This window comes from Sciurus vulgaris (genome assembly GCF_902686455.1).
Source record: "Sciurus vulgaris genome assembly, chromosome: 17".
NCBI lineage: Eukaryota > Metazoa > Chordata > Mammalia > Rodentia > Sciuridae > Sciurus > Sciurus vulgaris.
Genome location: NC_136478.1, coordinates 57,292,441 through 57,510,173, shown reverse-complemented (window position 1 = coordinate 57,510,173; position 217,733 = coordinate 57,292,441). Strand labels below are relative to the sequence as shown.

Genomic DNA, 217,733 nt, shown 5'->3' with positions numbered 1-217,733 from the left:
GTGTGGGCTAAAAGGCCTGGCATGTTTTAGCATTATTTAGTCTTGACCAAATGAGCCCCCTGTGAAGGTTCTAGTGATCCCCAGGGGACTCTGAGGACCATCCTTTAAGAACAGCTCTTTTGGGGTTGGGGTTGTGAGGCACTGGGTTCGATCCTTAGCACCAATATATATAAATGTGTGTGTGTGTGTAAAGAACAGCTGTTTTTAAAATATGGAAGAAAAGAAGAACAGGTATATTTGCCAAGAAAGGATGAATCTTACAACCCTAATACTGAGAAAAGGACATCAGATTTTTTTTTTTTTTTTTTTTAAGTGCATAAAAGGAAAAGAAAGGAAGCGGGGGCGGGGGAAGAGGAGAAAAAACAAAACATGGTATGATGCCATTTACACAAAGCAAAAGCGCCCAGCCTTCCGGATCCGCGGTGCCAGAAGCCAGGGCCGTGGGGGAGGGGCGGCCCGCACCTCCGCTCTTCGTCCTGGTGCTGGTGACAGCGCGCCGATTTTGTGGGATTCATCCGGAGGTACTTCCTGCACCAATATAAAAGGGAGAAACGCAGAGGCACAGACACGGACGTGCCCATGGTGGAACATGCTCTTGGCACCAGCAGCAACCGCGGAGCCTGTGCGCTTGGCCCGGGTTCTAAGGACATTAACCCTGTTGTGATGAGACCCTAGTGACATGCAGGGTTCCCATAAAAAGGGGTCCTTGGGGACACAGGGATGGGGAGGGCAAGCAACCCAGTTTTGGGAGGCTGTACTGGTTTTAGCACTCAAAGTCCCAAGTCCCAGGCAAATTGAAGAGTCGATAACATTAGTTCGGGAACGGAGCATGGACCTACGTCGGTAGCATACGTCAGCGTAAGAGCCGGAACCTCCGGGGGAACAGGTACCTGGCCCGGTGGTGAGCGGCAGAGGTGAAGACTAACAACTGCTGTCTACAGAGTCACACGCAGCTCATCAATAATAAACAATGCGTGAGAGAGGCCTGGCACCTCTTAAAATCCCTTGGCTGCCAGGCGACATGGTGCACGCCTGTAATCCCAGGGACTCTGGGAGGCCGAGGCCCTAGGATCGCAAGTTCAAGGCCAGCCTCAGCAACTTAGCAAGACCTTGTCTCAAAAAACAAATTAACAAATAAAATAAAAAGAGCGGTAAGACTCCCCTGGGTTCAACCCAACACCTACCTCCAGGGACAGCTCTGTGGTGCAGTGCTTGCCTAGCGTGGGCAGGCCCCTGTGTTCAATCCCCAGCACAGAAAAAGAGAAAGAAAAGAAATGAAAACTAAGGAATTAACATTTTAAAAATAATTTAAATTTCATTTAAAATTGATTCTGCATCAATTTTCAGGAGGGAGGGGTTACTGGAGACTGAACCTGGGCTCACTTGACCACTGCCCCAGCCCTTTTCATTTTTTTATTTTGAGACGAGGTCTCGCTTAATTTCTTAGGGCTTTGCTGAATTGTTGAGGCTGGCCTTGAATTTGTGATCCTCCTGCCTCAACCTCTCGAGTTGCTGGGATTATAGGCGTCGGCTGCTGCATTAGCCATTAATTTTTTTGGTGCGGGGAGTACCGAGGATTGGACCCAGGTGCGCTTACCCACTGAGCCACATCCCCTGCCCTTTTTATATTTTAGTTGGAGTCAAGGTCTTGCTAAATTGCTGAGGCTGGCTTTGAACTTGTGATCCTCCTGCCTCAGCCTCCTGAGCTGCTGGATTACAAGTGTGCCGCAGCGCCCAGCCCGCCACTAGTTTTTTTCCGTGTTTTACTTTGGACAGCCCAACGCTGCAAGGTTCTTCCTGTCAGAGGCAGATCCCAGGGTCCTGCGTGGATTCCTGGGAGGTAAGCCCCTTCCGGAACATTTCCGGGATTGCCCAGGTCATCTCCTCCAAGGGCTCGGGTCAGACACCCTCCCAATAAACTTCTCCCCAGTACCAAGAACTAATTAACAGGGCGGGCACCTTCCTAGCGCTGTAAATGCTTCCAAACCCCTAGGGAGTGTCCAGGCCGCCCCTTCCCGCGCCCCCTGCCCTCCGCTCGCTCTGCAACCTCTGCTGTCCCCTTGTGGCCGCAGCTGTCCCCAGAGCCTGTTCTCTGACCCTGTCCTGGTCCCATTTAGCAAATGCTCCAATCCTCTTACGCCAGGCCAGCCTGGGCAGCGAGGAATTAGATCCGATTTGCAGGGGGGAGGGGAGGAGACGTGACCGGCTGCAGGAGGGGCGGGGCGGCCTCCGCGGTGTGAGGGAACCTGCTCATCACCTACCTGGAAGGGGGTGCGCCCTGAACAGCTCCCCTGGTCTCGGAGGCGTTCGCAAAACTTGGCTGCAGCCTCTAGGTTGACCTTGGGGCCCGAGGCTCTGCCAGCATCTGCATTTTTGTCTCCCTTTCTCCAAGGGATCCGGTTTCCTCATCCAGAATTTTTTGATCCCTGGCGCGCGCGCCCTCGCGTGTATGTGTGTGTGTGACGGCGCTGGCGGTTCATCCATTGCCTCCCTCTCCCTCTGGTTGGAGTCTTAAGGGCTGCACAGGCAGCCCTGGGACCTCACATTCCAGGAACCTCAAGCTTTCCAAAACCTCGCAGCGGGGCAAGAGGCGAGGCTTCATCAGTCGCTCCACAAATACTCAAATTGGCATGAAAACCGGGCGTGGTGGCGCTCGACTGTAATCCCAGCGGTTTGAGAGGTTGAGGCAGGAGGATCTTGAGTTCAAAGCCAGCCTCAGCAATTTAGCGAGGCGAGACCTAAAGCAACTTAGTGAGACCCTCCAAATAAAATATTAAAAATAGAACTGGGGGCGTGGCTCCGTGGTTAAGCGTGGATTCAATCCCTGGCAAGCCCTTCAGAGAACCATCACCGTGTCAAACTATTGTCATGGGCAACCCTGTAGGTAATCTCCGCCGCCCCCCAGATTAGATCAGAGGCTAAAACCTTTGTGCAGTCCTGCCAGCTGGCGGGACAGATGAGTTTTCCCTCTTCTGCAGCGATTCTGTGATTCTCTGGGCCCTGCTCACCTTCTTCCCTGACTATAAGTGCCATGAGGAAGGAGATGAGACCATTGACTCTCCGGGGGACCCAGGTCAGTGCTCTGCATGCGCTTAGCACAGTGTCCCTGTCCACACTGGCTCCGTCTGTGAAGTCGCCCTGAACACAGCCCAACAGCCCTACGCCTCTGCTCCTGGGGAAATACAGGGTCAGCTCTTTTATGGGGTGCAACTTAAGAACAGACCAATCACCCTTGGGAAGTCCAAATTTGAGTCTTTATTAAGCCAGCTGGCTGACTGGCTCACACAATGCCCCAAAAATGGCTATTGGGAGAACAGCCCCGACCATAGGGTTGTAGAGGTTCTTATACCAAAAATCACATCAGTCATAAATGTCTGTTGCTATGATTCGAAATCACAAACCAACATCATGAGATCATCAACAGAGGGGGAAGTGGGTCAAAACGACCCTTACCTAGGTACAAACTAAAGAATGGTACTAACATCCACACAATCACCATTCACATGGTACATTGTTTAGGAGCAATAGGAATCAAAAAAAGAGCAATTTTTCTTTACATAGGAATTAGCATTCTGTATTGTTGAACATGTCACACTAAGTAACCGATGATGGGCACAGAGGCGGGGTGTTCCCATGGGAGAAGCTTATTTCCTACATAACATGGAGTCACAGAGCAAAATGGAGTCTGTCTGGCCTATAACATTCTCATGGAGCCAGATCTCAGCCCATCACAAGCTTCCTGCCCACCTCTGACCATCATGCCATCAGTCATCAACAGAGCTGGCCTGTCACCCAGCAGCTAGGGAGGCTGAGGCAGGAGGATGGTAAACTGGAAGCCAGCCTCAGCAGTTTAGCCAGGCCCTGTGTCAAAACAAAAAGGGCTGGGGATGTGGCAGCGTGGGAGACTGTGCCTGGGCTCACGCCCCAGTACCGAAAAGTAAAAATGAATCAACGCATTACCTCCGTCTCTGGCGTTTCTGTTTAAAGAGCCTTCTCTCCCGTCCATGCCTGGGGCTCCGGCAGCACTCACACAGGGCCTGGAAGAAATGGCCTAGACTTTCTCCACCCAGCACTTCACGGCCTCACCCCTGCAAACAGTAGGTGCCACTTCAGCAAATTTAACCAACAATAAAAAAAAAAAAAAATGCCTTGTGACCCAGCATTTCTGCCCCTGGAGATTAGCAGATGAATGAACTCCTAAGTGTAAGGAAAGAGTAGGAGGGAGGGGAGGCAGCTCAGCGGCCACAGGGTCACCCAGATACACCTGGGGAGGAGGCCAGTGGAGACTGGAGCCCGCCTTCCGCTTACAGCCCTGGTGGGCATAGGGGAATGAGGAGGGGCGAGGGCTTTGCTGGAGGGTTGACAGGGAAGGGTCACCTTCATAAGGAACTAGGTGTTTTCCTGATTTCTGTCTCAGATAACAATTTCCTTTCTTATGATGATGGAGTGTCTCTTTTCATAATGGTGGAGTAGTGTCTGGGGTTTAGGTCAGGCTGCGGGAGTGACCTTGAAGTGACTCTAGGTCTAAGGTGGAGGATGTGTTCCAAGATGGCATTGCCCCTGTCAACTCCCTACCTGAGTGGGGTCCTGACTTACAGGACAGGAAAGAATTCCAGCGCGTGTCAGTAGAGTCACAGAATTTGACTTAGGACAGCAGGGAACACTCATTCAGGGAAGAATGCGGGCTATCTCAAGAGGGAGAGACACACCAGGTGTGGTGGCTCACACCTGTAATAATAGGGGCCTGGGAGGCTGAGGCAGGAGGATCTTGAGTTTGAGGCCAGCCTCCGCAACTTAGGAAGATCCTGTCTCAAAATAAGAAATAAAAAGGGCTGGGCCTGCAGCTCAGTGGTAGAGCACCCCTGGGCACTGGTTCTTCAATACTGCAAAGTCATTAAATAATTGGAACTTAGTGAGGGGTAATATATGAGGCTGACATAGGTCCGCTCCTTCTCAGGGTCCTTAGGCTGATGTGGTCTCCATGATCTAACCCAGTAGATAGCCATGGAAAGTCCCCTAAATCATAGGTCTCTTAAAATGGCTTATCTCTCTTTACTTGATCTAATAATCGGTGGGCTCCTTGACAGTGCACAGGGTGATTTTCATAAGTGAGTGATTTTACAGTAACTTTAAGATTTACAGATTTCCCAGAAATTGGCCAGTAACAGAACTGGAAAGGCACTCAGAACCTCAGATTACAATTGCATTTCCCTGTCCTTCCTTCATGTCCTCCTTCCTATCTATTTTGTATTTCTTCTATCCTAACTCAGTGCCACGTCTAGGAATATCTCCAAAATACTTGAAAGCAAAGCCACAGAACAATTATATTACACCTATGCTCAAAAAATATATATATATTTATTTATATATTTATATATAAACATATATATATTTATTTATATATTTATATATATGTTTTTTGCGCATAGGTGTAATATTGGGGATTGAACCCAGGGGCACTTAACCACTGAACCACATCCCTGCACCCACCCCCTTTTTAATTTTATTTAGGAACAAGTTCTCACTGAGTTGCTTAGGACCTGGCTAAATTGCTGAGGCTGGCCTCGAACACCCGATCCTCCTGCCTCAGCCTCCACAGAGCCGCTGGGATTACAGACCCGGTTCATAGCAGCATTATTCATAAGACCAAGGAGTAGGAAACAGCCCTAGTGTCCATCCAGGGATGAACAGGGGTTTGGGTGCGGCTCAGTGCAGGACCCTGGGCCCTGTACCAACAAGAATGGGGTGGGGGAGGGTGTGGAGTAGAAATTTCCTGAGCTGCTCGAGGAGGCAGGCGCAGTTATCATTTAAGGCACACAGAATTTTTGTTAATGTCAACCAACAATAAACTCAGTGTAGTCTAGAACAGTGGGAATTACATTTACTTAGGGCTAATTGGAATCCTACTGTGGGAAAATACAGATTCAGGCGCTGGCTCCCCCGGGTGCTACCTCCGGAATGGCCCAGCTGCTTCTTTACCCCACCTGAATCTGTTTGTCACTGAGGACCCGACGCCTGAGGCCAGGAGTCCCTCCTCTGGCAGGCTGGCTGAAACCGGTCCCGTCTAAGCCACAGCCTGTGACCCTAGATGACCTCCAAGTTCATTAAAATAAAATGCAAGGATATTTTCTTCCCTTTGTGACCTCCCCCTCCCCCTATAGCTACATCCTCCCGACCCCTTGGCAGGAGCGGGAGCTGGTTGCCTCCTTTACCTCCCACCTCTATTCTTAGCCAAGAAAGGAGTTCCCTTTCCCTGGTCAGTCAGTGGGATCTTGCCCTTGGTTCTGAAGCGGAAAGAGGACCCGGCCTTTATCTCGGGAGAAGGGTCCAGGGGTTCCTGCAGGGAGCCGGCAACTCCACTCGGGACCGTTCTGGGCGTGCGTGACAGACAAGAACTTGTGCACGCACCAGGCCAGGACACAGACAGAGGTTTATTTGGGAAGTAGAGGCATGTTCAAGGGAGGATGGGGGCATCGCAAGACGGAGGCCTTTGGGGTGTGTTAGGTCTTTAGGCCAAAGTGACTCCATTTTGGAAATCAGCGCCTGCCCAGCCAGGCATGACCTTCCCGGTAGGCCCACCTCAGAAGAGTTCCTAACTACGAAACCACAGCAAATACGTCAAGTAACAGCCGCAGGGCCAGACGGGTTCTTCTTTACTCCACTGTACACGACTGTATCCTTCAGAAGTTTTTCCTGCAGGCTGTTGCGCGTGCAGACTCTCTCTGTCAATCAACCTTTGCTTGAACTCAGAGCTGTGTCGTGGATATTTGCACCAGTTACTCTTAACTGGGTGAAGCAAGGAACAGGAGCTCGAGGAAGAATTCGGGCCACCCCAGGGGCAGCCTGTGGCCTGGGTGTTGGACTCGTGGAGGACCGTGCTAAGGGCTGGACCAGAGGTGGAGGGGGGGTGGGGCGACAAAATTTCACACCTGTGTCACTGTGTCACACACTGCCCTCCTGTTACAAGGTGCGGGGAGGGGGGCAAGGGAAGGTCACTCAGGAGCTGCAGTTGTTCCTGGGTGCTTCCTGCATTTCAACGACTCTTGGGTGTTTCTTTTAAGATTCGGCATCAGCAGGGCAGGGCGGGTGGCCAATACCTATAATCCCAGCGGCTGAGGCAGTAGGATCACAAGTTCAAAGCAGCCTCACCGACAGCAAGCGCTGAGCAAACTGAGGGAGACCCTGTCTCTAAATTAAAACTAAAAAGGGGATGTGGCTCGGTGGTTAAGCACCCCTGGGTTCAATTCCTGGTAGCAAAAATAAAATTCAAAAGCAAAGAGGTTGGTTTTGTTTTCTTTTCTTTCTTTAGTTTGGTTTGAATTTGGTTTGGGTGCCTGTGCGCACACAGGCAAGCGTGTGTGTGTGTGTGTGTGTGTGTGTGTGTGTGTGCGCGTGTGTGTGTGCGTGTGTGTCGCTGGGGACAGAATCCAGAATCTCCCGAATGCTAACCAAGTGCTCACCGAGCTACATCCCCAGTCCTTTTTATTTTATTAGGAGACAGTTTTGCCTTGAACCTCTGATCCTCCTGCTTTGACTGGAGTAGCTGGAGTGCGCACCACTGCGCAGATGATCCCGTGGACGATCTCTGAGGGCCGGGAAACGCGTGAGCGTGGAAACGTGACCGGTGAGGAGCAGTGAGGAGACATGGCATTTTCTGTGCTGGGGACTGAATCCGGGGACTCCCGCAGCCAGGCAGACACTCTGCCCTGAACTCTTATCTCCAGCCCTGGGATGTGGCATATTCCATGCAGAACACCAAGAAACAGTGCTAAGTAATGAGAGACGAGTCCTAAGAACATTTGGGAGTTTTATTTAATTTTGAATTTGACTGAGTTATTTTCTGTGACCTTATCAGTCCCCCTTCACCCGAGGCCAGAGGAGATGAGGTGAGCCCGCATGGCAGGGCAGGTAGAACACAGGAATCAAACTCAGGGGTCCCGTTATAACCCAGCTCATTCCCTGCCCGGGAGACATCAGCAGCCCTCCCTCGGAACACCCATGAGACCTCAGCCCAGGGGCGAGTCAGACCAGAAACCAAGCCACGGTCACGCCATGTGCACCGAGCCCCCCCCCCCCCCGCGCCCCCAGTCCAGACACCCGGGGCAACTTTGAGAATGACAGTGTCCTTGGGGGACCAGGCTGATCTGGGCAAGAGGGACGGTGACTGGAGGGGGGCAGAGAGGTAGGTGGAGCAGTGGGCAAATTCCCTGGCTCTAGAGGAGGGACTCCGGGCACCAGGAAGAAACGAGGAGGACCCGTCGGAGCTGGCGGGCTGGGCGAAGGAGCCTTTCCAGGGGCGGGGCCCCCACCTGGATAGGCATCTGCCCCAGGCTGGAGTCTGTGGGCGGGGCCGAGGCTGTGGGGACACTGAGGTTGCCGCAGACGAGGCAGCCAGCATCAGCTGCCCCGAGAGGACTCAGCAATCAGGGAAATTCCCCGAGGGTGGGAGCCGCAGGGCGGGGCAGGAAAGGCAGGGTGGGGCTGGGTGGGGCAGCTTGCAGGTGGGATTAAAGCTCGGTGTCTGGAGGGTAACATCCCACGCACCTGGAGGAGGGAGCAGCAGCAACGATGGGAGATCCTCGTGGTTTACCTGGTGGTTTACCGAGTGAGCTGGGCCAGGGGCAGGGGCGTTCGGGACCTGTGCTGGGGGGGCGGGGGGGGGGGGGGGTCTCAGGAGAAGAGCTGTCTCCAAAGGGGGGTCCGAGGAGGAGTTCCTGGAGAGAAGCAGGAGCTCTGCTTGGGACCACCTGGGTTCTGTGCCGTTCAAAGGAATTAGCATTCTTTTTTAGAGAAGCAGAGGGAGAATGGGGTCAGTCTCAAAAGTGAGAGACATCCTTCTGGGATTCCCAGCTCTTTTTAAAGGAAATTGGCAGCAGTGTTAGGTGGCACAGACCTATAATCCCAGTGACTTGGGAGGCTGAGGCAGGAGGATTGAAAGTTTGAGGCTAGCCTCAGCGATTTAGGGGAGACCCTGTCTCCAATTTTTTTTCTGGGTGCGGGGAGGTAATGGAGATTGAACTCAGGGACACTCAACCACTGAGCCACATCCCCAGCCTTATTTCGTATTTTATTTAGAGACAGGGTCTCACTGAGTTGCATCGTGCCTCACCGTTGCCAAGGCTGGCTTTGAACTCATGATCCTCCTGCCTCAGCCTCAGAGTCCCTGGGATTACAGGCATGCACCAAAAGAGCTGTGGATATGACTCAGTGGTAAAGCCACGCCTGTGTTCAATCCCCAGTACTGAGAGAAAAACTAAAGGAAGCTCAGTGGTAGGAGCTCCGTAGGAATGGCGTTAATCCTCTGATCTAGTGGTCCTCCAGCTGAGGTGGTCTTCCTTATCTGATGAGTAGAGACCGAGAAAATGTCCCCTAAATCTCATGTCTCCAGATCTCAGGTCTCTTTGCTTAATCTCTTCATGGAGGGGAGCAGTAACGCGTAGATTTACCGGTTTTCCGGAGATTCGGGAGGAACAGTATTGAAAGCCTACCTTGGGAACTCCCAGGCCTGCCTGCAAAGAGAGGCGGAACGTCTACATCAGGATCTGCTCCCCAGTCCTGCCGTTGTCTCCTTTGGCCTTTCTTCCTCCCACCCTTCCACTTAAGGGAGGGGCAGGAGGGATGTTCCTTCGGCTGGGGCTGTGGAGCGTCCACCGGGGAACCAGAGAACAGCCCAGGATGCCCTCTGCCCTGCAGTGGGGAGGGCCCCAGGACTCGTGCCGGGCCTGGGAACTTGGACTGGTGAAACAAGCCGGGTGGTCGAGGGAACATGCAGGCAGGACTTTGAACTGGCCTCTCCTAAGAGAAGGGGGCTCCAGTGTTGAATGGAGGGGCAGGAGGTTCCCGAACAAAGCAAGGAGAGCACCTTCCCTCCCTCTCAAGTGCTGTTGGGGAGACGGGCAGGGGCTGGGGAAGGCTGTCTGCAGGAGCAGTTTAAACAGGTGTTTCTGGGGGAGACCAGAACACCCAAATAAAGGGAACATCATGATAAAGCAAATCATAGGAAGTTTTTGGTCTCCCAGTGAGGGAGACCACAACTAGAGAGGGCCCCTCGGCATCCCACTGAGAGTAACTAATGCAGAGCAAAGTCACTTTTAAAGAGTTTTTTATTCTTATGGTTCTAGGAATTGGGCCCAGGGACACTCTACCACTGAGCTACATAGCCAGCACTTTTTGTTTTTCCTTTTGAAACCCAATATTGTTAAGTTGCTGAGGCTGGCCTCCGACTTGGGATCCTTCTGCCTCAGCCTCCTGAGTAGCTGGGATTGAAGGCGTTCCCCATCAGAGCTTCCTGTCTTCTAAGGCTGAGTGCAGGCATACCTCAGAGACCAGAACACCCAAATAAAGGGAGCACCACAATAAAGCAACTCGAGCAGTTTTTGGTCTCCCAGTGCTTATAAAAGTCATTCACACTGTCACAGTCTGCTAAGCGTGCACTAGTATCACATCTCAAGTGCACACACCTTCCTTTAAAAGTTCTTTATTCCTACTGGCTATGGTGGCACACACCTGTGGTCCCAGCGGCTTGGGAGGCCGAGGCAGGAGGGTCACAAGTTAGAGATCAGCCTTAGCAACTTAGTGAGACCCTGTCTCAAGATTTAAAAAAAAGTTGGGGAGGTGCTGGGGACGTGGTTCAGTGGGTAAGCGCCCCTGGTTTTAATTCACGGTACGAATAAAATGAAAAAATTAAAAATTAAAAAAATCTGTAAACAGTTGCCTGGGGACTGAACATAGAAAATCTCGTCCTCCCCTGACCCAAGAGTCCTCAAGGGTCCCAGGCACAAACCAAGCATTCAGTCCAGTGTTCAGACGCAGATCTAGGCAGGTCGGAGAGGCCGAACCCAAGGAACCAAATCCAGGGGTTTGTGTACAGAGCAGAGGCCAGTGTGGTCCCTCACCAGGAGAATCAGCTCCTGTGACCTCAGCCCAGGGCTCAGGAGACCTCCGTCACGCCAATGTCTGCCAAGGCTTCCCCTTGTCCAGGGCAACTTTGAGAAAGACCACAAGCGCCAGGGTGTTTTGGGGGGACCAGGGGAGGCTGCTGGCTCATCCAGGCAGGAGGGAGGTGGGGTGGTGTGCGAATTCCCTGGCATTAGAGAGGAGGGGCTCCCGGCCCTGGATGATCCCTGGGAGCTGCCCGTTGTCTGCAGGTGGTGCCTGTGTTTCTTTCCATTTAACTCAGGTGTGTTTTACCACTGAGCTGTACCACCAGCCCCTTCTTAAAATTTTGCCTATTTTGAGACAGGGTCTCAGTAAGTGGCTGAGGGCCTTGTTAATTTGCTGAGGCTGGCCTCCACTTGCAGTCCTCCCGACTTGGCCTCCCAAGTCGCTGGGGTCATAGGCTTGCACCACCATGCCCAGCTGGAGGTGCATTTCTTGAGCTGGGGAGCCCACGTGGAAAGCCATCTGCCCCTAGGCTGGAGTCCTGTGAGGGAGGGTCCTGGGACACATGAGCCGAGGAGCTTTCCCAGTTCCCAGCAAGCAGTAGCTGCTCAGTACTGAAAGGATAATACAACCTTGGTACGCAGGGTGGGGAAGGCAGGGTGGGGGGAGGAGAGGGAGGGCGTGGCTGGGTGGGCACAGTTGGGGGTGGTATTTAAGCCCCAGGCCCTGTGGGTAGAATCTCCTGTGTGGGATGCAACAGGATCCAGGATGCAAGAACCTAGTGATGGGCTGCGTGAGTTGGGGCTGGGGGCGAGGGGCTGGGGCTGTGGGGCCCTATGTGGGCATCCAGGGAAGGAAGGTAGTGCTGAGTTTGTCTGGATGGCTTTCACCCTGTGAAGTTGGGAGGACGTGGTGAAGTTTGGAAGTGAGACAGGGATGTTGTGTGGTGCTGAGGGCAGGGCAGGGCCTCTTCAGCCCCGGGCTGGAGTGGAGGGTGTGGGGAGGCTGGGGGGGCAGAGGCGGCCCCAGGTTCCGGCTGGGTGCCCTCAGGTGAGGGGCCCTCCGCCTGCCCCCTGGGCTGAGGGGCCTGAGATGATACAGGAGCTGCTTTCAGACCCATTTTGAAGCTGGGGTCGCTGAGGCCTGGAAAGGTGGGGGGTTGGGCTGGGAGGTAGAGAGCCAGGTCTGATGGTGGCTGCTGGCCCAGGTGTCTCCTTCCTGTCCTCCATGCTGCCTCCCATCGTGCTGGCCACCTTCCTGTGGCCCAAGGGAGGGGCAGGGGTCCGTGGGGTGGCTGAAGACGGGGCTTCTCTGATTTTTTTTTTCCTCCTCCTCCCAGGCACAAAGCCCGTGATCATCTTCTCTAGGTTCCCCACCAGGGAAAGAAGGGTTGCCCGCGCCCAGAAGGACTACGTCTATTCATCCCCCACTACCTGGCATACCGTGACCATCAAGAGGGCACCCGAGGTTGGACTCCTGCTCCCACACCCCGACTCTCACTGGGGGACCTGCTCTGCTGGACTGGGCACAGAAGGGCCACACACCACCCTGGGTCCTACTGGGCTCTGGGCTGGACCCAAGTTCAGCCTCTACCTTTTCTGCTGCACAACAAGGTGACCAGCCGGGACTATTGCCCGGTGTGGCCTGCTAGGACCTGGACCCCGGTACCCTGGGTTCCGGGTCCTGTCCCTCCAGGCTTCTCTTGCCTTTGACCTCCACAACCCCCAGGGACCTTTGGTCTGTTTCTTTGTAGTGCTGGGGACGGACCCAGGGCCTTGATTCCAAGTGTGAGGCGAGCACTCCACCTCTGAGCCACATCCTCAGCCCTTTTAGTTTTATTTAGACACAGGGTCTTACTGAATTGCCCACAGTGGATTTGAACTTGCCCTCCTGCTTCAGCCTCCCAAATCTCTGGATGAGAGACTTGGGTCCTGCGCCCAGGTCCCAACCCCGGGCACCTTCCCGCCGGGGCCGGAGGTTCCTCCTTCACATTTCCCTGTCTCCTTTTGTCTTCCCAGAGGCCTTATGACAGCTCACAGTGTCGCTGGGCACCGTACAATGCCCGAAGGAGAGCGCAGCTCCTCAGATGGCCCTGGTCCTGGACAATGGAAGACCTGTTCAAGTATGAACTGAGCGAGACGGACCAGGTCTACCTGGACCTCGAGGCAGTGGGCATCATAGGTACCACCCCTCTGCAGGTCCCCCCAGAGGACCAGCCCGGCTTCTCCAGTCAGGACCAGGCCTGGGAGCACCCCCCAGGCAGCGCCCAGCCCCCGGGCCCCGGCACCTCTGACCCCTCAGAGGCCGAGGCCCAGGCCCTGGACGCCTTCAAGAGACTCTCAGTCTCTGCCTCCACCTCTGCCGACCCAGAGGAAGGTGACCTTGAGGACTCGGACAGACCAGGTCCAGGAGATCACTGAATGTGTGGGTCCTGGCTCTGGCTACTTCCTCATCTGATTACTGCCCCTACCTGTCATCTGGGTCACTGGGTCGCATGTCTGGGTTTCCGGTCTAGGGGTGGAAGGGGTGTTCCTGGGTGCACTTCTTCCACTGCTGCTGCCCACAAGCTCTCGAAGGGGCTGTGCCCGTCACCCGCAGGACACTGGGAATTGTCATGTTTCTCCTGCAGGCTTGTGTCCCACCTGCAGTTTTAATCTGTTTCCCTGATGACTATTAAAATATTTTTGCAAGTTAATTGATTTTTTTTTTTTTTGTGGGGGGTAGTATGGGGATTGAAGAAAGGGGTGCTCAACTCCTGAGCCACATCCCCAACCCTTTTTAATATTTTATTTAGAGACAGAGTCTGGTTGAATTGCTGAGGCTGATGTACTTGCGATCCTCCTACCTCAGCCTCCGGAGCCCCTAGGATTACAGGCGAGGCCCTGTGTGTTCTTATGGATTTTCTTCACTCATTTCTGTTTATTCTGTACTCCTGACGATTACAGCTTCTCCAGTTTTTCCCCATTTGTTTGTTTTCTTTAGTAGGATTTGGTTTTCATTGTCAATTTTTAGTACTTTTCAAATTACTTGTCGAGATCCTGTTTAGTCTTCATTTCTATCAGTGAAAGACTGATGTGTTGTGAAATAGAATAAATCACAATTTAAATATCCATGATAAGAAGCTTGCTTTTCAAATGGACATTGAAAATATCTAGAGGCTGTGTTCCCGAAAACTTTCAAAAACTGGGTAGCTTACCAGTGGCAGCTTTGAGATGCTTGGCTTACTCCTTTGAAAATAACTCAGTTTTTCTTTCTTTGGAGGAGTGGATTGAATCCAGGGGTGCTGTCACTAAGCTGCTGAGGTTGGCCTCTAACTTGCAATCCTCCTGCCTCAGCCTCCACAATCTCTGGGATTACAGACATGAGCCACCATGCCTGACTGAAGTAGGGATTCCCTCATGGAATGGTTAGTTTACTGAGAAGCTCATGGTTTACACTGTGAGAAGTCAAAGGCCCACTTGTGTGGGTCTGTGTCTGTAGTTCCTTTGGCCCATGGTCTCTAGCTCCTTGCATCAGGAACCTGCTGCCTTCCTCTGCCATCCCATGTGGCCGTCCTGGTCCCCAGGTGTCCCCACAGCTGCTTCTCTGACCCAGTCCTGGTCCCATTTAGCAAATGTTCCAATCCTCTTAGGCCAGGCCAGCCTCAGCAGGACCCAGGGAGAATTAGCAGGGATTTGGAGGACGTGACCAGCTGTGGCTGGAAGTGGGGGAGGGGACAATGGCCAGGACACAGTGCAAGATCTTTCAAAGAGACTTTGGCAGGGGTGCACAAAACACCCGCGACCCACCCCATGAGGAGCCTTCGGGGGACAGGGGAGGGGCAGGGAAACGGGCTCTGGAGTTTCTTGCTCCCAAAACCAGGGCAGGCTTCCGCCTGGTCCCTGGCATGTCACCTCCTGTGTGCTCTAATATCCTTACAAAAGGTCCTTTGAGGTCCACAGCCTTTAATCCCTGTGCCGTGGGGGTGACAGCACGCATCAGGGTGTCTCCCCAGGGCCCGGGCTAAAGGGCCATGAACGACAGCCAGGTGGCCCAGCTGGAGAGCCGGCCCATAGCCTTCCAGCCTCCCAAGTCCTGCGGAGCCCATCTGCTTCCTGGACTCTTTGGAGGACATGTGCTTAGCTGGACAGCCCTGAGACTCTGGGTAACGACCGCACCTTCTCCACACCTGTGGGGCGCGGGCTACGTGGGGTCCTGCCCTTTTTGTTTTCAGTGATACATAATGAGCCCCAGCCCGCGCACGCTGGCCAGTGGCCACCCCTGAGCCGCTCCTCCGGCCCAGGCGGCCCTCTGCCAGGCCCCCCCACGCTCCTCCTTCCCTGCCCTGCCTGGTCTCCCTCCTCCACCTGGGCTTCCCCCAGCGGGCCTCCCTGCCTGACCTAGTCCCACCCACCACCCGCCCAGATCCCCTTAGGAGCTACCAGGCGAGCCTCTGCAGAGCTCGGCAGGGACGCGGAGGCGGACGGCGTGGGCACCATCTTCTCCCAGCGGCTGTGAGTTCTCAGTCACAGCAGCAGGTGCCACCAGGGCCTCCGGTCCCTCCTACCTCAACCCCAGGGAGGTGGCTGCAGAAAGACGAGGAGCTGCAGAGTCACCGCTCCCTGCTTTGTCCTCAAAGATGGGTGGCAGGTGAGGTGGCGTGGCCTGGGCTCGCCGGGGCTGCCTGTGTGGATTCAATGAAAAAGGGGGGAGAAAAAACCATTTTTCTCCCAACTGCGCTCAGCTGTCCGTCTGCGTATCCTGAGGAGGGCGTGGAGATTTGGACAGATCCATTCGCTTTTGCATATGAGAATTTCTCGACACAGAAGTGCTCTTATCTTTTTCTTTATTTTAACAGTGCTGGGTATGGAAGCTAGGACGCTCCCATCACCAAGCTGCGTTCCAGCGCTTTTTAAATTTTTTCTCTTGAGACATGATCTCACTAAGTTGCTGAGTCTGCTCTGAACTTGGCATTCACTTGCCTCAGTCTCCTGAGGAACTGGGACACAGGCAGGCACTACTCCACCCCAGGAAGTGCTCTTGCCTTTCAAAGGGTTTTATCTTTCTTGCTGGGCGTGGTGGGGCACACCTATAATCCCAGCAGCTCTAGAGAGGCTGAGGCAGGAGGATCACAAGTTCAAGGTCGACCTCAACAATTTAGTGAGATGTAGTTCAGTGGTAAAGTACCCCTGGATTCAATCCCCAGGATCAGATTGATAAGTAGATAAAATAAGGATTTTTATCCTGGAAAAAGTGAAATATAAGACATAGAGTTAATGGCCAGGCATGGTAGCACACGCCTGTAATCCCAGTGACTTAGGAGGGTAAGGCAGGAGGATCACAATTTCAAGGCCAGCCTCAGCAAGTTAATGAGGCTCTAAGCAACTCAGACTCTGTCTCAAAACAAAACAAAAAGGTCTGGGGATGTGGCTCAGTTGTAGAGCACCCTGGGTTGAGTCCCTGGTACCCCACTCCCCCAAAAAAAGACAGTCGACGCAGGAAAAATGCTATATGGCACACAGGCACACAAGCCACTGGGACCAGGGAAGGTATTGCACAAGGTTTCAGGTACAAAACCCTCTTTTTGATTTTTTTTTTTTTTTTTTTTTTTCTTTTTCAGCCCAAGGGATTGACTCCAGGAACTCACCCCAGGCTAGGCCAGTGCTACATCCACAGTCCTTTTATTCTGAGTCTTAATAAGTTTCCCAGGCTGCCTCAGCCTCCCGAGTCCCTGGGGTTAGAGGTGCGTACTACCGCACCCATCTACAAAGTTAACCTTAAAAATCAACCGGCGGCCTGATGCATACCCGCACCCCGGGGGCTCAGGAGGCTGAGGCAGGAGAACGGCAAGTTCAAGGTCAACCTCAGTAACTTACTGACACCCTCTGAAAAAGCTTTTAAAAATGACAAATGACTGAGGAGGATGTAGCTCAGTGGAAAGCAGCCCTGGATTCCATCCTCACAACCAGAAAAGGAAGACTTGGGCTGGGTGTGGCTCTGTGGAAGAGGACTCGCCAGGGCTTCGTGGGAGATCAGGGTTCAGTCCCCAGCACTGCAAAAAGAATCTTTCCTGGCGCTTCTTTCTCCCTGCCTCCCTCTCTGCCTGTCGCACCCCTCTGGTCTCTGCCTGTCTCCCACCTCATGGGTCCGTCCTCTGCCTCCTCCTTCCCTGCTCATCTCAGACTCTCAGGGCTCCTGTGTCTCTTGAGCTGTCTCCATCCTGCAGAGTCCTCCAGAGCTGCACCAGCTGGCAGCAGCAAGCCTCTGCCCCGGGACCTGCGGCAAGCCATTACCGCAGCCGTAGAGCAGGGTTAAAGCAGTTGACAGGCTGTCCATAGTGACGCCTTCCAAAGAGGACAGCGGGGAGAACGGGGACGAGGAGACTGGCAGTAGGGGCACCCAGCACACCCAGCGTCTTTTTCTTCTCTTTCTCTGTTTTCAATATCTGAGGTTGAACCCCGGGGTTCTTAGCCACTGAGTCACATCCCCAGCCTTTTTTTTATATTTTGTTGAGAGACAGGGTCTCCCCAAGTTGCTGAGGCTGGCTATGAACTCTCGATCCTCCTGCCTCAGCCTCCCAAGACACAGGGATTACAGGCATGCACCACCGTGCCTGGCTCAGGTCATCAAATAGGCATTCTTGATGTGCTGGCTTCAAAGGGACACTTCACCTCTGTGGTCTACTTCCCCAAAACCCATCACCGTGACCTAATGATGAGCAACACACCAGATCATCCCAGTGGAGGGGAATCCTACAGAACACCTTGACCAGGAGTCTAAATTGATTGAGGCCATCGGGTCACCACCAAGTGCAACATCAGGAGAAATGACCACAAAATGGAATGAAAGGTCCTGGATGCGATCTGAGACCATTAAAAAAGTGATATTAAATGAAATTAAAGAAGTCTGAATACTATTTGGACTTTTGTCACTACAGTATATCCATGTTGGTCCATTAATTGCAACAAATGTTGCACCCTAAGGTAAAATGCTAATAATTGGAACTGTTGGGGGTGTACAGGAATTCTCTGTTCAGCCTCTCAACTTCTCAAGTCCATTTTTTAACATTAAGATCTTAAACACAATGGGTGCTGGGATCCCAGCAACTCAGGAGGCTGAGGCAGGAGGGTTGCAAGTTCAAAAGCCAGCCTCATCAACTTAGTGAGGCCCTAAGCAACTCAGTGAGACCCTGTCTCTAAACATAATATAAAAAAAGCCTGGGTATGCCCCTCTGGGTTCATTACCCCATACAAGAAAAAAAAAAAAAAAACAAGTTTAAAAAGTTAAGTGGGAGAATTACCTATTTTTCTTTTCATGCTGATTTCTAAGTCTTGTACACGCAAAATTAAACAAACAGTAAGCACATTTCAAGAAGTAAAGATTTGGAGCCGGGCACAGGGCACACACCTGTAATCCCAGCAACTCAGGAGTCTGAGGCAGGAGGATTCCACGTTGAGGCCAGCCTCTCAACAAAAAGTGCTGGAGACTGTTAATGGGGCGCAACTTAAGAACAGACCGACCAACACAAAAATCCAAACCTGAGAGTCTTTATTAAGCTGGCCGGCTGACCGTCTCACACAATGCCCCAAAAAATGGCTATTGGGAGAACAGCCCCGACCACAGGGTTGTAGGGTTCTTATACCATAAATCACATCAGTCATAAGTGTTGCTATGATTCAAAATTACAAACTGATATCATGAGATCATCAACAGAGGGGGAAGTGGGTCAAAACGACCCTTACCTAGGTACAAACTAAAGAATGGTACTAACATCCCCACAATCACTGTTCACATGGTACATTAAGAGCAATAGGAATCAAAAGAGAGCAATTCTTTACCGCATAGGAGTTGCCATTGTATATTATTAAACAAGTCACACCAAGTAACTGAGGATGGGCACAGAGTGGGGGTGTTCCCATGGGAGAAGCTTATTTCCTACATAACATGGAGTCTCAGAGCAAAATGGAGTCTGTTTAGTCATTTCCCTTAGAGTCTGGCCTAGAACATTCTCATGGAGCCAGATCTGTCAGCCCATCACAGAGACATGGTTCAGTGGTAGAGCACCCCTGTTCAATTCCCAGTTCTGGGAAAAAAAAAAAAAAAAAAGGAAAAAAGGATTTTTAAAGGATTTTAATTTTCCTTCAAGAATGTGGGGCTCGCTGCTCCCGCCCAGCGCCCTCCACGGAACCGGCGGTTGAGCTGCGGCCGCCAAGTCCTGGAACTGGGATGGCACAGCAGAGCCGCCGGCATGCTCCACGCCCGGCCTTTCTGACAAGAGTATCCACCTCAGCAATGACCTTGAAGAACCACTTCAGCTAAGAGTCTCTGCTCCTCTATTTCCATCTTCCATTCAGGGCTGGGGACAGAGCTTATCGGTAGAACGTGGGTCTAGCACCTTTGAGTCCTTAGGTTTAATCCCCAGTGCTGACAGCTTAAAAAAAAAAACAAATCAGTTTCTTGGTCACAGTGGCTACTTTCCAGTGCCCAATAGCCACCTGCTGTCAGCGGCCACTGACCTGGACAGCACAGCCACACAATGGTTAAGTCATTGTTGGGAACTTGAAATGAATTTCCCACATCTGGTCTGTTTTAAAGGTTTCCCTCTGTCAGCCATGGTTTGGGGATCCTCTTTGTCTGTCTCTTGTTTTTTTTTTGTTTGCATTTGTTTCTGGTTCCTTAAGACATGGGAAATGCTGTGTTGATTCTATAGATTGTTTCTTGGGAAAGATCTTGACTGAATTGGCCACATATGGGTATAAACCTGTCTAAGAAAAAGATGATGTTTCACTGTAACTCCTTTCTCCTTGAATGGTTTTCTGTAATATTACGATCTTGCACTTGGGAGTTGGCCTGTCAGAGGTAAAATAAACAAAGGATTCTGTATGTACAGGCATGCATGCAATTATGCAATAAATGCAAAAAGGTGCTCCCTCTCATTAAAAAACAAAAAGAATGTGGGTACCCCGGAGCTGGGGATGTAGCTCAGTTGGTAGAGTGCTTGCCTAGCATGCACAAAAGCCCTGGGTTCAAGCCCCATCACCGCAAAAAAAAAAAAAAAAAAAGTGTGTCACAGGTTTGTGACTTAGGGAATTTGTACACAATGACCATCTATTCTGCTTCAAACTACCCACAACTTCCCCCTAGCAGCTCCTCTATCCCCATCTTCTTATGCCTTCTCCGCTGATAACTCCCCCCACCCCAGCCCTGTGCTGGGGTTGGAACCTAGAGCAGAGCCGTCCACGTGGCTGGTGGCGCATGCCTGTAAACCCAGCAGCTCCGGAGACTGAGGCAGGAGGATTACAAGTTTGAGGCTAACCTCAGCAACTTAACGAGGCCCTAAGCGGCTGTGTTTGAACAGGTCTCAAAAAAATAATGATGAAATAAAAATATTTAAAGGTCTGGGGATGTGACTCAGTGGTAGAGTACTTGCCTGGCATACATAAGGCCCTGGGTTCGATCCCAGCATTGCAAAACAAGTAAATAAAACTTTTTTTTTTTTGGTAAACGCAGAGATCGTGTACCAGTAAAGGGCTCGGGAGGAAAGGCCTCTGCTGCCCCCTCGTGGTCGTCCTCGTCCCCTGCACCAAATATCCGATCCTCAGCCAGCAGATAGACTGAAAAGGGTGTCGGGGACGGGTGAAGGCAGGCAGCGTGGAGACGACAAACCCCTGCTCTCTGAGACTGGCAGGGACAGGCCCGGGAACACCCCGGAGGCCCCGGGGCAGGAATGGGCGCGCCGGGGGAAGAGGCAGAGCGCCCTGCTTGTTCGCTCCTGCGTCGATCCGGGCGCTGGGACTGCACCGGGCCTGGAGCCTGCAGGCCTACGCTCTGCGGTCAGCGGCCAGGTGACATTTTGACTGGACTGAGAAGACCCGGTGGAAGGCTCTGGCCAATAGGCCCAGAGGGCACTTCCCTTACCGTCCCCTACCTGCCCCCCATGCCCCGCCCTAAATTAACCCCGCCACCAAAACTCCTCCCGTGACCTGGCCCTGACCCGGGCCCGGGCCTTCGGCAGGGAGAGAACCCCCTGGCCGCCAGGGACTCCGCTGTGAAGACTGTCATTCAGGGGACACTAGTGCAGGTTCATTACAGGAGCGTGACAAGCAGCACATAAGGAAGCGACCATGGAATCCAGGAGATCTCTTTTTGCGATTTCCTCTGAAATAAGGGGAAAAAATTTTTTGTACCAATGTTTTTGAACCCAGAGACACTTTGCACTAAGCTCCGTCCCCAGCCCTTTTTCAGTTTTATTTTGAGACAGGGTCTCACTAAATTGCTGAGGTTGGCCTCAAACTTTCCATCCTCCTGTTTCTGAGTAACTGGGGTTGCAGAAATGCCCCTGGGCCCTGAACGTTTTATTTCTTCTTAACTAATTTACACAGCTACGTGTCTGGTGCCCACCACCCTGGACAGTGCCGGGAGGCCTCCCCAACAGAGGTAAGGATGGTCTGAGCCGCCAGGCTTGTGGTTCTCAATCCTGGATGCACATCGTAATGACCTGCGGGGGTGGGGCTTTAAAAACAGGGATGCTCCCCTGGGGTGGTGACTCACCTGCAATCCCAGTGGCTGAAGCAGGAGGATCACAAGTTCAAGGCCAGCCAGGGCAACCGAGTGGGAGCCTGTCTCAACAAAACAAACGTTTTAAAAAGAGCTGGGGGTGTGGCTCAGTGGTGGAGCCTAGCATGCATGAGACCCTCGGTTCATTCTCCGTGCTGGCGGGGGTGTTCTTAGGGGCTTTTAGCAGCTTGAGTCATAATTGTCGAAACTTGGAAGCAAATAAGTTCTTCCTTAGTAGGAAGAATGGGTAAAAAGTGAAATATCTGACAGCTGCGGTGGCCGCACTTGTCATCCCAGATGCTCGGGAGGCTGAGGCAGGAGGATCAGAAGTTCAAGGCCAGCCTCAGCAACTCAGTGAGGCCCTGAGCAACTTAGCAAGACCCTGTCCCAAAATTAAAAAGCGCTGGGGATGTAGCTCAGTGTTTAAGTGACCCTGGGTGATAAAGACATGTCAACATAGCTTCACCAAGTTAATCAATGTGCTGCTCTGGGGGAGGGGTGATCGTGGGGAGGCTGAGTCTGCGCGGGAGCAGGGGGTGTATGAGAATTCTCCATGCTTCCCTTTCCGATCTTTCTGTGACCCTAAAACTGCTCTGAGAGATTGTCACCTAGAGGTTGAGCTGACCGTCAGCCTGGGGACTTCCTGACGATGCACGCAGCTCCTGGAAGCCTTCTCTGTTTCGTTTGTTTAAGAGCCTGCCTATCACCAGGTGCTGCACAGTGAGGTGGCTGCAGGGTGGGCTAAGGGAAGAGGGGCCTCAGCCTTGGCCCTGCGTGGAGGAGAGCGAGGGTAGGAGGCGCCCAAGGCCGTCGTGTGAGTCAGGACTGGGAGCCCCAAGCCGCTAAGAGGTGCAGAGGCTGAGGAGGCTGAGGCAGGAGGATGACAAGTTCAAAGCCAACCTCGGCAACTTAGTTCATCTGCACGTGATCTTGGTCAGGCCCAGTCTCTCCCACAGCAGATCTTCATCCAGAGAAATGAGTTCACTTGTCTGAGGTCCTACAACAAGCAGGCAGTGAAGCCAGACTGGTTATAGCCAGAATGCAAAGGGTCCACAAGAGAAAGAGTTTGAGGAGAGAGAAGACAAACCTCCCCGTCTTTCCCCTGTGTTTGAAGAAGTGTCCTGTTACCCAGACAAGATGGTCATTTGTTTGACGATACTCAATCTCAATGACCACAAGTGATTCCTGGAGATTTATGAGGATCCGCTGGGATCCCAGTGATCCCGGGTCTTCCAGGGTGATCTGAAGAGAGGCAGTTCTCAGACTTGGCCACAGGTTGTCGCTGTTAGAAAAAAGATTGGCGTGCTTGCCACCCAGGTTCCCCGAGGTGACAGAGGTTCTTGCCGAATTCTCTCTTCATGAGAGTGTGAATTGCCTTGGTAAAATCAAATGGGATCATGGCACTTTTGTGCATCAAATTAAAATGTCTCCTCTCATATGTGGAAGCTGGAGAGATAGAGAGGAAATTAATTGTTAAAAGAGACGATACACACTGGGCGCCATGGCACACGCCTGTAATCCCAGCGACTCAGGAGGCTGAGGCAGGAGGATTGTAAGATCGAGACCAGCCTCAGCATTTTAGCGAGGCCCTAAGCAACTTAGTGAGACCCTGTCTCAAACTAGAAAACACAAAGGGCTGGGGATGTGGCTCCGTGGTTAAGTGCTCCTGGGTTCAATTCCAAGTACTACCAAAAAATAAAAAGAAGCATTCACTTCCTCAGCTGCAGGGTCCGTGTGCCCAGCAGCAGGTGACAGTGGCTGGGGAGCTCTGCTGTCCAGCACTGCTCTAGGATGCTGACTGGGTGCAGGAAGCACGGTTGCCCTGGGGAGGGCTTTGCATTGCTGTGATAATCCTCTGAGCTTTGCCTTTGTTCCTTTCCAGTGCAGCACAGCCCAGACGGCCTGCCTGGGGATGGAGCCAGGGCCTTGTGTATGTCAGGCCGCCGCGAGCTTGCCACCACTAAGCTACATCCTCGGCCCTTTTTATTTATTTATTGTGTGTGTGTGTGTGTGTGTGTGTGTGTGTGTGTGTGTGTGTTGCTGGGGATCAAACCCAGGGCTTTGGGTATGTGAGGCAAGCACTCTACCAACAGAGCTATATTCCCAGTCCATGCCCTTTTTATTTTTGAGACAGTCTCCATAAAAATTTTTTGAGACAGGGTCTCTCTAAATTGTCCAGGCTGGCCTCACACTTCACATCCTCCTATTTCAGCCTCCCAAGGAACTGGGATTACAGGCAAGTGCCACCCTGCCTGGTCCTTGCTTCAACAAAGAACATAGAAATCTCATGCTAGTAAATCATCGGCTGGCGTGGTTGGGCTAACACATGGAGAGCGGAGATCCCAGGCTGACAATACCAGGCGGAGCCCAACCATGAGGGGAGCTGCGTCTCGTCAGCCTCCCTTCACATCCGGGCACCTCAGCGGCTCGCAGGCCGTTCTTTGTCGGTTAAACTCAGGTGCGGCGTATGTAGGCCCATAATCCGCGCTGCTTGGAAGGTTGAGCCAGGAGGATGGCAACTTTGAACCAACCTTGGAAATTTAGTGAGACCCTGTCTCAAAATAAAAAGGACTGGGGCTGAGGCTGCGACTCAGTGGTAGCATGTGGCAAGTCCTGGGTCGGACCCCCTGTACTGCAAAAAAAAAAAACGACTTTTTTTTTCTTTTGGTACTGAGCATTGAAGAGGGGGCACTTAACCCCCCTTCAGTGTTTTTTTATGTTTTATTTAGAGACAGGGCCTCGCTAAGTTGCTTAGGGCCTCATTAAGTTGCTGCGGCTGGCCTTGGACTCGCCATCCTCCTGCCCCAGCCTCTCGGAGCAGAGGGGATCACAGGCATGCGCCACTGTGCACAGCTACGTCGATCTTGTCGCAGATAGAACGTCTATATTGCTCCCTGGAAACAAACACTGACATTAAAATGAGAATGAACAAGATTACACTAAGCAGGGATATAACTCCAGTAACATATTTAATATTTTTGAAATACTATTCTGTGTTAATGACTGAGCGTGGTGGGGGGATTATATTAAAGTATTACAAATCCAACCTGATGTCAAACCTCCCAAAATAGTTCAAGAGCTACAAAACCTTATGTAACTCAAAATTATCAAAAACTTCTATTGAATTTGAATTTGACTTTCCCTATTTTAAAATGATGTCATCAGAGGGAAAGGATTTGGTAGACACTCTGGTGGAGCCAGAACTGGTTTGGGTGTAGTAAGTGCAATGGGCCTGCAGAGCTTGGCCAGCAGCTAGCACAGTGCTAAACAAGCAGCTCATGCATTGACAACTAACACTCAGGCTTGAAAGGCTGAGGCAGGAGGATCTCAAGTTTGAGGTCAGCCTCAGCAACTTAGTGTGACCGTTTCAAAATAAAAAATAAAAAAGGCTGGGGATGTGGCTCAGTGGTGAAGCGCCCCTGGGTTCCATCCCTAATACCAAAAACCAAAACAACAAAAAATGAATGCTCAATTACTGTCCACGATGATCCTGCTTCATCAAAATGCTCTTGAGTATGACAAGCAATTCCTGACCTTGTTCGGATCTACTTGGGCTAAATTGAATATAGATACTAATGTTAGCACGCTGCTTACCTGGACTGTCTGCTGTGTGGAAAATATGGATACTTTAATACAGAAAGATGTGCAAGCATTAACTGCTGGAGATGATGTCACTGTCTTCTTTTTGGGGGGCAGTGACTGGGGATTGGCCCTCTGTATCCTGTCGTAGCTTCTCTCTGCTGTGAAGTAGCTGCTCTGCATCTCTGCTTAGCTACTAATGATCAGAATGGCTTGAACTTAATTAAATTGCTCCTTTTTCTGGGTGTACTGGACACTGAGAGGCATTCCACTGGCAGGGTGATGCTTTTTACCCTTCCCCAACCAGCTGGTGACCCCCAAACCCTTACTCTCACCCCACACGTACACGACTTTACAAAAGCCTTTAAAAGGCTTTTGTTTATTTGTTTTAACCGGAGATTGAACCCAGGGGCACTTAACCATGGAGCCACATCCCCAGCCCTTTTCAATTTTTATTTTGAGACAGGGTCTTGCTAAGCTGCTTGGGTCCTTACTATGTTGCTGAAGCTGGCTTGGAACTCAGGATCCTCCTGCCTCAGCCTCCCTGAATGTCGATAGATAGCCTGAGTCAAAGTACTACAGTTAAGGATTTGTTAGCACATGGTCAGGATCACTGAAACCAATATAAAAAACACATACTCAAATTGCAGCCAATGGGCTAATAGATGTCTCACACTTAGCAACCACTGATACCAGTCACCATTGGTACAATTTTTTGTTTCAATCTCCGACCGCACAGTATTTTTATATCTTGTTTAATCCCAAATAATATTTGCTATGTTAAAAATTAAATATTGGTGACCCAGCAATTCAACTCCTTGGACTGTGCCCCAAATAACTGAAAACAGGGGCTCAAGCAAACACACACACACACACAAACTCACAACAGGAAGCAGTAGAAGCCATCTCAGTTTCCATCCGCTGATGAACGGATGCAAAGGTGGCAGTCATCTGCCCAAGGGGCTATTTAGCTGCAAACAGAGGTCACATCTTATGATTCCGTTTGTGTGAAAGCCCACAGACGGGAAGGCCAGGGCTCCTCAGGGCTGGGGGCTGGCGGAGCACCCCAGGGTGGAGGCTCCCTGTGGTGGTAAGAAGTTCTGACACCGACCAGGCACCGCCTGCCTAAGACCTGCATTTCAAGCCAGTGTGTCAGTGCTGTCTCAGGAAAGCTTATTTTACTTTTTATTTGCCAGATCCCACTATGCTGTCTAGGCTGGTCTTGAACCCCTGGGCTGCAGTGATCCTCCCACCTCAGCCTCCCAAGTGCCTGGGCACAAGCCACCATGCCTGGCTTTGTATGTGTGGTACTGGGGACTGAACCCAGGGGTGCTTTACCACAAAGCTACTTCCCCATACTGTTCTTTTTCTTTAAATTGCCAGGCTGGTCTCAAACTTGCAGTCCTCCTGCCTCAGCCTCCCCAGAGGCTGGGAGAGCACAGCATTGGAGTGCCACCATGGTGGGGGCTGATCCGGGACGCTCTTGGTCAGGTTGGGGCTCATGCACCCCAGGGCTGGGAAGGCAGTTCTGCTCCACATCTGGCATCCTCCTCTGGGACAGGTGGCCGAGTACCAGCTCAACCTCCCACGGCAGCAGCACAGGGCACCAGAGGCTTCTTGAGACCAGGAACCAGCACTAAGCAGCTTCCCCCGTTCCAACTGGCCAAAGCTAGTCACCAGGCCAGACCCAACAGTAAGAGGCCAGGAAGTACAACTGGCTCCCAGCCTGAGGGTGTCAAAGGGGAAGGGGCTGAAGAGCAGCAGTGAGCCCTGGGCCCCACAGGCAGCCCACTGTGCCGCCACCAGACAGCCTGGCTAGCACCTCCACTGCCCCGTCACTAGGGGTGCAGCCTAGGACACTTTAGCCACAGAACGTCAGTGAGGCGCATGGTTTGACAGGTGCTCTCACCTGTCACCAAGATACCAGGACACCAACCCAGCTGCAGGTCCCTGGAGGAACTGACCAGAGGGCCCTTCCTGACCTCAATCCAGAAGTCTCCACACCTGCTCTGCCATATGCAGCTGGCAGAGGTTTCGAGAGCCCACCTGGACTCAGGGGAGACCCCAACACTTACAGGGAGAAAGGTTACGGGCCAAACTGGGCTCCTGAAACGTGCTGTTGAAGCAGCACCTCAGAACATGGCTTGCTTTGGAAAGTCTATTGTTTTGGTACCAGGGATTGAACCTGGGGGCGCTTAACCACTGAGCCACATCCCCAGCCCTGATTTACTTAGGGTCTTGCTAAGTTGCTGAGGGACTCACTAAATTGCCGAGACCGGCTATGAACTCCTGATCCTTCTACCTGTTTCCCGAGCTGATGTGGCCGGCTACAAAGTCTTTAGAGAGGTGATAAGGTTTTAAACAAGGGGACTAAGTGGGTCCTGACCACCACAGGTTTCCTTAGAAGTGGAAAGACCCCGCAGTGAGCAGAAGCAAAAGCTGTGAGAAAGTGGCCAGGGGCCTCTGCCAGCGAGGAGGCCTGCAGACACCAGCCCTGCCTGCACCCAGACCTCAGACCTCCCGCCTTGGAGGCGAGGCCACACATTTCTGTTGCTTCCGTCACCTTCTGGGGTAGTTACAGCAGCCCCGCCACACCCAGCATGGTTCACAGGCTGAGGTGGCACACAGCGGGAATCCCAGCAGCTCAGAAGACGGAAGACGAGGCAGGGGGGTCCAAGCTCAAGGCCAGCCTCAGCAACCTAGCAAGGCCCTAAGCAACTCAATTTTTTAAAAAAGAGTTGGGGATGTGGTTCAGTGGCAAGTGCCCCTGGGTTCAATGTCTGATACCAAAGTAGTCAAAAGAATTCATGGCAGAACAAAGGGTCATGGAGCCTGGGTCTCCGGGTCTTAAATTAGCATCATGTTGACTGTCCCCTCCTCTGCTACACAGTGCCTACTTATCATCAGCAAAGGGATAGGGGTCTGGAGGGGCTCCAGGGGAAAGAGGCACGGCGGCAGAGGCTCTGCTGTCGAGTTCAATGTTTATTGAACTGGGAACGGCCATCTGTGCTGCTCCAAGTGGCCGAACCCACCCTGGCCTCTCCCAGCTTCCCCTGGGGAGGGAAGCCTGAGGCACAGGGCCTCCTCCAGACGCAGAGGGGAGACGGGGAGACAGGCAGACGGGGCAATGCGGGGGCAGGGAAGTGTGGACAGTGGAGCGTGCAGAGGTGAACTCTGGAGGAGAAGACACACTCCTACAGAGACAAAGACCAGGGGCCAAGATCACGGCCCCACCCAGAGACTGCAAAGGCATCAAGGAAAGACCAGGCGTCCTGGAGACATTTCAGTCCTTCCTGTCATGAAGCATCTGCCGAGCGGGGTTGAGTCAAGGTCCCTGGACTGTGGAGAGAAGAGGGGTGAGGGCAGGTTGGGGGCCCAGGTTAAAGGGTACACAGAGCTGTAGACCCAGAAACTCAGGGACCAGGAAAATAGGATGCACAGGGAAAGGCTACCATCTTAACCCAGCAAGGCCCACTGGGCTGAGGCCCCATCCTCACTGAGCTTGCAAAGAGGTGTCAGTGCTGATTGGCAGGCACTCTGTAAAACAAGATCTTGCCAGGCAGCTGAAGCCAGCCTCAAACTCGCAATCCTCCTGCCTCAGCCTCACTGGGATCACAAGCCTGTGCCACCCTGTCAAGGTGACAGAGACCTCTTTGCTCATCACCAGCTGACAGCTGAGAGGTAGCACCCAAGTCCATGGGATGTCCTGCTGAGTACCTTGGTTCACCTGGGGCCTCAGCCACACTAGTGTATGCTAACACTGCTTTTGTGTCGGGGCTGTGGACACATGGTATCAGCTTAAATTCTGAAGGAACTGGAGACCAAAGCCAGCCCTGTGTATATGACCAACCCCGAATAAAAACCCTGGATGCCATGGTGCCAGCGAGCTTCTCCGGCAGCACAGCTTGGGTATTTTCACCCATCACACTGACGTGGTCCCTGAACAGTCAGTCTGCACCCCCGCCCCTCTGGGGCACAAGCTCCTGCCTGCACTCTCCTGGCCTCTGCCATGCCCTCTGCACCCTCCCTTTGGTAACCTGGAACCATGGAAACAGCTTCTTCAGAATCCCTCCAACAACCCTTCAACACCAAGACTGGGGATGTCCTGAAACTAGAGCCACAGGACTAGCAAATGGGAGGTGGGGTGGAGCCCAGGGGCAGGGCCTGTGCTTAGCAGGTGGGAGGCAAACAAGAGCCACTCTTCGCAGACTGCATTTCCCTCCTTCCTCCTCCCTTACATAAATCCCATTTTCATTTATGAAAGATGACGTCATCGAATGACTAACCTCCCTGGGACCCAAGTGAACCTCCCACAGGATCAAGCAGCAGATGAGTTCCTGTGGCACTGACCAGAGGGGGTTCAGGCAAAGGGCGTGCTCCCCTGCACTGAGGCAAACCCACTGTGGCAGCACCCCACCTCACCCTCCTTTTAAAGTAATCATGAGCCTTGGGTTTTTTTTTTTTTTTCTTTTTTTTGGGGGGGTGCTTCATGTCAGACCCACACCCAAGGTAGGGTATCATCTTCAGATCTGCATGTCCAAACTCACAATCCATGTGACCTCATTCTGCTCTGGTCAAGAATTCTAGGAAGTGGAACCCAAAGCCAGGAAGGTGGCGCATGCCTGTAATCCCTGTGCCTTGGGAGAAGGATTGCAAGTTCAAGGCCAGGCTTGGCAATTTAGCCAGACCCTGTCTCAAAAAAAAAAAAAAAAAAAAGGCTGAAGAGCACAAAAGGTGGTAGAGCACACCTGGGCTGAGTCCCTAGTATGGGTGGGCAGGGGAAGGACTTTCCGAAACCAGAACTTAGCCCTGATCTGGACAAGTGAGTGGTGCCCAGTTCTGGATGAGGCTGGTTTGGAGCTCATCCGCAACACTGTGGAGGAAAATGAAATCAAACTCAAGAAGGTCCTGGAAAGCAGTTCCACGTTCCAGAGGGTCATGGAAACGGCTACTTGTTCTAGAACACAATGGATTGGAAGTAAGCACCTAGCTCCGAGGACACAGAGAACTAGTCATCTGCTTGAGAGTTTGGGAGCTGGTCTGCACAGCTCAAGGACAGGTGCAGAAAGGGGCACTGGAGTTGGGGTATGCTGACAGCTGGTTCTGGATTTGATTCTAGATTGCTCCGGGGGAGATGGGAGTCAGTTCTGGGGGGGCAGGTGATCAGTTCTGGTGTTAGCCTTGGTTTCTAGAACATTCTTTGACAGTTTGTTTCTTGGAGCATTGTGGGTCCACTCTGGAAAGTCCCAAAAACCAGGTCTGATAACCAGGTTTAGAATCTGATCAAGTTGAAAGCATTGGGCACAGGAATTGTGTCTCAAAACATGTTGGTAACCTGAGCTGACAGTCACATAGTCCTCTGGGCTAGGAATGGTTTCCTGGTAAAGGGACAAAGACCCAGAATGTATCTTTAGTACCTTCCATTCCCAAACCAGGAGAGTTGCTGGAGGGCAGCCCTCACCCCACCGCCAGTTCATGGGTCATCCTGCAGCACCCAGACCTTGTTTCCACCCCTCCTGCCCAGGGGACACCTGGATGCCCCACTCCCAAGTCTTTCACCCTGGGCCAGAAACAGTGCAGGGGAGAGACCCAGAGGGTGGCACCTGCCCTGGCCCCTCACCTCTGCCTTCAGGGCATACTAGCCCTGAGCCAAGGCGGCTTTGATGGCAGCCACCAGCTTCAGAAACTTGCTCTCCGTATCCACGTAGCCATCACCTCTCTGGGGAGAGGAAGGAGAGAGGGTTGAGCAGGGACCCACACACCAGTCTCAGCCCCAACCCCATGATGGCCCCAAAACCCACACACACACAGGGATATACCTTCTTGGAGTGGACCAGCTTCCCGGCTACCATCACTTCAAAGAACCCGGTGACCTGGGGAGTCCCCTCGCCGCACTACGAAGAGAAGGAGAGGTTAGTGCTGGGATGCCCTCTTGGAAACACCTCCTCTTCCCAGGAATGCAGAGTGTGGGTGAAGGCTGTGGGGCTGACTAGCCCACACCCACTGCCACCAAGGCCACAGGGCAGACGAGGGGCCCATTTGCCTCCCTATCCCCATCCCCGAGACTCACAATATCCAGGCATCCTGGGAACTCATCTTCTAGCTTCTTCTTGAGCTGGAGATACTGAAAACGAGGCAGAGGTCACAGCAGTGTCCAGTCAGCCCTCCCCCAGATGTTCTGCTCCCCCACCTCAGGGAGCTTCCTGGGGGCCCCTGGCTTACCTTAGGCTTGTAGCCTCAAGCGCCACTGGGAGGTGAGTCCAAGTGAGGAGTCCCAGGACAGGGAGACAGCAGGGACCCAGGGAAAGCCAGGCAGTAGGGGCAAGACAAAGCAGACCAGGAAAAGAGGGGCAGAAATGACAAAGCAGAAGAGGCAAGAGAAGGGAAGAAAGACAGGCAGACACCAGACACAGAGGGTTTAAGGAAACAACACAGAGAGCCGAACCAGCAAGGGAAGAGGAACACCGGGGTGACAAGATCACAAGTATGTGATCACATGAGACGGGGAAGGCAACAGGGAAGGAAACGGAGAGCACTGGGTTAGAACAAGAGCTGCATCTATAACATCCCACCCACGCCGGGGCCCACAGCCCAGAGCACTGGAGGAAAGCCCTGTCACTCCAGGATCTTGAACACCTTCCAATCCCACCATGCCATTTCCGGCTGGAATCTGGTGCACAGGCCTCGTGGGAGCCTCAAGATGTCAAGCAAGCTCTGCTTCAAGTAGGCCGTGACATTTCCGACGCTGAAACGGTTCAGATTCCGGGAGGTGCCACACAGTTCGGCCAACCAAGGCTGGCGCTTCCCCATGTGCTGCAGGGACCTCGACCTATTGGATCCCCCTCGCCACCCCCTAAAATGAAGCTCAAAGGGCTTCAGGGAGGCAGGAAAATCACTGAATAGGTATTTATTAAGCACCTACTGCATGCCAGCATAGAATTAGGTGCCAGGGACATAAAGCAGTCAACAAGCTCTCTCGAGTGGGGAAAGTGGTTCAAACGCGGCCAGCGCTGGCGTGCACCGCTCCCTGGGCAGTGGCTATTCAGATCACCCTCTTCTCGCTACAGAAAGGGAACCTGGGGCCAAAAAGGAGTGGGGTCGGCAGCACCGGCACCCACCGGGCACAGGTGGGAAAGCAGTCCCCTCGAGTCTTTTCTGAAAGACAGGAAGGTGCAGGAGGTCGAAGGTTCTCTTCGGCCCAGGGGCTGTTCAGGCTGGGGGGCGGGGAACCGGGCGTGGCGGAGGGGTAGGTCCCATTACAGCTCGGACCCCACGGCGGCCCCAGCCCCTCGGCGTCTCCCCCGCCACACACTGGGAGCCGGGGTTAACGCCCGCGGTCGTCGCCCCTCCGGGAGCCGCACCCAGTCGCTTCTCTCCTCGCGGGTGCCGGGGACCCAGCCCCCGAAGGACGGGGTCGGGAGGCGCCCCAGTCCGCCGCGCTTACCAGTAAACGACTCGGACGTTGAGAGCCATGATCGGGATCGCAGCATCCGCCGCACAGCGGACGCCCACACCCGACCGAACTCCGCGGACGCGCGACCTCTACGCCTTCGGGCGCCGAGCACAAAGCTGGTTCGCTCCGCGGCGCGAACCATCGCCGGGGGCGGGGGGGACGGGGGAGGGCGCGGCGCCCAGGCGACGACAGAGCCCCGCGGCCCGCGGCCCGCCACCCCTGCGGGAGCCTCCTTGCAGTGCCGCTGTTGGGCCAGGGGGTGTCTGGACGGAGGGAGTGCCCGGGACAAGTCCTGCGCGCATCACCTTCCTCCGTCCCCCCGCACCTCGAGCCGGAGTGGTACGGCCCCGCGGGGCGCCGAGCGGGCTGGGCTGGGAACTGGGGCTACCGATTGTCACGTGACTGCGTGGCCGCAAGGGGCGGGGCGGGGAGTCGAGGCGCCGGGAGGGGTCTGGACCGCCCCTCCCCCGAAGGGCCACGGAGCCGTAAAAGATTCGGGGTAGAGCCCGGGGCGCAGATGAAGCTGGGGTGTCCCGTGAGCGTGCCACGTCCAGCCGCGACCCTGGCGCGCCCGATACCACGCACCCCTCTTTTTTGCGCCTTCATCCGGTCTTCGGGCTCCATGGAAAGTGCTGGAAGCGGGCAGCAGAGTTGAGGGGTTAAGACCCCACGACTCCCTCTGAGCCTCAGCTGCCGCCTCTGGGAGATGGGCTCTGGTATAGCAGCGTTCCTGTGTGCGTGGTGCGGCTCTGGGCTCCCGTGGTACAGTGATGAGCAAATACACAAAGTCCCTTCCCACGGGGAGTGATCTGGAAAGTGGGGGTGCAGGGCGGGAAGCCACGGGACAACAGCACTGCCCTGGGGGATGATGTAAGGGTTAAATTGCGTTCACGAACCTGAAAGTCACTAGAACAGCCTCTGCACGTGAACTGGGGACAGCTTAATAAAGATGAATCTGCCACGGGCTTCATCTTCTCCCTCCCTGGCCCTCACTTGACACAAAGTTCAAGACCCACTCCATATTCCTCCCTGGCTGGAGACCTTGAGACAGGTACCTCCACACGCACTCAAAAAAAATAAAGCAAAAACGGCAGATGAGGCGGTGCATGCCTATAATTCCCCCAGCGGCTTAGGAGGCTGAGGCAGCATGATCACAAGTACAAAGCCAGGCTCAGCAACTTTGTGAGGCATTTAGCAACTCAGCGGAAACCCTGTCTCTCAACAAAACATTAAAAAGGGCTGGAGATGTTACTTGGTGGTTAAGCGCCCCTGGGTTCAAAGCCCCAACACACACCAAAAAAAATAAAAATAGGGCGGGGAATGTGGCTCAGTGGTAGAGCACTTGCCTAACAAGTGTCAGGGAGAGACTTCCGATTCAAACACACCTGTACAAAACTCAAGCAGATACATCACTTAAGCCAAAATGCCCTGACATCTTCAAGGATAAACCAGATAAGAGAAGGAGATTGTTGGGGGACCCGGGAAAAGACCAAAAGAACCCTGCCCCACCCCCAGTCTGTTAATTTGCATGGTTATTTTTCTTCTATTTCTTTGTGGTTTGGTTTGGTTTGCTTTGCTTCTGGGGATGGAGCCCAGGGACAAGGACTTTACCCCTTAGCTACATCCTCAGCCCTTTTTATTTTGAAACGGGCTGGCTAAGTAACCGGGGGCTGGCCTTGAACTTGTGATACTCCAGCCTCAGCCCCCAAGTCGCTGAGATCCCAAGTGTGCAAAACCATACCCTTGTGTTCTCTTAACAGCTGCAGTGACCTTATTGCAAGGCAAAAATGATTAAATGGAATGCAGCATCAACAGGACAGATGTAAAGTTTGGCTCTAAACTGACACTGATCTCCCTCAAAATGCTCACACAGGAAAAAAAAAATCTTTGAAAAGACCTAAACTAAATTAAAATTCCTAAACACACAGGGTGCGGTGGCCTGTAATCCCAGCAACCTGGGAGGTTGAAGCAGGAGGATTGCGAGTTCAAAGCCAGCCTTAGCAACTTAGCAAGGCCCTAATTAACTCAGTGAGACCCTGTCTCTAAATAAAATACAAAATAGTCCTGGGGATGTGGCTCAGGGGGTGAGTGCCATGAGTTCAATCCCCTGTATTAAATAAATAAATAAATAAATAAGTAAATAAATAAGGGCTGGGAATGTGGCTCAGTGATGAGGTACCCTGGGTTCAATTCCCAGTATGAAAAAAAAAAAAAAAAAATCCAAAACCCTAGCCCGCCTCTCTTACACATAAGTAACAAATAGCTTCTTGCTTTGCTTGGGGACCTAGCCTAAGCTCCCTCAGTGCAGTCTCCCCCCTCCTGAGGTTAAGCCCCAATGAAAGCTCAGCTTGTGTGCTCCTACTCTTTGGCCCAATTTCGTTTCTGTGCTCACTGGGTCAGAAGTTCTTATCTCTGGCATCAGATTTAATGAGCAAGTGTGCGAACCGCAATTAGTACAGGGCTGCATGAAGTGTGAATGCCTCCTAAGTAGAGCTTCCCTGTGCCTCCCTGTGCCCTCAGAACAAAGACCCAAACCGTAGCATGACCCACCTCTCCCTAGTCCCCGGGTGCCTCTCTGGTCCTTTCAGTGCTGCCAACAATCCAGATCCACTGAGGTTTCATCAAGGACCTCACCCACTTTCCTGCCCCTGGGCCTTTGCACATGCTGTTTCTGCCCTCTCTGCCACCTGACTCCTGCTCATCCTCCTAGAATCAGCTCCAACATGTAGAGAAAGCTCTGCACCTCAGTGGGAAAGGATGCCTTGTCTGTAGTCCGCCTGTTTGTTTGCTGGGCTGTTCTCACCAAGGACCACAAACCAAGGTGCTGAAATTGAAATCAATTGCCTTACATTTCTGGAGGCCAGAAGTCTGAGATCAAGGTCAGGATTGAGGAAATGGAGTTATGGATCAGTGGTAAAGCACTTGCCTAGCATGTGAAGGTCCTGAGTTCGATACTCAGCACCACATATAAGGAAATAAAAGATGCATTGACAACTTAAAAAAAAAAAAAAAAAAAAAAAAAAGATCAGGACCAGTTCCTTCCAAGGAGCCTGAGGGAGAATCTGGCCTGGTTTCTGGGGGGTTGCTGGTGATCTTTGGCGTTCCGTGGTTGCAGGAGCATCACCCCCTCTCACTTTCATCCTCATACCATGCCCCCCACGTGTGGCTGTGTCCAGCTTCCCCTGGGAGGTTGGACTAGGGACCCACCGTGCTCCAGTGTGACCTCCCCTTGACTAATTACATCCACAGTGACTCTATTTTCAAGTAAGGTCACATTCAGAGATGATAGGACTGTCACACAGGCATTTTGCAAAGGACATGCTTCAACCCATAACAGCGTTGTTGAGAGTTACTGGACCCCAGGAGGCCTGTGTGTGGCTCTCAGTTGTAGACTCACCACAGCACTGGCCTGGCTGGTATGAGGCCCTGGGTTCCAGAAGCAAAAAAAAAAAAAAAAAAAAAAAAAAAAAAACTTTTAAAGCAGTTTTTTTGTGCAGACGTAATAGGGAGTTCTGTCTGTTGTGGGGATAGCCCTCTCCCCCCAAATATTTCTGCCTCCATGTACACTTTCAATATTCCTTTTTTTTTTCTTCCCGGTACTGAGGATCGATCAAATCCTCGAGTGCTCTTTGCAAACTGCAGAGGCTGGATTTGAACTTGAGATCCTCCTGCCTCAGCCTCCCAAAGTCACTGAGATTACAGGTGTGCACCACCATGCGGGGCCCAGGGGATGTTTTGTTGACCAGGCTCAGGGCTGAGAACTTGCCAGAGACCTCAAGAGAGGAGGGACACTCCTCTTCTGCCACAGAGAACAAAGGGGTCCTTGTTGCCCCGGAGGAGAGGCGAGGGAAATGGACAGCTCCCAGGCTGGCAGTCCGCCCCAACCCTTGCCTCTCACACGCACACTCGCTCCTCCCTGACCACACAACTGCACGTTCACCCAAACCCAGCGCAAGCTGGGACTTGCGCACACCAGGGCACGCCTTTACTCAGCCATGGTCTGCGCCCAGCCACCTCATGATACTCATCCAAACGCACAACGCACAGGGGCACACCCACACCACCCGCCTGCTGCAGGGTGGGATGCGTGACGTGCCCCACACAGGTATCCAGCCAGGAGACGGGCTCACCCAGGGATGCAGCTCATGGGACCTCCAGTCAGGCACCAATCCCACGCTGCAGAGACACGGCTGCACAGTAACACAATAGCACGCAATGTCCTTCATCCAGGGACAGGACACACATGCGACCATCTAACACACATTGCTGCACTTGGAGACACACACACACACGCACGCACACACACCACAAATTATTAACACACAATAACAGCCGCACTCCCAGACTTTCACTTGGATCTGTGAACACTGTAGCACAACACACAGACCCTCACACACACCAAAAGCACACACTGAGCAGAGACACGTCACTCAACTATACCTACACACAGTCCCCCACTTACAGGTGCTCAGTGGCCCGTGGCCCCAGAGACATACAGTAAACAGATGTGGTTCTTGCCTCCTGGGTCACTACGTTTATCTTAAAGAAGTTTTTTAAGCTGGTGGCACACCCCTGTAATCACAGTGACTCAGGAGGCTGAGGCTGGAGAATCGCAAGTTCAAGGCCAGCCTGGGCAGTTTAAGGAGACCCTCAGCAGTTTAGCAAGACCGTATCTCAAAAATATAAAATAAAAAAGGGCTAGAGATAAGCTCAGTGGTAAAGTACCCCTGGGTTCAATCCCCAGTACCAAAAGAAGTTCTGTGAGCCAGGTGCAGGGCTGGGAGGCTGAGGCAGGAGGCTGACTTGAACTGAGGAGTTGGAGGACGGGGGGTGGGGGGAGTGGGGGGGGTGGTCCAAACTCAAAGTAAATTAGTTGAAGTGTTCGTGTGTTTGTTTTGTGGTTCTGTGGATTGGGCCACGCCTGGAGCGTGCTGGGTGAGCACTCCACCACTGAGCTGCACCCCTGGCCCTCGCTGTTCTTCTAGATCTCATTTTTCCTCCCTTGATCTGATTTCTCTACCTTGTCTAAATCAGTCATCACCACATGCCCCTTGGAGATAAAGATTCAGTGTGCAAACGGAAGGGGAGGGGAGGGAAGGAGAGAGGTCACGGAGAGGCCTGGCTGCGTTCTTACAAAGCTCTGCCTGCAAGGCTGACTCTGACCTCGTCTCTGGGAAATTCCCTGGGACGTGGATCCGTCCGTGTCCAAAATGATCAGGTTGGCTTGGGCTGGGGACACAGCCTCCTGGTGGAGTGCTTTCCTGGCACGGGGGAGGTCCTGAGTCCAATCCCCAGAACTGCAAAAAAAGGAAAGATAAGGGTAGGTGAGTGTTCCCAGGCTGCACAGAGCATTCACACCGGGTCTCCTGGAAGCCTGGACGGGGCCAGGCAGAGGTGCACAGTGACCAGATCCAGTGAAAACCTGGGGTGCTGGACTGTCGATGGGCTTCCCTGGACAGAAATGCACCACACAGGTTGCCGTATTTTTGTTGCTGGGGCAGGTGAGCTGCCCTGAGTGCTCAGATCATTTTCTCCTTCAGATCTGGTGTGTCTTTATTATGACACCATGTAAATCAATGGCATGCTGGCTCCCGTGAGTCCTTCCAGGAAACCTCCTAACTCGGAAACGGTTCGAGGACAACTGGTCACCCTGGCCAGACCCACATGGAGAGAAGAAAATGGGGAAGAAAAAGTTAATAAAGCACAGCTGTTGTACACACCTGTAATCCCAGCAGCTCGGGAGACTGAGGCAGGAGGATTGAAAGTTGGAGGCCAGTCTCAGCAACTTAGCGAGGCTCTATGCAACTTAGTGAGACCCTGTCTCGAAATAAAAAAAAAAAACAAAACAAAACAAAAAAAAAGGACTGAGGGTAGGCTCAGTGGTTTAGCGCCCCAGTTCAATCCCCTCTACCAAAAAATAAAATAAAAAATAAAACACAAATCACTCACATTGTTCCATAAGGATGGCAGGACTCGTTTTGTAAAATAAAACTTGTACTTACACTAGGGAAAGAAAGAATGGGCAGTTTTCATAGATTTGGGATGTAAGGCAAACTTCCACGTTTTAAAACGTTTGAATGGGGTGCAAATTCCAAATTCCTACAGCCTGCTCCCCGCACGGCCGCCAGAGGGCGCCGTTCCCACTCGGCCACTCCGGCTCCGCGGCTCGTTCAGCGAAGGCGCGGTCCTCACCGCGTGCCAGGAGCTCTGCAGGACCCTGCCCACATCTCCCAGATTTAACCTTCCCCTCCTCCCTGTGCTCAGCCTCACTGGGCCCCGTGCTCTGGTGGGAACAGAGCAAACACATTCCCTCAGGGTTTGTTTTTGCTTTTTTTTGTTTTTCCTCTTTAAAAGAATCAGTTAAGAATCACATAGCATGAAATCAGTACTTTTAATGTGCCACACAATGCACGACATCCACAGGCTGCTCGTGTTTGCTTTCATTGGTCCTAAGTCTTTTCGTTTTGTTTTGTTTTGTTTTTTAAACCGGGGGTTGAACCCAGGGGCACTTAACCACTGAGTCATATCCCCAGCCTTTTTTTTTGTGTTTTATTGAGATACAGGGTCTGGCTGAGTTGCTTAGGGCCTCCCTGAGTGGCTGAGGCTGGCTTTGAACTCTCCATCCTCCTGCCTCAGCCTCCTGAGCTGCAGAGATTACAGACGTGGCTGCCACTCCCAGCAGTGTTTTTGAGGTTCGTCTGTCCCCACAGAAGAGAGACGCTGGAAGAAAAACCTAAGGAATTCCTGGAGAAGGGGGAACTCAACTCAGTACAAGTGGGGTCCTGGATTTACTGGACAAAAAAGAATTTCAGCACGCATCAGTAGAGGCACAGAGCTTTCTTTAGGAAAGCAAGGGGTGCATTAGCGGGACCATCTCAGAGTGAGAGATGCATCTGAGGGTCCCTGGCTCCGCTCCTAAAAGAAACTTGGTGGGGGTGGGCATGGGAAGGGGGCGGGGATGACCTCAGACTGGTTTTCCTCAGAATCCTTGGGGTTACTGTCTCCATTAGCTGATGAATAGGCAATACTGGAAAGTCCTCTAGATTACAAATTTTTAAAAATATTGTGTGTAGCTCTTTGCTTAATCTGCTAGTAGGCAAGGTAATTTTCACAAGTAGGTGCATTTATGGTCACTTTAAGATTCACAGCTGGGCGTGGGGCACTCACTGCAATCCAGCAACTCAAGAGGCCCAGGCAGGAGGGTAGCAAGTTTAAGATCAACCTCGGCAACTGAGCCAGACCCTGTCTCCAAAAAGAAAAAGCATCGTGGATGTAGCTCAGTGGTAAAGAGCCCCGTACTTAAAAGAAAAAAAAATTACATGCAAAACTCCAGCTTCAAATTCTATTTCCTGGACCCCTTTTGCCTCCTTTCGTCCCCTGTCTTTGATCTCTTCTGCCCTCCCTCCTTCACATCCACGCGTCCCTCTCTGAGTTTTTGCATTGACTGCTCCTGCGGCCAGGCGACCTTCCTGCAGGTGACTGCAGGGTTCCATCTGCCTTCCTCCAGATCTCTGATCTTCTCGGTGGGCTCCCCTGACACCCGCTTAGAAGCGCAGCCCCTCTGGGGCTCTGTACCCGCCTCCTCTTGCCGCTCAGAGCCTCAGACCTGCTCCTTCCTTACCTCCTGTGATTGTCCACCCCACAACACACACACACACACACACACACACACACACACACGAACATGCACTCGGCGACTTTCCGTTTTGTCCTCTTCCCAGGTTTGTGCCCAGCAACTAACGCGTGACAGAGGCGGACGCCCAATCAGTACTTGTCAGATGAATGCGTCCTTAGGATAGATTAGAGTCAGGGGTGCACCCAAGGGGAGGCACGCACACACATGCACGCACACACGCATGGTAAGCCTAGTGTTGAGATGCTTCTATTAAAGGCTGCCGTTGAGACCCCCCCCCTTCACAAAAACTAGAACCTACAAAACCACACACCATTCTTCTGGATGCCCACAAACATTTGAGACAATCGAATCATGTAAAGAAAGGCTCTTGTGAAACAGGAAGGCACACTAAGTCACTTGTTAGCACCAAGAGAATTCTTATCTTCCTCCCGCGATAAGGCTTATCTCTTTCCAGCAAGTATTGCTCCGAACTCAGGCGTGCTGGGAGTCAGGAGGTGTCCCTGTCACTTCCTGTCCAGACAAACCTTTGGCTCAGAGGCAGACTTGCAGACTTAAAGGAAAAAGGCCTATTTCAGAGTCTTCGTGTTTCGGAGTAGAGCTCACAAATTCTTCTCTTGCTGGGGGCAGAATTGTCCAAAGATGCCCTGAGTCCCTGCCACACCTCTTCAGTTTCCTGTGCCACACACACAAGTGTGCACACAGGAGACGGAATCTGGTAGGACTTACTCTGGTGTCTGTGATACTCCGAGGACCCAGGACACATATTTTCAGGCAAGACACAGAGAAATATAGGATCTATAGGAGACTGGGATCACTCTGGGAGGCCTTGGGTGGATGGGTGGGTGGGTGGGTGAATGGATAGATGGATGGATGGGTGGATGGGTGGATGGATGGGTGGGTGGAGAGGTGGGTGGATGGTGGATGGATGGATGGGTCAATGGGTGGATGGGTAGATGGATGGGTCGATGGGTGGATGGGTAGGTGGATGGATGGGTAGATGGGTGGATGGATAGGTGGATGGATGGATGGATGGATGGGTGGGTGGAGAGGTGGGTGGATGGTGGATGGATGTAGGGGTTAATGGGTAAGTAGGTGAGCAAGCCACAGCCTAACTAGGTGAGGTTTCCTTCAGATGGAAGATCTTTCAGATGGCACCCGGTCTCTGGCACCACGCCTCTCCCTCTCGCTCACCCTCCCAAGTCTCTCCTGCTGTTCAGCTCTCACTCTGCAGCAGTGGTCTCTGCTGCCTGGTGGCTGCATCTTCCTGCAGCTCCGGCTGATGGACTGTGGGACTCAGTGCTGCTCCCAGCAGCCACCCTGCTGTTCCATGCCCCCTGGAACAGGCACCTGAGCCAGAGGTAGCAGGAGGCTCCAGTGACCAACTGCAAGGACTTGGCAGCCCCAAGGACAAATCCACTGATTCATGACAGGCAGGGACCAGAGCGCCCTGTCTGCCTGGGGCAGGGGCTGGCTTGGATTCTGGTCATCACAGTTCCCTTCGTCTGACCCTCCTGAGCCGGGCACGGTGGTGCACACCTGTCATCCCAAGTACTCTGGACACTGTGCAGGAGGACCACAAGTTTGGTGTTAAACTGGGCACCTTAGCAAGTCCCTGTCTCAAAAGACATATAGGCAGGCAGGCTAGAGATGTAGCTCAGTGCTAGAATACTCCCGGTTCAATCCCCATCACTGGAAGGAAAAAAAAAAAGTAAGCCAAAGAGAACTTCCTCTAACCAGCTATTTGGTTTTCTCCATCTAGAAAAGACAGGACATTTTTTTCCAAGAGTCATTCGAGTAGACCTGTACACGTTAGAGTATGTTGCCATCCCAGATCCCACTGCCTCCCATCACCACGGCAACCAGTGAGGTGGCCCATCTTTTTCCCCCTACTGAGCCCCTTTAATATCAAACACTGTCACAACACTTCCAGTGTGCTGGGCATGGTCGTAAACATTTACAGGTATTACTTCATTTAATGCTAGAAACTGGTATCTCTCTTGAGGCTCGGAGAGGTTGAGTGACTTACCCAAGGCCACACATCTGTCCAAGAGTCCAGGATTAGATCCCAGGAGCATCTCCAGGGGCTTCCCTGTTGGCCACTACCTGTAGCACCGGCAGCAGCCAATTCCTTAATGCACCTTCTCCAGGCAAGATGCATGTTTTACCCCTTTAACAGACAAGGAAAATTCAACAGAGCAGACCTGAAACCAGGCCCCCACCTCGAAGTGAGGAGTCAAGAGTAGCTTCTGATTCTGCCTCATGGTGGGCAGGTGGGTAGAGGGCTGCAGTCCAGGCTGACTTCCTGGGGAAGTGGAAGGTCTGGATGTGGTCCCACCTGGGACAGACAGCAGAGAGACGAGGGAAGGCAGTGGAGAGGAGGGAGGGGCATTAGGGCATTTTTAGACAAGCCTCTGACTGTGTCTGAAACCAAGCTATAATTGGCTTAAGCAGTTGCTTCCCATAACTGAAAAGTCCAAGGGAGGGCTTCAGGCACAGCAGGCTCCAGAAGCTCAGGTGGTTTTAAAGTTGTCGAGAATCCACGTCCCACCATCTCCTGGCTCTGTTTCCTCCCATTTCCAACAGCTTCTCACCACTGATAGGGCTGGAAGTTCAGAACCTGTGTGGAATCCCAGACCATCTTGGCTTTGGGACATGTGACACCCAGAGATTTCTTTCCTGGAGTTCATCCGTGTCTGCCAGCCCCTAGGGGTTCTGGGAAAGGCCTTAGCATGGCCGTGGAAAAGGGAAGGATGGGATGCTATTGGGGGTGAGGCTGAAAAATGACAAGGACCCCGTGCAGACAGATTTATCCCACTAACTTCTGGCCTCACCCCACCAGTCCCTTCCCCAGCTCCAGGTCCAGGACCCCTGCCCACCCCTCTCCTCCACTCCTGGGGCTGAATCCCGGCGGGGCCAGAGTGGAGGGGTTCCTTAGCAGCGTGGAAACACGAGTGAGGCCTCGCCCCCACCAGGACCCCAGATGCCCACCCAAAGCCCACCTGTTCTCTCCGGAACCGCGGGGCCTTCAGATTCCTGGCGCCGGCGCTCTCTGGCAGCTACTTGTCTCCAGCAACTCGATTCTCCTTGAACCTGGGAGACCCTTCCCTGGGCTGTCCACACCCGCCCCTCAGGGCCGGGCTGCTAACGCTGACGCTCACGCAGGACCGCGGGTGGCGCCACTAGACGGCTCTCAGCAGGTCACCAGGCGCGGCCCACCGTGGACGCGGGCAGTTCTTAGGGATGAGCGACCTCCTGCCCGTCCTCTCCCGGGGCTCCTCCAGCCTGTGCAGGAGTGAGGCCGCCCGGCCCTCTCCACTGCCTCCAACGCCACCGTACCCACGACCCGGCCCGTCTCCCTGCCGGGTCCCCCGAGTTCATTCACCGGCCCCGTGGGCCGCCTGGGCTTCGTCTGGACATCATCCAGCACAAATTCCTCTGCCCCAAACCACACAGCTGAGACGTCCCCACCTCAGACAACCCGCATGGGGTTTGTTGGTGGTCGCGTTGTTCCTTTGTTTGACTTTGATCTGCCGTGCGAGGGACGGAGCCCAGAGCCCTGTGTGTGCTGGGCAGACGCTCTGCCCCGGGCCTGCGTCCCCAGCCTCTGGATCCCTGTTTAAAGGGGGCGGAATTTGCTCCCACCTGGCCTGGTGGCGCGCGCCTGTGATCCCCGCGAGGAGGCTGCGGGCGGAGGATCGAGAGTTCAAGGCCGGCCTCAACAATTTAGCGAAGCCCCAAGCAACTTAGCAAGATCCCATCTGAAAATAAAAAGGGCTGGGGGTGTGGCTCAGTGATTAGGCGCCCCTGGGTTGAATCCCCAGTAACATTTAATAAGGGCGGGGGGTGGTCATTATAGAAAAAAATGGGAAACTCTGGACAAAATAAGGCTCAAGAATCCCCTGGAACACCCCTCCGCACGCACAAAACTTGGCGCGGGTTTTGCTGAATGGACGCCAGTGTGCACGGGGGAGGTTCCGTGTATTTGTTCCCACAAAGCATCAGAGCGCAAACCCCCACCGCTGCTGCACGGGCTTCCGCCTGCTGGGCTCAGGGGTGCAGGGCCTCCCCGAGTGGCGGCGCCTGCCCTGTGTCGGTCACTGCGTTTCCTTCCATTCTCTGGAGCCCTGCCCTTGCCTTATGCCTTCCCCAGTTCCCGGCCATTTCCTTACAGCACTTTCCCAAGAGTGAAATCAGCATGTCAAAAGGTCACAGCATTTGCCAGGAGTCTCTGGCACAGATCACAAGTTTCCACATCTTTATTTTTTCCTAACTGTCGTTATAATAGCGAACACTCGGGGCTCGAGTGAGCGGAGCCAGCCCTGCCCTAGGCGCTTTCACATCAGCCTGACTTCATCTTTGTAACAACCCAGCAAAGTAGGCACTATCATTACTCCTTGCTGCAGATGGAGGCACAGAGAGGTTGAGTGACCGGCACAAGTCACACAGCTGGGATTCAAAGTCAGGACTCAGGTCCCAAGCGCAAACTCCTCACGTGGGCTGCCTTCAGGTGGGCTCCTTCCTAACCCAAGTCATGCCCATCCCGCAGCACACGCGATTTATTCAGCGTTACCCAATGGCTGGAGCCCTGACAACTTTTTATATGATGGGCCAGCAGATGTAGATTTGGCAGTGCCTGAAGTTTTTCCAAGACCCAAGACAGTTCTATTTAGGGAAAATAATGCCACATTACAGACTCAAAAGGAGCGGGGCCCTGGAGGGACGTGAAACGAGTAGCCCCAAAGCCTTCGCTGCCCACATTGCAGAAGACCACAAGACTTTTACCCGACGACTACTGGGAATTTTTAAAATATTTTGATATTAATGGGGATCGAAGACCATGACACGATACCCCTAGGCTACACCCTCAGCCCTTTTGATTTTTCGAGACAGGGTCTAAGTTGCCCAGGCTGGCCTTGAACTTGTGATCCTCCGGCCTCAGGGTCCCGAGAAGTAGGGATTGTAGAGGTGTGTCCCTGCGTCCACCCAGGAGAATGTTCAACCGGCAGAGTCGAGAGTTCTCCCTTGGGACACTCTCGGTCCCACTGCCTGGATCCCTGGATTCCGTCGGAAGTCACTTCCTGGCCACACCTCTCCCCGTTCATCCACCTCATTGTCCCTTGCATGTCAAAGGAAGCAGCAGACCAAGGCTACTGCAGCCTCAAGGTCAGCAGAGTCCTGTCCTTCCAGTTCCTCAGCTGATGCAGAATCCAGATGGGTGAAACGCACTGACGTGCACTGAGACTCGCACGCGGCTCTGATGGGGACCCCGGCTTTTTGCACACAGGGGAACAGACGCATTTCCCTAGACAATTATACAGCAAGAACTTCCTGAGGACACAGTGCGCGTCCAGGCTGCAGGACTTGTCCTTGAGCCCCAGCTGGCCACCCCCAGCGCTCGCCCCATCTGACAGATGCCCCCAGGGCACTTCTGGGTTGGGCTTCCTCCCCTCCCAGGTTCCTGGGGTTCATTCCTCAGGCTCCTTCCCAGTGTGCGCTCAGCTCTCAGCATCCTTAGCTGACACCTGTAAGGCTCTTCCCTTTTTCCTGTGGCGCTGGGGTGAAACTCAGGGTCTCCTGCACGCTGGGCAAGGGCTTCTCCACGGAGAACACCCTCCACCTGGGGGCTCTCATTTTCACATCTACCTACTGCCCCATCATCTGTCCCACCCCACCCCAAACACAAAGAGCTGTTTTCTTATCTGTAGAACATTCCTTTTTATTTAAAATGGGAGAGGGGGAGGAACAGCAGAAATAGCCCCTTAGAGTCACGATGCTCTACGCGACGTGGTAGAGGAAGGGGGCTCTGTCTTCTCTCCCTTCATCCATTTCTTTTATAAATTGCTTGTTCTTTTTATGAACATCTTGTCCTGGGGAAACCTTCCCGAAGACCATAATAAAACAGTGAAACTCTAACAGAAAACTCTGAACACTTCTGCCTGACAAAAGACACCATGTACAAAGGGGGAAAAAAAACAGCCTGGAAGGCATGTTTGTATTGTGTACGAGAGACTTCAGATCCACCAAAATAAAGAGCTATTGCAAATGAACAAATGGAGACATCCCTGGAGGAAACTGGACAACAGGTCCGAACCAGCACAGAGGCAATACCGATGGTCAGCTGCATTGGTAACCTGGCACAGCACAACAAAAGCAAAGTCACGCAGCAGCAAAGCTGCCAGGAATCAGGAGGGCTTCTCTGCTGTTGGGGAGGGAGCCTCTAGAGCAGCCTAATGGAGAGCGGTCCAGCTACATTGGATGAGCTGCTGCAGACACTGAGGCCCAGTTCCAGGGGCTCAGCCTGCGGGCACAAGTGAAGGGCAGGCACCGAGGCTCGCCCGGCATCCTGAGGAGCAGCCAGGGCCCCGGCACCCCCCATGGGGTTCTAGGCAATTGTGAGGAAGGAGGAGGCGCCACAACGTCAGGACACTGCAGGGCCCAGGGTGCACGGGAAGCTCCAGGATGCTGCCAGGAAGCCACCGGGCCTGCAGGTGTGGCTGAACAGAACCCCAGAGCTGAACCTCAGGGACCACAGTGGCCGGCCCAGTCCAGGGTGGCGATTGCACTGTGACAGTGGCTCAGAGGACAGAGGGGTGCATCCTGCAGAATGTGGGTTTTAAAAACCCCTCACAAAAACAGGCAGGGGTCTCCAGGTGCAGTGGTCACGCTGGACCAGTGACTCCCGATGTCGTGATGCCTTTTCTCAGGATTTCTTTTTCTGAGGGACTGTGCTGGCATGAGCCCGGGGTGCCTGACCGCCTCGCCTCGCCTCCCTCTCGTGCCCTATGGCGTCTGGCTTTTTGCTCGAGCACCACAGCCGTGGGCAGCAGCTGGGTCGTTTGGACACAATCGTACCTGCCTGGAGTCTGAGTCACTCCACCTCAGCCTCTGGTGCCTCCCCTCCTTTCTCTATTCCTATTGACAGACCTTTATTTACTTATATGCAGTGCTGAGAATTGAACCCAGGGCCTCACACGTGCTGGGCAAGCACTCTGCCACTGAGCCACAGCCCAGCCCTCCTCTCAGTTTTTGATTAGTGCTTCACATGTACATGGAGGTGGGCTTCCCTGCTGGACGGTCACACATGGGCACTGCATGACCATTTTGCTCGCTCTGTGCTCCCCCCTCCTCCCTGCACTCCCCTCACTTTGCTCTAGCTTCCACATGAGGAAGCATTCCACCCTTGACTGGCTCCTTTTACTTGGCATGACACCCTCCAGTTCCATCCATTTACTGGCAAATGCCACAATCTCCTTCTTCATGGCTGACTAATACTCCACTGTGTATGTGGACCACAGTCCCTGAACGCACGCATCACCGCCAGCCACCTGGGCTGGCTCCACAACTTGCCTACGGTGAACTGTTGCTGTGCCCGTCTTTTCACCTTCAAATGAAAATGCTCCCAAGTGCCCCTTCATCAGCAGCAGTGTCACTTCACTACATTAATCTACCTGCTCAAGAACAGCACAGGGGCCCCACCTCCACCTTCGACAGTGGCTGAGCGCCGCAGGCAACACACACCCGGCTCACCAGCAGCAGCAATGGCCCTCCACGGTGCTAACCAGACGTGGTCAGCTCTGCAGCCCCGCAGCCCCGCACTCCCTCGCGCTGCCTGCCAGCTGTCTGCTCTGCCCGTTTTCTTTCTGGGCATCTCTGGTGCTGGGATGGAACCAGGGCCCTGCGTGTGCGCAGCCCTGCCAGCTTCCTGTAGGCTCTCCAGCCTCTCCAGCGGCTGACGGCCTGGCAGAGTCTGGGTCCTCACCAGGCTTTGGCAGAGATTACCATTAACACCCTGTGCAGCAGAGGGGGACATGCAGACCTCAGGGAAGAGAGCCGGCTGCAGGGAGAAAGCCACGCCAGCCCTGTGGCAGTCAGAGGGGTTGTATCATTTTTATTTTTATTTTTCCCAATGGGCTGCATCCCCAGCTCTTTACTTTTTGAGACAGTCCTGTTATGCTGCTGAGGCTGGCTTTGAACTTGCAATCCTCCTGCCTCAGCCTCCTGGGCCGCTGGGATCCCAGGGGGGCTTCACTGAGGAGCAAGGCTCTGCACCAGCTGCTATAACCTGCGAACAGGAGAGGGGCTGAGGGAAGATGAGGGGAGGGCACCCCGCGTCCCTGCCGTACAGATGCCCCTCTGGTCTCCCTTTGGGGACCCACCCAGTCTGCATTCTGGGCTCAGATGCCTCTGCCGGGCTGACCCTCTTCACCTGGCCAAGGAAGCCTGGGCTTGGTGAGGGCCCTGAGTGGGGTGCCCCAGAAAAGGGCCCCTTTTGGTTTGAGTTAATCAAAGCCGTGCTTCTGTCCCAGTCAGGGACCAGCCTGCCCACCGGGAAGGGAAGCCTGCTCACTGGATCTCTCGGAATGCCCGCTTCTCCACCAGCTTCACTTTGTACTTGCGCTTGAACCTGGAGCAGGGACGGGAACGTGAGGGACAGACAACCTCACCCCCCACCCCAGCAGCCCATCCCCAGCGGCCCAGCCCGCACTTGGCCCGCTCCCGAGGCTCGATCATGTTCCTCCTCTGGAAGCTCTTGAAGCGGTCTCGCAGGACGTTGCCTTCGGGCTGCAGGACACAGAGGAGCTCAGCAGGATGGCAGACCACCATGGGAAGCAGGCAGGCCTGGCCCAGCCTCCTCATGGGACGGGCACTCCGCCTGGCCCTGGACCATGGGGCTCCACCCTGTCCTGGGGCACAGACCCCTGGCTGCCTGGGAGCTGGGTCTGGAGTCGGCAGGACAGGGCTGGGGAGGAAGTGGAAGAGGAAACGCCGGGCCCAGGGAACAATGGGGGCAAAGGCCAGGGCCAGAGGAAGGTCCTCAAAGAAGGTGCCACTAACAGCCCTGCTGGCTGCTGCCCCAGGGCCAGGCCAGGCATCCTGGGGCTCCTGGCTTACAGAGGGGGCAGGTTCCAAGCAGGAGGGGCAGGGTCTGCTTTGAGCTTCAGGAAGGCCCACAGGACTGAAGTGGGAGAGGAGGGGCTGCGACAAGAACGCAGCTGGGGTCAAAAGCCCCCAGGGTCATCCCCCCTTCAGGACCATGCCCTCAGCCCTCAGGCGATGGCCCAGCTGGCCCAGCCTGAGGGCAGCCAAAGTGTCGCCCACAGCCCCTGGGGGCACGGGGAGCAAGGATGGTGTCATCACCGGGCACGGCCTGCAGCCCCACCTGCCCACCAGCGGTACCTTCAGGGTCCGGAGCGAGCTGGAGAGTTCAGCGCTGAGCTGCACGTCGATGTCTGGAGCCTGATACCTGGGAACGTGGGAAGGCAGCACGGAGGGGTCACTCCCCAGCACACCCAGAAGCCCGACTAGGGAGAGTGGGCCTCAGGGGACAGGGTCCCGGGGGTGTTCCTGGGCCAGGGCCCTGATGCTCCCGATCTCCCAGAGCCCCGCCAGGACTCACTTGAGCCGCCCCAGCCTGCGGGGCTTGTCGGCCTCCGCCAGCCGGCGAATCCGCCGCTGCTCCCGTCGCCGTGCCAGCTCCGCCAGCCGCCGGGCCACCTGGGCCTTGATCCCCCGCAGCCGGAAGAGCTCCTGGTGCCGGAGCCGCGCGGCCCGCAGCGCCGCCTGCTGCACCCTCTGGGGTGGGGGTGGGGGTGGGTGTGGGTGGGGCTGGCTGACGAGTGCCCACCGCCTTCCTCCCACCGCCCCCGCACCCTCGGGTCCCCCAGCCCCGGGCGTGGGCACAGGCAGAGGCTGCGCTGAGCGCAGGTGAGGCGGGGGCGGGGCTCACCAGCCTCCGCGCCGCCTTCTCGCGCCGCCGCTGCTGTTCGGTTTTCTTCTCCCCGGCGGGCAGGCGGCCAGGTGGTGAGGCCTCGGCCCCTCCGGCCTCCGGCTCCTCGCCCAGGCCCTGCTCGGCCTCCGCGTCGGACTCCTCCAGCAGCCCCTCGCACAGCTCCCGGAACGTGGACTCCTGGGGAGGGGCCGGTCAGGAGGCGCGGTGGCTGGATGGCAGGGGCAGGGGCGGGGCAGGATCCACTCACCTGGGTCGCCAGCTGCTCGGTGGCGGGCAGGGCCAGCCGGCGCTCTAACTTTTGCGCCTCCTTCTCCCGCTGCAGCTCCACTTCGTGGGCCACCAAGAGCAGGGCCTGCAGGGTGGGAGACGTGAGGCCCCCAGGCTGCCCACCCTCTGCCCCACCCCAGGCTCAGGCCCCTGCTCCCTGGGCACAGGCAGAGGGCTCTAACCAACCCCCACATCGGCTCTGCTCTGTGGCTTCCGCACCAAAATAAAGTGTCCAAAGTAAACAGGACAGGAAGAGCAGGCTGCCGAGTCCCAGGGAGGTGGGGACATGGTGGCATCTGTGAACGGGCAGGGAGCAAGAAGCGTCCTGCGGTTGATAAAGCAGCTCTAAAGCTGACCACGGTGACAGTAGGGCTGCCTGACTGGCTTTCCCTCTCCCCAGGGCCACTGCCCTGCCCACTCCATGCCACAGTGACAAGTGGCATGCTCAGCAGGATGCGTGGGGGTGGAACCTGGCGCACACTAAGCCCCCCACCCCACTCCACTCCTCCAACTCCAGCCTGGTCCTTCCAGGGCACTGTGTTGCTGCATTTCCTGTGGACTCCCTTCCAGGCGGGAAGGTCCTCAACCCCTCTTTGGCCAAAAGGCCTCTGGGCACACTGGGGCACACATTCTGCATATGCTGCAGTGACCCTGATCTCTCCAGTGCCCTGTCCCTTAAGAGGTGCCACCCCAGGGAGCACCAAAGGGGCTGTGTCACCTTGGTTCACAATATCTGTGCTCCAACAAATGACTATGAAATGAACACGGACTCAGCCTGATCTTCCCGCTGCCAAGCTGCCCATCTTTGGATCTGTTTCGTTTGCTACCATTCAGGCCTTTGGCACCTATGTCTCAAGGACTTCCCTCCCGGAGGGTGCTGTGGACCCCCCCACCTCAGGACCTTTGCACAGACCATTTCCACTGCCTGGAAAACCTGCTCCCCTCTTGCTGCAGCAGCCCCCTCCTCAGCCATCTTGACCCCCAGGCTGGGTCAAGTGCTGCACCCCAGCCCCAACCACTCTGGTCACTGCTGTCTGAGACCCAGGGCTGTCTCAGCCTCCTGAGTTCTCAGCGCCACCCGGCACAGGGCTGGCATGGCAAACTGACTGGAAGGCAGAGCTGGACCCCAAAGGGCCCGCTCAGGCCTGCACCCACCTGGTGGTCTTCAAAGGTCGGGTTGTAGGAGGCTCCCGCAGGTGTCACCTCCACAGCAGGTGCCGGGGAGGGCTTGACGTGGAGACGAGGTGGCCGCTGAAGGAAGGGAGGCCACAGCAGGGTGAGGTCCAGGCCCAGAGGGACTCCCAAAGTCCACCCGGAAGCCTGACTGCCCATGCGAGGACATGAAGGGCCAGTCCCAGGGTCACGACTTCATGATTCCAGGGAGAGGCTTCACCCAGCGCCCCTCTCTCCTCCTGCCCTCCACAGCAGGAAGACTTGGCACTCCCACGTCCCCTTGGAGCCAGAGACCAGCCCTCACAGACACCAGAGCTGCTGCTGCCTCCATCTTACTCTCAGCCTCCAGCACTGCGAGCAGTAAACTCCTAGTATTATTCATCATCCAGTCTCAGGCATTTTGTCACAGCAGCTTGAATGGACCAGGACAGCCCGGGAACCGTGGCACTCATGTTCTCACCCCAAGTGCTGGGACTCGAGGCCCAGCAGGGCAGGGGCTGCAGGCTGCCTGGCCATGCGGCCCCCCACTCTGAAGCCTGGACAGTGGCCCTGTGGGATCCAGCATCTCCAACAGAAGGGTGACCAGGGTGGGGCAGGGGCGAGGGGCAGCTGCCTGTAGGCAGGGCTCTGTCAGGCTCTCAGAGCGACAGGCCACATGGTGACGCCACAGGGTGGGAGTGGGTGATGCCTGCCGACCCACACACACACATGCTGAGTGCCGACTTTAGTTCCCCAGCTGGTCACCGCAACCTCCAGCCGTGTCACAGAGGCTGTGAGCTTCCCCCGTCCATCACAGCAAGGCACAACTGACAAATGCTTTCTAGAGACAAATACTTTCTAGAGTTTTGTTGCTCAGTGTGGCCAGAGAACTCATGGGGAGCTTGGGGCACGTAAGAAATGCAAACTTCGAGTCATCAGGACCTGCCTTTCCACAAGAGCACACGTGATTCAAGTACCCTCTCTGCTTTCAGGAGTTCTTGTCCCTCCCCATTAGATCTGTGCCCCAGCAAAGGCCACTGGTCACCAGAAGAACAGGGGTCACCCTAATGCCCCCGAGCTCTCCACACTAACCCCTATGAGCCTGGTGCTTCTGTCCCAGAGCTTTGTCCTGGTCACTCCCAGCCCACAATAGCTCAGGAACCACCCCTATTACCTTGGCCCCCTGTGTATCGCGCCCTGTCCCTGGACTCCCTGCTCCCCTGCAGGGGACCCTCTGGTGCTCTCCCTATCAGCACACCTGCCTCTGGCCAGCCGCCCCCCCTGCACTGGCCTCCTCCAGGCTCCTGCACTTCTGCCTGTCCTGCCTGGCAGCCTGGGCACCTGCTGGTCCTTCCCCCAGTCTCTGTCGACTCCACCCGCTCCAGGCCTCTAAGCCACGCGCACTGTTCCAGGGCTTCCCTGGCCTACGTCATGTCCCCTGACCTGCCACCTCCCCCAGGTCTCTTTCCCTGGCACCCCTGGAAGCCCGCCACACAGAAACGCCACCTGTGAGGAGGACACTGCACCCGTGGCCTCCGTAGGCTCCATGCCTGCTCTGCGTGCCCAGCAAGAAGCCAACACCTGTCACCTGAATGAAGCTGGACCCTGAGATTTGGCTCCCAGCTCCTAACACTCGGGTCCGCTCACGGTAAAAGAGGCCACAGACCAAATAAACAGCAGGCGCTCAGTGAGCAGGCGCGGCAGTTTCCCACGTCACCTCTAAATCCCCAACTGCCCCGTGAACCAAGCATGTCTGCTGCCTGCAGGTGGGAAAAGAGGGAGACGGATCAGCCAGCGCTGGAGCCGGGACGGTGCCCAGGAGCCTGGTCACCGGGATGGCAGGCTCTGAGACTGAGACTGAGACTGCGCCCGGACAAGGTGCAGCGCCCCGCCCCGCCCTGCCCCGCCGCCCAGCACGCCCTTCCCCATCCTCACCCTCACTCCCTTCTTCTTGGTCTGCTCCAGAAAAAAGGCATCCTGGCCCACCAATGGCCGGTCCAGAGGGTCTGCAGAGACATGAGGGCAGCTCTGGGACTTTCTAGCATCACGACCCCCAGGGACTCCGCCCAACCCCTCTCACTTCAAAAAGATGGCACTGAAGCTCAGCTGAGGGACCAAGACTCACAGACCCTGAGGGCCTCAAACACAGGTCAGCCCACAGTTGGACAGGGTCCAGGGAGTGAATCTGACCCCAGGCTGAGGCAGGAGACCCTACGACTCAGGAACAGGGACACAGTGGAAAGGGGCCACTTCAGGGCTTGACTCTGCTGGAAGCCACACCCGGGGACAGCCTTAGACGTGGCGCTCCTGCAGAGCACACAACACACAACTGCCCATGCCAGCCTGTCCCCGCCAGCAGGTGACACCAAGCTCACTCACTGTCTGGGGCCCAGAGGTCATAGAAGGGCCGCTGGATGGTGTCCTCGGGCCCAGGCTTGGTCCTGGCCGCAGGAGGGTGGAGAAGCCGGGCCTGGGCCCTGCGCACGTCCCGGGGCAGCTCGCCCTGCTTCGCCAGCTTCTCCCACAGCTGCTCCTTCCGCCTGAGCTTCTTGGCATTGGGCACCTGGTGAGCGAGGATGCTGGGGGCAAGGAGAGGCAGCAGAGGGGCAGCGGGTGAGGGAGCCGCAACAGCACCTGCTCCTCCTGGACGGGCTCCTGCCACCCGGCAGCTCCCCTCAGCCCTCCCCAGGGGAACTGCCCCTCCTGCCCTTCAGAGGCCTCTCTTCCAAGCTGGGCTCCTGAGCCTGACCCAACGAGGCAACAACCTTGCCCTGGACGTCCCCTGGCCCCTCACACCTGCCAGGTCAACACTGACCTCAGCATCACTTGAAAACCCACACCTCCTCCTTTGTTCCCACCCCAGGGCAGCCCGTCACCTGTCCCCTCTGGCAGTGCTGTCTGGCCCTCCCCTAAACGGAGCTCCCAGACATCCCCGCCCTCCAACCCCGTCTCCTAGCCAGGTCCAGAGTGCTCCTCACTGCACTGGCCCAGGAACTGGCCTCATATTGTTCTCCAGCCCCCTTCTGAAGCCCAACTCTGACCCTAACTGCCTTCCTCTATCACTCCACCCCCAGGAAATCCTTCACGGCCAGGGTCTAAGGGCTGGTAGAACCCTCACTCTTTGGGGGCAGGGATCTTGGATGTGTTCTCAAGGACAAGGTCCACCCGCAGGGGTTTCTGGAGAAGCAGCGACTTCTTCTGGACCCGAGTCTTCTTCCTGTTACGCTCTGGAGTAGGAAAAGAAAGGATCAAGGCCTCAGACTTCCCCACTGCCAAAGACCAACCTCTCCCACACCCCACTTCAGCTCCACTGGAGCCATCAGGCCTGCAACCCAAGCCATCCCAGAGGAACCCAGACAACCTCACACTCCCACACAAGGGAAGAGCCACCAAAGATAGGGCTCAAGGTGGCCACGTCTGACCCTCCAGCAAACCCACATCACGGGCCAGCAATAGGCAGGCTGGGGACATACCCACAGTCCCACACTGAGGGGTTCCTGGTACAGCCAGGAAAGGGCCACAGAACTAATGGGAAAGAGAGCCGTTAGGTGACACTGAGGTACAGGCAGCACCAGAAGGCTGTACTCAGGACCAGGGCTAGCCAATCCACAGCACAGCATTCTCTGCTTTTAACTTCAAAGGCCAACCACACAAAGTAAAAACTACAACAAAATACAGCACGGTGCTATACCATCCACAACCCATGAGGACACACACACACACACACACACACACACACACAGGGCGTTGCTCTTCTGTGCTTCCTCAGTGAGAACCTCTCACTGGGTACTATGGCAACGTAATTATTCCAGAAGCATAAAACACAGGAACCACCTGTGTGCTCATGAGCACTGCCACCTTTGTATGTTTTATGTTTTTGTCTTTTTTGTGGTGCTGGGGATCAAGCCCAGGGCCTCACCCATGCCAGGCAAGTACTCTACACCTGTGAGCTACACCCCTAGCCTCTGTCCACATTTTCCTGCTAAACTTGAACCCACAAAGTGCTGCTTCTGTTTTCTGAAGATTGTCTGCTCACCAGAGCAGGCCCTTAGGCCCTGATGACCATCCCTGTCCACACACCAGATGTCCTGACCTCTGTGAAAGTCACCCTCTGTAATAACCACCTTTGCCTGCTCATTCAAAGCCCCCAGGCCTCAAAGCAGCTCCTTTCACTATCTTTTGCCCACTGAAACAGGTCCTGTTTCTATTAAACAGACCCTGACCTCTCACAAGCTCATCCTGGACATCCTGCTGTTGAAGCAGCTCTCTCTCTTGCTGGGGAAACCTCGACTGCCCTCCAAAAGCAGAGCCCTCACTAAATCAGATAACATATTCTTAAATTTGTTTTTCTCCATAACTGATGTAATCCCTATTACTCATCAAAGCAATCCCTAATCCACTCTCCCTCCGCTTGTTACAGCAGGTCCCAACCATGCTTCCTGGCAAATTAAAGCAAGCGTGTTAAGACTAATTTCTTACCTAGTGTTTATAACACAGTTTTCTGTTCTTACAAAAGCTCATCTTATTAACTAAAACAGATCTGATTTCTGACTTTTTTTGGGGGGAGAGGGAAGTAATCAGGAATTGCACCCAGGGGCTCTTTTCCACTGAGTCCCATTCCCAGTCCTTTTTATTATTTCAAGACAGGGTCTCATTCAGTTGCTTAGGGCTTTGCTAAATTGCTGAGGCTGGCTTTGAACTTGTAATCTTCCTGCCTCAGCCTACCAGATCACAGGGATTACAGGCATGTGTCAATACACCCAACTCAGATCTGATTTGTATAGGTACGTGACTTGCTTCTGCAAATCTACCTTAATTTATTGAGGCAGACACTACCTGGCTTACCTGTGCATAAAGAGCACTGATACCATAAAAAGCAAAAAAAAAAAAAAAAAAAGGAAAGAAAAGAAAAAAGCTTTTAGAAAGAAAAGAAAAAAGCTGTGTGTGTTGCTGGGGATTGAACCAGGGTCTTGGGCATGCAAGGCAAGCACTCTGCCAACTGAGCTACATCTGCAGCCCACAAAAAGTTTTTGTGATGCTGGGGATAAAACCCAGGGCCTCAGGAACACCAGGAAAGTGCTCTACCACTGAGCTACATCCTCAGCCTTCACCCTATCTGCCTTCTTTTCATCCATCCAAGATGCTCACTTAAACTTTTAGCAGGTGTTTGCCTTCTAAACATCTGTGTCATTAACACAGACCTTCTCAGAGGCTTTGAGAAGCCAGATAACCAATCGTGGCCATGCTGCACCGAAGTCCACCTCACCTTTTTCCTTGGAGCCAGTGTCCACGAAGAAAAGTTTATCATCAGGGGCCTCTGACAATAAGCCACTGGGGGGATAGAAATGCAGAGCAAAGATGTTAAGAAGAGAATAGATTTAAACACTCGGGGTTCAGCATCCTCATTCAAGCATCCTCCTCCCACCCTGGAGCTTTTCACGGCCTCGCCCCTCAGTTTACAGAGCTTGATATTTAAAATGCACCAAGCTAGGGTGAGTACTTGGGGCATACCTATCTAAAAAGTTAATTGTTCACTAAATACAAACTTAACTGGGGGTCCTGTATTCTTACTTGCTAAATTCGGCAACTCTATCAAGCCTCCCTCCCTGTGAGCCCTGCGCATCCTCTACGATTGCCGCGGGGAGCCCAGAACAGGTGCCCCTAGCGCCCCCGGAAGTTCCTCCAAGCACGCTCGGCCTCGCACTTGGCCTCACAGAATGAGACCCTGCTCCCGGAAGTTCCGCCCCACGTACCCGGTCGTGCGCTCCTGCAGCCGCACGTCCTCCAGGAACTGATCAACTTCCAGCCCCAGCGGCTCCTGAGCCAGCCGCCGCCAGCCCCGCTTCTTATTTCTGGGTCCGCGCCGCCGTCGCCTCAGAGCCGGGTCCACCGAAGTGGGTCGCAACCCCAGGAAGCCAGAATCAGCATTGCTTTTCGAGCAGTGTCCGGCGCCACCGCCATTGCTTCCTGCCGCCATCTTGTTAAAGGAAGAACTTTGGGACCTGTTTGCGGAAATCCGGCCAGGATCTTGCGCGCACAGCTCTCGTAACGCACTTCCGATGACTGCCATCTTGGTAAAGCGGCTGGGGAGAGGAAGGGGCGAGGAGGCTGCCATCTTGGTATAGGATAAATGTCGTTTCTCTCCTCCAGGCTTTGCAAACGGAGATCTGCAGATTCCTAGTTGCGGAAAGCGGATGTTAGGTTCTTAGCTTTAGCCCTTAGCAAAACTTTACCTTTCCCGACCGCCCGGGGTCGTTGCTCAAGCTGACGATGATTGTGATTTTTTGGTATCAGGGATGGAACCCAGTGGCGCTTAACAACAGAGCCACATCCCAACCTGTTTTATTTTCACTTTTTGAGACAGGGTCTCACTAAGTTTGTGAGGCTGGCTTTGAATTTACGATCTTCCTGCCTCAGCCTCCGGAGCTGCTGGGATGACAGGTGTGCCCCACCACGCCTGGCAGATTATTATTATTTTTTTTAATCTTAAAATTCAGAACCGTCAGACACAGGTTTGGCACAAGGTACATTCCAATCTCAAGTTTGGTTTCTAAATGTTCCTGGAATCTTGAAACTCAAAGATCTTTAGGACTGTCGAGGTCGGAAACAGAACATTACATTCAAAAAAAAAAAAAATATATATATATATATATATATATCCACACACTATTCTGATCCCTTGCTAACACGTGCAAGGCCCTGGGTTCAATCCCAAGCCTCGCAAAAGAGGTAGGGGGGCAAGGTCCCTAGAAGCGCAGATTGTAAATCATTCATCATCTGTAAATTGGAAACCACGATGATAGATTACTCTAAAGATTAAAAATGTGAAGCACTGGAGACTGTGCCTTACATCCGCGTTAGCAACTGTTACCGCCTCGCCCTGAGACTTGATCTAAAAGTCAATTTTTGCTATTTACAAATAAGAAAGGAAGCTCTGAGTCCTTGCAACCATTCAAAGGGATCCACGACTTCATAAAAGCCATTTTTGCCAGGTGCGGTGGCGCAGGCTTGTGATCCCAGCGGCTGGAAGGCTGAGGCAGGAGGATCGCGAGTTCAAAGGCAGCCTCAGCAATTTACTAAGGTCCTAGGCAACTCAGTGAGATCCTGTTTCTAAATGAAATACAAAACAAGGGCTGGGGATGTGGCTCAGTGGTTAAGTGCCCCTCAGTTCAATTCTGGGACCCTCCCCCCGCCAAAAAAAAAAAAAAAAAAAGCCATTCTTGATTCATAAAGGAGAAAGACCCAGAGAGGTAAAACGCCACCGGAGCGGCGGTTGGGAGTCACACAGAACTCGAGCAGATCCTTGCGCAGACTGGAAGGTGACAAGGCCTGGATTGTGGCCCCAAGACCCCAGCACGCAGCCGCTAGAGCAATCAAACTGCCGGCTCCCGAGGCTCCGCCAGAGGGCGCCCAGGGCCAGGAAACTGAGCGCGCGTGGGCGGGCGGAGCGCGGGGACAGCGTGTCCCGGGAGCAGCGGGTGTGGCTTGGGAGTGCGTCCAGGGATCGCTCGGGGTCCGCTGCCTGGCGCGAGCCGGTCCCCAGGGCGTGAGCGCGCGCTCAGGGTGGTCCTCAGCAGCCTCCTCCCCGCAGGAGCCCGCCCTTCCCTGGCGTTTGGCGTCGCAGGCTGGGTACCCCAGTGGTGCCAGCGCACGTTGGCGGCCGGGGTAGGGGCGGGTCACGTTGTGCCCAAGCGCGCACTCACAAGCCCAGGCCGGGCGTTGGTTCCCAGGCCCCGCGGCGGGAGGCGGAGGGAGGGATGTCCCGGGGGAGGGCCCCAAAGTAACTTCTCTTCGGAAAATATGCAGGGCTGGCCCCCAGCCCGGGCCTGAGTCACCGAGCTCCGCTGCGCTGACTCACAGACCGACCCCACCCGGCCCCGCGAGCTCCGAGGGCCTCCCCGCCCCGAGTCCGCCCAGGGCGCCAGCTGCTCTGGAGGGGCGCGAGCCACCCCGCCCCGAGACAGCGCGACTCAGAAGGAGGAAGAAGCCTTGTCTTTATTCGCTCTGTGGGGACACTATCCGGTCTCCGGCCCCTCCCAGCGTGGGTGGGGTCGGCGGTGGGCGTGCGCATCCCAGCCAGCCACCTGGACCGGCATCCTCTCCAGCTGTTTGGTTCTTCCCCATCCTTTCCACGGAGTTTCCCACCAGGGTCAAGTCCTAATGCTGGGTGAAGGCACGAAAAGGCGTGGGAGGTCCCTTTGGGGAGGGAGGAGGGTTGTAGCACCAAGAAACTGCTCCCCCACGACATCCCTGAAAATGGGACTACAGTAAAGCCCCCAGGTCTTCGCATCTGTGGAGGCTACACTTAAATATGGACTGACCCGGGGTGCGGGGACAGAGAGGCTGGAAGGCTGCAGTCCTGAAATTCCTGGCCCGCTGGGGGGCCAGGCTGGGTATTTCAATCCAGGGCAGGAGGGCAGAGGGCACGAATACCTCCAGCAGGTACAGTCTGGGAGGAGCCGGGACGGAAAGGGCTTTTCTACGTGCCGCAGGATCCTTATTAAAGAAATTTGGGATCAGAATTTCCGGGCTTTCCTGGGGAGAGGAAAGGGCTGAAGAAGGGTCCATCTGAGGAAGCAGGGGGGCATGTCTTCCCTCTGAGCCCCCAGTGGTCCCAAGACCTGAGGATATGATGTAGGGGGAGTGTTCTTGCCTGGCTGGGCGAAAGGAATAGGGGCCAAAGGGAAAGTTTATTTGTCATTTCAACCAAATGGCCTCTCACCAATGGGGAGGGACAAGGGGTCCTACCTGGAATCAATTATGTGTTTGTGTGACTAAGTAGCTGCCCTCTCCTGAGAATGTCAGCTCCATGAGGGCTGGGCGCTTGTAGTAGGTGCTCAATAAATATCTGAATGAACGTTGGGTGGATGGGTGCCTGCGTGCGTTCGTGTCGGTGCCTGTGAGGGTGAAGGTGGGAAGGGCTGCAGAGAAACCTTGCCTCTCTCATTGGTCCCCACTAAATGCTTTGACTAGAGTGTCTGGAGGTGGGCGGAGGGAACCCCCACTCCAGTCCTTGCAGCTGCGCAGGGTGGGCTGGCAGGGCGCGTGCGGGCCAGGGCGGGGCCAGGGCGGGGATATGCATGCAGCCACTGGAGCTGGGGAGCCACAGCAGGGCAAGGGGGAAGGAGGGCCTGCGGGTGGTGGCTGGCTCACTCTGCGGAGCCCTTGTGGCGTCGCTTGGAGGGTGGCACGAGGCGCCGGGGCAGGTTGGTGGGCAGCCCGTGGCCCTCGAGCTTGGCCTCAATGAGGTGGCTGGCCAGGGCGAACTCCTCGTCATCCAGCATGCCGTCGCGGTCAACGTCGCTCAGCTTCCAGATGCGCCCCAGCACTGAGTTGGGCAGCTTGGTACCCACCATCCAGGTCTTGGCCTTGGAGCCGCTCAGCTTGCCATCGGCAGGTGCCAAGTTGTAGAAGATCTCGTCGTATTTGGACTTGTCCTTGGTCACCACCCACTCGGCCTCGTCATCCGAGCCTTCCTCGCCGTCCTCCAGCGCCTCGTCAGGCCCCCGCTCTACGAAGGGGCCCATGTGGGTGCCCTCAAAGGCGCCGCCCTGCACGCCAGCCTCTGTGCTCTCCAGCTCCTCCTGTCGCAGGAGCGGCATGAGCTTGGCGATGTCGTGCGTCAGCATTTCGTCCAGCGCCTCCAGCAGCTTCGGCTTCAGTGAGTGGAACTTGGTGAAGTCATGTGCCATCAGCAGCTCCTGTAGCGGAGAATGGGAACCCTGAGAGGTCGGGGAGCCCTCTCTAGGCCCTTGGGGTGCACAGGCGCCAGGATGCACCTACGGCTGCAGAAGCATTTGAATACCGGAACGGTTCAGTCTGCGGGGGCGCTCCCACCCTTCGCTTCCCATCCCCCAAGTCTAGCTGGCTGGGGTGCAGACACAAGGGCTGGAATTTCTGCAGCTATTACATATCATGAGGTTTCCTGGGCCTGGCAGCCAAATGTGGAAGAAAAGACGAAAAGGGACAAGGTTCCCAGCTCTATAAAGCACCAAAACTTTTAGCCTTGAACCAGAAGATACTTGAGCAAGAGGGTCCCTGGGACCCTGTGATGAATCAGAGCAGTAGCCCTTTACCAGATGGTGGAGGAGGATTTCCATATTTTAGCATGGGGGACGCCTTTATCAGAGCACACCTGCCCACCCTGCCCACCTTCCACTCCCCCCCAGGTGTCTAGCCCAGCACCCCACCATTTTGCAAATTAAGAAGTCAGTTCCATCAGCCTGTGCAACATAGCGAGACTCCATTTCAAAAAAGAAAGAAAGAAAAGAAAAAGGAGAAAAAACTCAGCCAGACACAATGGCTCACACCTGTAATCCAAATGACTCAGGAGGCTGAGGCAGGAGGATCCCAAGTTCAAGGCCAGGCTGGGCCACTTAGCAAAACGCTATTTCATAATATAAATTAAGAAGGGCTGGGGATTGGGAATGTAGCTCAGTGGTAGTTCCCCGGGGGGTTCACCCAGTACCAAAAGAAATTTTTCAATTCTTGCTGCCATGTTACTGTGCCACTCGGGCACAGCTGAGTAACCCGTGCCCAACCTGGGGGTAGGTTTAGGATCCCGGGACACCAGCCCCCTCCCCAAGCCATTTTGCTCTGGAGCAGCTGTGGGGTGGGTTTGTGGGGGCTGGGTTCACACTGGCAACTCTCAGTCACCTGCACCAGGAGCCTCAGCCAGGGTTGGTTGATTTCGCGCTGGTTTCCAGAGCCCAGGAGAGGCTGCTGATCGTGACTACAAAGGGGGCAGGTCTGAGGACAGCCAGCTCCGCCTCCTAGAGGCTGGGTGTTCTCAGGTGGTGGCTTCCCCTTGGTTTCCACGGTTTTGTTGTTCACTTCGGTACTGAGATTTAACCCAGGGGTTCTTTTCCCCTGAGCCCGTTTTATATTTTTACTTTGAAACAGGATCTTGCTAAGTTGCTGAGGGCCTCGCTAAATGCCAGGGCTGGCCTCAAACGTTTGCTCCTCCAGCCTCGGCCTCCCGAGGTGGTGGGAGTACAGGTGGGGGCTGCCGCGCCCTGCCTGGCTTCCAGGTTGTGGAACAGGGGTGAAGACCTGAGCCTGGTGTCATGGTTTGGCTCTAGCACGTCTCCAAAGGACCCCCAGGTTGGCAGTGTGCGGAGGTGGGGCTTTTCGGCAGTGACGGGTCACAAGGGCTCTGACCTCAGGGTGGATGGATGCATCGATGGCTTCCTAGCGGACGGGCTATTGGGAGGCCTCCTTGAAGGGAGTGGCCCTTGGGGACGGTGCCTTGTCCTCCCCCACCTCAGTCTGTTTCTCACTGCCCCCTGGCTGCCGTGCCCTTCCGCCAGCTCCGCCTCACCATGGGCATAAAGGCAGTGGCGCCAGCTGACCATGGACGGAGACCTCTGGAACCCTGAGCCAAAGCTCGCCTAGGTTGTTTTCCCAGGTTTGGTGACAGTGACGACAAGCTGACTAACATGCGGGAAGGCCGAACATTCATCCGATGAAGTGCTCAGGAAACATCAGTGTCACGTACCCAGCCATCTCGCCCAGTGGCTCTCAAGAGGGGGTGACGCTGCCCCCCCGCAGGGGACAGTTAGCAACACCTGGAGCATTTCTTTTTTTCCTTTTTAATTTTTATGTTTTGGGTCCCGGGGATTGAACACAGGGACACCACCACTGAGCCGCATCCCCAGCCTTTTTTATTTTGAGATAGGGTCTCGCTAAGTTGCTGAGGCTAGACTCAAACTTGCCATCCTCCTGCCTAGGCCTTCTGAGTGGCTGGGACAATAGGCACGTGCTACCTCGCCCGGCCATTGGGAGACATTTCCGAGGGGTAGAGCTGAGGAGGTGCTCCTGGGTGGAGGCGGGGGAGGCTGCTCAACCTCCCACCTTGCACAGGACCCCCCACCGCAGTGTCAGCAGCACCAGTGTTGTGCCAGGCACCATGCCAGGGTGGGCAGACAGGTCCGCAGACCACAGGTCGTGCCCATCTCCCAGGGCAAGCAACTCAGGCTCCGCGGGGCTCCACCTGCCAAGGTCGCCGAGCTGCTGGTGGCCAGGTGGACTTTCCCAACCCCTCAGGGTCTAGGCTGGAACCAACTCTCCCTCAGAAGTCACAGGCTTTTGACGTTAGTCGAGACCAGCCTCAGAACTGAGGCTGGGCAGAGGCTAGCCCCCAGCCTCCCTGAGCAGAGTCTGTCCCCACACCCGGATGTTGCCTGCCCACCCACCTCCATAGCTGTTTGTCCCCACCCTGTCCAGCAGTCTCCCCACACTGGGCTCCCTTGATTGTACCTGGGCCCCCGAGAGAACAGACCACACTCCCAGCATGCCCCTGGCCAGGTGGCTGCATTCCAGCTAACTGGACGTGAGCAGGAGTTGCTCATACAACTTGTAGGATTGCCATGTTCTCTATGATAGCCACATTTGGCTATTTAAACTAGTTACATTCAATAAATCCATAACCCGTTCTTCGATTTTTTTTTTTTTTTTTCCAGTGCTGAGGATCAAACCCAGGGTCTCATGTTTGCTAGGCAAGGGCTCTGCCACTGAACTATTCCCCCAGCCCAGGAAGTGTCCTTAAAGAGAATGACTGTACCCCTCTCTTCCTTCCTGTCCCTTCTTGCTGGATGGAATGCAGACACAATGTCTAGACTTTCTGCAGCTTTTTTGTACCATGAGGTTTCTCAGGACTCAGAGGCCCAGCAGGGAAAAGAAATAAGACAGAAGAGGGCTCTATATAGCGCCAAAACAGCCCCAGACTATGTTCTAGGACTTTTATGGGGGGGGGGGACCCTCTAAATTCACTCTTCTTGTGAATTTTCTCTTCAATTCATCATAAAACCAGGCTCCCATGGACCTCTGTGCAGGAGTTGTTGCCCAAATTTGCCACCCATCCCTCCAGCTTTCCAGGCCCCTTCCTGGAGCTCACTGGAGGTGACCCTCCCATCACCCTGCCCGGCCCTCCTGGGCAGCCTCCCACCTGCATCTTCTGGCAGTCAGGGAAGTCTCCGGGGGATATGTGATGCTCCAGCTGAATCTTGGCAAAGATGACAGGCAGCTTGAGGATCAGCTGCTTCTTCTTGTTCTCCTTCCCGAACACGGAGGGCATCTCCTTCTTCAGGTAGCTGATGATGTAGGCATGAACCTGCGGGGGTAGCATCCTCCCCTGAGCTGGGGCAGCCACAGGGAGGTGACGCCAGCGGGGTGGGGCCGGTAGGGGCGAGGCTGCTGCAGGCCAGTTCACCTGGACCCCCTTCTCCTGGAGGCTCCAGGCACGACCCCTGGCCGTCCACTCCCACATGCCAGCCTGGGCCTCCGCTAATGGCCTCCTCGACATTCCTAGCCGGCTCCACGTCCTGACACCTGATGTGGAATCTGGACCCAGCCCCAGACTGTCACTCTCAGCTGTTCCCATGTTAGATAGAGGAGCCCCCCAGCCGTCTGGTCTCCCAGCTTCCCCTGCTGCCCCTACAACCCCTCCTCCAGGCCACAGCAAGCCTGAGACCTGCTCAGAGGTTGCATCTGCTTCCCACCCAGGTCAAAATTCCTGCCCCAGATGACGAGGCCCGGCAGGGGCAATTCTCCAAGTGTGTTCCTGGGAACCCTAGGCCCCAAGACCCCCTCCGAGGTGCCCATGGTCAAAACCATTAGTAACACTAAATTGCCAGGTGCAGTGGTGCAGAAGGATCACAATTTCCAGGACAGCCTCCGCAATTTAGCAAACTCTCAGCAACTTAGAGAGACCCTGTCTCAAAATAAAACTTTAAAAAAGGATTGGGGAGCTGGACACAGTGACACACGCCTGTAATCCCAGTGGCTCAGGAGGCTGAGGCAGGAGGACTGCAAGTTCAGAGCCAGCCTCAGCAATTTAGCAAGGCGCTAAACTAAAAAAAAAAAAAAAAAACATACACACACACATATATATATCTCCCAGGTGGTCAGGTGTGGTGGTGCACACCTGTTATCCCAACAACTGGAGAGACTGAGGCAGAAGGATCCAAATTTCAAGGCCAGCCTCAAAAACTTAGCAAGACCCTGTCTCAGAATAAAAAATAAATGGGCTGGGTACACCACTCAGTGGTAAAGCACCCCTGGGTTCAATCCCCAGTTCCACACAACAGAAACAAAAATAAAAAAAAAAATTCTAGGGCTGGGAATGTAGCTCAGTTGGTAGAGTGCTTGCTTTGCAAGCACAAGACCCTGGGTTCAATCCCCAACACCGCCAAAAAAAAAAAAAAAAAAAAATCTCTTAAAAACCTGTTGAGTTCTTCTTCTAAAGAATCATAGACTTCAACCTTTAAAACATTTGGTGACCCCCCCCTCCCCGAAGCTGGTTCTGAGTCATTTCTTCTCACCCTCCACCACCAGGTCTCCTCCAGACACGCTAGGATGTGCTACCTCAGGGCCTTTGTACCTGGCGTTCTCTGAGCCTGGAACGCTCTCCCTCCAGATCTCCACTCAGCTCACCTTCAGACCTCCCTACAACAGTCCCTCACCAGCCTCCCTTTCCTGGGCTTCACTTGCTCAGCGTCTGTTTCCCAGCTAAAAAGTCTTTCTTCGCTGGGTGTACCTGTAATCCCAGCAGCTCAGGAGGCTGAGGCAGGAGGATAGTGAGTTCAAAGCCAGCCTCAGCAACAGAGAGGTGCTAAGCAACTCAGAGAGACCCTGTCTCTAAATAAAATACAAAATAGGGCTGGGGTGTGGCTCAGTGATTGAGTGCCCCTGAGCTCAATCCCTGGTACCAAAAAAACAAAACAGTCGTTCTTCCAGAAAAGGAACATCATCTGGTGTGTTCTCTGCTGTGTTCTGGGGCCTGGAAGGGCGCTGAGCATGGTGCAGACACTCAGTTTCAGTCTAAGGTTCCTCTGGGCATTTCACCCTCTTTAGAATCTGACTCTCCTGAGACCTGGGCTTCAGGAATCTCAGCATCCTGGAATCCCCTCTCTAGCAGCTATCAGTTCAACCTAATGGCGGAGTCAGGGGACTCCTCCCACCTACCTTGTAGGGACAGGAACTGAGGCGGGTGGTTACCAAGAGTCTTTAAGGGCCTCGTACAGTTGAGAACACCAAGGGAGGTAGACAGTGTAAGCTGTCCTTGGTGACCAGACCAAATGTGACAAGATCATTCTTTTGTTTTCTTTTTGCGGTGCTGGGGATTGAGCCCAGGGCCTTGTGCATGCAAGGCACGCACTCTACCAACTGAGCTATATTCCCCAGCCCACAAAATCATTCTTGAGGGGTGTGTGTGTTGGAGGCTGATGACACGGTGTGCGGGGAGGATGGCAGAAGATGCCTGGTCACATTGGACCCTGAATTCCATGCCCCTGGGTGATGAGCGCACTAGGGAGCTACGGATGAACCTGCAGGGAGAAGGGAACGTGGGTGTGGCCTACAGATCTGAGAGGCCAATCAGTGCAGGGGTGTGGCCAGGAAGGCGGGTGGAGCCTCCAGGAGCGAACCAATGGGGCGAGGGGGCGGGACCCGCGCGGATCCACTTGGACCCAGAGGGAGCGCGCTGGCGGGAGGTCGCTGATGGCTTTTCCAGAGAGGAAGCGCGGGAAGGTGCCAGGAAGAGATAAGGTGGAGGGCGGGCTGGGCCGGGGCGCGGGTCGAACTCCGGGGTTTGTCCGCCTTTCCGGAGCCGCCTCCTGCCTGACGCGGGCACCAGGTGTCCGGCCCCGCCCCTCCGTCCCGGTGCCGGGGTTCCAGCTCCCGCCTCTGCTCCCCCCAGGGGCCTGAGGGAATGAGGGCGAACCAGAGGCCGAGAAAGACGGGAGGGAGGTAGAAAAGTGGGAGAGGTGCAGAGAGCAGAGGAGTCAAGGTGAGGAAGAGAGAAAGGATGAGAGAGAAAGAAATGGAGACAGTCACTGAGGAGCCTGGTGAGAAGGGTGGGTTCCGCAGCGCCGGGAGCAGCCTGTCCCCTGCGCTGCCCTTCCCGGGGAGGATTCCTGGGGGGAGGGTGTGTGACTCACCCCTCTCCCTGCTCCTTCTACCAACACCTCAGGCTCCTCCACCACCTAGAACCTTCTTGGCTTCCCTGCCTGCCAGCTTCCTGCCCTGCCTCCACCCTGGCAGCCTCTCCTATGAATGTTCCATTTGGCCTCCAAAATCACTCTTCCACCAGTGCCCTTGCTCTCCTCTCCCTCCCCAAGGCCCATGCTGTCCAGGCTGGCTCCTCCAGCCTCCTCCCAGGTCTCCAGGCCCCAAGTCACACCCACTTTGACTCTGCCCTCCAGAAGGCAGCCTAAGTCTAATCATGGGGTTCCCAGCTCTGAACCCCAGTGCCCTTGGGACAAAGCATGAGTTCCTCAGCACAGCCCCCAAGACCCCAGGTGTTCTGCCTCCCAGTCACCTCCCCAAGCTCAAACTGAGTTACACTGCCTACACTGGGTTTAACACTGACATTTTTCCTCAAATGTCCTCTCCTCCAAGAAGCCCTCCTGATCTGGCCCCAGTCCTGATTATGGTGGCCTGTCATTGTCTGGGGATGGGTCTGTCTCTTCCCCAGATTCCCAGCAAGTCCTGGGACTGCCTTGGATTTGGGGAGACCCCGCAGGGCAGGGCTGGAACTGCCTTGGTCATTACTCTGTCCCTAGTCCTGCCCAGCAGAGGGCCAGGAACAGAGGAGACCTTGTTCAGTTCGAGGGTTTGTCTAGTGTCATTCATTCGACAAATATTTACTGAGCAATTCTGTTTTAGCACTGCAGGTACATGAGTGAAGGAATTCAAAGATCCCCAATTCCCTAGAACTTAAACAGGAGGCAGGCAGACAGCAAACACAGACTCCCCAGCGGGGCTGACAGGAGGGAGGCCATGATGGTGTTGTGCAGACAGCACGGGGAGGGATAAGGCAGAACCTGCAGGGCAGGAGCTGTGCTCCTGAAGAGGAGGCAGGCATGGCCCTCCTGAGAAGGTGACTTTTGAATGGAGACTTGAAAGGTGAGGAGTGAGCCCAGCCAGGTGGGAGGGAAGCGCAGAGGCAGGCTTCCAGGAGGACTTAACCCCAAGTGCAAAGACCCTGAGGAAGGACGGCAGCAGCCAAGAAAGGAAAGGGAGGAGCCGACCTGTAGGCCACCTGAGGACTCCGCTTTTGTTCAGAGACAGAAGACTGGAAGGAGAAACAGGAGCAAGGCTGGCGGCCATGCCACTGTGTTGGCGGTGGGAGATGAAAGAACGGCTATTAGGGCGGAGGAGACAGGAGCGCAAAGATAGAAACTCAACGGGGAAAAGTGACCCTCTGCCCCTTTCCAGAATGACCCACCTAAGTCGGTGCCAAGCAGCCCAAGAAGGAGGGAGGGAGGGAGGGAGGGAGGGAAGGCAGGCGTGCCCGCGAATGCTCACCCGCACCAGCCGGGCCCTCTTCACCAGGTCGTTGAGCTTGCGCAGCGCGGCGTGGCGGGGCAGCCCCTGGATGTCACGGAAGAGGTCCTGCTCCTCCAGCTCAAACAGGCGCCGGTTGTCAGGCACCAGCAGCGGCTGGGACCAGAAGGAGCCGATGTAGACGCGCAGCACCTCCGGCGTGCCCACCACCTTGCCCAGCGCCCACATGAGCGCCCCGTAGACGCGCATCAGCTGCTGCGTCTCCACCATGTCGGCCTTGTTGAGAACCACGCGGATCTTGTCCTCGTGGCCCCGCAGGGCCCCGATGGCCTCGGAGAACTCATCCGAGATCTCCAGCTTGTGCGCGTCGAAAAGCAGGATGATGAGGTCCACGCGCTCCGCGAACCAGCGCAGCACCGCCGGGAAGTCGTAGCCTGCGGAATGGGGGGCACACGGGGCAGGAGTCAGACCCCACCCTGGAGCATGCGGTAGCATCCATTCTTTTGGACCGATATTGAACTGCACAGAGATTCCGCTGTTAGCTCTCCAAATCCAGGTCTATACGAAATAGCCAATAGCCAGCGCCAGGCCTGTGGCTCCACCCTGGCTCCCCAACTGCCCAGAATTCCGTCCCCCATGGCTCTGGCTCCAGCCCCTCATGATAGAACTCTGCTTGCTTTCTCAGCCCTTCATTCATTAGGCAGTGGTATGCACGGAATGGTTGGATTGTCATTAAAACCCTGTACTTCTGTGGACACTGCCCTCTCCACGCGCTCCTAGCATGCTGGTCCCTCCCCAGGACCTGCCAGATCTCCCCACAACCCAGTGGCTATGGTTCACACTGGTTGTTTTGTTTCACCATATTTGCTAAAGGGTCTTAGAGGTGCCAAGCCTGTCCTGGGCACTGGGGACACCTCAGCCAAGCTTCTCGTCCTCACAGTGCACCCTTTCACCACTAGGGCCTCCTTCACTTCTTTACTCACTCCTGTTCACTCATTCGTTCCCCCTAAAGCAAAGCTTGCAGAGCAGAGAGGAATGGTTGAGACCCCCTGTCCTGGCAGTCAGGAAGACCTTGATTTGAATTCCTGCTCCACCCCATCAGCTGTGTGACCTTAGGCAAGTAACTTAACCTCTCTGGACCTCTGTTTCCTCTTCTACAAAATGGAAATCATAATAGGACCTACCTCATGGTACCACCGTGAAGATTAAAAGAATATATATGAGTTAACATGTGGAAAGATCTTAAAACAGTGCTTGGCAACAAACTAGACACTTAAAAATGGGTGAGCTTGCTGAGTGCGATGGCACAGGCCCACAATCCCAGCCACTTAGGAGGCTGAGGCAGGAGGATCTCAAGTTCAAGGCCAGCCTGGGCAACTTAGGGAGACCCTGTCTAAAACAGAAAATTTTTAAAGGGCTGGGGTGGCTCAATGGCAGAGCCCTTGCCTAGCATGTGTGAAGCCCTGAGTTCAAGACCCAGCACTGCAAAAAAAGAAAAAGAAAAAGTGAGTGAGCTTATGGCTCAGGGCATGTAAATTATACTTCAATAAAACTATTAAAGAAAAGACAGTGCTGGGAGCAGAGTAGGTGCTCAGCAAGCATTAGTCATGGGGCACGTCATTCTGGAACCATCCTCTGAGCTGCTGCTCTGTGAGGCAGGCGGAGGCAGCCCAGCACCGCCCTCACAGAGTCGCCATCCGCTGAGGACGCACACCTCCCCACCACCGCCACGCTGGAAGGGGGAATCCAGGGATCCATGGCAGCCTGGAGGGTGCCTGGCCCCGCAGGGGGAGTCAGAGAAGGCTTCCTGGAGGAGGGGACGTGAGGGGGCAGCACTGGCTTTCCTGCCCAAGCCTGCTCTCCCAGACAGAGGAGTTCATTCCATCTACAGCACAGGAGGCTGGCCCTCCTAGGACCCCACCACCCAGAAGAGGACACTGGGGCATGAGACACAAAGGGACTTCACGAAGACCCACAGGCGGGAGGCCATAGGGCAGAGCCCTCGTGAGCCTCCATGGACGGTCCTGGGGCCAGTCCCACCCTGGGGGAGGCAGGCTGCTCATTGGACAGCTTGGGGTGGGGTGGGGGCACATTTGGGGGGAGGAAGAGCCAGCCGGAGGGACGCAGCTGGGCCTTGCCCCCAGCACCCACACACGCTGGCCACCCGGATCTGGAAAGTGTGTCTCACGGGCAGGTGGGCGGGGCAGGGGGAGGGGAGTGTGGGAATGAGACGTGGCAGAGGGGAGCCCTGGAGAACGTCCTCCCTCCCCCACACAGCACCTACTGTGTGCCACACCCCGCGTGCTTTGCCTGTGTGGCCCATTCAACCTCCTGACAACCTAGAAAGAGGCGCCATCATCCCCTCACAGAGACCCAGGCAGAGGGGTAAGGCGGGGACTCAAGCTTCCAGGGTTTAAAAGTGGCACAGCCCAGACGGGAGGCCTGCGGTCCCATATGCCACCGTTGCAAACACACATGTTCACAGACATCCCCTGCAGAGCGGGCACACCCCATCAACACGCACACGCAGACACACCCAGACAATCAGAGCAAGACACGGGCTTCTGGACACACCGTGTGTGGGACTGGGACCCACACAGTGACTTATGGTCTCACAATCACAAAGACGCTGTGGGACCCACGTGGGACAACAGACCCAGACATCAGTGAGTGTGCACACACACCAGCACGCCCAGGGCCCTCAGTGGCAACCAGATTCACACAACCCCACAGCCTCCCAGATGCAAAGACACCCACAGCCACAAGCACACAGCGTTGACAAGACACCCTCCTGCGCACACTCTCACATACACAATTGCAGAAACAAGCACACAACTGTGTAGTAAGAGACAATCACTTGCAGTCACACAGTCCCAGAAGATCCCCTCTTCCTGTGGTCCTGCACAACCACACAAAGTCACACACGGGTAAAACCACACACAGCCCAGACACAGCGAGCCCAGGGTCTCAGGCACACAGCGCCAGGCTGACCATAGCCACATGCCTTCCAGATGCACACTAGACGATCCACGTTTCCCAGGTCGGGGTGGATGGGGCACCATGATCCCAGATCCACGGTGCCCTCCAACCCTGAGTCCCTCAGTCTCACAGTCACACCCACAGCACACAGGACTCCAAAGGCACACACGCGTGTCCTGTGGATGAGCAGGCACACGCATGCTTCCCCCAAACCACTCCAGTTCAGAGTCACGGCCTCCGTTGTAACACTTTGTCCCGACAGGGACACCCTTTCCAGGATGCGCAGTTACACACACAGACCAGCGGGCTCAGGCTCGCCTCCCTGCACCCGCCGGCCCTGCGCGGCTGGGAGACCCTCCCTCCCTCCGGCGGCCGCTGGCCCTGCTCCCTCGGGGCTGTGCCCTGGATGCCGGCCAGGGATACGGTACCGCTCGGCGCCCAGCCCGCCCCGGCCGGCCAGGCCTCCGGTCCCCTCTGCCCCACACGGCGGCCTCCTTTGCCCCAGTTCCTGGCCTCGGAGGCCGGGGGGTGCGGGACCGAGCGGCTGCATGGGGGTGGGGCGCAGATGCTGCGCAGGCCCCGGGGGTGGGAGGCCCCCCGCCCGCCTGTCCGCCGGAATCCACCCGCTCCCGGCACAGCTGTTTATAAATTCCAGGCCCGGCCTTGGCCCCCGCCCAGATTCCCCTCCCAGCCCCTTTCTCAGCCCCATCTGTGGCCCAGAGGTGCCGCCAGGATTGCAGGGTCCCAGGGCCTCCCTGCCCAGGCCCTGCCTCTCCTGCGCCTCCAGTCTCTCTGAGCCCCCTCCCCCAGTCTCTCTCTCCATCTCTGCCTGTCCCTCCTTCTGACCCGCCCAGACATGTGGCCCCAGCCTGCTCACACGTGTTCACCTCCCGCCTTCCCAACCTCAAGATCGCCAACATGGAGGGCTCACTCCTGTCCTCTCCCCTGGCCTCCACCACCCAGCCAGCCCAGGAGGCAGGAGTCCTGGAGGAGGCCCCAGCCCCCTTCCCTGGGGGGCTCCCTCCGCAGACCCTCCTCCCCACCCAGGGCTGCCTCACCTCGGCTGACTCTCTGTTTGGCCCCTGACAGGATGCCGGGTGTGTCAATGATGCTGATGCTCTCCAGGACCTGGTTGGGGAGCTGGGCACACATGAACCTGGGGGAGTGGAAGGCCAGGGTCAACTCAGAGGAGGCCCAAGGAGAGGACAGGTCAGAGGAGCAGCCAGGCCTGTGCAGGGGGAAGCAGGCACAGAGGAGGGGCCCTGGAGAGGAAGACAACAGGAAGGAGAACGGGACCTCAAGAACCCCCCAGCTCATGCTCTCTGCACACTCGGGTCGGGAAGTATGTCAGGCTATCTATCCCTGGAGAGTGAGAAACTAGGGTGTAACCCATGTTCCAGACGTGCATGAGAGGCACAGAGAGGTTGAGCCTCTTGCCCAAGGCTGCCCAGCTGGTCAGTGGGGAGCAAGGACTGCAACCCAGGCGGGTGGGCTTCACCAGCTTAGCTGCTGCTCCCCTAGGAAGGACAGGGGCTGGACGGGGCGAACCCGCAGAGAGAAGGGAGAGAAGTAGAGGGGCAGTTCCGGAAGGTGCCCCCTGGGCAGCGGCCACCACACCTGTTGAGGAAGGTGTTCCCGAAGGGGTTGAGCTTTCGGAAGGGCTTGTCCGGGTCCACCACGAGGGCATTGCCAGGCACGGTGCCCTCGGTGTCTCCGTGCATGACGGCCACAAAGCAGTCGGTGGTGGGCTCAGGCCCCACGCGGGAGCCAGGCACCTCCTGCTCCAGCAGGTACTGGATGAAGCTGGTCTTGCCCGTGCTGTACTGACCGGCCACCAGCACCATGGGCTTCCCGTCAAAGTCAGCGTCCTCCAGGGCCGGGGAGTGGAAGGCCCCGAAGCGGTAGTGCTCCTCCAGGGGTAGCAGCTTCTCACGGTACAGCTCCTTGAGGGCCGAAGTCACCGTGCGGATGGCCTCGGGCTGCTGGCCCCGAGCCCCGCCCCGCTTCAGCCAGCTGAACATGGTGGCTTCGCGCTGCCCACTGGGCTCACCAAGAGTGACTTGCAGGTGGAGGGCTGCCTGTGGGAGGAGGAAGAAGGCTGACCAAAGATAGAAAGAATGGCTAGGTGATAGTACGGGTGGAGGAGGAGCTGGGAGTACTGACGGCAGGTGGCAGGAGGAAGAAAGGATCACAGCCAGTGGGAGGACAAGGGAGAGATTAATGGTGGTATGGCTGAAGGAGGGGAATTGATGGTGGAAGAACGAGGGACAGAGAAAGGGAAGAAATGCCTTTCTGAGACCCTTCCTTCTTTTCCTCCTCCCTTTTCCCTGTTGACGCTGGCAATGTTTTCACTAAAATTGCTCCGTGCTTCAGAAATGAGCCAGAGACCAGCTGGCATCCGCCCAGAGCCCCCAGTGAGGACCAACAGTTAATGATGCCCAGGAAGCACCAGGCGTCTGGGTAGGGCCTGAGAAGCACCAGGGGGTCAGTAAAGATCAGGCAGAGCCACTTTTGAGCTGCTTTACGAGGGGCAGGCAAGGGGCAGGCGGGATGAGGGTCTTAGGTGAGAGGACAGTGTGTTGCAAGGTCTGGGGTGTGAGAAGCCCTTCCGTGCTGGGAGCTGAGACGCATCTGGTGGGCCACGGAGGAGAAGGAATGAGAACCAGGCTGAGGAGGGTACCCAGAGCACTCAGGCCACGGGGGGCTTGGGAATTAATGAGAGTAAGGGCTCCACATGGGTCTCGCTGCAGGCCAGATGCTGGGCGAGCTCATCCAACCTTCTTAACCCCGTAAGGCGGGTGGATGAGGATCCCTGCTTTCCTGGCAGGGAAGAAGCCTCAGGAAGGCGGCCACAGCTAGAAAGTGCTCCGGCCGGGACCCTCGCCCAGACACCTTGGCCTCAGAGCAGGCCTCCTATAATGGGCCTGAGGAACAGAGTTAGGGGCGAAGCCACCCCAACCCGCAGCCAGGACCATGCCCTGCAGTCAGACTGTAGGGTCTGTGGTGCTGTCCCCTCTGTATTCCTGATATGATATTGGTAATACGTTTCTGCTTGCTTCTTCTTCTTTTTTTTTTCGGTCTAAGTAGATACTTACAGTTCTACTAATTTTCCCAAAGAAGCAGCTTTTGGTCAGATCAGAGTCTCAAATACTGAAAAGAATCCAGGGCTGATCCCAGGGCTGGGGAAGGGAAAGAGCAAGAGAGCTGGACCCCAGCAGGAAGTGCTTGGAGAGGGAAGGGGCATGTCACTGGGACTCAGGGCCCAGCAGAATGGGGCTCTCACTCACCAAAGGTGTGTGAGATTTAATTAAATCAAATATACTAAATCCATTAAATGACACTTAAGGGAGAGGGGCAGAAGGAAGAGGAGTTGGAGAAGGAGGGGCGGAGAGGTAAGGGAGGGGCAGGAGCAGGGCCCTGGGCCCTGGGTGGTGTCCCAGGCAGGGAGGCCTCTGGGGGCATCTCAGGAGGATGCCTGGGCTGGCTGAAGGGGCTTTGGAGTTGGCGAGGTAGGACAGTCTCTCTTGGTGGCAGAGGGACGGAGAAGGACAGAGTGGAAGAGGGAGTGGAGGGCGGCTTGCAGGAGGGAGTCTGGAGCTGAGGGTGGGATGGGAGGGACCGGCGCAGACTGGGGAGGCTGGACGGCCTGGAGGAAGAGTGTGGGGGCTGGAAGAGCCCGACGGTTGCAGCCTGGGAGGGGCTGGAAACACCGGAGGGGCCCGATGCGGGCGGTGGGAGGTGGAGGGCTGCGTTTGCCGCGAGCAGGGGAGGCGTGGGGGACCGCGGCAGGCGGGGGCTCCGCGGCGGGGGTCGCGAGTACTCACCGACGGGCGCGCTGGCGGCCGGGTCCTGGGGTCCGCGGGGATCAGAGGCGCCCGGAGCGGCCTGTGCTCGGGTCGGTCCTCTGCCTGAGCCGGGTGGGGCCCGAGCGAGCCGGGAGGAGGGGCGGGGGGCGGGACGAGCCCCCCCCAAACCCGCGCCGGGCTCTGGCGCCCCCTGGCGGGGCCTGGGGAGCGCGCCCTGGGCGCGGAGATGGCTGCGCGGTCTTCCAGTCCGGGGTTCGAATTCCGCCTTCTCCTCGGGCATTGGGCCACTCCACGATCCCTGGCTCCTTAACATGGGGATAAAACAGCAGTACCAACAAATAAAACCGCGAATGTTTTAAAACTTGAGGTCATGAAACTGCTCACAACCCGCCGGGATTCCCGTCCCTCTCAGGCCGAGCCAAAGCGATCACCCGGGTCCACCAGCCCGCGCCTCCCCGGCTCTCTCCCTCCCCGACGCCTGCTGATCCCCAAGCAAGCGCACGATCTTTCAACCTCAGAGCCATTGCGGGTGCTGTGCCCTCTGTCTGGACCGCTCTGCCCCCAGAGATCCCCATGGCTCTCTCCGTCCCCTCCTGCAGGTCTCTGCTCGAACGCCACCTCCTCCGAGAAGCCCTTCCTGATCTCCCCGTGCAGAACCCACCATTTACTCCCAATATCGGATTATTTTTTCTCCACGCTCCTGATAACTACTATGCTTGTTCTGGGCTTCTCTGCCTACGTGGCTGTCTCTCTCCGGAGAACACAGCCCGGGCGCGCAGGGGCTTCCAGCTGCGTGGTCCCCTGTTGTGCGCGCGGTGTCCGGCTCCTGCAGGGGCTGGTGCAAAGCTAGCTGAGCACCTCCGGTGTGCGGCAGCTGTGAGCTCTCCCGGTATGATCCACTGACTCCTCAGCATGTCCCGGGGAGGAGGTCTTCTAACCCTCCTTTTAGGAATGAGATGGTGGGGCCCAGAGAAGCGAATTTGGAAATTTGCTTGTTCAGGATTTAGCAGGGCATCTGGCCCACAGTAGGTGCTTAAGAAACATCAGTTCTTATCATCCAGATCCAGAGCGGAGCTTTTCTCCAGGTCCCTGTTCCCCTGGGATTCCACGCAGGAGGCCCTGGTGACTTTGCCACTCTGTGCCTCAGTTTCCCTGTCCGTAAGCCTTTATCCGTGCTTCACAAGATCACTTCCCTGGAATCTGTGTTCCACCAGCCTCTTCAGTGAAACCCCTACTCAGGCTGGGGCACCCCTGTCCCCTCTGTACTTGATTTCCCTTCTTGGCACTTGTGACCATTGCCCAGTCTGTATGTGTCAGGAATTTTTCAATCCCCTGCCCTCCAGTTGGAATGTCAAATCCCCAAGGGCAGGAATTTAGTCCAAAGTGTTCATTGTTGTGGCCCCAATGAACAGTGCCCAATGTTCAGTGCCTAGAACAGTGCCTGGCACACGTACAGAAAACTTTTTATTAAAAATATGTAAATGTACTCAGGTGGCTGAGACAGGAGGAAGTGCAAGTTTGAGGGCAGCCTGGGCAACTTAGCATGATCCTTCTTAAAAAGAAAGACAAAAACCGAAGGGCTGGGAATGGATAGCACTAGGTGGTGGAATGCCTGGTGTGTGTTAGGTCTTGGGTTTGAGCCCAGGTACTGGATTTTTTTTTTTTTTTTTTTTTTGATACCAGAAATTAAACCCAGTGACCACTGAGCCACGTCCCCACCCATTTTGTGTTTTCTTTTGAGACAGGGTCTAGCTAAGCTGCCTAGACTGGCCTAAAACTTGTGATCCTCCTGCTTCAGCTTCCTGGGGTTCTAGGTGCGGCCACCACACCCAGCAAAACTTTTAATTTATAAAAAAACTCTTTAATATTTACATAGGAAATATTTGCTTAGTTGAATACAATAACATACATAATTGGGGTGATGCAAATATTCTAAAATTGTAGCCTGGGAATGTGGCTCCGTGGTCGAGTGCTTGTCTAGCATGTGCGAGACCCGGGCTCCCAGCGTGCATGCGCACACACACCCTAGGAGGGATCTCTGGAGTGTTGACACTACCCTTCTCCATCAATGTGACTGAGCCCGGAATAGCCCGGGAGCTGTCCTGCCTGCCTGTATCTCTGTCCCCGTTTCCTGAAACACGAATTCTATTCCAGGGATTGCTGTTCAAATCCCCTGATGTCCTCACAGCCTCTGGGGTCCCTCTCCCCAAGATGTCCTCTCATTTTTATTTTGTTCTCCTTTTCTGGCCCCCTCCTTCTCCATCTGTCAAAATCTGACACATACCTGACATGGATGGACCTTGAGTAAATTACACCAAGTGAAACAGGCCGGTCATCCAAGGACAGGTGCTGTGAGCCCACTCACAGGGAGGGAAGAGCGAGAGTCATAGAGACAGAAAGCAGAATGTGGTTACCTGGGAATCAAGTTACCACTGCACCGGATGCTTAAAAATGGTCCCTCTGGTCAGCTGTGCATTATGCACATTTTACCACAATTTTTTAAAGAGCAAAAATTTTTAAGAAATGGGCGGAGGCCTTTTGGAGAGCAGATTGCTCACTGTCAGGCATTTGTCATCCGCCATTTGCCTGCCTCTCGCCTGTCCATCGCCTGCCTTGCCCCTATCCATCACCCAACGCTCGAGGTTCACCTCCCGATCGTCCGACAGCTGCCAGCAGATTGACCACAGACCGCCAGTGGAGAACCAGCTGCCTGCTGCTGCCTGGAAATTCACTGTCACAGTACCTGCAGGTTTGATTACACGTGGCTGCCGCCATTTTGAGACAACAGCCAGGCCCTGTAGGACCCCTGGCCGGACGGACCGAGTCCCATCACCAGGATCCCTCAACCCGACTGATCACTCCCTGCCTCTGGGGCCTTCACATCAACTGACTGCTCCCTGCCGCCAGGACCCCCAGACCAACTGACTGCGCCCTATCACCGGGACCCCAGACCAACTGATTGCACCCGGCCTCCAGGATCCCACAATCACACCAAACACACTGGACCTCCAGGACCACTGCCGGACCAACTGCATCCTGTCTCCAGGACCTCCAGCTGACCACGCCCACCCCTGAGCTGCAGCTCCCCATTTGCCAACACATTTGGAAGCCAGAGCAGCCATCTTGGATAATCCTGGAAGCCTGGAAGTTGGTCTAGGATTCCATAGTGTCTGATATGGGCACTGCTAATATTGATCTCCCCTTAAAGAAAGGGTTTTGCAAACCTATAGGGCCACTATAAGCCTATAGGGGGAAATCTGCAATACCCCAGATCTGCAGCGCTAGAGGGGAAGATACATGAACAACATGAAAAAATAAGGGAAGAAAATGATCCAAACAAATCTAGATTCTATAGTAATAAAATCCAATGACAGTATGTTAGAAGAAATGTCAGAAAAGGACTTCAGATTATACAAGATTAAGATGATTCGCGAAGCAAAGGATGAGATAAGAGAGCAAATGCAGGCAATGAATGATAATACCAATAAGCTGAAAGAGCACCTGCAGGAAGCAAAAGATCATTTCAACAAAGAGATAGAGATTCTCAAAAAAAAAAAAAAAAAAACCAAACAGAAATCCTTGAAATGAAGGAGACAATAAACCAAATAAAAAACTCAATGGAAAGCATCACTAACAGACTAGACCACTTGGAAGACAGAACCTCAGACAATGAAGACAAAATATTTAATCTTGAAAATAAAATCGCCCAAACAGAGAAGATGGTAAGAAATCATGAACAGAATCTCCAAGAACTATGGGACATCATGAAAAGACCAAATTTAAGAATTATTGGGATTCAGGAAGGCACAGAGATACAAACCAAAGGAATGAACAACCTATTCAATGAAATAATATCAGAAAATTTCCCAAACCTGAAGAATGAAATGGAAAATCAAATACAAGAGGCTTACAGAACACCAAATGCACAGAATCACAACAGATCCACACCAAGGCACATTATAATGAAAATGCCTAACATTCAAAATAAAGATAGGATTTTGAAGGCCGCAAGAGAAAAGCATCAGATTACATATAGGGGGAGACCAATACAGATAGCAGCAGACTTCTCAACCCAGACTCTAAAAGCAAGAAGGGCCTGGAACAACATATTTCAAGCTCTGAAAGAACATGGTTGCCAACCAAGAATCCTATACCCAGCAAAACTAACCTTCAGATTTGAAGATGAAAGAAAATCCTTCCATGATAAACAAAAGTTAAAAGAATTTACAAATAGGAAGCCTGCACTACAGAATGTTCTCAACAAAATATTCCATGAGGAGGAAATGAAAAACAACAATGGAGGTCAGCAAAGGGAGGAACTACCTTAGAGAAAAACCACTCAAAGGAGAAACCAAGCCAACTTAAAAACCAAAAATAAGGAAAATGACTGGGGATACAAATCATTTCTCAATAATAACCCTGAACGTTAATGGCCTAAACTCATCAATCAAAAGACATAGACTGGCAGAATGGATTAAAAAGAAAGACCCAACAATATGCTGCCTGCAAGAGACTCATCTCATAGAAAAAGACATCCACAGACTAAAGGTGAAAGGATGGGAAAAAACCTACCACGCGCATGGACCCATTAAAAAAGCGGGGGTTTCCATCCTTATATCAGATAAAGTGGACTTCAAGCCAAAGTTAGTCAGAAGGGATAAAGAAGAACATTTCATACTGCTTAAGGGAACCATAAATCAGGAAGACAAAACAATAGTAAATATTTATGCCCCAAACAATGGTGCATCCCTGTACATCAAACAAATCCTTCTCAATTTCAAGAATCACATAGACCATAACACAATAATTCTGGGCGACTTTAACGCACTGCTGTCACCACTAGATAGATCTTCCAAACAAAATCCAACCAAAGAAACCATAGAACTCAATAACACAATCAATAACCTAGACTTAATAGACATATATAGAATATTCCATCCATCAACGAGTGGATACACTTTCTTCTCAGCAGCACATGGAACCTTCTCGAAAATAGACCATATGTTATGCCACAAAGCAGCCCTTAGGAAATGCAAAAAAATAGAGATACTGCCTTGTGTTCTATCAGATCATAATGGACTGAGAGTAGAAATCAATGACAAAGTAAAAAAAGGAAATTATTCCAACACTTGGAGACTAAATAATATGCTATTGAATGAAACATGGATAACAAAAAACATCAGGGAGGAGATTAAAAAATTCTTAGAGGTCAATGAGAATGATGATACAACATATCAAAATCTCTGGAACACTATGAGAGCGGTACTAAGAGGAAAATTCATTGCATGGAGCGCATTCCAGAAAAGAATGAAAAGTCAACAATTAAATGACCTAACATTACAGCTCAAAGCCCTAGAAAAAGAAGAACAGAATAACAGCAAAAGTAGTAGAAGTCAGGAAATAATTAAAATCAGAGCTGAAATCAATGAAATTGAAACAAAAGAAACTATTCAAAAAATTGACATAACAAAAAGTTGGTTCTTTGAGAAAGTAAACAAAATAGATAAACCCTTAGCCACACTAACAAACAGAAGGAGAGAGAAGACTCAAATTACTAAAATACATGATGCAAAAGGAAATATCACAACAGACACCACTGAGATACAGAACATAATGAGAAGCTACTTTGAAAATCTATATTCCAACAAAATAGAAAGTACCGAAGACATTGACAAATTTCTAGAGACATATGTTCCTCCCAAACTGAACCAGGAGGACATACACGATTTAAACAGATCAATATCAAGCAATGAAATAGAAGAAGCCATTAAAAATCTACCATCCAAGAAAAGCCCAGGACCAGACGGATTCTCAGCCGAGTTCTACAAGACCTTCAAAGAAGAACTCATTTCAATACTTCTCAAAGTATTCCAGGAAATAGAAAAGGAGGGTACCCTACCAAACTCATTCTATGAAGCTAATATCACCCTCATACTCAAACCAGGAAAAGACACATCAAGGAAAGAAAATTTTAGACCAATATCCTTGATGAATATAGATGCTAAGATCCTTAACAAAATATTGGCAAACCGTATCCAAAAACATATTAAGAAAATTGTGCACCACGATCAAGTGGGGTTCATTCCTGGAATGCAAGGATGGTTCAACATCCGTAAATCAATCAATGTAATCCATCATATCAATAGACTTAAGGATAAGAATCATGGTTATTTCAATTGATGCAGAAAAAGCATTTGACAATATACAACACCCCTTCATGCTGAAAACACTAGAAAAAATAGGGATAGTAGGAACATACCTGAACATTGTAAAGGCTATTTATGCTAAGCCCATGGCCAACATCATTCTTAATGGAGAAAAACTGAAACCATTCCCTTTAAAATCAGGAACAAGACAGGGATGTCCTCTTTCACCACTTCTATTCAACATTGTCCTGGAAACTCTAGCCAGAGCAATTAGGCAGACTAAAGAAATTAAAGGGATACGAATAGGAAAAGAGGAACTTAAGCTGTCACTATTTGCGGATGACATGATTCTATATTTAGAGGATCCAAAAACCTCCTCCAGAAAACTTCTAGACCTCATCAATGAGGTCTATACAGATGCTATACAGATTCAATGCAATTCCAATTAAAATCCCAATGACGTGCCTCACAGAAATAGAGCAAGCAATCATGAAATTCATCTGGAAGAATAAGAAACCCAGAATAGCTAAAGCAATCCTTAGCAGGAAGAATTAAATAGGGGGTATCGCAATACCAGAACTTCAACTATACTACAAAGCAATAGTAACAAAAACAGCATGGTATTGGCACCAAAATAGACAGGTAGATCGATGGTACAGAAGAGAGGACACAGACACAAACCCAAATAAATACAATTTTCACATACTAGACAAAGGGGCCAAAATATGCAATGGAGAAAAGATAGCCTCTTCAACAAATGGTGCTGGGAAAACTGGAAATCCATATGCAACAGAATGAAACTAAACCCCTATCTCTCACCCTGCACAAAAATCAACTCACAATGGATCAAGGACCTTGAAATCAGACCAGAGACCCTGCATCTAATAGAAGAAAAAGTAGGTCCACATCTTCACCTTATTGGCCTAGGATCAGACTTCCTTAACAGGACTCCCATAGCACAAGAAATAAAAACAAGAATCAATAACTGGGATAGATTCAAACTAAAAAGCTTTCTCTCAGCAAAGGAAACTATCAGCAATGTGAAGAGAGAACCTACAGAGTGGGAGAAAATCTTTGCCTCTCATTCTTCAGATAGAGCACTAGTTTCCAGAATATATAAAGAACTCAGAAAACTCTACACCAAGAATACAAATAATCCAATCAACAAATGGGCTAAGGAAAGGAACAGACACTTCACAGAAGAAGATCTACAAGCAATCAACAGATATATGAAAAAATGTTCAACATCTTTAGTAATAAGAGAAATGCAAATCAAAACTACACTAAGGTTCCATCTCACCCCAATTAGAATGGCGATTATCAAGAACACAAGCAACAATAGGTGTTGGAGAGGATGTGGGGAAAAAGGTACACTCATACATTGCTGGTGGGACTGCAAATTAGTGCAGCCACTCTGGAAAGCAGTGTGGAGATTCCTTAGAAAACTCGGAATGGACCCTCCATTTGACCCAGCTATCCCACTCCTCGGCCTATACCCAAAGGACTTAAAATCAGCACACTACAGAGATAAAGCCACATCAATGTTCATAGCTGCTCAATTCACAATAGCCAGACTGTGGAACCAACCTAGATGCCCTTCAGTTGATGAATGGATAAAGAAACTGTGGTATATATATATATACAATGGAATATTACTCAGCTATAAAGAATAATAAAATTATGGCATTTGCAGGCAAATGGATGAAATTGGAGAATATCATGTTAAGTGAGATAAGCCAATCTCAAAAATCCAAAAGAGGAATGATCTCACTGATAAGCGGATGATGACACTTAATGGGGGGTGGGAGTGGGACAAGAATGGAGGAAGGAGGGATTGTATAGAGGGAAAAGAGAGGTGGGAGGGGTGGGGGGGAAGGAAAAAAATAATGGAATGAATCAAACATCATTACTCTATGTAAATTTGTGAATATGCAAATGGTATGTTGTTACTCCATGTACAAACAGAAACAACATGTATCCCATTTGTTTGCAATAAAAATAAATTAAAAAAAAGAAAAGAAAAGAAAAGAAAAGAAATGGGTGGAGATGCCAGCCAGCGTGTCGGGATTTTAGTGGCTAACATTTGGATGCTGTCTATTTTGGGTTCCAATCCTGATCTGTGTCCTTGTTCCCTGGGCCATGGAGTAGCCCTTCAGGGCCTCCTGATTTATCCATATGGTTCAGCATGGGAAGGGGGACCCCACACACACAGAGAGCCACCAAGATGCTGCTGGGGGACCTGGGAGCAAAGAAGCTTATTTTGTAGCTTCTTGTTGGCGCTTGGCTCCCAGAAAATCAAGGCGAAGAACCTGCGCTTTCAGTCGACCACTTGCAACTCAAACCGCCGCTTCCTGCATCTTTCCGACCTCTGTCTCCTCACCCAAGAGACGGGGCTTTGGATTCCTCCACGGAGGCTACCCTGAGCACGAGCAAGAGAGCCCACGAGGTTATGTTCATGGAACGTTAGTCACCGCCTTCCTCGGCTCGGGCGTCATGCAGTCACCCTTCCAGAACGGAGGCCCACCTCTGAATGTGGCCATCAGGGGGCAGAGTCCTGGGATCCAGGGACGTGGAGAACTGCCCTTCTCCCACGATGCTCTTTCACACGAGGAGGGAGTCCGTTAGAGCTAGGAAGCGGGCTAGCCTATCCCTCTGAGGCCCCATTTAGCAGCTTCCCACCGACAGACAACCCCAGGGGTCTGCAGAGAACAAGGGCGCAGAGCCCTGGTCCAGGCACCGCCGCCGCCACCGTGGCCTGGGTGGGTTGCCCCCGCCCCGCCCCGCTTCTTCCCCACTTGGCCGCCAGAGGGCGCCTGTGAACCTAGTCAGCTCACTGTCCTCCAAGGCTCCGAAGCTTGCTGTGGTCCCCTCTCACCCAAGGCATTCCAGGGAGCTGCAGGTCCTAGCGGAGAAAGGGGCACCTTTTTCTAGTTTACACAAAGGGTAACTCCGTTGACAATGGGTGTTGCGTTAAGCAGTTGCGTCAAGCCACCCAGTCTATGGCATTCCTTTTTTCCCTCCTGACCTACCTCTGCCCTTTGCCACTTGCTCCCTAGTTTCCAGCCACACTGGTCACCTTGAGTCTTAGATGCTCTTAGGCCAGAGATCCCCCGTTATTCCCCGCTATATTTCATGCACAGCCCTGCTCCAATATAACCTCCCTTGCCACCTGATGCTGAGAAATGTCCTGTGCAATTGAACAGGTTGTTCACTGCACAAGTCACTCCGATTGGGTGAGAGGGGGTTAGCATCCTGCTCACCTCCCAAATCCAGGAGGGGTGTAGGAGAAAGGGGCACCTTTTTCTAGTTTACACAAAGGGTAACTCCGTTGAGAATGGGCATTGTGTTAAGCCGTTGCGTCAAGCCTCCCAGTCTGTGGCATTTTGTCACAGAAGTCCAGGGAGACCAACATGCCTTGATTTTACTTGTAACTGTTGGATACAGCCACCCTTAGGATTGCAGCAGCCATATTCGTGAATCCACCTACTCGCCAAAATTTCTTTGTATGCCTGAAGTCAATACTCTCGGCACTTCCACCAACACACGGAGGGCTGCAAAATGGCGAGTCAGCCCCACAAGTGTTCCCAGGCAAGGTGGAAGAGTAGAGGACCCTGCCTTCCTTCCTCTTTCAGTGCTCACACTGTCAGCAAGCATCCTTTTATGTGGTACCACATTTTGGTGCTTTTGGAGTGATTCGTTGTTTAAAATGCCCCAAGTGGAGAGCTGGAGAGCTGCCTCAGTTACCAAGCGCAAGGCTGGGAGGCGCCTCATGGAAGGGAGATGGCTAAGCACCCCAGGCACTAGTTCCACACTGTTGGCTGGGTTCAGTGCCAGGGAGTCTGCAGCACAGGCAACCCTGGCTAGCCTTGGGGACCGGTTGCAGGACCCCCTGTGGATCCCTATACCCTCGCCTACTGGAGTCCCTGATATACAATGGCATAGTGTCTGCATATAATTATGCACATCCTCCTGTATGCTTCACATCATCTCTAGACGACCAGTCCTTATCTGGAGCAATGTAAATGCTATTTTATGGTTGTCATGCTGCGTGTCTTAGGAAATAGTGATAATAAAAAAGTGTCTGTACATGTGTAGTACGGATACAGTTTTAACAGAAGAATTTTTTATCCTGTTGGCTGAATCCACAGATGGGAAACCCAGGGATGTGGAGAGCTGATTGTATACATTTTAAAAGATAATTTTAAACAGCAACATACTCTGGGTGTAGCTGCACACGCCTATAATTTCAGTGACTTGGGAGACTGAGGCAGGAGGATCAGAAGTTCGAGGCCAGCCTCAGCGATTTAGCAAGGCCCTAAGCAACCTAGTGAGACTGTCTCATAATAAAAAAATAAAACGGTGGGCTGGGGAGATAGCTCAGTTGGTAGAGTGCTTGCGAGCACAAAGCCCTGGGTTTGATCCCCAGCACCGCAAAAAAATAAAATAAAAATAAAAATAAAACGGGCTGGGATAAGGCTCAGTGGTTAAGCACCCTGGGTTCAATCTCCAGTACCAAACAAACAGGAATGAACATAAGACATAAGGATCAGATGATGGCAGTATGGTGGCCAGAGGATCCCAGGCCCCTTTCTCCCACGGAGTGTTTGTGGAGATCAGAGAACCTTACCCAGAATGTTAAGAACTGCCTGCCCTGGCCGTGCCTGTTCACTGTCTGCCTCTTCGGATCACTTATTCAAAGGGTCTCCTTTGTCTTGTTCATGCCGTACCTGGGGGCCTGGTATCCAGAAGGTGCTCAAAAAATGGGATGTCAGAAATCCCTCCCCACCCCTCGCACACAGGCCTAGCTCCCAAACCCCAACCCCACCCCCCGCAAAGCAACGGGGCCGAAGGGGCGTAAGTACAGTTTTAAAAAAAGGATCAGTTTTTAATTTACAAGAGTTCTAAATGTACAGAATTCTCCTTTAAAAAAATCGTTATACACAATAAATACAGTACAAAAAAATTTATCTTACAGTACTAGTTTTGTCTCCGAGATTTCAAAATGTGGCGCGGGCAGCTGGAGGCAGGAAGAGCAGAGGGAAGACGGCTGGGGAGGGGGCAAGGGGCCCCCAGTTTTCTGTTGCTCAGATTTCAAAGTGGAGGGATGGGAGCGTGTGGAAACCTTTCTCACCTGCGCGCGAGAACGCACGCGCGCGCGCGCGCACACACACACACACACACACACACACACACACGGAGACGCCAGGCACGGAGCTGGACACGCACACCACGATGCAAGGCCGGTAGTCTGGGACACTGGCTCCCGCCCCTCTTCTCCGGTTTCCTTTTACAGCCTGTGGGGGGCGCGGGGGAGAGGCTGGGTGCATCTGGACCCTCCCAGCCCCAAGTGCGCTTGGCCAAGATCTGTGAATCCCAGATGTGAGCAGTGGGAACCACCAGGCGCCCCCGTCCCAGGCAAACACTCGCACGTGCCCCCAGGCAGGGGCGGGCTGTGGCAGAAAGTGGGAAGAAGCAAGAAGCAGGACGGCCCCTCCACTCTCCAGGGCAGCCCTCTCCCCCGAGCCCACGCCCCACCCTGCCCGCGAGTGGCAGGAGGCGGGGGAGGAGGCCTTTGTGACTCAAATAACTTAGGCAAGAAGAACTGTCAGGGGATCCCCGGCTCGAGTCCCCCAAGGGGCCAGGTGGGAGCCCACTGCCCCTGGAGGAGGACCAGCCCGGTGTTATCTGTTCAACGTCCTGGCGCCGAGGCCGCCGTTGTGGCTGGAGGGCGGGTAGGCCTCGGGCCTGTGCAGAGGCGACGGGGAGCTGGGCGTGACCGCCGCGGGGGCGGCGTGGGGGTAGGGGGGTGCGGGCGTCCGGCCGGGGGCCTGCTGGAGGTTCAGGATGCTGTCGATGGCGCTCTGGAGGTGTTCGGTGAGCGTGTCGTCCTGCGGGCTATCGCTAGAGAAGCTGGCCTGGTCCACGTCAGGGGACTCGGACTTGCGCCGCTTGGCAGGGGGCAGCGGGGGCGCCTCCCAGCCCGGATCCCCGCTGCCCGCACCCTGCCCGGCCACGGCGGCCGGCTCGGGCGGGGCGCCCTTCAGCATGCGCTGGTACAGCTCGTCCTCCACGGCGGCCAGCTCGCGGATGAGCCCACTGGTGGCCTCGTCCACTTTGGTGGGCAGCGGTGCGGGACTGCCGCCCCGGGCCCTGCCCGCGCCCTCCGCGGTCCCGCCCGGCGCCTCGACGTTCTCGCGGTAGGTCTTCCGCAGCGGCAGGCGTGGGCAGTGGGCGGCGGGCACAGCGGGCTTGCGGTCGGCCGGCGGCGGGTGATCCACGGTGCCGTTCATCTGGCCAGTGGGCGGCGGGGGTGGCGGGGGCCGTGGCGGGGGCTCGGCCACCTTGAGGGCGGCGGGGGGCGGCGGCGGGGGCTGGTGCACGGGGTCCAGGGCCGTGTTGTGCACGACCTTGCTGAGCCCCGCCTCCTGCTTGATCTTGAGCTTGAGGCCAATGCGGCTCCGGGCTTCATAGGTCTTGATAGGTGGGCGGTTACGGGAGGGCATTGGGCCATCTTCGTCCGCGTCCAGGGATGAGGCCGCAGAGGATGAAGATGAGGAGGACAGGGAGGACGACGCCCTGGCCCAGGTCACTGACGGGGAGCCGCCCGCCCCACCGTGCCGGATCACGAGCTTGGTGGGCAGATGCGGAGGGGGCTGGGCGGAGGCCCCGGAAGCTGAGGACGATGGCGGGCCATGCCCAGGGAGCCGATGACCCTCGGAAGAGGCTGAGACAGGGAGGCCAAGGGAGCGTGAGGAAGACACATACTCGTCTGCAGAATCAGAGGGCAGAGAAAACCCACGTGAGTTAGGAGAGAGACGAGGCCGGAGGAGCAGAGCTAAGACTTGCTGGTGTCACTGAGCACCTGCTGTCTGCAGGCCTGGGCTGAGGTCTTGATTCTGCAAATCCTGAGGACACAGGGCCCGTGTGACCGCATCAATAATCCCCAAGCCCTCCCTAAACTACAACTGCAGTCTCCAACAGGGGCCTTTTAAGAGTTGAAAGAATTAAAAGAATATAAAGCCCAAAGCGCAGTTCCTCAGTCACACTGACCACATTCCAGCATACTGGCCAGCACATATAACATCTTCACTACCGTACAACGTGCTATTGGACTGCACTGTTCCACGTGTGAGCATAAATACATCTCTCTCTTTTTTTTTTTTTTTTTTTAATGTGGAGGGACAGGGTATCTTATTTGATGGAGAAACCTGGTCTGCAGTGATGTGAAGACTAATCCCACGCAGCCTGGACGCCCATCTCACCCACTGCGGAAATGCTCACGTGTGTACTCACAGGCTGCCTCCCAGAGCCCGTCAGACCCGGTCTAGGTGCCCTGTCACCCTCCTGAAGGCCTATACCTCTCCAGCAGGGCCCCCAGGGTTTCACTAAGGGATTGTATACTGGTAACAGTGCCTCCCACTTTACAAGTGAGAAAAGAGGTGATGTGACCTTAAGTAACTTGCCAAGGTCACATGGCCAGTTAAGTGCCCAAGCTGGGTCTGAACCAGGTAGTTATGGTCTGGTTAGGGAAGCACCCCCCAGGAGCTCCCATCCCACTTCACTACCACCACCCCTCGCACCCAGGTCTCTTTTAAGTACCAATTGCTACTTTTTTAAAAACTAAGGTTCATCCCGATGCTCTGAGATTGATTCCTAGCATCACACATACACAAAGTCAATAAATAAAAATAAGGTCCAGAGCTCAATAAAGCAGGAGATCCCATGTTGGTGGCAGAGTACAGGGATGGTGCTTTTCTCCACGGAAGCTCTGGAGGTGGTGAGACTTGAACGTGCGCGAGGGCTAAGGGGACACTTCGGAAAGACCATGGCTAGGATTTGACAGCACCCTTTCCTGCAGCCACTAGGGTGAGGCTTGTGAGAGGCACTAAAAGGGCCAACAAAGGGCTACTCGCTCTCAAACCCAGGCACAGGATGGCACCTTGTGGGGCGTGCCCCAGTTATCTTGCTCTCGGGGAATGGCAGAATACTCCCTCATCCTGGGATCCAGGGGGACAAATGGACATGCGCATGAACAGTGAGATAGGAAGCGGGAAGCAGTGCCAAGGCACCCGGTCTCAGGTGAGCCCGCCACGCGGGAAGGCAGCGCCGCCTAGTGGTGGAGTCAGGTAGGGCCACGCAGCCCAGCCAGGTTACACCATAATCCTACTACACGCTACACGCGTGGGGTCGGGGGCACTGCTCCCTCCCCTCCCCTCTCACCCGGCTTCTCCTTGGCAAGCTGTTTATCCAAGGCAAGGGTGGTCTTCTCCTCCTGAATGAACATTCGGTCGATCATTACCATCTCGGCCGAGGGGCTCACCCTCTGGCAGCGTAGAGAAGAGAACACAGCAAGTTAAGGAGCAAGAGTGGGTTTGTGGGAGTCCTGGGGTCTGCCTACCTGCCTACCTCCAACCTCCCTGCTCACTAGGGGAAGTGAAGGAAAGGAACCAGGTCACTAGTGGGCGGGCGTGGGGCGTGGACCTTACCCGGGACTCCTCCAGAAGCAAGAGCCTGTATTTATTAAGCATGGCCTGGGTGCGCTTCAGCAGCTGTGTGGAGACCGTCTCAAACTCCTCGTCCACTGCCAGGAAGAGAAGTGACAGGGGGCCAGAGATGAGGGCGCAGATTGAGCTGGGACCACAGGTCAAGTGTGCATGCGTTCCTCCGTCTCTATCCTGTGGCCTCCTGTCCCCACCAGGGCCTGGAGTCGAGGGCACCGTGGGGAGGCCTCACCTCTGTGGTAGTCGTTGGGGGAGGGGAGGGCGCCCTGGTAGACATGGTAGGGCAGGAGGCGGTGCAGGGCGTCCTCGAAGGAGGGGAAGGCTGTCTTGTAGTCGGGGTGCAGGACCGAGCCCTGATGTTTGTGCAAATGCTCCAGGAAACTGGGGGCAGGAAGGGGTGAGGAGAGACCATACACACAGAGGAGGGTGAGGGCCAGGGGCAAGCAGCCCCAGCCCCAGCCCAGAGGAACAGAAAGGGGAAGGACCCTGCAGTGGGAGCCTGTGCTGACACCTGCCCAACCCAGGCTCCATCTCACTGACTCCCGGGCCACCAACCAAAGGGAACAGTGCAACCATCACCCTCGTTTTACAGAAGGGGAAACTGAGGCCCCAAAAGGTAATAGGAGTCATTCCTGCCCCAAGTCCACAGGAGAGCCAAGGACTGGAAGCTGCTTCTGCTATTCAATCTCCTGCCACCTGTCGGCACTGTCCACCTGCCCCTAGCCCCAGAGCCCTCCGGGGCAGCAGGGAGGTGGTGGGTGGGTGGCAGGATCCTGTCTCCCTGGCTGCTGTCTTCTGACATGGCACCTGCCACAGTGGCTGTGTCCTTATCATGGGACTGCCTCCTGCCAAGGCCTATCTCCATCTTTGCAGAAGCCCAGCAGGCCTGGCACACCCAGGGCAGAGAACCTGGTCCTGTCACTGCTGTGCTCCGGCACCTAGCAGGTCTAAGCACGTCCCACGCACTCAGCACCCACCACCCGCAAGTGTCCGCTTCCCACCTACTCTTTTCTGCCTCTCAAAACACACACCTCCCCATTGAGGCAGGTGCCCTCACCTGCACCACTCAGCTCTGACACCCACCTGCCCATCGCTCGATTCCATTCACCCTGCCGAGTTTAGCAAGTCTGAGGCCCTGAGACCAAGCTGCTGCCCCCTGAAGCCACAGCCACAGTGTCCAGCCAACCCTCCCCCACACCCTCTCCACATTCCTTTCTCCAGAGAGGGAAACTCAGGGCCTGGGGTGGGGCAGGGGAGAGACTCCTGAGGGGCGGAGCCCTGGGGTAGCAGGGGCTGGGCACAGGACAGGCGGCTGCCACTCACCAGGCCTCCTTGCTGGGCTGCAGCGTGGGGGGCTTCTTCAGGCTGCTCAGCTTGCTTTCGTACTGGGGAGGGAAGGAGACGAGCTACAAGCATGACAGGGTCGCCCTCCCCGGCCCGGGCCCGCTTTCCCCCTCCAGTCTGGGGCACAGGTGAGGCAGGGGTCCTGGTCCCAGCTGCAGGACCCCAGCCTCTCAAAGAAGCCTGCAGGGGAACTGGCTCTGGGCTGTAGCTGGGGATGGGAAGAAGGTGGCGAGCCGGCCTAAGCCCTCTGTGTCTCCACCTGGGACCCCTCTGCCCCCCGCACAAGCTTGTCTCTGTTCCTTCCTCAGCGGACCCCATTCCTGGGTCACTGACGTGTGGCCCTCCATCTGCACGGTCTGCCCGCCCAGCCGGCTGCGCCTGTTTCTTCTAGATCTCTTCATCCTGACCTCCTCAGCTTGTCCCCTGACTTTCCTCTGCCTCTGGCAAATCCGGTCATCTCCACCTACTCTGGGTGTCCTGGCCCCTGGTCTGCCCTCTCACGCTTGCCCTGACATCTCCCGGGTCTGCAGGTCAGCCTGCCTCGCCTTGCCCGCCATTCTGGTCCTGGCGTCCCTGCCTCACCCGACCTGCAGATCTGCCTGGAGTCCTGACTCTGTCCCTCGTCTGTGTCAGCTACTCCCACCCTGGGACCAGCCCTTGTACTGTCACCCAGTCGTCCCGGTACCCGTCTATCCTTCTCAGCTTTGACCTCTAAAGCTTAGTCAGGGGTCCCATCTGCCCCTTCCTGCCCACCTGGCTGTTTCAGAGTCTGGTGTCCTAGTTCTTCCTGCCCCCTGGCCCTGCCTCCCAGTTCCCGGATGACGCCCCAGTCCTGCACTAGCCCTGCTCCCAGGGCCTCTTACCTGCAGCCCGGAGGACTTCCCTGGCCCGGATGCAGCGGCCTTGGCCACACTCAGGGTCGGGAGGTTGCTGGCAAAAGCTTTGCTCTCGGCAGGAAGAAGAGGAGGGAGGCCTGGCGGGGCAGGGAGACGGGGCCCAGGGGTCACTGGCACGAAGGCCCTCCTCATGTGTGTGCTCCCCTGCTGGACCCTGCCATCTCCTCCTGGTCCTCTGGCCTTAGTGGACACATAGTGCTGGACCAGGGCAACAAGCCCTGCCTCCACCACCTGCCTGTGGTCTGTGAGGCCTGGGTGACACCTGGGCTGGCACACCCCACAGCTCTGCCCCAGTCCCCACCCCTTCAGCCCAGGCCTCTCCTGTGTGGGCTCCTCTCCTACCTGTGGTGGCCATGGGTGCCTGGGCAGTGGGGAGGCTGGAGGCGGTGGCGGTCCCGGGTGGGGCCTGCCCACTGACCAGCACAGAGGCAGTGGGGTTGGCGAGGGGCCCCAAGCTGGTGGAGGTCTGCGGGGCAGTGGGGGCCCCCCCAGCCTTGTTCTGGAGAATGATTCCGGACGGCACCTGAGGAGGGGACAGGTGGTTGAGGGTGGGTGGCACAGGCTGGGTGTGGGGTGGTCAGACCACCAGGGCGGGATGAGGGAGCCATAAAGCAGAAGGGTGGGGGGGCGGCAGCATCCCTGCCTTCCATTACCTGGTGGAATCTCTCCAGAAGAGCCTTCGGCTGGGGCAGCGCTGGAAAGGGGGTGGTCACCATCTGGAAGGTCCGAGGAGGCGGTGGGGGGGGCGCGGTGGGCTCGGGGACCAGATGAAGGGTCGGCGGAGGGGTGGGGGACTTGTGGGGCCCTTGGGCAGGCGGGAACTGGAGCTGGAAGTCAGGAGGCGTGGGGGCTGGCAACCTGGTGGGTGTCTCAGAGGAGGCCGCCATGGAGGAGGTGGAGGTAGGTGGGAGGTGGGGGGCGGGGGGCAGCGGCCCCTCAGGTGGCTGGGAAGGGGGCCGCAGCGGGGGCTGGGGTGGGCCTGGGGCAGTAGGGGCTGGGGTGCTGGCCGGTGGAGGTACGCCCAGCTGGTTCTGGATAACGAAGATGCCAGGCAGAGTGGGGGGCGCCTGGGGTGGGGGGCAAGGGTGCAGGGCTGGCTCCGAGGGGGGGCGGGACAAGCTCTGGGGCTGGGAAGGGGGGCGGGAGTGGGGGCGGGAGGGGGGGGGCGGGAGGGGGGCCGGGCGGGGTGCGGGGAGGGCAGGTGGGGGCTGTCTCCCAGAGGGGCCTGGTGAGGTAGTGAGGGGGACGAGGAGGGGCCGGGGCCCTTCAGTGGAGCCGCTGCTGGGATCTGGGCAGGGGAGGGAGAGGGAGGCGCAGGGGTCAGAACCAGTCTGGGGTCCCACTGCTCCAAGGACTGAGGCCCCAGCCACCCCACCGAGCCCCCTTCTGTGCCTACCTGTCCTGAGAAGGACCCCACGCGGCTACCCCTCCCATCCACTCAGTTCACCTTCTCCCTGTCCCCACCCCCACACGCCGCCCCCCCAGTCCCCCCACCTGTCTCCCCCACATTTCTCTGCCCTCTGCCCTCCCCTCTTCTGCCCCCTCCCAGATGAAGGCAAGTCCTGCGGGGTTGGGGTGGGCAGCAGCGAGGAAGCAGTGGCGGGCGGCAGGGGCAGCCCCAGCCCAGCGTGAGGTGCAGGCCAGGAGCGGGGAGCAGCAGGAATAGAGCAGAGCACCCAGCACTGCCAGGGCCTGGCCAAGCGACAGTGCAGTGCTGCACTGTGGCCGGGCTGTGGGCAGGGGCCTGGGCCGCGGAGCTGAGGGCAGGGCAGCTGTGGGGCCTGGCTGGGCCGGATTCACAACCACGCAGGTGGGAGACACTGGCAGGTGGGTCCTGGGCCCCGTCTCTCTGCCTGACACCACTCAGACACTGCTGAGGCACTTCCCAAAGCTGACTGAGGGGGACTCAGGGCCAGGGAGCTCAGGTGACCTGCCAAAGGCCACCCGATGCTGCCATGTTCCAAAGCTGGGCCTCCGCCGTGGGCCTCCCGTGAGGACAGCACGGTTTCAGTCACCACTAGTTCTGTCCTGCAAATCTGGGACCCTTCCTGCATCCTTTCCAAGCTTGGCTCTGAATAACTTGGGGACAATTCAAAGACAAAACACAATGAAAATAACCAAACAATTTAGACACCTTTCCTAAAAAAGGACCATCTACAAGGAAAGGTCAGGGGGCAGCCCAGTTCTCTACCGTGGCTGATGGGACAGTCCCCAAGGTAACCCTCCACAAGGCAGCTTAGGACTGTGAGCCTGGTAACTCTCCCCCAGGAATCTGTGATAAAGTACACTGGGAAGGGGCCTGGTGGGGAGACAGAGGCATCCGGCACCAGGAACCCACAGGCAGGGGTGAGTCAGTGCCCTCCAGGGACATTTCTGACCTCCTGTTTCACTTTTAAAATTTAAGAGGAAAAAGAGCCGGGAGAGTACTTCAGCGGTACAGCACTTGCCCAGCATGCTGAAGCCCTGGGTTTGGTCCCCAGTACCACAAAAAAAGAGAGAAAGAGAAATAAAAGAACATTCAGGTACTTGCTCGCAGGGACTCCCACCGTCGCAGTACTCACAGGAGGGAAAAGGGACACCTCAGAAGGCCAGCGACACAGGGGCAGATCTAGGGGGGACCAGGGAGCTGGCCACTCACCCTACACGCCTTCCACAGGGAGGCGCTGGAGAGCCTCAGGGAACCGAAGGACAAGGCCCGGGGTTAAAGGGGATCGTGGGCAGCCGAGCGGACACCGGCACTGCATCCAGTCTGCACTTACTGACTCTGACAACAGTATGACGGTTAAGTAAGAGGGTGCCGCGTCGCCAGGGCCGAGACAGCGCACCGAGACACTAAGGGGTCAAGGGGGCGTGTTGTCCGCAATGTCCGGACGACTCCGAGGACAAAATGGGCATGCGCGGTGAGAGCTCTGACTACGGCTGACACATGGGCCCACAGGGTGGACGGCCAGCCTCCAAGACGGCCCTAACGATCCCCTCCTCCACTGAACCAGGAGTGGTCTGTGGCCCGTGGAATCTGGAATGGCAAATGTCACTTCCCAGACTCGGTCATAAAAAGGACTGCAACTCTGAGCAGCCCTGGCCCTGCTCTCCTCCCCTGGGGGAAGCTACATGTGGCCTGTGAGGGCCTGTAACTGGATTCCCAGCCTAGTGGAGTCTAGTGACTGCAGCCCCAGCCGACATCTTGACCACGACCTCATGAGAGCCAGACCACCGGCCAACCAGCTGCCGCCAGATTCTGACTCAAACTGTGAGATGCGCTAATGCTTGTTGTTTTAAGCTGCTGTTTTAGGGGTCATTTATCACACAGCAATAGATATCTAACAAATCTGGTTAAAGAATAAAGAACTCCTTGGTATTCTTTGTGCTAGTTCTGATTTTTTTGTTTGTTTGAAATTACTTTAAAATGGAAAGTTTAAAAATATAAAATAAAATTTAAATGTCCTTCATTCTCATTAAAAATGCAGAGACACACATGTTTACCACAGACTTAAGTCACAAGTCGAATGACACACTGGGGAGATTATTTGTGATTCAGAGCACAAAGCTCATTTCTTTCATATACAAAGAGTCTCTAGAAATCACTAAAATAACAACCAGATAAGAAAAATGGGACAAAGGATATGATGAGAAAGGAAAACACAAAAGGCTCAAGTATTGGAAGAGATGTTCAACCTCACTTGGATTAAGAGAAATGCATATCAAGAGCACCTCAGAGCAACATGTTTTAACTCATCACTAGGAAGGAGTCAAGGTCCAGTAAAGACATTCATGCACTTTGAGTACACTGGACAGTCTGCCACGACCCCAGAGGAATGCAGTTCACCAGGAGTGATCAAATTGTCAGTGCACACCTGCTTTACTCCAGCCAACAAGCTTCCAGGAAGTGAAAGAAGATACCGCCACATGTGGAACGTGGCAGGTAAGCGGTGCTTCCTGCAGTTCCACATGGAGAGCTGAAGCCTGGGGGCAGCCCAGTGCCCACCAGCATGGCATGTACTGGGGAAATGAATCCCACCATCCCCACAGAGGGAGGTTTCCAGACCATACCTGGGGCCAGGATGTGCACCCCGGCTGCCTACGCGTATGAAGCGTAACCTGGGGACCAAGAGGAGAGACGGGAAAGCAGTACTTCTGTTGGCTGCGCACACACAAGGAACTGGAGGGTGTACAGAACGAGTTACTGTAGTTTCCTGGAGGGGCCAAGGCAGCAGTGGACTGGGAGGCAGGGCCAGGGTGACATGTTCTGTCCTGACTTCAGAAGGAATGCACAACGTGACCAACTGTACCCACGTGGTGCCATGACAGGGGGGTATGTTTCTTTTTGTTTTTCCTGTATGTTCTAAATTTTCTAGATAAGCATAATATTTTCATGTTTACGTGTGTGTGTACGTGTATATCTGTATACACACACACACACACACACACACACACAATTTCTGCCCTGGTGCTAGGGATTGAACCTAGGGCCTCCATGCATGCTAAGCTGCACCCAGTGCAATCATTTTTAAAAACACCACCACATGAACATTTACCAAGATACTCCAACTGTCCACATGTGGACAGCAAGATGCTTGGCCTCATGCACAACTAGAGAAGAGGACAGGGGACTGGTGTCTTCTGACCGGAGAAGAGCAGGCCGGCCCTGATCTGATGCTGGTGGGCTGCGCAGGAAGCCCTCGGAGGCCTGATCTGGCGCAGGGGCAACCAGGTTATACTTTACTTAAATGTTTGGAAAGGGCTCTGCTGTGGATCCCACAGTTCTTTTTCTAGATTTTTACCCTGCAGATAGGTTCAGGTGCAGATTCTGGGATATTTATATGTGTTGTCTGTTAACTGTGACAAGGAAACTACCTAGAATAGTCATGAAGAAGGAACTGAATAAATAAATCCCAGGGATTCAGACAGCAAGTTGGCCTTGTGATGTCTCCAGAGTCCACCAAATAAGAGTGGAGAAAAAGGTATTTATAAAAGAATTCTGTCTGCACTGAACATATACAGACCTTTTTTTCTTATTATCCCCTGAAAAATGCAGTGTAACAACTACTTAATAGCATGGACACTGTCTTAGGCACTGTAAGTCACCTAGCAACCACCTCGAGCACAGGAGAGGACATGCCCTTTGGGCGAGGGTGCCACTCAGGGGTGGAGCACCTGCCCAGCATGCATGGGCCCTGGGTTCCAGCCCCCACACTGCAAAAACATAAAGCTGAAAATACCACGCCAAGTTATGGACAGGACTTAGCACCTGCAGATTTTTGGTATCTGCATGGGAGTCTTGGAACCAATCCCCCCACAGATGTGGAGGGATAACTATAATGAACCCCAATAAAAAGACATCAAAGAAGAGACACAAACCATAGCCCATAGGCCAAATCTGGCCCATTGCCCGGTTTGGTCTACCATTTTGTATGTCCCATGAGATAAGAATAATTTTTAGAGTCTCTTTCTGCTTCCTGGTGCCACATCCTGAGCTTCTTTCCTCTGCCACTCTCTTCTGCCATGATGCTTGCTTCCCCTCTGTCCCCAAAGCAATGGAGTCAGTCATCTACGGATTGAGACCTCTGAAACTCCTGAACCGCTTTCCTCCACCACAGTCTTCCACCATGATGTTCTAACTCACCTCAGGGACACAGCAATGGAGTCAGCCATTTGTGGATTGAGACCTCAAAAGTCATGAACTTTTCCTCCCGTACATTGTTCTTCCTAAGGGCCTTATGTATATCATAAAGTAATGAAATGAAGCACCTATTCCAAACAGAACACCAACACTAAACCAAAGATTTTAGGTGACATTGTTGAATACTTGAAAGAAGAATAGAAGTTGCTATAATTTGGATCTTAAGCATCCCCCAAAGATCTATGTGGAAAGGCTTGCTTTTCATTGTGGATCTATTGGGAGGACATGAATTCTTTAAAAGACTTCTCATCATAAGGTGAGGCAATACACACTCCCCATCCTGATGTGCTGCTTTACCACAGACCCAAAGCAATGGAACCAACTGGTCTAGGGCAGAAACCTCCAAAACTGAGATGATCTGTTTCTGAAATTGGTTACGTGGATGGAAACCTGATGAACTTGGAAATTCAAAGGACCATGAACAAAGACAAATGTATATTGAAGAAGTGTGTGGAGAGTTGGAGATCTAACTTTGAAGAACACCCTTTTAAATCAAAAACAAACAGATTGGGAAAACAAATATATATGCTTTGGGGAAACCTAATCCTTAAATTATTGAGATGGAGAATTCTAATTGATTTTTAGATGCATTTCACAAGACATTTTAACCCAACATGTATTTCTTAAAAATAGAAATGTTGTTTATAAAAAGAAATCATACCTTGACATATCATTTAGAGAAATGAACTTAAGAACAGTAAGATTAATTATGAAAGAACTTTTAAAGTGAGTGATGTACTATGTGTGTATTATGTGTTTGTATAATTTATCATTGATAATAAGTGAAAATACGCTAAGATTATATCAAAATAAGTCTATCTAAACATTTATAAAATAAAACTGATTAAAAAAAACCAAAAAACCCACGGCCTGGGCACTGGGCTGGCAAGGCTCCCTGGTGCCAGAGTCGGAGCAAAGCGAGAAGGTGCCCCCAAGGCCCGGGCTGTCTGGTGACCACAAGCTCACGTGGGCATTCCTGCAAATCCAAGTTCAGTCACAGGCAGTTGGACTAGCAAACAGAAGGGAATTCTGCAAAATAATAGACCTCTTCAAAAAACTCAAGGTTGGGAGACAGGGGGCTCAAACCACTCTACCCCAGACTGACAAGTCCAGGCACCAGGACCCAACACAGCATGTGGCTCTGAACCAGAAGCATGTGAAAGCAGACCCTGGCTGGGAAGCCCACCCAGCATTCTGGAAACAGCTTCTCAAATGGTTGAGGAATCAGTTCTGCCCTGGACTTGAAACCTTCCTGTAGGTCTGAGATGTGTTCAGAAATATATTTTTTTAAAAAGTGGACAGGGGAGGCTGGGGATATATCTCAGTGATAGAAGGCTTGCCTAACACTCATGAGATCCTGAGTTCAAAACCCAGTACCACCAAATAAAAAAACAAAACAAAAAAAAATTATTGGGACTGGGGTTGTAGCTCAATTGTAGAGCACTTGCCTAGCGTATGTGAGTCACTGGGTTCGATCCTCAGTACCACATAAAAATAGGCAAATAAAAATAAAGGTATAAAAATACAATAACGTTAAAAATATAAATCATTTTTTTAAAATAAAGGTGGTAAGAAAATTTAAAAAATAATAAAATTAAATTAAATTTAAAAAAATAATTTTTACATTTTTAAATGATTGGGGGGAAAATTTAGAATAAAATAGTATTTTGTGACTCATGAAAATGAAATGACATTCCAAATTTAAGTGTCTGGAGAGCTTTACTGGAACATTCCAAGCTTGTTTACTGTGGTTTATGCTGCTTCTCCACTACAGCGAAGAGCACATGACCTGCATACACTGGCTCATTATAGCAAGTTCGCCTGGAAAAGCAAATAGCTAAATAATAAAGAAGGAAAGAAAGAGTTTGCCTGGCTATTTCTGCTCCAGAGCAAAATACAGTATACACTCTTTCCATGTGCTCAACCCTGAGCTAAGGGCATTACAGATATTGATTTATTTAATCCTTGCAACTATAAAGTAGCTGCGGTTATCCTTATTTTTACAGACAAGGAACCTGAGGCACAGAGAGGTAAGGGACTTGCCTAAAGTTTCAGAGCCTGCAGGCAGCAGAGTTGAGATTCCAAGCACCCTTCCTGACTCTCAAGCCCTCCCAGTGCCTCAGCCCTGGGTGCCCACTGCTCATGGTGACCACTGGCAATGACTCAAGTCACCCTGGCGGGCTGTGATCAGCACTGAAGAACACTGGAAAGAGAATGGAACAGAGTGTTGTGCATCACGCATGGTACTGGGGAAGCTTTTGCTCCAGTGACACATATGCTCAGGTGTGCCCTGGGTGGTGACGTTAAGTGGCACTCTGATCCAGGGTGGGGTGGTGAACACAAGTCTGAAAGGCAGGGCTTCGACATACACTGCTAAAGAAGCCAAGTCGGATGCACACTGCAGCGTGGGTGCTCCTGTCTGTACAGACGGGGAAACACGCGCCATCAAGCCCATGGGGTTGGAGTTCAGAGGCCAGACAATGAGGGATTCTTGCCTGAAATCTCATATGCGTCTCGAAGTGAGTGGCCACTGATCCACTCACCTGCTCACCAACCACCACCGGAGAACCCCCTACCACGGCAGGTGTCCTGGGAGGCACGGCTGCACAGGGCCAAAACCGGGCACTGTCTCAGGTGACCCGTGTGACTGAGTCAGCTCACACCCACACCTGCCTGTCCGAGCTCACTGGAGCATCGCTGCAGGCCTGAGCCCTGGCTGTGCAGAGCCATCATGCGGCCTCGCTCCCATTCTGCAGACGAGGAAACCGTGCCTCCCAGAGCTCGGCTACGCAGAGCTGGGACTCACGCCCAGGTCTGTCTCTTGCCGCAAACTGCCAGGGTTGGATCCGGGCTCTCCCCTTACCAGCTGGGCAGCCCTGGGCAAGCTAATCCACCTCTCTGGGCCTCTATTTCCTCATCTGTAAGTGAGAGGTCGCCTTGGGTTTAAACGAGAGGGTGCTGGTGAAGTGTGCAGATGGCACCAAGAGAGGACAGAAAGGCGGTCATCTGTGGAGTGACGGCCACCCCCTCTTCCTCAGGCCTCCAATCTTTAAACCATTTCCAAACTGTCCCCCAAAACCTTCCACTTCTCTCCCTCATCTCTGATAGCATGCGGCCTCTGAGACACTGCCCCGTGTCCCCGGGAGGTCCACCCGGGCACCACGAGGTCCCGACTTCCGCGCTTGTCTTCCAACAAACCACTTCCCAGTGGTAAGCGGAGGGGTTGTGGCAAGTAGCAGAGCAGGCGGTGCCTCGCTGGAGGAGCCCGCCCTTTCCAGGTCCAAGCTCCTCGTGGCCCCAGAAGCTGCGAGGTCTCTAACTGGCCCTCCATTGCTCCTCCCCACCGCCTCCCGCTCCTGGGACATGCCGAGCTCGTCCCAAACTCAGGCTTTGCAAGTGCGGTGCCCTCCCGCCTCCTCAGCTTGGAGACATCGGCTGTGGTGCCATCCTGGCCCTGTGTCCCCCTTGCCTCTCCCTCAGCTCAGCCAGGTCTGGGCCTTCCTGCTTGCTCCCTCGAGCAGCGTCCTGCTGCCCTCAGCACCCACCAACATCCGCTGGCTGCGGGCCATCTCCCCTCCACGGCACTGTGGTGGGCTCCACGCAGAGCTTGAGAGGCTGGGTGTTCCTCCATTCCTGTGTCCCCATTCGCTGGGCACCTGCTACCTGCCAAGCACTTCTGGGCACTGGGGATGCCACTCTCTCCTAGAGCTGGTATTATGGCAGAGGGTGCGAGCTACTCAGCAGAGACCGCGCACAGTTGGGCAGAAGTACATAAGCACTTTGGAGAAGGCAGAGGAGCAGGCTGGGCTGCAGCCTCAGATGAAGTGGCCAGGGAGGAGCCAGGGGAGGAGGGAACCCCCTCAACCTGGGCCATCTGGGACTATTTCATTTTATTTACTATTTTGGTACCAGGGACTGAAGCCAGAGGTGCTTAGCCACTGAGCCACATTCCCAGCCTCCGTCTCAAAATAGAGTCCCGCTAAGTTGCTGAGGCTGGCCTTGAGCTTGTAATCCTCCTGCCTCAGCCTCTCAAATCACTCCAGGACTCTCCATTTTAAAAGTAAAAGGCCTGTGTTCTGAGAGCCAAAGCCAGTACTGGAAAACTGGGATGGCCTCTCACCTTAGCAATGAGTAGAAAAGAATCTAGCAAGCAGCACACAGCACGCACTTGGGACATATCTCCTCCTCCACAACCACCAAGGCACCAGAGTGCACAGTTCTTCCTGCCCCCTAGGGTGGGTGGCCTAGAGAGGAAGTCGCTAGCTAGGCAGCTTCAGCTCACGCATTCTAGAAACAGGACCTCCCGTCCCCTGCCCCTGCCTGTCTTTCTCCCTGAGGTAGAGGATGTGGTGCTGTCCTGGTCTCTTTGGTGACTGCCACTGGCCCCAGGCCTCCCCCCACAACAATGACAGCTAGAACAATAAGGACAGTAAACGCTTCTGGGTACTTATTGTATGCTCAGCACAGATTCCCTCATTCACTACCTACGGCTGCCCTGTCCCTCCCTGACCACTGGCTGTCCCTCCCTGACCCCTGGCGGAGGGCTAAAGAACCAGGTGGCTCAAGGTCACATGGCAAGGGAGGAGTGGGAAAGCGAGCCACAGCTGCCCAAGGCCAAAGGTCATGCTGACCCTGACACCTGCCCCTGCTGAGGCCACTCCCTCTTCTCTCCACCTGTCCCTCGCCCTGACTCCTGCAGAGTGACAAGGGCCCTCCCTGACTTCTTATGTGCTTACGACTCATACTCTCGAGACAGCGGCTCATTTTCCTTACTCCTTGTAGAGTTTCTATAAATCAATAATAAGATGACCAGCAACCCAAACTTCAAAATGGCAAAAGATATCAGCAATTTCATAGAACAGAACATAGGAATAACTCTTCCTCTGAAAACTTGTCTGACCTCATTCATGACAAAAGAAATACATATTAAAACAATATACAGTAGTATCTTCCGCCTCTCAGCTCAGCCAAGCTCGATACAGGCGCGGCAGTAGGGAAACGCACAAATCACCAACTGTGATGAAGACTAAGCCCATTTCTACTCCAGAGGGCACTCTGGCCAAGCAGCCAGCGCCCTCCAGAGAACGCACCCCCAGAATGGCGGGCAAAGGCAAGCTTGCAGCCTGGTGGAGAAGAGCTGAAGATCCGAGGTGACCTGAAAGCCCAGGACAAGGCCTGACTGCTTGCATCACAACACATCCACGCAACTGAGGGGACACCACAGTCTTGTGAAAGAAGAACGTCCCCAAGGTCAAACGAAGTGACAGAAGATGCGACCTGTAGGCAGAGTGTGCTGCCACTTGTAAAAATGGAAGAAACAATCCACACGCGATTTTGCTTCTCTATGTGCGGAAAAGAAATGCAAGAAGCCACCCGAGGGGGATTCAGAGGCTGAGGTCCGGGTGAGTGGGCTTTTCACCCTGTGAACCGCCTGGGTGTGCTCCTCACTCAGCTGTGAGAGGGGCGACTTTAGGAAATGACCGCTTCCCACTGGATGCATCCTGCATCCCTGCCTAGCGTGTGGGCTCCCAGATCTGGCCTTGGTCTCAACTGTCCACCATCAATGGAGACATCCAGAAAATATGGGCAGGCAGGGGGCTGGGAGGGTCAAAGGAGAGCGCCGAGTCAGCGAGACAGAGGCAGGCAGGGCAGAGCGTGGGGAGGAGAGCGGAGCAGGGGCGAGGCTGGGGTGAGGCTGGGTCTCGGCTGAGGATAGAGGCTGCAGGGTTCATCTACCTGGGGGGCTGGAGCCGGGGAAGCCTGGCTGTCGGGGGCCTGAGGGCCAAGGCCGGCTCCTTTGGCGGTGGGGGTGGCCAAGGCTGGGTCTTGGGCGGGAGGCGGGGCGCTGACTATGACCGAGGCAGGCACGGAGAGGTGGGGGCCCTCTGTGGAGAGGGGCTGCTGGCTCCTCTCCTGCAACGGGCAGCCCGCACAGGGTCAGAGGCCACCCCATGGACCCCAGCCTCCCCACCAGAGACTGCTGCCCCCCTGGGTCCACAGAACAGGTGGTGGGCAGCCAGGGCCCCAGAGGCCAGGGAAGCTGCAACCTGGGGCCCCCATCCACCAAGATCAGGGGTCTGCCTCCCAGCTCTGCCATTCCCCCCTTCTGTGGTCTGTCTGTCCATCGCCTTGTCTTGCCCACTCCGAGGTCCTCCTCCTCATCTGTTCGTTGGCCAGCAGGTCCCTGTCCCTGCCTGTCAGTCCCTCCCCTGACCTAGCTGTCAGCCAGTCCTGCTCCCTGCACATCTGCTGTCCAGCCTGCCAATCTGCACCCTGATGTCTCAGCCAGGCCCTTCACGCTGTGGCCCGCCGTGCCCATAGCGCCTGTGCTGTCTGGGACGCTCTCCCCCCGACTGGCTGCCTCCCACATCTGGTTTTGGCTGGGGGGTGATCCTCAACCCCCGATCCCTGGTCCCAGCCCCACCTCCCTGCCTGGCCCAGCCCTGGTACCTGGGGCAGGAACATCTGCAGGGAGTCCTGAGTGAGGATGGCCGAGGCGGCTGCAGAGGGCGGCTGCCCCAGGACGATCTTCTCCGGGCTGGATGCCAGGCCTGGGCTGGGCTGGGGGGTGGTGGCCTGAGGTGGGGCAGCAGCCTGAGGGGTGGGGGCCTGTGGCGGCTGCTGCACCTGAGGCTGCTGGAGGCCCAGGGGCAGCGGTGTGCTGACTGCCGGGGGCACCGGGGGAGCAGGCTGCACTGTGAGGACAGGCGTGGCCTCCCCGGCAGTGGCCGCGGGGGTCGCCGGCTGAACCAGCCCATCGGGAGTATTGAGCATGGCCACAGCACTGGGGGGCAGGGTGACCCCCTGGAGGACGGTGGTGGCGGCAGGGCCGGCGGGTGCCGGCTGGCTCTGCGTGGGCAGGCTGCCGGCAGCAAGTGACACGGGCATCTGGAAGAGCGCGGGCTGGCCCACCTGGATGGGGGCGGCGGAGAGGATGTGGGCGGCACTGTGGGCCCCTGAGTGGGGGGCCAGCACAGGGCCCAGGCTCAGTGGACCCGCCAGGTTCTGGTTGGTGAGGATGGGGTTTGCGATGAGCTGTCCACCGGCGTGGGGGGTGGTGGCGGTCAGGATTTGCCCGCCCACGTTGGCGGGCAGGGCTGAGAGCGGCTGGGGGAGCTGAACGGCGGGCGTGCCGGGCAGCAGGAACTGGTTCTGGCCAGGCAGCATGTGCTGGGCAGGGATGACGATGCTGCTGCCTTGATTCAAGAGGTGGACGCTCATGGGCTTGCTCAGGGCCCCAGGGGCCTGGGGCGGGGCTGCCCCCGTGGTGGTGACCGGAGGCTGCTTGAAGACGTTGGCCTGCAGGGCAGGTGCCGGGAAGCCCGAGAGCACCACATTCTGGCCCGCCTTGCCCGCGGCCATGAAAGTCAGGTTCTGGGGGGCCTTGGGCTGCTGCTGGAGGGTCCCTGGCTCGCCCTGGATGGTGAGCGTGGCACCCGCAGGGGCGAATGGCTTGGGCGTCAGCTGGTAGAGCTTGGGGGGCAGCACGCCTGCAGGCTTGGGCTGGATGGGCGTGGGTGTGCGGTGCAGAATCACGTTAGGGGCCGGCACCAGTGGCGACGTGCCGAGGCCTGGGGCCACTGCCAGCGGCTGTCCCGAGGGTGCCCCGCTGGCCGGGGCCGTGGCTGCCCCTGCCCCAGCGAACACGGAGTTCCCATTGAGCGTAGTGGCTACAGCAGCCGGGAGGCTCTTCTGGATGACCAGGCCGGCCCCCTGGGGGGACACACCTGCTGATGCCAGGGTCACTGGCTCCGAGGGACCAGCTGCTGAAGCCAGGTAGCCGCTGACCGGTACCTGCTTGGCCAGAAGCTGGGAGGTGGGCGGGTTGAGCGCCATGACGGGCTGGCCCACCACCTGGATGGGTGCCAGGCCAAGTGTGGCTGCTGTGGTGCCCCCGGGGCTGCCATTGGGCAGGCCCTGGAGGCCCGGAATGGGCTGCAGGGTCACGTTGCCCAGGCCCACAGGCTGCAAGAAGGGCTGGACGCTCAGGGCCTTGTTGACCATGTCCTGGGGTGGTACCAAGGCCTGGTGGGCCAGCACGGTCGGCGGGGCCTGCAGCCCCAGAAGGTCGGCACTGCCTGGGAAGAGGGCTTGGGGTCCGGCGGCCACGGCAGCTGCCCCTGCAGCACCTGTGGGACCCGCCCCACCATCCGCGGGCTGCAGGGTGGGCAGCTGGAAGGGACCCAGGTCCAGCTCGGCCTCGGCCTCGAGCGTCTGCTCCGTGATGTTGGCTTCCTGGAGGCTCTGCTGCAGGATGTCGCAGGGCTGGTCGGCACCCCCGCTGCCCCCACCGCCGCCCCCTGTGGCAGGCGAGCCCAGAATGTCATCTTCCAGGAAGTCCAGGTCCACACTGGGCGCTGGCTGGCTGGGCTCTGGGTTTAGGTGGTTGCCAGGAGCTTCTTGCACATGGAGCTGGAGGCAAGGGAAGGGGAAGAGGAAGAGCCGAGGTTAGCCAAGAGCCAGTCTCGGGTCCTGGCTGCTGCAAAGGATGCCTGGGCGTCAAGGCAGCCTGTTCAAGAAAGGGCACTCTGGCCAGAATTGGCTGGACCTGTGATCTATCTAATCCCCGTACTGCCAGTCTGGATGGCAACCTGGCACTTGCTTAATCTGACCTCAGTTTCCCCATTGGTACCCATCAGCAGGCGGTGATAAAAATGAATTGTTAAATAGTCACTTTTATGTTTATTTTGAGCCAGGGTCTCACTAAGTTGCTTAGGGCCTCACTAAGTTACTTAGGGCCTCACTAAGTTGCTGAAACTGGTCTCAAACTCAGGATCCTCCTGCCTCAGTCTCCTGAGTTGCTGGGATTATGGGCGTGCGCCATGGCGCCCAGTGAGTTCAACATGTCCTAAGTGATTTTCATGCTGTCTGGGACCAAGTCCAGGCTGCACAGGTGTAAACCAAAGCTCCTCAGGCAGCACTTGGTCTTAGAGTATGTCAGCTTCACTGGTCTCAGACCAGATGATGGATCAAAACCCGGAGCTTGAAAGATTCTGGATGAGGCACGCGGAGGGTTGAGAGCAACACCTTGAACCAGCAGGATGCAAGAAACAGCTGCAGCTGCTCCCGTCCTGGTTTTTAGTAGGAGCCCAGTGAGGGGCGCTGCTCTGGCCTCCTTCCAGGCAGGAAGGCCACCTGGGCCCCCGCTGTGAGAGAAGGAGAGGGTGGGAGGACAGGGCTCCGTTCTGGGCCTCAGCTGAATGAGCTCCCGGGAGGCCATCCTGCCTGGAGTTCTTAGGCCAAATGGTACAACCAGCCAGCCTTGGGGACGGTGGTGAAAACTCACTGACATTGGGTGTGGGACGTGCTAAGAGCCCGGCCTGGGACCTCACGGGTATGAAAAAAGTGACAGTTACGATAAAAATAATGATCATAAAATAATAAGGTACCAGGTTATCATTGTTACTGTGTCTATAAATGTCACAACCCTGACTGACGCGTCCCTGTGTTTCAAACGTAAGCGTTTATAGTATGAAAGATAGAGCCCTTGGAATGCAACGTCACAGCTGCTGGAAGAACTGAATGAACAGCATGCCCATTATTTGTATCTGTAGGATACCAAGGGCCGGGTGCAGGGAAGGCAGTGGTGGGGTGCAGAGCAGGTCAGATGGCAGCGCTCCAAAGCCCCCGCATCCCCCCGCCTTCATCTCCCAGGTGAAGATAGGTCTGAGGGGAGGAGGCCCCTCCCCAGCCACCCCCATGGCTAAGCCAGGCAGGACCCCTGCCTCCCCTCACCCTCTCTACAGAGCAGGGTCCCCTGGTGAGCCCAGCTCCCGGAACGGTTTTGCAGGTTTTGCTCCAAGGACTCACTGGCCTCGCCTCTGCTCACCCTGTGGTCAGGAGGTCCAGCAGCTTGGACTGCCCACTGTGCTGGCTTGTCAAGGCTTCTGGGGGTCACACCCAGGCCTTCCCTCTGGTCTTTGGGGCCTCCTACCACTGCCTGCTGTTGGGCGACTTGAGTGACAACTGGAAGCGTGGATACTTACCCCAGGACCTTCATAGAAGGCACTTTGGGCCTCCCCAGGGGCATCCAGGAGGTCATCGCTGTCCAGCTGCAACAAGACCCGTCCCCACCCAAGGTCAAAGGTCAGCAGGGCAGGCCCAACCCCTAGAGCAGAAGCCAATTTGGGATTACTGTAGACAAAAAGAGGAGGGGTGGGGGAGGGTACAGGAAGCTCGGCCCCAGAGAAAAGGGCCTGGGGGCACACTCAGGACCCAAGGCCAGGCCCCTGCTTGGTCTTCAGTGCCCCTCTGACGTGTCCCCCTTGGACATGAGACCGCTGCCTCTGCCTGTGCCCAGCTGTGCCCTGCCTTTTGCCCCAGCCTGGCAGCATATCCCTCAGGAGCCACCACACAAGCCACCTGCTCCCAACAGCCACGTCCTTTTCACCAAGTCAGCCCTTCTCACACAGCCCAGCACCTAACACACCGTGTGCGCCAGTCTCTGAGAGGGTGATGCCCTGCTCTGCGGTCCGGGGGCATCTCTGGTGCCTAGAGCAGGCCCTATGTCCATGTATGAGTGCCCAGCACATCTGTCCATGCCTGGGGCCTCCCAACATTTCCTCTCAGCTGAAGGTCTCTCCAGAACCCCAACCTGCGTATCCAGCAGCCCACCAGGACGTCTGGAATCTGCCCGGAACTTGCACTCCCAGAAAAACAGCACTACGATCCACTTAGTGGCTCACGTCAAAATCTAGTACTCATTCTGAGCCCTCTCAGTCCCTCAACACCAAATCCACAGGCAGTTCTAGTTGATTCTACCTCCCCAATAGATCCCAGATCCAGCACTTCCTCCTTCCTCTACTGCCTGAGCTGCAGTTGGCTCACTGTCTCCTCCTGCAGTTCCTCAGCTCCACAAGTCACTTGACACTCCTGCTTTCTGGCAGTGGAGCCCTGTCCCCGCCCTCTGAGCGCGGGCCAGAACTCGTGGCTCTTCCGGTGAACACGGTCCGATGGAAGTGACCCTGCAGGACTCTGGAGCCTGGGTCATAAAAGGTGCTGTGGCTTCCTCCTCCTCTCAGATGGTGGCCTCTGGGGGACCCTGCGGCCATGTCCTGAGGCCACCGGGCAGTCCCATGGAGGGACCCATCAGTGAGGCCCTGAGGCCCCCCACAAGCAGCCACAGGAAGGAGTCACGGTTAAAGCACTTTTTCCAGCCCCAGAGAAGCCCTAGGCGACACAGTCCGTGTCAATATTTTGACTGTGCCATCACGAGAGTCCCTGAGCCAGAAACTCCCAGGTAAGCTGCCCTCAGGTTGCTATCATGACTGTGAGAGCTGTGACAGCTGTCTCATGTCACACGGAGATGACTTGTTACGGCCACAGACACTAACGGCTCCTCACCAGACTTCCGCTCTTTCCCACTTTGCTCCAGTCTCCAGGGTGAACACTGGACCTGGCATTCTCCTGCTCAAGAACCCACGAGAGCAGCTGTCACATTCTGAATAAAACATCCAAACCCCTCTGTCAGGGCCTCCGGGACCTCCACGGCCCGGTGACTCGCTCACTCCAGTCTCACCTCCTCGAGCCTCCCCTTTGGTGTGGCCCCACCAGCCTTCCTCCGGTCCCGAGCCTGCCGCTCCCTTTCCCGCCTTTCGCCTCCAGGAGCACTGTGGCCACCCTCAGCATCACCCTCTCTGACCACACTTGCTAATGGAGCCTCTCGTCCCTTTCGTTTTCTTTTAACTGCGTGTGTGCGCCCAAGCGCACGTGTGCACCTTGCTGGGAACAAACGAGGACCTCGTGCGTGCTGGGCGAGCATCAGTCCCCCGAGCTGCACTCCAGCCAAACCTCTTGTGCAGGTGACATGGTTCCTCACCACACTGTGCACACTGTCTTCATCAAGACCTTTATTAATTCTTGTCTTTGCTCAGCAAAGAGATGGGTATGGTGTGAGCGCAGGAATTTACTATTTTGCCCACGATATAACCCCAGTGCCTGGCTTATACAAGCACGGGGCAGCGGTCTGGTGAATCGAGGGGACAGGCTTCACTGCCACTTCTGCAGCTCTCTACCCAGGAAGCCTCTCCCTGACCCCGTGTTTACCTTCTCGGATCCATGCAGGAAGTCGTTGAGGGCCTGCGGGTCACTGAAAGAGAAAAGGAGACCCTGAGGAGGCGAGCTGGGGAGGGGAGGGGTGCGTGGCAGAGGGTGGGGGGGAACCCATACTCACCAAATCACGTCTAGTAAGCATCTCCCATCCTCATCATCCATCGCCACTGGATGGGGTGGGGTCAGGAAGAGGGCGAGGGAGACAAGGTTAGATTGTGACAATTTCCTCAGTCCCCTCCCTTCAGGGAGCCCCCTGGAAGGGTCAGAGTTTCTGCCTCCTTGAGTCTATGGGGACAGACGGGAGCGAGGCATCCTCCCAGGCAGAAGCTCCTAACCAAGGACACTCCCTTCCTTCCTTCCTCATCCCCCGAACCGCCCCAGCACCTGAGGACGACAATGACAGTGACGTCTGGACCACAGGGCTCTGTGCTAAGTGCCTCAGACGCACTCAGCTAAGTGGGTCCTCACGATCTTGTGGGACTGCTGCCACCTCTACTTTGCAGATGAGGAGCTGCAGGTACCAAGATGGCTACTCTCTAATCTGCAGCAAGCAGGTGGCAGGGCCAGGCCTGCTCGTCCCACCATGCTGCACTGCTCCCTGGACACGGGCCTGGCCCAGAGTGGGCGTGAGGTAGGGGTCTGTCCTGGGAAGGAGCGGAGGAGGGAGGGAGGCGGAGTGGCAAAAAGGGCCACCGGTCCAGGTCCCGGGCACCCCCAAAGGCCATGCAGAGTGGTTCTCAAGGAAAGGAAGGGGACGGGAACCGAGGGAGAGGAGAGAGGGCCCTGCAGGTGGGTGCAGAGTCAAGGAGCGGGCACTGCCCTCGCCGTCGGAGTGATGAGGATGGCGAGGGCTAACGTCTGCCGAGCCTGCCTGTGCCAGGCCCGGGCGTCACAGACGTTAGCCTGTCACCCCCAAGAGGAAGGGGTGTCCCACCCCTCTGCCCTTCCAGGTTGCCCTCCTCCCATCTTTCCACACTTCATTCAGCCACACCCCTGCCCCCAGACACTGGACCTGCCGTCCTTCCACCCGCCCCTCTCCCCACCCGCCTCTGCTATCCCGGTTTCCTAGCGGCAGAGTGGGGCTCCCATCCGCCGCTGTGTGTGTGAAGGGGCGGGTCCTGGACCTCACTGAGGCTCGGTGACTCAGGGACCAAACCCGCACGTTCACAAACCTGCCTGCGCCCCTGGCCCCTCACCCAACGGCACTCTCTGGTCTGCCTAATGGCGACCTCGTGAGCCACCCTGACGTGCCAGCCTCGAGCGCTCTGGGATACAAGGAAGAGGCTGGACAGGGGCCTCCAGGGTAGGCTGGGCTTCTCCAAAAAGTGCCTGGGGAGGCTGACGAAGACCCAAGCCTCTGGCCAGAAACACGCCCCAGAGACACGCTGCGTGTGCTCCCAGGGTCACAGACGGCCCTCCTGCCACAGCACAGATGGTCACAGGCCCGGGGCCCTCCTGGGTCATGCTCTCCCCTGCACCACCGCCAGCCCCAGCTGCTTCCTTCTGCCAGGAGCCCCTGCTCTCCCCACTAGCCAGGGCAGCCCACCAAGGCCAGACCTGCCAAGGATGTGGAGGAAGGGAAAAGGGGGCAGAAAGGTCCTGCCTGCAGCTGGCACAAGGCAGGGGGATGGCCCCAGTGACCTAGTCTGGAGCAGGAGGAGGTCACTAAGCCAGGTTTGGCCAAGTGGGAAAGTCCCTTCCTGATCCTAGAGCCAGGGTGGACAGGCAGGTGCACGGGGGGTTCTTCCCTGGTTACCTGTGCTACCAACGAATCATGAAGGGGAGGAGGGGGTGTCCGCTCCAGGCCTACGCGGGGCCCCCCGCTGGGGACTTGGAGAGTGTCCTTTCAGGGGCCAGCTGTGGAGAGAGAATGAGAGGCTATGAACCAGTCAGAGGCACGGGGTGCAGGGGTAGACTGCGGTGAGGGAAAAGGACAGGGAGGGGACAGAGGACACAGAGAGGGCTGAGAGGGCAAGGCTGAAGAGGACACAGGACAGGGGCGAACACGGCCGAGGCCACGGGGAGCACACGTGGCCCACGGCGGCGCACACTGCTCTGCACCACACGTGTGCACTGGGTGAGTGGACCCACGGCTCTCACGCTCAAGGTCGCTAAGTCCCACTATGCTGCCGGGAGCACTAACTTAGTGAAGGCGGAGCCACTGTCCTGGGGACACAGGCAGGTTTCTGTCAACCAGCTGACATGCCTCCCGTGTCTCCCATCAGCAGAAGCTTGGATCCACACGGGGAGCCCCCACCTGTGGGCCTGCCCGTACCCGGTGATCCAGTGCGGGGCTCGGGGGCCATTCTAACCGGCACAACTGTCAACCAAAAGCAGAGACGTGGAAAACGTGGCACTGAAAGACTGAAAAGGACACTATCATGAGCTGAAATGAGAAGGCGGGACGTTGGGGGACTCCAATGTTTTGCCACACTAGACCCTTTTACAAATGACCAGGAAGGTGCCATTTTTTGCAAGTCAGTGAATCTGCAAACAGGGAATCTGTGCGGGGTGAGGATGGACTGCAGTAAGAGCAGGCCTACTGTGCGCCAGGCCCTGGTGTGGGCATCTGGGTGTGTTCACTCATTTCTCCATTTCTAAATGCCCATGAGGCAGGCACTTGTCACCCCTGTTCTGTAGATGAGGAAACGGAGGCCTGGGAGGTCAGCTCCCCAGTGAGCGGCCAGGCTGGGACAGCAGAAGCCCTCTCAACACGCTGCTTCTCGGACTGGAAGCACGTTCCTCTCAAGGCAGGTGGCAGCCCACCTGTCTCTGCACCTCTCACAGATGCTCGAGATTTGGAAAGCGGTTTGGGAAGCAGTGTGATGCAGCAGACAGGGGCAATGGTAGCAGCCAGAGGCTCCCCGCCCCTCTCAGGGCCCCAGCCTCAGAGGGCGCTGCCTCAAGACCTCGGTGCATGGATCCTCGGCATCTGGAACTGGGACGTGCCGCCTGAGGCTGGGAGGTGTTCGCAAGCTCCAGGGGGCTTCACAGACATTCTCCCTCCTCCCTGCCTCAGTTTCCAGCGTGGCCCAACTCTGAGGCAGAGTCAGGGACAGAAGGGCCTCTTGTGGATGGCCTTCTCCAAATAGGGTCTCTGAGTGTCCTGGGAGAAAGTTTCCTTTTCTTTTTGAGATGGGGTCGTGCTGTTGCCCAGGCTGGCCTTGAACTGCTGGGCCCAGGAGATGCTCCTGCCTCAGCCTCCCGAGCAGCTGGCACTACAGGTGTGCCCACTGTGCCTGCTTGTGAGACTTTCTGTTCGTGTGTTTTTATTCTGATGGTAATGTCAAGTAAATGAACAGGGGACTCTCTGGGTTGTGACTGGGCTGGGGATTAAGACACAGAAGATTGCCAGTGGCTGAGAAGACAATATAAGTGCCACCTGGGCGCTGGATGAGAATAAGGGACTGTGAGGGAGACTCTAGTGTCATGATGGCTTCATGTTTCTTGTTCTGCCTGCCTGTAGGAGACATGCTCTCCAGGATACGGGGGTGACACTGCACACTGACCAGCTATGGGCACTCAGGGGCTATCGGCCTGGGCTGTCCAGGCCTGTGCCACCACATGTGGCTACATATGAAAGTCTGAGCTGGTTAAAGTTAAGTGAAATCAGGGCAAAGGAATTAAACAGAACCTCTCCAAAGAAAATACGCAAGGCCAATAAACATAAGAAGATGCTTGGCATGATGGACCCAATGGGAAAGGCAATCAAAACACCGAGAGACCACCTCACACCCAGGAGGGTGGCCACTCAAAAAAAAAAGCAGAAAGTACAGGTGCTGGCCAGGCACGGAGGAGTCTGGATGGAGCCCACGCTCATGGCTGGCGGCCGCGGCAGCCTCTCCAGCACTAAAGGCAGAATGGCCACCTGATCCTGCTGCCTCTCTGCGCGCACCCGCAAAGAGCTGAAGAGGCGCCTGTGCACCCCCATGCACGGCACTGTTCACAACCGCTCGCAGGTGAAGCAACCAGCAGCCATGACGGGAAGGGACACGCAGAGGCAGGTGGGCGCACGCACACAGGGTTGGTGCCGAGGGAGGGAATCCTGCCGCACAGCACGCCCGCCATGCCAAGTGGACAAGCCACAGGGTCAGATCCACCTAGACAACTGGAGGTGGCGGCCGTGAGGGGTCGACAGAAAGCTGTAAGGTCTGGAGAGACCCGCGAAGTCTGCGTGGTGCCAACGCACTCGACGCCACTCCGACGCACACTTCCGACGGCGGCGCTGGGAAAGCGGACGGTATGTGCTTCACCACCACGAAACAATCTCAAGGACGGGCAGTTAGCAACATCAGGATTTTAAATAAACTATATTTGAATTAGAAAGTTAAACAGAATTAAGCACAGACCTCAGTCAGGCCAGGCGCAGTGCAAGTGTGCCACATGCACTGGTGGCCTCCCCAGGGCAGGGCTGGGGGTTGGACCTCCCAGTGGCAGAAGCTCTCCTGGCAGGAAGCTCGCCCATGAACGTGATGGAGCTAGCTCCTGGCCACCGGGCTCTCCCTTTTATCATTCTATGTGTTATATATTTGGAGTGGCCCATCATGAAAAATTTTTAATTAAAACATACTTTAGCCACGTGTGGTGGTGCTCACCTATGATCCCAGTAATGTGGGAGGCTGAGACAGGAGGATGGCAAATTTGAGGCCAGCCTCGGCAACTTAGTAAGACCCTGTCTCAGAATTTTAAAATGGAAATGGGGGTGTATCTCATGATAGAGCACTTAGTATTTCTCAGTACAATCAATCAATCAATCAAACTTTAGTAGCTCACATTCTATGTCTGATGGTTGTTTGCTGTCACCCCTACCAAAATGTCAGCCCCAAACAGAGGCTGTTTTCTGTTAAGTTCTCTGCAAGGCAGCAGCACACAGTAGGGCCTCAGTAAGTATTTGTGGAATGGAAGCGTGAGCTTGTGAGGGAGTTCAACGGCACTGTGCATTTGTTGGAGGAGTAGCCTGGTGAAAAGGCATTACTAAGCCCCTACTGCGTGTCCAGCACGGGGGAGAGCTGAGGGCATCTTGAAGAGCTAACATGGACCCCGTCCTTGGCCCAGGGAGCACAGCTGGTGGTTCTGAACTGGGGAGGGCCCTGGACAACCTTCCCCACTCACCCTCGTATACCCAGGAGCTTTTGAAAAGCGACAGGGCTGGGCAGGCGGTTTGTGTGCGGAGCTGGTCTCTGGACAGTCTGTCTACCCAGCCCCCTGTGGGTCTGTTCCTGCAGGCATGGCCATGTGACTTGAAATGAAACGGAGTGGACACATGGTGTCCCTTGAGAGCAGAAGTTCTAAGAGGCATCCCATGGTTCCGCTGACTCCCAGGACAGAGTGGACATGCGGGCAGAGCACTCCACCCTGAGCAGGCAGGCCCACGAGCAAGCCAAGCCTTCGCCAAGGTGAGTCTCTGAGAGCAGGAGCTCCCGCGTCACACAGCGCGGCCCAGCCAGAGCCAACTGGCACACTCTCCCCCCGAGTCCCACACTCCCTGGCATCAGGCCTCCTGCCAACACCGTGCCCGGCCACTGCACCGCGAGGGAGGGACGAGGCTGACTCACGCCTTATGGGAAACGGGCTCAGAGGGGGTCAGGACACTGGCACATCATACCGTGGGGCCAGAATCTGAACTCAGACCCTGTGATTCAGAAAACCTCGTCCTTCACCACCACTATAAAAAGCAGCCAGGCCAGGCCTGAAAACCGCAGCCAGCCGGAAAGAGCAGCAGTGACGCAGTGACAAAGTGTCCTTCCAGACACCGTGTGAGCCCCTCCTCCACTTGTAATGCCGTCGGAGTTTTGCGCTGTCATCAGGAGCCGTGTGGGAGCCAGGGCCTCACAGGATGCGGAATCAAGCCCCGCTTGCTCCAGATCTGCTCCCTGTCATCTCCCACCGGGAGTTTTAGTGACTGTCCCCGTCCCTGCGAGAACAGACGCAAGGCCTGAGCACCTGTCGCTGCGGCGCATGGCGTCACCTGCTGCCCCCACCTCCCCTCCTTGCAGAGCCTACTGCACAGGCCACGCCTGCCAACTCCAAGATGTAAACAGAGCTTGCTCTGAGCCAGCCTTCCAACCACAGGCACGCCTTGCCAGGTTGTGAAATCAAATCAGCAGGCTGACCCGGAACGTCTTCCAACAAACGGCGTGGAGGAAAAGGAGCGGAGAGAGCAGAGGACACCGCAGTGCGCTCAGTGGGACGGGCCACTATGTGAGAGACCCTTCGCACTGTGTGCACCTGGATGTGGCCACGGGTCGCACACAGACGTATTTCAGATGTGAGCTGAGGTCACACAGCCTCGGAGAGCCGGACTGCCCGGCGCTGCAGTCCTTTGTCAGGTACTCACACCCCACCTGCTTGGCAGCTGGAGCAGCCACAGTGCCACAGGTGACACACCCCAGCATACGGCCTGGCTTCTGCTCAGTGAGACTGACAGAGAACTGGGGGGTGTGGACAGTTTTCTTCCAGAATACAAAGACAGAGCTTCTCTAGAATAAAGTTTTTTGCTTCCTGCTTGTAGTTCTGAATAGAGCTGAGACAAGTGGAGCTGTGGCAGCTCTCTTGAAACCATGAGGCAACGAACCTGAGACTGGCTGGATGCAGTGGCACATGCCTAAGGCTGAGGAAGGAGGATCGAAAGTTTGAGGTGAGCCTCAGCAACTCAGTAAGACCCTAGGCAACTTATTGGGACCCTGTCTCAAAAATGAAAAGTACAAAGGTCTGGATACAGCTCAGTGGCAGTGTCCTTGGATTTGATCCGCAGCACATGCACCCAAGGCTGGTAGACCCCTGGAGGACGGCAGCTGAGAGGGGACGGGCAGGCTGGTGTTTCTAGGTCTCTGGTGATGGTGGCCAGGACTCGCCGTCTGCGTGGGTCAAGGGCGACTGTGAAGCAGTGCCAGAGGAGACTCGGGGGGAGGAAGGGGGTGGGACTGAATCAAGGCCGCTGTGGCCACAGGAAAGGCGGCCGGGCTCCTCCCAGCGCAGCCCGCCGCAGGGTCTGCCACACATGCTGTGCCTGGCTGGCTTCTCCACTGGCTTGGCCAACATGTGACGCATGTGACGCTGTGCGTTTCTGAGCCGTTGGCCCAGCTGCCACGTGAAGTAGCCCAGGCTAGCTCACAGAGGGATGAGTGACACATGCCTATCACCCGACCCAGCCAACAGCCAGTCACGCCCTGGAAGAACCACCTGTCTGACCACATGCCCAGCCAGGTCCAGGAACCCTGGCTCTGTCCACTCTAAACTCCGGCCAGTCGCATCAAGGTCTTGTTAAGCCACAGCGGCAGGGTGTGTTTCCAAAGATGGCTGCGCCGGTGTCTTGGGTCCTGGGGCCTCCCCTCCTGATCACCACCCCCTCTGACGGGGAGCCGCGTGCGGGCTCCTGAAGCAAGACCCTCAGAGACAGTGGGGCTCGGCTTCTGTCCGGCTGCTGCGACGCTGAGCCTGGGAGCCGGGGCCGCCGCGCCCCGCGGAGAGGACGGGGAGCTCTGGTGACAGTGCTGCCTTCACGGCACCCAGCTCGGGAGCCACACGTGCACGCGAGGGGCTGTTAGCGCCCAGCCAGGGTCACTGCCAGCCTGAGTGTCCATGCCAAGCAAGGTCCAGACCCCGTGGGGCAGAGGCCTGCTGTGCGTGTCCGTCCCGACTCACCAGATGCTGGACGGCGGCACCTCGAGCTGCCACGGCCCTTCAGCAACAGCAGCAGGGCCGCCTTGAGCGCTGGCCGTTGGTCTTGCTGCACAGCTGGCTGTCGCAGGCCTCGTGGGGACCCAGGGCCGGCCTGCCCCGCACCAGACCCTTCCCTGGCCTCCCCCCGCTCCAGAGCCTCCATCCACCCGGTTCTCCAGGGAGCAGCCTCACGGCGGCCCTTCCCCACGGCTCCCAGGCCAGCCCCGGCTGAACCTGCCGTCAAAATCCTTCATCGAGAGGCGGATGCACTGCCCAGGTGACCTGGCACCCTGCAATTCCTGCCCGGCGACAGGTGTGCCCCACCCGGAGGCTGGCTAAGACACCATGGTGTCCAGGTGCTGTCCATCTGCCCTCTGCAGGCCACCACTCCCCACGTGGTCCCCGTCCCCAGGGGCCAAGGCTGCCGAGCATGTTCCGGGGCCCAGGTGCTGTCCAGGGCGCTGCCTCTCCTTCACTCCACTCCGCAACCACCAGGCAGACAGGGAGACCGAGGCAGAAACGTGGGGTTCACCCGAGGCCACCCAGAATGGCAGGGCCCACGGAACCAGGCCACAGCCAGGCGGCCTGCCGGACGCCCAGGGTGCCGCCTGCTCCGCCACGCTACCCCCAGCGTGACCTCCGACACCTTCCCAGGCCCGCCTCCTCCAGTGGCCAGCCAGTCCTGCCCCCTGGAGCCCCCTGAAACACCGCAGAAGCCCGCAGCCCACGCCCGGCAGACGGGCACCTCGGGACACCTCCGGAACGCCAGCGCCCACGAGCTCCCTCTGGTGTGTGTCCTCTGAGGACCGGCAGCGGCGGGAAGGCCACAGGCACCTCAGGGCCGGGTCACGGGAAGCAGGGGAGAAACAGAACGGGCAAGACGCAGGGCACCAGGGAAGGCGGGCGGACGATCCCCCCTACGCGGGCAGTGGGGGCTGCAGCTCTATGCAGAGGAGCCAAGAGAAGCCAGGGAGGCACGCACGTTGTGCGCCTGGTGCCCGAACTCCAGCTGGCCCAGGAATTACCTGGGGGCTTTTCAACTACAGAGTCTGCATTTCCAACCGTTCCCAGAGATGCAGCAGGCAGAGACCACACCTGGGCCCATCCCTCAGCGTGCCCACCCAAGGGGATGAATTGCAGTGAGGGAAACTTCCTTTCTCAGCCTCCTCTGCAGCGAGTGTGAACAGCAGAAAGAAGTTCGCATTTGGATAAAAAGGTAGAGCCTGGCCTTGGAAGACTGTTTGTCCTTGTTGGAAAGACTGCCGTGGGTGTGATGACAATGCCCGGTGCTACAGCAGGCATTTTGCACTCCTGAGACGAAGGCCAAGAAAGCCTGACAGACACAGACCCATTAATGGCCTGACGTCGGCTGCCAGATATCACTGAACGGCTTTCTACTAGACATCTCGTTCCAGAAGAGAATTTTTTAAAACCTGGATTGACTGAAGTGAAACATACACTGACTCCAGAACCCAGTGCTTCCTCCCCAAGGTATTTACTCAAGAAGCATAGTGTGTCCACCAAGATATTTGTACAAAGAATCTTCATGGCAGTCTGACTCACAAAGGTTCCACCTGGAAACAGACCAATGTCCATCATCCGTCAAGTGGACACTGTGTGACAGCCCCACACAGCTCAACGGTAAAGAGAATCAGCCTGCGCCCTTTACAACAGCACGTGATCCTCAGACGGGCCAAGCCGAGCAAGGGAAGGCAGGTGCACGAGACGACACCCCATGCGAGCCCATTCGTGCACAAATACCAGAGGTGTGCTGGCCTTGAGGGAGGAGAGAGCATACTACTGGGAAGGGTGTGACGGAACCTTCCAGAATGACGGTGATGTTCTGCACTGCGGCTGGGCGAAGCTTACTTGGGTGATATCTGGCAAAATTCATCAGGCTGTGCTCCGAAGAGCTGTGCCTTTTCTGTGCATCAATCTTACCCTAGCAAAGCACAGCGCTTCCTCGTCGTCTGCGCTAGTGGTTTCTGCAGCGGCGCCTTGAATGCTGAGTCAGCAAATGCCACACAGCTGCCCCGGGAGAGACAGGATCAGGATGCTGGGAGCTTCGCTCGCGACAGTTCCATCAATTGATGGACACATGGTTTGTGTGTTTCTGTTTCAAACATCCTAATTAACACACGGTGCCATCCGACCTCATGGCAGTGGCGCTGTTACCGTCTGAACCGAGCTTACGAAACCTGCGAAGTTTTCTCTATAAGGCACCTCACGGTCTTCTTGTGCTCAGAGACACTAGACAGCACTTGTGCACCATGTGGGGGACACTGAACGGCTAAATCACAAAGTACAAAAAATGTGGAGAATGGGCACTAAAGGGGCCTCAGAAAGGGCACGTGTTTCCAATAAGAGATAAAAGCAGGGAGAGAGCTGCACTGGCCTTTGGCTGGGACCTGCACCAGGGGGCTCCAATTTCTCTCCATCCTCAAGTGTCTGCAGACACCCCACGAAGCACTGGCAGTACCAACTGGGGGTCACAGAGAAATCTTGGCAAGCAGATGGCATCCTGCGTGACTGAGGAGCGCCGTGTGGTGACGCCGGCCAAGGTGAGATCAGGCGCCTTCCCAGGCACTCCAGGAGCTGCCGGGAGCCGGGAGTGCACGGCCCGAGCGCGGCTGGTGTGGCCACGCTGCTGGAAACGCCCCCTGGCCATGAGTGTAAACGGGGCAAACGAACAGTGGGTCACCTAAAAGGGGGCGCTGTCGCCATAAGAAAAAGGAGGCGGCGACAGTGGCCAGGAAGCCGAGCCGGCCATTGGGGAAGCGCACGCCAGGGCCGCAGGAGACACCACTGCACACCCTCTGGCAGGAACTGAGGCGGTAATAGGTGCCGCGGCCATTCCGCCAGGCAAGTCCACGCAGGGCTGAGCTGACAATGACACGTGACACCAGGAGACCTAAGAGCCCGCCGACCACCTGGCGGACACGCATGGCACACCCCCGCGAGGGGACGCTGCGCACCAGGCGGCGCCCGCACAGGCCGCGACAGCGACGGATCACGAGGACCAGCGCGAAGGCGGCCAGGCAGAAGCAGGCAGCGCCCCACCCCACTCCCATAGGAAGCCCAGAACGCAGCCGGGGGTGGGCAGAGCCGGGGCTGCAGGGCCTGCGGGGTGGGGGGTCTGGAGTGGCTGCAGGGGCCAGGGCTGCACGTCCGAAGGGAGTCCTCCAGACGGGGTCTCACAGCGCGTGGATAACACGGCAATGGAAACGCCGTCAAGGACTGAGCAGGGATGCTGTCCGCCCGCCGACAGGGAGAGCCTGCCCGGGCCGGCACGCGGACACACGGAGCGCAGAACCGCACTGAAGCGCTGCTGTCTGCGGAGGAGGCCGAGCGCATCCACCGGAACCGCCTCTGTGCGTCTAGAGGACTCTGGAGGAGGCGAAGGCCAAGGGACCGTCAGTCAACCACAAAGGGACCTGGGGGACGGGAACAAGGAGGGGGACCAAGGCCCCGGTGTGTCTTCCAGCCAAGGCCTGTGGCTCTGCTGGGGGGCACTGTGTATTTCTCAAGCTGATTTTTGATTTTGAAGTTCCACACATGCAGCAGCTCTTCTAAACGTAAAAAAAACAATTTTTTTTAAAATCCATTCAAAACTTCAGGAGTCTCAGCCACAGTCCTCAGGGAACAGTCACCTGCAGCTGAGCACACAGACTAAAAAGTCACAGATCTGACACCAAAGCTGCAGCCAGTTTCCAGGACACTCCCTGGCCTCGCTGGAGTCTGCAGGACTCCGGAGCACCGAGAAAACCTGCTTCTCGCCCTGCCACCAACTTGCCTCCTGGACTCGGCCTGAGTCTCTGATCACTGCCGAGTCCTCCACGGCTTCACATGGGGCAGCAGGGCCTGGGCCCTGCCGTGGCACAGGACCAGCTTCCTCCCGAATCCTGCCCGAGGTCCCTCAGCCGCACCTCCTGCCTACCTCTCCTGGGCCTGTGGGGCCTCCCCCATCTCCTGCCTCCTCTCCAGCCCCTTGTGAACCTACTGCCCACGCATGCGTGGTCTAGTTTTTTTAAGGCCACATAGTTCCCCTTCTCAGGGTTCTTTGCTGACTCCAGCCCTCCTCACTAGAGATGCCAAATGCTTTACTGAAGGCGCTGGGGAGACAGCAGTGAGGAAAAGACATCCCTGCCCTCCCGGGGGCACAAACCTTCTACCTTGAAACCACGAACAGTGACACACGGAGGAGTAGTCGATGGCAAGGGAGAATGGAGATGGAAGGGCTGGAGTGCACCCAAGACAGAGCAATCAAGAGGGACTCATGGAGAAGGAGAATGCAGGCAGAGGTGATGGGAGGGCAGCATATGCAAAGGCCCTGCGGCAGAAACATGCTGAGGGGGCCCCAGGGGCAGCAAGCAGGTGAAGGGGCGAGGTTGATGGGGGAGGTGAGGCCAGAGGGATGACAAGGGCCTGGTGGGCCATAGCGAGGACTAGACTTGTTGTGAGTGAGTTCAGAGCTGTGGAATCTGACTCGGGTTTTCACAGGATCCTTCTGGCTGCTGAACTGAAAACAGTCTGTGGAAGGTAAGGACAGAGGCGAGGAGGTGACAATAATGGTCCAGGCAGGAAATGGTGGTGGCAGAGAGGAGGGGTGAAGTGGTCAGACTGTGGGTACAATGGCAGAGCACAGGGGTTCACAAGACGAGTTGGCAGAGAGGAGCCATGACCCCTGCAGAACCTGAGGGGTGGAGGCAGTGGCTGGAGTCTGCATGCGAGGTGGTCTCCTAGCAGCTTCCTCCCCTCAGCTGGCACCTCTGCAGTCACGGCCCCTCCTCCTGTGGGATCTGGTGGTCCCCAAACTACGAAGCACCTTACTAAGGGAGTTCGATCACCTTACTAAGGGAGTTCAGATGGAGCAGGGACGGCTGCTCGAAATCTGAGCAGGTGCAGGAGAGAGGGGGAGAGGCCCAAGTGTGGACCTCCAGGCTGTCCTCTCAGCAACACTTCCTGTGTTTCGTTTCAGACTATTCCCACCCAAAAATCCAGACACAGTTTTCAGGTTTACATTTGACTTTTAATCCTTCAGTGATCCTGGGACCGACTGGAGTGTGGTGTGAGGCAGGGATCTGATTTTGTTTCCTTCCATTCAGGTGACCTGTTTATTTCCTGTCTTCCCTTTCATTTACTGAGTCTCATTTCCCCACAGATCTGACCAGCAGCCACTTTGGTCTCATGTCAGACATCTTTATGTACCTGGCTCTCACCCTGGGCTCTCTGTTCTATAACGTTGGTAGAATGTGGATTTCTATTTATTCCCAAATCTCAAGAGATAAAACAAATTAATGTAAGCAGGTCATCCATACATGGATTGAGGCTAAACAGAAGGTGACCAGCAGGCAGGGAAACAAGTCAAATCCAGGAAAGACACTAGATCTCCTGGAGATACACTGACATTCCTTTTCTTGGGACATATATTAGTCAGCTTTTTGCTACTGTAAAGAAATACCTGAGGCAAGTTACTTTACGGAGAATGGATGGGTTTATTTAGCTCAGTTCTGGAAGCTGGAAATCCAAGCAGCATGAAACAGGTTCTGTGGAGGGTCCCCTGGGCTGTAGTACATCATGGCAGGACACATTCCACATATCTCTGCATGTGTGATCCGTCTTCCTTATAAAGCTACCAGGATTCAATCATAACAGCTCAGGACCTAATGTATTTAAAAATTTCTAAACACCATATCTGGATTAAGTCTCCTCTTCCTTAATGCCATTAACATAAGACTTTAGGAAGACTTTAGGGATTAAACTCCTCCTTGAGTTTTGGGAGGTCAAACCATCACTTGATGCATTCCTGGTTTTTTGGTGTCCATTCCACTGGGTCAATTTAAGTGTTATTTATCAACTTCAAATTAAATTAATCACTACAAGATAGTCAAAGGGCACATAAAAACCCAAAAAGGTCAAAGACAATAATGTATAAGTACCAATAAAAATATTTTTAAAAAAGGTAATAACATGCCAGGCACAGTGGTACATAGTGTAATCCCAGCGGCTCAGGAGGCTGAGGCAGGAGGATTGTGAGTTCAAAGCCAGCCTTAGCAACAGTGAGGCGCTAAGCAACTCAGTGAGATCCTATCTCTAAATAAAATACAAAATAGGGCTGAGAGTGGCTCAGTGGTTGAGGGCCCCTGAGTTCAATCCCTGGTACACCCCCCTCCCCCAAAAAAGATAGTAAAGGAACAGAAACAAAAGCTCAAGTAACATGTGATTCCATCAGTATAAAATGTCCAGAGAGGTGAATCCAGAGACAAAAACCAAAGTAGAGGCTGCCAGAGAGTGGGGAAGGACGGGTGGGACTGAGTGCTTAGTAGGCACTGGGTTTTCTTTTGGGTGACAAAAATGTTCCAGATAGAAAAAGGGTGATAGTTACAAAACACTGTCAATGTAGTAAATGCCATTTGCGCTATACAACTTAAATGATTGATTTTATGTTGTATGAATTTTATCTCAAAAAAGAAAAACAATTTAATGGAACCACAAAATAAATGTGGAACAGATAGTTCCATTTCTATTCAGAACTTTTTATGAAACACATTACAAAGCAAAAACGGATGGTTTCAACAGAAGAGGCAAAAAAAGGTTGGCCAAAACTTTAATTATCAAGAACATTATTGGAAATAGATTTTAGTTTTTATCACTAGTGTTGACAATTGAAAAACAATGTTAAAAATTTTTTTTAATCTTCCTTGCTGACTTTAAAATTACATTGGTATGACTGTTTAACATAGGTAAATGTGGCCATGTGTGCGCAGTTTAATAACAGATGACAAGCCAGGCATAGTAATGCAGGCCTGTAATACTGGCAACTTGGAAGGCTGAGGCAGAAGGATGACAAGTTCAAGCCAGCTTCAGCAACTTAGCAAGACCCTGTCTCAAAATAAAATATAAAAAGGATGGTAGAGTGCTTGCCTCACAAGCACAAGGCCTTGGGTTCAACCCCAGTACCGCAAAAAAAAGGAACGGTGGTGTAGCTCGGTGGTAGAGTATGTGCCTAGCATGCACCAGGCCTTGGGTTCGATTACCAGTACCATGAAATAACAGTAATAATAATGAAGATGATGGATAAAGTGAAAAGCTCGGACTTGGAGCCTGAGTCCTTGGGTCTGGGTGCCACTTCTGCCACTTTGTTTATGTGTGACCTTGGTCAAGTGTTTTTACCCCTTTTTTCTTTCTCTGTAAAATAAGTTAAAAGTGTGCTGTACACCTGCAGGTTCATGTTTATTTACCATTTCTTCGGCCGGCATTCACTGTTTCGGCCAACTGACCATGGACAACATCACAGCAGGAAGCCACACTGATGGTCATGGAGTGGTGTAGCAGAGCCACGCGCATGCAGGGCAAGCTCCACACCCAGCGCATGCCAGTGACCTGGATGCCAACGGGGAAGGGCGCTCGGTCTGTGCGGCCTCCTCCTCAAACCCAGCCGGAAGCCCAACTCGCTGCGAGGAGAGGAGACCGGTGGTGAACCCAGGCCAGGGCTCCTCAACACCGCAGGGGTCAGGAAGGGAAGCCAGGAGGGGCTGAGACAGGGCGACCGAGTGCAAAGCGCTCCCTCCATGGCTGGCCGGAGCAGGGGGCGCAGCGGGAGAAACTCAGGACATCTGAACCCACCTCCAGCCCGGCTGATGCAAAGCCCGCGTTGGCAACAGGGCAGGCTTCACAGGGGCAAAGGCACGCTGAGGTCCCGCGAGACTGCCACAGTCACGCGAGAGGAACACATTGCAGGCACACGAGAAGTACCGCCACGATCACGCGAGAGCAACGTGCCACGGTCACGCGAGACAGTCACACCGTGGTCTCACGAGAGGAACGCCCTGCAGTTGCACGAAACAAGTGAGCCGCGGTCACAAGAGAGGAGCGCGCTGCGGTCGCGCGAGACGTAACACTGGAAAACTGGGTGGGGGTGTACGAGCACAGTGCCATCTTTGTGACTTTTGCGTAAACCTGATATTACTCACGATTAAGAAGTTTACTAAAAAAAAAAAAAACTCAAGCTGGGCATGTGGTCCAGGGGTACAGCGTGAGACCAGAAGGCGGCAGGGCCTGGCTCTGTCCCCAGCACCAGAAATTTTAAAAAAAGAAAAAGAAAGAAATCCAACTGTCTTCAGTGAACCCGAAGTGAAAAAAAAAGGTGCTGGCCACGGAGCTCTGACCGGCTACTTCTGAGAGGCGCTGGGCCCACTGGGCCTCTGCCTTCTGGAAGAGACAAGTCTTGGGTCCATCCACCCTGCACAGCACCAACGCAAGGCCAGACAGCTTTGCTGCGTGCCCCCCCCCCCCCCCCCCCCCCCCCCCCCCGGCGCAGGTTATGGCCCTTCTCCCTGACACTTGCTCCCCTGCACAGCAGCCACAGAGATCCTGATAAAACCCGTCAGCTCAGGCTTCTCTGCTCAGAATCCTCCCTGGCTCCCACTCACTCACAGCCACATTCCAAGTCCTCAACAGGCCACAGACCCTGTATGATCCACCCAACCCTTTCTCTGTCCTCACCCCCTGCCTCCTCTCCTCCATGTGCCTTCCATACACCAGGACCTTCCTCGGGACCTTTGTATGTGCTGCTCCTCTGCTTGGAAGGCTTTTGCTCTCCCTCCCTTTTCTCAGTTGCCACCAGGTCAGTAGGCTCAACCCATCTGGATCTATGATCACAACTGCTGCCCTAACCCAGCACTGCCATCCCCCATCCTGCTTTGCTTTTCTTGAAAGCACTGATCACTATCTGACATGCCATACGTGTGATTTATCTTTGCGCTTGCGTGTCTCCGCAGGAGGCGTGAGTTCCAGGTTTCTGTCTGTTTTGATCTCTTTGTGTAAATATGGACTGGATGACTGAGGAGGGCTGTTCTCGGCAGCCACCGCTGGTGCTGAAGAGGGGAGGTGACTGGTCTCCTGTCCTGAGACACACCTGGCTGGGGAGTGGGGGAACATCCACAGGCTGACCAGAGATGCAGTGGCTGGGCTCAGAATGGGGGCCACTCAGATGCTAGTGAGGCCCAAAGGACCCAGAGAGGACCTGCCAGCCAGAGGTGGAGTAAAGGCTAAAGGTCATAGGGCAGGTCACAGCCAGAGTAGCCACTGTGACTTGAAAAAGCCCAGTCTATGAGGAGGGTGGTGTCAGTGGGCTGCACAGAAGGCTGACCAGAGGGGACAGGGGACTGAGTGGAAGGGCTGTTGGGGCAGAGCCATGAGGGAGGCAGCAGCAGGAGACAGCACATTCCTACAGGATCCCACCTCACACTCCACAGGGGCTTGCCCACCTGCCCCGGAGGCTCAGAACGGGTTGGTCTGCACCAGTGGTTCCTGCCCACCAAATGCAAAGAGCATCCCCCACAATGAAGACAACCCACAATGCTAGGGCAGACGTCCAGGTGCTTCCTGTGAGTTTTACACATTAAGCCCGACAGGACGCCCCACACAGGGACAGGCCCTAGGCAGCATGGCTGAGGACGTGGTATAGCCACGTGGAACGCGGACACCTTTTGTTTGCAGGCACCATGGAAGAGCACATTTCTCAAGACCACAGGCAGGGATTAAAAAACTGAAACCAGCAGCAAGGACTGCAGTTGTGGCTTCCCGTCCTCGTCAGAGAAGAGGGTTCAGGAAGAACGTGATGAGGGTCACATACGTGCCAAGCAGAGGGCAGCCTGTGGGGAATTTTTTCCTAGCATCACCTAGAGCTGGGGGTCACTCTGTGTAACTCTGCCTTTCTGAATAATGGGACAATGTGGATCACAGAACACATTCTAGAATGTTCCTAGCACCCCCTAACTGCAAGCAACCCAGATGTCCATCAATAGGAGAATGCATGAATAATCAAAAAGCAAAACTGGAGCCTTTGTACATAGCCAGTGGAAATGTAAAATGTTGCAGCTGCTGTAGGAAAATCTGTCAGGTCCTCAATAAATAAACCTGGAATCATCCTCTGACCCAGAAATTCCACTCCCAGGTAGACATCAAGGAGAGGTAAAACAGCCCACACAAAAACTTGTACACAAATGTTCATGGCAGCATTATTCATAAAAACCCAAAATGGAAACAACCTGTGTCCACCCACTGGTAAATGAATACACTCTACCCAGAATGGAATATTATTCAGTCAGAAAAAGGAACAAAGTACTGGTATATGTGGATGAACCCTGAAGATACCATGCTGAGTGAGAAGTCAGACAGACAAGGTCACATCACGTGTGAGCTTGTTTACATGAAAATGTACAAAATAGGTAAGTCTATACAGCCAGAAAGATCTGGTTGCCAGGGGCTAAGACAGATGGCAACAGCATCAGGGTGATGGCCAACAGAGGCAGGATTTCCTTCTGGGCTGACGACAATGTTCTAAAACTGATTATGGTGACAGTGTGACAACTGAGTAAACATAGCTCACAGAACTGCCCACTTGGGTGAACTGTATGGTAATTGAATTATATATCAAGCTGCTTATAAAAAGAGTACTGTTCATGGGAGGTGCTTTGTAACCATTAAATGCAACATACACATTTTATATTTTTCTTTCTGAATCTTCTTTTCACAATAAAAAAAGGAAAAGCAGCATATGTGAACCGGCCACACCAGGCACCAGGTTCCTCTTCTGCAGACTGAAGACTGCGGCCAACCCCAAGTGCACCAGGGTCACAGAGCAGGGTGGCCTGGAGCCTGGCTCCCATAGTTTGGTGGAAGCAGGAGGCATGGGGCAGTGCAGGAGGCCAGGACAGACCTTGGCCTCCAGAGAGGAGTGCACTGACACAGCCTCCTGGGGCACCGCATGGCCCGCTAAGGGTCCAGCACGGCACCACCGGTGGCAGCTGTCATACATTCCTGCCAGTGCCAGTTCCTGGACAGTCTGGCTCTGCCCCGAGGCTGTGGCAGGCCTGCCTCCTGCTTCAGGGATGCCATTCGTTCACTCACCCAGAATCAGCAGACCCTCCTGAGCCCCGCTGCACCTGTCCCTGCCCCAACTTCTGCCCCCATCTGGTCTTCACGGGGGCGTCCGTCACTCAGGAACGTCCCTCCTGAGGCGCTCAGCCCTCTGCCCTCCTCCACTTCTCACTCTGCTGGCCTTGCCGCTTCCCTGCGATTGATCCTGCAAGCAAGGATGATCTTCACACTGGCTGCTCCCTGTGGCTGGAATATTCTCCCCCAAATCACCCACCCATTGCTTTGACTCCCTCAGCACTGCTGAAGTGTCACCTCTACCGAGGCCATCTCTGCCCCCCTATTTAAAAGCATACCCCTCCTTGACCTTCCTTACTCTCTCAAACACCAGCATCTGCTTAGTGAAGTGATTTACTGACTTGTTTATTGTCTGTCTCTGAAGTAGATGCTTAGAAAACCCTTGATTAAACACTGGGTAGCCATCTACAGCTGTGCAGGTTCCATACTGCATAAACCCAGAGAGGGTACTGTTATGGTTTGGATGTGAGGTGTCCCCCACAAGTTCACACGACACAGTGCAGTAAGATTTCAAGGATCAATGATCACGTTACAGCATTAACCTAATCAGTGAACTAATTCCTGATGGGATGAAGTGAGTGGTACCTGGAGGCAGGTGGGGTGTGGCTGGAGGAAGTGGTTCGCTGGGGGCGTGGCTATGGGTATATATTTTGTATCTGGAGAGTGCAGCCTCTCTCTCTCTCTCTATGCTTCCTGATCATCATGTGAGCTGGTTCCTCTGCTGCACTCCTCTACCGTGATGTTCTGCCTCACCTCGAGCCCTGAGGAATGGAGCTGGCTTTCTATGGACTAATTCTGAAACCATGAAATAAACTTCCTCCTCTACAATTGTTCTGGTCAGATCCAGCGAAAAAGCTGACTAAAACAGGCACAACCTCACCTTAGGACACTAGATCTTTGTACAAAAATGACCACGATTTTCTGGAGATGGCAGTGAAGGGCCATAAGAAAGGTCATCTGTTTTGCTTTAGCGCTGGAGGACTGAACCCTGATGCTCTACACTGAGCTACGCCGCCAGCCTTTTTTATTGTTTGTTTAGACGGAGTCTTGCTAAGTTGCTGAGGCTTGCCTCACACTCTCCTGCCTCAACCTCTCGAGTCACTAAGATTACAGGAGTGCACAACTGCACTCAATGGGGCATCTGTTTTGTTTTGTTTTGTTTGTACCAGGGATTGAACTCAGGGGCATCAACCACTGAGCCACATCCCCAGCCCCATTTTGTATTTTATTAGAGATGGTCTCTTAGTGAGGCTTAGGGCCTCACTAAGTTGCTGAGGCTGGCTTTGAACTCGAGATCCTCCTGCCTCAACCTCCTGCGCCACTGGGATTAAGGCGTGTACCATCACGCCGGGCTGGGACATCTGTTTTTAATTCCGCCAAAGCACCACATGGGCTTATGGTAGTCTGGTTAAATAAATAGGCAAACTCCTCCTTCAGAAGCAGCCAGAGAGTCTGTCACACAGACTGGACTGCTTGTGTTCTAATCTCGCTCTAATACTAAGCACGTCTGTGACTTCGGGCAGGAGTCACAGAAGTGGATCAGGGCTCACAGGATGTGCTGCCTAAGTGTGCACTATTACCGTAATGGCCGCTATCCCCAAATCCCCAGGCTCAGGCTTCAAAACAACACGGGGAAAGATACCCTTACGTGCAGTGTGCTTCAGCTTCGTGTGTGGGGCTGAGCACGACGGCACACACCCGTAATCCCAGTGACTCAGACTGAGGCAGGAGGACTGCAAGCCTGAGGCCAGTCTCAGCAACTTAGCAAGATTCTGTCTCAGAGGGCTGAGGGTGTGGCTCAGTGGCTAAGGGCACTGGTTCCATCCTTGGTACCAAAACAAAACAAAACAAAAAAATAGCCTCGGGCTTGACTCAGGGCCCCAGAGCAAGCTCATGGGGCCTGGCTACGCAGGGAGATTTTTGTGGGCGCTCTGGAAATGTGGGGATGCTTCCTGCAGGCACGCAGCCCTGTTTACCTATGGACCCCATACCTGAGCCCTCCCCAGGGGGCAATACTGTCAGTAGGACAGGAGTACAGCTCCAGGGGCGACCCTTAGTGGCAGAGCTTTCTCTACCCAGCGTGGCTCCCTGGCCTCGCCCTGTACACCCTGGTTGAGCTGAACCTGCTGTGAGCCCCCACTTCAGCTCGAGGAATGCAGAACGTGCCTCTTGTCAGTGCAAGAATTAATGCCCCAAAACAGCCTGAGCAGGAATAGTGTGACAAGTCACTTGCATTCTCTGCATCATTTGAAGTTTGAATATTTCAATTTTTTCCCTTGGCTTTCCTCTTTTGTTCAATGAGCTTATGTGATTTCTTTTTTAAAACATCAAGAGACTATGGTTTTTTTTTCTTGAAATTACATGTCCCTCAAATGTACATATTATAAGTGAAACAGGATGTCAGACAGCACATACCTGCCACTAGGACAAGGACAAGATGGCAAGCCCTCTGGAATGTTTTACTGTGTGTGTGTGTGTGTGTGTGTATACTGGGGATTGAACCCAGGGGTGTTTAACCACTAAACCACACCCCTAGTGCCCCCTCCTTTTTTTTTTTAATATTGAGATGGTCTCGCTAAGTTGCTGAGGCTGGTCTCAAACTTGTGATTCTCCTGCCTCAGCCTCCTGAGCTGCTGGGATTAGAGGTGGGTGCAACACTTGCACCCTGCAGAATGTCCTACTTTTAAATGAAGAACCACAGAGTGGTTATGAACATAAGCCAGAAATTCCAGCCTCGGTGCTTAACGTGCATCTCACCAACAGGCAGCTTCATGCAAACTCAAATCAAAGGACATTTTACAAAATAACCGCCCTGGAGTCTTCTAAAACATCAGTGTTGGCTGGGGACATGGCTCAGTGATGAAGCGCGTGCCCAACCTGTGCAAGGCCCTGGGTTCCATCCCCAGCACCACCGATCGATCAGTTAACTAATTAATTAAAATGTCTTAAGTCAAGAAACACAAAGGAGGGGCTGGAGTTGTAGCCCAGTGGTAGAGCGCTTGCCTAGCATGTAAGGGGCACTGGGTTCAATTCTCAGCACCACATATAAATAAATAAAATAAAGATCCATCAACAACTAAAAAAATTAAAAAAAAAAAAAAAAAGAAACACAAAGGAAGCTTAGAAAATGCCACAGACTGAGGGAAACCTAAGAGACAAAACAACGCGCCTCGCTGTGAAGACACCACCAGAGTGACTGCCCTGGGAAGCGCACGCTCTGCCCAGCACTCCACCGCGGTCTTGAGGCTGCACCAGGGCACAGTCCATCAGAAACAGACGCAGAAGTGCGGGGGGCAGAAGAGCCCGTGAGTGACCCAGCTCCCCAGTGGTTCCGGAGAAGCGTGCGTGCATGCGCTGTGCACAACTGGCCCATTTTCCACATGAGAAAACTGAAGACAAAACGTCTTGCTCTGCTGACTCACTAAAGAGCAAGGGAGAGGATGAAAAAAGCCAGCGTGGCAATGTTGAAGTTGGTGACCCTCTATAAAGGATTCTCTATGTTATTTTTGTGACTTTTCAATAAATTTTGAAATTACTTCAAAATATATCGGTTAGCCAGCTGCCTGGATTTGCCCCTGCTTAATGCCTCCTGGCTGTGCGACCTGAAGGGAGTTACTCCCCCTCTGTGCTCAGCTTCTAGATCTATAAAACAGACACAGTAATACTAACCACCTCCTGGGCTGGTGTCTCAGAGGTGACCCACGTTCTGACAGAGGTTCTGGGCACATTCGTATTCTCCAAATTGCCCTGGCTTACAGGCTGTTGTGGGATTTAACACGTCCATGAGTCTCATACAGAAAATGCTCAATCAACGTTAAGTGATTACACCGCGAGGAAACCAAAGCCGTGAAAATTTATGCCTCGCTTTCCAGCTAATGCGCAGCTGCCCATAGCCAGAGAACCTTGCTCCTCCTGAGCACATCTCTGCAGCCTCCTGAGGTTGAGGTTGGTGACCCTCCATAAAGGATTCTCTGTGTTATTTTTGCGACTTTTCAATACATTTTGAAATTACTTCAAAATATATCGGTTAGCCAGCTGTGGGTCGCACTGCCTGGATTTGTCCCTGCTTAATGCTTCCTGGCTGTGCAACCTGGAGGGAGTTACTTCCCCTCACACTGGACACCAGGGACACTGAAGGGCCAGGTGTCCCAGACCATGGATGCCCCTCCAGGACAGGACCAGGCTGCTACGACAGTCAGAGACGGCACACCAAGGACCAGATGTGTCTGGGTCAGGAAGAGTTCCTTCTGTGGGCCAATTATTAGAAACCAGGAGAAATGCTTTTTGGAAAGAATCCAGGTGTCTGTTTTTTCTTGAAAACTAGAATATCCAACCTACGACAAGAACTGAGCAGCGGCGGAGCGGCCCCCAGGCTTCCCGTCACTGCAGTCAGGGGGATGCTGCTGGCAGGTCACATATCCGTATCTTTAGCCTGAGCTGCCAACCAGCAAGGAGCCGTTCCACGCCTCAGTCACCAGGGAGGTGAGAATGAAGCCCAGACGAGCTCTCACTGCCCCCACTGCAGTCAGAGCAGGCAGGGCAGGAGCTGGACTGCGGCACCCTGCCAGCCAGGCTGGAGGTGGGCCACAGGGTCTGACGGCCACAGCACCAACCCCGCCACTACACTCCTCCATATTTACCCCATGGGACGAGTGCCACCCAGAGACTGGCACGCGGGCGTGCACAGCCGCATCAATGGCAACAGCAACACAGGAAGGACGCCCAGCCCTCACCACGGGAGTGGACCCACAGTCCTGTTCCCGTGCGCCTGCAGGACGGGACACTGCTCAGCAGGCAGAAGGAGTGAACCGTCTACACCATGAGGATGGATCTCAAATCATGCCAGGGACAGGAGCCAGGCACAAGGAGCGTCGTCTGTGTGATTCCACTTAAACTCGTCGACGATGCCATCAAAAGAGTAAAGTGTGTGGGAACAACAGAGATGAAGGATCTGTACATCAAAAACTTTCACACAGAGAAGAATAACAGGAGATACAAATAAACAGGAGGGCAGCCTGTGTTCCTGGACTGGAAGACTGACATAGCCTGAGGCTGGGGTAGGGAGGACTGACTGTAAAAGGGAAGGCCAAATACTTTTTGGGTTGGAATATTCTGTATTTTGATAGTGGTGATGGTTGTACAAAGGGACACACTTATCGAACTGCATCTAAAAATTCTTTTAAAATTGATGTATCACACTGTACATCAATTATAACTAAGTGAAGTTCATTGAAAAAGAACCCAATGCTGATTCTAGAACATGCAGTTCAAATCACAGCTGCTGTTTACTGGCTGCTGTGCTGGGCAGGGGCCTTGGCTTCCCTACCTCAGGGCCTTTGCACCTGCTGTTGTTTCTGCCAGACACACACTTCCTTTTGAAATGGGCAGGGCTTACTCCCTCATTTCCTTCAGGTCTTTGCTCAAATGTCACCATTTTACACGGGCTGGTTAAAATGACCCTTCCCACCACCAGCTGCAGCTGCCCTCTTTCTCCACACAGCACTCAGCAGTCTGATGAATCCCCCTCACCATCAGGTGAGCTTCCCTGGGCAGGGATCTCTGCTTGTTCATGTCACATCCATGTTCCTGGAGCTGTGCCTGGCACACGGCAGGCACTCAGGGAATAAGCGAACAGAGAGACAAACATGTAACTCACGTTGGGGTAAGAACTGCAGAGAGGCCCAGCGATGTCTACTAAAGGAAGGAGAAAGCCCGGGCTAAGAGGACACACCCGACCACCCTGTGAAGGAACCGAGGCTTAGCGAGGAGACAGTACAGGGCAAGGAAGCGGGGAGCAGGCACTCCTGACAGGCGCTGTGGAACCACAGCCCGCCGCCTTGAGGAGCCAGGCTTCACCCCAGACCAGAGGGCACAGGGGAGGGTCTGTGCACAGGAAGCTACTCCGGCAAAACGGGAGACCTCTGAGATGGAGCAAGCAGGACGGAGTGAGGAGGAAGTTAAAGGTGCAGCAGTCAGAAGCAGTGGTGGAGCCGGGCGCGGTGGCCCACAGCTGTGATCCCAGCGGCTCTGGAGGCTGAGGCGAGAGGATCGTGAGTTCAAAGCCAGTCTCAGCAACTCATCGAGGCCGTATCTCTGAATAAAACATAAAAAGGGCTGGGGAGTGGCTCAGTGTCCAGGGCGGGTTCCATCCGGGTATGAGGGAGGGAGCCGTGAAACAGTGACAGAGCAGGGCACCCTGAGAGCGGCCGCCCGCTGAGTGACTGGATCAGACACCAAAGGCCACGAGCTGCCTGATTGCATCTATGAGATTCAGACGAGATGCCTGCCAGTGACAAGCAGAGAGCTGAAGGCAGAGGGCTGGGGCAGATGCAGTGCCCAAGGGGCAGCGCTGTCCCCTTGTGCTGACAGGACGCTCTGGAATTGGACACTGGGGTGGCACACAGGTGCCAAGGAGCACTGAACCACACAACTCAGGTGGATTCTAGTATTTAAACTAACTTGATTTAAAGAATGTAAAAAAATTTAATAAGCCCATCCCTTGATCATTGCCAAACAACTGTCACTTTTATTAGGTTTGATGCGGTCACTGTGGGTGTGGAAGAGCGCTTACTCTGGTTTTGTGAATACATTTACATGTGTGCAAGTGAAGCTGCAGGGGAGCTGGAGCGGCCCTGAGATACTGCCACAGGACAAGAGAAGTCACCACAGCAGCGGCCACATGCTGACACACGGAACCTGGGGGCAGGCCTGCAGTTCACGGCACAGCGGCCTCGTTTGTGTAGCCATGATTCAACGAGTCCACCTTCCAGGACAGCACGACGCAGCTGTGAAGGGGCTGCGCTTGATGAACCAGCCTCCTGCCCTGTTACTTAAAGGCAGAGGACAAACTGGTTGGGCTATCCGGTCACTAGTGCTGTTAGGAGTGTGTGCACACGTGTGTAGGGGAGACAGAGGTGCTGATGCATGCACAAAACCTCTCTTTAAAGAAGCCCCGATATCCTAACTGTGTTACCTGGGAAGAGGATGTGGATCGGAGAGGAAGGAGACCTTCCATTAGAGATCTATTGTAACCTCTGAGTTGTGTATTTGGATGTGTCCCCTATTCCAAGAAAATGATAAAATCCGTAAGATCAGAGTTTCCTCAAAGGACTAAGCATAGCCCTGTCCCTGCCTCCCCTGAGGCTGAATGGGAAACACCAAGCCGTTCCTTCTGCTCCCGGGGTGGGCGGCAGGGCCAGCTGAGGCCTCCTCACAGGGACGGCACTCCCTGGAAGCTACGTCAGAAATCACAGTGTCAGGCTGTGGCTGGGAGGTGGGGATTACGGAGGGAGGGGAGGCCTGGGCAGTGGGTCACTGGAAATGGCATCTTCCACCCTGGCTGGAGGAAAGGCCCCCACGCAGCTCCACTCACAGCCCAAGGAGGAGCAGCCCCGGTGTCCACCCGCTGACGGACAGGCAAAATCGGGGCCACCTACCCCGTCCACGCCACACGTCCTCTGGGCCAACTGCACCCTGCACTGGTCTCAAGGAGGCTGTTCAGAATGTAGGCCAGAGGAGGGGACAAGGATCTCGTCCCGCGGCCCATACTCCAGCCCGACTTCCCAGGCAGCAGATTCACACAAAGCACCTCAACTTGGCACCGGCCTCCCTGACCCGCTGGCCTGACCCCCAGGCCCCCAGGCCCAGCTTACCCTGTGCTGCTCCCTTCTGCCCCACTGCCAGCTAAGGGAAGGAGGAGGGCGCCAGCTCCAGCCCTGTCCCCTGCCCCCAACCTCGAAAACTGAAAAGGCGCTGGAAGAAGCTGCAGAGCCCAGTGTACCACGTGCCAGGCGGGTCTGCAGGACTTCCTGTGAGCCCAGCACTGATACAGGAAGATGACAGTGAGGCCCTGCCCTGTACCTGTGGTCCCTCAGGAGGTGACACCCAGGACCTGTCACTAAGCAGGAAGGAGAGAAAAGTCCACATTGTTCTCAAGCAATTCTTTTATGAAATAATCCACACAAAAAATAAAAACAATAAAAGGAAATCATCTGCAGACACGCTCTTGCTCTGAAGCGACGGCACAGTGGACCCAGGCTCCAGGCAGGCTTTCGAGGTTCCACTGCACCTTCAGCTGGACCCCACCCAGCACCTCCCCTTCCCACAACTCGGACTCAGAGAGGCCACTTGCCAGGTGTGCGCAGTGAAAATCAAGACACTTTGATACCTTTGCTCAACAAATGTTAGCGGTATCTACTAGGTCCCAGGCCCTATCTGTGAAAACCATAAACCAGGAAACAAATCAATCCAATTCATCTAAAATGCGTATCAGCTAATGCAAGGTGCAGAGGAGGTTTCGGTTTTAAATAGGGGGACAGGGAAGACTCATGGTAACTATGAGAGGGAAGCGTCTACACTGACGCAACAGTAAGTGCAAAGGCCCAGAGGCAGGAGTGCACCTGGTGGGTGCAGTGGGTAGGGCATGATGGACATGGTGCAGGAGGGGTGCTGTGGGTGGGGCCACGGGCAGGGCCCATCCCAGGAGGGGCGTTCTGCCTGTCTACCCTTCAGGTCGCCTCAGGGCCTCCAACACTCCTGGGAACTGAGAGTTCACTGTCCTGAAGTTGCCCAAACAGCTCAAATTTTCCCATGTTTCCCTTTCTATTCTCAGTGTTTTTCGAACTCAAGTTGTAGCATTTGCAGGATAGTGAAATTAATGTCTTGAGTCTCAACCATCGTTTGAACACAGGAAGGAAAAAGCAGAAGGAAAATTAGAAAAATGTATTGCTGAATGACTCAAAAGCAGTCAGGCTAAGTGTCCCACAAAGCTCTTCTGTGAGTGTGTGCGCACACGTGTGTCCTGCCACCCTCAGCCATGGTGTGAGATCAGGCTCCACCACAGGGGCTGTGAGTTGGAATGTCAAGAAACAGCTGATCCAGCTGGCCTGCCTCCACCTGGACTGAGGCCCGCCGCCCACGGTCAGTGGGCACCTGCAGATACGCAGCCACTGAGGCAAATGCAGGTGCTCCCCCAAACCATGTTCTTTTCTTCCTGGACACACTCACCCATATTTCCCAGCATCATTTGGAGGGGGTCACATGTTGCCTTCTGGCCAATGGGAAGGAAGCAGAAATCTGGCAGACTTTTCACAAAGCACCTCCCCATTCCTGAGTGCTCCTTCCTCATCCACGGTGGGTGCCACACTCAGGGACAAGAGCCACGAAAGGGAAGGGGTCTGGTCTCTTGAGGAGTTCACATGAGGCTCCCTGCAGGGAACTCCTCATTGGTCTGATGGGGTCAAGAGAACCATGGCTGTGTTGTGCCACTTGGCAGGAAGGGCTCATTTGTTATAGCTGCTGGCATGACCTGAGCTCACGGGAGTCACTGAAAGACAACTGGCATCACTCCAGCTCAGGAGTTCAAGGCCAGCCCGGGCAGAACAGTGACATCCTATCTCAAAACAAAGCAAAACCACACCCAGAGAAGAGGAGGGAAACTGAGGTACAATGGGAAGAGTCATTGGTGAAGTATCAGGGCCACATCCAGGGCCAGACCGTCCACAGCATCCTAGGCATGGCAGATGTTGAAAAGCAACGCCCACCCCAGATCAAGGCCATGGATAATGAGAGCTCATTTACAAATCACCACTGTCACGAGGGAGGAACCCCACTGGCCTTTCAGGACCACCCTGCAGAGTGGGCACCTTTACCCCTACCTGACAGATGAGAGAAAATGCACCACAGCAACAAGACCGCAGAACTGAGGACACGCCAGAGTGCAATGAACACTTGTTGAGTAAATGAACAGCCTCTGTAAAACCTTCTTACAGATGAGGCATTGAGGATCAGAGAGGGTATGCCAGTAGCCCAAGGTCACTCAGGAAACAGAACACATTTCAGTCAAGATCTGAGCCCCACACACCCTGCCTCCCCACTGAGCCACCTGTCCCCAAAGCCCCTCACCTGCAGCCAGGGCAGCAGTAGCCCCAGCTCCTCCTCCCTCCACCCACAACCAGCTTTCTTTTGGCTCCCCAGACTCTCCAGGTTCCTCATTAGTAAGCATGCACCTGCTCAGCAGCTAAGTGCTCAGACACCTGGACACACTCGCTCTGTTCTAGGAGCCAAGGGGATGGCCGTGACAAAACCAAGTTCCCTGTTCCTTTACAACTGCATATCTGACACGGGTCAGAAAAGAACCACAACATGACATATGCTCTGGAAATAGATTTAATTGGTATATATTTAATTGACTCAAATGTAATATATATCATGATTTAGATTCGTAGGTACTAAAATACAAATGATATGCTATATAAGATTAGTGTACAAATATTATAAAATGGTTGAATGTAAACTCAATACAAATGTAAAATAGATGGCAATGTCAGACACTGCTAAATGCCAAGAAGGAAAGACAACGTGAGAGATGAGCCAGGGATCTGCAATATTCAAGAGGGTCATAAGAGAAGACTCGTTTGAGGGAGGGGGAGGGGGGTGGAGCAGAGAACAGCATGTGCAAAGGCCCAGAGGGGACTTTGTCAGGTTTGAGGAGGCAGGAGGCTGGAGTGGCTGAAGCAGAATGAGCATGGGGACAAGGAATCAGTGGGAGGAGAGGACAGAGGGAAGGTCAGAGGCCAGGTCAAAAAAAGAAAAAGAAAAAGAAAACAATAGTAAAAAATAGAAAAACCCAAGTGCTCATCAGCAGGAGAATGGAAAAACAGGCTGTGGTATGTCCACACAGGGAAAATACTAGTCAGCCTTAGAATGCAGCTCTGATTCAAGCTACCACACAGATGAGCCTTGAACACACACACTAAGTAAAATAATCAGTCACGGGCTGGGGAGATAGCTCAGTCGGTAGAGTGCTTGCCTTGCAAGTACAAGGTCCTGGGTTCGATCCCCAGCACCCAAAATAATAATAATAATAATAATAATCAGTCACAAAAGGACACTATTGAACTATCCCACTTGTATTAGGGTCCTAGAGAGGTGAATTCACAGAAACAGCAGAATGGTGGCCCAGGGAGTCACTGTCTAACAGGGACAGGGTTTCTGTCTAAAGGAATTCTGGCAACAGAGGCAATGACTGCACAGCTTTGTGAGCACACTTGATGCTACCGAGCTGTGCGGGGGCCGGCGCAGTGGCACACACCTGCCATCCCAGGGCCCCGGGAGGCTGAGGCAGGAGGCTGGCGAGTTCAAGGCCAGCCTGGACAATTTGGCAAGACCCTATGTTAAGTTAAAAAGGGCTGGGGATATGGCTCAGTGGTGGGGCACCCCTGGGTTCCATCCCCAGCACCACCAAAAAAAGAAAAAAAAAAAAGTTAAAATGGTAAATTTTACCACAATAAAAAAAAAAATCATAATAGCTAACATTTACGTCATATCTGCTGCATCAGACACTGTCCTAAAAGCTCTTCTCCAATATCCCGAGTGGGGAAGTACTTTCTAGACATATGGCATTTAAATTTCTTAGTAAAATGAAACAGTTGAAAAATTTTTTTTTTTTTGGTCCTGGGGATTGAACCCAGGGCAATTAACCACTGAGCCACATCCCCTGCCCTATTTATTTTTTGAGACAGGGTCTCGCTAAATTGCTGAGGTTGGCCTCGAGCCTGTGATCCTTCTGCTGTAGCCTCCAGAGTCACGGGGTTACAGGCACGCAGCACGGCACCTGGCTGTGAAATGCATCTCAGCGATGTAACCCGTGTGACCTACAAATGGAACCACAATCATTTCGACACACACAGATTCATCAACAAGAGGGTTCATTTAACGCTGCCTTCAACCCGTGAGCGCCTGATGCTCAGTGCATTTAACAAGCATGCCCACATCGCAGTGCTCAAGGCCACATGTGCTCTGGGCCACGGTGAGGACTGTCTTGATGCTGAGGGACAGGGCCCACGGCAGAGGTCTGAGCAGGGGCCCAGGCAGCGGGGTCCAGGTCAGGGGAGCCTTCTGGGGATGCTGATGACCGAGGGAGGCGATGAAGCCAACCGGGATGGGCAGTAGCAGTGGACGACTGTGCTCAGAGTGGAAGTGGCAGCCGCTGTGGATCCGACTGTGCCCGTGGGCAAGCAAGGAGGGTTCCAGCTGGCAACGGAGAGCACCCAACACTGCTGGGCAGTTCTGGATGCATGCAGGTGATCATAAGGAATTTTGTGTTTTGTTTTAAATATTTTTTAGTTGTCAATGGACCTTTATTTCTGTGTGGTGCTGAGGATCAAACTTGGTGCCTCACACACGCTAAGTGAGCTCTCTGCCACTGAGCCACAACTCCAGCCACTTGTTTTATTAGCCACATTAAAAAGTAAAATTTAGCTGGGCATGGTGGTGAGGCCTACAATCCCAGGGACACAGGAGGCTGAGGCAGGAGGATGGCAAGTTCGAGGCCAGCTTGGGCAACTTAGTGAGGCCTTATCTCAAAATAAAAAGAAAAATTAAACAGGGCCAGGTGTGGCCAGTGGTGGAGCACCCTGAATCCAGCTCCCAGTGCAGCAGAAACGTATGGTGACATCTAAGGAGAAAGAGCCTGGTGCTGCAGATGCAGCCTGAGGCCAGAGCCACCCTGTAGGGAAACAGGACAGCCCTAAGGGAAGCCGTCTTCACCTCCTCACTCCATCATTCTGGGGGTGTTCTGGGGGAAGCGCACGGGTCGGGACTTGGTGCTGAGCCCATTAGTTTGAGGTATCTGCGGAAACCCAGCCGAGTGCTACCAGCTGCCGACGCCATGCGTCCCAGCGGAGAAGTGAGTCAGGTCCCCTCCTTGCACATTCTTCTGAGATTCCCCAGAGGGACCACCTGGAGACCTGGCCTTTCTCTTGGTTCCCAACCTAGGTCAGGCCAACGTGGCTTCCCACTGGCCCCCAGGGCATGTCCTGTGTCAAGAGCAGGCCAAACTCGGGAGACCCGGTTTCCACAGTGCACTGGCCACTCCTGCGCCCACCCTGCAGGTCCACCAAGGCCTGAGGCTCATTCCTATCACCTGGCGAGCACTGGAGCACCGAGTAGTGAATAAAATAAACAAGGCGAGCTGGACAGCATGGGCAATGCGCCACCGGGGTGCACGCAGGGCGGGAAACAGAACTGAGGTGCATGCAGGCCTCCACCCCTTCTTCAAAGCCCTCGAGCGAGACCCGTCCCAGTGTGGAGAGTTTGAGGCTCTACCCCGGAAGAGGGCGCGCTCGTGCCTGACGCAGAGCGCCCCGGAATCAGAGTGAGTTCACAGGGAGAGACTACGAAGAGCCTGGCTTCAGGTCAGGTCCCGCACCCTGAGTCACCACCGGGAGCTACCATGACCACTACAGCTGCGCTGGTGTCTGGACAGCGCGTCGTGTTCACTGGCCGTCACAGGACCATTTGCTACACCGGGAGCTCCCCAAAGGCCAGGAATGGGGAAGCCCAGAGCTGTGGGTCAGACAAACCTGCCTTCAAGTTCTCACTCTGAGCAAACAGCCTCACAGCTCTGCGGCTCTGTCCCAGGGGACCAGGATCTGGCTTTGCACATCGGCTTTAAGTCAGTAATGATCAAGACAAAACAGCAGCAATGATAATCACAGCTAACCTCTCCCAGGCCTGCATGGTCTCTGGCGGGGCCCAGCTCCTTGCTGTGCTCATCTCACTGAGCTGGACCTCACGCTGCTCCCGGGAAGCAGATTCTGCTGTGACTGGTGCACATTCAACAGAGGACAATTAGCTTGAGGAAAGAGAGCTAAAGCTCCAAGCCCAGGTTTATCTGACCCAGGCCTTAAACACCGTCCAAAACCTGACCTGCCCAGGGGCTGGGGACCCATTCCTGAAGGTGATCTCCACCACAGCGATATTCAGACACACCAGAAGCCTGGTCTTAAATCACAAAGAGATGCTCTCTGCCTTCTCACTGAATCCTCCCAAGCCAGCCCCAGGAGAAAGACATTATCATTTTATCCCTCAACTGCACACCAAAGTAGATGGAAGCCAACACGTGCAGTCCCCAGACCACCTCCTGGTTGCACCCCCTGCAGTGGTGCCATCAGATCCACGCTGCTCCTACCTAAGAGGTGCCAGGCCTCTTTCTGCTACCTAGAATATTCTCCAGCTTCTCCTTTCTTAGCTCCTTGGAAATGCTCGCCTTTTTGGGGATCAGAGGATGGGACTCAAGGACCCAGAGCCAATAATCAGCAGACCCAGGCTGGTTCCTGCAGCATCCCAGACTCCAGCATAGCCTGGTACCAAGTGGCCGGTCATTCAGGAACCCTGCTGCTGGGTGCAGGTGCGAGCTCGCTGAGGCCTTTCTGGAATGCGACCTGGTGGGCCCACCACAGCCCAAGTGCACACTCCCGTCTGCCGCAGCGATTCCTCTCCTGGGAATCTGGCAGTAGAAACATTCTTGTGTAAGCAACCCAAGGTGCGATATACAAATGTCAGGTCAGGTCACTCCCAGCTCAGGCAGAGTCCAAGACAAAATCCCAGTGGAAGACACAGAACAGAAACTCAAGAGCCAAAGGCAGGGTCCCCTCGTCAGTGATGAGCGGCAACGAGGGGAAGAGTAAGATACTCCATCTAAAGGAGAAGCCAGGACAGGAGGGGAAGAAAAGGGAGAAAGAACAGAGACCAACAAAAGGCGGACAGCAAGACAGACCCGATTGCGTCCACAGCCAGAGTAAGCACAGCCTGTAGTCCTGGCTACTCGATACTTGGAGCCCAGGAGCTCCAGGCCAGCTTAGGCAGCACCGCATGACCTGACTCAAAAAACTGTGTTATTATGCTGGGGAGGTAGCTCAGCAGGAGAGTGCAAAGAACAAAACAAAAGCAGAGCAAAGAAAAAATCACCATCACTATCACCATCACCATCATCACCACCACAGTAAATAAAATCAGTCCAAACCTGTGCTCTCTACTACAAGCAGCTGCATGTGACATCTGAGCACCTGAAACTGAGCAAGTCCACACTGAGATGTGCGGGGAGTAGAGAAGAGACAACAGACTGAAAACCTAGTGCAGAAAAGATAATTCTGTATAACAAAGTGCTGTCGAGGGTGTGGAGAAAGCTAGGCCCACGCTCAATGCTGAGACTATAAAACCATACTGTGGCTGTGGAAAACAGTACAGAGGTTCCTCAAAAAATTAAATAGCCAATTGAACAAAGGTAAGGACTCAAGCAGAAGCTTCTACGCCCATATTCACAGCAGTAGTGCTCACAGTGGCCAAAGGGTGGATATGACCAAAGTGTCCATCAGTGGATAGATGGAAGAACCAAATGTGGTGTATTCCTCCAATGGAATCTTATTCAGCCATAAAAAGAGAGATATTCAGCCAGATGACATGGTACACACCTATAATCCCAGTGACTCAGGAGGCTGAGGCAGGAGGATCACAAAGTCAAGGCTAGCCTCAGCAACTAAGTGCGACATGGTCTCAAAAACAAAGAAAAGAAAAAGGTGGCAGGGGAGGATGTAGCTCAGTGGTAAAGCACTTGCCTAGCATACGCAAGGCCCTGGGTTCCATCCCCAGCACTGAAGAAAAAAAAAAAAAAAAAAAGAAGGAAGGAAGGAAGGAAGGAGTTCTGACACACTCTCAAAGATCCCAGAGACTTTAAGCTTAAGTGAAATCAGCCAGACACGAAAGGACAGATGCTGAAGGATTCCACTTGTATGAGGTCTCTACAACAGGCTGGCCCAGAGGGACAGAAAGTAGAAGAGAGGTGGGGGGAGCTGCTGTGTCACAGGTCTGGAATCTATTTGGAGTGAGGAACAAGTTCTGAGAAGGGAGAACGGTGGTGGCTGCGCAGCCCCGCAGGCGGCTTGATGCTGGAGAGGTCCTACGCCTTGTGCCGTGGGTCACAGGCAATACAGACCTGCCCTCGTGCTGGCAGACCCAAACTAAGAGCCCCGGAATCCTCCTTTGGCCTTGCACCTCATGCCTCCATTCCATTCGGACCCTTGAAGCAACTCAGGAAACAGAAAAGCATTGTGTACCCACTGTCTGACTGTGGTCCCAACCACAGCGCCAGGGGTGGGGGAGCGCAGCCTCGGCCTGCCCCAGACCTGCTCTTCAGAACCAGCGTCTCACCAGGATCCCCAAGGGCCTGCGCGCACAGAGTCTGAGAAACTGGGGATCCTGACACACCCCATCCACTGCACAGAAGGCACAGACGGGCTGGGCAGTGACAGTGACAGCAGCAACAGCTGGCCGTGACAGCCATGAGCTCCGCGGTGCCTACCAAATGCCATCATGGGACCACACACTCTCGGCTCGACCTCCACGCAGGCGTACAGAACCACAGCCCAGATCTCAACCCCAACCTCGAACAACCCCTGAAAGTTGCCCTCACCCACTCGGCCCCGCCTCCCTCAGGGCACAGCGGAACTACAGGGTCTGTTCTTGGCTACCCTTCTTGGTTTCAATGGCCACAGACACACCAGCTGGGAGATACCAGCATGTGTGGTGACGGGAAGCTGGCCGGCCCTGCTGGGGCGTCCTCGGCATCCTGAATATGCTCGGTCTGAAGCAGCATGGATCTCCACACTCCGTACCAGTCACATGCCATCCCTTTAGCCTCCAAGAGGGAGGCAGCAAGTTTTCTAGCTGATGGGGAAACTGAGGCAGAGTGGTGGGGACTCTATTCCAGTCCCAGGTGGCTCAGCCAGACCCGCCTTCCCAGCACCAGTCCTGGCCCTCCCACCCCTGTGGACCTGGGGGCTCACAGCTGGGAACCACAGTTGTGTTAAGGAGACCCCCGGAAAGGAAGGAAAAGGAAGGAAGGAAAGGAGAGCAGGAACTCCAGCCGCTGGGCAGCAGCCCTGGACGGCTGCAGGATGAGAGGCAGGAGAGGCCACTTCCCAGTGTGGGGCTTGGTGCTTTCTGGCCTTGGTCCCTGTAACCAGGAGGCAGTGGGGCTTCCGAACACAACATGGCCCCGGGGCCAGGCCACCCGGGGGCCCCCACTCTGCTTCGCAGCAGCTGTGAGGTCCTGGGCAGGTCAGTTACCTGCGCCACGCCTCACTGTCTGCCTCCGTAGACTGGGGATGCTCATGGCACCTCCCTCCCGAGTTCCTGTGTGCTAAACAAGCCACTGCTTGCAGAGGCCGCGCCCAGGCCTGGACAGGTGACCCAGCCAGTGCTGGACGTCATCACTGTGCCTGCCCACAACTGGGTACAGCTCTTAACCAGATTCACAACCCCCGAGTCCTTCCCCAATTTTCAGGCTGGGGAGTCTGGCATGTTCCTCTGGAGAAAGGTCTGGGCCTCCGCAGATTCCAAAGAAGACCTGAGTTCCCCTTCTCCTAAATTAAGAAGCACCACATGTCCATAAGGACATGAGAGACAAAGGCGTCTTGCCAGCCCCCGCAGGCAGGCCAGAAAGCTGCCCTCCACCAGCTCCAGTGCCCTGTCCCACGTCTCCCACACGCCCTCACACCCCCATCTGACCTGTGAGGAAACTCACTCCTGAGCCCAACCCAGAACCACACCCTCTGATCCTTCGTCCATTTCCTTTTCTCCTAAGCCCTGGAGTCTGCTCAGATCCCCCAGCACCAATCCAGTGTGAAGGTCATTCAGCAACACCCACGGTGGCCAGCCCGAGATACACCCTGAGGGAGGACAGCAAGGGAGCTGCACGGGAGGAGCAGGGCCTCCTGGGGCCACGGTCCCTCCACCATGGGCGTGGCAGGCCAAGCAGGCAGAGCGACCCTGGGCCAGGAAACCAGATGAGGAGCAGAGACCGGACCACGTTGGTTCTAGGGCAAGGTGAGGGCTCTCTACCTGAGGAGGCCAGACTGCAGTCAAGTCCCCGGCCGCCTCTCTTCCACCTATCCCTGAAGCAGCCATCTCTCTGTGGCCACTCACATGTTCCAGGGTGGCTCCTGCCCCTCCCCCACCAAAACCAGGAAATCTTCCAGAACATCGGTGTCCAACCCAGAAGGGCAGGTCTCAAGTCCAGCTGAGCCAAGACCTTCCTGGAAACCCCCACTTTGCTCAGGAGCACTGATCTTTGCCTGCTTGGACTCTCCTCCCCACAGGTGTGCAAGCCGCCTGGGGCAGGGTTCTCTGAGTCCCTTCCCTAGACTGCACTCAGTGCCACGGCCTCTCCTCTCTCCATCCCCACCAACCCAGGGCTTCTGTTCCCCGCAGCACAGGCACCTCTACCCTGTCACCACCACCAGCTACTCAGGTCCATAACCCTGGATCACACTAGACTGGCCCTTCTCTAACCTCATCCTCATCAACAAGGCCCCACCCCAGTCTCAGGCGGTCTAGTCAGGAAGCTTTAGCTGGCCTGTGGGGACATCTCAGGCTCTATGTGACCTCTCTGTTGCCCATGCCTTGCCCAGAAGCTGGCCTCGGAAGCCCACTCTCCTTCTGGAAGCCTGTCTGAGTGAGCACCCCAGCATGCTCTCAGAGCGATGCCTCCTCCCCAGCAGTACTGCTACAAAGCTCAAATACAGACCTCACCTCACCTCACAGATCAGCCTCGCCTTCCTCCCCTGCCCTGAGGCAGAGCTCTGGGGGAAGAGGCCCAGGGTGAAGGCCCATTAGCCCGCAGGAAGCAGATTTCAGCTCTGCAGCAACCTGCCTGTGGCCTTGGGCAAGCCAGTCTCTACTCTGCCACAGCAGGGAGCGGGGCACTTGGGGGTCGGGTCTGGGGGAGAATTTTAAGTGAACGGTACTGACTGCCTTCTGGGAGAACATGACCGGGGATGCAAAAGATAAGGGGCAAACAGCAGCAAAGCAACATCCAAACCCCAGCAGCAGGAGGAGCACTCCGTGAGGTGAGGCCTGGAGGGGGAGGTCCAAGAGCAAACAGCCTGAGGGCCAGGCGGGGCTGCCAAATGGAGAGGAGGCAGGGACACTGGGAGGTGGCGGAGCAGGGACAGAAACAAAAGGGAGTCTTACAGGCAAACACACCTTTCCTACCACACATGCAGTTGCTATACTTGTACTACATGTCACTGAATGTTACATGAATATGTGTATGTATGTACACGCACACGTTTACTTATCTATTTATTTATTGCAGTACTGGGAATTGACCTCAGTGCTTTACCACTGAGTCACATCCCCAGCCCTTTTTATTTTTTATTCTGAGACAAGGTCTTCCTAAGTTTCTGGGCGTCTCACTAAGTTGTTAAGGATGGCCTCGAACTTGCCGTCCTCCTGCCTCAGCCTCCTGAGTAGCTGGGATTACAGGTGTGCACCATGGTAGCTGGCTATATAATACACTTTTAAAGCAGATTTTGTTAGAAACAGAGTTAAATGACTATCTCCCACCTCTGCTAGAGTCTGGTCAGGAGCCCCTTAGGCCCAGAAGTTGGCTCAGTGTACTGCAGCAAGTGGAAGCACAGCTCCTAGCTCCTTAAGGCTCTAAATAAAGACACAGGAACAAGGAAGGGGACATGCTCAGGAGGGGACAGAGGGCTGGGCCAATGGTGAACTCTGTTCATCCAGATAAGGACATGTAAATCTAACAGAGAAAAAACAGATCTGCACACAGCAGCCTTGAGACTTGGGCAGCACACCGCAGGCAACCGTGGGATCCAGAAGGCAAGGACGGCCCAGGACACAGATGGCATTTTATCAACGCCGAGATTCACATCTCACAGATGCTTAGACCTGATGAAATACGGCACGTCTGGCTTCTACTTCCTGCCGATGCAGGGGCAGCACTGCAGGATCCTGGGAGCAGTGGGCAGGCTATTCCCCTGACAGCACTCCGGGCTCATACCTGGGCCCTGGGGAGGGGGCCAAGGTCAGGACGGCAGCCTCTACAGACCAAGGTCCAGTGCTGCTGCAGCACCCTGCCAGGGCCTGCAGGTTTGCTCTGCCACCGCAGATAGGGGCTTAGGGCTCTGCGGGATGGGCCGCCTGCAGAGGAGCTGTGCTACGACAGGTCTATTACCAACGATGCCCCAGACACCGGGACCCCCAGTGGATCTGGGTGAGCCTGGGAGGGGCATTTTATTTATTTTTTTGGGGATAGTTACTGAAGACTGAACCCAGAGGCACTCTGCCACTGAGCTACATTTCTAGACCCTTTTTATTTTGACAGTTGCTGAGGCTGGCCTTAAACTTAGCTTTAAACCCTACCTAGCAGAGACCCTCCTGCCTCAGCCTCCAGAGTTGCTGGCATTACAGATATGTGGCACTGGGTTTGCAAGGGGCATTGTAAACACATATGTCTGGTCATCTGGAAGCAGACGGGCACGTTTTGGGAAATGGATAGGGACTCCACACCCAAGTTCTCCATCCCTAAGACATGTCCATCATTCAGTTATCCATTCATTTATTCATTCAACAAACATCTAAGGGGTCCCCACCATGCGTCACAAACTAAGAACACATAGAATGCAGCCTTCAGTTTGTCATCTCCTGCAGCTTAGAGTCTGGTGAGAGGCCAGGCTGGAGAAATGCTCCATGTCAGTGCAGTGGCGCCCACCAGCATCCCAGCAACCTGGGAGAATCACCAGTTCTAGGAAGGCCTCTGCAACATAAGAGAGACTCTGTCTCAAAATTAAAAACAAACAGGGCTGGGGAGATGGCACAGTGGTCAAGCACCTGTGGGTTCAAGCCCAGTACGAAAAGAAAAGAAGAAATGCTCCCCAGAAGAGGACAGGTTCCTGGGGTGACGGTGAACGGGGAGACCTTCCCTAGACAAGGGGGTAGGCCTGGGAAGAGATCCTGAGCCAGGAGAAGGGGCCAGAGGAGGAGGAAGAGGAACTCCAGGGAGGAAGGCAAGTCCTGAATCCAAGATGCTGAGCAAAAGGAAGGGCTGCAGAGTCGGGAGGCGAAGCAGCAGGGGCTGCTGCAGGGAGGGTGGCCGCTGCAAGGGAACTTCGGGCAGTGCTGAGAACCAGCATCTTGATGGGATGAGTTCCACAGGTGCACACGCTGGTGAGACTCGGCAAAAGGCATGCTCCAGCTCTGTGCGCTTTACTGTATATAAATTATGCCTCAATGAGAAAGGATTGGCAGGAAAAATATACAGCAATCCCTGTCTTTTTTGGGGAGTACCAGGGATTGAACCCAGGGCTACCTAACCACCGAAGCACATCCCCAGCTTTTTTTTTTTTTTTTTTTTTTTTTTAATTTTGAGACAAGGTCTTGCTAAGTTATCAGGGTCTCTCTGAGTTGCTGAGGCTGGCTCTGAACTTGCCTCAGCCTCTGGAGTCACTGGGATGAGAGGTGGAACGCTCCGAGAGCTCCAGAGGATGCCAGAACCCTACCTAGCAGAGACAGAACCAAACCCCACCCAGACTCTCTCCTACACAGACACACACTCACATGCCAGGCACAGGGAGAAACTAACTACTAACACAACAGGACGGCTGCAAGGAAACACGGAGACAGGCCTGTGGGAAGGTGGTCTCTGAAACCCTCTGCGGCACCGCACCCCCCCCTCCTGCCGCCCACCTCCTGAAACAGCAGGGGAGTGGGGCTGCTGCAGGTAACCAAGCTTCCCAGGAAAGGCCAGGCTAGGGAGGGAATGAGGTCAGCGCAGGGACGGCGGCCGAACCCAGGGCAGCTCCTCTCTGGGAGGACTCTGTCACCCACACTGGGTGTTCAAATTGAAGGTGCTGGGGCTGTGGCAATCCCCCTGCCCTGTGCCACACAGTGGACAGGAGGCTCCCTGGAGCTTCGTCTGTGAGCATCCTGGGGCATGGAGTCACTCCACCTCCAGATTAAGGAGGCCGCAGGCCCCCAGGGTCGTTAACAAGGTTCCCACAGCCTCAGACAGATACCCTTGCTCACTCCCCACCAAGGCTGCCCAGCTGGGACACAGGGGACATGAGGGGTCACCAGAACTCAGCAGGCCTTTCCAAGCACCGGAAGCATGTCAAAGCCAGAGAGCAGAGAGCAGAGGGGCAGAGTGGAGAGCTCCAGAGGCATCGGCCCTTCCTGTGACATTCACACATCCTGGAGCACGTTTCTGTCCCCAGCTCAGGAGCACACCCAGAAGCAGTGACTAATGACACTAGCTGCTGGTTGTTTACTCTGAGCCGGGCACTTGAGGAACATTTTTCCAAGTAAGACCTTATTTAATAATAAGACCTTGAAAGAAGCATCTATTCTTACTCCTGTGCTTTGGTTCCTCCAACCTGCGCTTGGAGAAGGGGACTAACCAGGCAGCAACTCAAAAGTTAGACAGGGCAAAACGGACTCAACCTGGCGGGGGACCCAGTCACCCCTCATCTTGGGGACATGTCCCTCCATGCTCCTGCTGCTAGTCCCACTTCTTAATTCCCCCTCAATTTCAACATAGGACATCAGAACCTATGTTTCATCCTGCACACATCCAGGTGTGAACTCCAAACCCGTGGAATCAGAAACATCTCCCTCAGTGTGAGACCTGTGTGCCAGACAAGGAACTCGCCAAGGTCCCAAAGAGGGACTCTTCTCCAGAGAAAAAGGACAACCCAGTCAGGTGCAGTGGCACAGGCCTGTGATCCCAGCAATAGGGAGGCTAAGGCAGGAGGATAAAGAGTTCAAAGCCAGCCTCAGCAAAAGTGAGGTGCTAAGCAACTCAGGGAGATCCTGTCTCTAAATAAAATACACAATAGGGTTGGGGATGTGGTTCAGTGGTCAATGCCCCTGAATTCAATCCCCAGTACACCCTCCCCCAAAAGAAAAAGGACAACTCAGCCAAAGTCCCCACCTTGCTGCCTCAGTTGCTCCAATCAGGGAGTAATGTCACCTCCCCCATAGAATAACACAGTCCCTGGAGGTGGTGAAAAAGTCTGGACCCCAGAAGTAATAACGCCACTAAGAACAGCTGAAATAACTGATGTCTGGAATTAGCTTTAAAAATTGTCCAGCAGGGTGGCCACACCTGCAATCCCAGCAACTTGGGAGGCTGAGGCAGGAGGATTTCGAGTTACAGGTCTGTCTCAACAATTTAGTGAGTCTCTGTCTCAAAATAAAAAATACAAAGGTCTAGGGATGTAACTCATTAGTAGAGGAGCCCTGAGTTTGACCCCTGGTAGCAAAATTCATTAATTAATAAATAAACCTCCAGCAAAAAAGAAAAAGAAAATGTGCAGGGTGGGGGAGGGAGTGACAAACAAAAAAAATCAGCAGAAAATTGTTGGAGAAGCTGCTGATGCTGACATGGAGTTGGCCATGCCATTCTCTCAACTCTTAGTGTTTTAGGGGACAGTAAGAGGACTTGGGTGCTTTAAATTTCCCATAATAAGCAAAATGAAGTTGTGGAGCCAAGCCCTGTGCTGAGTTCTCTGAAACTATGGTCATTTGCGCTTCACTGGGGGAGCTCTTCACAGACGAAGACACTGAGGCCTGCGAGGACGTGACGGCCTCCGCTGCGCCCTCTGCTTCTCTGTCTGAGAGGCCAGTGCTGGGACTGGGGGTGTGGCTCAGCGGCAGTGCCGTGCTGGACACTGAGACCCTGGGTCTAATCTCCAGCACCACAAAAATAAGTAAATAAAAGTTGTAGGGCACAGCAAAAGAATGTGGATGTCTGACCCCAGGGGAGACTCTGCTCCCTCAAAACAACCACCATAATGCCAGCCACAAACTTATCCGAGGCTTGCCTGGACCTAGCACCGCCGTAAGCACCGACAGCATGAGTGCACCCGAGAGTCTCCCTGAGCTCGTTCTTCCAGGCGAGGAAACCCAGGATCACGCCTGATGCTGGCTGGAGCCGCCGGCTCTGTGCCTTCGACTGCCATGCAGTTTAACGGAATGCCAACGCTGTGCCTCCTGCGCCCTTTGGGAAGACAATGGGTGCCTTTCAGAGTGCCAGAGAGCCGGCATGGGTCCCACAGTAATCAGTGAGGACAACACCAATGTCAAAGTCTGCTGTAGGCCCCGCCTGGTTCAGCCATCACGCAGACCTAGGAGAGGGCACGCAGCCTGTGCTACAGACAAGAAAACTGAGACCCAGAGAAGGGGTCCCTCGCCCAAGGTCGTGCTGCAATAAAGCAAGGTCAGCATTCCCTCTGGTGCCCAGCGGGGTTGAAAAGGCCCCAGGAGAAAGAGCTGCCTAAGCCTGAAAAACCACGCCCCCACTGAGCTACCTAGGCCTTTTAGGTGCCACGTAGCCCTCATAACCACCTGACAAAGCAGGTGCCAAAAGGAACCCATCTAACGGAGGGGGAAACTGAGGCCCTGAGCCAGCAAGCCAGCAAGTCCCTTGCCCACAGCCAATCAACCAGCAAGTGGCCAGGGAGGGATTCAAACTGACAGCCGGGTTCCAGAACCCATGCAGCTGACCTCCACACCAAGTGGCAAGCACATGATGCAGGCCACAGGCAGGAGGAAGAGACGAGGAGGTCACCAGAGGTAAAGACACGTGAGCCCGCAACACAGGCTGCCAGGATGGGACTGGCTGGATGAGACGGACCAGGACGGAGAACAGCTTCCTGCTAGTTACAGCATCAAGGGTGACTCTAGGAGCCACCAAAAGATAGTGCAGGCCCGGATCCAGCAAGCCCACTCCTGGACACCTGCGTCCAGCCATGCTCACGTCTCAGGAAGACATGGACACCTGCCTTCCTACTCAAACACGGCAGCATTTAGGAACACCGCCACACCATGACAGGAACCAAGGTTTGTCCACCCAGGGGAACACCACGAAGCCACAGAAAGAATGAAGACTCTGTACAGGGCTCCCGGGGACCCCAGGTGAGAAAGCACAGGCAGAACAGGAGAGCTGCCACCATCTGTATAAACAAGTACTGTGGAAGACTTGGTCCTCATATAAATGTTGCACACACAACTTCAGAATCGAGAGCTGGCCGGGGAGGAGAGCCAGGGACCACAGATGCCAGGGAGGTCTGGTATTCTGACTCTGTCCCATGTGCATTTATCACTTAGGAAAAAAAGCAGCCACGGAGAAGTGGCTTCCTCCTTGGGAGCCTTCTCAGGCCACCCAGACAGAATTAATCAAATCCCACAGCAGCTGATCCAGCATCCCTCCCCTCTGCCACCTCCTGCTGGACTGGGTCCCAATATCATGACTGATCCCCAGGGTCCTGGCACACAGTAGGCCCTCAGGAAGTTTAATTGAGAACAATGAAGGAAACAAAGGCTCTCTGCTTCCCCTGCCAAGAGCCAGCCACCTACCCCCCATGAACACATAACTCACACACAAAACTAATTGTCACCAAACTGGAAATGAATTCAAAAGCTCTCCCTCCCCAAAGGGAAAACTTGCATGTCACTGAGACACAAAGGCTTCAGTCAATTGGGACAAAACTCAAATGGGGGTGCTGCAGGCCAGTGAGAACGCCATGGAAGGATGGGGGAACCCCTGGGGACCATTCAACGGAACTCTTCCCATGTGGCTCTGGTGTGGCAAATTCCATGCCACTGGGGAGCAAATTCTGGCAAGAAAGGGGCCGAAACACCAGAGGGAGAGGTGGGCAAGCAGGGGCAACTCACTCTGCTGGGGAAGGAGGGCACAGGGTCCAGGGCACAGGCCCAGCTCAGGTGCCAGGGGCTGCGTCCACTGTAAGAGAGTGCCTGGGCGGGGGCCACAAAAAAAACAGTCCAGGACAAGATAACCATGCTCCCTGCCCCCACCCTGTCCCCTTAGGGTGGGAGAGGGGAAGCAGCAGCCCCTCGCTCCCCAGCCCAGGCGGCTGGAAAGGAATGCCATGCTTTCCTGTTTCCAATTAACTCCCCCATCGGCGGCCCTCTGCATTCTTGAGCCTAGGAGTTAAGATAGTCTGGGGGTGGGGGCCACTGGGAAGGTTGGCAGCTGGTCCTAGGGTTAAGGAGACCTCCCCTCTGCCCCGTGGCCCCAAGGCTTGGCGCTGGCCCTCTGGTCCTTTGTAGCCTTGGGATAGACCCCACATCTCGAGGAAAGGTTGAGGAAGGTCCCAGAGGCCTCTGGGAAAGAAGTCAGCAGGTGTGGGGGGTGCAGGAGTGCCCCCCTTGGGCCTTTCTCGGCTTCTCCCACCTACCCCAGGACCAGCTCCTCCTTTCAGGAAGCACCCAAGCTGAGACTATTCCCAACAGCTCCTCTCCTCCTGCCCCACCCCGAGGGTGATTATTACTTATACCTGTCATATCACCAAGTAACATCAAGGAGGGGACAATGGCTGGGGAAGCAGGGAATCCCTCAAAGTCCCTGACATCAGAGCCCATGAGGTACGGCCTCTCCAGTTCCGTTGACAAATATGGTGTCCCCTCCCCACCAGCCCCTGCAGTCTGGCCTAGAGTCCCAGCTCAGCCTGGAACACAATCCTGGACTCGGTGTGCTCATCTGTAGGATGGCCTCACTCACTGGTAAGCTGGGCCAGGACCAGCCGCCACCCCTGCAGCTAAATGTATACGCAGCACCAGTTAGTGTGCAGGGGTGGGGTCCCCAGTCAACAGAGCTGCAGGGAGGGGCAAGTGTCACTGAAGTGGAGTTCATCCAGCTGCCTTTCCCGACCGCAGGGGATGCTGGGGCAGAGGCACCCAACACTCCTCCCCAACGCCCATGGCATCCATATTCCACCTGCCGAACGGTGAATATAAACCACACATCTGGATAATGCCCTCACCCACCTAGAGGTCAGTTAAAGGAACTATAATCATCCTCAAGTGCCAATGAAGAAACTGAGTGAGCCAGGTAAATGACCTGCTTAAGGTCACAGGGTGGAACAGCGGGTCTGACACCCGAGTTTTCTGCCAGCTGCCTTAGGTGCCATGGTGGGTCACAGGGCAGAGGGACATCAACCATGTCAACAACAGTTCCAGCCAGTTCAGCTGCCTCTGAGCAGGGTTGAGCGGCAGCAAACAGGCCAAGTCTCCACTCAGATGGAGAAGGGGGAGGGTGACAGGAGTGCCAGCTCCTAGGTGCCCTCAGCCCCTGACTCAGTCAAGGTCTGAGGCTCCCCCTGCCCTACTCACACCTAAGACCCTCCATTCCTGTAGGCAAATTGCTCTGCCCTTGCCATAGCTCAAATATCCCAACTTCAACCCACTTCCAGATGCTTCTAACCCCTTGCCCAAACCAGTTCTCATGGAAAAACATCTGGCAGCTCCTTCCAGGTATTATCTATAGTTAAGACCCAGGTTCACTGAAATCAAAGAAACAAAGTGCCACAAAGAGTCCAATAGTTTTGAGGTAGGTTGGAAAAACTCTTAAGTGGTTCTGCATTGGGGCTTGTTGTGACCCAGGGTTGTGCGGCCCAAAACAAGCCCTTTAACCTTTCTGGGCCTTGATGAACCTGTCTGCAAAATGGGAAAAATAACTGCCCCCACTTCCTTCTCTGATGGTGGTCAGCTGCAAATCACTTAGCAGGAGCCAATCCATAGAACTCCCAGGGTGGGGAGATGTTGTTATTTCCGGCTTCTGGGAGATGGGGGAATGTCTAGGGGAAGCAGGGGAAGTGAACAGACCATGGTTGAGTCCTATCAGGCATGGGAAAGCGTGGTCCCTGAGCTCTCTGCCTCCCCATTTTCCATTTAGAGGTGGGGGTCAGAATTGACAGAGCCCCGACCCCTAGCCCAAGTGTGGGAAAGGGTGAAAGCACAGCGCAGCTGATCATAAATGTCAGGCCTCCGAGTTCTAGGTGTTTCCAGCTTCCCTAACGAGTGCCCTGCGGAGGTGCAAGGGAAATGCAAACGCTCACTACATCCCCAGATTTTTATTACACTATTGGGGGGGGGGGGGACAAAAGGGGATGAGGGTCTGGACTGGTGCTAGGCAGGAACCACAGCCCACAGACTGAGGACACCAGAGGGCTGGGACCTGTCACTGGGGCCTCCCCTGGAGAGCTGACCCAGCGGCCTCTGACCCCACCTCCGGGGAGGCTCAGCTGCTCAGAACCACAAAGCAAAACAAAGGGGCGCGGAGAGGAAGGAGCCACGGTGCCTTCCAATCACCGCTGGCGCCCGAGCTGGAGTCCGCGCCCTCCCGCGGCTCCTCGCCCGGTCCTCCGCTGGCGGTGGACCGGGGCCTGGGCGGCCCCTGGTCCCTTGTCTCCCCGCGGTCGCCCGTGACAGGAGCCGGGGAAGCAGCGGAGGGGCAGCCAGGGATGGGAAAACCAGATGGCTCCATCCCTCCGCCCTCCTCCTCCATCCCTCCCCGGTGTCCGCCGCCTGGCCGCCCTCCGCAGGGGCCCAGGGAGGCCGCGGGCCCGGCTCGTCCCGGCTCACCCCGGGGAAAGGGTTGCCTTTGTCTAAAGGTCACCACCCGAGCGCGGTGCCCGGGCTGGGCCTGATGCCTCTCATTCCCAGGCCGACGGGGTGGCGACCGGGGACCGCCCCAAATCTCGGGAGGTGACAGGAGCAAGGCTCACCTTCCCCCCAGCCCCCCTGTGACCGCCCCCTCCGGGACCAGCCAGCTGGGGGGCGCGGGCGGGGGTCAACTCCTTTCTTCGCTGGGGGTTGGGGGGCCAAGTCAACTCCTTTCATTGTTTAGGGGCGGTGGGGGGGGGGGGAGACCCAGTGGCCTCCTTCCCCATCTATCCCTCCCCAGCTTGCGGAGGCCCCTTTTCTGCTCCGCACCACCGGGAGGGATTTGGGGAGGGGGCGCAGGGGACGAACGAGAAGGGGACGTGAAGGCTCGCCGCCTCGGCCGGGAAATCACTACCCGCTGCCCCAGTGCCCTCGCCTTCCCCGAAAGGCGGGGAGCAGGGCGGGGGGAGGGGGCGCCGAGGCCGGGGGGGTCTCCCCGCCCCTCCCCCCGTGGAACGTTAGGTCTCGTTTTTCCGCCGCTCCATTGTATCCCCGGCAGCCGGCGGGAGGGCCGGAGAGGCACCGGGCGCCGGGTTTGGGCAGGGGAGCTGGGGAGGGGGGGGGTCCCCGCAGGATCGGGGCGGCGGCGGCGCTGGGAGAGACCCGGGGTGGGGGGGTGCCGGTGGTGGTGGGCGCCGAGCAAAAAAAAAAAAAAAAAAAAAAGAGGCAGCGGACGCTGCGCCCCGGTTGGGGGGCTGAGAGAGTGAGTGTCGGGGGGGTGGGTTCGGCCCCGGCTCCGGCTCCCCCCACACACACCCTCGCCGCCAACCCCCACTCCCCCCTCGCTTTTGCGCCCTGTCACAGCCCCGACTCGCAGGTAGAGAGAGTTAAGAGATTTAAAGAGAAATTGCTACATTGTGAGAAACTCACCCTGATGTTTGAGCAGCCGTCGGCGCGGGGTCTCCGAGACGGCCCCGCACGGGCTGCAAAGGGAGGACCCAGAAGGGGCCGACCGGCCGGGCCGGTCAGCGCACTGCCTGATCGCATGGCGGCCGCTCGGCTGCGCGCCGGGCCCCGCCGCCGCCCCGCGCCGCGGCCCGCGCGCCCCGGGCCCGCGCCCGCTCCGGGGAGCGCCCCTCGGGTGTGCAAAAAAAATTTTTTTAATTAAATGCAAAAGAAAAAAAAAACCTTGCAGGTTTTTGTGTCCCGCCCCCCCCTCCTCTTCCTCCTCCTCTTCCTCCTCCTCCTCCTCCTCCTCCCTCCGCCCTCGCCGGGGGATGGGCTTGCGGGAGGCCCCGCCCCGCGCCTCCGCCAGCCAGCCCGGGCCTGGCGACGCCGAGCGGCGGGCCCGGGAGCGAATGGGAAGCCGCGGCCGCCGGGCGCCCTGCGCTCGGGGCCACCCCTCCCCCCGTCGGCCGGGAGTTTGGGGGTGCGCCTGCCCGGGCTTCGGTAGTTGTCCGCTGCCGGGAGCGGTGCTCCGGGTGGCGGTGTAAGGCGAGCCGAGGGGCTTCGGCGCCCTGATCCCCGCGCCTGGCCCGCCTAGAAGGGGACACTGTGCACCCTGGGCGCGCCCCTCGAGGCGGGGAGGTGGCGTGGCGGGACGACGCACCCAAGGGGCGCGGGGAAGGTTCGGACAGGTGGTGGGAGTCGAGGATAGAGGAGGAGATGAGTCCCCGGAGGCGACGGCGAAAGCGCACGGAGTCGGAGTCCATCAGGGGGAAGGCGACGGAGTCTCTGGGGTGACCGGCCGGGCCCCCGGGCGTGGCTAGTCACTCACCGGAATCTGCAGAACCGCGGCGGCGCGGAGGACGCGGGTCGGCGCTGCCCGCAGCCTCCTGGAGGCCTGTCGGGCCGCGCTGATGGGATTCCCAGAAGCCCCAGGACGCCTCCGTGGTCGGGGCCGCTTCCGCCCCGCCAGGCCGGGAACACCTCGCCTGCGGGACGCCGGGATTCACGCGTTCAGTTGCGGAACGCTTGGTGAGCGCCCACTGTGTGCCTGAACCGCGCAGGGGCCCGGTGGGGACTGCGACTGCCGGGCCTGCCCTCCGGGCCGAAGGACCCTAGAAACGCTGGTGCATACAGTAGGTGCCCAATAAACAGGCGCTGAATAAGTGAGAGAGTGAGACATAATCTGTGTTTTTAAAGCCTTGGAGTTTATTCTAATGTGTTGGTCATTACTTAAGACCAACATTTTTAAAGTGTATTTTAAAAATTTAATTGTGAATGGCCACAGGGGTTAGGAGCCCTGACTCAAACCAGCTAACTCCGTTCTCCTTTTTCCATTTTGCCGTGTGACGCTGAGTAAATTACTTCGCCTTTCTGTCCCTCTGTTTCCGCATTTCTAAAATGCTCACACGGCTCACAGTCTATTAGGCAACACAGACAGCAAGTAAGCAAATAAGTCACGTAGTCTCAGTTGCCGTTCTTGGTCATGGCCTACAAGATCTCAGGTTTCTTTCGTGCATTATGGTATTTTTTTACCCCTAAAATGTGCCCAGCACTTAGTGCTCAAGAAAGATTTGTTAAACAAAAAAAATAAATAAAACCTACCCTTAGCCCCTCATACACACACACACCTGACCGCTTAGGGATGACCTTGATATCATGCCACTTGGAATGGCCCGACTGGGTTTGGAGGAACCAACAAAAGCCCAAACCTAGTCATGGCTGAGAGTCAAATGTCCCGTCTTCCTGCTCTGCTCTGGACCCTGACATCCTTGAAATCCTGATCAAACTTCAGAGTTGATGACAGGTGATTGTTGGTGCTGCTCTAGAAGCAATGGGTAAGGTCTGAGAAATGACCCATGGTCAGAAGCTGCAAAAGGGATGGCCAAGGGCCAGTGTTGGGGTCAATAGGGACCCTGATGGACAGAGATCCACTGTCCAAAAGGGAGTAACACTCTTCCTTTGAGAATCAGAGGCAAGCTGTGCGTCCCAGATTAAGCATTGGTTGTGAGACCAGACAGGTTCAGAGACTTGCCCCAGTCTACCCAGGCAGGGCGGGAGCTAATTCAATACACCTGAGTCACTTGATGACTTAGTGATAAGGGTGACTCACTTCTCCACTGCTCCATTTTTTCATCTGTTCAACGTGAGTACATAGTGAGACACCAAAATCTGCCTGACCCCCAAACATTTTATTATGAAAATTATCTAACATGGAAGAAGCAGAAGAAATATTATGGTGAAATTCTAAAAACCCACCACCTTGTTTGTAGGCACATTACTTGCTTTACCACACATCTGTGCATCTCTGTCTGCCAAACCCATCGTATTTTTGATGTGTCAAAGTAAGTTGCAGACATCTGTTTACCTCTCCTGAACACATCTGCACACGCATATTGTTAACCACAGAATCATAACTTCTGCGTCTCGCCACGATAATGAGCCTGTGCCAGGCACTGGCTTGCACTTCAACCTCAAGTCTATTCTTGTTCCTTCCCATTTTGTGAAGGAGAAAGTTACAAAGAAAGTCATACAACCAGGGATTCAGATTTGGCTCTGCTTCTAGATTCCAGACTTCCTTGCATGCTAATTTGAGACTTAATCCCACATAAATCACTGTATTCCCTGTCCTAACACAGGCTGAGGGCTGGGCAGATGAAAGACACTTAACAAATGATTGTTGTATGAATAAAGGCGCCCAAGAGAGATTACTGTAAAACAGGTGACTTCTGCTATAAGCCCTGCAGCCACTCAACCCTAGACACTGCCCCAGTCCCTGGCCCTGGAATTATGAAAATTCCGTGGCTTTAGTGAGTATGGATTCCTGAACCCCTCTCTCACCATTCAGTAGGTTGTTGTAATTATAATGGTGCCGTTGAAAAGGAACAGAAAAATCCCTTTATTTGGTGTAGAGGGGTCCAGGGCCCCCAGGGCACTGGCTCCAAGTCTCCTTTCCTCTCCCAACCCTCCGGCTTAGGGAGCTCCCCTTGCCCGATCCACTCACTTGTCTAGCATGAACTGGCCCTCGTCCTAACCCCCTTCATCCCTAACAGCCCTGCACCTCCAACCCACTCATCAGCAGCTTCCACCCAGCAGGACCAGTACAGTTGATCCATCACTACTTCCCTACGGAAAGAAGTGTTTTTGTTTTGTTTTGTTTAAACAAGTGCTTTGTGCCTCTGAAAATCAAAACAATGTCCTTCACGACTCCTCCGCTTTAGCCAACCCAACTTGATTCTCTGGGAGGATGCCAGGGTCACGTGCAGTTTTAGTTTTCAGTCGAGCAGCACACACTATTAGTGAATTTTCCCGTATGTACATAACACTTTAATAACAAGGGGAAACAAAGGAAAAACTATGCAATCCTTAAACACTTCTGTGGTCCCTCCAGGTTTCGTTCAATAGGGTGAAGAAAGAAAGTTTCCATCAAAGGCCTTTCCTGGATCTGGATTTTAGCCGCCAGGCAGAAGTAGAAAGGGAGGGAAATAAAGCATTGATTCCAGGAAGATTTCTGCTCTCTGACCGGCCCTTTACAGCGGAGTGCGCGGTCGCAGCTCCCGGCCCTGCAGGCCCGCCGGGAGCGCACGGAGCTCAGGGACCGCAAGCCGTAACAAAATCAGGCAGCTGCGAGCCCAGCCCGGCCTCGGGTCCTCAGAGCAGCAAGTGCGGGGGGCGGAGCCTGTTCGCCTATTGGTCCAAGTCTGGGGCGGAGTTACAGCTCAGTCCCACCCCCGCTCCCGCCGGGTTAAATGGGCCTCGCGCCCGGGCCCGGGAATTATTCATCGGGGGCGGGGCCTTGGTTTGTTTACACGCTGCCATTGGCTGGATTTGAATCGGGCCGACTGCCGGTGGGCCGCGGGGCGGGGCTCCGGAGGGCGGGGGCCGGCGTCTGACAGCTTCAGGTAGGCAGGGCGGCGTCCGCGCGCCGCCCGAGAGCTCCGAGACCCTGGCAATGGCCAGTTCCGCGGAGGGTTGGGGCTCTGGCGGGTTTCCAGATGAACGCTTACAAGCGGCGAAGGTGAGTAGCATTGTTTTTGTTTTCACAAAAGTTCGTAAAGAAAATCAAGAAGGGTAGAAACAACCTCGTTGTCCATCGGTGGGGGACTCTACATGGTGTGGTCCAGCCCACATGGGGACGGGAAGTAGCTGCCGACTGAGGAAGTGATCCACGAACTGGCTCCGAACAACCTGTATCCAGACGGGGGTGCGGGGGAGCAAATAAGGGAGCAGAGTATCCAAATTTAAAAAGTGGAAACGAAAAAATAACAAGCTTAGAAGCAAGTCGTAAGAGCAGTAGCCTGTGGGGAATGCGACAGGGATGGGTGGACGGTAGGTGGTTACATACCTTTGTAAAGTTTGAGCCTCGCGCGTTTGGCACAATAAGAGATTAACAATAGTGACTAATAATAAAATAGAACGATTATTACAGTGTACTGTAATAAGCCGGGTGCAGTGGGCACCTGTAATCCCAGCGACTCAGGAGGCTCAGGAGGCAGGAGGGTCACAAGTTCGAGGCCAATGTCAGTGACTTAGTGCGACCCTGTCTCAAAAAATCAAAGTGCTGGGATTGTAGCTCAGTGGTAGAGAACTCCTGGGTACAATCCCCAGTACCAAAAAACACCCCAAAAAACAAACTCGAACCCCACCCAAGAAAACTGCAACAATATACTGTAGTAAAAATTATTTAAAACTAATGAATTATTTCAGGAATTTTTCCATTTAACATTCTGCATCATGGTTACTGGTTGGTGTCTGAAACTGCAGAATGGCATACCCTGTATGACAGATGACTGCTATATGTGTTGCTTTAAATTATTTAGTAATCACTGGCATTTAACTTTGCAACTGTACTGGAGTGGCTATTTCCTTGGCAATGCTTGAGGGAAGAGGAAAAGGAGAGACCCATCAGTCCCTTCTAGGAAAGAGGAGAGTATCAAAACCAGGCAGGCCCTCTTTGGGAAACATGATACTCAGTGGCAAGAGTTGACTGGCTTTGATTTTTGTTATTACTCTGTTCCCAGGGATCTTGGGGAGAGAATGAAATGGACTGCCTGCTGCCAAAGAGAATAGGTCTGGATTTTTGACTGGGTCCAGATCTCTCTTATACAGTCCTCCCCACATCTGAGTTTGCTACAGTGTTTGTGCAACATGGCTTAGATGGCCATGGAATGAGAATTTGCCAGCTGCAAGATGATGTAGTTTTAAGTAATATTTAACCCAACTGGCACTACTAGAAAGAAGATGGTGGATGCTGCTGTCATTTCTGGTTTGCAGATGTGGAAACAGGGTCATAGGTAACCAAATTGTCAAAGTCATGTGTTGCAGGGATTCGAACTCAGGAGCCCTGCTCCAAAATTTGTACTATTCACTAGTACTTTGCACCCAGGACACCGCTCCTAAAAACCTTTCTTTTGATATCTTGTTTTCAAAGTTAAGGGTCCCCTACCACTGAGCTACACCCCCAACCCATTTTATCTTTTATTGCGAGGCAGGGTCTTGCTAAGTTGTCCTGGCTGCCCTTAGATTTGCAATCCTCCTGCCTCCTCAACCTTCTAAGTCACTGGGATTACAGGCATGTGCCATCATGCCCAGCTTCAAAACTATATGAAGCTTTAGGAAGATTCTTTTTTTCCTGGTACTGGGGATTGAACCCCGGGTCTCCAGTATGCTAAGCAAGTGCTCTACCACTGAGCTCCGCCCCAGCCCTCATTCACTTTTTAATAAAAGAATTTGTTCTTCCTAAAATCTTACACCAGAGCAAACTCTTCTATTCTTCTGAGCACCTTCACAGTGGAAAAGCTTTTCCCTAGGCCTTCCTTCCCCCTCCCCCACCAAATGGTTACTTAGCACCAAGTTGGTACCAGTCACACTTTTAAGCCTTTTAAATACAGTGAATCTTCATCAAGGCCTTGGAGTAGGAACTGCTATCCTCATTTCATAGATAAAGAAACAGGCACAGAAGAATTAAATAACTGGCCTAAGTTCTCTCATGTCTCTCCAGAAAAGGCAGACGAAGACGAAGAATGACTGGAGAAGAGGAAGGTGTCCAAAGTCGATGAGAGAGAAAGAACAGGAAAGAACAGGAATTCAGTTCTTTTTTTTTTCCTTTTTGCAATGCTGAGGGTGAACCCAGGGCCTAGCGATTTGTGAATGCGGAAATGGTGGTTCAGGAAGATGGTGGGAGCTGAGGTCACGTTGCAAAAGGGATGAGAAAATGACCAAGAAGCACTTGAAAAGATGCTCTCAGTGTTATTAGGGAAATTCAAGTCAAAACCACAATGAGATACCACTTCATGCCCATGAGCATAGGCAGGATCCAAAAAGGGGAAAACTGCAAGTGCTGGACAGGAGGTGGAGAAATCGCCTCCCTCATTCCCTGCTGCTGGAAATGGAAAATGGTGCCTTCACTCTGGAGAAGAGTTACTTGGTTCCACGATAAAGTACACCTGGAATAACCATATGACCACTCCCAGGTATGTACCCAAAGTAACTGAGAACAGGTGTTCAAGCCATCCCTGTCACAGATGTTCATGGCAGCACTGTTCACAATGGCTAGAAGGTGGAAGCAACCAAACTGCCCAACTGTGGATGAATGGAAGAACATAACGTGGAAGGTACCTATGAGGGAATATTATGCAGCCATGTAAGGGAACAAAGTGCTAACACTTACTGCAACAACGTTTGAAAACTTAATGCTACTGGGTGGGATGCTTGTAGCTCAGTGATAGGACACTTGCCTAACATGCGAGAGACTCTATGTACCATCCCCCACACCACAAAAAAATAAAAATAAAAAAGGACACATATTGCATGACTTGACTCCATTTATGTGAAATGTCTGTAAGAGGTTGATGCAAAGAGACAATGCAGGTTAGTGTTTGCCAGGGACTGAGGGAAGGAGTAGGAGTGACAGCAGTTTCCTTTTGGGGCAATGGGAAAGTTCTGGAACTAGACAGTGGTGAAGGTCATCCGGGATGTGAAGGTATTAATGCATCAAACTGAGCACTTTAAACTAGTTGAAATGGTAAATTTTACGTTATGTGTAGTTTACCACCATAAAAAGAATTTTAAAGACGTAGGTAAGAAGGTAGAGGTGTTGCACATGTGTGATTGTTTCCTTTTCTTTCTTTTCTTCTTTTGAAACTGGGGTCTCACTATATTGCCCAAGCTGGTCTTGAACTCCTGGGTTCACATAACCTCACCACCTCAGTTTCCTGAATTCTGGGACTACAGGTGTCTGACATGTGCCTAGCCAAATATATAGTCTTGCGAAATTGCTGAGGCTGGCCTCAAACTTGTGATTCTCCTACCTCAGCCTCCCACGTCACTGGGATGACAGGCATGTGCCACCACACCCAGCCCACCTTATTGTTAAAATCATACATATGGCAGTGTTTGCAAGAAGAGCAACAAAGACCTGGGCGGGTCTGGTGAAGGACAGGAATGCCAGTGTGGGGAGTGGCAGCAGGGTAAAGTCTAGCCACAGTGTTTCCTAGAGCCTGCTCTGGTATCCTAATAGACCCTAGGACCCACCTATAGGGCTTTGGGTCTACAGAACTTATAGGCCTGTCTCCAGAATGGAAGGGGCTGGAATGAGGGAGTCAGGGAGTTGCAGGAGCCAGGAGCCCTGGCCTGACCCAACCTGGGCTTGGGAGGGCTTCTTGGAGGAGGAGGAAGAAGAGGAGGGTGGGAAAGGCAGGGTGGAGAGGGGTGTGGGTCTTCTGGTCCCGCAGCAGAGAGGGAAACTGGGCATTCTAAGGCACAGCTCAACCCTGACCCTCCCTTGAGTGAAGCCCTCCCTCGGCTTCCTGGTGCCCGCAGAACAAAGTCCAAGCTCCAGGGCTTGGTTGCCTGTTTTCCAGCACATTCTTCATGGGCGCCTGCCCAGTGCCTACCTTGGGAGGGCAACACCAGGGACATGTGAATGACCAGGCAGGCCCAGCCCTGTTCTCACAGGCTCACAACCCATGGGACAAAATAAAAAATAAAAAATTCTTGCCCCGAGGTAGATAAAAGCCCAATGGCCACAACAAGGTCAGGTAGAGTTAAGGTGGCCCCCAGGGTTTTCGAACCCTTTATTCCTAAAGGACCACATCTCAGTTTTTGCAGACACTGCCATTTCTGTCTGTGCCTTTAATTTGTTCTTCCAACCAACTTCTTTCTTTCTCCTTAAGCAGGTTCCCACAGAGCTCGCACTCGGCTCCCCCTAAGCAGCAACAGCTGTGAACTCACAGGCCGGATGGGGTGTTTTTTTCCTTGTGAATATGCATTAAAATCAATGCATGGCCATTAAAACAGGCCACTAGGGAATGTCTCAGGTCTGACCTTTGGAGCCAGCCACGAGGCTGCGGGGGCTGGAGCCCTCCTGATGGAGGTCACCACAAGACCTGCCAGATGAATAGTCAATGGGGAAGGTCGGGCAGGTGCAAAGGCCCAGGGGTGGCAGGTTGGCTGGAGGGGACTATATGGGAAGGGGAAGAAGAGGGGAAGCAGAGAGACCAGTGAGAAAGATGAGGTTCACAGTCAGGAAGAGATATGGAGTTAGACAGATGGACCCCATTATTTAGGAGCTGTGGTGTGGGGCACGTGATCAAGCCTCTCTGAGCCTCCCTTATCTCTTCAGAAGAATGGGACTAGGAGCTGGGTGCAGTGGCACAAGCCGTGATCCCAGCAGTTGGGGAGGCTGAGGCAAGAGGATTGGAAGTTTGAGGCCAGTCTCTGCAACTTCATGAGGTCCTATCTCAAAATTAAAAAAAAAAAAAAAAAAAGGGTAGAGCCCCCTTTTTTTCGATCCCCAGTACCTGAAAACAACAACAACAACAAGGAACTAACCCTCAGGGTCACAGTGACACCTGTGCAATGTGCTGAGCACCGACCCTGGGGTCCTGGCCCTCCAGGGCTTCAGGACTGGCCCTTTTTCGGTCCTGACAGCGGACAACCTTACAAGTAGGTTTCATCATTCCCTCTTCATGGGGGAGGAAGCTGAGGCACAGGGCGATAAAGTCATTCCCCTGAGGCCACCAGGGGAAGGAGCCACGATGGATTTTATTCTCTGTAATTATTGTCATTATTTTCTGTCCTGCTCTGTAAGTTGGAATTTTTTCCATAATCAGACTGTAAGAATCAACAAGACACTTGGAGAAAGAGATGGAGGGTAGACAGTTCTTTCTGGAAGTTACAGGAAATTCAGGGGCAGCTGGGGATGGGGCTAAGGAAGGGGGATTTTAAAGGGTTTTTAATAGGGAGATTCAAATATATAGAAAATAAAAGATGCACCCAATTTCACATAACTCTCACTGGGCCCTGCCAATGATGAGTTCCCTGTTGTCTTATTTCTGGCACCTCCTGTTACCCTTCCCTCTCAACTGCTGGATTGTGGTGGTCCCCTGGGACCCAGGGGTGGGGGGGATCGGTTCCACTCCCATAGAAACCCGGATGGGAGTGCTCAAGGCCTTCATGTGAAATGCCTCTGCTGTGCACCTAACCTGCCCATGTCCTCCCGTGCGCCTTAAATCATCCCTAGCCGACTCGTAATATTCAGAACAAGGTCAAGGCTGTGTGAATACTTGCTAAACTGCATTGTTCAGAGAATTCTGACAAGAAAAGTGTCTACATGTTCTGTGTAGGTGGAATTTTTTTTCACTCCATGGTTGGTTGAGTCTGAACCCTGGGATGTGGAGGGCCAGTTGTATTCTGATTCCTTCGCTAATATTTTTTCCTCTCGGTTGACCCAGGCCTTCTGCATGTGAGGCAAGCAGCTCCACCACTGAGCCACACCCCGGCTCCCCAGCTCTACTTTAAAACACATCTCAGACGTCACGTTATTTCATCTACATCTTATATCTCCAAAGAAAAGGTCAGGGTTTTTTTTTGTTTTTGTTTTTGTTTTTTCCAGTTGTAGTTGGACATAATAACTGCATTCATTTATTTTTCTGTGTGGTGCTGAGGCTCGAACCCATGTGCTAGGAAAGCGCTCCACCACTGAGCCTCAACCCCGGCCCAGAAGGCCAGTTTTTAAAAACATAACCACGATCCCATGCTCCCCCTAAGAGAGGCCCAGGAATTCTTTTACATCATTGAATATACAGAGTTCAGATTTCTTCTCTTGTCTTGCAGTTACTATTATTGATTTGTCACAATCAGAATCCAAACAAGGTCCTTGTTTTGCCTTGGGATTTGTTAGCACAAATAGTTAATCTATAGGTTCCCAAGGGAGGGATTCTTTTACCCAAAAATGGGAGAGGCAGGGACATTTGGGGACCGGGATAGGTATGGGCTTTGTGACAGTGATCTTGGTGACTGCATTGAGAGATGCCTAGAAAATCGGGCAAGCACAGTTCTGGGTGTGTCTCCTGGTGTTTCCGGAGAAGATGGGCACATAGGTCAGTGAACTGAGTGGGGGGCTGGGGAAGTGGGTGGCACCACCCAGCAGGCTGGGCGCCTGGACGCAACCAGAAGCCTAAAGGGGAAGTTCGTGCTCCTGCACCTTCCACCCTCTGGAGCAGATGTGGTTTCTGCGCTGGCTGTTGCCACCACCTCTGGTGGAATCCAGGCTCCAGATTCTTCAGCCTCTGGGAGTGGACTTGTACCAGGGGCTTCAGGCCTCCAGGTTCAGACTGGGGCTGCACCCTCCATCCCTCTTGTTCTCAGGCTTCCAGCTTCTTGGACTGAGCAGCTGCTGGTCTCTCTGGCTCTCTAGCCCGCAGACCGCCCTGGTGGGACTATTTGGTCTCTGATCGCATAAGCCAATCTAATAAATCCTCTTGTATAATTGTAATATTTTATTGGTTCTGTTCCCCAGGGAAGCCTGACACATACAGTCTAGCAGAAGGGGAAGGAGGTGGATGATATAGGAGAGAAAAGGAGGAGAGGACCCGCAACCTAGAGGGTAAAAGGAGGGAGATGGGAAAGAGGGGAGGGGAAGGGAAGAGAGAGGGGAAGGAAGGAAGGAGGGGGAAAGACCACCTCGGTCCTTGAGCAAAAGGCGGAACCCAGGAGCTGGGGGTGGAAAGAGCCTCATCTGGGAGGCAGCAATGAAAGAAGAGGAAGTGGGGAGCCAGGGCTCTGCGGTGGGTGGCAAGGGCTATCCCATCCAATGGTTTCTGTTTGCATAGGAAGTAGGGACCTGGTCATCAGTGGAGGGTAAGTTTAGAAAGCTCAGCAGAGACCCAGAGAGGACGCCCTGTGCTGGTTGGAGATACATGATTTCTCTGCCTCAGGTAAAACCCGTCAGGCTGGCTGGGTGGTTTCTTCCCGCTGGTCCAGCTGGCTGGGAGAGGACAGATGGCTGGACCTTGGCCAGGTGAGTATTTTGGAGGATACAAGTGGTGAGGAGGTTGAGAATGCTTGAAGAAAGTGATTCAAAAGATGAATCATGGGAAGGAAGGCTGAGCAATGTCCTGGGGGTGAAGACAACCGGAAACGGCAAAGGGGAGGAGGAGCCAGAGGCCAGGGCGGATCCCCTCCCTCCTGGAGAACGTTTTTTCCCTTAGCTTTGCTGGGGCTCCCTTTCATTGGTTTTCCTTCCGCTTCCCTCTTTCTCCCTCCTCAGCATCACCATCGGTCGCTCCCCGGATGCCTGCACTTCCCAGAGCACGACTCTGGCCTCCTCACCTCATTTTCTACCTTGTTTTCATAACAGGATCATCAGTTTGAGGATCGTGGCTACCTCTCTTCATTAAGGGCACCTTCCTACTCCCCCAGGAGGGTGAGCCAGCGTGAGCAGCTTGGGCGGTATGTATGCAAGTGTGGGGGGTCACAGACAGGACCACAGGCGCGGCTGTGTCCACTGCTGTCCCTGGAGAGCAGGATGGAGCATCTTCTTCTGAACGGGCAGATTTCCCTGCGGCCACAGTGGTGACTCCCACACGGGCAGCTCCCTGGTGTCACCAGGCCTGCTTTAAAACAAAGCAGCCGCCAGTCACACGCCCGACCGGGTCATCCAGAGCCTGGGTGTGCGGGGCCCGGCTGGTTGAGTCCAGTGTGGTCACACCAAGGAGAACTCCTGGAGGACAGTGAGTCCACCATCCCCGCAGTCTCCTTTGTCATTAAAGGCGGGACAATTCGGAAAAGCAGGGCATGAAACAGAACATCGCAGGATGAATCTTGGTTTTGAGGACGTGAAGCTGGGGATGGGACCCAGGGCCTAATGCCTGCCCACATGTGCAGGGCCAGCGCTCAGCCACTGAGCCCCAGCCCGGACCCTAAGATAAAGCCTTTTTCTTTTTTCTTGGTACTGGGGATTGAACTGAGGGGCACTTAACCACTGAGTCTCATCCCCGGCCTTTTTATTTTTCATTTTGTGACAGGGTCTCACTAAACTGCTCAGGGCTCACTAATTGCTGAGGCTGGCTACGAATCTGCAATCCTCCTGCCCCAACCTCCTGAGAGGCTGGGATTGCAGGCGTGTACCACTGCAACCGGCTCCTTCCCACTTTTTTTGTTGTTGTTGTTTTTTGCAGTGCTGGGGATCAAACCCAGAGCCTTGTGCATGCAAGGCAAGCACTCTACCAACTGAGCTATATCCCCCACCCCCCACATTTTTGTTCTAAAACACTCTTTGCTGGCGGCTATTTTTCCACTTGATGCCCCGCCTTGCTGCTGGAAGCTGCAGGAACTTGTCCCAGGACCTGGTTTTTCTAGCTAGTTTCTGAAGTGACTCAACGAACCTTGCTTCTGAGATTCCTCAGTCCCCAGAGTTGTGGTTCAGCAACGTGGTGGTGGTGGCAAGTGCCACCTAATCCTCCTTTGGTGCCATGTGGCCAGCAGCCCAGTTCCCCATCCCCACCCTGCTCTTACAATCATCCAGATCCCTCTGGACATGAACCCTGGGGAGAGGAAGAATGCGGGTCTGGGAGTCAGGATAGCTGGCATCCACTTGCTGTGTGACTTGGAGTCAGACCCTTCCCCTCTCTGAGCCTCAATTTCCAGATGTGTGTACATCGAAGGGGTGGCCCACACGTGCTCTCTGCTCCTCTCCAGTTCTAACATCCTGTTTGCACCTTCCTAATGGAAGTAATCAACACGACCGTGTTGGGAAGGCAAAGTGAGATCCAGCATCTCAGCCCTGCTTTCCGGGTGCTGACAGGAGCTGTGGGTTCACACAGAGGAAGAGCTGGGCAGCGGGGAGAGGGCTGCGTGGTGAAGCAGGCTTGTCACCCTGGGGTCTGCTCGACATCTCAGTTCTGCTTCTGTGAGGCGGCTGCTGCAAAGTTCTTATCTCTGGAGGGGACGACTTCCACCTGCTGCTGGGGACATTGCTCTGTCAGACCTGTGATCCTGGAGGCAGGCAACCCGGTTTCCCTGAGGACAGCCCTCCACTCAGTGGGGTTGTCTCACCCAGGGGCTCCGCTGTGCAGGGCAATGACTTGAGACCTCCAGGTGCCGCTCCAGGTATCTGGGGCAGGAGGCTGCCAATCTGGTCCCCAGTCTTGAAGGGGATGGGAGGTTAGGTAAATTTAGGGCTAATAAACCTGTTATTGCTAGTTTTTAGATAAACACTCCTTAAATGATTAACATGACTATGTGCAGAGCTGATGGCACATATCTAAAGTTTAAGGTAATCGAGTAGACAGGTACAAAATGAAGGTAGCGACACCAGGCTTCATCCTCTTAGTACCCACTGTGCTTCTGCAGGACCAAGTAAAGAGCTGCTGCTTTTAGCAAAGGTAGCTCCTCTAAGTCCCTGTTACTCTGAGACAGGTCCCCAGGGTAGGAAGCCCTAGTCAAGCAAGCAACCAGCCTCCTGAGGGTCACACTGCCTCTACCCAGGTAAGTCAGGATCACCTGAGGAATGCCTTGCCTTGTGGCCAAATCATGGCACATTTATTAAGGACCAAGAGGGAAAAAAAAAACTGCTCCAGAGGTGTCCAGGATCCAGGGCACAAACACACCACACTCTGTCTCCCACAGCAATGCAAGCACAGCCACACCGACTGCCTGTGCCATGTGGCCACAGGGCCTTTGCTTAGCCTTTCTCCCCAGTGTTTAAACATTACCACATGCTCAGCAGTTCATGACACAGTGAGGCTTTCCTGAGATCTTCCCATGTTCTCTTGGTGGTTTCCCAGTGAGATGGTCTTACCCCATCTATGCTGCAGAAAACAAAGCTTAGAAGAAATTGGAAGGACTCACTGGAGTTGGGAGTCAGGATTCAAAGAGAGGCTTTTGGATACTGACTCCTCCACTTACTTAGTCTTTCTGTGCCTCAGTTTACTCGCTTAAAAATGAGAATAATAATGGTATCTGCCTCATAAAGAGAGCATATGGATTCAACAAGTTAATATACATAAGACACAGTAAGGGTGATGCTCCTGTGGTTAAATTTCTGAGTCCAGTTTTCACCCTTCTTCCAAATATTCACTGAACCAGCCAGAAGAGGCGACGTAAGCTGACGACCCAAAGAATGTGCTCATTCAGACCACGGACTCTTCCAAACTGTGTGTCCTTGAGAAAGTTACTTAACCTCTCTGAGCCCATTTCTTCATCTGGAAAATAGAATGATGATAATATCCTATTTCATCAGGATGTTGTGAGGAATAAGTTAGTCTATGCAGAGCTTGATATTAGCTATTTATAATAGTAGGCATTACATTAAGGGGACCATGTTTACCAAATTATCAGAATTGGAGGAGTTTCTGGAGACATGGGGTTTTCAGTATTAAAGTCAACTAAGTTCTGGGAAAACCAGGGTGAGTTGGTCATCCCAATATACTCATACTGTTACTATGCATATATATCTATAAATATACATATTCATGTGTATGTATATATATTTTTTATTTTTGCAGTACTGGCGGTTGAACCCAGGGGTGCTCTGAGCTATATCCCCAGTCCTTTTTAGTTTTTATTTTGAGACAGGGTCTCCCAAGCCTGGCCTTAAACTTGCGATCCTCCTGCCTCAGCCTCCCAAGTGGTTGGAACTACAGGTGTGAGTCACTATGCTGGCAATAATAGTATCTATTAGTATTACGGACAATGTCTTGCCAGGTGCTGTGGGGGTACACTGTTAAATGAAAGCTCACTAGGGCTTCAGGGAGCATGATCTGGCAGGAAAATGAAGACTAACAAAAAAAAAAAAAATCCAAAATAGAATATATGAAATATACTTTATAATATATAAAATAGTTACAAAAATTCCTTTTGCTGGACACAGGAGCACAGGCCTGTAGCTCAGGAGGCTGAGGCAGGATTGAAGTTTGAGGCCAGACTCAGCAACTTAGCAAGACCCTAAGCAACTCAGTGAGACCCTGTCTCTAAATAAAATATAAAAGGGGCTGGGATGTGGCTCTGGTTAAGCCTCCCTGGGTTCAATCTCTAGTACTGGGAAAAAAAAAAAAAAAAAAGGATTTTGAATGTTTCACCTCCAGGTAACTGTAAATGTTATGAATATGCTAAATTACCTTGATTTGGTCACTCACTGAAGTATACATGTCTCAAAACATCACATTGTCCCTGTAAATGGGTGCAATTATTGTGTGTCAAAAACAAAACCATCACCGAGATGTTCATTAGTGACTTGCAAATGCTGAAGCACAGAGGTAAGGGCGTTGTGGGAGGGCTTGGTGTTTACCCAGCTAGCCACGTTGTTCCTCCACGATCGCCACCAGTGGCAGCTAGTTTTATTCCTCCAGGGAAATGCTGTTCCACTTTCCTGGGCAAGTCTTATTTGTTTGCTTGTTTTGAGATGGAGTCTCCCAGGCTGGTATCAAACTCCTAGACCCCAGGGATCCTCCTGCCTCTGCCTCCCTGGAGCACTGATGCGAGTCAGAGCTTTTCATCACCCCAAAAGTAACCCCCATGCCCACTGATTAGTCACCTCCCCTTCCCTGTCCCTGCTCCCTGACAACCACCAATCCATTTCCGTCTCTGGATCTGCCCATTCTGGACATTTGATGTGTAAATGAATCATATGATTTGTGGTCCTCTATGACCAGCTTCTTTTCTTTTCAAGGTTACGACACTCTGTACCCACGTGGTGACATGCACTGGTGCTTTGCTCCTGTGTGTGGCTGAATGCTATTCCCTCACATGGATCCACCACATTTTGTTTATCTGTTCCCCTCTTGATGGGTGTTGGGTGTGTCTCCACATTTGCCCATTGTGATTAGTACTGAGACTGAGACTTCTGAGCTGCTTCTTTCCAGAAGGGCTGTCTTGATGGGAAACACTGCTCCACACACAAACCTTAAAAACAAGACCTAAGTCATCCCTTCCCTGGGTTTCGGTTGTCTTGCTAAATGAAGCCCCTCTTCCTTCTCCTTCCTTAGCCTTGGCCCCTTCACAGAAAAGGGTCTCACCAGGGAGGGCTGAAAGCAGATCCTCAGTGTTCGCCAACAGTTTTTTTTTTTCTTTTTTTTTTTTTTTGGGGTGCTGGGGATCGAACCCAGGGCCTTGTGCTTGCAAGGCAAGCACTCTACCGACTGAGCTATCTCCCCAGCCCCTTGCTAACAGTTTTTGAATCCTTTCTGGGGTGAAATCCTACTTCCCCCAAGGAGACTCCCTGTGACCAGGGTCCTGTGTCTTTATTTTCTTGTCTGCCTCCAGCTCCACTGAGGAACCTGGGAGATTCTTAGTATTTTTCTTTTTTAAAAAAAAGTTTGTTTTTTTTGAGACAGAGTCCTGCTAAGTTGCTGAGGCTGGTCTTGAGTGCTCAATCCTCCTGCCTCAGCCTCCTGAGTCCTGGGATTACCTGTGTGCGCCCCATGCCTGGCTAGTCTGTTAAAGAGAGGAACAAATACTTGAAAAAATTGTTTCTGGGGTCAAAATCCTACCTCTGATTGTGTCACAACCTCCTTGTGCCTAGTGTCCCCTCTTCCTTTTATTGTTGTCTTCCTCAGAGGGAGGAGGCTTTTGAGGCTGGGAGGGGTTGGAAGGAACTACCCGATTTTTTTTCTCAGAGGCCAAAGTCTTGCTTTCCTAGCTTAAAAAAAAAAAAAAATCTTTGCTTTGAGTTGGATATAGATTTTAGTACGTTTTGCTTTGTTTTTGTACTAGGGATTGATTCCCGGGGGAGCGTGATCACTGAGCCACATTCTCCCTTTCCTATTTTTATTTTGAGGTGTGGTCTTACTAAATTGCTCAAGGCCTCGCTAAGTTGCTGAAGCTGGCCTTGAATTTGTGACCTTCCTGCCTCAACCTCCCAGGCTGCTGGGATTACAGGCATCTCACAGTGCTTGGCTCAGAGTAGAAGTTTTAAAAAACCTAATATATATGCTATGAGGAAGAAAACAAAACGACAGGCTCAGTTTAATATAAACCAATATCCATTTTCTTCCATGACCCGGTGTGGGCCCTTCTATCATCCCCCCAAGGTGCTAAACTTTGCTAAACTTTTTATCTTTTCTTATGTTTCTTAAAAAATAATTCTGTCATAAAATCATTTCCTTAAAGTGTATTTTGGTTCATTTTACCTGTCTTGAAACTTTTTAAATAAACAGAAGCACATCTGTGTTGTAAGTAATGGAAACGGACTCATACACTATATCCAGTCATCTAAGACATTTTTTTTCCTTTTCTCTTTTATCTCTAAATGCTTTCAGAATAATTCTGATTTGTAGGAAAGTTGAAAAGATAGTACGGAATCCTGTACTCCTCACCCAGCTTCCCCTGATGTTAGCAACTTATGCTATCACAGTACATTTGATGAAACTCCAAAAACAACTTGGATATATTACTAAATTTCAGTCTTTTGAAGATTGCACTAGTATTTACACCAATGTTTTTTTAATCTCATTAGTTTTCCACAATTTTTTTTTTCTTTTTCCAGGACCCAGGATCCAATCCAGATTTTTTCCCCTACTATAAACATCGCTGCTTAAGACTACTCTCATGCACATCTCCTGGGGCACATAAACAAGAATTTCCCTTGAGTTGATCTCTGGGTGTGGGATTGTTGGCGCATGGGACATGTCATATCTTTAATGCGTTCAAAAAGGCAAACTTGTTCTCTGGGGTGGCTATACCAATTTCAACCACTTCCAACATCTCCTGAGTTCCTTCCCACCTGATAGAAAAATAAAACGTAAAAATTTGCCAGACTGGTGTGTCACAGAATCTATGGTTTTAATTTGCATCCTCTTGTTACTATGGTTGGCTCTGATTTCAGATTTCCTCCTGAATGAGGTTCTTTTTAATATTTTTTATTCTTTTAAACTTAGGTTGATTTATTCATTTAAGCTTTTATAATAAGTTCTGGGGGCTGAGGTTGTGGCTCAGTGGTAGAGCACTTGCTGAGCACGAGGCACTGGGCTCCATCCTTGACACTACATTAAAAAAATAAAGGTATTGTGTCCGTCTACAACTAAAAAAATAGATTCTGAATGTGAATTCTTTGTGTTGCAAGTATCTTCTGTCAGCATCCTTAAAGTGTTAAATGTTTATCAAAGCATTGCTAATTTATTTCAGGAGCTTAAGTCCTGTTCTTTGAACTCTCATCTACCAAGCACTGGGGTCCTTATTTCCTCCACCAAGGGATAGATTACAGGGCTGAAATTAAATATTTTTTAAAATGTGTGTTAAATCAAGAATCTCTCTTAAATTGCTTCTATGTGTTTAATTTCTGCCTTAGCATAACCTACAAGGCTCTACCTGATCCGTCCCTAGTTTCTTCTCTGCTTTGCTCACATGGCTGTGGCCATTCTGGTCTCTCTGTTGTCTTCAAAGAGGTCTTCGCACTTGCTGCTGTTCTTGTCTCCCAGACACGTCTGTAGTTTTCTTCAGGTCTCGGCTCAATGTAATATCACAGGGAGGCTTTTATTGACCTGAATAAAATAGCACCCTCTGATACTCTCTATCCTCTTTCATTTAAAAAAAAAAAAAAAAAAAGTATAACCACATTGCATTATAAATATTTCCTTTTCTCCTCCGGAGAGGTATGCTGTCCAATACCAGAGACACCAGCTACATGAGACTGGATTAAGATGTCCTGTGAATGTGAAATATACACCAGATTTTAAAGATGCAGCGCAAAACATTTTCTAGATTATTTAAAATCTACATATTGGTAACAGTGAAGTAATATTTTGTGTCAAATATACTATTAAGGTTAATTTCCCCTATTTTAGCCTTTTAAAAAGAACATGGCTAACAGAACATGTGAGCAGCACTTGGGAATCGTTTTATTTCTGTTGAACCTGTTGCACCCTGAGTTCCCCGGAGGGCAAGGACGCCGGCCCGGACACCCTGTCTCGGCACCTAGAAGAGGAATTCGGTGTGTGCCCCACGACGGGACTCGGAGGCAGAGTAGCCTTCCTGTCCTTTCTATTCTGCTGCCTCCCCCAGGAGCAAAGCGAGGGACACTTTATTAAGATGTAATTGACGCGTTACCCATCTTAGGTGCACATTTCAAAGATTTTTGGCAAATGTGCCGAGTTGTATAGCCGTCACAATAGCCGTCACCCCCTAGGACCCTCGTGCTCTTCGTCCTGCCCCTTCCCACCCCAGGCCAGGGTCTCCAAACCCCGCGCCTTCAGTTTCTAAACACAGGGTTCCGGGTGCCTGGCTGGAGGTTCCAGCTCCTTGCCCAGGCAGCACCGGGTCACTGCGTCCCCAACACGGCAGAACCCGCACCTGCCGACAGAAGCGGGTGGCGGCCCGGTGCCTCCAAGGCTCGCAAGCGCTCGGATCCCCACGCCCGCGGCCGCGGGCCACTGTGGCTCCCGCCCCCGCTCCGCTAGGCCCCCACTGCGGAGCTGTGCACCGCGGGCTCAGGGCCACTGCGTTCTAACGCCGCCCTGCGGGAACAATGGCCAGACCGCCGGCCTCCCGGCCTCGGTGGGCGTGCGAGGCGTGGGGGGCCAGCCCCTCCCCCTGCAGCCCCTTCCCCAGCTAGGCCAGCACCCTCTCCGGCCCTCAACCGCCCGCCTCCCAAAATGGCGACCAACCGCCTTCTTTCCCGCCCGCGGCGGGTCACATGACCGTGACAGGCCCCGCCCCGCGCGGCCCCGCCCCTCGCCAGAGCCGCCAGGGCTGAGTGGTGGAGCAGCACGCGCTGGGAGCCCAGGCGGCCCGAGGATGGCGCGAGGCCGCTCTGGGCGGTGCGAGGCCGCGCACGCGCGCAAGCGCCGCGGGTGAGAGGGGGGCGCCGGGCTGGCTGGGCTGCGCGTGCGCGCCGGGCGGCCGCTGCGAGGCCCGCGAGGCGCGAAGCGCGAGGCCCGGCGCGCGAGCCCCCGGGGTCGGGTAAAACCCGGTTGCTGCTGCCCTTGCCCCCTCCCCTTTCTCCCTGCCCCCCTTTCCCGCCCCTTCCTCTTATTTCACCCCCTCCCCCTTTTACAGCCTCACTCGTGTCTGTATTTCTTTTTTAGGGGGCCCGCCGCTCTTTCGAGGGGCGCCCCTCACCCTGCGTCACGCACGCACCTTCTGCACCCCAACAGCTCCAGGCCGCGCTGCACCTTCTCCCTGGGAGGAGATTCTCCTCAGGGCCCCTGGTCCGCTGCACCCCTTTCTCTCCTACCCCGCCCCCAGGCCCCAACTGCCCCCTCGCAGCTCCCCAGCTCGCGCCGCGGGCCCTGCCCAACCTCCGCACTTCTGCATCTCGGCCTTGCATTTGCCACCCGCTTCCAGGCCCCTCTTGCTAAAACCCCCCTTCCTCCTCAGGAGCCCCGCTTTAGGGGACCCGGGTATCTCTCTTTGTAGGTTCTTCCAGCAAAACCAAAAACCTGTCCTATCTTCCTTGATTACTCACCTCTCCATACTTTTAGGAACTTCCTCTAACAAAAACTATTTTTTTTAACCCAGATTTCACCCCCCCCCACACACACATTCAGGAGCACTTTCCAGCAAAAGTTCTTTTTTCCCACTCCGAACTCCTCTTTTTGGAATATTTTTTCCACTTAAAACAAACCAGCTCAGTTTTTCCATTTTCTCTTTCGTCTAATATTTATTTCTCCAACCTTGTTCCCCTCCCTACCTTTCCAACAAAAATCCCTTTTTATCACCAGTTCCACCCCAATTAGGTTTCTTCCAGCAAAATTCTCTAGTTCCCTTCCCCATGGGGGAAATAAGAAAAGAAAAAATAATTTCATTTTTATCATAAAACTTTTTCCTCCACTTTATCTCCCCAGTTTAGTATTGCTTTCTTCCCTCTTCCAAAAATTGTCTTTCCCCCATATATCACCTTTGCCCTGATTTCTTTGGGGACCGAAGTTCTGACGGTCCCTTCCTTTCCACCACCTGCTTTCAGGGCAAAAGAAATTGGATGAGTGTCCTGAAATTACCACCCAGCATTCCAGGAAGAAATAACCAAGGTCTGATTGTCACTTGAACCCCCTCCTTGTGGGACTTAAAGGGCCCTTCTGTTCCCTGGAGATCCACTCCCTTGCTCCTCTGGTGAGTTTCCTTCCTTTGCACTTGTCCAAAGATGCTTACTTTGTCACTTGGATCCATTTCTTCTTCAGGAGAGTTTCTAATCAATCCAGAGTCTCTGTACCAATTGTGAGACCATACAAGTTGCTGCTTTGGGAAGTTAGAAAATGAAGTGTTGTTTATCATGCAAGTTGACCTCTTTGGAGGAATGCAGACATTTACTACACTGGTGAATGTTTTATTGTTTACTGCAAAAAAGGTTTTTGTTTCTCTGGCACAGGGTAGGAATTTATGTCCTTACAGGGATGGGCAGATGAGGGATGGTGGGGAACCAAAGTGTGTACCTCATCAAGTGAAGCCAGACAGTGGAAATAACTAAGTGGAAATACCAGGCCAGTGGTGCCATAACTTTTCTTTTCTTTTTTTTTTTGAGAAGAGGCCAGAAAACTGTGAAAACTTCTGGTTTTTAAATGCTGGCAATGAATTTAGTAGTTTAAGAATTGAATAAGACAGCATAAGAGCCTTACAAAATAGGTGTGCCAGCCACAAGTTTGGAATTTGTAGTTTAGGGTTTCTTTCTATCCAAGACAGCCACCTGGGCACATGTGTACACACTTGACTTTTGCTTTTTGGAACGGCAAGCAGTTCTCTAACCTGATTTTAAGATTCCTTTACACTTAAAAATTATTGAGGTTCTCATGGAGTTTTTGCCCTTGCAAACTATATCTACTGATATTTGCTGTTAGTTTAATAAACTTTCAAGATATTATTTTTTACTTAATTAATTAATTTATTTATTTGCAGTGCTAGGGTTTGAACCTGGGGCCTTGGGCTTGCTAAGCAAGTGTTCTACCACTGAACTCCTTTTCTAACCCTATTATTTAATTTAAAAATAACAGTAATTAGGGGGCTGGGAGTGCAACTCAGTGGTAGAGCACTAGCCACATGCACAAGACCCTGGGTTTGATCCCCAGCACCACACGAAACAATAATAAACCCATTACATTTGAATACAATTGACTAAGTGAAAGGAGCCAGTCTGTAAAGGCTATACACATTGTTTTTGATTTTGTTTTTGTTTGGTATTAGGGATTGAATCCAGGGCACTTTACCAATGAGCCACAGCCAAAGGCCTTTTTATTTTATTTTGAGAAAGGGTCTCACTAAGTTGTTGAGGCTGACCTTGAACATGCAATTCTCCTGCCTCAGCCTCCACAGTTGCTGGGATTATAGGCATGGGCCACCACGTCTGGCTCTAATTGGCATATTTTTATTTAAAAACTACATTTCAAAATTTTAGTAAGAAGAATGGTATTGATTTACATTTTTACAGTTATTCTGATTCTCGTATCAACTTCAGCGTTTAGTCACTTGAACTATATGGTTTGTAATCCCTGGGAAGCTTCACTGAGAATGAAAAGGCGTCAGTATTATCATGAAATGGTTTTGATCTTACCCACTCCCTGAAAGAGTTGAGGGCTCCTAGAGTTCCCCTCCATCCACCTTACTATAAAAATTGTCATTTTAGATTTTAATGCCTATCTGCTGTTTCTGCTAGGATCCGCTTTTGGAGATTAAGAAACTTGGGCGTCTTCTTTTCTCCTTTATTTAACTCTTTGTAAAGATTTTCCCTTTTATGTATCCTTTTGATTTCCTATTTTTCTTTCCCAGTAAAAACAAATCCACTCTTTGAATGAGTGATCAGAGAAAATGAGTTAACCATCTGATCAAAATTATATATTGGTTACATGGCTAGAGGACGGAGTCTTCCTTGATTGTTCAACTTACAAATGTATATGCAGAATGTAGGGCAAGAGTCCCAATCTCAAGGGCATAATAATAACATAGTGGAGTGGTTAGGTATATAGGCTTTGAAATTGGACTACTCAAGGCTGAATCCTAGGGTTAGGGTTAGCTTTTGGGTAAGTTACTTAACTTCTCCAGGCTTTATTTACATAACCCATGGAATAGGAGTTAATAATAGAGTACATACCTCAAAGAGGTGTTGTGGGAACTAAATAAGATGATATATAAGTGATTGCAGTAGTACTTGGCATATAATAAAGCCTCAAAAAGTTTGCTCCTCTTATTGTTATTATAATGATGACTATTGTAAGAGCCAGGTAGGAAGATAAGTGAGAACTATGGGAACTGGAAGCCAAGAGCCCTACTCAGAGATGACAGTTTCCCTCAGCTCTGTTCTATTGTTAACTGTCAGGGAATATCAAATCTTAGAATTTTCAAGAGAAGCCAGAAATCCACATATGTGGGTGAAATCTCTCCATTAAAGAGAAATGTTGATGACTAATTCAATTTGTAAAAACACTGTGTAGGCCAAACAAAATACAAAATGGGTCTGTCATTTACTATAGTTGGAGTGGAAATAAAGGGAAGTAAATAGCATAACTAGGGTGAAAACGGCAAGTCTTTCCTGCCCCTCAGCTCCAACCTGTTGTTACTCTGAGTTGGTCACTCCCTGGTAATGAGGATGCAGAGACAGAACGGAAAAGGTGGTACTTGGGGGAAAAGAAAAGAAAAAAGGCTGACAGAAGAACAGGTTGGAGCTTTTCAGAGAAGAAAAGAAGTGCATGATGGAATCCTGTCACTCATCAGTGGAAAGGGGACTGAGAGCCTTCTGTAATCAAAGTTCTGTGCCAGGCAATATGCTGTGCAGAAGCATAGACACTTACGGCAGAGTTCCAGCCATCCTAGAGCATATCATCTGAGAAAAATAGAAGAACCTAAAAGATTGTTGTTTCCAAGGCCCCTTACAATAGGTGGTAAGTGGATTTTCAGGCAAATGCTTATCAGAGTTCAAGGGAGAGAGAAATCTCAAATTTTGTCATGTTAGGAGTGTTCTCTATGGTGGAGATGGCCTATAGGCCTGGTTTTGAGAAGTTTCATCTGGCAGAGCTGAATTAAGATGATTTGGTCAAAGGAACTGCACTTAGCAGGGTCAAAACTCATATGTCTCCAGAGGCCTAGTAGGGCACATAGATGAGTGAAGTAGGAGGGTGTTGGAGATGGGGAGTGGTGGGTAGGTTCTCGTGGCTAAGGCTAATGTCTAAAGTCGGCTCCAGCTTCTCAGCCGCAGCCAGTTGTGGCTTTGCAGTATGTGGACTCACTGTTGACAGATCCTCAGATTTTTTTTCCAGATTTTAAAATGGAAGTAGGAAAGCCCAATTTTTAAAAAATGTGGAACACATGATGAATTTGTATGTCATCCTTGAGCAGGGGCTACGCAAGTCTTCAGTTTGTTCTGATTTTAGTGTGTGTGCTGCTGAAGTGAGCATAAGAAAGCCTAATTTAATGAAAAACTCTAGATGTGTAATGTCCAATGTGGCAAGCATTAGCTACTCATAGCTATTTAAATGTAAGTTTAATTAAGCTAAATTAAGTATTTAGTTCCACTGTGGTACTAGATACATTTCTTAAGTGCTTAACAGCTACCTGTGGCTCCTGACTATCATATTGAACAGTGTAGGTTTAGAACATTTCTATCAGCACAGAGACTTCTTTTGGATAGTGTCACTCTATTTTTCAACTTGATAACTAATTGGAAAATATTTAAATATATTGCAGATAAATATAATATCTTTGTGGACCAGGTAGACATTTAGATGGTTCCCTCCCTTTAAATAATGTGACAGTGAATTCCATTTATCTCCTATGGATTATTTCTGCAGTTTGGAACCATGTTTAGTTTTCTTTCCCAAAAAGTTGTAGCATCCTCGTTTCTTTATAAATTAAGGAAAAGTTGTAGGATTTCATAGAACAACAATCCCTTCACTCTTTTATATCTACTAGTCATGAAACAATAAGCTTTTAAAAAAAAAAATGGGAGGAGTGTCACTGGGGATGAACCCAGGGGCATTTGTTATTGAGCTACATCTCCAACCCTTTTTATTTTTATTTTTATTTCTATTTTGAAATAGGGTTTCACTAAGTCTTACTAAGGCTTAGGGCCTAAGTTGCTAAGGCTGGCCTTCAACTTGTGATCTTCCTGCCTCAGCCTCCCAAGTTGCTGGGATTATAGGCATTTACCACCTTGCCTGGCTAAGAAAAAAATTTAAATTTCTTTGGATTCCCAGTGTTAAATTGTTCTTTAAATTGTTAAATAAGGCAACAATGATGATACAACAAGGCACAAGTATCTAAAACTTACAGCTCTTGTGTAGCTCTAAAGCCAAAATCAGTTTGCAAATGAAATGCAAACAAAGCAGCCCAACCAGTGCAATTTAAATTACAAACATTAATTTAATGAGAGGGAAGCTATTTTGCTGAAATTTCACTGCTCCTTGAAATGGTTACTCTGCTGAGGGTCATGCTAATCCTTTTGCCTTTAACTAAGACCCTGTGATGTCTCAGTTCTCCATCCTTTTTCCATTTGAGCTGTGTGCTGCAAACCTCCATTCATACCACTGTCAGGGCCTCTAGTCAAGCCCAAAGGCATATTATGAACTAAATCCACTTCTATCCTCTTCTCTTTAGCTGGTGGCAATTAAAGCAGTCCTTTCTAGAATGAGTGCAATGGTAAACATATCCAAGCATTGAAACCACTTTAATTTTAAGGTGATCATTCAATGATATACATACACTGTGTTATGTTTCTTTTAGATTATCCTGAGCAGGAAAACAGAAACTTAGAAAATTCTTGGAAAGAGTATTTAGGCCCTTGGGAATATCTGAAAAGTTGTCTGGGTTCATGAACCTGGGCCCATGGGGACTAGCTGGGAGCTCCATTTGTAGAAGGTGCTAAAACGCCGTTGAATTTATTTGTTAATATAAATGAGGTGTTCAGTATCACCTCAGGGGCTTTCTTTATTATTTGGAAAATGTTGTAAATATCAGAGCATGGCCTTGGACTTTGGTCTTGCTCTTCCTGAGGTTGTAACCAGATCAGTTTGTTCCGCAGATTATGAGAGTGTGTTGGAAGGTAGGTGATTAGGCCCTTGGGAAATCTAGACACATTCTCCACACCCCTCAGCCTAATTTATAATTGGAACAGTGTGGTGTACAGTTTAGTTTCTAGAGAATCTGTACTGTGTAGGGTAAGGCTCCAAAGTCCAAATATCCAGGTGTAAGATCTGGCTTAGGGCTGAGGTTTTAGCTCAGTAGTAGAGCGCTTGCCTCGCATGTGTGACGTACTGGGTTTGATCCTCAGCACCACATAAAAAAATATATTGTGTCCATCTATAACTAAAAAATATTTTTAAAAAATCTGGCTTAACCACCTTTTAGGTCTGTTACTTTGGACAAATATTTACTCTCACTTCTTATCTATAAAATAGAAGTAGTAATAGAATCTTCTCTAGGTTGTTATAAGAGGCATGCGTTAATTTATATAAAACTCTTGGCATGATACCTGGCACAGAGAAAGTGCTTTGTAAGTGTGATTTTTATGAGCTTGTTTTTTATTATTAGGTGGTGAGGGAGGGGATCAGTTCTTTCCCCTACAGAGTACTGACAGTTAGTGGCAGTGTTATAGAAGCAGCTCTGGAATTGGTGGAGAAATCAATTTGGCCTCCTTCTTCTGCTTTTTGGAAACCCAGAAAACTCCGAGAGTCAGTTGTCTCAAATCTCAAAAGGTTTGGTGGCCAAACCTGAACCACATGTTGCCTTTTATAGTAGTCATCCCTCAAGATCCTTGGGGATTCCAGGATCCCCTGTAGACACCAAACTCCACAGATGCTCAAGTCCCTTAAATAAAGTAGGCTCGTGTTTGCACTTACATAACGTACACACATACTTTAAATCACCTCTAGATTACTTATAATACCTAATACAAGGTAGTTGCTATTATATTGTATTGTTTAGGGAATGATAAGAAAAAAGCTTGAACATGTTCAGTACACAGGGTTTTTTCTGAATGTTTTTGATCTGTAGTTGGTTGACTCTTTGGATGTGAATATGCAGGTACAGAGAATCAACTGCATTTGTTTCATTTGCTCTGAGTAGTCACAGGTGTTGCTGTTGAAATGATGATTTAATTACCAGGTGCTGTCCTGCATCACACTGGGGGTTACTAAAGTGTGGCATGTGCATTGACCTACTTTTCTAAGACTTGGGTCCTAGAGTTGTGGGGTCAAGTATTATGGACTTGTATTCAGCCTTTAATTTCTGCTCCCTTGGGAGGTTACATACACATAGATACACAGGTAGATATACAAAGTGAAACACAGACATTGTGGATGCAGCTATTCTATTATATATCAATATGAAAAGTTTAAAAAAGTAGAAACCAATGGCCTAGAAATCTAGGCTCAAACTCCTGTTATTCCAGGGTCCATTAGATTTGGAATCAGTGGATCACCAAGCACTTGTTGAACATTTAGGTGTTAGAATAATTATTCATAATAGCCAAAAAATGGAAACAACTTGAGTGTCCATCAACAGGTGAATGGATAAACAAACTGATCTCTCTAGACAGTGGAACATTATTTAGTCATAAAAAGGAATGAACTATTGATACATGTCACAGAACCTTGAAAACATCATGCTTAGCAGAAGACACCAGGCACAAATTAAATGATTCCATTTGTATGAAATGGATGACCATTTGAATGTTTGTATGCCTCCTAATATTTTGTTGAAAAACTGAGCATTTTTAGTATTATAATCTGGTAACTGTGGGAGTCAGATTCTCTCCAGACCTTCAGGATTGGTTGTTGCTCCTTGTTGTGGGTTGTAACTGTTCGTTTAGTGACTTTTTAAAACTATTTTTTAATAACCACTATATACTTTGTTATGTGATCAACAAATTCTGTTCTGTTAGTTTGGTGGTAAGCTAGTAGCTTAACAGGAATTTTCTTAAATGTCTGTAGCCAAAAAACAACAGAACTATCAATCTTTTTAGCTGGGTTCTACTTGACGGTTGGGGCATGCCTTCAGTACTCAGGTGCATCACAGCGCTATGGTAGTCTTCACTTTCTGTTTTCACAAAGCAAGGGTCAGCCAGACCGAGAGTATGTGTTCCCACGCTGAGCACATGGCCTTCTGGATTCCCATTAATATGTGAAAGCTTTTATTTTTAAGTAACTAATGTCCATATTGCATTAGAATTCACCTTTGGCGGTATGTAATTCTGTCAGTATAATGTATAATGTCTTGTATCCAACCTTGCAATAGCATACAGAATAGTTCCGTATCTCCTAAATATCCCTCCAGTCCTTCACCTATTCATCCCTGTCCCTCTTTCACCCCCAACTTTGGCAACCACTGATTTTTTAAGTGTCTCTATGGTTTTGCCTTTTCCAGAATGTCATATAGTTGGAATCATACAATATGTAGTATTTTCATACTGACTTTCTTCTTTCAAACATTTAAGGTTTCTCCGTGTCATTGTGGCCTGAGAGCTTGTTACTTTTTATTACTGAATAATATTCTATTGTTTGGATATATCACAGATTATTCACACCTTTTGAGGGAATCTTGGTTTCTTCAAGTTTTTAGTTATGAATAAAACTTTTGTAAATGTTTGCATGCGATTTTTGCATAGACATACATTTTCACATTCATTGGAGGGACACCTAGGAGCGCAGTTGCTGTATCACATGATGAGATTATATTTAACTTTGTAAGAATGCTAGTGTGGAAACTTTTCAAAGCTGTTATTCTCCAAACATCTGCCTCCCTAGCTTTTCCTCTATGGCCTTTTGCATGTAAGTTGTTTGCCCCAGTTAATATCCTTTGCCCCAGGCTGCAATGACTGGTTCATTTGCTTGTTAGATTTTCAACAAATGCCCTTCCTAAGCCCTTCTCTGTTCTGAGAAAGTTCCAAGTTAGGCAATATAAGGGCAAGACCTTGTATTAAACTTTCAGGGAGCCATTGACGGGTCAGATAGCCACAGTTCTTTGAGAATAAAATCCTCTGTTCCAGCACCAGGAACCCACACTAGACACATGGGCCCTTATCTTCAGGACCACTGCTAAGCCAGGGAGTAGGGATAGAGCCAGGGTAAGTTAAAGTGCCACAAGGTACCAGTCACCTTTTTATTAATAAGGGCTCATTTGGGCTGGGGTTGTGGCTCAGTGGTAGAGCGCTCACCTAGCATGTGTGAGGCATTGGGTTCAATCCTCAGCACCACATAAAAACAAATCAATAAAATAAGGGCTCATTTGGTGACTGTAAACCTTAAACTGTTTGCCAGAGTTTAGATAAAGTTAAATTTTTGTTGTTTCTATGGTGGAATAGATGGTACAATCTTTGTATTTTTTTCTTCCTTTTGAGATGGGTTTTCTGTGTTGCCGAGACTGATTTTGAACTCCTGGGCTCCAGGAATCCCTCTTCCTCAGTCTCCCATGCACTGGGACTATAGGTTTATGCCATTGTGCATGGACTATTTTTTTTTTTTTTTTTTTGTGGTACTGGGGATCGAACTCAGGGCCTTGTGCTTGCGAGGCAAGCACTCTACCAGCTGAGCTATATCCCCAGCCCTATTCTTTTTATTTATTATAGGTCTAATCAGATATTCTCATTTTTTGAGTCAGTTTTGATAATTTGTGTCTTTGTAGGAATTTACCCATTTTAATCTATGTTCTAGAATTTGATGTATCTAGTTTGAGAATTAATTTAACAATATATGTAACATCTAATTTGTTAATAAGCTACCTAAATATAATTATTTATAGTATTCTTTTGTAATCCTTTTTTTTTTTTTTTTTTTTTTTGGTAAGGTCATTAGTTATGTACCCTCCTTAACTGCTAAATTTTAGTTTGTGTCTTTTCTCCCTCTCTTATTATTTTCCCTTCTGTATGTTAAGACCAATCTTGTTCCCCACCCTCACTATAAATTCTAGTTCAGATATCATGTAGTTTTTTTTTTTTCTTTCCTCTTGGAAATTATACTCAGATTCTTTTAATGTGCAAACTTAAAGTATGATGTTAATCATTATCTCTTTTTTCTATCAGTTCTGTTTTTCCTCTGTTGGTGCTGGGGATGGAACCTAGGGTCTTGTGCATGCTAAGCACATGCCTACCGCTGAGCTACACCTCTAGCACTTTCTGTTTTTCAAATAATTCAGACCCTCCCCTCTTCAGGCCATGTCTGTGAATGTCTGTAATGCTGTCTCCCTGGAGAGTGCTGGATTCCCAGTGTAGGAAGCTCAGTGCTGACTCATGTTACCTCACTCTCTGGACGGCATCTTCTTGCCTAGCCATAGTGCTCTTAAGCTTGCCATCCAGCAGTTGTCATCCCTTTGGAGGCCACCAGCCTCTTCTTCCTGGTAGGCTTGAGGGTTTGCTCTTCATCTTTGGTGTTCTGCAGTTCTGCTGCTGTTCGTTGTGGGGTGAATCCAGTTGTTTCTATCCTGCCATCACCTCGAAATGCTGGGTCATTATTTAAGTCTGGATTTGTGTGTTTCTGCAGTTCTCCTACATTCACATTCTTGCTACCTTTTGGGACCTTCAGTAGGCTTATGTTAGACTTTTGCGTTTGCTTCTCCATTCATACATTTTCTCAGTTTGTCATATTTTCCAATCTTTACCTTTCTGCACTGAATTCTAGGAGGGTTTTCTCAGATTGCTCTACCTGTTCATTGCTTCTCTCATGAGCGTGGTTCAATCTGTTGTTTAACACTTGCAGTGAGTTTTTAATTTAAATGTCTTTCATTTCTAGAAGTTTCTTTTTAAAATGTTTATTCTTGTTTTATAATGACATATTCTTATCTCAGTTTTATCATCTGTCATCATCCTATTGTTTTCTAGTACTTGGGAGGCATCTGCAGGCTTGTGAGCAGAGCTTTTATTTTACTTAGTTTTCCTATAGGCTCTTCAAGGGTCCCAGGGCTCCGTTGTCTTGAGTTGAAGGCTCCAAGTCTTCTTTTCCCATGCATCTGTTATAAGCCCAAGTTCCAGCTCCCATGGTAGTAGTCATTAATAGAAATATAATGAGCCATGTATAATTTTAAAATACTCTGTAAACCACATTAAAAAATAAAAGAAGCAGATAAAGTTAATTTAGTAACATTTAGCCCACTGCCTCTAAAATATTGTCATTTCAACATGTAATCTATATAAAAATTACTCAATTTACATTTTTTGGTACTAAATCTTCCCAGTTCAAATTGTATTTTACCCTCATAGCATGTCTCCATTGGGGCCAGTCACATTCAGGTGCCTCGTGGCCACATAGGAGTAGTGGCTGTCAGAGTAGACAGCACAGCTCTGGGCAGCCTACCTGGGTCTGATTTCCCCTTGGGCTAACTTGAGTTCATGCCTCTGGCCATTCCTCTTGTTGTTGGCATTGGGGTTTTACTTAGCTGTCCTTTGAGTTAGCTATGCCTTAAATATTGTCTTTTGTCACATTTCTGCATGCTTATAGCTGGAGGAAGAGGTCCATTCCGTTCAGCTTGAGCTAGAAATCTTTTCATTTATTCGTTACTCTTTTGCCTCATTTACACATAAGGAAACCGAAGCTCAGGGAGCTCAGGGGACTTGCCTAAGGTCGTGTGGCTATTAGGTGACTGAGAACAGACTTGTTTCCTTTGTTCCCGTTTGAATTCCAAGTTCATGCTCTACCTACCATGCTGTATCGCCACCTCATAATTTTGGTTCCTCCTTGTTCGTTTTCAGGAATTAACCCGCTATCAAGGGCTCTGTCCTTTCTGACCCTTTATCCGGCCTTGCTCCTTCGAAGAGTGGTTCTTGGCCAAGAACTGGGAGCGGAGAACCATGGACCAGTACAACCTTGGGGACGAGGGTGCCCTTCCATCAGAAATGCACCTCTCTTCGTTTTCAGAGAGCCAAGGGCTCAACTGCAGCGACACCCTGAACCAGGATCTGGGTCCCAGCACACGAGACCTGCTCTATGCTGGCCTGAGTGGTTTGGACCTGGACCCCAGTCTCCCAGCGCCCGACATGCCCAGTGAGGTGCTGGAGGACAACTTAGATGCCCTGTCCCTGTACTCAGGGAAGGACAGTGATTCTGTGAAGCTGCTGGAGGAATATGCAGATCCGGAATCGCAGACTTCCTTACAAGGTGAGGCTGTCCACTTGGGTGGAAGGGCCTGGAGGGAGAGTTGACAGTTCCTGCAACCAGTTAGGGATTGAATCTGCATGGATTGGTCAAGAAAAATTTTCTCTTTTACAAGTGACTTTGGGAAAAGTCTCTTTTTTTTTTTTTTTTCTCCTATTTTAGAATTGTTACCAACTTCCTAGTAAAAGAAACAAAACACTAATCCAAGGGAATAATATTGAGAACACAAATGTTTGGATATACCCTAATCTTTTGCTGGTATGTGGGAAGACCTTAAGCCTTATGGCTTTCCTATCATCACCACATTCCCAAGGGCTCTCTTCATTTTTCCAGATTGAACTTGGATTCTGTCCATTCTGCTTTGTGGTTGTCTAACTTTCCAGGGCTCACTTCATCCATAATGTAGGGGGATAGTAATATCCCCCTGCTTCCCCTCAGAGTAAGAGCAGTAAGAAGCAAAAGAAGAAACAGTTGTAAAAGCACTTTTTCGACCATAAAGCACTGAACGGAGATTGATTTGTTTGTTTGTTCATTTATTTTGTATTTTAAAAGACAGAGTCTTGCCGTGTTGCCCAACACTCCTGCCCCAGCCTCCTGAGTAGCTGAGACTACTTCAGAGCCACCAAGCCTGGAGATACATACATATGTATACACACATGTACATACATACATACACACCAATAATGTGATATTTGATTTTAAATAGCTTTAGTTCTAAACCATTCTCTTCAGTAGTAGAGGAACAAAGGGAGAGCTACTAAAATAATTAAATAATGAGGTTTGCCTCCAGTCTTCCCTTAGAAAATAAATTCATTTGTTTTTCTTATTTTGATTCTCTTCATCATTTCCTGGATAAGTTGTTTAAATGAATTGACTGAGCTAGAGTTTGGGGATATTTATAATCACACCTTGCACATGGAAGACCACATCTGAAATGTCCTGCAAAGTAAATGTTAATCTTAATTGGGATAAGTAGCTCAAGAAATGCTCTGAAGAACTTGTAAAATGAAAAGTTTCTAAGGGCTCCCGTTCCACAGAAGATGTAGTAGACAGAGGGTCCCCTTGCCACTGTGTGGGCACAGTGGCAGAGTCATGAGGCAGGACAGGACATCTGCAGAACGGCAGGTACTGGCCAGGCTCAAGCCAGTGAATAGTATTCTCAGCCTGGGCCACCTGGAAATTACCTGGAAAATGCTGGAACATAGCATATGTGTGCATTTTGCTGGGAAGACATACTGACTTTACGTCAGATATTCATAGGGGTCTGTATAAATCATTACTCTAATTCAACCTTTTCCATATTTGTTTTACACTTGAACTTTTTTTTTTTTTTTTTTACCTTATAGGAAAAAAGGAATCCACTGAATATTAAATTTCAAGTCTTTATACTTCTCTTCCATAAATTCAGTCCCTATAAATGCATATGCTTATTTTATTTTCTCTCTCTCTCTCTCTCTCTCAGGGGATACTAGGGATTGAACTCAGGGTCACTTAACCACTGACCCACATCCTCAGCCCTATTTTCTATTTTATTTAGAGAGAGTCTCAATGAGTTGCTTAGGACCTCGCTAAGTTGCTGAGGCTGGCTTTGAACTTAAGATCCTCCTGCCTCAGTCTCCCAATCCTCTGGTATTACAGGTGTGCACAGCTGCGCCTGGCCCTTCTCTCTTTTTTGAGATGGGATTTCATTGTTTGTTGCCCAGGCTGGCCTTGAACTCCTGGACCCAAGTGATTCTCTTGCCTCAGTCTCCTGAGTAGCTGGTACTATATGCATTAACAACCAAGTCCAGAATACATTAATTATTTTAATTAGAAAAGTTATATATATTTATTAGAGAAAACTTAGAAAATAAAGAAAAGTAGTAAGCAAAAGTCTCCACTCTGACTGCCCATACATAAATCTTTAAATGCGTGGGTGAAGTTGCTCAGCTATACATAGATTTTTGGTTTGAGGTTTTTTTGTTGTTGATGTTGATGTTTGTTTGTTTTTTTGTAGTATTGGGGATGGAACCCAGACAGTCACACATGCTTGGCAAGCACACTACCACTGAACTACATCCCAGCCCTATATACATAGTTCTATGGTGTTAATATTAAATTCATAGAGGGAGGGAGATTAAGCTCAGTAGGGGAGTACTTAGTCCCTGGGTTCCATCCCTAGCACTGAAAAAAAAAAAAAGCAGTTTTGTTTGAAGCTTTAAAACAAACAAGTATATTTGTTTTCATATGTGAAAGTAGACACTACAACTTACATTAACTATTCCATTGTATTGTTAGACCACATTCTTGTTACACTGTTAAAATCTTTGTGTGAATAAGTTTTTACATATTGAATTTTCTTTTGGATTAGTTCTCTGAACATTTTTCTCAAAGTAAGTTTACCCAGACAAAGCATATAAATGATTTTAGAGCTTTATAACACTGCTTTCTAGAGAGTTCAAGTGACTTCTCAAGCCAGTGACTGTTTGCCTGTATTTCAGTGTTTTTCAAATTTTTACAACATTTTCTTTTTTGTTTAACATTTGCTTTAAGGAGCATTTAAACTAATGCAGCAATGCTGAAGACTGTATCCAGAGGGAGTCTGATTTGTCTTTATTTAAACTGGTGAAATTATTCAGCTACTCAGCAGTCTTCCTTCCTTCCTTCCTTCCTTCCTTCCTTCCTTCCTTCCTTCCTTCCTCCCTCCCTCCCTCCCTCCCTCCCTCCCTCCCTCCCTCCCTCCCTCCCTCCCTCCCTCTCTCCTTCCCTCCCTCCCTCCTTCCTTCTTTCCTTCCTTTCTTCCTTCCTTCCTTCCTTTCTTCCTTCCCTCTTTCTGTCAAGAAATGAAGGTAACTGAGTACAATTTTGTTTCTTTTTCCTTCTTTCTTTTCGGTACTGGTGATTGAACCCACGGATGTTTAACCAGTGAGCTATGCCCCCAGGCCAGATAGGGGCTTGCTCAGTTGCTGAGGGTCTTACTAAGTTGCCAAGACTGGCCTTGAACTTGCAATCCTCCTACCTTGGCCTCCCCAGTTACTGGGATTACAGGTGTGTGCCACTGTGCCTGGCTTCACACAGTATTTTCTTATGAAGAAGTTGAAGGACAGGCAAGTTAAGAGACAAATGATCCAAGGCCACAGGCAAAGCTGGAATGAGAGTCCAGTTTCCTTTTTGCTTGTCTGCCAGCCACAGATGGTCTGCGTTTTGGATCCTTTAGTGCAACTCTCTTCCTTCCCCTATCCCTGCTCTGGTCCCTGAGATCCTTGGATCTCATCTCTGTACCCTCCCAAATAAATGCTTATTTCTAAACTTTCCATCTTGTAGGACAGTGTAATCCATTTTGCAGACCAATTTAATCTTCTATTATTCATTCCTCTAACATTTATTGAAGTGCCTGCTGGTGCCAGAATGCTAATTCCAGGAGCTGGGAACAGCAATGAGCTGGATAGAGTCTTTGTATCCCTGTCCCATTGCTTATAGTGGTCCATAATCAGTTTAAAAAATTTTTTTAGTTATTGATGGACCTTTATTTTATTCATTTATTTATATGTGGTGCTGAGAATCAAACCCAGTGCCTCACACATGCTTGGCACACACTCTACTGAGCCATGACCCCAGCCCACTCAGCTTGCCTTTAATCTTCATTCACTGAGCCTAGTTCTGTCCTTTGAAATAAAATGGAAGCAATCTGCTCCCTCTTCCACAGACTGGCCCTTCTTATACTTGACACCTCCCCTCAACTACCTGGGTAGTCCCAGTTCCTTCAGCTTTTTTCTAGGTGACATGATTAATAAAAGTACCTTCTTTCATTTTATTCTAGAGATACAGAAAACATGGGAAATCCAGACACACAAACAGAGGAAAATAGAACTGACCCATCCTCCTACCAGACAGTCCATTCTCTTAGTCAATTTTCTACTCAAATTTATTTTTCTTTTTTAACAGGGCAATTCTTCACCAATAGGCTACTTTTTTCTTAGTGTAGCATGAACAACCTTTTATGTCATCAGATTTTTCTACAGTTTTATTGGAAAAACTTGTCACAGAGCATTAAAACCATAACACAGTTATCTATATGCCCTCTTGTCAGATATCAGGGTTTTTTTTGTTTGTTTGTTTGTTTGTTTGTTTTTAATTTATTTTTATTGTAAACAAATGGGATACATGTTGTTTCTGTTTGTACATGGAGTAACAGCATACCATTTGCATATTCATAAATTTACATAGAGTAATGATGTTTGATTCATTCCATTATTTTTTTCCTTCCTCCCCCACCCCTCCCACCTCTCTTTTCCCTCTATACAGTCCCTCCTTCCTCCATTCTTGTCCCCCTCCCACCCCCCATTTGTTTGTTTGTTTTTTAGTTTCCCAGGAAAAGCAATGGTTCAGTTAATTCCCTTGAAGCTAGATCTTTGCAGAAAGCTAAGTTTAAAACAGCTGTGGGAGCTGGGGATATAGCTCAGTTGGTAGAGTGCTTGCCTCGTAAGCACAAAAAAAAAAAAAAAAAAAAAAAATACAGTTGTGCATGGTGGCACATGCCTACAACTCCAGTGCCTTGGGAGGCTGAGGTGGGATGATCGCAAGTTCCCGGCAATTTAGTGAGACCCTGTTTCCAAAACAAAGGGGAGGAGTCTGGGAATGTAGCTCACTGGTAGAGTACCTCTGGGTTCAGTCCCTAGTCCTTCCAAATGGAAATAAAAACCCAGAAGCAAAACTGGTTGAATACAAAATTTTGTACTTTCCCAAGATTTCAGGTGGCATATTTCCAGATTGCCCTTCTGTCAATGCCAGGTGATGATATAGTTCTCAAGCCCTGTCTGTCTTGGTCACACTGTCCCTGAAGGATTTCATCCTGCCACTATCCCTTTCCCTCCACATGTGGCACCAAAACCAGTCAAGTCCCACAGGTGTGGCCTGACCAGGGGCTCTGTTCCCCTCGCATGGTCCTGAGCCTTGTTTTCTGCACATGCAAAGCTGATGACACTGGAGTGAGCGTCTTAGGTGACCTGCAAGGCCAGCATGGGCAGAGAGTGGTAGAGTGCTTTAGTAGTGCTCTCTGATTTCCCCAGCTGTGTATAACCTGTGCTTTCTCCCTCTGTCTAGACCTGGGGCTAGGCGCACTTAAGGTGCCCAGAGAGGCTGACGAAGGAGGCAGGGCCACCTCGGGGAGTGCAAGGAAAGGAAAGCGGCAGCACAGTTCCCCTCAAAATCCGCTTCTGGACTGCAGCCTCTGTGGGAAGGTGTTCAGCAGCGCCAGTTCTCTTAGCAAGCACTACCTGACGCACAGCCAGGAAAGGAAACACGTTTGCAAAATCTGCAGCAAGGCCTTTAAGCGTCAGGACCACCTGTATGTAGGAGTCTGGTCAGAAAAATGGCTGTTCAGGGGTGGGGGGTGTGGGTGTGCTCCTGCCTTTTCTCCCTCCCTCCTGAATCAACCCACCAGTCCCCCATTGGGTTTTTCCACTTCCTGATTCTCTGGATGTGTATCACTTGTGCTCTGGTGGGCATGAACTTGGTTCTCCTCACACTGCCAATGTTCCAGGGCAGGTCTGGCCCTGCCCCAGACAGGTTGCTTTTCTGAGCCTCCAGATTACACCAGTGAGGAAATCATTGCCTCAAGTTGTAGGTGGGATCCTTGTGGTTTAAGACAGCTCACTCCCAAAGCAATTGTGTCTTGGAGGAGTTTGGCTAACTTGATAGAGAAATGTCCTGAATCCCTAGTAGATGTCTGAGGATGGTGTTCAATTCTGAACATGTAAAGGAACATTAACCCCTGTTTTTTTTTACTTTTAAAAACTTGTGATTTGAAAAAAAAAATAGTTTTAAAAAAGAAAACCCAATTAAAAGTTAAGAACAGAATTCGCTGTTCTTAACATCTTGGGAATGATAAACTTTTCTTGCCTGTGAGGGAGGAAAGAGACTGTTTCCAAACTAAGAGGACTGCAAGTGGGTGAGGACAACACCTTGCCTTTTCATGGTGCAGAGGGCTTTGGAGCATCCACTTTCACTTTGTCCTCTGGCCCAGCCCCACCCCAGGGACAGGAAGTAATTTGTGCTCATATCACAAGTTGATAACACGGCTAGAATTTAGGTCTTCTGATTACTTCCCTGTTTCTTCCTTGGAAGGAGGCCAAGGGCTAATGTCTGGAGAAGGAGTTTAGTCTTTGGACATACCCCATGGTTATATGCACTAGTGCTAACTAGAGCAGCACTGTCAGGATCCCAGAGGGTGATCTATTCATTTGTAAATTGTTAATAGAGATGTAGGTATGAGGTAAATATAATACATATTTGTATGCATTCTTGCTTGCAGACATTATAAGCACATTTGGTTGGTTGGCTCTAGAGAATTTTTATTGACTGAGTATCTGTAAATTGATTTCTTTGCTGCGGGGTATTCCAAGGAGCTGTCTCTATACAGAATCTTACGGTAAGGAGCAGACTCCTTTGTTACAGAAAGGATAATCCCGTGGCATCTCTCAGATGTGCTCTATGGATCTATGGAATTCTGCTTTTCAGGAGTGTGTATAGGCTATTTGAAAAACAAAGATTTTTATGGGCAAATAAGAGATACTCGAAGTTAAATAGCCCTCCCTTTTAAATTTGCTCCTGTGCCTTATGAACCTTGAGAGAGTGAATAGTGGGATTTTTTGTTTATTTGTTTTGTGTTTTCCCAAAAGTTGTCAAATGTGCCCAAGTCCTCAGGAGTCATCTCGGGAGAACTGATGTTCCTTGAGAACCCACTTTTGGGAAGTCTGATCTGGCTCCATTGGATTTTTTTTTTTTCTCAGATAAGGGACTTCTTTAAAGGTGAGGGTGAGGTGGGCCCCTCCCGGATTGCTTTGACAGAGCAGGGAGGCTTGGTAGTCTCCTTGAGTTCCAAGTACAGTTTCTGAGTTATGGTGCAGATGCACCAAGGACACTCAGGGCTACTGGGGTCCTGCAGAGGTAGGCTGGATCCCAGGCACCCACTGACCTCCCTTCTTATGTCTGACTCCAGGACCGGGCACATGCTCACCCACCAGAAGACCAAGCCCTTTGTGTGCATCGAGCAGGGCTGTAGCAAGAGCTACTGTGACTACCGCTCTCTGCGCCGGCACTATGAGGTCCAGCATGGCCTATGCATCCTGAAGGAGGCCCCCCCCGAAGAGGAAGCCTATGGGGACTCCCCCCATGCTCATGACACAGCCAGCCAGCCTCCTCCCAGTGGCCTACGGTCCCTGGGTCCCCCGGAAGCCAGGTCCCCTAGCTCCGTCTTGCCTAACCGAGACCTCCTGCGCTGTATTGTGAGCAGCATTGTCCACCAGAAGATCCCTTCTCCTGGCCCGGCCCCAGCAGGACCTTTGGATGGTGAAGGGAGGCACTCGGCGTGTCCCTGTCCCACCTCATCGGGGTCCTCCTGCACCCCAGCAGCCACAGGGACTCTGGGCACTGAGGTTCCCGAGGAGCCTCATCCCCCACAGAAGGAGTCAGCTGCTGAAGTATTCACATCCATCCACTCAAGGGCCACTGAGAATGGTGCCCCTGACCCACCAGAGTTGGAGCCCCCCCTGCTTCAGCTCCCATCCTCCCTGGAGGGCTGGCCTGAGGGCAGCTCCCTGCCTGCCTGCCTGCCTCTCTTCAGAGGCCAGTCTGTCCCTGCCAGTTCCCAGTCATCGAGCCATAACTTCCAGTGGCTCCGGAACCTACCTGGCTGCCCTAAGAGCAAAAGCAACAATGTGTTTGTGGTCCATAAGCCCCCTGCAGTGCCATCCCGGGAAGGCTCTGAGTCTGGCCCCAGGCCTGGTAGCACCTCTGCCCCAGTGGAACCCTCGCCCAGCATGGGCACCAGCCAGGAGGACACACCACCCTTTGCTCCTACACTCCTGAAGGCACCCAGTGAGGTCTCAGGTGATGCCAGGTATGGTGGTGATGACGACAACTGGGCTTCCAAGAAGAGCAAGCTTGACTGTGAGTCCTTCTCATGGCAGAGCTCAGGGGAACCCGGGCTCCAGGATGTACAGAACCCAGGTGGGCTCCCAGCAGATGCCACACCACTCTTCCGGCAGCTATTCCTGAAGTCACAGGAGTCTCTGGTGAGCCATGAGCAGATGCAGGTGTTCCAGATGATCACCAAGTCCCAGAGGATCTTCTCTCATGCCCAGGTGGCAGCAGCCTCCTCCCAGCACCCTGGGCCTGAGGGCAAGCAGGCTGCCCTGAAGTCACTGCAGGGGCCATGGCCACAGCAGCCCCCGCCACCAGCACCAGCTGTGGACTCTCTCCAGGTGGGCCTTGGAAACCTGGAGCCAGAAGGATCCCCAGCCCGCAGGCGAAAAACCGTGCCCTCAGTACCCAGAGAGGCTTCCCCTGGCAGCACAAGACGAGACACCAAGGGAGGACCAAAAATGGCCTCAGCTCCACCATCCCTCACAGCACAGTCTCTGGACCCTTCCCGGAATCCAGACATCTCTTCCAAGCAGTTACGATCTTCCAAAGGGACCTTGGACCTGGGGGACATCTTCCCCCCGACAGGCCCTCGGCAGACCCCATTAGGTGGGGAGGAGCTGTCTGGAGTCCAGCTGTCTGGGAAGCAGGCCCACGCTGAGAATGGCATGGCTTCAGGGACTGTGAGAGGTGAGAAGGGCCCGGCCTGTTCCCGGGGCGGAGGCTACAGGCTCTTCTCAGGCAACCCCAGGGCCCAGCGCTTCTCAGGCTTCCGGAAAGAGAAGGTGAAGATGGATGTGTGCTGTGCAGCTTCCCCAAGCCAGGTGGCCATGGCCTCTTTCTCGTCAGCTGGGCCTCCTGTGGATCCCACCAGGGATGCAAAGTCCAAGCTGACAATATTCAACAGAATCCAGGTACCCGATGCCTCTGTCGTGGGGCCTGATCATACTGCAGGGAGAGTTCTGCTGAGTGTTTGTTTTCGCATTTGTTAGTTTCCAGGCATTTTACTTCATTTCAGTGAATCCTTAGATGTGATTTTACAGTAAATCCTTAGATATGAGGAAATTAAGGTTCAGAGAAATTCTGCCCACGCATAAAAGAAGACCAGAACCAGGACAGTACAGAGTTGTCCAACCCCCTTCTTGTCATTCTGTGATTTCACTAAGCCTCTTTTGCTTGCTTTCTTCTGCCTCTTGTTTCCTTTTGGATTTGCCTCCTTAAATATAAAGGTAGAGACACACACCCCACCCCCGCCGCTTACATATTGCTGCATGAAATGCTGGGGTGACTCAGTGATGGAGCCCTTGCCTGGCATGCATGAGGCCTGGGTCTCTCCCCAGCACCAAAAACCAAACTGAACCAAACAAAAAACCAAAAACCAAAAACCAAGCAAACCACAAAAATTATCTCTGCATGGAATGGATGTATATTTTCTGACTGTGAATCATGGTTCCTGCAGACACAAGCAGGGCCTGTTGTGTGCCCCTGCTGACAAGCATAAGCCCAGCTCCTCCGTGCACGGCACCAGGCAGGTCCTGCTCGCAGGCACTCAGCCACTTCTCTTAGTGTCGCCAGCATCCGGCCCCTTGTCCCACAGCTGCCACTTGTTTTCACATCTTTGTTATCCAACTACTGTACAATTTGCCATTTTAAAGCATGCAGTTTGTAGTTTTTAGTACATTCGTAAGGTTGTGCAGCCATCACCACTACTTGCCTGAAAAGAAATCATGACCCCCAATTGTCACCCCTAATCTTTCCAGCCCGCAGCTCCAGACAACCACAAATCTACTGTCTGTCTCTATGGACTTGCATACTCTGGACATTTCATCTAAGTGGAATCGTGCAGTGTGTTCCTTGGTAACTCTATTTCACTCGTGTTTCAAGGTTGTTCCTCTGTTTTCAAGGCTCGTCTGTCTATGGTGCTTCATTCCCTTTTATGACTAAGCAATATCCCATTATCTGGACTGACTAGATTTTATTTAGTTATTCATCAGTAGGTTGTTCGCACTTTTTGGCTTTCGTGAATAAGCTGCTGTGAACATTCGTGTAAAACTTTGTGGATACATGTTCTCATTTCTCTTGGATAAATACCTACCAGTGGAATTGCCAAATCACATGGCAACTCCATGCTTAATATTTGACTGTTTTCTAAAGCAGCTGTACATGTTATGCCCCCTTCTCCCTGCAGTCTGTGAGACTGCAGTTTTCCCATATGCTCACCAACACTTGCTTTTGTCCTTTATAATGATGATTGTCATCATCCTGGTGGGTGCAAAGTGGTATCTTGCAGTTTTGATTTGCATTTCCCTGATGGCTGATGATGTTGAGCATTTATTCATGTTCTTTTTGGCCATTTGTATATATTCTTAGAATAAATATCTACTCAGATCCTTTGCTCATTTTCAAATTTGAATTACTATCTTATTATTGACTCCTAAGAGTCATGGATGCAACCCCTTTATCAGATAGATGAGTTGCAAATATTCTCTCCCATTTTGCCAGTTAACTTTTCATTTTATTTGTGACATTGTTTGTAGGACAGAAGTTTTCAGTTTTAGTGAAGTTCAGTTTGTCTGTTTGGTCTTTTGTTTTATTTTGGTGTCATACCTAAACCACCTAAACCAGGGTCACAGAGACTTACTCCAGTGTTGTCTTCTGAGTCTCACAGTTTCAGCTCTTTTGTACCTGCTCTTCTCTGCTGTGTTGGCTGACATGCTTTTTCATCCTCAGGGTGGAAACATCTATAGGCTCCCCCAGCCGATGAAGGAAGAGAACATGGCAGGAGGATGGTAAGTTATGAAGCCTTCTGACCTGCCTGGCGCTGCCCCTGGGGGGAGTCCTTTGTGACTTTTCTGTGCTGGCCCTGGGTGAATGAACTGGATACCTTCATCCTGAGCAGGATGCTTCAGCCCATGGAGAATAAGGATATCGTCTCTTTTTTAGGATTTATCAAGAGTTGTCAGTGGATTAGTTAAAAACAAAAAAAGTCAGTGATCAGGGATGGAGTCCCATTCTTCCCTCCTGCCTTGTCTACCCACAGCAACCAGCAAAATGGAGGTCCCACAGACTGGACAGAGCCAAGGAGCACTTACATCTGCAAGAACTGCAGCCAGATGTTTTATACTGAAAAAGGGCTGAGCAGCCACATGTGTTTCCACAGCGATCAGTGGCCGTCACCTCGGGGGAAGCAGGAGCAGCAGGTGAAGAAGCATGCGTGGTGGCATCTGTGATTTCAGGGTGTGACAGGCTTTGGGGTGTGTTTTTCTCAGGTTGCAGGCTGCCCCTGGGGAATGTGGGTCGGGTCCAGCCACTCTCTGGGGCACACCATCACATTAGACAACACAGCTCCTCAGCCTGGACCTCACCCCCAGCCTCACTGCCTAGAATTCTGCGGCAACTCCTCTAGCTGTCCTCAGGAGCAGCTCTCTGACTCCTGCCTGCTCTTTCTCTTAAAGGCCATCATCTCTCCATGTTCAGGTGTTTGGCACAGAGTTTTGCAAGCCACTGAGACAGGCATTGAGGCCAGAAGGGGACAGGGACAGGCAGAGGACCACAGGGCCATAGCCCCTTTGGTGTTCCCCATGTTGGTCCCTGTGGCTCCAGCAGCCTGCCCCCTGGGGAGCATGTCCAAGGTGGGTGCTTATCTGTCTGCTTCTTCCCGCTGCTTTTCCCACCTGTTGGTGGGAACTGTGGGAAAAACCCAAACCAAATGCTCCAGGGAGTCCTGACTCTAAGCACTTGGTTTGCACCTTCATTCAGTCATTCAGCATTTCCTGAGCCCCTCTGACAGTCCCAGTGCTGAGCAGTTCTGGGTACCCAGCAGTGACCACAGCAGTATGTACCCTGTTTCCTGGCTCCCAGTCTAGCCAGGGATAGATGGCCCAGAGTTTGCAGGGTTGGGAGCCTCAGAGGAGGCCCCTCACCCAGCCTGGGGAGATCAGGGAAGGTTTCCTGAAGAGGAGATGTTGGAGCTAGGACCTGGAGGAGGCGGAGGAGTGGGGCTGGCAGGGAAGAGAGCATTTCCTGAAGGTAGGATGAGCTTTGTGAGTTGGAGCAGCTGGTCTTGAGGGCTTGGCTCTTCAGCCTGTCCTGGAGGACTACACCTGAGAAGATCAAGTGGGACTCAGGAAAGGGTGACTGCACCCAAAGGTCCCTTGAGTCAGTGATGGTCCCATTGGAGCTGCTGTCATTTAAGTGGAATAATTTTTCATTTTTGTCACACTATTACTGCATCTCTGGCCACCACTTTTTTTTTCTTTTTCCTTTTTTCTTTTTTTGTGGTGCTGGGGATGGAACCTCAGGTCTTGCCCATGCTAGTACTCTTAACCTTGAGCTACATCCCTAGCCCCTGGCCTCCATTCTTTTAAGTGCTGAGCATTGGAACCAATGAAGCTCTCCAGATGGGTGCATAAAGCTGCAGCCTTGGGATATGGCCAGGCCTGGCATCATGGCTCTGGCTCAGGTGTGTCTGGGTAGTGCCTCAATTTCCTGTGCTGAAGGCACGGGTGTGGCCATTCTGGGCATGGGAGTTGTAGTTCCCTCTGTCTCCACGGACAGTTCCCTTTCCCACTCTTGTGCTACCCCGAATATTCTAACAGGTGGCCTCAAGTGACCTGTGGTTCTGAATTCTCTTTTCCAGGGACAAGAGAAAGATGGGGAAGAGAGAGAGAGTAAGGAGAGCAGTCAACATAGAAAGCGGAAGAAACGCCCCCAGCCCAAAGCGTTGTTCATCCCTCCTCCAACCTCTGCCTTTGGGGAGCCAGGCCCCGGGGGATGCCACCAGAGCTGCCTGCGGTCTCCTGTGTTCCTGGTGGACCACCTGCTGAAAGGCTTATTCCAGTGCTCCCCCTACACACCGCCTCCGATGCTCAGCCCCATCCGGGAGGGCTCTGGGCTATACTTCAACACTCTGTGTTCCACATCACAGTCTGGTCCTCACCAGCTCATCAGCTCTGTGCTTGGTGAGTGAGGCCAGAGTGTCTGCTCTCTGGTGTAGCCCAGGGCACAACCTTTCTGCCTGCCCTTCTTTGTCACTTTCTTAGTAGTTTTATTGAGGAACAACCCACATACCATTCAGATCACCCATTTAAAGCATGCAGTGTTCACAGACAGACACACATTGTGCACCTATCAAACAGTCTTGCATGAGAGCGTTTTAATCACCCACAGAAGAAACCTGTGCCCACTAGCGATCATATCCCCTCCCAGCCTATACCTTATACTGGGCAACCAGTTGTACCTTTCCTGTCTCTGGATTTGCCTGTTGTGGATATTTCATAAAAGTATTCAGATGGTATATGACCTTCATGTCTTGTTTATTTTACTTAGTATGATGCTTCCAGGATTCATCCTTGTTGTAACATGTATGAGTGCTTCATTCCTTTTTCTTTTTTAATTTTTGTTTTAGTTGTAGATGGACACAATGCCTTCATTTTACTTGTTTTTATATGGTGCTGAGGACCGAACCCAGTGCCTCACACGTGCTAGGTGAGCACTCTACCAGTGAGCTACAGCCCCAGCCCACTTCATTCCTTTTTATGGTCGAGTAATAACACGTTGAATGGAAGGACCACACTTTGTTTATACATCAGTTGATGGACTTTGACTTGTTTCTACTTTTTGGCTATTGTAAATAATGCAGCTGTGAACTTTATGTACAACTTTTTATGTGGATGCATATTCTGTTTTTCTTGGGTAGATACCTAGAGTAAAATGCTGCATCACATGGTAGCTGTTTAACTGTTCAAGAAACTACCAGACTGTTTTCTGAAATGTCTGCGGCACTGTGAATTCCCCCAGCAGTGTGAGAGTTCTGATGTCTCCACTTCCTTACTGACACTCGTTAGGGGTGGGGGTGATTTTTTTTGCTTGCAATACTCAGGAGCGAACCCAGGGCCTCTCATAGCTAGGCAAGTACTCTACCACTGAGCAACATCTACAGCCTGGTTTTCATTTTATTTTTTGAGACAGGACTCCCCCATTTGCTAAGACTGACCTTGAACTTGCAATTCTCCTGTCTCAACCTCCCAAGTAGTTGGGATTATAAGTGTGTGTCACTGCACCCAGTTTGGGCGTTTGTTTGTTTTTTGTTGTCCTTTTTCTTTTTTATTTTAACCATCCCTAGTAGGCATAAAATGGTACCTCATTGATGAGGGTTTTTGGGGAATTTTGCGGATTGGACCCAGGAGCACTTTACCAATAAGGTACATCCCTATCCCTTTTTTAGGTTACTAATTTGACTTTTTCCTTTTTTAAAATATAGACAGCATTAACTTTCCTCTCAGCACTGCTTTAGCCACACAGCTTAAGTTTTAATATGTTGTGTGTTTGTTTTCTTTCAATATTTTCTAATTTTTCTTGTGATTTTTTGATGTATTGATTACTAGGGTGTGCTGTTTAATTTCTATTTGTGAATATTTCTATATTTCTGAATTTTCTCAATTACCTTTTTCTACTGATTTCTAAATTAATTCTGTTGTGATCATAACATATACTTTGTATGAATTCAAGTTTATTGGTGCATATTTTATAGGCTGGGATGTGTTCTGTCCTGGAGAATGTTCCATGTACATTTGAGAAGATGCCCATGGAATTCTCTGTGTTCTGTGGTTCCTGTTGTTGCTCAAATCTTGTATTTCCTTGTTAATCTTCTCCCTAGTTGTCCTATTAACAAAATTATTCAAATCTACAACTTTTTTTTTTTCAAATGAGAATTGAGCTCAGGGACCTTACATATGCTAAGCAAGCATCTACCACTGAGCTGCATCCTCAACTTTTGAGTTCCATTTTTTTTTTTTTTTTTTTTTTGTACTAGGGATTGAACCCAGGGGTGCTTTACCACCAAGCTACATCACTACATCACTAACCCTTTTTACTTTTTATTTTGAGACAGAGTCTAACTAAGTTACTGAGGATTTAGCAAAGTTGCTGTAGCTGGTTTCAAATTTGCAATCCTTCTGCACCCCTGAGTCACTGGGATTATAGGCATGTGCCACTGTGCCCTGCTAAATTCTTTATTTAATCTTTTCATTCTGACAATTTTTGCTTCCTATACTTTGGCGCTCTCCCTTTTTTTTTTTTAATATTTTTTTGTTTTAATGTTTTTTAGTTGTCAGTGGATTTTTTATTTTATTTATTTATATGTGGTGCTGAGTATTGAACCCAGGGCCTCACACACGCCATGTGAGCCACAACTACCACTGAACCACAACTCCAGCCCCTGTGGCTCTCTCTTTACAAGCATATATATGTTTGCTTATTTATTTATATATACTTATTCTGCAATACTGGGGATTGAACCCAGGGCCTTGCACATGTTAGGCAGTTGCTCTTTCTCTGAGCTTTATACCTAGCCCTTTTAATTTTATTTTGAGATAGGGTCATATTAATTGCCCAGACTGGCCTTGAACTTTCAATCCTTCTGCCTCAGCCTTCCAAGTAGCTGCAATTACAGAAATGTGCCACCATATCAAGTCCTAGTGGTTTTTTACATTACTTTGAGACAAGGATTCACAGGCACTGACTGGTCTGGAACTTGTGATCTGACTCGAGGTAGCTCGGATTACAGACGTGAGCCACCACACTTAGCTAGATGTATATATAATTGTCATGCTGTCCTGAGGGCTTGACCTTTTATCATTATGAAATATCGCTCTTTATCTTTAGTAATATTTTTTGTTTTAAAGTCTAATTTGTCTCATATTAGTATAACTATACTTTCTTGTGGTAGTTGTTTGCATGGTGTATACTTTTCTGTTCTTTTATTTTTACCTATTTGTGTCTTTAAAGATAAAGTGTGTGTCTTATGGCATTATTTAGATCATGTGTCTTTTATTTAACCTAACAAACTCTGCCTTTTAATTGGGTTGTTTAATCAATTCACATTTAAGGTTATTAATACAGTTGGAGTTACATCTGCTATTTTGTTTTTTATTCTCTATATCTCATGTCTTTTTCCCCCTCTGCTTCTTCTTTCTTTTGCATAAGTGAATATTTTTGGTGTTACATTTTAATATCTCAATTATTTTTTAAACTTTTTCTTAACTATTTCTTAGTCTTACAATATACATCTTAACCTATCATGATCTGTTCAGATGTGTGCTAAACAGAAACATTGCTCCTTCTAACTCTGTTCTGTCTAATGTATTTTCAGTGGTATTGTTTTGTAGAGAGTAGATAGTTTGGTAGACACACACCTTCTCTCAATTATACATTGTCATTATTACTTTATATAATTTCGTCATGTAAAAAAGCAGAGAGAATAAAGGTAAGCAAGTGCTATTTATAGAGTTTGTTACATTAACCTTCTATTTACAACCTCTGGATCTCTTTGTTTATTCCTGTGGCTCTGAGTTACCATTAGGTACTATTTCTTTTCTTTAAGAACTTAACCTTTGGGCTGATGTTGTGGCTCAGTGGTGTTGCACTTGTCTATCACCTGTGAGACACTGGGTTTCATCCTCAGCACCACATAAAAATAAATAAATAAATAAAGGTATTGTGACCATCTACAACTAAAATTTTTTTACAAAATAATTTAAACTTTATTTATTTATTTACTTTTTATATGGTGCTGAGGATTGAACCCGGGGCCTGAACCACAGCCCCAGCCCAGGTGCTGTTTATTTACTTTAGCACTGTTCTGCTCCTGTGTGGTGTTATTGCAACATGTATTACATTTCTAGATGTTAGGTCCATAACACATTTTTTTTTTAACATTATGAATTAAACTCAGGGTTCACACATGCTAAGCAAGCACTCTACCACTGAGCCACATCCCAGCCCTTTTTAAAAATATTATATTTTGAGACAGGGTCTCTGTAAATTGTCCAGGCTGACCTCAAACTTGTGATCCTCCTGCCTCAATTCTCCTGGAGTAACTGGAATTATGGGCATGCACTACTGTGCCCAACTATAATAAGTATTTTTTATGCAGTTGATCTTTAAGTTAATTTTTAAAAAAGAAATATGCAGTTTTGCTACCTTTGTAGTTACCTACACAATTGCCTTTTCTAGCACTTTTTTTTTTTTTTTTTTTTTTTTTGGTGTGGATTCCCATTACTATCTGATGTCACTTGCCTTCAGCCTGAAGACTTATTTTTAGTTTTTCTTTTTAAAAAACATTCACTTTAGTGAGATATAACTCACATATTATGTGATTCATCCCTTTAAAGCATATACTTCAGTAGTTCTTAGCATATGTACTGAAGTGTGCCACCTTGCCATAATCAGTTTTCAGACATATTAATCATCCCAGAGAGAAACTGCATTCTTAGCAGTCACTCCTTTCCTGGCCTCTTGCCCACCCTGGGCCAGTACTAATCTACCTTCTGCTTATATAGATCTGCTGTTGTGGGTGGCTCATAGAAGTAGAATCAGATAATAGTGATTGTGTCTTGGTTCTTTCTCTCAGTAAACTTTTAAGCTAAGTTGCTAGCAACAGATTTTCTTGACTTTTAAAATCTGCACGTTTTCATTTTACCTTCATTTTTTAAAGTCGACTTGCTGGCATGGGACTCTTGGTTGGCATTTATTTTTTAGCACATTGAGCATGTTATCCCATTGCCTTCTGATCACCATTATTTCTGGTGAGAGGTCAGCTGTTAATCTTCACAGTGTTCCCTTGTATGCCAGGAGGTTTTTCTTCTTCTTTTTCTTTTTTTTTCCATTTCACTTGTGATATATATATATTTTTTATTTTGACTTGTAACATTTTGCCTGACTGTAAATCTGTTTCTCTGTTTGTAGTTCCTAGACATTCTTGGATGTGCATATTGTTTTTCATCAACATTGGGAGGTTTCAGCCATTATTTCTTTAAATATTTTTCTGTCCCTTTATCTTTTCCATCTGGTACACTCATCACACCTGGTTGCTGGACTTCATTGTGTCGCTCGTTTCTCTGGGGCTCTTTTCACTTTTTCTGTTTTTATTTTCTGTGTTCTTCAGTTGTGTGTAGATCTGCCTTCAAGTTTGCTGATGGCTTCCTTCAACCACTTCAAACCTGTGGAGGTCCATTTTGGCTATTGTACCTTTCAAAATCAGCGTTTACATTGTCAAAAGAACATCTATCTCCCAATGGTACTCTCTGATGAGAAATTGTCATTCTACTTGCCTCCAGTTTTTCTAAGCATGGGAACTGGGGAGAGATGCAGCCCCCTCTTGGTGCACCTACCTGGTGGCAGCCCTTAGAGCAGCACTTGTCCACACACAGAGCTGGCCATGGCTTAGAGGCCACGGGCTTCCATTCTTACTGAAATTTAGTCAGTCATGAGTATTTCTCCAGATGCCGTATGTCCTTGGGACAATTTCCAGAGACCTTAACTTACTGTCTCAATACCTGTGTGTGATTTTCATCTGTTAGTTTGTTGTTTGCAAGTTCCCTCCTCTGTCTTTTTTGAAATCCCCCCTCCTGTGGGATCTTTAAGGCCCATTTTCATCTGTATCCACAAAGGCTGGCTGAGGGCCCTGTGGGTCACATCTGGTCAGTCTTCTTGAGGCTCTTTTCTATGTGTTTTCTAGATCAAGGAGATGGCTCTTTTGGCATCTGTGTGGTAAAGGACGATACTAAGATCAGCATTGAACCGTGAGTCATAACATACTTAGACCCTAAGGGTGCTTTTACCCTCTGTCACTTTTTCTCAGAACTCCCTCTTCAGAGGGAGGTCAGGCCCAGCTCCCTGAGAAGTGGTAGTTTCTCCAGATATATGTAGAAGTTCTCCTAATATGGTTGAGCACACAGAGGCAGATGTCTGGGACCTTGGGGTTTAGGCAGAAAGAATAGCTGATGGTGCAGTACAAGACTGGAGAGCTGTGGATGTGGCTAGACAGATGTGACCAGGTATCAGCAGGTACCCCCTGTCCTAGAGAGGCACCCCATACCAGAAACCTGGCCATAAAGAAACAGGAAGGAGGCAGTGTCCCTGGAGAGCCTGCACTTGTGTGTCACAGTGATAAAAGGCCAGTGTGTCCAAGAGATGGCAGCAGGTTTCTGTAGAGCAGCCTGGGGCTGAGAGAGGCACCCAACGCATTTCTGTCTATTTCCTGTTGGAGTCACCTTTATGTCTCATGCGTCTGTACGTGTGGCCTCGTTTCAGACACATCAACATAGGAAGCCGGTTTCAGGCTGAGATCCCAGAGCTGCAGGAGAGGTTGCTGGTGGGAGTTGATGAGCATGTGGCCTCTCTGGTCTGGAAGCCCTGGGGAGATGTGATGACCAACCCGGAGACACAGGACAGAGGTGGCTGAAGCTTTGTGGCCAAATTCCCAAAACCCCCCCAACTCCGGGGAGCTTTCCCTCCAGTGTTCGCCTGAGTGTGCCCTGGGTGGGGTGGGGGAGGACAGACCTTCAGCATGTATGCTTCTCCCTGGCAGCATTCTCCCGCTTCTGCCACACAAAGTGCCAGGCAGGGCTCTGCCCTTCGTCCTTGTTCCCCCTTTCTCATCTGTGTGTGGTGGAGATGTGTGAGGTAGGAAGGTGACATGGAGCCCCTCTCGCTGTCCAGGAGGGTTTCCTCCCTGGCCTCTGCTGACTTCCTCTTGTCTCTCTTCCCTGTACTCGTTCCTCTCTCGCTTGGAACCGCAGTGACCGAGCTCTGCAACGTGGCATGCTCCAGCGTGATGCCGGGAGGGGGCACCAACCTGGAGCTCGCTCTGCACTGCCTGCATGAAGCCCAGGGCAGCGTTCAGGTGAGGTGGTCGTGTGCTTGGCAGCTCACAGCTAATGAAGCTGGAGGGCCTGCTGCCTGTCCTCTGCAGAGGCTTGGCATGCTCCTTGTGAACCGACGCAGGGGAGCGCTTAGCGGTGGCTCAGTTCTCCAGTTACTCATTCCCTGAGACAAATCAGGGACCTGGGGAGGGAGCTAGAGTGGACTGGGCTAGGTCCCGTGTTCATCTGGTTTATTCACTGAGCTTCTCCTTTGAATGATGTATAAAAACCTTTGTGCAACATGAGTACCTCTGCCCATCTCCCAATCCTGAGGAGTTAGAGAATAAATTAAAAGTCTAATTCTGACCTGGGGCTATAGCTCAGTTGGCGAGTACCTACCTCGCATGCACAAGGCCCTGGGTTCAACCTCCAGCACTACCCAAAAAAAAAAGAAAAATGTCTAGCTCTGAGTAGGAGTCACGCTGCCTGTGTTAGAGACTCAGGCAAAGAGTGTGCCCCAGTCTTGCTTTCTGTCAATCTGAGAGGCATGCCTGGCTAAGGGTGGGTGTTCAGCAGAGTGATCCGTACATGTTGAGTATCCTCTGGGTGCCTTCAGTGTTGTGGGCACCTGGGTCAGGACAGTCCAGGGCTCTGTGCATGCATTAGTGCTCTGTGGTTGTCTTCACTACCTTGGAATTCTGTACGCTTTTGGAATAAGATGTCCCTGGTTTTATTTTGCACTGGACCCTAAAAACTACGGATCTGGTCTTGACTAGGGTTACACTGGTGTACACTGGTGATTGAGACAAAAGTCCTTACCCTCCTGGGCTTTTAAGAGTCAAAACAGGAAATATGTTTTTGAATTTTATTTAGCTAACAACAAACACTAGGAGAAAGTAAAATGGGGGCATTGTGCCAGAGTAATGCTCCTTCAAACACCAGTCACTGATGGAGCAGACAGCTTGTGAGAATAGATCTGCACTGTTTCCTTCATTGGGGAAGCCATCTTGGTGTGTTAACGCCAGCTACATTCAGATTGATGTCATCATGTGCCCACAGACTCTCCACCACTTTGAGTAGCCCTGGGACTAGCAGAGACTTAAAGGATGGCTTGTTTTTCAAGTGAATGAAAGAATGGGAGTGATCCTCTGCCTCACCTCCCTAACCTGTGTGGCCTGCACCTCCTCTCGTTCCAGATCGCCCTGGAGACTCTCCTACTCAGAGGACCACAGAAGCCACGGACTCACCCGCTGGCCGACTATCGCTACACAGGTGATTGGAGAAAGGCTGCTGGGACGCGTGGGCCTGGCTGAGAGCCTGCCAGCAAGTGAGCTCTGATAGCAGCTCGGCCCCTGCCTCTTAGCCTTCTCTCCAGGCTTCCACCTACCCTTCTGGAAGCGCCTGTCCTTCTGGAGTGCCTTTGCTATCACTTTTTTCTGCCTCCTCCTCCTTTCCAGTGGTTCTCTAAGGGCCCTGCCCACCCAAGGAGTAATGCTGCTGACCAGGGAGCAGGGAGATGGGTTTGGGTTCGGTGGTCGAGCACAACCCAGTCCTGGTGTCAGGCAGCCTTGAGCCCCTGTATGCTCTTGGCAAACTACTGAAGCCTGAGCTGCCACATCTGCAAACTGGGAATAGTAATGGAACCACCTTGTATGGTTTTTGTGAAGATGGTATGAGACTGGCACACAGTTGGTGCTTGGTGATGGCTTTAAGGAGGAGGATGGTCTGCGTTTCAGCCACAGAGCCATAGGAGAAATGTCTTCCCCTCTTGGTTGTATTCTTGAACAGGTTCAGACATCTGGACCCCCATGGAGAAGAGGCTCTTTAAGAAGGCATTCTGTGCCCACAAGAAGGATTTCAATCTGATACACAAGATGGTAAGGCAAGTGAGGGCTGGCAGACCCGGTCCCACCCATGCAGCCCAACAGGCCTAGAGCCCTACCCCTCAGCTGCCTGTGGCCACGCTGCTCTCAGATTGTAAACAGTCTATCATCTCAGAAGCCAAGCAGTACAGAAATGCATTCTATGCTTAAAACAAATCTTTATGCCCCTGGCCACTGTCCTGATCACTGTTCTGATTAATAAGCTTTGGTACCTATTTAACTCAATGCTTTTAGGCATTTCTCTGTTCACATGTATGTGCATGTATACATGTACTTAAAGAAGCATGAGCCCAAACTGCATAAACTGTGCTACTGTGTTGCCTTTTTCCTCCTCTTTTAAAACTCAATACACAAAACTGCACATAACCAAGTGCAAGATTTTGTGAGTTTTGACATATTTATACGCTTACGAAATCATCACCACGATCAAGATAATGAACGTATCCATGACCCTCCTGTCCCTGACAGTCCATCCCCCATGCCACTCACTGCCTCTGATCAGCCCCTGCTATGCTTTCTATTACTTTATGCTTGAACTTTCTAGAGTTTTATATCAATGGAATACTTATTTAGCATGTGCTCTGCTTTGTCTAGCTTCTTATACGCAGCATAATTATTTTGAGGTTCTTTGTTGTCGCATATATTAACAGTTCACCCCTCTGTATTTCTGAATAGCATTCCATTGCGTGATGTACCACAGTTTATTTACTCATTCACTGGTTAATGGGCATTTGTGTGATTTCCAATTTGGGGTGGTTATGAATAAAGCAGTTGAAGGTGGGCGTGGTGACACACTCCTGGAATCCCAGCAGCTCAGGAGGCTGAAGCAGGAGGATCACAAGCTCAAAGTCAGCCTCAGCAACTTAGCAAGGCCCAAAGCAACTTAGTGAGACCCTGTCTCTAAATAAAATACAAAAAGGGCTGGGGATGTGCTCAGTGAGTGGTTAAGCACCTCTGGGTTCAGGGTACCACGCCGCCAAAAAAAAGCTGTGGTGCTATTCAAGTACAAGTCTACTCTTAGAGTTCATTGACCTTTGTTGACTGGTGCCAGCTGTCTTGCCTACATTGTTTGTATATTTTCACTGGTTTTTCATTGTTTGGGGTGGGAGGGTAAATCTGGTTCCTGTTGTCCCATCTTGTTCAGAAGCAGAAGTCCAACTTTTGTTTTTTCAACTTGGTGATGCTTCTTCGGCAGAAAATATACTGTTGTGTGTGTTGAACACACATAAAGCTGAAACAAATTCTTTGAGCTAAAGTATTTTCTGGAGCTATCTCACTCACCAATTCAAGAGAAGTTCTCTTTCTAAATCAGTTAATTTTTTGGGGGGGGTGCTTGGGACTGATCCCACCAGGGCCTTACACATGCTAAGCAGCACTACGTCACTGAGATACACCACTTGTCCTCCATTCTGCTTTTACAAGTTTTTCAAAAACAATTTTTAAATTTCTTAGTTGTAGATAGACACAATATCTTTATTTTTTCAATGTGGTACTGATTATTGAACCCAGTGCCTCACACATGTGAGGCAAGTGCTCTACCACTGAGCTACAGCCCCAGCACCAATTTTATAATTTTTTTCCACATCAGAGTTATTTTTAATGGGATCCCTTTTTAATAGAGGGAAGAGCAAGTGATGAAATTGAATGTTATCCACTCAAACTGTGGGCCACATTCATGACAGGGTTTCAGAGGCTCCATCTGGCCTGAGTAGCTGTGTGGTATTCCATGGAATGAGGCATTGGTTCTAATTAGTCCCAGTGGTGAACACACAGCTGTGGGCATGATATCAGTGAGTATCCCCACCCGTGGGCCTCTGTGGGCCTCCTCCTACAGGGAAGGATTCCTGGGCTGGCATTTCTGATTCATGTGTGCCAGACTTAGATGCTAGCTAACATGTGGCTTCACTTTGGACCCCTTCATCTGACACCTGGGAGGGCTCTGTGGCCCTCTGCTGTGAAGGGGACAACAAAGTAAGGGGGAGAGCTGTTGTGGAAGACGTTCGGCAGTGCCAGCCACCCAGGGAAGGCTCATGCCTGGGTCTGTGAGATGCTGCCCACAGCCTGTTTCTGTTTTGTTCCACTAGGTCCAGACAAAGACCGTAGCACAGTGTGTTGAGTATTATTACATCTGGAAAAAAATGATCAAGTTTGACTGCGGCCGAGCCCCAGGGCTAGAAAAGAGGGTCAAGAGAGAGCTGGAGGAGGTAGAAAGGACTGAAGAAAAGGTAGAGGACCCACAAGGGAGAGGTCTGATCTGCAGGCCACTCCCATCACAGTCCGAGCTTGGGGAAGGGACTCCAGGGGGAGGGATCTCCTGCAGAGAACATGTGTGCCTGCCAATCTGTCTCCCTTACAAGGAGACAAGGTTAGTGCCTTATGGGTTTTTTTTAAATATATATTTTTTAGTTGTTGATGGACCTTTATTTTCTTTATTTATTTATATGCAGTACTGAGAATCGAGCCCAGTGTCTCACACCTACTAGGCAAGCGCTCTACCACTGAGCCACACCCCAGCGCCCCTTATGTTGTTTCTGACCACTTCGCAGGTCACTTGCAGCCCTCGGGAGAGACCCAGTCACCGTCCAACTCCTGAGCTAAAGATCAAGACCAAGAGTTACAGAAGGGAGTCCATCCTCAATTCCAGCCCAAGTGCAGGCCCCAAACGGACCCCGGAGCCACCAGGGAGCGTGGAGAGTCAGGGTGTTTTTCCATGCAGAGAGTGTGAGAGGTACCTGGCCTTTTCCTGGAGAGGCTCACAGGGCCACAGCCTTGGCCTGTGGTCCCTCCCTTGAGTCACCAGCCTCCCTCCCTCCTCTGACCTCGTGTCCTCTGGTAACTCCTCAGGGTGTTCGACAAGATCAAGAGTCGGAATGCCCACATGAAGCGGCACCGCCTTCAAGAGCATGTGGAGCCTGTTGTCAGAGTGAAGTGGCCTGTGAAGCCATTCCCACTAAAGGAGGAGGAGGAAGAGGAGGAGGAGGAGCTGGGGACGGACATTGGCCCCCTGCAGTGGTGATTCCCTGCTGGCAGCTAGTCTGCATGGGGTCTCCAGCACTGTTCCACCTTCCTGAACTCCCCGGGGGTGTTTGGGGCACCCCTTTGCCTCCTCCACCCTCCCTGTCTCCCATTGGCCAGCTTTGCTAGCAAACTTGGCAGAGAAGACACCACTGGACAGCTCTGGTCTGTCGGATGGGACAGGGGCTCTGTTCTCTTTAGGTTAATCATCTCCCCTCTGTCAGTCCCATGTTGCCTAGAGAGCAGGAGGCTTGTGGGGGTGAAAGGTCAGATCTGGATAGCTCTTAAATCTTAGCCTCAGTGTTGGGGTTTGTTATATTGCTTAGATAAGGCCATGTAGAGAATCAGTGGGAAAATACCTTAAGATCTCCAACGTTTTGGGGCCCCCCTCCCTGGAGTAGGGTCTTTCTGCATTCCGGATTCAGTCCCTTGTCTTGTGATGACTTGTACTTTGTTAAGTGTGTTTTTGTACGTGTCTACTTGTAAATCTAATTAAATTGGGTTCTTGAGCAGCTGTCTTCTGACTTCCAGTAGTGGAGCCCACAGAGGCTTCTGAGCTGCAGCCCCCTGCTAGGGCTGGGCGGTGAGGCTGCTGGTGAAGGTGGACATACTCCTTTATTAAACCTTTGCAGTGGTACATGCCAGACAGTTCCCATGGGGTCCCTGTAACAGGGATGTGGTGAAGCAAGAGTGACGAAGCCCTTTTCCTCAGGGAGCTTCCGTCTTAGGAGCAGCAAGGCAGCAACAATAAATAAGCAAACAGCTGATTTTGGATCATGACAGTGGGTATGCTTTGGTCACAGGAACAGAATGACTTAAGCACCAGACACCATTGGCTCCAGCAGCTCAACCGTGAAAGGAAGGACCCCTGGTGGTGGACAGGGGCAGCACCTCGCCTGTGCAGAGGTCAGCGGGGCAGGAAAGAGCATGGCTCCCTTCCTGTGTCCCTCTTTGAGAATGAGAAAACTTGCAGCACTTTCCAGCAGACTGCCCCTCATGTCTCATTTGCCAGGACGGTGTCCTGTGCTCAGTTCTGACCTGGTCCCTGACAAAGGGAAGGAAAATGACCCAGTTATCCTAAACACTCAAGATTTGTCTCCAGGACAGGGGAAAACCAATGTGTTCCTTCCAGTTTGTTACCACCTGAACAAGAGTCCTGTTAGCCAAGAAAAGAAGAAACAGAAGTGGCTGCTGGGTAGGGCAGACCACTGTGTCAGCTACAAAATGACATGAAGAAAATAAGATGATGCCAAGGATATGGCAGATGTTAAGTGGGCACAAGGAGAGGCCAGACCTGGATCCTGAGCCATAGCATAGCAGGGAGGCCAAGCACAGACATCCATGAGAAACTAGCAGAGGGTGTTAGGCAGGGAAATGGCATCTCAGGTGCCTTTAAAAACAACTGCCTAGCTGGGCATGGTGGTACATGTCTGTGATCCCAGGGACCCAGGAGACTGACACAAAAGGATTGCAAATTCGAGGCCAGCCTGAGAACTTCGTGAGACCCTGTCTCAAAAAATAAGTAAGTAGGGCTGGGGAGATAGCTCAGTTGGTAAAGTGCTTACCTTGCAAGCACAAGGCCTTAGGTTCAATCCCCAGCACCACAAAAAAAAAAGAAAAACAAAAAAAGTAAGTAAATAACAGCTGGGGTGTATCTCAATGGTAAAGCACCCCAGTACAACCCCTGCATTTGCAAATGAGGCCTGCATTTTAGAAGTAGAGACCATGGGCTTCTTAGTTTGTCACTTAAGAGGGAAGTGTAAGGAAAAGATCACAGTTAGCATGGTAGGTTCAGGTGAGCAGCTGAGGCAGTGCCATTAACTCAGATGGGAAGGAGTAAGGTGGAGCGGATTGACTGAATCCTGGCAGGAGACTGCAACAGTGTGTTCTGTGTCCTGAGATAATGGCAGGGTGCACACAGTAGAGGTAGTGTTGGAAGGTCTCATAGAGGGGCCAGTTTGAAGCACTTGGAACACCTTTGTTAAAGGATAGAGTTCCGGCATCCCAGGAACCTGAATTTGCACCCCAGCTCCTCTTCTGTCATTGTGACCTAGGGTAAGTCACTTTCCTGTTTGAGCCTCAGTTTTGCCCATTTGTAAAATGGGATGAAGAGTCAGGCACCATGGTGCACACCTGTAAGCCCAGCAACGCAGGAGGAGTTTGAGTCCAAGGTCAGCCTCAGCAACTTAAGTGAGCCCCTGTCTCAAAAAAAATGACTAGGGATGTAGCTTAGTGGTAAAGTACCCTTAGTTCAATCCCCAGTACTATCATGATGATGATGATGAAGATGAAGAACGGGGTGGAGAATGCCTGTCACCATGCATCTGTTAAGTGAGAAAATGTCCATTAAGACCCTGGCAGATGCACCATATCACCTCCATCTACTACTATTTAATGAGCATTCTGATACTGTTTGGGTTAACAGATGACTAAATTCAATGACTCTGGGAAAGAAAGACTGGCTTAAAGGGTTAGGGTACGTTAGTTACCTTTTGCTGTGTAGGAAATTACCCTGAAACTTAACAGTTTAAAGCAAATGGAAGCTTTTATGATAGTGTTGCTTTGACAGGCAAAGAACTGAAACTGCCTGTGGTAATCCAGACTGGCCCTGCCTGCTCTGTGGTCAGAACTAGTGGTGACCGCAAGAGGGTGGTTCAGAGGAGTCTAAGGAAGAAGGGAGTGGGACCAAAAATTTTTTGCCTACCCTACTCAGCCAATACCCCGCCCAGATAACAAGGTTTGCTCAAATTATGGGCCCTGAATTATCTGCCTCCTAATCCTCTAGGGTTCTATAAAGGAAAAATAATACGGGTTCCTGTGCTCTGCACTTTTGGAACTGGAATTGTGGGTAGGTGCTGGAACCTGATTTTATGTAAAGAAAGCTTTTAGAGGGTGCTGGGGAGGTAGTTCGGTGGTACAACACTTGTCTAGCATGTGCAAGACCCTGGGTTCAAGACCCTGGGTTCAATCCTCAGCAGTACCAAAAAAAAAAAAAAAAAAAAAAAACTTTTAGAATACTTTTAAATTTATGAAAAATTGGCAAATATAGTACCAAAAAATTCCCATATGTACTACACCTGGTTTCCCCTATTTTTTAAATTTTAAAAAAATTAGTTGTAGATGGACACAATGCTTCTATTTATTTATGTGGTGCTGGGAATCAAACCCAGTGCCCCATGCATGCGAGGCAAGCCCTTTACCTCTCTCTGAGCCACAACCCAGCCTAAAAATAGGGTTTCCCCTATTTTTAACATCTTAAATTAGTATGGTTCATTTGTTACAATAAATGAACCAATATCAATCCAATATTATTAACTACACTCCATGGTTTATTTCGATTTGCTTCATTTTTACCTAATGTAAAAATGAAGGATTCTATGCTAGGATTTCACCCAGTTTACATTACTTTAGTAGTCATGTCCTCAAGCTCCTATTGACTAACCGTTTCTCAGATTTCCCTTGTTTTGATGACAGTT

General features: G+C 52.3%; 5 protein-coding genes and 2 long non-coding RNA genes across 15 annotated transcripts; 1 reads left to right on the top strand and 6 right to left on the bottom strand.

Moving 5' to 3' along the window:
* Nucleotides 1-18,751: 18,751 nt before the first annotated feature.
* Nucleotides 18,752-23,420, bottom strand: LOC306647555. The gene is made up of 3 exons (XR_013760122.1): nt 22,546-23,420; nt 20,844-21,018; nt 18,752-18,943 (listed from the first exon to the last, which is right to left on the bottom strand). It is a non-coding gene; the product is annotated as an uncharacterized lncRNA (long non-coding RNA).
* Nucleotides 23,421-27,958: 4,538 nt separating this feature from the next.
* Nucleotides 27,959-32,584, bottom strand: SELENOW (selenoprotein W). The gene is made up of 6 exons (XM_079117040.1): nt 32,441-32,584; nt 31,219-31,243; nt 31,067-31,120; nt 30,816-30,890; nt 30,617-30,715; nt 27,959-28,335 (listed from the first exon to the last, which is right to left on the bottom strand). Exons 1-5 carry the CDS (start codon nt 32,467-32,469, stop codon nt 30,635-30,637), a joined length of 264 nt encoding a protein of 87 aa, XP_078973166.1. The 5' UTR covers nt 32,470-32,584; the 3' UTR covers nt 27,959-28,335; nt 30,617-30,634.
* A 4,730-nt stretch (nt 32,585-37,314) lies between these two features.
* Nucleotides 37,315-43,863, bottom strand: LOC306647799. 3 transcript variants are annotated; one of them, XR_013760168.1, is made up of 6 exons: nt 43,554-43,863; nt 42,112-42,420; nt 41,622-41,774; nt 38,399-38,452; nt 38,170-38,266; nt 37,315-37,746 (listed from the first exon to the last, which is right to left on the bottom strand). It is a non-coding gene; the product is annotated as an uncharacterized lncRNA (long non-coding RNA). The 3 variants fall into 3 exon arrangements; XR_013760169.1 differs by having other exon boundaries at nt 42,112-42,252; nt 43,728-43,863; XR_013760170.1 differs by lacking the exon at nt 43,554-43,863 and having other exon boundaries at nt 42,112-42,895.
* Nucleotides 43,864-47,088: 3,225 nt separating this feature from the next.
* NOP53 (NOP53 ribosome biogenesis factor) lies at nt 47,089-57,230 on the bottom strand (the record flags this gene model as incomplete). Of its 2 annotated transcripts, XM_079119050.1 has the most annotated exons (13): nt 56,988-57,230; nt 56,501-56,565; nt 54,353-54,461; nt 53,614-53,813; nt 53,170-53,240; nt 51,238-51,333; nt 50,063-50,167; nt 49,813-49,992; nt 49,483-49,658; nt 49,263-49,329; nt 48,571-48,647; nt 48,433-48,489; nt 47,089-48,147 (listed from the first exon to the last, which is right to left on the bottom strand). In XM_079119050.1, the coding sequence occupies exons 1-13, from the start codon at nt 57,209-57,211 to the stop codon at nt 48,141-48,143; spliced, it is 1,434 nt and encodes a 477-aa protein (XP_078975176.1). In that variant the 5' UTR covers nt 57,212-57,230. The 2 variants fall into 2 exon arrangements, with proteins under 2 accessions (XP_078975176.1, XP_078975177.1); XM_079119051.1 differs by lacking the exon at nt 47,089-48,147 and having other exon boundaries at nt 48,429-48,489.
* Nucleotides 57,231-59,211: 1,981 nt separating this feature from the next.
* EHD2 (EH domain containing 2) lies at nt 59,212-75,478 on the bottom strand. The gene is made up of 6 exons (XM_079119049.1): nt 75,324-75,478; nt 73,117-73,577; nt 72,558-72,655; nt 68,542-68,954; nt 64,181-64,345; nt 59,212-60,935 (listed from the first exon to the last, which is right to left on the bottom strand). The coding sequence occupies exons 2-6, from the start codon at nt 73,518-73,520 to the stop codon at nt 60,384-60,386; spliced, it is 1,632 nt and encodes a 543-aa protein (XP_078975175.1). The 5' UTR covers nt 73,521-73,577; nt 75,324-75,478; the 3' UTR covers nt 59,212-60,383.
* Nucleotides 75,479-86,310: 10,832 nt separating this feature from the next.
* Nucleotides 86,311-157,756, bottom strand: BICRA (BRD4 interacting chromatin remodeling complex associated protein). The gene is given in 16 exon segments (XM_079119039.1): nt 86,311-88,220; nt 89,672-89,774; nt 89,938-90,032; nt 90,185-90,333; nt 91,276-91,337; nt 92,160-92,269; nt 92,535-92,715; nt 92,846-93,355; nt 93,358-93,480; nt 103,609-103,785; nt 104,323-106,284; nt 107,859-107,924; nt 109,918-109,960; nt 110,045-110,090; nt 111,680-111,780; nt 157,519-157,756. Coding segments are annotated over 14 exon segments (4,710 nt in total). The 5' UTR covers nt 110,086-110,090; nt 111,680-111,780; nt 157,519-157,756; the 3' UTR covers nt 86,311-87,132.
* A 19,754-nt stretch (nt 157,757-177,510) lies between these two features.
* On the top strand, nt 177,511-214,849 carry ZNF541 (zinc finger protein 541). Of its 6 annotated transcripts, XM_079117469.1 has the most exons (16): nt 177,511-177,602; nt 178,715-178,860; nt 189,410-189,815; nt 194,895-195,138; nt 196,792-198,628; nt 200,445-200,503; nt 200,755-200,914; nt 202,354-202,675; nt 208,234-208,297; nt 208,809-208,951; nt 209,297-209,400; nt 210,556-210,631; nt 211,148-211,236; nt 213,327-213,467; nt 213,789-213,970; nt 214,087-214,849. In XM_079117469.1, the coding sequence occupies exons 3-16, from the start codon at nt 189,509-189,511 to the stop codon at nt 214,256-214,258; spliced, it is 3,900 nt and encodes a 1,299-aa protein (XP_078973595.1). In that variant the 5' UTR covers nt 177,511-177,602; nt 178,715-178,860; nt 189,410-189,508; the 3' UTR covers nt 214,259-214,849. The 6 variants fall into 6 exon arrangements, 5 of the variants coding, with proteins under 5 accessions (XP_078973595.1, XP_078973598.1, XP_078973594.1 ...); XM_079117468.1 differs by lacking the exons at nt 177,511-177,602; nt 178,715-178,860 and adding an exon at nt 186,674-186,793; XM_079117472.1 differs by lacking the exons at nt 189,410-189,815; nt 194,895-195,138.
* The last annotated feature ends 2,884 nt before the right edge of the window (nt 214,850-217,733 follow it).

Bases quoted from the DNA above. Each gene is read 5' to 3' on its own strand.
- ZNF541 (XM_079117469.1), top strand. From the start codon at position 189,509: ATGGACCAGTACAACCTTGGGGACGAGGGTGCCCTTCCATCAGAAATG. The intron at 198,629-200,444 runs GTACCCGATGCC...TTTCATCCTCAG, and splicing joins CAATATTCAACAGAATCCAG to GGTGGAAACATCTATAGGCT. The intron at 202,676-208,233 runs GTGAGTGAGGCC...TGTGTTTTCTAG, and splicing joins GCTCATCAGCTCTGTGCTTG to ATCAAGGAGATGGCTCTTTT.
- EHD2 (XM_079119049.1), bottom strand. From the start codon at position 73,520: ATGTTCAGCTGGCTGAAGCGGGGCGGGGCTCGGGGCCAGCAGCCCGAG. The intron at 72,656-73,116 runs GTGTGGTGGCCG...CCACTCCCCCAG, and splicing joins GGGAACACCTTCCTCAACAG to GTTCATGTGTGCCCAGCTCC. The intron at 64,346-68,541 runs GTGAGCATTCGC...CTACCCCCGCAG, and splicing joins AGAGGGCCCGGCTGGTGCGG to GTTCATGCCTACATCATCAG.